Here is a 286,038-nt window from a genome sequence, read left to right on the forward strand (position 1 = left end):
GGTCTCAACACACACTTTAACTCAGAACTCTTCCCTGAGACTTCTGGAACCATGTCGCAGAGTTGTTTCTTCTTTCTACAAATAGGAGAGGGTGTGAGACCACAAGCATCCCCGAGGGAGCAGAGCATGTGGCCATACCCCCACCTCTTCCTGGGTTGTTTAGATCTCTTAACACCTGGGCACCTGTGCATGGGCCCTGGCCTGTGCTCACCCACCGAGGAGTCACCTCTGGTCCTAAAGGATTCGTCACCCAAGTCACAAGTACATAAAGGTGATGATGCACAAGAACACAGAGCCAACTAAAACAGAACGCGCACCTCAGACTCACCTCCCCTTTCCACTGCAGAAAGAAGCTAAGAGATGTGTTTCATTTCACGAATGACTAAGAGTATACTAATGAGTTTATCTCGAAATAATACTGAATTATTTAAGACATACTACTAGAATAGTCATACAGTCAGGAACCAACACACTGGAAAAAGACACCTGTACTATACATCAAAATCAATGGCAACTATTTCTCCAGTTATTCTTTTTTTTTTTTGTCTTTTCCGTGACTGGCACTCAGCCAGTGAGTGCACCGGCCAGTCCTATGTAGGATCCGAACCCGTGGCGGGAGCGTCGCTGCGCTCCCAGCGCTGCACTCTCCCGAGTGCGCCACGGGCTCGGCCCTCTCCAGTTATTCTTTAGACAAAAATATCTGACCACTTAAAAGCTGAAAAGCTTTGCTCCAAAAAAACCCTGCATGTACAGGATAAAAAAAAAAAAGATAAAAATTGGCAGAGTAAAACAAATGAGAAATACTAAACTGCTCAAACATACTAAATTATACCAAATATATAGGTATTTTAGCAAAAAAGAAAAAGCATGTACTTAGTAGACATATTCACTACATTTATTTTAATAACTACTTCATAATAGGTTGATTGACTTTAACCTACCTGGATAAAAAAGGATCTGAAAATAATGCTGACTGAATGCAAGGTAAAGAAGGCAAACATTCCCACCCATGTTTTGCATGAACATGGATTACACAGTTTAATGCAGACCCAAGGCCACACACTTTTTGGGAGTAGGTTTTACTTGCAGTACAGGTTCTCTTCACATAAAATCATAAAAATACAATACACAATATGATGAATCCAGCTTAAACAATTACATGCAGCAGCCCATATTAACACAATCAGCTCCCAGCAAGGGAACAAGGAAAGCTAAATTTGGTGTCACTAGGGCTCCTTATGGGAGTAGAATAATCCAGTATAGGGAACTAGAATAGATTGAAAATAGGAAACAGAGTCATGCTTAACAGTCACACAAGACCAATTTGATCATTTCAATAACCACGTGAAAAGTTCCAAATGACTCGAAGAGCTCAGTATCCTGTACTAGCACACGATGCTCAATGCTCAGCAGCCTGAGATGGTGCCACAGAAGTTCTAGAAAACACTGAAAAGAACGATGGGGAAATCTGCTTTCAAAGAATAATGGATACTTTTAAAGGAAATGCTGACATTTAACTTTCAAAAATGAAATTAAAAATTAAGTACTAGAAACTGGTAGATGTCTGCAGTGATTTACCAGTGGTATAATTAAAATAGGGCTCTAATTTAAAAACCCTTCTTCAAGATTTTAAGAGCACTCTAAAATTACTATACAGAAAAGCAATCCTGAAACTACTGTGGCCGAAATAAGAATTCCAGTGACCTGCACTGAGGGCCCACAGTTGCCAGGAGCTGGACCTCCTACTGCCCAAAGGCCCCAGCTGCCCTCTGACCCCATATCCAATGTTTCTAGAACATTTCTAGTAGGAAAGTTATATCAAGGGCTTTCAATGATTGGGCAACATTGAGAGACAAAGTGAGGATTTGTTTAGGGCTATGCTTTTATCACCTTTCAGGTATTTAAGGCTTTTCCTTTATCAATCATACTTTTAGTTGTTTAAAGTGACAATTTCCCTGCACAACGTTACAAAATTATTATCTCTGAAATAGCAGATTACCACAGACTTCAAAAGATGTACTCTAATAGGATTATTTTGTGAAATGTAACTACAGAAAAAACAGTCTGTTATACTACCGGGACCAACATGTCATCAAGGCCCTTCAGAATTTTGGGAAACTCTTGTTTACATTAATAGGCAATCCTCAAATTGGATCCTCAGAAAGTATTTACAGAAATATATATACCATTAGCAGAAGAAAAAAACTGCATGCATGAGACTTTAATTAACATGAACTAAGGAGTTCAGCAGGTATCCAGAGCAAACCTTTAATTGAGGGCAGGTTTCACTAATTAGTCTCAGAGCAGGTGAAATTTAAGATGCTAGTAGCTGAGAGCTACCTTCCTCTGACAAGCTATGACGACCTGGTTCCTTCCTCAGGATTACCAACAGTTTTTGCTCTCACATGTTGTAAAACAGCATCGAGTATGTTTAACAAGTCTGTCCATTGTACAGCTTTGAACAAAAGAAGAAAACCATTGCATGCCCCACAGTTTTAGTGTAACCTGACATTGGTAACTAATCTCCAGTGTCCATTTTCCAACTACAGGTATAGGTATTGCCATTTTTCTTTTTTTAAGGTCCATTAATTTCATTTAAATGTTGTCATCCTTACTAATTACTAAGAAAAACTGTAAGTCCAAATTTTACAAACAAGAACAACTTGAGGGTATTTAATAGCTGGTGTTTTATCCCTTCTTCAATGCAGTCTCAAAGGTTTTTTGGCTATTCGTTTTCATAATTTTCTTATGTTGCACACATAAAAAAGATTCCCCCCTCTAAAATGCAGAGCATGGGGGGAAAATACAGACACTGTTTCTCAAACAAAAAATGTTTACGAAAGAACAGACCATCCGAACAAACAAACAAAAGAACTCCACCCCGTTAAACTGGGTGGACCAGTTAGGCTTTAGAAGTGAAAAAAAATTCTTCTGCTTTATCTAGCATAATAAAGCACATCATTGTATTCTGTGCTTGGACCTTACTCCTTTTTAACCCAAAAGGTTCCCCTTTCTCATAATTTTTCTAGCATTACGTAAGGTTACGTCTATTTCTAGTTTCTGAAATATCTGCATTTTAATGCTTGCACAACCAATTTAAAATTTAATTACAAAAGCTGCTTCTATTTAATTTCTGATTAAAAATATAAAACCAAATACCAAAAAGGACAAACCAAACAAACCACACCACATCATACAGATGATCCAAATGGAAAAGTAAATGTGCTGTAATGATATTTGTTTTGCAACATCAAAAGCAGCAAACATACTGGAATATAATTTGCTTAAATCATAAATACTGAGATTGAAATATGCATGTATAAATCACATTAGGCTCAATGAACTGAAAGCTCTCTATAAACACATAGAAGTATATATAAAGTGCAAAACAAGCAGTATCAAACGTGAGAGCTCTGGAACTTTAGTACTCCCATTCATCGGATTTCAAGTCGAGATAGCTGAGAATATTTTGGGCAAGCTTCACTGCCTGTTTCCTGGCAGCCTTACACTTCTCTTCTCCCTGCGGATCAACCGCATCCAGCGCCAGCAACTGCTTGGTGAGCAACTCTTCCAGCCGGATGTAGTTCTTATCAGTTCGATTTCCACCAAATGAAAGAACTTCTCCTTGAATCTCTGACAAGTTTCCAAGGACATCCCAGACTGCTTTATGTGATGGGTGCTCCTCACAAGCAAACAACTTTCTTTTCTCAAGGGCTTCCTTCAAGTCAATATAAGTTATCAGGGTTTGCACTTCAATCACTGCTCTCCTCCTGGCTTCCCGGATGCAGGGATTTTTTTCAAGACTTACCTCATCCAACTGTCCAATCAAACCCTGCAATTCTGTTTTGGAGCTCAGGTACAATTCAGGAGGATTTTGCGCTTGGAGAAGTTCATTTTTTATTTCTCTCATTCTCTTGAGGACCTTTTCTATTTTTAAAATGGAATGATTCTGTCCCAGGTCAAACGCGTAAGTCGTGTCTGCTTCCTCTTCTAAATCCAAATATTTCAATAACTTGTTGATATCTTCTACTACCTCCCTTCGATAATTTCTGATTTCTGTACGCCCGCACACATCTAAAGCATCCAGATCGGCAATCAAGCCTGAGAGCACACAAGACAAGTGCCTGCAAGTCTCATCGCTGTTCACTCCCATCAGTAGTGCAATCAGAGTGCCTCTGGCCTTGTTCACGTCACACATCACAGAGTTGATTTTGGCCACGGAAGGGTGCACGTCCTCGGAGAGCGGCAGGGAAGGCTGCTTCTTCATGCAGTCTTCTATGATCTCTTGCACTGCACAGATTTTGGTTAAAGTGTGATACCTCGCTTTCCGCAAGGAGATCTTCCCTCCAGTTTTAACATGTGTCAGCCTCAGGATGATATCCTGGATGCCTTCTTCAAATTCATCTGTTACACAGTTGCCTCCACTATAAAATGGCACAATCTTCTCTTTCACAAGGGACTGGGCTTCCTTAAAAATGTTCTGTATTTCAATCCGGTGTGGGTGGTTTGCATTCTGCTCCAGCTCTTTGAGAAGACGCTCTGTCTCTTGTGCTGCCCTCTTCCTGGCCTGCTGAATATCTCCTTTTCCTTCAGTATCTACAGAGTCTATTTCAAAGAGTTGCTTTGTTAGAATCCTCTCCAGTTTCTTGTAATTCTTGTCATCTGACAGACCACTGAAGCCGATTACCTGCTGTTCTATACTTTTTACTTCCTTTTGGATTTCACGAAGCCTGGTGATAGAAGGATGTTCGTTTCCCATATCCATACTTTTGTTGTGTTCAGTTTCACAAGCACTAAAAGGCAACAAGAATGATAAATGTATTACAGCACAAAGTCTGCAGAATCCTAATCATATACTAGTTCTAAAATTCTTACTTTAAAAAGATATCCCGTACTTTAGGGCTGGCCCGTGGCTCACTTGGGAGAGTGCGGTGCTGATAACACCAAGGCCACAGGTTCGGATCCTATATAGGGATGGCGGGTTTGCTCACTGGCTGAGCGTGGTGCTGACAACACCAAGCCAAGGGTTGAGATCCCCTTACCCGTCATCTTTAAAAAAAAAAAAAAAAAAAAGTCAAGGGTTAAGATCCCCTTACCAGTCATCTTAAAAAAAAAAAAAAATATATATATATATATATATATATATCCTGTACTTTAAAAAGGGCTTTTCAGAGGCTGGCCAGTTAGCTCAATTAGTTAGCGCGCAGCCTCACTACACTAAGGTCATGTGTTCGGCTCCCCATACCAGCCAGCTGTCCCCCCACCAAAAAAGGGTCCTTGTCATTATCACAATCCAAAAGACAGTCATACTCGAGTACAGAAAGAAGGCTGATGTATCAACTCCCTCTCCTGAAAATAACCTAGACATGGCAGTGACCATAAGGACAGTAGTTACTGCAGTGTCCAGCATGAGCTGGAGCTCTGGGCCCGTGAAATTTCAAGTTTCTTCAACCCTAAGAAAGAACAGCATATGCCTCCATAAGAGGTTCATCAGAAGTTGATCAGGTCGGAAAAGTCACAAATACTTCAGGTCTTAACACTGGAAGCTGTATTTTGGGAAGGGCAGGGCACCTTCGTGGAATATAAAACAGTCGCTCTTCCAAACACTAAGAGCCCCCCCCCCCCAACAGCTATGCCTGGCTTCCAGAAAGAGGACCTCTGAGCAAAAGGAACCTAGCCACAGAAGCAAGTGGCAGCGGGTCCCGGACGCTGCTCCGCGTCCCTGTGCGCGCAGCTCTGCCGCACCCCCGCCCATCTTCGTGACAGGCGTGTCCCTGCGGAGGCACAGAGCCCCACGGGACAGGCGGCGCGCCTGCGACCCCGCGGAGGGCCAGCACCTCCCCCGCCTCCCGCCGCGCAGCCCGCGTGACGGCTGCGGACAATTCATCCCCGCGCCTCCCACGAGGCGTCCGGAGCGGCTTAACGCACTGCCCGGCCTTGGGCTTCTTCACACGCCCGCCCAAGGTGCACGGACAGCCGAGGCCAGTCCCTCGGGGGCGTCCGGGCCAGGAAAGCCCGCCGCAGGCCCAGGAGGTGCAGGCCCTCCCTCAGAGCGGCGCTTTACCCAGGAGGGGACTGAGCTGTCGCGGTCCTGGCTTCCCGTGGCTGAGATGGCGAGATGGAAGATCAGCCCTTCACGAGGTGCGGCGCCGGAGCCGGGACCCCCGCTGCATCCCTCTCACCCCTCCCGGCTAGGTCTGGACGGGGCGGCCGGTGAAGGGGCCCGCGGCGGCGGCCGCTCCGGGCGTCTCGGCCCGGCTCCCACGACGCGCCGCCCACCCTGACCTCACAATGGGCGCGCGGGGGAGTGGGGCCCGGCCGGGCCGACAGGCGCGCGGCGCGGGCCAGGGGTGGTCCCGCGGGGAGCCCCGCGCTGAGGGAGGCCGCGCCCGCCCCCAGGGCCGACGGCCCCCAAGGCCCGGGAAAGCCTGCTCCGCGTCGGCGCCTCACCTCGACCCGCGACCCGCCCGCCGCCAGCCGCGATGCCCCGCAGCCTCGAAGGGCCGCGGCCGAGAATGGGGCGCCGGGGTCCGCCAGCGCCGTCCCGTCGTCCCCGCAGCCCGTCTCCCCGCAGGGAGCACGCACGGTCGGCCACGCCGCACCCCGCCCTCGGGTTTCGCGACCCTGCCGTAAGGCAACCCCTCGCGTTGTCGCGATCTGCCGTGCACCGCGGGGGCCGGGTGGGCGCGGACCATGGCGGCCCTGCGGCCCGGAAGGAGGGCCCTGTCCCCTCCCCTCTGCCGCGCGCTTGCTGGCCGCGGCCGTCGGCTCGCCCCGGAGCGCGGTGCCGAGCGCAGGGATGCGGCGCCGAACCGGGTGAGCGGGGTGCCCGGGGTGCCCGGGGAGGTTGGGCCTGGAGGGGCCGAGCGGAGACTGATCCGGGCCGCCCCCTCAGAGACACTCCTCGGCCCCGCACGCCCGCCAGAGGCCCTGCCCAGGTGGCCCGGGGCGGGGCGCGCCCCACGTCTTCCCCGACCGGCCCCCAAGGCCCCTGCGTGGTCTGGTGGGACTGAGAATGCTGACAGAACTAGCGAGTTTGTACGAACCTTGATTCTCGAAGATTGCTGTGTTTTATATCTAAAGGGCTCTTGATGTGGGCAGCGTGTATTTTTTCGACTTTTGTGTTTTGGCTTCGTTCAGATTATTGGTGCTTTTCTTCCTGCGGTGGCAAACTGTCGTCGTGCTTTTCTAGGACTTCACGTTGCAGAATTGCTCCTGTTTGTAAACTTGTGCGCCTGTGTGCAGAGCTCCACCAGCAATGTCTAGCAAGAAGGAAGGGCGAGCCGTTTTCATACACTGCACTTCTCTGGGGATGGATGTTTTGTTTAAGGGAGGCCTAGGCCTTGATTCCATCTGTCAGATGAAAATGTTGACTAACGGTGTGGAATTGGCTGCAGGTAAAATATTTAAACAAAGCACATAAATACTAACACTTTACTTACTAACGGACTAATGAAAGAGGCTGGAAAGCTTGGCTTAAACAATAAAGAAGGATTGGGGGTAAAAAAGGTAATTAAGAATTGCAAAATGTGCCCGCCTGTGAATTTTCATTTTTGGTGGGATGTGGTTATTAGCACATTTATAAATGTGGCTCTGTAGTTCTGTCTAGTTTGCAGTTTATTTATTTATTATTTTTTTTAAAAGATGACCGGTAAGGGGATCTTAACCCTTGACTTGGTGTTGTCAGCACCACGCTCAGCCAGTGAGCGAACCGGCCATCCCTATATAGGATCCGAACCCGTGGCCTTGGTGTTATCAGCACCGCACTCTCCCGAGTGAGCCACAGGCTGGCCCCATAGTTTACAGTTTAGACAAGGAATTACCAGGGCAACTTGTCACCCAGACCCAAGACCTCTCACTCAGTTCCCTTTTCATTGGCCACAGCATTGACTTAGAAAATAGCCTAGAACATAGAACCCATCCAGCATCTCAGTTTTGGGGTAGAAAAATGCAGCAGGTGTCTGAAAATGCTCTGGGAGGGCAAACTGGAAATCAACCAAGAACTTTCCGCAGGATGCGGATTTTCCCTAGCTTAGTTTGTGAACTAGCCCTGGAAAAAAAGAACAGCACCCAAACATGGATTTCTCCATTGTCAGGTGGGCTTTTTGTTAAAGTGAAATAAGTCTTACCGTGGGTCTGATCCCCAAGATGAGACTTCTGTCTTTCATAGTCCATGACCGGTAGGCCCGTGCTGCACACCTGTGGGACTGCCTGTACCTGTTGAAAGTGATGATTGTGATGACGCTGGTCAGTGGAGCAGCTGGCCCATGAGTCAGACTCGAGCACTGCAACCTGTGTTGTGTGTGGTTTTTTTTTTTTTTTTTAAGGATCTGAATGCCCCATTATGCTAGATACTGGGTGGAATATAAAATAGTTTTTATCTTAGGGCAATTTGTGTTTCCTCTGTACTTGGTGTCACCTTTGTGTTCCTCCTAAGTGCACTCCAGTTCTCCAGGTAATTAAATTTCTGCAGCACAGGGAGATTGTTGTCTTTCAGACTCTGAATGTAAATATCAGGTCTTTTTAAAAGTAACAGGTTGTTAACCTTTTGTTTTCATTATCTAAATAGATATTACATTTTAATCCTGTGTGTCCAGCTTACTGTACATATTTTTCATTAATTTTTTGTCCTCCACTTGAGTTAAGGAAACCTGCTTTCAGTACCTACACAATTTATTCACATCTCTGATCGCTTACAAGTTTTTAATTAGAAAAATATTATAGAATTGAAGGGTTAGGCACCACTCTTCTTTCCAAACCTGACTTAAAACTCAGCTCTTAAATTATTTTCTAGCCATTTCATGCCTGCTTATCTTTGCAGTTTGTGTCATTGTTTTCGCAAGCTTGTCTGCACATTGCAATTGCTGTGGAACACTAAAAAGTACTGGGGCCCATCCCTGGTGATTCTGATGTGATTGGTCTGGAGTGTAGCCTGGGCATCAGCATTCCTAAGGATGAGTCTAATAACATACAAGTTTGAGAACCACTTGTTACCGAACCAAACCAAGCCAGGATTCGCTCACCCACTTGTTACCAAACCAAACCAAGTCAGGATTCGCTCACCCACGCACAGTAAATCCAATACACTGACACCAGGATTGCAGTGATGGAAAGGTAGGCATTTTATTATTGCAAAATGCTAAGCAAGGAGGATGGATAGCTCAGGCTAAAAACCCGAGCTCCTTGACTGCTTGATGACAAAGGTGTATATGGGGTGTAATCATGAGTAAGGGACTTGGTGCATGATCAGCTCGTGGACAGTGCTAATCGGATGCCAGTGTGCAATCACAAGTTATTTGTAGAATCTTTCATTCAGTCTTGGGACTATATTCTGATGGTCTGCAGGTAGTCATGAGTCTCCTTTGGGGGAGGTTTTGGTTTCTGGAAAACAACTCAGAGACTTACATCAGTGATGTTATCTGTAGCCCCTAAAAAGGGGAACAGCAAAGTCTTATCACTCTGACACTGATCTCTAGTTATTATTACTTTACTCCTGGTGAAACTTTCCCACATTTGCATGTAACTACTTTCTTTTATCCTTTTATTTCAATTACAATCACTAGCTGGTGTATTACATATTAACCAAAGGCCTGGGACTCAAGGACTATGGAATTTTCCATCCAATTTTTGAGAATTCTGCTCTGGTTCCGTGATATGGATTAACTGCTTGTAGTCCTGAAAGTTATTAACATGTATAGTAATAGTTAACATTTATTGAGCGCTTGCATGCACTGTTCTAAGTTAAAATATTTCAACTTGTTTAATCCTCACAATTCTGTGAAATACGTGGTTTTATCATCCCGTCATCCCCAGGCACAGTAAGACTGAATAACTTTTCCAAGTTCACAAGGCTTGTGTATTAAAAAGTACATATTATAGTTCTTATATGCAGAGGGTAATAAATTAAAATTGTTCTTCTAGTAGTTTTTGGAAGAAAAAGAACAAAGAAACAGCACCTCACCATGGAGAGGTAATATTTACAAATAACAAATAATTAAATTACTGGTCTTGTATTTTGCTTACATTTAGAATGACTTTCAATCCCCAAAGTGTAGGTTTAGAATAGGCATCCTACGAGAGGAGGTGAAACACAAGAGAAATGAGAAACTAGTGAGAATGGGTCATAGAATTTTAAAATTGACATGGATAGGGCTGAGCCCGTGGCGCACTCGGGAGAGTGCGGCGCTGGGAGCGTGGCAACACTCCCGCCGCCGGTTCGGATCCTATATAGGATTGGCCAGTGCACTCACTGGCTGAGTGCCGGTTACGAAAAAGACAACAACAACAAAAAATCGACATGGGTATTCTAACATTTAAAAGCCTTTCAGTACATAGTTGGAAAAAAATGAAAGCTGGGTGGCAGGACTTTAGAAAGCATGTAGTTTAACGCTGTTATTTTATAGGTGAGGAAATAGGGGCTCAGAGAAGTAAAGTGATCTGCCTGGTGTTACACAGCAGGGTCAGGACTAAAACCTGAGTTTTCCCACTCCCAGTCCAGTGTTCTATGTTGTCAAGTGCTTTTTGTTCAAGCAGTGAAATGATTACATGATTTTCCCTTTTCTCTGTTAATGGGGAGAATTACATTGTTTTATTAATTTTCTTTTGTTAAAAGATATGGGCTTTTTTAAAACATAAACACAATTCCATTTTCACACATTAAAAAACATTATAATGGGCCAAGCCCGTGGCGCACTCGGGAGAGTGCAGCGCTGGGAGCGCGGCGATGTTCCCGCCGCGGGTTTGGATCCTATATAGGAATGGCCGGTGCACTCACTGGCTGAGTGCCGGTCACGAAAAAGACAAAAAAAAAAAAAAATCATTATAATGATTACTTAATTTCAGCAAATGTCCAGTTAGTGTTCAGATTTCCTCAGTTGTCTTAGAAACATCATAGATGTTTTCTTTTACAATTTGTATCAGGGTCCAAATAAGGTCCACACATTGTGATTAATTGATATTCTTTTATCTATTTATTTATTTTTATTTTTTGGTGGCTGGCTGGTATGGTGATCCAGTCCCTTGACCCAGGTGTTATAACAATGTGCTCTGATGGACCGAGCTGACTGGCTAGCCCTGATACTCTTTTGGTTCTTTCTTTCTTTCTTTCTTTCTTTATTTATTTAAACTTATTTTATTTATTGAATCAAAATTGATTATACATATTTTGGGGGTTCAACATTGAGATATGTTGACCTAATCAATATTACTAGTATATACATTGTTACAAATTGTACTTGTACTTTATGCCCCAGTGCAATCTCTCCCCATCCCCCTCTCCCTCCCTCCTCCCCCCTCTAATTGCCCTAGATTTCTTCTCTCCTTTTGAAAGAGTAATGGTTATTCTGTTGATTTGTTGCCTAGATGATCTGTCCAATGCTGAGAGGTGTGATCAGGCCCCCCAATATTATCATAGAGCAGATGCTTCTTCTGTCACTCTGAAATGGGCTTTGTGGAGAGAGACATCCTCTGCTTTTCTTTATCTCTGCTCGTGACTCTCCTTGTGTCAATGCACTCCAGTGGCTGGCGGGCCATGGTCATGTGTCCTTTAGACCTCGACCACATTGAGATTTAACTTTGGGCACTGAGGGGGATGAGGGGAGAGTACTTCATTGGTCGTGTGCTCTTCCATTAGGATTGAGTGATTTTCTGATGTTTAACCAATTTTGCACACCTGGTGTAAACCCAGCTTGGTCCTGATGGGTTTTCCTTTTTGTGTATTGCTGAATTTGGTTTGCTGATTTGTCTAGCATCTGTAATTCATCAGTGAGACTGGCCTTTAATTTTCCATTCTGGTACCATCCCCTAGATTTTGATATCGAAGTCACTTTTAGCCTCAGAAAATGAGCTGTAACATGTACCTCCTTTTTCTATTTCGGGGATTGTTTACCAATGTTTGAATTCCTCTGTGACTGGTAGAAGCTGCCAGTCATTTGGGCCTGAATTTTCGTAAGAACAGGTCATTTTAACCTCATCTTTTTGGTTAAAGGTTAGAGGTATGTTACACTTTCCTCTGTGTAACTGAGATGGAAAAAAGAGAAAGAATTCACTCAGAGTACCATCAATGAGGCCTGGAGGGACTGCCACCCATCAGGGGAGCAGCCCCGATTCAAAATCAGCCTTTCTTTTTATTGACAAGACAAGAAAGTTTCACAAGAAAAATCAGTTGATTCAACCATCAAAGAAGGACATAAAAACAGGCAGTGTAAAACTTGTAACAGCAGTAAATTAACAATGTGACATTCCAGAATGTAATTTGTAAAAAGCTAGGTTAATTTACCAACAAACAGCTTGTCCTTAGTAAACATTTTCTTTTCCACATACTTCCTATAGCAATTTCCTTAACATATTTCAAGAACAATCAGTAGGTTAAATAGTCAATAGTCATTCAAGCCAGAATCAAACCAGCAACCTAAAACAGTCAAAGTACACAATCCCATCCCCTAAACAGTGATTAGAATTGATTAGATGGCTTTTGCCAAACTTATCTGTGGACTCTTTTGTCCCCTTACTCAAGAGTCTCTTGGCTCATTCATGCATTACCTAAAAATCCTATTCTAAGATCAAAGGAGAATCAAGATTTCTAACCCACTACAGAGGTACTAAAGTGGTAGGTAAGCGTGATGTGTAGCATGTTGATTTAAGCAAGATATCTGATAAAGCCTGTCATGCATTTTTTTTTTTTTTTTTTAAAGATGGCCGGTAAGGGGATCTCAACCCTTGGCTTGGTGTTGTCAGCACCACGCTCAGCCAGTGAGCAAACCGGCCATCCCTATATAGGATCTGAACCCGTGGCCTTGGTGTTATCAGCACCTCACTCTACCGAGTGAGCCACGGGCCGGCCTCTGTCATGCATTTTTTAATTTTTATTATTATTTTTTTTTATTATTTTTATTTTTTTTAAAGATGACCAGTGAGGGGATCTTAACCCTTGACTTGGTGTTGTCAACACCACGCCCACCCATAGAGCTAACCGGCCATCCCCATATGGGATCCGAACCCATGGCCTTGCTGTTATCAGTACCACACTCTCCTGAGTGAGCCACGGGCCAGCCCCTGTCATGCATTTTTGAAAGCCACGTCCCATAATATGTTTTGCCTAAAACATCAATGGAAATGAATAAAGAAAAAAGAAAAAAAAAATCAGTGGAAACATTTGTCTAGTGGTGGCTGGTATTCCCTGCACAGGTTCTTCAAGGTGTGTCTAAGGACAAAATTACAACAAATAAATTGGCTTTATTGCATTTCTAGAATTGGACAACACATCATTCCACAAAATAGAGTGAGTGTTCCAGGAAGCCAAGCAGAGGAGGTTGGTTTTATAGACAGAAAAGTCTGAAGAAACAGAAACAAAGAACAAAAAACGGATTGGTCATTCAGAGTTACTTGTAAGGCGGGGACAGGGGGACAGAACAATAGAAAAATAACTGATTATTTAACCCCAGGTTACTTCAGGCTATCCTTTCTGTGTAAGGATTAAAGCAGTGGGAACTTCATTCTCATGCCTACTAAAGATTTAGACTGTTCTGTTTGGGAAATTGGCTGTTATCTCTCTCTCCATTTCTTGGAAGGTCAGATCACAACTTAGTTTGGGGTTAGTGATATGAAACTTGGCAAGAGTGACTCCATTTTGATTTTTAGTCTGGTCTTTTGGGGCCTACTACTACTTAGTCCAAAACAATGGCTTCCTATAGTTTTTATTTAACAGGTGCCAGGGATTCAGAAGTAGATATGTGTGGTTCCTTTCATACACACAGAGATGGCTACACAGGCAGGAGCTTTAACACATGTACCTCCAGTGTCTAGAATGGTCCCCACGGGAAAAAACAGGCTGATGCTTAATGAAGAAATACAGAATGTACCAACGCCTTGAATGCTGGTGCCAGGTCCACTGAACTCAAGAGAATTTATAGTGAAGTTATTAAATTTGTAGCTGTAGATGGGCCACCTGAAACTTTTGAGAGGAGTGGGGATTGGGACTGGCTCACAGATAATGATCTTCAGACAACCATGAGGGCTCGTGAACAAGACCTCGCGTGTGGTAGTGGTGGGAAAGACACTGTTGACTAGGGCCTTAAGATAATAAAAATCATTAGCAGTGTAATCAGTGAGGGTGGGCTCCTGTTGGGGGCACTCCGGTGGAGGACAAAGGTGTTCCTCTGGCCTGCGTGGCTCTCCCGTGCAGTTGGCGTTCCTGAAATCAGGAGGCTCCTATAATTGATTTTCTAGTGCCAAACTAACTTTGCACTCCTGATGGATTATCCTTTTTGTGTATTGCTGGATTTGGTTTGCTGATTTGTCTAGCATCTGTATAGAACAGGGGGCCGGGGACCCTAACCCTCAATAAGGTAAAGGCTGGAGTTCCCATATTGGAGGGAGTCAGGAACTGTAGACCAGGAAGCACCCAGCAGGAACACCGAAACTTGCCAGCATTTTCTCTTATCAGCATTCCCTATTGGTTTCCCCATGGTGGTTTTGTGTTGTGGGGGGCGGGGTGGGGGGACACTTCCAGGAGGAGGGTGCTGGGGAAATGTCTCAATGTCTCCCGCTCCCACTCCTGGCTTCTGGAAGGACAGAATCGAGGGTGGGAGTGCTCCTTGGAGGAGAGCTCAGGAGCCGCTGCAGCGCAGGAGGGATGGAGAGCCAGGCCTGTGAAGGGGCAGAACTGTCAGCCTGCTTCTTGATGAAATGTTGGGTTCTGGCACGCCTCCCCCAAGTCTGTGGTGGGGCAGACAAGGGGCCTTCTGGTCCTGCACCTCCCTGCCAGTCCGAGTGCAAGGAAACCATGCATTACGTGCTTATCCTGTAAGAACCATCAATTATGATAATTACTCACGCTACAAAGGGATTCTTCCTTTTACAAAATGACTTTTTCCTCTTTCAAGCCTCTCCTCCATTTTAAGTACCAACTCCTTGGTGAACAAAGACTGAAGTATTTGTTTATAGGGTAGAGCAGAGGAGCTAGCTGTCACAGTTGAAGATGACAGCTCTCAAATTGGAATGGAAATGGAGAATGATTGAAAAAGTTGGTACACAAAGCTTATCTATTAAAGCAGTTTATATAAGCAATAATTGGATAAATATGAAAAAGTAACGAAGAGGCCTCTTTGAGCTTACTTTGTTATGCATAGGCAGCTGGAAAAAGATTAATTGTTAGGATGTCTCCTTTAACATTTCCTGATGGGGAGCCTGTCAGAAGAAAAGAGGGTGCAGTTCGGGAAGCTGCTAGAGCGTGGAATGTGTGGTTCGTCCAGACGAAACCTGCTGTAGATCTGCAGCCACCTCAGTCTGCTCAGAGGAGGGAAGGAGCCTCCATCTCAGGGTGACAGTCCAGGGGGCGGACCCTGGCTCTTCCTTCTTTCACTGGGTCCTTTTGTGGGACTCACCTTCAGTTTCTAAGAATATCACAGTTTCTATAAATATCACAGATGCAAAGGCTTTGAGGGAGAAGTACAGAAATATTTGCAGAAATGTAAGACTTTATTTTTTATTTTTTAATGGAAAATTTGGTGACTGTAAATTGTTTTTAGACTTCTAAATAAAAATTATAGGAGGTCATTATTTTGGACTAAGTCCCTTCACTAGATCCCAAAAGACCAGACTAAAAATCAAAATGGAGTCACCCCTGCTAAGTTCCAGGTCATTTAGGCTGTGGTCTGACCTTCTGAGAAGTCAGGAGAAAGATAACAGCCCATTTCTCAGGCCAGTTTAAATCTTCACTGTCCTCCTGTCCCCACCTTACAAGGAAAGTAACTTTGAGATGAACAGTCCTCTTTTTGTTCTTTGTTTCTGCTTTCTTCAGCCTCTTCTGTCTATAAAACCAGCCTCTTCTGCTTGGCTCATTGGAACACTTATTCTGTTTTGTAGAATGACACTTTGTTTGATTCTAGAATTGCAATAAAGCCAATAGAGATCTTCAACTAAATTTGCTGTAATTTTGTTCTTTGACAAGACTGGGATACAATGTTAAAGATCTATGTATTCCAATCCTGCCTTTGCTTTCTAAAAAGGACTCTTAAATCGGTCTAGTATCAAACTAGTGTATTTTAACTCTGACAATGAGTACTATAGTTTGAGGTCTCAGTAGCAGATCAAGGTTGCCTTTCTGCCATCAGGGCCCTATCACCTTCCGGCAAAGAAGGATGAGTTCAGTCCCTTCTGCGTGCACCTGCTGGCCCTTCATTTGGAACTTTCCACTTTGGCTCTGCCTCTTTTGGCCCAATTTTGCTTCCCAGTAACACTGAGATGGACTTTCCAGAAGTGCTAGGCGCAAGTGAAAGTGGTCAGCTCTAAAGGTGTTTGCATCTGCAAGAAGAAAGGAACGTAGGATTGAAATAGTCGTACTGAGCTAGCAGGAGGGTGGAGGAGCCAGTGTGTGCTGGAACTGTGTGAGTTTTGTTCAGTGGCCTGGATGCCCCAGCTGTGGCCACCCGCAGCAGCAGTGGCCACACAGGTAACAGCTGTGTCTAGGCTTCCCTGTGGTCCCTCCAGCAGCTGGTTGGGCCAGCACTGACCTGTTTCCTGGCACCAGTGCCTTAGGAGGGCTGCTGAGACCCTCAGCTCCCTATTTCTCCACTGTGTTGAGATTTTACTCCAGAACACCCAGAATGGTTCTCTTTCTCTGATTATACAGCCTTCAAGAGTCGCGGGAAAACCTAGAAAAACTCATCTAGCAGTTAAGGATCCCCAAGTACTCAAATGTAAAGAACATGCTTGAGGGACCAGCCCATGGCTCGCTCAGGAGAGAGTGGTGCTGATAACACCAAGGCCATAGGTTCGGATCCCATATAGGGATGGCCGGTTAGCTCACTGGCGTGGTGCTGACAACACTGAGTCATGGGTTAAGATCCCCTTACCGGTCATCTTTTAAAATATAAAAAAATAAAAAAAACATGCTTGATGGTGACTTTTGGCTCGCTCATAACTTTAGAACTTTTGACGCTAGTTAAACTTAGGTGTCGCCACATCTAAGTATAAATTAGTATAAATTAAAAGTATAAGTTAAGCTTGTTGAAGACAAAGTTGATTTCTGTGCATAAGCATAGAGAAGGTCGGGGGCAGGGTTTTCTGAACTGGAAGAACAGCGTCGAGTCGCGTAAGTGCTTGCTCCCTCCGCAGGAGGAGCAGACCCAGGCAGCGCCCCCAGGCCCACAGGGCAGCAGGAGAAACCGCGTGGGCCAGTGGCAAGTGCTGCGAGGGGCCACAACTCACCTGGGACTCAGGCAGGGTCTGGAGGGGGCCACATTGAACCTGAGGTCTGTGAAGGAATTGAGGAGGGAGAGAGCATGCTGTCCTGTTAGGGAAAGAAGTTCCAGTGGGTGGATGAGAAAGGGGGGCTGGGGCCTGGGCAGGCCTGGCCACTAGCTCTAGTGCACACTCCAGACTTACTTTCCCCTGAGGGTCGCGAGAAGTCCCCAACGGTTGTGAGGGGAGGAGTCGCACGCTCGATCGATCAATCGATCCATGATCCATCGGGGGTTTTGGAGAGGTTGCTTTGGCTGCAGCCTGAGGACTGGTGGATGTGAGGGCATGGTAGGCAAGGGGAGCAGTGTTGAGGGGCCGGCTGCAGAATCGTAGTGGGGAGCAGTAGAGCGGTCACCTCACATGCCCACAGTCTCCGGGACAGCTGTCCTGTGTATGCAGAGTCAGGGTCGCTTGGGACAGGGTTAAGTTTACTCCTTAAGCCGAGGAGAAGGTGGTTTTTTGCGAGAGAGCATCTGACTCTCTTTGACTTTCAGCCTCTGTAGGCTTCTCTGCATCTTCTGCAGCCGTAAGAGAAGTTTGTCTACATGAAAATATTCACAGCACACTCGTGAAACAAGCTAACTCGAGATGGGTAGATAGTTTTAATTCCAGAAGTTTTATCCTCCAGGAGAGTCTGAAGGTGGTAAAAAGTAGTGTCAAAAGCAACAGAGCCTACTAATGTTCATTGCTCAGAAAACGAGGCTAGAGTTCTTAGCACAAAAACTGTATTCAGTGAGTTTTAGATAACTTTTCCTTTTTTTTTTTTAGGTAAGTTTTCTTTTTTTTTTTAGATATTTGAAAAAATTTTCCCTGGGTTGGCCAGTTAGCTCAGTTGGTTAGAGCACAGCCTTATAACACCAAGGTCAAGCGTTCGGATCCCCATACCGGCCAGCCGCCAAAAAAATTTTTTTCTCATTGTTTTTCTGATACACACACACTTATATTTACTTGCTGCTAGAAGACTTAGGAATAGGAAATATGGTTAAAACTTTATTACTTTTTAAATTTTAAATGTTCTATTAAGTTTCATCTATTTCCTCATAAATATCTTCTAGGAAATTAAAAACATTTTTAGGCGCTTAAACTAATGGTGTGAGTCTGAACTCTCTAAAGAGTACAAAAATATAAAAATTGAAACTGCTTCTTTTTGACCACCCTATATCCAGAAAACCTCTCTAGGAACCTGGCTAAGGTGGTTCGGAAAGAAATGTGATGCACATTTTAGAACGAAACCCGTGGGGATGCCATCCATGGTCGGGTCCAGAGGGGGTTCTCGAATACCTGCGAGGATGCCTCCACCCCCATGCTAGTTCATCAGAGCTGCGCATTACATTTTCAGGAATTTTGCTGATAAGCAGCCATTAGTAAAATTAAACTGTATACTTAAATAAATTCTGTTAAAAACAAAAGTAATACCGAAAACATCACTCCCTGTTTGTTTTACTACATTTTACACATACCTCTCTGCTTTTGAGGCTGTGTACACCTGTTGGACCTGTATGGCGGAAGTACCATGGAGTGGAAGAACTGCATACCTCTTCCAACTCCTCCTCAGTGACATCATGCTGCTTTTAGGAGTATTTGAACTGTGGACATTGGCAAATGCTCCAAATCAGTGCTTGAGTTGCTGTTTTATTGAGTTATCTAATAAAATTGTCTGAACGATTTCTAGTAAAGGAGAAAATGTTAATGCAGGTTAGATTAAAAGGTGTGTCTTGTGCTCACTTCGACAGCACATATACTAAAATTGGAACAATACAGAGAAGATTAGCATGGCCCCTGCGCAAGGATGAGTGTGCACTAATAAAGGCCTCATTGTTTTATCTCCTTAAAAAAGAAAACAGTGTGTCTTGTCTTTTCTGTTGCCATTACATTGTGAATAGCTCAAAAGTTGAGCTGGAGAAAATATTTTTCCAGTATTCAAAGCTATACAATTGTGTCCAGCAAGTGGCATCTGTTGCTTGTAGAAGTCTGAGGCTCCAAGTCTCCTGCCCAGTGCATCTTAGCTTTGGAGTCACCATGGAAAATGGACAGTCAGGCAGTGGCTGGACCGTGCTTTCCTCTCATAGAGAAGGGACAGAGCAAGATCAGCTTCAGTGGTGGACACAGGTCCCCATAGCCAGCCAGTCCCTCCCAGCAGCCGTTGCAGGGCAGTGGGCCTGCAGGCACCCCTCCTGTGCTGCAGCAGGAGGACCTGTTGGCCAGTGCCATGTGACACACACACTTAAGCAGGACAAAGGAGGACACACTGGTCTGAGACAGGGAAAGGTTTTCTTACTCAAGGCGAGAAGCCCCACGAGGCTGGGAGGACCCTTTATTTGAGATAAAGAGTAAATGCTCCAGGCCCAAGGCCCACTCTTAGGCGGCTGAGAGGGGGTCAAAAGACTGCACACGTGAAGTCACTCATGTCATTTACAAATAAGTGAAGGCCCAATGTAGGTCTTCTTTTTTTCACCTTTATCCTACTCCTTAATATCAAATAAGATTTGTGTCTGAACTATACTGGTTCGTCCATTGCAACCATGCGTTGGCTAGTAATATAAGAATTTGGCAAAAAATCAATGAAAGAATCTCAGTGAATTACCACTTCATACCCACTAGGATGGCTATAATAAAAAAATTGGGCAGTGACAGGTGTTGACAAGGATGTGGAGATAGTCGAACTCTCTTACACAGCTGGTAGGAATGTAAAATGATGCAGCCACTTTGGAGAACAGTCTGGCAGTTCCTCAAAAGGTTAAGCATAGAGTTACAATATGACCCAGCAGTCCCACTCCTAGATATCTACTCAAGAGAATCGAAAACATGTCCACACAAAAATCTGTACGTGAATGCTCATAGCAACATTATTCATAATAGCCAAAAAGTGGAAACAACCCAAATGTTCTCACATGATGAAGGGACAAACAAAATGTGTTATGTCCATACAATTTAATATCTTCTGCCATAGAAATTCAGTATTAATACAGGCTACAACCTGTATTAATTTCAATGGATAAACCTTGAAAACATGCTAAGTGAAAGAAACCAGTCACAAAGACCAAATAACATGATTCCATGTATTTGAAATGTCCAGAATAGGCAAATCCACGGAGACAGATTAGTGGCTACCAGAGGCTGAGGAAGAGGAGAATGAAGTGACTGCTCATGGGTAGGGGGTTTCCTTTTGGGGTGATAAAAATGTTCTGGAATTATTGGTAATGATTGCACGGCTCTGTGAACACACTGGATTGTGTACTTTAAAGGGGCCAATTTTAAGGTCCGGCCCGTGGCTCACCTGGGAGAGTGCGGTGCTAATAACACCAAGGCCACGGGTTCGGATCCTATATAGGGATGGCCGGTTAGCTCACTTGGGAGAGCGTGGTGCTGACAACACCAAGTCAAGGGTTAAGATCCCCTTACTGGTCATCTTTAAAAAAAAAAAAAAGGGTGGGCCTATTTTATAATATGTGAATTGTATGTCACTAAAGCTGTTTTTAAAAAAATTAGTGAAAGCAGTTGTGAGAATCAATCTCCTATATGGAACTTTTAGGGAAGTGTATCATGTTTTATCTTTATAAACAAATTGTGTGCTATAGGTCCTGATAGCAGGCAGAGTTATAACAATACCACACGCACCTACAGCCTTCGTAACCATTTCCCAGCACACTGCTGCCCCAGGGCATCTTGGCCAGGCTCCTCAGCATTGTCCCCCTGCCTATTGTCTCTTCCTCTGTCCCTGCAGCGCCCGGGTACACTGCATCTGCCGTGCCCACAGCGCCTGCTCCCGGCAGGCTTGGCCGAGCCCTCGCATTCCTTCAGGCTTGGGCTTCATTACTGCTCTGTGAATGCTGCGTGAATTGTATGGAACTTTCCACTTTATGATAATAACTGTCACCATGTCTTTGACTCGTTACTAGAAGGCTTATTCTTTGTAGTGATTGGGCATTTTCTATCAATCTTTTGTTTTTACCCAAATGCTGTAACTTCTTTCACTTAATTGGTCAAGATTCTTTAACAATTTGAATTTTTAAAGATACTTTTTTAGAAGCATTTCGTAAGTCTGAGGAAATCACATTTTTTCAACATCGGCTCAATCACATAAGGAGTTTTCTTAATGGCAGGCATTTAAGTGCTGAGCTGAACATACCACAGAGTTTTAATAAGATTTTATAAGTGCCAGTGTTGTCTTGAAGGAAGAACTGTAATGTTACAGCTCAGAAACAGTCTGTGTTCTCGGGTGTAAAGAAAAGCCTTTTTGTATGAATGGATATTCCTGTGTATTTCATACCGTAACCGGAAGGTGTGATTGCAGAGCCTGGGTAAGGCCTGAAGCAGCTGCCGTGGTGTCTGGGCTCCTCGTGCTGAGTAGCTGCGCCAAGCTTCTAAGCTGCTTCATGACTAAACCCAGTGCTTGCCTGGTCATGTATTCAATTCTTCTTGTTTAGAATGCTTGGAAATGTAGAAGATTTAGGAAGGTCATAGCATCCAAGATTCACTAGAATGCTTTGAAAAGGAGAACAGAGGAATGCTGACGGATAGTTGTAGTTTGTATGTTGGCGATGATTAACGGCAGCCATCACAGTGAAAACTGACAGTCTTTGTTCCCTAAATAAAGGCCTGGTTTCCCTTCTCAGTCTATACTTGGTTCTTTAGCATAATTGTCAAGCGTTGAGTCCAGGGACCTAAGTGACAGTTAGACCCAAATTGGGTCAGGGAGGCTTAACAGTGTGTATGGAGCTGACCAAGTTGCGGCTTGTCTGTGGTGCCCTCCTTTCTTCTCATGGTGACCCAGTTGTCCCGTGCTGCCTATGTCTACACTCCCTGAAATAGCCAGGTGGCTCACTGTCGAGCACACAGCTTCCCCTGGTTAGCTGTATAGATTTGTCAAATTAATAGCTATCATTTCTACTTTTTCACTAAATTTCACTGATACTAAATTATCATAAGCAGCCGAGTAGACACAAAGCTCATTTATCTAAAATTTTGCAAACCCTGCATCTCTCCTTTCCTTGGAAGTCTCAGTTCTGTTGGTGATAGTCAAGTCCTGAAATATCCTGAATGAAGTAACTTCTAAGTGCCAAAGAAATGTTCGTTCTGTTCAGTGTAGTATTTTTTTTGCTTTTGTAAATTTTACTGCTCTCTCTGCTCCGCCATTCTCGCCATGTGACACCCTGCATTGCCGTAGAGTCACCTCACCAGATGTGTTCCCTGGGCTGTGGACTTCCCAGCCTCCAAAGCTAGACTAGAAATCTAGGAACTACGTTTTATGAAATGCCTACCAGCAAGGCTCCAGTTTTGATTCTACCCCTTTTTTTTTTTTTTTGTCGTTTTTTCGTGACTGGCACTCAGCCAGTGAGTGCACTGGTCATTCCTATATAGGATCCGAACCCGCGGCGGGAGCGTCGCCGCGCTCCCAGCGCAGCACTCTACCGAGTGCGCCACGGGCTCGGCCCAGATTCTACCTCTTTTTATTTTTATTAAATTTTTTTTTTTTTTTTTACATTCTAAGATGTAGAGCAGTTGAGGGGGAGGCAGAGAGGGGAAAAGAGAGGGGGATAGGGTGGGAGGAAGAGGATGGGAGGGTGTGGTCAAGGCCAGTAGCACCCCCTTCATTCGAGCAGGGGAGCCCAGGGTGCTTCCAGCAGTGGCTTAGTGGTCATTGCTGGGCTGGATGTGAACGTTGGGGTGGTGTGGCTGAGGCCCTCAGCGTCCCCCACCCCAGCTCAGGAGCCCGGGGCACTTCCTCTGGCAGCTCAGTGGTCGTAGCTGGGCTGGATGTGGACATGGGGGTTGGGGGGTGGCTGAGGCCTTTGGCCTCCCTCACCCTCCACCCCAGCTTGGGAGCCTGTGGGGCTTCCAGTCCTTTTAGGTTTTGCATGTGTTCTTTGGTGGTGTTAGATCTTTACCGGTTAATATCAGAACTTTGTCTCTGATCTGTAGGTTTTTAAAATTTTTAAATTTCAGTTCTGTGTTGGATTATTCACTGTTAACACCACTTAAACTCTGCACTGGAACTAATTTGCTGTCCTTTGCGTACTTCTAAAATGGGGGAACTTCCCGTGGGGACCAGCATTTGAGCTCTGTGGTTGAGCTAAATTGCTGCTTTGCTGCTGCTTCTCTGGGGAAGGCTTTTTGTGCGGCTCAGGTTTTAATGATTGACTTCATAGGTACTTCTGGGTCTCATGAGGTCTGGTACACCTGGTGTATTAGTCCATTTTTGTTGCTTATAACAAAATACAGGGAACTGGGTAATTTATAAAGAGATTGAAATTTATTGCTTACAGTTTCTGAGGCTGGGAAGTCCATCTGGTGGTGGCAGAGAGAGCAGAGAGACAAACAGACTCTGTTCTTCTTTTAAAGCCCTCAGAACCACTCTCCTGACCACCATTCACTACTTCATGGTCCTACAATCCAATCACTTCTTCAAAGCTCCACTTTTCAATTACCGTAATAGGATTTCTGACCCTCTTAACAGTCACAGTGGGGGCTAAGTTTTTAATCCATAAAACTTGGGGGACACAATTCAAACTTCAGTGAGTTTTGTGGGGACGTAATTCAGTCCATTACACCTGGGTTGTGTAGAAACTGTGGTCTGGGCCTGAGTCTTTTCAGCAAACTGAACCCCCTGCAGTTCTGTATTCCTGACCAGTCTCCACTGAGTGGTCCTGCACTGACTGGGGGGCAGATCAGCTGTCCTCGCTGTGCCCCAGTGTTCCCCCAGTGGCCCATCCCCCCACTGCCCACACTCCAAACACTTCCCATGGGACGGGCCATGCTCCAGTCACTTGCGATGACTCACCGGCCTCTAAGTGGCTTCTTTTTTCAGTTGTCTGTGGCCCCTTGCTCCTATGTTGGGTTCACAGGAACCGTATTAGTGGTCTTGCTGGCCTGGTGGCCACCAAGGCCCTCTTCTCCCCTGCAGCCTCCAAGCAACTTCATAGAAAGGGCACAGCTGCAGCTTTTGCCAGTTCCTGCTCCGTGCACTTGCCAGGCCAGCCTTGAAGCGTTTGGGGCTCAAAATTGTGGGAATTTTTTCTCTCATGGTGGCTTCTCCTGCCTTCATGCACTCTGTAGGTCCCTCCTCTTCTTCCCCTGAGCTCTAGCAGCCCCAGCTTGGCTTCCGTTGCTTTTTAATAGTTGTAAATTAGTTGATTTGTGGGGGAGAGTGACGCTGGGAACCGTCTCTTCAGCCATCTTCAAGATTTCTCCTGACTCCACCTATTGAGAAACACCTGCAAAAGCTTTGGAAGACTAGATCACAGGTCTCCCTCACAGCACTTCAGTAACAGAGATGACTGGGGTCAGCAGCAGCAGTTTTTCTACAATCCCTGCTCTTCCTGACTCCTCCATGGATGGCAACTGCGGTAGTTTCCCTTCCCTTACCGCCCCAGCCCTTCTAACAGGTTTGCACGCCTGTGAGCGCCTGTATTTAATTCTTAATGGCGTAAAATAAGTAAATAAATAAATAAAATGCCATTTTAATTGACTTTATTGAGGTATAATTTATATACAATAAAATGAATATACTCATTTTAAGTGTACAGTTCAATGACTTGAAAAAATGCCTAAATCTATGCAATCACCACCCAGATAAGATCTAGAACATCACTCCGGAAAGTTCCTTTACGCCTTTCCCTAGTTAATCTCCTATATCTCCTGCCCCAGGCAACCAGTGATCCTGTTACTTTTTCTGGATTACTTTTTGGAATGTCGTACAGTGGACCACACGATGTGTCCTCTTTTGTGTTTGGCTCTTTCGCTCTGTGTGCGGTTTTTGAGATTCATCCGTATTATACGTCTCAGTGGTCCTCGTCTTTCTGTTGCTGAGCAGTTCTGTAGTTTATGGAGGCAGGGCTGGTGGGCTGTCATTGTTGGAGGTGGAAGTCATGTTTGATAGAGCTTGCTTTTTAGAAAATAAGATAGAAGAGATTTACGAATTGAATGCTCTTAAGTTTTTTTTTCCATTAATTTTGATTATATTGGTTTTTTTTAAATTCATTTTATTGATTGAATCAAAATTGATTATACATATTTTTGGGGTTCAACATTGAGATATGTTGATCAAATTAACATTACTAGCATATATATTGTTACAAATCGTAATTATTCTTTATGCCCTTTGTCCAATCCCTCCCCATCCCCCTCTCCTTCCCTATATTGATCAAATGGAAGCTAGTCTTTTGATTATTTAACTGAATTTTTTTTTTTTAATGTCCGGTTCATTGAATGCCTATTTACATACAAAATTCACTCCTGACAAACGTGTACACACCTCCACAACTGAAGATATAGAACATTTTCATCACCCCCCAGATTCCTTTGTAGTCACCTCTCCCTCCACCTTGCGTCTGTCTTTTCCAGAACGTCACATAAACAGAACCAGAGTGTGCAATCTTCTGCGCTTGGCTGCTTCAGTTAGCACGGTGTGTTTGAGGTTCATCCACACTGCGTGTAATTCTCTTCCACAGTGGAGTGGTGTCCACCACATGGACCTGCCATACTTGCTTTTCCATTCACCCGAGAAAGGACATTTGGGCTGCTTCCAGATTTTGGCAATTTTAAACAAAGCCACTTCTCTCACACACAGGTTTTTATGTCAACATATATATTCAGTCCTCTTGGATAAATGCCTAGGAGTGGAGTTGCTTGGTTGTATGTTTAACTTTGTTATGGATTGCCAACCTTTTTTCAAAGTGGTTGTGTACCATTTTGCATTCCCACCAACAGTTTACAAGAGCTTAACTGTTTTACACCCTTGATAGCACTCGATATTGTCAATTGTTTTTGTTTTAGCCATTCTTACAGGTACAGTGTATCTCATTGTGGTTTTGATTTGCATTTCCCTAATGACTAACAGTGTTGAGCATGTTTTCATATGTTTGGCATCTGTATCTATTCTTTGGTGAAAATTTTTTTTTTTTTTTAAAGATAACCAGTAAGGGGATCTTAACCCTTGACTTGGTGGTGTCAGCACCACGCTCACCCAGTGAGCTAACTGGCCATGCCTATATAGGGATCACCCGTGGCCTTGGTGTTATCAGCACCACACTCTCCCAAGTGAGCCACGGGCCAGCCCCTTTGGTGAAATTTTTATTCAAATATTTTTCCCATTTTTAAATTGGGTTGTCTGTTTTCTTGTTATTGAATTTTGAGAGCTCTTTATATTTTCTGGGAATAAGCCCTTTTTCAGATTTGCATATATTTTCCCCTACACTGTGGCTTTTCTTTTCATTTTCTTAGTAGTGCTTTTAGAAAAGCAGATTTTAAATTCGGTGATGTCCAATTTGTCTATTTTCTGTTTTATGGATTGTTCTTTTGATGTCATATCTAAGAAATCTTTGCCTAATCTAAGGTTGCAAAATTTTAGAAGTTTTTATAGTTTTATGTTTTATGTTTAGGTCTGTGATTCATCTTAAGTTAATTTTTTTTTTGGCAGGGGCATGGGGAGGAGCAGCTGGCTGGTACGGGCTTCCAAGCCCTTGACCTTGGTATTATAACACCATGCTCTAACCAACTGAGTGAACTGGCCAGCCCACTTAAATTTTATATGTGGTGCAAGATACAGATTGAGATACTTATTTATTTATTTATATTTGCATTAGGATGTCAGATTATTTCAGCACCCTTTGTAGAACGTGTTTGATATGGTGTTAGTGTTAATAATATTTATTACAGTTCTTTTAATTTGGAAACATCCTGGGCACATTGTAGTCTTAAAAAGAGGTAGCTAATGAGGAACTTTAGTAAATCCAGATTGTTGATTTTTATAATACTAGGGATTCATTTAGTATTATGTTAATCCTTTTTATTTTGTTAAAGGTCTCAAGATTCTGCCCTCCGAGGAAATCTTGCCACGATTGGATAGGACCCCCAGATAAGTATTCAAATCTTCGACCTGTTCACTTTTACATCCCTGAAAATGAATCACCATTAGAACAAAAGCTTAGAGAATTAAGACAAGAAACACAAGAATGGAATCAACAGTTCTGGGCAAACCAGAATCTGACCTTTAGGAAGGTAAGTTTAGGTTTTTGATCAGAATGAGAAATAATGCAGTTGGCCACTTGGGGGTGCTCAGCCTTTGGTATTTGCTTTGTCTTTCTGTCATTTGGTTAGCCTCTCAGTTCCTCCTTTTGTCTCCCCCCATCTCTCTATGTGTGTTTGTATATGCATATAATTTTTTAAACCAATATGCAACTGTGTGTAAGAAACATTGGTCATTCATGGAATCACAGATCTTGAGACTTTCAAGAAGTGGAGTGGAGTGAGGAACAGAGCCAGAATTAGAAGTACATGTTTTACATGCGTGTGTTTGTGAAATTACAGGTTTCTGTGATGTGTTATCATGCTTCCTGAGAATTCAAAATTCTTAACAGCATACTTATGAACAAAGCATATGAGAAAGAAGTATAAATATTTTAATTCAAAAGAAAAACATTTAAACTTTGTTTATCCATTTGGGTGGGCTAAATCAAATTTTATTTTCTGGATTTTATAATTTTATTTTGTGGATTTATAAACAAACAGTGCCTCCCAAGTTTATTGAACATCTCGTTTTCAAATCCTATTTCGGGCATGAAACTTTTAACAAAATTCTGATGGTTTGAAAGGGGTTTGGGAAAAAAAAAAAAAACATGTTTTGAGCTGGGCTGTTTCTCAGGAGTTCATTTACAGACTTCAGAACACTGTGAACTGTGCCCTTTGCAAGGAAAATGGAAAGATGGGGAAAGGGATTTCTGACAGTCATCTTCTTTTAGGAAAAAGAAGAATTTATTCACTCAAGACTAAAAGCTAAAGGCCTAGCACTGAGAGCTGAATCAGGTTAGTACATTTGTTCTTTTTTTCTAACATTGTTTTGGTTTGAGTATGTACATGAGAAGGTAGAGAGAGGGAAGGTCGAATGAAGGGGAGAGAGTCCAGGTTCAGGGGTAGGTGGGCCTTCCTTGAGGCAGGTGCTATGGGGCACACTGCCGTCCCCTGCAGGGCCTTTCCGCCCCTCACTGCATCCCTGGCTGCCTCCTGTTCTCTTGTTTTTCTCATTTGCCTCCTGGGCTTATCTCCTTTCACGTGCCCCTCACCACTGGTAGCCCCCAAGCATCAGTTATCAGTCCCGGGCCCTCTACTCTCTTTGGATGATATCACACCATCTCAGGATGTTAGGTGATTCTCATCAGTGACTAATCTCTGACCTTTAGGCTTATATCCTGAGGTCCCAGGCCTCTGCAGCCTCTCCCTCTTCCACACCAGCTCCTCTTCCTGGATTCCTGGTCTCCGTTCATGGTCCCACTGGAGCCAGAAGCCAGAGCCATCCTCCAAGCAGCTCCCTCACCCCTTCAGATCTCCTCCAGTTTCACCTCTGGAGCGTTTCTCTACCCTGTTGCTGCTCCCCGGCCTTCGAATATCACTCTAGTTCAGGCCCTTGTTAATTCTCTGCCTATTGCAGTAACTTCTTATTGGTTCCCTGGCCTCTACTCTTTAAATCAGAGGTTGCCAAACTTTTTCTGTAAAGGGCTAGATAACAAATAGCTTAGCCTTTGTAGTCTTTGCAGCTACTCGACTCTGCTGTTGTAGTGTGGAAGCAGCTGTAGAAAATATGAGGGTCTTCAAAAGTTCATGGAAAGATTCCTATTACTTTTCAATTCTGTTTTTCCATGAACTTTTAGAAGTACCCACGTATAGAAACAAATGGGCTTGACTGTATTCCAATAAAATGTTTTTTATTAAAACAGGCAGCGGAACAGATTTGGCCTGTAGGGTGTAATTTATCCATCCCTGCTTTAAATCCATTCTTTGTGCTGTAGCCAGACTGTTCTACCCAAAACGCAAATTAGGCAGTCGCTGCTCAGCTTAGTTCTGAGACTCCCTATGACTATGGAAGGACAGCCACGCTCCTCCTCTGAGTAGGAGGCCTGCCTGGCTGGCCCCGCCCCATGCCTCCCTCTCTCACCTGTTTTGGGTCTTCCCTGCCAGGCTGTGCACTTGATGCACCAGGGAAACCAGACAGCGTTCAGCTCCTACCTGCTGTGCAGTTGTTTCTTTTTGGACAGAAACTCTAGTGCTCAAAATAGCCTATAATCATTTTCTCTTAGTGTTGATGTTAGGCCTTAATAACATTTCATAGTTTGTTAAATAAATGTCTACTATCAAACGTTATTCCGATGGAAGATCAGAGTGTCCTTGGGCTGAAGTGCTGTCACTGTCCCTGCCACTCAGCCTCGCCTGGGTCTGTTTAGCGTAAAGGGCAGGGGAGCTAGAGTAACCTGGGGCCAGGCCCCTATCATTTGCTATTTGCTGACTGCTGCATGGGCCACACAGGGGTGGGGTCTCAGAGGGTAGGAGCAGGGGCCAGTGCTGCGTCCTAAAGTAAGATGAGAATAACAGCTCACTACTTGGTCCTGCCTGTGTGCTGGGTGCTGTGCTGAGTCCTTCGTATGTATCACCTGTTTTCCCACAATGACCGAATGAAGTGGCTACTATTGTCTCCCCATCTTACAGACGAGAAACCTGAGGCTTACTAAGCGCAAGTACCTTAACTAACGTTCCACAGTGAGGAAGTGGTGGGGCCTAGATTCCCACCTAGGGTCTGATTCAAAGGGCCTGCTGGACCTCAGCCCGCCACAGTGGCTCCCAGCTCATCCCATGCTGTGCTGGCCATGTGTGTGTGTGCGTGTGCATGCATGTGCGCATGCGTTCCATGGGTGCTGTGTCCGCAAGTATGTCATCAGTGTCAGGTGGGATCAGGCTGTATCATGCTGTGGGGACTAGCCACTGCCTTGACAGATGGGAGAGGTTGTTTTGAGTCTTATTATTAATATCACAGAATCCTACTGATGGCTTTGCTATCTATTGAATGGCTGCCCTTAAGTGAGATTTTAAAATTAATTTGGTAATAAAACAGGACAGAATTAATGGAGGAAAGGAAACCTGAAGGGAGCTACCTGCTCTGGCAGCTTTGTAAACAGTTACCAGGCTCAGAGCCTGAAATGGGGGTGGGGTGACAGGCATGTCACCTTGGAGGGCCAGAACACACATCCATACACAGATGTGCTTAATACATGAGTACAGAGGTCCCCCAGAACTGAGGGAAGAGGGAGTTTGTTTAATAAATGATGTTGGAGAAACTAATTACTCTTGGCCCCAAAGAATAACTTCAGATTCATTCCCCTCTGCCATACAAATATGTTCCAAATGGGTCAAAAATCAATTATTTATGGATTAGAGAGTTAAATGCACAGCTCCTAGTTGTAGAAGGCCTAACAGAATGAAATTGACTCTGTTACCTGGAGGAATGCTAATTCCTCAGCTTGACAGGAAAGGGAGAGCAGCGGGCACGAAACAACTGAGGACCCTGTGCTAGTTCACGCTCCTTGCGAGCGGGCTTTCTAGGAGGAGGAGGGTTCGCTGAGCAGGTGCTGAGAAGCTCAGGCCAGGGCGGTGGAGCTGGACCCCAAGTGCAGCCTGCGCTCAGACGCCGGCACCATCCCAGGCTCCTCCTTCCTCTTGGAGGCTGAACTTCTCTCTGCCCTGTTTCATGCTTCTCCTGCCATAGACCGGCTTCCTCTGCCTCCCAGTTTATCCCTCCCTCTCTCAAGGAAGTAGCTGGCCTGAGGCAGAGGGGGGTGTTGTGTTGAACGAGCTGCTGCCATGGAAACGTGGGATGGAGGAAGGAGGCCCAGAGTGCAGGGCAGACAAAGGGGTCAGTGTCCAGCAAACAGGGCAGTAAACCATGCAGGGCAGAGGGTGAGTGCTTGCAGCAGAGATGGCCTGGGCACTCTGGGCTTTAGGAAGAGCCACGGCAAACTGCAGAAATAACAACACACCTATAGACAAATAGTGTGATTACAAGAAGAAAAGGTCGCTCAAACTCCAAATTTTACCGTGCATCTTAAGCAACAGGATGCCATTTCATGCATACTGAATTCATGGGGGTTTCAGTGAGTGGAATTACACTGATGATTACTGGCAGCATGAAATTCCCAGCCCCTTTCTAGGAGGATTTAGCTACACATGTTACACCTATGCCAAGAAGCAGGAAAATGATGACCATGAAAGAATTAGAGGAAAGGGTGGGAAGAGGTCAGCTGTGTGTTCCATGCAGCATAGTCCTCAATTGCGAAAGGATGGAAGATATCGAAGTATCCAAAAGTAGCTGATTAGATAAGGCTATGGTGGCCCACCCACTCACCGGATGTTCACTGGCATTTGCTGCAGCAACATAGAAAAATTATTGATTTCAAGTGCAAAAAGCAGAATACCATGATTTCAGTTCTGCCTGTCCCAGAATTGAATCTCGTGTAGGGCCGGCAGTACTGCAGGGGAATTCTTTCCTCTAATTTCTTTTATTGCAAGGGTTTATGCAGTGGGAAAAAAGTATGCCTTCAGGATGGATTTACTTTACGTCAGTACTTGGTTTTAGTGAATTAGATTGTCCACCTCTCTCTTGACTTGGTGTTATGTGCAGTAACGAACTGCATTGTCCACAGGTGTGGACCGTGAATGACTTAACACACATCTCTGGCATGTCTTCTTTAGGCTGAGCGTTGACCTGGGGTGTTTGGGCAAGGTGGCTGTGGCAGGGGAGTCAGTGTCGGCAAGCTCGGCCTGCCTCTGCCACCCAGGCTCTCCCTCAGCTGCTGGAACAGCAGCTGTTACAAGTGGGAGCTTTGGTGCCAGGCTCTGGCCCTCCTGCCACACTGACTAGAACTCAGACTCAAGGCAGCCTGGGGATGGTGTGCTGTCATGGCCAAATGCTAGGGCTGAGGAAACCAAGGCACAGAGAAATCACAGTTCTAGGCCACCCAACCAGTTAGGAACAGAGCGTGGCCCCCGTCAGTGGGAGTGGAGCTGCTGTGCCTGCTGCCGCCACTGGGAGGGTCAGCTTTCTCACCTCTTCACCTCCTCCTGTGGTGATGAGAGGCCATGAAAGATGGCACGGGAAGCCACCTTGGGGGTGCACACACGCCTCTCCCCGAAAGGACTGGTCAGAAACCCAACTTGTCACCACAGAGATGTGGCCACTCCCAGGGCCACGTTCATGCCTCTGCCTGAAGCTGGAGCCTGGTTCCTTGGACCGCCGATGTCTGGCCTGCTTGTCCCCTCCTCATCCACCAGCCTCAGCCACCTCTGTGCTCTCCACCCACTTCATCTGCTCTTCCTGCCCATCCTGGCCCACAGCTCACATGTCACCTCCCTCAGGGCCTTTGGCTTCACTCCCTTCCTCAGGTAGCCAGCTGCCCCTGCTTTTGCCTGCCTGGTGTGCATTCATTCATGTGTGCATTCATTCATGCGTGCATTTATTGGAGGTAACAGGTACCGGGTATGATGCTAGTCACTGGGACTCGGTGGGTGAGCCAGGACACAGAAGATAAACTAAATGGCCCACAACTGCAGAGTTAGTAAATGGCAGAGCTGAGATTGAAAGCAGAGCAGGGGGTGTGGAGTTAGACTGCCTTCTGTTCAGGTGCCAGAACAGAAAGCACAGCCATGCTGTGCCACGCCATCTGCATGAGTGAAGGGTTGGCCAAACACTCCCCTCCTGTGTGGAATAGGCCCTGGGTCACCTTCCCAGATCTACCTGTGCCTCCCTAAGCTTCCCAGCAAGTGGAGCACCAGCATCCACTGTGCCACCAGGTCTGCACCCTGCTGGAGGCAGCGTCTACAGGACGAGGTGAGTGGACCAGGCGCCCAGGGAAGGAGTCAGAGCGGGGCCTCTCTGCCTCTGCATGGGGTGCTGTGGAAGTGCAGGAACTGGGCTCTTGCAAGGGATCATGGTTCCTGTTCATGGCCTGGGGCTTATAAGCCGGAATGCTCCCCCTCTTGCATGTGGTCTGAGCCATGACTGGGTGGCCTGAGACTGACCCCTGGGCTGCTCTGTGGACCCTGCTTCAGGGCAGTGCTGCTGCCCAGTGTGTCAGGCTGTGGTTCCTGTCCTGAGTGGGCACCACATGGGGAGCACCAGGGAGGCAGGCTGTGCCAGTCTTCCTGTCAGCAGTCCCCACCAGCACCTAACGTGCTGACTGCTTCAGCCTGTGCCCCTTGACCCAGAGATGAAGTGTTTAGGCCAGTACTTACCCCAGAGATGGGGGTGGTGGTGGCTGTTGAACTGAGATGCATTCAAGTTAGGAAACATTTCATTTCCCTTACAGTGGTAGCTCACAGTTCCTCCTGTAAACTTCAGAAAGCATAGGAGTAAACATGGTGAAACACCTGTCTTGGTCTGTTTCCTGCTGCTATAGCAGAATACCATAGACTGGGTAATTTATAAAGAAAAGAAATATATTTGACTAATGGTTCTGGAGACTGAGAAGTTCAAGAGCATGGCGCCAGCATTTGCTGGGCATCTGGTGAGGGCCTTCCTGCTGCGTCATCCCATGACAGAAGGTGGAAGGGCAAGTGATCTTGAAAGACAGAGAGGAAATCGGACTAAACTCATCCTTTTTATCAAGAACCCATTCCTGGGATAACAGCGTCACATCTGAAAAGTCCCACCTCTTAATACTGTTAGAATAGCATTTAATTTTAACAAGTTGTGGAGGAGACTTTGAAACCATAGCAACATCACACATTATGCACATGTATAGATATACACCTGTGTCTGAATCAGTCGTGAAGACAATGAGCTACACTGTGATTATTAGAGTCTAATGATAAAGGCAGATACTTTTTTTTCACCCTTGAGTCTTTTTTCTTTACTGAAATATAATTCACATATTATAAAATTCACCCTTTTAAAGTGTATACTTCAGTGGTTTTTAGTATCCTCAAGATCACCACTAATTCCTGAACATTTTCATCACCCCAAAAAGAATCCCCTTACCCATTAGTCAGTTTCAATTCCCTCCTCCCCCATCCCTGGCTGTCACTAATCTTTCTGTCTCTATGGCTTTGCCTGCTCTGAACATTTCCAGGTAAATGGAATCGTACAATATGTGGTCTTTTGTGTCTGCCTTCTTTCACTTAAGTTCCTAATGTTGTCAAGGTTCATCCGTGTCTTAGCCTGTATCAGTACTTTAGAGATTCCTTTTTATGGCTAAATAATATTCCATTGTATGGATATACCAAATTTTCTTTTTCCATTCATCAGTTGATGGACATTTGGATTGTTTCCACTTTTTTACTATTATGAGTTATGCTGCTGTGAACAATCATGTTTATATACATGGAGTTGCAGGGTTGAGAAGGTTTTTTCCCTCCTGACACCAAACACATAGTGTCTGGCAGTTCAACTCAGTTCTGACACTATCTCCCTAGCATCAGATCCCACAAGTTAAAGGGTTCAGTCCCCAAGACCACCCCCACTTGAGATGCCAATTGCAATTCCCAGGCTACTTCTTACTGATGGGCTATAAATTGGAGGTTCCTATGACCCTCTGTGAAGATTTGATAATTTTCTATAACAGATCACAGAAATCAGGAAAACACTTTATTTGCTCTTATTGGTTTATTATAAAGGATACTACTCAGGAAGAGGCAGATGGAAGAGGTGCATAGGGCAAGGTATGGGGGTGGCATTGAGCTTCATGCCCTCTCTGGGTGCTCCATCCACCCAGCTCCTCGATGTATTTACCAACCCAAAAGTTCTCTGAACCCCATAGTTTGGGGTGTTTTTTTTTTTTATGGAAGCTTCATTAGGTAGGCATGGTTAATTAAGTCATTGGTCATTGGTGACAGGCTCCATCTTTAGCCCCTCTCTCTCTCCCTAGAGGTTGGGGGGTAGGGCTGAAAGTTTTAAGCTTCTAATCAAGGCTTGGTCTTTTCAGAGACCAGCCCCCATCCGGAAGCTATCCACGAGCACAAGAGTCACCTCATTAGAACAAAAGAAGCTCCTGTCACCCTGATCACTCAGGAAATTCCAAGAGTTTTAGGAGCTCTGTGCCAGGAACCTGGGACAAAGACCAAATATCTTTCTGATACTGCATGGGTCTTATGATAACTTGATGTTTAACTTTTTTGAGGAACTGCCAAGCTGTTTTCCAAAGTGGCTGCACCGTTTACATTCCTACCAGCAGTGCATTAGAGTTCCAGTTTCTCCACATCCTCACCAACACACGTTATTATCTATTTGATTATAGCCATCCTAGTGGGTGTGAAGTGGTGCCTCCTTGTCTTTTTTATTTGGATTTCTCTAATGATATTCAGCATCTTTTCATGTGCTTTTTCATTATTTGTATATATTCTTTGGAAATATGTCTATTCAAATTCTTTGTCCATTTTTAAGTTGGGTTATTTGTCTTTTTATTGCTGAGATATGAGTTCTTAACATATTCTGGACACTAGACCCTTATTAGATAGATGGTTTGCAAATATTTTCTCCCATTCTGTAGGTTGTCTTTTTACTTTCTTGATGGTGCCCTTTGAAGCACAACAGTTTTTAATTTTGACAAAGACCGGTTTATCTGTGTTTTTCTTTGTTTGCTTGTGGTCTAAGTGTCATATCTAAAAAATATTGCCTAATGCAGGGTGATGAAGATTTGCATCTGTTTTTTTAAGAGCTTTATAGTTTTAGCTCTTATGCTTAGGTCTTGGATCCATTTTGAGTTAATTTTTGTTTATGGTGTGAGGTAGGGCTTCAACTTATTCTTTTGTGGATATCCAGTTGTCCCAGCACCATTCATTGAAATGATCCCAACTGAATTGTCTTGACATCCTTGTTGAAAGTCACTTGCCCATAAATGTTTGGGTTTATTTCTGGACCTTAAGTTCTGTTTCATTGATCTGCGTGCCTGTCCTTGTGCCAGCACCCCACTTTCTTGATTACTGGAGCTTTGTGGTAATTTTTGAAATGGAGAAGTGTGAGTCTTCCAGCTTTGTTCTTTTTTAAGATTGTTTTGGCTGTTGAGGTTGTTTGCATTTCCATATAAGTTTTAGCATAAGTTTGTTAGTTTCTGCAAAAAAAAAAAAAAAAGCCAGCTGGGAAGTATTGAATCTTCCATACAATAAACATGGATTGTCATTCCATTTATTTAGATCTTTCATTTCTCTCCGCTACGTTTTACAAGTTTTCAGCGTACGGGTCTTATATGTCCTTTCTCAAATTTATTCCTAAATCTTTCGTTAGATGCTATAGTAAATGGAATTGTTTTCTTAATTTCATTTTCAGATTGTTCATAGCTAGTGTACAGAAGTACAATTGATATTTGTATACTGATCTTGTGTCCTGCAAGCTTGCTAAACCCATTTATTAGCTCTGACAGTTTTTTTCATTGATTCCTTCCCCTTCAGTCTTAATGTTTAAGTTGAAATTAACTTTCAGGTCAGAAAGCAACACTGAATGCAGAAGAAATGGCTGACTTCTATAAGGAATTTTTAAGTAAAAATTTTCAGAAGCACATGTATTATAACAGGTAGGTCTTTACTTTTTTTCCAAAAAAATTGAATGTCACATACAGATTGGGTAGGGTTATTTTCTTGCCTGAATTTAATGACATTCGTGTTTATATCAAAGGTAGAAGTTGCATGACTTTATCAAATTTTTTTTTACACTTAAATAAAATTGACCGTGTCGTTATTTGCATGGCAACCTCTCATAGCCTTTGTCACTCCTAGTGCCTAGGGTGGGGTTTTTGTTTTTGTTTTGGCAGCTGGCCAATGTGGGGATCTAAGCCCTTGACTTTGGTGTTATAATACCACGCTCTAACCAACTAAGCTACCCGGCCAGCCCACGGGCAAGCTCTAAGCACATCTGTGTAGTGTTCTTCCTCAGAGAAGCCACGGTCGGGAGCAGGAGAAGCACAGGAGTCGTCGAGACAGCTGGCTGAAAGCAGGAGGCTGACGGGGATCACTGGAGCCCCCTGAGAACAGCACAGGAACCAACTGGAAGGGGCTCCCATAGGCCAAAGATGAAGCCATTTAGGCCTCACAAAGAAAAGTGACCACAGTGGATTAAAAATGTCAAATATACATACATCTTTGCAATCATGATACTGACAAAAGCTCACAGTCACCTCTGGATAGGGCTAAGCCACCAACTCGTTGTTCTGAAAACTGATAAATGAAAGGAAAGAATCCGGAGAGTACGTGGCCTCCATGCCTTTCCTGTACCAACCATAGTTCAGGGTCATGAGGTGAAGGAGCATTTTTCTTTGTAGGAGAAAGACAGCGGATGCGGAAAGAGCAGTAGAATTGGCAGTAACCATTTTCCTAATGATATGATGGATCTGGGCAGCAGTTTTCCATGCTGCTCAGTCCACTCCTAATGGATGGTCAGGCTGGCACTCCTGGAGCCCCACGTGTGTCCACACCACAGAGTGGGGGCTTCTGTGTGCACGGAGGAAGTGCACACCACCAGCTATGAGGTGTTCTTACAGAAAAGGGGGTTTCCATGTAGTCAGGCCTCCAAATCTGAGCACCAAATTACAGGAGAAGGTAGAAGGGTGTGTACGGGGTGCAGTCATAGAACATACAACAACCAAACCCAAATGTTGGAAATGTTACAAGCAAATGATCCAGTTTCTTTGACAAGTAGCTAGAATAACAACAAAAAAAAGAGGGGGGAACTATTATAGGTTAAAAGAGACTTTGTGCAGTGTCTAGACTTTGTTTGGATCCTGATTCAGACAAACCACCTATAAAAAGATATTTTGGACAGATAGAGGAAATTGAACAGTGACTGTATATTAGCTTGTATTAATAAATTATTGTTCATTTTATCAGATGCAATGATGGCGTTGTGGTTATGTGTTTTTAAAAAGGTTTTAGCTGGTTACAGATACAAAATAGCCTGTTTTTACAGGTGAAGTGGGTGTGGTGTTGAGATTTGCTGTAAAAGAGAACAGTGACAGTCACGTGAGGCAGCTGAGGCCAGATCCTCTAGAATGCTGCTGAAGGCCGAGACTAGGTGAGCTCAGGAGGGACCAGTCCATGACATCTGGGTTCCGTTTCTAGGGCTGTTGTGTATTACTCTGAACTAGTTAAGTTATTCAGTCAAGCGAATGTTAACTGTATTTCTCTGGACCGTTGGTGTCTGTCAGGAACACATAGCTTGTTTGTACCATGTGTGATGTCGTGTAGACTCGGTGTTCACTGTGCGGCACTCAGAGCGTGAGGGCCAGCCTTGCCCAAGGCCGTGGAGAAGCCTGAGGCTGCCTTTCTGTGTCCCCCAATGCCTCCCGTCCCTCGTTCCCTTGGAAATAGGAAAAGCTTAGTTTGCTGTCACCCACACATTATCAAATCAGGGCATCTGCGTTAGTGAAGCAGAATCTGGCTTTTCCTTAATACTGTAAGAACTTTATCTTTTTTTAATGCATTTTATTTTATTTTATTTTTGTGGCAGCTGGTAGAATGTAAGAACTTTAATCCCAGTGGGATACCAGTTTTGTTTTCCTGGAAGCTTTTCTTACTTAGGGCACTGTTTCTCATCTGTAGCATCACTTAAGTGTATAGACATGTGAAGATCATTCTCACATAGAGCGGGCTTTTCTATCCAGACATGCAAAGGCTGCAGAGAATGAGCCGCTTTAGCTCTTGTTATTGCTTCTTTTGAGCACTTGGTTATTCTCTGTCCTTCTATAATGAGATCCAATAAACTATTTGAGTCCAGTCCGGAACAGAAGTTCCACAATCACTCATTAGCTCATTAGGCTGAAAAGCCTGGTATTTGTTGGCATTTCAGCCTCCAAGGGCTTAGCACTGTCTGGAATATGCACATTCCCGTGTGGAAACTTTCCAAGCCTTGCCTGTCCAATTTGAAACTGCCAACAACAGGGTTAATTTGCAAGTTTTGGCATATTCTGTAGAGTAACTCACAGGCAAGTGAATCCATGGCTGTGTGAACTACATCCCAATATTTGTATGAAAAGCTCTGGAAATATCTCTTTAGAGACGCAACTTACACAAAAGCTCAGATCATCTAGAAAAAGAAGATATGGAGCTTTGTTATGTTGGCACTTGTGATAAATTAGCTTCTCACAATGGAGCACTTTTGTCTTGTACTTCTTATGCAAATGAGGTGCCAAAGCACCCATATTCCCTCCAGAGCCTGCCAGCCCCTTTGCTAAGTGGTCACGCCCCCGTCACTCCACAACTGTCTCTCTCCAAGAATCCACCGGACTCAGGGAGGCCCAGGCTTCCAGGGGCTCAGGACTGTTTTGGAGTCCTTTAGCAAAAACCAGAGGAGGAGCGGGAGAAGGCGGGGGAGGGGCGCACCAGGCACACCCCCAGTGAGCCTTCCTCAGCCCCACGCAAGCCCAGCTGGAAGAGGGAGGAAGACTTCTGCGGATCGGATCGTTTAGTTTGATGAGGGCGGAGGACTAGCCGGATGAACTTGCCTTTGGCTGGGAGCTACCTGTGGACTGTGGGCAACAGGCCTTGTCCCTGTCACCATGTCACATGTGCTTTTCCTGTTTCTCCACAGAGACTGGTACAAGCGTAATTTTGCCATCACCTTCTTCATGGGAAAAGTGGCCCTGGAGAGGATTTGGAACAAGCTTAGACGGAAACAAAAGAAGATAAGCAATTAGGAGTCACCCTGACTCTGACCCACCCAGAGGTTACCATGAGAAGTGGATGGTGATAGGAACTCATTTTACAAGGGCCCTAAGAAACTGTGAGTGATCCCGAGCCCCACATCCTCTCATGGGGGCCCTTGGCCTGTGTTTCAGGGCAGGCTGGAACCAGGGGAGCGTGGTCCTGTGTTCTCGGGACCATCTGGTACCCTCCTGACTGTGGATTCTAAGCTGGCTCATTGTCATGACGTGGTATTAAAGCTCAAGCAACGTGTGCCCACTTCCTGTGTTTTGAGTTATACCAATTCGAAATAGAACAATATAAAAATATTAATAAAGTTTCACTTGAAAAAATTTGACTCTGATGTCAGGGATAATTTGGAAGCTGGCTGCTGAGTGAACTTCAGGCTGGCTCAGTGTTGCTGCTGCCAACAGCATAACTGGTTAGCCATGAGTTATTGAGGGTCTGGGCCCTGACTAGAACACGGTTGTCCTGAAACGTGAACCAGTGCAGACTTAAAAGCAAGTGTAAGCCGGCCAGTCAGCTGAGCTGGTCAGAGCATGGTGCTGGTGACACAAGGCCCAGGGTTCCATCCCTGCACCAGCCAGCAGGAAAACAAGTGCACCTGCTCAGTCTCAGTGGCAAGCCTCAGCTGACAAGCTCTCCCCAGCAGCTTGTCAGGGGATTCTGTTCCTCTTCTTTTATTTCTTTTTCTTTAGTCACTGTGTTATTATTTGTTTATTTTGCCTCCCCTAGTCCTTTTCATAGTCCCTGGGTTTGCTTTCATACCAATTGTGGAGAATCTGCCCTGTCTCTATAAGCAGTTGCCTGAAAGCACACACCCTGAGGCCAGCCATCATGGACTTTCTCCACAGTCACAGCTCATATTCCTGCCAGCTGTGAGAAGATGGTCCATGGTCCCGAGTCCAGGCGGGAGCACCAGGGTGTAACCTAGTGGCCATTCACAATTACTCAGTTTGGCCATACTTAACCTGGGAACCAGCTGGAGTGGGGGGTTAAGGCCCAATGATACCAGGTGGAAAGACCTGAGACTGGTTCTCGACACTCGCCGTAGTGGACACTAGCCCTCCTAGTCCAGGGCAGGCTGAGCCTTCCTGAGTGGTGTTTACCCTCACGGGTAAACTCTGCACCCGTGAGTTTAGAGGACCAGTGGGGCTGGCTCGTTTGCTCAGTTGTTTAGAGTGTGGTGAGCACAACACCAAGGTCAAGGGATCAGATTTCTATACCAGCCAGCCGCCAAAAAAAAAGAGATAAGTAACCAGGGCCCAGGCTTCCCGTGACCTAGAAGAGACCTCTCTGCACCACTCTCCCTCTTCTTTTTAAATGCTTTTAAAATCAGCATCATTTGAAATAGGGCTATGTGGTTATGAAATGGTGAGGCTCTGTTTACAGTGCGTCCTGGAGCTGTGTGGCATGGGGGTCACAGCTGCAGAGGGGAATATGCCTGCCTCAGCAACAGAGCCAGAGCCTGCTGGGAGGTGTGTCCTGAGAAGCTGCTCTTGGCAAAGAGTTTTTATTCCAAAGTGAGGCTTTACAGTAAAGCCGTAAGACTGAATTTGTCCTGTGGCTTGGAAACTGCTGCCCCAGGCTGGGCTGAAGACAGTGAGTTCTCGGTTGTTCACAGTCACTTGCAGATCTGAGCCTGCGTTCTGTTCTCTTCCCCCTCCTCACTACTGACACTTGACTAGTTTTTAAAAAAAAATAAATGAGGGGCCAGCCCAGGGCTCACTTGGGAGAGTGTGGTGCTGATAACACCAAGGCCACGGGTTCAGATCCCTATATAGGGATGGCCGGTTAGCTCACTTGGAGAGTGTGGTGCTGACAACACCAAGTCAAGGGTTAAGATCCCCTTACTGGTCATTTAAGAAAAAAAAAAAAATTTAAAATAGATAAATAAAAATAAATGAATGAGCTGCTGCCACCAAAGGTGATCTCCAAGGCCATTGTCAGCCATTTGACTGGATGAAGGTGAGTGTCAGAACCTCGTCATCCTGTGTGTGTCTGAGCAGAAAAGTCCCCTCAGCTCAATCCTTTACACCTGAGTTTCAGCAAGGGGTCCCAGAGACCAGGGACATGCACCAAACAGTGTCAAGCACGAGTTTCACAGAAACAACGCAGTGCTGACTCATTCATGCCCCCGCCTCTGCTAGACACAGTTCCTCGGCCTGTTGCCAGAGGGTGTGACCAAGTGTATGCAGGGAGTGGAAGCAGAAGCGGGCGGCAGGGTTCAGGTGCCGGGGCACGGACTGTCTTCTAGCTTTCACTCCTCTCATCACATCAGATTTACTGACTGACTTAAAGATCATTTAAAGGTTATCTTCTCTCCAGGTAATGTGACACTGGAATACATAGCAACTTCCAGTGATATAATGTCTAACTCTCTTTGCACAGCAATCCTGAAGGAGTTTGAGGGTGACTTTTCACAGTAACCAGCATGAAACAAGTGGATCGTCTGGAAGGAAAAGCATTTCTCAGGTGCATGAACTCCAGTGCACATGCGCGCATCATCACACACTGTTAAAGATAAGGAAGACACATTAGCTATCTATGTAGGCATAGGGAGAAGATGCAGTGTGTTTTGTAACCTGTGGGGCTGTTGAATGAACACCCAGGGTGTGCTCTTGATAAAGGACCTTTTCAAACACAGGGATATCCTGAATTACACTCAAAGATGTTGAAGTCATTCTGTCCCAGAGTTGGTGGCCCGGCATCAAAGACTGCAGGATCACAGAGCAAGGGGGTTCTGCCCTGCAGCTGGGGCTTGGTGAGCCAGTGCAAGTGTTTGCATTGCTCAAGAACCTTTGCTAACTGTAGCTACTTGCATCACATGTCATAACTGACCTCCTTAAAATCCTCAGGGCTCCCAGGGTCAGGCTTTTTGAGGTTTCAAGGAAGAGAAACTTACTCCAGGTAGCACTGGTCGAGAGTGGGGCAGGTAGCTGTTAGAGCCAGAGTCCTCTGGAAAGAGACTGCGCAGGTCCCTGTGGCTGGGAAAGCCCAAAAGCCCGGTACCTCAATGCCCCAGGTCTCAGTCAGGGGCCATGAATCTCTGTCCACCTGCAGTGAGCTGCTGCCTTCCCACGGGTGGGCCGGGCCTCGGTCAGTCCTCGTCTGGGGCAGGGCAGGCAGAGAGTTAAGGGTGCCATGCAGACTTGAGGTCTTCACCCTCCTGGACGTGCAGCCGCTTCAGCATTAGGGTGCCATCTCTGAAGCCAACCTACAGTCGAGCTGAAAGCAAACACGCACTTTACACTCAGGAAAGCCTCAGTGGTTCTTTGTAAAGTAAAAGTTGTAAAAATAAAGGTGTCTTGAAAGCTCTCAGAAGGGGCAGTGACACACAGTGGCAATGTCCTGGGCTAGGGGATGAAGAAGGAGTTTTGGGTGTGTTGAGGTCCTCAGTAAGATGAGGATAAACAGAGCCCCAGCCCGGAGCCCCCAGCCCCCATGCACACGGCTCCGCTGTTTAGGAATCAGTAGAAAAACACCCGGATCCACATGTCCGTGCAGTCCCTTGTGGTATCCTCAAGATGTTTCTACCCGACACAAATTATGCAATAGGTATTATGGACAGTCAGAGTATTTTTAGTAACTGAAGACCTAAATGTCGTTGTAATCTCCGTAACCTATATGTTGTCCTTTAATAATTTTATTTAATGCCAAAATGTTTAATTTGATTCTTGGTGTTAACTGTGTGGCTAGCTTCTTAAATGTTCTAAGCAAATAACATGAAACAACAGCACTATTTTTCTCTTTTTTGGGGTTCTTAAACATTTAAGATTAAATGATTGTGGTAAAAGTTTAGGTCACAAATAAATGCAAGTGAATTGTAATTAAAGTTATTTTGATCCTAAAATTTATAAGCTCGTTTTTTTAAAAATTAGGTTAAGATATTTTTATTTCTCAGCCATATTCACATAAAGTATTTCTGTGGACTTTTAAATATTTACAAAATAAAGGTTATTTCAATGATGTGATTTATACTGCTTTCCCCACAAAATGTTTGTTTGATAAAATTCTAAATATTTTTAATGCTTCTGTTTTTTGCATTAAAAGGTAAAATAAAGTTGAGTCTCTTCCTCCTTCTTTGTGTTGGGTGATGTTTTTAGACATTGATTTTTTAACTGTTCATATTCACCCAAATAAAGGAACCGGGTGGGGCCATCAGAAGTGCAGGGGACTCACCTGGGCTGGCTCAGGTCAGCGACAGTGGGACGTCCTTGTTCTTATATAATATTAATCATATATTGGCAAAGTCTGCCCCCAGGCCTTGGCCTCCTCGGTTGTAATAACACACACCTTGCAGAGCCCCTGGCAGGGTTAGAAGTGTGTCAGGTGCAGCGTCTGGCAGTCACAAGCTCTTCACAGATGCTGGAATTGTAGTGACTAATAATAATGCTTTCCATAGAGACCTCCGCAGGGGCAGGTGGAGACCTGAAGGCCAGCGCAGTTGTGATCCGAGAGCGGGGCCCTGGAGCTGCAGGAACACAGAGGACCATCTGTGGAGTCCCAGAGGGTCTTTCCTGTTACCCCATCCCCAACGTACCCACACTCACGCTGCTCTCTGAAGAAAGCGAAATTGTATCAGGGGCGTCCCTGGGCATTAAGTCCTGTGCTTTAATCCTCTGTGCCTCCCAGGGCAGAGCTTTGAGAGCTGTCTCTGGGGAGGCCTTTACGCTGTTTCCACAGCAGGGAAGCGGCTGGTTCCTGAGCCTGTGTCCCCGGCACTCACGAAGCTCCCACGCTGGGGGAGGTTCCATCCTCCGGCTTTTCTTTGTTCTATAAACTTGCAAGGAATAGTTTAGACTTCTGATCGATGGGGAAATCACACAACTCCTGGGAAACTGTATAACACGGTTTTGTGTTTGCTGATTTTTTGTTTTGCAAGAGCATTGCTTTTTTCTGTTTTTTTTTAAAACAGAAACATAAAAATAGTCATATTCTGCTGACAATTTTTAAAGTAGAATTTAACAGTGCCTCTGGTTAGAAAATTGAAACAGCACAGAAAGGAGTAGACTACCAAGGAATGGCCTTCCTTTTTAAATAGAATTAATTTTTCCAGAGGGAAGGCTGGGGGTTCCTGTTCAGAAAACCCCGATTGGGGAACCAGTAGAGTTCGGTGTTTCAGTGCCGTGGGCACGTTTTCCTACTGTGTGGCCCATTGGGGATTGCTTCAGTCTTGTCAGGTGCCCTTTCAGACTTCCTCATACCTGTCTTATTTTATTTGAAGGTAAGACTTGTGACACAGGAGGATTATACCCCTTGAGTTTTGTGCCTTCATTCATTTCTAAAGCATTTTCACCGTGTTATGCGTGTTTTTGAACAATCCCCAGGTCAGCCTTCGCCTTGTACAGCCAAGTAGGAGAGCTGAGCAGAGCAGCCTCGGCCTTGGGGATCCTGGGGCCTGAGAGTCCCCACCTGTTGACTGCAGACCTGGCTTCTCCCTCGACTGTAGGTTCCAAGCATTCGAAAGGAATAGGAGAGCGGAAGTGGTTAAAAATGTGTCAGCATTCATTCATCCAGCAAATGCTGAGCACTGCTCTGTGCTGGGCACGGGGCTACAGCGTCCATCGCTTACCGTTGCTCTCTTCAAGCGCTCGCAGACCAGGATTTAAGGTAAAGGAGAAAACTCACATAATGAAGATCCCCACCAGAATATTTTATGGAATCAACTGATCTGATTTTCATGTTTATATTCCCAGTTAATCATAGATTTTAATTTTATTTGTAACTCTCAGTTGCAAAAGCATCTCCACTCAAAATGTACAGCAATGATATCTTAGTGCTAGTAAATAAAAATGTTTCTTTGCTGTGTCGGAAAGGAAATAGCTCCGTGAACTTAACAGTCAAATTTTAAGACATGAAATTTCAGGGGACGTACGAACAACTATGTGAGCCCTTCTTGGGCACTGCCACCCTCCCCAGCTTCTGTTTGCTCCCCGCAGAAGGCACCCAGCGTGCCCTTACCTGGCCTCACATGTCGAGCCTCAGGTGTAGCCTAGGATGCCCTCACAGTGCCCTCCCCCCCAAGCTGGTCAGCTGGCAAACTCTTGCTTCCTCTAAAACACTTGGCTCCCCAGAAAAACTTTCAAGGGTCTTCCCTAGCAGGATAGGTGTCCTGCTCTGTGCCCCCTTAGTGGCCTGGACAAGCCTCAGGGATTGTTCTGTAAACGTGTTCTGTATCATGCAACGGTCCTTGTTCATACATCAGCCCTGTCCCCAGCCCACCCCACACCCCAGCTTTGGTGAGTGACGTCTGTTTTCTGAGAACCTCCCCCTCAGGAAGCTCTTGCTCAGCAAATGAATGCAGAGGCCAGCGAGTGTAAGTGCAGCAAGGACAGGCTTTAGCCTGCCTGGCATGTCTGGGGGCCCAGGCCTCCCCATGCTTGCCCATGTTGCTCCTGAGGGGCCAAAGCTGCCACCTCTGCAGAGTTGGGCACATGGCCAAGCCCAGCTAGTCAAAGCCAGTCCGGGGCCTTCCTAGAGCCACGAGGAAGAAGGAGCCTGCACTTTCTTCTCGTGGTGTCATGAAGGCAAGGATGTAAGCTTGGTGCTTCTGGTGGCAATCCTGCCTGAGGATAAAGTCACCTGTTAAAAGCACAGCTGAGAGACGGAAGGAGCAGGATTCCAGATGGGAGTGTTGCATGCAGTGCCTGGGCCCCAGAGCAATCTCCAGCTCTCAGTTAAGTATTTGCTTGAATGGGTTTGATTCAAGCTTCTTTTCCCTGCACCCAAGAAGAAGCCTGACTAGCCCGATTGCCTCATGTAGCCCATGCCCACAGCAGCACCTGAGTCTTCGTCCTGGGTGGTGGATGCGTGCATTTCAGTCCACATCCAGCTCATTCTGAATCCAAGCAGGCTGGCTGGGCCCATGAGCCAAGCTCTGGGCCTGACCATCAGAGGTATCCCCAGCTGGCCTCAAACCGCCTGAGAGACCCACTGGGAGGCAAGTGCCGGTGCTGGGAGTCAAGAGCGAGACAGTCACACAACGGGGAGAAGAGCATGTCCTGGGCGAGCACCCAAGGGCTTTTGATGCTCCACGGCATGTGCGGCTGTCTTGATGACTCCTCAGCAGACGAGGCTTGTCACTTGACAATGAATGTACCACTGTTGTCCAAAATATACAAAGAACTCTTGAGACCAAACAATAAGAAAATGAACAACCCAATTAAAAAATGGGCAAAAGATCTGAACAGACACCTCTCCAAAAAGATACAGAGATGTCAAATAGTACATGGAAAGATACTCAACATCACGTCAGTACGTAAATGCAAACGAGGACAGTGGGAGGTCGCTGCACACCTATCAGAAACAGCAGCAGGTGCCGCCAGGCTGTGTAGCAGCAGGAGCTCCCGCGCACTGCTGTGGAAGCGCAGGATGGTACGGCGCCTGGAAGACAGTTTGGCAGGTGCTTACAAAACCAAGCATCCTCTTAACGTGAGCCAGCAGCCACGTTCCTTGGTATTTACGCAAATGAGCTAGAAACCTGTGTGCACACAAGAAACCCGACCCAGATACTTTTTATTTATTTTTATTATTTTATTTTATTTTATTTTGTCAATATACAATGTGGTTGCTTATTGCGGCCCATTACCAAAACCTCCCTCCCTCCTCCCTCTCCCCCCTCCCACCCAACAATGTCCTTTCTATTTGCTTATCGTATCAACTTCAAGGAATTGTAATTGGTATGTCTTCTTCCCCCCGCCCCCGGTATTTTTGTGTGTGTGTGAATTTATTTATTTTTAGCTCCCACAAGTAAGTGAGAACATGTGATATTTCTCTTTCTGTGCCTGACTTGTTTCACTTAATATAATTCTCTCAAGGTCCATCCATGTTGTTGCAAATGGCAGTATTTCATTCGTTTTTATAGCTGAGTAGTATTCCATTGTGTAGATATACCACATTTTCCGTATCCACTCATGTGATGATGGACATTTGGGCTGGTTCCAACTCTTGGCTATTGTAAAGAGTGCTGCGATGAACATTGGGGAACAGGTATACCTTCGACTTGATGATTTCCATTCCTCTGGGTATATTCCCAGCAGTGGGATAGCTGGGTCGTATGGTAGATCTATCTGCAATTGTTTGAGGAACCTCCATACCATTTTCCATAGAGGCTGCACCATTTTGCAGTCCCACCAACAATGTATGAGAGTTCCTTTTTCTCCGCAACGTCGCCAGCATTTATCATTCAGGGTCTTTTGGATTTTAGCCATCCTAACTGGGGTTAGATGGTATCTCAGTGTGGTTTTGATTTGCATTTCCCAAATGCTGAGTGATGTTGAGCATTTTTTCATATGTCTGTTGGCCATTTGTATATCTTCCTTAGAGAAATGCCTGCTTAGCTCTTTTGCCCATTTTTTAATTGGGTTGCCCGACCCAGATACTTAGAGCAGCCTTGTTCACGATTCCCAAAATTTGGAAGCAGCCAAGGTATCATTCAGTTCGTGGTACATCCAGACCATGGAATATTATTCAACAGTAAAAAGAAATGAGTCATCGAGCGATAGGAAGACAGAAAGGGACCTTAAATGTGTATTGTTAACTGATAGAAGCCAGTCTATAAAGGCTCTGTGCTGTATGATTCCAACCATATGACGTTCTGGAAAAGGCAAAACTATGGTGACAGTAAAACGATCAGTGGTGGCCAGGGGTATGAGGGGAGGGAGGGATGATCAGGTGGAGCACAGAGGATTTTCAGGGCAGCAGAACTGTTCTGTATGAAACTCTAATGGTGGATACGTGTCCTTGTACATTTGGCCAAACCCATAGAATATGCCACACCACAAGTGAACCCTAATATCAGCTGTGGTCTTTGGGTTATTATGACATGTCAATGTAGGTTCATCAGTTTTAGCACATGTACTCTCTGGTGGGGGAAGTTGATAATGGGGAGGCTGTGGGGGGACAGGGGCTGTACGGGAAACCTCTGTGACTTCTCGATTTTTCTGTGGATCTAAAACTACTCTAAAAAATAAAGTCTATTTTTAAAAAATGGATATGCCTTCCTTTTCAGCTTCCTGGACTAGAGGCTGCTGGCCGTCGGGTATGTCCTCTGCCAGGGGCCCCTCCTGCACCCCTCCTGCCCCGGGGCCTGGGGCAGCAGTCTGCCCTTGCTCTCCAGAGTCTTCCAGTTCTTCCCCACTCACCTGCAGACCTGTGGGGCTTCCCCAGTCTAAGCAAACAAGAAAACACCCCTTCCTGGATCCTGCCAGCCCTCTACCTTCTAATCTTGGAAGCCACACTGGCCCCTGCACCTCTTCCCCTCCCAGCTCTGCACAGGCCCTTTCTCAACTCCTGGGGGGCGCTGCCTAGGGCCGCCCCCTCTCACCCCTTTTCTTTCTGCTGTTGCTGATTGCAAACAAACAAATTGCTTTTTCTCTTAATGGTCACTAATTGGGCATCTGGCGTGCCAGTCCATGCTGTACAGTACACACTAGTTCACACTTTACGGACAATGCGGCTGTAGCTCACGGCAGGTCACAGTAGGAGAGGACCCAGGCCTGCAGCACCTCTGTCAGCCATGCATTGCCTGGAGTCAGGCGGCAGCCAGCTCCTGTCCTGATCTTGATGGCCCTGGGGGCTGCGCCAGCCTTGTCCTGGACAGCTAGACCCCAATCCCATTGGCACCTCCTGTGTTTGCCTCCTGAGAAGTCTCCACATCACTCCCCAGCCCAGAAGCCTGCAGGGCCTGCCAGCCTCCCCAGCCCGCCCATGCTCTGCCAGCTGCAGAAATCGGTGCGAGTGTAAACTCCTGCTCAGTGCTCACGGCCGCATGCAGCAGCGTGTAGGGGATCAGCACGCAGGCAGCCCTCCTTCCTGCCGTCCCTAAACACGCAGCGAGGGGCTTCCCTGTGGCATTCGCCCCCCCCAGCGGTGTGCACTCGGTGCCCAGCACCCACCTCCCTCAGGACCTTCAGCAGTGAGGCCTGCTGGGGAGGACTCGGGACCTGCCTCATGGCTGTCCGGGTTCTAGGCTGTCACAGCCGGTGGGAGGGTCAGGCGCCTGGTGGAGCAGCAAAAGGTGCCTCAAAAGAGGAGGGGAGATGGCGGTGGGGGGCAGTGGCCTTGTTGTCCCTCTCAGGACCTCCGTGGAGGAAGCGCGCTGTCCGCCAGCTCCTCCACCCCACCTGGCACTTTCTTTCCTGCCCCAGAGGCCAACGGAATGCAGACGGTGTGCATGTGTGCATGCGTGTGTGCATGCGTGTGTGCATGTGTGTGCGTGCAGTAAAATACACATAATGTGAAATGGGTTGTTGTGACCATTTTCAGGTGTGTAGTCCAGGGGCATTGAGCCCATTCACGTGGCTGTGTAGCCATTGCCAACATCCATCTGCAGAACTTTTTATCTTCCCAAACTGAAACTCTGCCCCCATTAAACACCAGCCCCCCATTCCCCTCCCCAGCCCCTGGCACACAGCCCCGCCCCCACCCCATCCTACCTTCTGTCTCCAGCAACTTGACTACTCCAGCGACCTCGTGTTAGTGGACTCATGCGGCACTCGTTCTGTTGGGACTGGCTCGTGTCACTCGGCGTGAATCCACAGGTCTGTCCGTGCCGTAGCAAGTGAAGACTTGCTTGTTTGCAGACAGATCCGTGAGTTCCCAGTTTCAGCTTTGTGGCCGCAGCCTGAGCCCTCTGAGCCTCAGACACTGCGACAGATGGAATAGCGAGCCCTCGCAGCAAAGGCCACGTGAGGGCACCTGCTTGGGGTCCTGTGAGGGAAGACAGCAGGGTCCTGCTTATTCACTCAGCAGATCCGCATGGCGCCTACTGCCTGCCAGGCCCTGCTGTGGGCCCGGGCATGGCACGGTGAACGAGACAGACCCCGGCCCTGGTGGCTACCACGCCCTGCCTGCCTCCTCAGGCCCCGTGCTACCCACTTGAGGGGCAGTGTCCCAGACCTCCGTGGTCTTCCAGGAAAGTCATTTCTTTCATTTCATGCAGTTGAAAATGAATTAATTAGTCTCCCAGAAGTGTTCAGGCTGCTTCAAGCTGCATTTTGAGCTACTTGGCTGTTGACTGGCAGTGACCATAGTCTCCAATTTGTCCTGGGTCAGTCCCGGTGGACAAGCACAGGAAGAGCTGTTGGAGGAAGGTGAGAGGGACGGACGAGGGGAGTGGGTGGCCAGAGGGGCTTTCCGTCCAGGTATTTGGAGGTCATGAGCTCCTCTGGGCTGCCCTGGCTGATGGCACTCCCCTCCCGCCCACAGCACACACTGTGCCCAACGCTTGAGTTTGCTGTTAAAACAATCCGCAGTTTGGTGCAGGGTGGAAAGACTGACACAAGGAAACCCAGAGAAGAGCTGTTTGTGTCCCCCCACACCTGGCCAGCCCTGGGCTAAGGAGAAAAAGGAGGCAGGGTTTTGGCCTTGGTGGTTGGGATGTCAGCACAAACTCTGGCCTGGTGAGGACACGGCAGGATGCCTGGTGGGGCCACCTGCACAGACCCACCCCCACGCTGTGACCAGGCCTTGCTTCCAGATAGAAATTGAGACCTCCTGGCAACAGTGGTCCTGCAGCATCTGGCTGCAGACTCCAGAATCTGACCATGTGGTCCTGGAGACACGAGTCCCAGCGGTCACTGGGGGACATGCGGCAGAGTGTTGTCTCACGGCCCCTCCATGGGCACCTGGCTCAGCCCCTCCATGGGCACCTGGCTCAGCTAGCACATGCCCCTGTGCCTGGGCTGCATCCAGCTGTAGTTTTGAATCAGGCTGTGCTCCGGTTGGCTCAGCTGGGTCGTGGGCTCCCCTGGTACGGGGGGCGGAGGGCCGCTATCACATGCTGGTGGGGAAGATGTAGGCTATGTCACCTCTGCAGGCGCTAGGGGACCATCAGTGAGCACAATGGGCAGAAAACCTTCGGTGAAGGGGGCCAGACAACATACACAATGAAGACATAAATTATGTGACTTGTTCAAGATGCTGAGGATAAATACCAGTGGGCCTAGAGAGTTTGGGGACAAGCAGATGATGAGGAAGCCAGATCCAAGCAGGGGCATCCCAGACCGAGGACACCATGACAAAGGCCATGGGACCCCAGTATATCCAGCAGGTCCACAGCCAAAGGCACTCAGTGTGGTGGCAGCCGTGGCCTGGGAGAGCAAGAGTGGGATGCGATGGGTCTAGGTGGCAATGAGCAGGTGGTTGGGCCTGGTTTTCACCCCGAGTGCACTGGGGAGCCCTGAAGGTCTGAGCCGGGGGCAGCCGCCACCTGATCACTCTAGGGGAAGGGGACAAAACAGGAGCCCCATGGGGTGGCAGGGATGGTGTCACATCGGGCTGGGCTGTCTCATAAGATTGTCACTAGCCCTCAGTCCCTCAGTCACATGAGCCACCTCTCAAGTGCTCACTAGCCACATGTGGCAGGCGGCCACCATATGAGACATCACAGATGAAGGGCATTTCCACTGTCACAGAGCTCCTGTGGCCAGCACTGGTCTAGGAGGTGCCGGAGGAATGTTCTTACTTCAGCAGCCAGTGGCCATTTTAGTTTGTGTGGCCTCCATGTGAGAAAGGCTCTGGTGGGCACAGGGGATGCAGAGCCAGGGACACTGGACCCAGGCTGGGAGTGGGGCCTGGGGTGGAGCAGGATGGGGCTGGTAGTCCAGGAGGGAAGTGAGAGGCTGTGGCCACAGCTGGACAGGTGGGACCCTGGGGAGGGTCAGTGTAGCAGGGAAGGCCCATATCCGACCGAGAGGGGACACCCAGATATTCCCGAGCCAGGCGCAGCCACTGTGGCTGTTGCCAGGACATCTGGTGAGAAGGATGCTATTGTCCATACTTTGGCCACTGGCCACCTGAGATGTGGCCCGTCCCAAGTGCCGCAACTGTGAACCACACACCAGATTCTGTGAAGTCTCAGAGGACAGGAATGCCAGCTGTCTCACTCCTAGTTTCTTGTACTGGTTACATGTTGAAACGATTACTATTTTCGATATATTGGGCTCAGGAGAATATATTATTAGCTTTAGAAAGGAAGGAAGATCTGGCACATGCCACAACATGGATGAGCCTTGGGGACCTCATGCTAAGTGAAACAGGCCAGTCATGGAGGACAAGTACTGCATGATCCCCCTCATATGAGCTTCCTAGAGGAGTCAAGTTCACGGAGACAGAGCATAGAATAGAGGATGCCAGGAACTGGGGGGTGGGGGGAATGCGGAGTTGTCCGAGGGGTCTAGAGTTTGAGTTTTGCAAGATGACAAAGTTCTGTGGTGATGGTAGCATGACAATGACAATGTACTTAATGTCGCTGAACTGCACACTCACAGTGGTGAAAATGGTAAATTTTGTTATCTGTATTTTGTCACAATTTAAAAAAATTTTAATAATTCAGGTAAAATTTGCTGAAGAAACAAACAAAAAATACATATAAAATTAATTTCACCTGCTGCCTCTTCCTTTTTTTGTTGCGGCTCCCAGACAATTGTAAGGGACACTGTGGCTCCCGCTGTGTCTGCAGCACGGAGAAGCCCCTGCAGAGGCCTGGAGCGTGTCAGGCAGGGTGGCTCTGGCCACGAGGGTAGGTGTGACCGGCCTCAGTGGCCGGGCTCATGTGCCTGTCCCACAGTTCAGATCAAGGGGCATTTTCCAAACTGGGCGCTTGCCAAGCATGAGAGGTGCCCAGGGCTTGTCTCCAGGGCCCAGACAGCATCTGCCAGGACAAGTCGGAATAGTCAGCTCCCTTCTCCCTCCCCGTCCACAGGCCCCAGGAGGGATCTGCCCTGAGTGCAGAGCAGCAGTTTATCCTTCGGACCTTTATCTGCCTCATCGGTGAAGCAGGGACGGTGGCAGTTTGCTTCCTGGACATGAGGCTGGACCAGATGCACTTAACCACAGTGGCTAAGGGGTGTCCCCCGAACGATGTGTCCACGTCCTAACCCCAGTACCACGATCGTGACTTTATTTGGAAACAGGGTCTGTTACAGATGTAAGTTAAAGGTCTTTGGAAGAGAGTTAGGGTGGGCCCTACATCCAAATGACAAGCGTCCTGAGAAAGGAGAGGGAGACACAGAGACAGGCAGGAGGGAAGACGGAGACAGAGGTGGGAGCCATGCCTGCAGGCTGGGGCACCCGAGCTGGGGCAAGGCCCGCAGCACCCACTCTCTCGCCGCCGAGGAGGGACCGCCCTGCCCACACCTTCATTCCAGACTCTGGCCTCCAGATGGTGAGGGGACAGATTTCTGCTGCTCTAAGTGTCCCCATTTGTGGTGCTTTGTTACTGCAGCCACGGGAAACCTGCACCTTCCAAAATCAGAGCTAACAACAGCAATGACAGCAGGAAGAACTGAGCAGCGTCTGGGAAGCAGACGGGGCTGATGTGCGCCCTGGAGCAGGGGGACTTGTGCCTGGCGGACAGACGGACAGAGCTGCGCGTGCAATAATGACAGGTGCGAACGTTAGGGGAACCTGGGGCCGGGTATATGGGAACTCTCTGAGCTACCTTTGAAATTTTTGTGCAAATCTCAATTAAAATTAATCCAAAACAAAAAGTTTAAGAAAATGAAAACGGCAGCACAGAACACTTAGGAAGTATCTTACCAAAAAATACCGACTCGTGATCCGATCCAGCCTCTAAACCTGGCTCCGCACTTGGAAAACGTCAAGAGGAGGGACAGAGCAGAGGCCACAGATTATAAGGGACTGGGGAAGGTGAGACAAACGGGCCATGAGAATCTTCTTTGCATTCTTATCTGAACGAACCAAATTTAAAAAGTCATTTATGGGACAGGTGGGAAGTGTGAACATGACTGAATAGTCAACGACATCGGCGTCTTTGGGTGAGATATCATAATGGTCTTGTGGCTTATGGTTTTTTGTTGCTGCTGTTCTTAAAATTTTTTCATTGTGGTAAAATACACAGCATAAAATTTACCATCTTAACCATTTCTAAGGGTACAGTTCAGTGGTGTCCAACACATTCACTCTGCCGTGCGACTGTCACCACCAGCCATCTCCAGGACTCTTTCCATCGTGTAAAACTGAAGCTGTGTCCCCATTAAACACTCGCTCCCTGTTCCTGCAGCCCCCAGCCCCTGGCACCCCCCGTCCTACTTTCTGTCTCTAGAGATTTGACGACTCTGACTCATACAGGTGGAATCACAGTGTCTGTCTTTTTGCGACTGGCTTATCGCTCTTAACATAATGTCTTCGAGGTTCATCCTCATTGTGGTATGTGTCTAAATCTCCTTCCACGGACAGGCTGAATCACACGCCACTGCATGGACCGACCACGTCTGCGCACCCGTCCATCTGTCAGCGGACACTCGGGCTGCTTCTGTGTTTGGGCTCTTGGAATAATGCTGACCACGTACGTGGGTGTACAAATATCTCTTTGAGACCCTGCTTTCAAATCTTTTGTGTATCTATGCAGAAACAGAATTACTGGATCAGATAGTAATTCTGTGTTTAACTTTGGGGAACCGCCCGGCTGGCTTCCACAGCCGCTGCACCACTTCACATCCCCACCAGCAGTGTGCAAGTCTCCCACTTCTCCTGCGGTTATGTGTTAAGAAGAGTTTTTATACTTTAGAGGTCCAGCCTCATGTTTTAAAGATACTGAAGAATTCATAGATAATATGGTAGGATGATCAAGCTTTGCTCTAAAACAATCCCATGGGAGAGGGAAACGGATGGAGAGAGGTGATGGGTGACCGGAGATTGGCTTTAAATTGGCAACTGGTGATGGGTAGTGGAGGGGGGTCCTTATGCTATATTCTCTACTTTCGTTTATGCTTGAAATTTTCCATAATAAAAGAAATAAATTAGGTGCTACGTCCAGCAGGACAATGTATTGAGATCTTGCAGTCTGTATATCCGGGGGCAGAGCCCACCCCTCTAGGCAGGTGGCCCCACCCTCGGGACTGTCACAGTCCTGGGCAGCCGAGGCCCCACCATGCCCTCTGTGGAACTGAAGGGGTTGGTGAGGTCGCACGGGGCGGGGGAGGGCAGGAAGGGGAGGGGACCTGCTCTGGCAACCCAAGTGCGAACAGCAGACAGCGCCAGGCCTCAGTGGTGACCATGGAGGAGCCCACCCTCTCTTGGCCCCATCAAGAGACAGGCCGTGGCTGGATTTCAGGTGATTTAAATAAACACAGAAACATGACTAGCAGCCCTGTTCACAAGAGCCGAGAGGTGCAGCAACGCAGGTGCCCATCATGGATGACCGGATAAACAAAATGTGTCTATCCATACGATGGGACAGTGCTCAGCCTTGGAGAGGAAGGGAGTTCGGACACATGCTCCCATGGACGAACCCTGAGGACCTTATGCTATGTGAAATCTGCCCGTCACAAACCTGCTGTATGATCCCTGTATTAGTCGGGGATCTCCAGAGAGACAGAATCAATAGGATATGTTATAATTATATGAGAGGGATTTATTAGGGGAATTGGCTCATGCGATTGTGAAGAAAAGTCCCACGACAGGCCGTCTATAAACTGGATGCCGGGAGCGTGGCTCAGTCCAAGTCCAAAGGCCTCAGAACCAGGGAAGCTGATGGTGTCCTTGGCGTAAGTCCTGGAACCCAAAAGCTGACGAGTCTCGAGCTCTGATGTCCACGGACAGGAGAGAAGAGTGTGTCCCAGCTCCAGCAGATCGAGAGAGAGCTTCACCTCTGTCCTCTGCCTTTGTTCTCTCCGGACATCCAGCAGATCGGATGGTTCCCACCCACACTGAGGGTGGGTCTTTCCCACTCAGTCCACTCAGACTCTCATACTAATCTCTGCTGGAAACACCCTCACGGACACACCTGGAAAGATGGCTTTACCAGCTTTCTCAGCATTCCTTCATCTAACCAAGTTGACACCTAGATTAACCTTCACAATCCCAGTCATGTGAGGTCGTGGGGTAGTAAAATTCAGGGAGGGAGAGTAGAGTGGTGGGCTGGGGGCTGGGGAGGGGTTGGGAGTGACTGCTTCGAGGACATGGCACTATTCGGGGTGATGAAAATGTTATGGAGGTGATGGTAGTGGTCGGCACAATGGAAGTGTACAGAATGCCACCGAATTGTACACTTTATAATGGTTAAGCTGGTAAATTTTATTTTGTGTGTATTTTACCACAATAAAAAAAAAGAGTTGGATCTGGATGCAGTGGTGTTTGCAACGAACTGACCACAGCGACTTACGATTCCTTTGTTCCTTCTCCAGTCCCAGTGCTTCACTTAATTAGCCTAAAATATTTTTAAAACTTTAATAAAAAGAAACATGACACAAATTTGTGGACTAAGATCCTATCTACTAAACAAAATAAATAAATATAAAATAAATATGCTTTCTTTTCACAAATCTGTGTTTTCTAGTTTTTCCACCATGAAGATATGTTGCTTAATCAATAAGAAAAACATTTTTTTTCTTTTTTCCCTTTTTTTCTTGGCATGCTGGCCAGTACAGGGAGCGAACCCTGGACATTAAGAAACACATTATTAGGGCTGGCCCGTGGCTCACTTGGGAGAGCGTGGTGCTGACAACACCAAGTCAAGGGTTAAGATCCCCTTACCGGTCATCTTTTTAAAAAAAATAAAAAAGAAAAACATTATTAAGAACACATGATTTGTGGGTGTGTGTCTCTCTATATATATCACGTCTCTATCCTCCAAGAATGTTTGTGTCCTGGAAAACAAAGCTGGAGACACTGTTCCAGAATAAAAGTCAGGGAAACATGGTAAGTAAATGCCATCGTGATTCCGGATTGTATCCAGCATTGGAAAAAATTGCTGTCCAGGCTGTGAGCAGGACAACTGGTGGCATTTAAGCTAAGACTGACTGTAGAAACTAGTGCTAATGCTGCACCTCCTGGATTTGGTAGTTGTGTCATGGTTGTCATGAGAAGCGATGTCCTTGTTCTTAGCAGATGTAGGCTGAAGCATTTCGGGGTGAAGGGTCATGACGTCAGCCACTTATTCTCAAATGGTTCAGTCAAATAATATTAGTCCGTCCTGTCTCCTAAATGTTGTGACCCACATTCGAGACTAGACTTGGGGCACCTTTCCAACTGATGTCGTTCTCAGTGTGTTCCATCAAGTCTGGTAAGAAGTGAGCCGGGGAATGATCTTATTACGTCACTTGGGGTTTTCTTTTACCTGAATTGCCATGAAGTCAGCTGGACTTAATCAGCGTCTCCGAGTGCAGGCCCCACATGCAGACACTTTCCAAGTACCTCACGTGGCCTCTGCTCTCAAGGAGCTCATAATCTGTTGTAGGAAAAAGAAATAATATATACGAAGCGAAGCGACAAGCACAAGGGAATTTAGGGTGCGTTAGAGAGTGTTTTAAAAGTCATTGCTGGGGGCCGGCCCGTGGCTCACTTGGGAGTGTGTGGTGCTGACAACACCAAGGCCTCAGGTTGGGATCCCTACATAGGGATGGCCGGTTAGCTCACTTGGGAGAGCGTGCTGCTGACAACACCAAGTCAAGGGTTAAGATCCCCTTACCGGTTAAAAAAAAAAAAGTCGTTACTGGAAGTCTAGATTTAGTTGAGAATTGGAATAAACGTATACAGCTATGAATAAGGAAATAGCAGAAACCATGTATTTTTAGAGCATTTCTAGTATTCACTGAGTCCACTAAACCTTGACTTTTCCTGTCTAAACTTTCCCCAGATAAAATGCTTAACAGCCTCTAGGGCTTCGGTCTTACCTCCCTGTCTTCCCAGACTTTGGTCATATTTATGGTCATTCTGAATCGTATCCATGGTTTTTAAGTCATACTTTTTTCTCTATGACCTTAATGTTTTTTTCCCATTGATTCCCTATTTTTGCTTAAACAAATATATTTTAGAAGTTTGACTAGGAAACCAAAATAAGCCCAATGAAAATAAAACAATATTATGTTTATTTTTATTTTTTTAAAAAGATGACCGGTAAGGGGATCTTAGCCCTTGACTTGGTGGTATCAGCACCACGCTCTCCCGAGTGAGCCACGGGCCGGCCCCAAACAATATTATTTTTAAAAATAAAATAAAGTCATAATAGAAAGCCAACGTGGTGAGATACAGTCCGCAGATGAGGTTAAGCCCTTAGTCTGTTCACTGAGCTCTTCTTGGCAACTTTTCTGTAGGCCTGATAGTGTTTCAAAGTAAGATGTTGAAAAAAATCTTCTCGACAAAGAAATTTTGGAACTTGTAGGAATGGAAGCAGCCGGCAAATCTCGCGTGTCCTCCTGCACAGCCGCTGCTGGCGTTCTGCTGTGTCCTTGTGGGGTGGGGGCTTCTCTGGGAGGTGGGGGCAGGGCTGGGGTCTTTGATTTCGTTTTTCTAGGTGGGGCCTTCACTGCACATCTGATGAGACGAAGCAGATACAAGAGGGAGGCAGGAAGGCTGAGCTTAGAATCTTGCCCCCGGGAGCCGGGCCCCATAACCTCCGAGTCTCAGTTTCCCTGACGGTCAACTGGACTCAACCCCGCTTCCTTCACCAGATTATGTGGCATGGAAGGATCCCTGGCATGGGAGTCAGGGAATTCGATCTCATCCCTGGAGCTGCCACCGTGAGGCCCAGGCCTGTGGCTTGTAATCCAGGGGTGACTTTACTCCTCCTTGTTAAGGGCCTGCCAGCCCTGACTGTCCATCAGGGCACCTCCCCTGGGCCACCAGGCGGCCTCTGTGCTGTTGGCCTCTCTGCCTGCAGGAAGGGGCAGCCTGGCTCAGTTACCAACCCCAGGAGGAACATGGAATCTGTCGGGGTCTGGAACGTTGTCTGTCCTCACAGAGGAGCCAGGACAGCTCAGGAAACCTGCAGGGCCTGGGCCAAGGTCAGAGGAAGTTGGCAGAATGTTCCGGAACCCTGTGGCTGCAACACAGGCACTGTGAACAGCCCCACCCCAGAGCACATTCATGGATGACTCACAACCAGGAGTGAAAGAAAGGCTAGGAGGGCCCTGAAAAGCTTTGGTCAGGCAAGATCTGAGGAGGGTCTGAGGGACGGGGAGGAAGTGAGCAGGTGGGTTTGGGGTGGGGGAGGGTCTCTGTGGCTCCCACTTCATAGGGGGGTTGGAGACAAGGGTGATGGTGCCTGACAAAGCAGGAGAGGTGGTGAGAACTGAAGTCCAGCCTTGGCCTCAGACTTCACCCTGAGGGCACTGGGGAGCCATGGCAGGCTTTTGAGTTGGGGTGTCACCCCTCTTAGTGTATGTTAGAAATATCACCAGGGCTGCAGGATATGTGAGGATCGTAGGGGCTAGAAGAGTCAGGAGGCCTCTGTATCTTCTTGGTTAGAAGGGATGGTGGCCTGGACCAGGGTGGGGTGCGGGGTGGGAAGGACAGTACAGGAGGGTATTAAGTAGGTGAATTTGACAAACCTGGAGGGCTGATTGGGGCAGAGGTGGGGAGAAGAAGGGAGCATCCCAGAGGACACCATGGTCCCACCACCCCCGAGACCTGAAAGACAGGAGGAAGAGCTCACAGGAGGAGCACAGCGTGGGGGGGGTGTCCGGCTGGGACATGTGAAACTCAGCGCCAGGGCTGGATGCTTCCTCATTGAATCATTCGACTCTCTAACTGATTCATTCATTCAGCTCAGCCCCCTCCCATTTACTGCGAACCAGGTCTGGGGTGTACTGCAAGGAGGAGGGGTCGAGAGATACTGGAGGAATTAAGGTGAGCGCCCCTCTTCCGCACAGGGCAGGCTGCGGCTGCAGTGCAGGCTCCGGGAGCAGCCCCGCCCGGCACAGTCACGTCCTGCACCCGGTGGTTCAGTCCCCAGGCAGCTCCTATTCAAGGGAGATGGGGGAGCAGCCTGCAGGGTCTTCCATGGCCAGAAGCAGCCTGGTCAGGGACAGACCTCACACCTGCATGCTCTGACACTCCCAAGAGGGAGAGAAGAGTGGCCGCAGCCCCACCCCAGTGGCAGGCTGGCTTCTGGAAGCTGCAGGTCCCCAGGAATGAGCCGCCCTCGGCTCCTTCTGGCATCCCAGGTCATGGAGTGAGAGAGACCAGGCTGTGCCCTGCTGTTCTCTCTGCTCTGCCCAGGGAGACTCAGACTCAGCACCTTCCCCTCATCCCCATCCTGGGACTGGGGGAGTCACTGGCAGGAGCCACCAGCTGAGCCCCTTCCCTGAAAGGTGTCTCCAAGACTCTGCTGTGGGCTCAGGTGCCCCTGGGATCAGGGGAAACAACACCTTCCTAGAATACGTGCCTGGTCCCTTCCACCAGCTCCTTACAAGAGTCCAGGGAGGAGGATGGGTGGAGGGATTATCCCATTTTACAGGTGAAAAGACTGAGACCACAACAGCCAGAAAGCGGGGAGCCGGGACTGGAGTCCGGATCTCCTGGTCCCCAGCCAGTGTGGCTCGTCACGGGGCGGGCCGTAATTCGGGACTGATTCAGTCCCTTGCTTTTCCTCTCCTCTCTCCTTCCCTCCTTTAGCCCTTTCTGTGCCAGCCGCGCGCTGTGTATCCTCACGGGAGCCCCAAAGATGGACTCCCCTTTGGAGCATGCAGAGGGAGGGGACACTTACTTACATAAGCAGCGGTGTGGGGGAGGCAGTGCTCGTGTGACGGAACTTACGCCTGGGGGTGGAGGGGCTCGCAGAGGACGTGGGCGCCCAGAGGAACAGGACCCTGCTGGGGGAACTGAGGAAACTTCAGTGAATGTGCCAGTTACCACTACTGCCTCACAAACCACCCGCAAATTTAGGGGCTTTAAAAAAATCGCTTATGGTTGGCTGGTTAGTCAGTTGGTTAGAGCAGAGCCTTATAACACCAAGGTCGCAGGTTCAGATCCCCACACTGGCCAGCTGCCAGAAAAAGACATAAGAAAACATTCTTATTATGCTGTCAGAGTCTGTGGATCAAGGATTTGGACAGGGCACGTCAAGGACACCAGGGCTAGAGCTGGAGCCCTCGGGTGGCATTCTCTACCACATGTCTGATGGCGATGCTTGTCCCTGTGGCCGCCACCCGTGTGGCTGCTGCTTGGGCTTCCTCATGGCCCGGGGCTGAGTTGCAAGAGTGAGTTTCCCAAGAGAGCTGGGGGGAGGCGGTGTCACCTTTGAAGACCTGGCTCCTGCAGTCATATGTTGTCACTTCCACTGTAGTCACAGGCCTGCCCAGACTCAAGGGGAGGGAACGCTGACTCCACCTCTCACAGGAGAATGTCAGAGTCTCCTTGGAAGAAGAACATGGCGGAGGGGAGCTGCTGAGCTGGCCCGGAAGGATCAGTCCGAGGGACACCTGCCAGTCACCGTCTTCTCCCAGAGGTAACAGCCACACCGGCCTGCTGTGCCCTCACTATTCCCTCCCACCTCCGGTTCCTGCACATCTGGAGCGCATATTCCAGTATTTTTGATCATTCTTTTTTGGCAGCAGAATCATTGGTTTACAGGGTGGCTTCTAAGGGACCTAGCAGCTTGATGGTGGGGCTGCTGCTGAGGAACCGGTCCCCTTCCCTTGGACACCATCTCTAGTTTCCCAGCCCCATGGGCCACCCCTGCTGGTACCTGCTGGGAGGAATTCTTCATGAGTTGCTCACATTTCTGTACTTACTGTCGTCTGTTCCAGACCATCTTTTCTAGGGCATTGGCATAGCACGTTGCCTTAGATGATAGATACACTGTGTCTCCCTCAGAGCAAAATGTTGTAGAGGTTCTGTTTTCCTGGGCACAAGTTCCTCTCCTGTAATGCACTCCAGTGCCCGTGCAGGTGTCATCCGGGCTGGTCACATCACCCTGGGGGCACTGGGACTCAGGGACCAGTGCCACAATGCTGAGACTCTAGGTACTGCTATAGCCATGAGTAAAAATCTGTCCTCTGTCTCAGACCCAGGCATCTCATGTCTCTTGCCAGCATCCATGAAACTGTGGCAGGATAACCTGTGAGCTTGCAATTGGGGTAAAATCTCAGACCTTTCCTAGTTCTTGACAGCACCTTTCCCAAGCTAAAAGGCCACACTTGGGGGTTACAGAGTTAGTTTAGGTTTTACCCCAAGGGTGAAGTGCCTCCGTTCACCCACTCCTGCATCCATCTGTCCATCCCATCTCATATATGTCCTGAGTGCCCATCCGTGTCCAGAGATGGACCAGACATGTCCTGCTGTCAAGGAGTTCAGTGCAGCAGGAGACACAGGACGGGCATGGTGCGGGCAAGAGAGAGGGGCTTGGGCCATGTCGTGAGCCAGCACCCTGCAACCTCACTTCTGGCCCACCTCTGTTATAGCTGTGGGGACCTAACTACTCACTTGCCAGCCTTACCTGCAGCTCGGAGTGGCCACGTGGCACAGTTATGGCCAATGACATGTGTGCAGAAATCTGCTGGGGTGGGCGGTGACCTCTGAAAGAGCTCATGCTTTCCTGACAGAAGGGGACAGACCCGGGGCTGCTGTGCATGGTGTTCTGTCGGGCAGTGCAAAAGTCCCAGCTGAGGGGTCCAGCAATCCAGTCCATGCCCTGCTTGCTGTGCTGTGCATCTGAGGATTATATCCACCCAGAGAAGGCACTTTAACAACATTCATCTGCCAGAAGACAAGCCCCTTTTTCTGACTTGGATGAAGGTCCAAGGGGTGCATTCCTCCCCATATGTCAAGCTGGAGGGGGCACCTGATCAACCGCACATGGGTAGAAGAGGTCCTATCTGGCACTGTCCCTCCCTTTTCTTTTTGCCTTGAAGGCAAACGCGATACCTGGAGCAGAGCAGCCTTCTTGTGATCATGAAGTAGCAAGCAAGGGAAGAGGCGGACATGCTCAAGATAGTGGTGAGGAAACATGCAAAGAAGGGCTGATGTCCCTGAGAGCTTGTTAAACAGCCGACCCCACGCCACCAGCTCCCACCTCCAGACTTCTTGTTACATGAGAAAAGCAAACACCCTCAGGTTCACGTCTCTCTTACTCGCTGCCAAACACACCTTAACGGAGGCAAGATATACCTGTGACTGCAGAACAGGGTGCACGATGCCAAGCGCCCTGAGACAAGCGCAGGAAAGCAAACGTGACATCTCGGAGGAAAGAGAGCTCAGCCCCGTGTTGCTGGAGGAGTTGGTGTCTGAGATGAGCCTTGGAGGAAGGCTGGAATGTTGACTGACAGCGGGGAGGGAAAAGGACTCAGGACAGAGGCAGTGTCCTGGCCAGCTGCAAAAAACCCAAAAACAAAAGCAGAGGCAGCAAGGCAGCACTCACGGGGAGAAGTGGGAGCGGACTCTGGAGGGCGACTGGGAGGTGGAACAAGGAGCCGGCCAGTGACTCTGGGCATTTGACAGCGTGGAAGCTGGAGGCTCACACAGGTGCCAGCGTGTCCGCTTCCCGGTGCTCTGGGAGTCACTCATATGTCTCTACCCCCCTAAGCTCTCTTCCCTGCTGGGACTGGCTTCGTCCACTCTCTCCTGCCCCTGGAGCCGTCCACGACAGCGCCCAGCGATCTTCGCCTCTTGGTGTTCGTGCCCTTCTACAGCCACCTCCCAGCAGGACACAGCTGGCCTGTGTGACCAGTCGGCCACTGTGGGATGAAAGCTTCTGACTTCTGAGCCCAGGCCAGGGGCTTGGGAGAGAGCAGACCACCCCAGGAGGTTTGCTGGAGGGAATACCCCCAAGGTGCAGGCAGGATGGAGGAATGGGGGCACTAGGGGGTAGTGACAGAGCGGCTGCCTGGTAAGCCACAGTCGTGGAGGGACGCAGCCACTGCAAGAAGGGGCGTCCCTAAAACAGGGAGGGGGAGGGAGGACTGTCCGACCTCCCCTCCTGCGACCTGACTTCCGGTCAGTGCCTCTCTTTTGCCAAACCCAACCAGCTGACAAAGGAGCTCTTGGGTGCAGCCTCCCAGGGCCTAAAGCAAATGAGAACAGGACAGAGAATGGGTGTGGGCGTGGGGCAAATGGGATAACCAGGCCACAAGAGAACGTGCAGTCCCCGTACAGAGCTGAAAGACTCAATATTGCTCATGTGCTCCTTCTCAAATTGATCTGCAGGGCCACACAGGCCCGCTCACTGTCCCGCTGGCTTTTCTGTAGAAACTGATAAGCTGATTCTAAAATTTCTATGGAAATGCAAAGGACTTGAATATCTAAACTAATCTGACAAGAGAACAGAGTTGGAGGACTTGACTTTAGACTTAAACACAAAACCACACTGATAAAGACAACGTGGTACCAGCATACAGATAGACGGTTAAAGCGACAGAGTAGGGAGCCCAGAAATAGATCTGCACTTGTACGGTCACTTGGTTTTTGACAGAAGCATGGGAGCAATCCAATGGGGAAGGCAAGTTTTTCCAACAAATGTTGCTGGAAAAACTGGATGTTCACATTGAAAAAGCAAAACCAGGCTGGCTGGATTAGCTCCCTTGGTTAGATCATGGCGTTGAAAACACCAATGTCAAGAGTTGCGATCCTTGTACAGGCCAGTTGTAAAAAAAGAAAAAACAAAACAAATAAAAACTTTTCTTTTCTTTTCTTTTCTTTTCTTTTTTTTTTTTGGCAGCTGGCTAGTACAGCAATCCGAACCCTTGACCAAAACAAATAAAAACTTGACTCCTACCTCACTCTGTGCAAAAAAAAAAAAAAAAAAAAAAAAAAGATATTTTGTGAGAAATCAAGACCCAAAAGTAAAAGCTAAAACTTTAAAGTTTCTAAAAGAAAACACAGGGGAAAATCTCCATGACTTGAGAGTAGGAAATGGTTTCTTAGAGACGACACAGACAACAATAATCATAAGTGAAAAATTTGAAAATTAAAACTGCTGACCATCAAAAGACATTAAAAAAAAAAAAAAAAAAAAAGGGCCGGCCCGTGCCTCACTCGGGAGAGTGCGGTGCTGATAACACCAAGGCCCCGGGTTCGGATTCCATATAGGGATGGCTGGTTGGCTCACTTGGGAGAGTGTGGTGCTGACAACACCAAGTCAAGGGTTAAGATCCCCTTGCCGGTCATTTAAAAAGAAAAAAAAAAAGGCAGTATGGTTCCACTTCTATTAGGTACCTAGAGTAGTCAGAGTCATGCAAACAGACAACAGAATACGATGGCAGTTGCCAGGAGCTGGAGGGATGGAGAGTTATTGTTTAATAGGTATAGTTTCAGTTTTACAAGATAAAAAAGAGTTGGATGGTACTGATGGTTGCACAACATTGAGAACATTTTTTTTTTTCTGGTGGCCGGCTGGCCGGTGTGGGGATCTGAACCCTTGACCTTGGTGGAATAACACCATGCTCTAACCAACCAAGCTAACCAGTCAGCTGTGAATGCGTTCAATACCACTGAATGTACACTCAAAAGTGGTTAAGATGGTACATTTTATGTGTGTTTTACTACAATAAAAAAATAGGAAAAAATATAGGCCAGCTACAGACTGGGAGAAAATAGTCACAAAACATGCATCTGACAAAGAACTGGTATCCAGGGTATATAAAGGACTCTTACAACTCAATAAAAAAGACAACCTAATAAAAAAGATTTGAAAGAAACATCTCACAAAGACAGACATACAAATGGCCAATAAGACATGAAAACATGTTCAGTATCTGAGTCATGGGGGAAATGCAAATCAAAACCACAGAGAGCCACTGCACATTCACCAGGACGGCTCAGATGTAAAGGACCGACACCAGCAGATGTGAGGTCGTGGAGCAGCTGGAATGCTCTCGCGTCACTGGAGGGAGTGTGAGCAAGCTGGTCAACCACTGAGGAAGGCCTGGCAGTTTCTCATAAAACTAAACACATACCTACCCTATGACCTAGTTATTCCATTCCTAGCTATTTACCCAAGAGAAAAGAAAATACGTGTTCCCCGAAAGACTTGTATACTACACTTCAGATAAGCTTCATTCATATTAGCCAAGATGGAAGCGGGCCAGCTTCCCATCATCAGGAGAAGAGACGAACGCAAAAATGCAAGCTGAGCGGAAGATGCCAGACACAGAGGGTGGATACTGTGTGATTCCAGTTATATAAGGCGCTAGGACAGGCACCACTAGTCCATGGCTAAAAAAACAAAACCCACAAAACATTAGAGCGTGGTGCTGATAACACCAAGGTCCAGGGTTCAATCCCTGTACCGTCCGGCCGCCAAAACAAAACCCCAAACAAAACAGAAATAAGAAAAACCAACCAACCAACCAACCAAACAAACAAAAACCTCCCAAAAAAACCAGAACAGTGGGGTGGGGGGTTGGCTGGGAAGGGGCTGGGGCAGCACTGTCCTGTGATGGAAACCTTCCTGTCTTGACAGGTGTTCAGTTGGGCAGATGGCATATTTCTCAGAACTCCTCAGGGCATTGTACGTGTGTCAGAACCCCTGCAATGTACAATACAATGTGCACCGTGAAGAGCGAGCCTGCACGTGAACTCTGGACTTTGGTTACTGTGTCAGTGCTGGCCTGTCACTGGTAGCAGACGCACCGCACTAGTGCAGGTGACAGTGAGAGAGGAACCTGGGGCAGGCAAGTGCGTGGGAACCCTTCGTACTTTTCACTCAATTTTTCTGTTAACCTAAAAACTGCTCTAAAAATAAACTCTATTAAAAAACAACCACCACCACTGTGTTGTCCTTGAAACAAAGGTAAATTTAGTGTCAAACAAAAAAAATCCTCTTTGAATGGTACTCTTAAGATTTACGCATTTTACCAGATATAAATGTTCCCTAAAACAAATAATGAATCTGCTAACGCCGTGAATGCTGAAGCACTTAGGGTTGAGGTATAATCGATGTTTGCAATTTACTTTGAAATGCATTAAAAAAATAGGGCCGGCCTGTGGCTCCCTTGGGAGAGCGTGGTGCTGACAACACCAAGTCAAGGGTTAAGATCCCCTTACCTGTCATCTTTTTTTTTAAAAAAAGGATGATGGATAGAGAGAGGGCTGGAGAGGAGAGACATGGTTTAGCATGTCGTGGTGGGTATGAGGCCATTCACTGTACAATTTTTCTCAACCCTTTGGTAAATGTGAATATTTTCATAATAAAATGTTGGGGGAAAATCCCCAATGTGGAATCTCAGTTTTCCATGACATGTCCCAACCCCCAGATTCCCCAAACTCATTGTTCACCTCTATCATAGCGATATCAAACCACATTGAAATTATTTGGGTAGGACAGATGTCTCCCAGCATCTGGCATGACCCTTTTCAGATAACTACAAAGAACAGGGCAAGTCCAGCACTTTTGCTAAGACATCTCGTGACTCCTTGAGGGGGTGTGAAGTAGAACAGATATCCTCCTGGTCATTTGCACCTGGCTCAAATCCAGAGACACACTTGGGGCTCAGTAGGTGTGTGATGCATGTACAGATGCACATGGCCACATGATGTCTGTATGGCAGGGACATTGTCCTCCTGTCTGCATTTAACCACAAGCCCTGGAAAGCAGCCTTCCTAGGTAAGCCTCATAGAGTCATGAAGGCTGGGGACCTGGGCACCAGGGCCATGCGAGGAGACCAGTCACCACAACCCGAGGCTCCCATGCATGGGAGAAAGTGTTGCTGAGCAGTCATGTGGCCTGCTGACCCCAGGATCCATTCTCTCTGGTGACTCTGGACGCTCCTGTGGGAAGTGGGACCCAGGCCTCGATTCCACTGCATTCTGAGGAAAGGGCGTTGAGGGATAGAGAGACGGAGAGAGGGGTGGGCTTCCTGCTAGAGTTACCCCACTCTGGGACCCAAAGTGCTGCTGCTTTCCCCTTTGTTCTGAACTAAGTGGCCCCTGGAGCTTTGTGCCCAGCAAGCAGCTCCAGGAGAAACACCCTGGAAATCAGATAAATTCCATTTTTAGAATTGAAGCTTGAGACCAGAGAGGGTGTGACTAGCAGCTGAGAGCAAGGCAGGACCGAGCCCAGATTAGCCCTGGGTCTGGATGCCAGACTGCCCTTCCCTGGTGACTCGTCCCCAAGCCTTGCACAGACTGCGGTGGCCAGGCCCCGGGAGGGAGGGACAAACAGGCTGTGGGGAGGGCGTCGGGCTGCACAGAGCTGCCAGCCCTGCACCCTCGGCCTGAGCTGCCCCCACCCATCCAGGGCCGCCCAGACAGGGCATCCCTCCCAGCCTGAGGATGGGTACTGAGCACTGACTGCTTCCCAGCTGGGCCACTGCCATGGACAGGCTCCAGGCCACCTCTCTTCCTCTCGGCCTACTCTCCATCTTTCCTCCCCTCCCCACTTCCTTCTCTCCCCACTCCCCTCTCTCCTTCCCTTCTTCAGACTTTCATGGACTGGGGCTGCCCACTGGACTGCAGACCCCCAGGATCAAAGGCAAATCCCAGCTTCTTGTCTCTTCCAAAGTGCTGACCCCAAAACAGACATCCACAAACATTTACGGTGAAAGATGAATGTGTAAAAAAGTACTAACTGCCTATTCCATTCTCTCCGAGCCAAATGAGACTGTGTGGTTCCTTCCGTTTGGGACACTGAACTTTTCCTCCTGCGGACCCTCCACCTGCTGATCCTTTCCACTTGCCATGGGATTGTCCCTCCTCCCTGGTCTCCTGGATCCCTGAGGGGCATGAGCTTCCCCCCCTGCACTTTCTCCAGGCCTCCTGTCTCAGCTCACCAGCCCAGGAAACCTTGTTCTCAATAAATATTGGGAATGCACTGAATATGAAACTTGGTGCTCCTGGCTTATCTGTGATGCCCCAAGTGCCTGGCAAATTGCAGGAGGTCAGGTGTTCCTTGGGTCAATCGTTGCATGTGGATGTTTCACTCTTCCTTGACCAGGGATTTCAGCCACGACTTGACCTGGGCCCTGTAGGCAGCCCCTAAATCTGTATCTCCAGCCCCAGCCTCTTTAGATTTCCAGGCTGCCTGCTGATCTCTCCAAGTTTAGGAGCAGGGGAGGGAAAGGGTCAGAGGCAGGAAGGGGACATACACAGGAGAAATAGATGAGGGCAGAGGAAAGGCCTCTACACTTGGGAAAGGAAGAGGATGGAGAGACAGAGATGGGCAGAGAGGAGGAGGAGGTAGCCCAGACACACAAACGCCCTTGCCAGACGGGACGAGCACTTTCAAGGGAGCATGGTGGGAGCCGGCTTCTGCTCTGACATCTGCTGCAGGAATCCCTAGTCCTGCCATATGGACTGGGAGGGGACCCCATGCCCCCCAGGACCCTGCCTAACCCTCCAGCAGCCTGTAAGCCCCAGGACTTGCGTAAACAAGGGTTTCAGGTTCCACCAGGACAACCCCCAGTGGCACTTGTTTCCCAGGGGCTCTGTTCCTCTAGGCTCATGGGGAAGGATAGATCATTGATCTGTGCCCCTGAGCAGCCCTGCTGAGCCTTCCCCACTGCAAAGGCAAAGGTCCCACCAGACATTAACTCCTTGGCTCTGCTAGTGCCTGCCCTGGAAGTATGGAGGGGCTCTTTTTTGATTCCTAAAGCTGAATAAGGATTCCTCACGAGGAGGCAGTAAGCAAAACATGGAACTTGCAGGGCCTCAGCTGCAGCATCTGTAACATGGGGATCAGGGTGCCCCTCTCTGAGTTGCTGTGAGGACGAGAGGATTGAAAGGGACTTACTGCTTTGTGTTGCTTTGCCCCCCATGGATGTCACTCCACTTCCCCTTGGTGACGGAGACACAAAGGACTACTCAAAGCCCATCTCTTCTGAATGGTGAGGCCCCAAAATGTTTAATTTCCTTTGGGAATGCTCCAGTGAGAGGCATCCCTTCCTCGGGAAATTAACCCTGAATTGGGGTTCTCTTCCTGCATTTATTTTCCAGACCAGGAAGTTACAGGAAGAGAACATAGGTGGGGTTATAGTTTAAGAATATAGGCTGGTAACTTTCAGTGAAACAAGCCAGATGACATTCCATTAGACAATTAAGTGATCTTACAGCAATTTCTCAGTATCTTTACAAAACAATCAGTAACTAGTCTGTCCTTGAGCCAGCAACCTTGCTGAGCCACAAATCTTTATCTTACACCAGAGACTTTATAGCCTGAGGAAAATTTCCAGTCCTCTGCAAGGTCAATATTTGAAACTGCAAGGCTTTGGAAGCCCAGGCTCTGTGAAGTACATATGCTTTATAGTATATTCCACAGGGACTGAGGACATTCAGGGTGGCTCAACGAGGGTTGGTGTTTGCTAGTCTCAGAGCGAGACCCTAGGATGATCTGGAAACTCCTGTGGTCCAGCCCTGCTGCTAGGCAGGCATGCCAAGGGCACCTGCCGGAGCTGCCACATATTCAGGGCAGTAGAGCAGGGCGTCCATGTCTTTTGATCCTGGGCAGCACCTCGGGGATCCAGCCCCAGCTGCTAATGGCTCCAAGGGCTGGCAAGAACGCCTGAGGATCATGGCAGAAGGTTTCAGTCAGGGACTTAGGGGACTTCACATGTCTGCCCCATCAAAGGGGATCAGCTCTGTGCAAAGGAAACCTGGAGAAAGATTGGCCTGACTTCCCTCACTCTCATGTTCCCTTCAGCTGCATCCCCTCCAGCTCTGTGTCAGGTGCTGGGGATGAGGGGGACAGAGGCCCCTCCTGTTTCTGTGCTCACTAGCTGATGGGGAGGCAGCCGTGTAAACTGACCACACAATGCGCATTGGGGAAGGGTCAGGTGGGAGCTCAGAGGAGGTGCTGGCCCAGGCTGGCACTGTCAGGGAAGGCTTCTCCGGAGGAAGGGACTCTTGGAGTACTTGGGGACAAGGGGCAGGGAGCACATTCTAGTTAGGGTGGACACTACTTATAGAGGCGTGGCAGTGTGAGAGAGCAGGGTGAACTCAGGGTAAGGTAAGGGTGTTCAGGGGTCAGGAGAACAGGGAAGTTGGCAGCACCAGGTCCTATGGGCATTGCAGACCAAGCTAAGGAGTTTGAACTTGACCCTGAGTGATGCATGGCAGGATTGGTGAATGTGCTGCATGATTGCCTTTTTCTCTTTCCCTTAGCACTCCAAGCTCATTCCTGCCTGAGGACACGTGCCTGGGTGCTCTCCCACTGGCTTTGCACACTGGGTCCCTCCTATCATTTGGTTCTCAGCTCACTTGCCTGCCTCAGAGTTCACCCCGACCACCTAGTCCCTGCCTATTGCATGATATTACTTGAATTCTCTGCAAGAGAAGGTATTTCCTTGTTTGTGTGTTATGGCTTGTCTCTCCTCACTAGAATGTAAACTCCTAGAGAGCAGGGATCTTATCCATCCTGTTCACCAAAGTGTCCTTGGCTCTTATAGTGAGAATCACCAGAGCTGTGTTTGTCGAGGGAAAAAGAACAAGATAAGCCTGGACAGAGTTGTGGCAGAAGGATGGATTAAAGACATATTAAGGAGGCAGAATCGTGGCCACCCATCAGAAGTGGGGCAAAAGGGAGCGGGCAGAGGTATCCCAGGTTTCCTGCTAGGACGGTGGGTGAGCAAAGGGGACAGTTACCGAGCCGCTGCTCAGTCTGTTATTCTTTTTCCTGGAGCACCTGGTCACGAGCTGGTGGATGCTTTGCGGGGCCCTTGGTTTACAGCTGCTGCGCCCAGCCTCACAGGATTGTTGAGGAGCTGGTGGCATCCAAGCTGTGGTTTGGCTGGAATCACTAATGGCAGTGTGGAGGGCGTTTGCTTGACCTTGACTCACTGCCTCTCCCTTGCGCCAACCCTAACTGCTGTGTCACACATAGGAGCCCCCTTCCCCCCACATTTGCATTTATAAATGAGATCAAAGTCACTGGATCTCCCTGTGAAAACCGAGGAGCACTTGCTTCCCTGGTGACTGCAGGCATAATTGCAGGGTTCAAAGGGCTGCGGGAGATGGTTGACATCTGATGTTATGACAAGTTCCCAAGGCGGGGGAGGGGCTGGCCCAGGAACCCTTTCAGGTTAACAAGGACCCGGATACCTGCATGTGGGACGTGTGCAGGCACCTGGGGTTTTTCCCAAGCTGGTGACAGGCAGATGAAAGCCGAGCCTGCCGCCCCGAATCCGCGCGCCCTCCAGGCCGCTGCTGAGTCAGGCCCGCAGAGCCGGCTGCGCGGGTGAGACGCGCGCTCGGCCCCGGGGCGCCGCCCTTCAGGCCGGGCTGGAGGTCGAGGCCCTGCGGCGTGGGGTGCCAGGACAGAGGGTGGCATCTCCTCTGCAGCCCGGCGGGAGGGCGCGGGGGCCTGGGGCGCAAGGTCCCGGCCCTGGAGGAGACAGGCCTCGTGGCCTCGCCTCGCGGGGACGCTCCTCCTTCCGGAAGGGTTAGGCCGCGCACACAAAGCGGGTGCACATCGGTCGGCAACTTCGTCCGTGACAAGGGGGGCCGGGGGTCTGCCCGCCGGGCTGGGACGGGAGGGGACGGCCGCCCGGCAGGGAGCCGCAGACGCCAAAGCGCCGGGTCATGGCGGCGCCGCACCATCCGCGCGGGGCCACCCCCCGGCCCGCCCGCCGCCCATCTCATCCCCAGAGCCCGTCCCCGCCCCTTCCGCGCGCAGCCGGCCGAGCGTTGTCGGGGCCCGCCCGGCCTCAGTTTCCCTGTTCCGGGAGCCCCGCCCCGGGCGGTGCGGGGGGCGCGGGTGACGTCACGCGGCGCGCGGCATTGTGGGGCGGGCGGGGCGAGGCGCCGGGGCGGCGACGCGGAGACGCCATTTTCGGCAGCGGGGAGCGGCGGGAGCGGCGGGGCTGCGCCTGAGGCAGCGAGGAGGAACCGCGGGGCTGAGCTCGGCGGCCTGGGACGCAGCGCGCGGGGGCCGGGCATGGTGCGGGGCGGACGCGCCGCCGCCCGCCTCTGGTGACCGCAGCGCCGCGCCTGAGGCGTTCCAGGCGGCGGGCCCGGCGCGCAGTCGCTGCTCCGCGCACGCGCCCGGCGGCTCCTCCCGGTGCTGACAGCGCGAGCGAGCGCGGCCGCAGGAGCAGGACGGTGAGTCCCCGGTCGGCCGCCCCGCGTCCCCTTCCTCATCCACGCCCCGACCCGGTTCACGTCCTTGTGTCGGACCCCATCCCCGGCCCCCTCCTCGGTCCCCTTCCCGGTATCCGCCCCGGTCCCCTCCTCGGCATCCGCCCCGGCCCCCTCCTCGGTCCGCTACCCGGTATCCGCCCCGGTCCCCTGCTCGGTCCGGTCCCTGGTATCCGCCCCGGTCCCGTGCTCGGTCCGCTTTCCGTCATCCGCCCCGGCCCCATTCCCGGCATCCGCCCTGGTCTCCTCCTCGGTCCGCACCCCGGTATCAGCCCCAGGCTCCGTCCCTGTCTGGGTTTGGGTCCCGGCCCCGCCCAGGCCCCGCCCAGGCCCCACCCCGGTACCCGCCCCAGTCCGGGGCCCCGGCCCCATGCACGTCCTCGCCCGGCTCCGCATCCCCGGCTCGGGCCTGCTGCGGGCGGGGGCGGCGGTCCCTGCCAGCGGCTGCAGATCCCGGGGCCGCGCGACGGGGGATGGGGCCGCCCCCGGGAACGGGCGGTGGGGGAGGCCGGCGGCGGCCCGGCTCGCTTTGTCCGACGCCAGCCGCTTCCTTCCGCCCCCGCCCACTCCCGCGGCACCGCCCTGGGCGGACGCGCCTGTCACCCTCGCGGCGGCGGGAGGCTGGCTGCGGGACCGTGCGGCGCCCCCTCCTCGGCGATCCCTTCTAGTAGCCAGAAGTGAGACTGTGCACACCTAGGCTGGCGTCGCTCCAACTAAACTTGCGGCTGTCCCCGTCCTGGAATGCTTTTTCTGTGTAAAATTTGGTGCACCCCTTTTCTTAAAATAAAAGCGTTAAAAGAAGTATGATTCATGCGTGGTGGATGGTTTTATAACTCAAGGTTTGTAGGCCATTTCTAGGTATATTTGTGTTAGAATTGTTTCTGCCTGTTAATGTTTTATTATTTAAGCGCATTAGGAATTAACATTAAGCGTTTGATAAGGAATACATGCAAAAATGTTTTTAAAAAATTTGAGATATATTATTTAAACTGGTATGTAAAAGGGCTATTGGATCTCTGATTCTTTTCATTAGTTAAATTCCAAGGCTTTTCTTGTACAGCATGACTAAGCCGTTGATCAGAATCAGCTAGGAATACATTGTGATAGTTCAGTGAAAACCCCAGTGGGAAGTTGGGATGACCTCCTTAAGTCCCCTAATCATATTACAGTTATGGATTTACTTCTTTCAGGGATTGGCAATAAGCTTCAGTTATAACGGTCAGAGATTTAACTCATTGTTCTGTTTTCAAAGTATTTGTGAGAATACAATGATACTAAATATCAGCAATTTCAGATAGTGTGGAATTATACGTGGGAGTGTAGGCACTCCTAAGAGCCGGTTTCTCCAAGTCATCAAAGAATGCAACATCATGTTGCAGCTGGGCCCAGCCCTGTGGTGTTGCTGAGTGGTGTGGAGGACCCTGGTGGTAACCTCACTGCAGCCTCTGCTCAGTCACCTTGCTTGGCAAGTGTCTAATTAAAAAAAAGCACTGCAGAGAGTACATAAGAAAAGTATAAAGAGTGGGAGTCAGGACAGTGTTTTTTTTCAGTGAGAAGGGAGGGAATGCCATTGGGGAGGGGCACACAGTATGTAAAATATTTTATAATAAAAATTTAATAGAAGTTGTTTAAGTTTATACTTTTTTTTTTTTTTTTTAGAAACTTACACATTCTTAAGCATGTTTCATAATGTTTAAAAAATTCAACGTGTTACTATTTAGGGCTGTAAAGTATCTTAAAACATAATTGTGTAAAAGGAAAACTAGAAACAAAAAAGTCAAAAGTTGAGTGAAATGTAGGATTAATACAAGTATGACCTGGAAACATCCTTACTAGATAAGTGGAATATAAGAAACCAATATTTTATGTAACAAAGAAGTGATCAATAATATCCTAAACAAGAGTACTTGGAGAGTTTTTAGTGTCAAATTTCAGAGTAGGGCTGGCTGGTTAGCTCACTTGGTTAGAGCATAGTGTTGATAATGCCAAGGTCAAGGGTTTGGATCCCTGTACTGGCCAGCCGCCAAAAAAAAAAAAAAAATTTCAGGGTGTATAATAAAAAATGACTAGCAAGTTAAGATTGTGAAAGCCGGGTCTTAAATGTCTGTCAGTAACTAAGTGGCAGATACTGTGCTAAATGGTCAGCAGGATGTTGGTAGAAGACTCCTGTAAGAGCCCACACAGGCTGGCATGGTCAGGTACCACAGATTAGATTAAATACCATGATGAGCACACTGAAGACATGAGACTGAGGAAATGTATGAATTGGCTGAGTGTGGAATTGGGGGAAATAGCCCTGAGGTCATGCTGTGGTGAAGGGAGGTGTGTGTTGGCAAGTGGGGGTGGGGGTGAGAGTGGAGGGATGAGGTTAGGAAAGGCCTCCCATGACATGCCTAGGAGGCTGCTTCCATCCTGAGGTTTGAGGGACGTTGGGAGGATTCTGAGGAGCCAGTGGTGTGGCAGGTGCTGTGACCTTGGATGCAGCTAGTTAGGAAGTCATTATCCCCAAGTAAGGACCTAGAGCTCTGAATTAGGGCAGTGACAGTAGGAACAGAGGAGCAGCTGGATTAGAAGGGATTTAATTGTTACAGTAGACTTGGGGCTGATTAGACTGGGATAAGGGAATAGCTTCAAGTGGGAAGGGAGAGGGATCAGAGGGGGAGGACTCTAGTGACTACCCTCAACATGGTCCTGTGGAAACGTAAGTCAGGTCATGTCACTCTTCTGCTCAGGATTTTGCCAATGTCATCTCAACACCAATTCGTTCAATTGCATACGTGAAAATTTATGTCCAGGCCACTCTGAAGTTCACCTACAACTACTAAAACTGATAATAGTGAAGTTAGCACAGTTCCAGATAAAATAGGTTCTGTAACAACCTTCAATGTACTGTTGAGGAATTTGAGGATTAGAGAGGGCAAACCAAAAGTTACACAGCCATGAAAATCAGGATTCTAACCAAGTCTTTTCAAGCTTCGAACCACCTTGCAATACTTACATTTAAGCTTCAGACAAATCATGATAATGCTTAGTTTAGTCCTATAATTGCCCTTGCTTAGAAGACCTTGCCTCACTCTTTCTTTCTTAAAAGATTACCATTTTAACCATTTATAAGTGTACAGTTCAGTAGTGTTAGAGATACTCACGTTGTTGCGCAGCATCTGCAGAACTCTTTCATCTTGTAGCACTGAGACTGTGCCCACTTAACACTAATACCTCCTCTTCCTTCCCCCCAGCTCTTGGTAACCACCTTTCTACTTTCTGTTTCTATGATTTAGATTTTGACTACTTTTGATATTTCATATGAATGGAATTGTACAGTATTTCACCTTTTGTGACTGGCTTATTTCACTTAGCTAATGTCTTCAAGGTTCATTCATAATTTCTAATGTCTTCAAGGTTCATTCATAATTTCTATTCTTTTTAACTGAAAACTTACAGAGTTCTAAAGCTTTTTTAGTATATTTATATTAGTTTTCCTCTTATATATAACAAATTACTACAAACTTAGCCATTTAAAACACTACCCATTTATTATCTCAGTTTCTGTGGCGAGGAGTCCTGGCATGGCTTAGCTGAGGGCTCTGCTCAGGTCTTGGGTGGCTGCAGTTTTGTGTCATCTGCATTTCCCTTGTGGAGCTCAGGGTGCTCTCGCAAGCTCTCGCGGTTGTGAGAAAATTCAGTTCTTTTGGTGGTAGGACTGGTGTCCTTGTTTTCCTGCAGGCTGGCTGTCAGTGGGGGGCTGCTCTTAGCTCGTCAAGCTGCCCATGTTCCTTTGCCCATGGCTGCCTCCAGTCTTGAAACCCAGCAGTGGAAAATCTCCTTCACTCTGAGTTCTCTGTCTCTGACCGCTAAACCCAGATTTAAAGGGTTCACATGATTAGGGCAGGCCCACCTGGATAATCTCTCTCTCTTATAATAGAGTTGGGGCCTTAATTACATCTGCAAAATCTCTTTGCAGCCTTCCTAGCTTAGTGCTTGATGGGATAACTGGGAGATGTGTATGAGGGTAGTTCAGAAATTTCATGGAAAAGTAGAATTAAAAGATAATATGAATCTTTCCATGAACTTTCTGCAGTACCCTGGCGTGTACACCAGTAATCTCGTGGGAAGAGGGCATCTTAATCTGCCTACCATAACATTTCACAACTGTTCTCAAAACAAAACCATTTGTAACCATCTTTCACTTAACATTGGAGTAAAAATTTCTGCATACTTACAAGATTAAATGTTAGGAAACTTTTTTTAATTGAAATATGATTTACATACAGTGAAATGGTACGATTTTAATTATACTATTCAGTCAGTGTTGATGAGTTTGTATCAAGACACAGCCCAGAAAGGTCTTTGATGCCCCTTGTCAGTCATCAATTATCCTCCCTCCGAGGAACACTGATTTGGTTTCTTATCACTGCAGCTCTAGCTTTATCTATTCTAGAATCTTATGTAAATGATATTATAAACTACATGGTTTTTGCATCTAGCTTCTCTCGTGCAGCATAGTGTTTTTGAGATTTGCCCATGTGGTTGCATGTATTAGGATGTGTTCCTTTCTGTTCCTGAGAATATGCCACAGGTTAGCCATTCTCCTGATGCACATCTCGGGGCACAGCTCCTTCTTGTATCAGACTGTGTGAACATACGTTTTCATTTCTTTTGGATAAATACCTAGGAGTGGAATTGCTTATAGGGTAAGTATGATTAAGTTTTAAAGAAACTGCGAGTTTTCCAAAATGGTTGTACCCTTTTCCACTTCTGCCGGCAGAGTGTGAATGTTCTGGTTACTCCACGTGTTCTCTCCAGTGTTTGGTGTTGCCTGTCCCTTTCACCTCAGCTGTGCTAGTGGATGTGGAGTGGCAACTTGTTATGGTTTGATTCATGGTAGTGAGCACTTACGTGCTTGGTGGCTTTTTGTATATCTGCTTTTGTGAAATGTCTGTTCAAGACTCAGACTTTTGGCCATTTAGAAAACTGGGTTGTCTTTCTGTTATTGAGTGTAGGAGTTCTTTATGTATTTTGTATACACGTACTTTACCAGATATACCTGTTGCAAATATTTTTTCCCAGTCTGTAGCTTAACTTTTACTTTTTGGTAGTGCCTTTTAATAAATCAGTAGTTTAAAATTTTGATGGTCTACCCTGCAGTACTGTCACCACCAAGGCTTTCACCAGAGGCATCCCCTGGACTTTGGACTGTCCAGCTTCCAAAACTGTAAGCAATAAATTTCACTGTCTTTATGAATTAAAAAAAAAAAAATTTTTTTTTTGATGGTCTAGTTTATCTTTTTTTTTTTTTTTTTTGGTGGTTCCTGTTTTGTTTTCTCTTTATGTTTTTAAATCATTAAATGTGTGTTCTGGGCTGGATGGTCAGCTCACTTGGTAGGGCATGGTGCTGATAACACCAAGGTCAAGGGTTTGGATCCCCATACCAGCCAGCAACCAAAAAAAAAGTATGTTCCTTGGGAAACTCATGATGTAGAGAGGTATAAAGGTGTCAGTGAGAATTGTCCCATCTTTTCTCTTTTGAGAGTACTGATTTTTCCCCCTCTCCAGCAGCTGGCCAGCATGGGGATCCAAACCCTTGACCTTGGTGTTACAAGGTCTTGCTCTAACCAGCTGAGCTAACCAGCCAGCCCTAGAATTGGTTTTTAAAAAAATGTTTTCTTTAATTGCCTTTTTTTAGTTAGGAAAGAATTTTTCCTTTGATTAGCACTTAAATACATAAACTTAGTGTTATGGTATTATGTTAATCTGCTGACATTTTTCATATTCAATTAAAAAATGTTTTCTCTACCACAGAATTAATACCATCTGTATTTGTATCTTTTGCCCAGGCTCCCGTAATACCCTGTTATGTATTCTCTTAGTCACAAAGTCAGATGGAGCTGTTTTTTCCTTTCTACTTGCTAACCAAAGATTTGTAAGAGACATTTGCAATATTAGAAGCTACTCATTCTTGGTTTAAGGAAAAGCATATTCTCCTGTGTTTTCATGTAGTACCCTTCCCTGTAGGGTCTTATGTTTAAAATTTGCATCTGAAGAGATGGGCCTAACGGACCCCAGTGCACTGCCTGGCCTTAGCCAGGAACCCATTTGACTGGTGGAGGGGAAGGCACCTGACACGTGGTTGGGGAAGTGGCCTTCTTGCAAAAAATATCTTTTCTCAGGTGCAGCTGTCGTTATTGACAGGACTCTTTGGATTTCTAAAAGAATAAAGTAAACTCTTCCAGGGATGTATGCACATCTCAAAACAGGTTGTGTGGTTAGGTTACTGTAGAGTTAGAGGATCTAAGTACATAGTGGTGGCGATTTCAAAATAGAATCCCACTGGACTTCCTGAGCAGGCTGTGGGGAAGAAGCACCCAGCGGGGTTCTGTCTGACCTGACTGTCCTAATTCTGAAAGCAGATGTACAATAACATCACCCAAACGGCAAATAAATGCTTTTCTTTTATCCAGTAGTTTATGGTTTTTAGGATGGAAACAAATTCAGAATGGATGTGTTATTATGGAGTCTTTTGTTTTAACACATTTCACTTCATAGATTTTTGTGGTTTTTAGGCCAGCATGGATTCATTCATTCAGTTCATTCTTGTGATTCAAGCTTAATAGAGAAAATAAAATGGTTAGATTAAATTAGAGGAAGAGAGTAAATAAGATATGGTGCTACAAGCAGAAAATGATGTCAATAAACTTTTCATCAGCAGGAGCTCTTTTTGGAAGATCTGGAATTATCTCTCTCAGCTGCCTCTGTCAGTTCAAGGCACAGAGAGGTACGCAATGGCACCCATCGTCCCTTGACTAGAATAGTTGGGAAAGAGTAGGCAATGCATAGCTAAATAACATACATTTATCATTATAATGTGATTTCATATTTAGAAAATCACATAACTCACTGTTGTAATACAGACTACAGAGGAGTGTGACATTTGTGTTTATCCAAAGATGTCATGATTTGAAAAGATTGAGAGTCTCCAGGAGACCGTTTTGGATTTTGCTCAAATCCAAACCTTAACTTTGTTATATAAGCTGGCAGAGTGAAACCCTTCGTGTACCCTCTCCTCTGCCCTGTCACGCCAAAACAAAACATCCCTGAAAACTCAAGAATGTGCTGTTTTGTTTCACCTAATTTCAAGTGGTATTCCCCCTTTGACTCTTCACTGTATAATTTTTGTTCTGTAATTTCAGGACCAAAAACTTATGTACATTTTTACTACTAATATTACCATTGCTTACTTTGCTTTTTAGTTACAATAGATAGTGTATTTGGATATTTCTAAATAAAACAGCTTAAGATTTTTTTTATTGATATTGTTTATTAAAAGGGAAGCATAGGATAACAAGATTGAGAAATGAAGCTTTCTGTGACTCCTTGATAGGAGTTGATTTTTTTAAAAATTAGGTCACAAAGTGGGTTTTTGTGTTTTGTTTTCTTTGATCTACATCATTTTATTAAAAAATTCTGGACATATTTTATTGAGACATAATTCACATATGATAAAATTCAGGTTGTGAAACCATCACCACCGTATAATTCCAGAACATTTTCATTGCTCCAGAAAGAAAACCCGTCCCATGGGCAGTCATTTTTCATTTCTCTGGTGACTACTTTATGTCTCAGGACATTTCGTTGAAGTGGAATTATGTATAACATGGCCTTTTGTATTTGGCTTCTTTTAGTTAACATAATATTATCCATGTTGTAGTGTGTGTCAGTACTTTGTTCCTTTTTTATAGCCAAGTAGTATTCTGTTGTATAAACCACATTTTGTTTATCCATTCATCAACTGATAGATATTTGGGTGGTTTCCACATTTTGGCTATCACAAATAATGCCAAAATGTTGGTGTGCAAGTTTTACATTTGTCCAGCATTTTATTTTTTGGAGCATTGGTTTGCAAGTTTTTGCATGAATGCATGTTTTCAGTTTTGGGGGGTGTATACTTAGGGGTGTAAGAGCTGGGTCATACATTCAATTTTTTACATTTTGACACTTGTATTATTTAATCTACAATACACTGTAATTTTGCACGATGATACTGAATATTTATTACTCTGAATACAACTTGGGCTGTTCCTTGCAGGTTGGTCCCTCTACCTCAGGGTTCTCTCTGCACCTGATGCTCTTTGGGGCTTCTGACTGTGTGTAGAGATGGGCCCTGACCTTGCCAATCTAGCCGAAGCTGCCAGTTTCCTGCTGGTTCAGCTCAGATATGGATCTCTGGGAAAAACATCTCAAATGTGATGTTGTCATACCAGCCTTCACAAGGCAAAGACCTCCCTGGTTTTCCCTTCATCTTATTTATCTTTAATATGCTACCCTTTGCTGTATTTATAGGAACTTTACTTAACAATCAGGAACTGTCAGAATAACTCACATTTCTTTCTTGGCTGTTCCTTACTCTGTGCACCCAAACCTGTTACTGCCTTTCCTACCACATTTTTTTTTTTCTGTTGTGATTTAAGTCACAATACATGAAACTCACCATTTTAAAATATATAATTCTGTGCTCTTAAATATATTCTCTGTTGTGCAACCACCCACCACTGTCTAACTCCACACATTCTCTTTTGAGTGCTTGGCTTTTAAAACTCTTTACTACCATGAACTCTTTCCCCTCCTACCTGGATTTCACTTGATAAAACCAGGAGGTACAGTGACCAAGTGATGCCCTTTTGCTTTTCTGGCCTCTGCTTTCTTTTTGTTAATTTTTGAGAAAGGGCAAAGGTCATGTTGAAAATTATATTGTTCATTGATTAGTAGAATGTCTGATTGTGTGAGTGTGAGCTCATTGTGGTCTGAAGGGAGTCTAAATGTATTAAATGATCTGGCTGTAGAGATGGAAAATAAGATCATTATGTGAAACAAAGGGATACTTGAATCTTTTGATAACCTGATAAGACAAATCTGTATAATCTAGAGTAATTTTTAAAGATTCTAACCTGCAGATTCTAATCTTTAGATTCTAATCTTCAGAATTCAGCCAGTTCTGGTGTGATCTTTCTGTCTTATAAAAAATTCAGTATATTCAGCATTTCTATTCTTGTCTCAGTGTTAGGTAGGTCTATTTTTATTGTGGCAGAAATGTCATGTCTTTTCTGTATTTGAGAGTTTAAGAAGAAGGCTGGGATTCTATACTGCCCAGTTAGGTATTGTTTTCTCTTATTGGTGAACTGTCAGAATCAAGTAGTGTGTATGTGTGCGCACAGTGGTGTGTGTGACAGCCTGGTGGTGTACTTGAGGTGTGTGAGTGTGTGTGTGCACAGATCTGTGAGCACAATGGTGTGTGAGGTGTGTGTGTGCGTGTGCGTGTGCATAGCTGTGTGTGAACACAGTGCTGTGTGTGAGGTGAGTGTGTGTGAGTGTGTGCACAGCTGTATGGTTCCTGAAGCGGAAGAGTACTCGGTCAGGGCAGAGAGTGCTTGGATTCTGTTCCCGTTCTGGCCGGTCTGAGCTTAAGTCACATCAGCTGTCTGTTTCCTCTGTTGTAAATGGGAATTGTAACCCTACACTTTCTTGACTTTTTTGTTGTTCCTCTGATAAAACAATACACATACATACACATATAAAAATGCTCCAAAAACTACAGTGCTAGACGAGGTGAATTCCTTTTTTTTTTGGCGCTGGCTGGCATGTGGGGGGAGGAATGGGTTCTTAATATTCATATTGCATGTACACTTTTTTAGTTTTGTTTTTATCAAGTTATACATGTACTTTTTTTGTTTTTTGTTTGTTTGGCAGCTAGCTGGTATGGGGATCTGAACCCTTGACGTTGGTGTTATTAACACTGTGCTCTAACCAACTGAGCTAACTGGCCAGCCCAAGTTATACATGTACTTTTTTTTGTATTCTTTGTATGTAGATTTAAAAAATAACCTTTTTAAAAAAAATTCCCTATAAAAAGATGACCGGTAAGGGGATCTTACCCCTTGCTTGGTGTTGTCAGCACCACACTCTCCCAGGTGAGCCAACCCTTGTATAGGGATCCGAACCGCGGCCTTGGTGTTATCAGCACCACACTCTCCCAAGTGAGCCACGGTCCGACCCTAAAAAATAACCTTTTTATTTTAGAACAGTTTTAGATTTCCAGTAAATTTGCAAAGATAGTACAGAGAGTTGCCATATGCCTGGCACCCAGTTTCCCCTAATGTTAATATCCTATATCCCTATGGTATGTTTGTGACAACCAAGGAACCAACATTGGTACATTATTATTAACTAAGCTCCATTTCATTTGGGTGTCACTAGTTTTTCCCTCATGTCCTTGTTCTATCCCAGGATCATCCCATTCAGGATACCATGTCACATTTAGTTGTCATGCCTCCTGGTCTGTGACAGTTTCTTAGACTTACCTTGTTTTTGATGACTGTCTTAGTTTGTTAAGGCTTTTTTCTAACCTCTTCTGGGGTACAGACTGCTGACTTCTCATTGTGTCCTCACTTGGTATAAAGAGAGAGAGCTCCCTGGGTTCCTTTTATAAGGGTGCTAATCCCATCATGAGTGCTCCCCTCATGAGCTGATCACCTCCCAATGGCCCCACCTCCCGATACCATCACTTTGGTGGTTGGGATTTCAACATACGGATGGGGTGAGGGGTAGTCACACATTCAGTCCATTGCAGTGACCTTGACAGGTTTTTTTTGTTGTTATTTATTTATTTTTTATTATTTTTTAAAAATGTTTTTGTTTGTTTGGCACAGGGACAGAACCCTGGACCTTGGTGTTTTCAGCACTACACTGTAGACAACTGAGCTAACTGGCCAGCCCCCATGTGCAGTTTTTACAGTCAAATAGTTTTGTAAGATTCACGTTTTGCCATTCACTCATTCCTTTTTCCATCTCCCAGAAGTAACTGTTCTCACTTCTTTTAAGTGAAGTTATTTTTCCATGATTACCATCACTTCTAAATAGCATGCTTACTTGACTACCTGGTGATTTTTCAGTTCTCGATTTCCCTCCCTGGATGTTTAGGATCTGTCTCTTGACTCCTCCTCACCACACCTGTGCATCCTCACACCTCCACAACCTCCACAACTGCCCGATGTAATTATATTTTAACTTTGTGTAGATCAGTCTTTACTGTTTATATCTTTATGGCTGTAAATGCCGTAGCTGAGTCATGTAATAAACTGTGATTACTTTTCCTGTCATCTTTTGTTTTCTTTGTAGTTAATAATTACCTTGTTTTTGTTTCCTTACTTTTTAGAGTTAGCACTAATTCACCCCAGGGTCAAAAGCTCTTGTTGTCTGTGACTGGTGCAGAGCATTGGCCCCCTCCCCATCCTGCTGGATCCCGCTCTTGCATGAATGTGCTGTCCTCTCTCCCTCTGTCCCATGTTTTCTTCTTTCTTGATTTTTCCCATTGTTTTGGTTGAGCACATCTTCTAGTAGCCTGGGGGGGGGCGGGGGGGGGGGGCGCACAGGAGGTGAAATTTTTTGAGATCTTGTATGCCTGAATATATTATTCTATTCTCACAGTTCATTGAGAGTTTGGCTGGCTATAGAATTCTAAATTGGAAATAATTTTTCCTTAGAATTTTGAAGGCATTTGTTTAATTGCCATTTGCTTCCAATGTTGTGCTTGAGAAGTGCGAAGCCATTCTTGATTCTTTTTACAGTCCTGTTCTTTCCCTTGTATCAGTCCGTTCCTGTTGCTTATCACAAAGTACCTGGAACTGGGTGATTTATAAAGAAAAACAAAATTTATTGCTTACAGTTTGAGGCTGGGAACACGTCCGGTGAGGGTCGTGGTGGTGACAGTGACCCAGGGGTTTCAGGGAGGGGCGGGGGGGGAGAGAGAGAGAGAGAGACAATAAAAAATTTGCCATGGATAATTAAAATAACCTGGGGCCAGGTATCTTGTGTGTCACTCAGCGGAAGATGAAAAGGATCAATGCCACTTAACATGCTGGGAGTCCGAGGCTCCAGCAGGCCACATGGCAGGTGAGAGGACGATGTACTAGCTGCAACACTGCTTCCTTCATTCATTGAACACATCTTCATTGCATGCCTGCGGGGTCCCAGGCATTGTTCTGGCAGGTTCCTTGATCCACTGAGTCACTTTGAGGCACACACAGCATAAGAGTTGGAAGAAGGTCTAGGGACAGTGTGATTTACAGGCTGACCAAGGGGGATGTTTGAGTCGATTTAGACTCTCAGTAATTTTTACCCTTCAGGAATCAGTGTAACCTATACCTTAGCCTTAGAGCTGAGAGCTGAACTCTTCCACCTGTGATGAGCTGAAAGATAGTGTTCCCTCAGAGACGTATTTATTTCTGCATCAGACTTCAGAAATTTCTTACTTTAAGTAGACTCTCATCGGCCTTTTCTTTTACTGTTTTCTGCCATTGCTTTCATTCATAGAATGCTCTTTACTTTGATCTTGCACGCATGTAGACCTTTCTTTGTCTATATTTTCTTCTAGTTTCTTGTGGGTTTTTTTCTTTTTAAAACATTTAATCCTTTAATCAATCTGGAGTTTATTTTAGTGTGTATAGTGAGTGTAGGAGTGTAACTTTATTTTTTTCTAAATAGCCAGTTGCTTTAACACTTGTTATATAACCCACTTTTGGTTATAATGGCTTAGCCTACAAATGAAGAGAGGTATCAAGCTGTATAAACATATATGCCACTGTTTGCTTCCCTGTATATTTATAGTTACACGATGGTGACTTGGATGAGAGATATGGACATCGTTATGATTAAGGGGTGCCTGAGGGTGGTATGAGAAGATTTGGAGAGCCCTGTTTCTGTGTTTGGTACTATATGTGAAACGTTGTCATGTGGATGAGGGAGAAAGTATATTTTGTGTTTATTTTAGAGGAAAGAGTTTGGCTCAGTGGGTAGAAGTTACAGGGAAGCAGATTTCATCTCAGCAAGAGTAACTTTCTAACTAAATATGGGAGCAGTGACAAGGAAACAGTCTTGCAAAGCCGTGAGCTCAGTTATAGGAAGTGGGTCTGCAGAAATCGAGTGGCCATTGATCAGGGATGTTCCTCATCCCTTTGCTGGGGGGGATTGGACTAATTACTGGGTGGCTCCGCTGCATCTGTCAGCTACTGTGGTTAGTGCCTCATGTAGTCTTGACACCATACTCCTAACAGCCCCGCAAAACCCGTGGAGGCTTAGGCACCTGCCTGGAGCCACAGCCATGGGGACCGGCAGAGCCATCTCTGTGTCTGCTGTGTCTGGAGTCACAGCCCACACCTTCCTCAGTGCCCACCATCTCACTTCTCAGGAGAGCTTCACGCCCTCCCAGAGTATTTGGATGCTCATTAATTAATTCTTTTAGGGGTAAGCAAACAAAAAAAAAAAAAAAAAAAAAAAGAAAAAGAAGAAAGAAAGAAAGAAAGAAAAGAAAACTGCCTCTTAGAGAGGCCCTTTTTTCTTTTTTTCCCCCCATATCTAGAGAGCGCTTGTCTTCGTAATTCTTATCTGTTGTTACAGCCTTTACAGGAGTGTCTGAGCTAGTAAGGGGCTGTCACCCGGTTTGTTATATACGCCTTAATGAGTTAAAGTCGGATTTCTTTAAATGTATTTACTTATTCAGACTTTTAAATTCAGGCATCTCTTCAATTAGTGATTAAATAATTAAGTTTTTCTCTCTCTCTTTTTTTCTTCTGTACACAAGTCCTACCTTTTCCGGTTTTCCTTCTCCTATTTAAGCCTTGTCCCTGTCTTTTTTCTTTTTTAGACACACACAACTGCCTTGCTTTCCCCTTCGTTTCAGCCACTATTATAATCTGTGGAGCATCTTTATAATTGGACAGGATTTAATCTTGTGTAAATATAACTCATTGCCCAAACACGCCCAGGAGCTTTTATTTTTCATAGGTGGTTTGATTAATGAAGTTGCTGTCATTTTTTATTAGGTCTAGACACTCTCCATTGCTTCCCCTGGGGTTTTATATTGTTGGAAAAGACTAAGAAGTTGCTGACTAGGTTTTTTGAGGAGGGAATGAATGTATCTTTGGTGGATTCTTCCTACGGCATTGTCACCCGGTGCCCTCTTCCCTTCCTGACCACTGCCCCGGCCTGCAACTCTTCATCCCCCAGGCTGTCGCCTTCAGAATGCAGACTAAGCCGCTGGCCGCAGGGCAAGTGGCCTGTGCTCGCGCCTGCCTCTGCTCCTCTCGCTTTGTGGCTCACCAGCAGTGGGCGCTGTCACACCTCTGCCTTGCCCGTTGCTCCCTCAGCTGGCAGTGCCTTCAGCACTCGCCTTGAGACATGCTGTTGGATGAGACCAGCTCGCCTCAGGAGTCATTTCTTCTGCAGGGCTGCCCAATGTCTAGTGGGATTGACTGCTGTCCTCTATCCTCACTGTGCTGCCACCGTGAAACCACCGTTCAGCCATTGTGTAGTCGCTGCTGCAGGGCCTTTAGCTCCTGGTGCCCCTGCTTGTGTAGCTTGTCTTCTGCTAGCCTGCATGTCCCCAACAGTGAGGCCCTTATCAATTTGTGTATCACAGGGCCTGGCATCAATGCTTGAGTAGTCTAGTTTGGGAAAGATAGAAGAATACATTTGGAAGTAATACATGAATACTTCGTTGCCAGCGGTGGAGAGGGAGGCCTTAATTTTTATTTTCCTCCTTCTCTGGGGACACCATTCCTGGAGACCCTCCCCTTTACTCATAGGAGCTCTGAGATATTCAGATCAGTACTTTGATCTAGTGCAGTTTGATCCTGTTTATTGAAAGCTGGTCCTAAAATTTTTCATTCAGTCGTTTAGCGAATGCATGCTGTGTGCCAGGCTGGGAGTTCATTGCTGAGCAGTATGGATGAGGTCACTGCTCTCATGGAGCAGGAGTGTGTTCCCAGCCTGGCACACAGCACATATTGCTACAGTGGAGTTGGAGAACCTTATGCTAAACAACCACATAATAAATATAATATTAAATAACGTACTGTCAGGTAGAGGAACTGCCTTCATTCTTTTGTTGTTCTCTGGGCTCTGTTAGTGTTATGGAGGTGGGTTTCTAAATAGTTCTACAGATAAATTCTTAATTTCAAAAAGAATTCAGCCTTCATATTTGTGCAAAAAAATCATTTTTCTAGTGTGAAGTTGGTGATACAAAGACTAATATGTCATCAAATATTCATACTTTCCCAAATCCTGGTCAGTGTACTCTGTAATCCACTGTTTTTGGCCTTCTTCCCTTTGTCTAGCATCTGTCAGTCTGTACATTCACCAGATGTCTGTCAGGGCTAGGAGTGTCCTAAGTACTGTGGATTCACTGTTGTACAAGATAAAGTCCCTACCTTTTTTTATAGAGCTTATATTCAAGGGGATAAAGGACAATTCATGAAAACACATAAGATTTCAGATAGTGGCAAGTGCTATGAAGGAAATAACTCAGACATATAATCTGACCTCCACCCCTGTCACTCTACTGAACAGACTTTTTAGTGATCATCGTTCATGACTTTTTTGTTTTTTGAATGTAATTATGGGATTTTAAGACACACACAGAACTGGAGAGGGTAATACAAGGAACTGTTGATCAGTGTCATCAGTTAGCAACATTTTGCTGATACTGTTTTATATGTCCCTTTCCCTTCCACTTTTTCTTTCTCATTGTGGTGTTTCAAAGCCAGTCCCAGATGATATATTATTTCATCTTGGTGGCCTTTGGGCTGGCCCAGCCCATCAGCGCTCCTCAGCGTCCTCCTTAAGTCTGCCACATTGACCATCCTGCTCCTGTCAGTCTCGCCCTGTGTCTTCTAACTCTGGCCCTTCTCCTGCTGCTCTTACTGTTCCATGTTCTTTTGCTGTTTTTTTTTTTTTTTTTTTTTACTTTTTTTATTTTTAAAGATGACCAGTAAGGGGATCTTAACCCTTGACTTGGTGTTGTTCAGCACCACGCTCAGCCAGTGAGCTAACCAGCCATCCCTATATGGGATCTGAACCCGTGGCCTTGGTGTTATCAGCTCCACACTCTCCCAAGTGAGCCACGGGCCGGCCCTGGTTTTTCTTTCTTCTTCCAAACTGTGTGACCACTTCTCAAGGCTTGACTGGTTGAATATATTACCAAGAATTTACTGTCCTCTAGACATTTCATTAAGAGAGAAAGAGCTTGCAGACATTGAGAGAAAGTTTTGTTCACTGAGGCTGTGTGTTTTGGAAATGCCATTTGGATGTTTTGCTGCTTTTAATCTTTGGCATTAATTTCAGTTGCTGTCATTTTATCTATAAAAAAGAATTCAGACATAAACCAGAAAAGTAATTAAGTGGATCTACAAAGAAAAAACAGAAATGGTACAGAATATGTTACTTCAAGATTATAAATTACAAATACACATATTTATTATTTACCCGTAAAGTGCCAGTTTAAACGTTTTAAAAAATATTTAGTTTTGTTAAAGATGTAACAAATGAAACAGGTACTGAGATGTCTAATTTTTTTTTTCCTTTCTAGAATGTATGACAACATGACCACAATGGTGTATATAAAGGAAGACAAGTTGGAGAAGCTTACGCAGGATGAAATTATTTCTAAGACAAAGCAAGTAATTCAGGGGCTGGAAGCTCTGAAGAATGAGCACAATTCCATTTTACAGAGTTTGCTGGAGACGCTGAAGTGTTTGAAGAAAGATGATGAAAGTAACCTGGTGGAGGAGAAATCAAACATGATCCGGAAGTCACTGGAGATGCTGGAGCTTGGCCTGAGTGAGGCACAGGTACGAGTGAGTGACTCAAACATGAACGTGAACTCGGTGGTTGGAAAAATGGAGACTGCGTTTGAAATATGTCGTTTAACTAAAGTGTAGGGAAGATGCTTACAGAATAACACAGTTCTACTTATATGTGGCTTGTGTATGTTATAAAAATGACTATTGATTTGGACATATCTGAATTTCAAAAAGTAGAGTCAAAATAGAGGTACCCCTTTGTGTCATTTAGGATTTGATTTGACTGCCTGTATCAAAAAACAAAAACAACAACAACATAGATGTGTGTAAAACTGAGGTGCGCTGTCCTGGATGGATTTGTAGCTGTAAGGTCATCATGGATACTCAGGTCTGTGCTGTCTGCAATATTGCACCCTGGAGGCCTGTCTTGGGGATTAAGAGGGAGTTCCAGCTGCAGTAACATGATCCTGTTCTAGCACAGGGGAAGGGACAGGATGGGACAGGAAGGGACAGAAAGGGTGTGCCTTATCCCGTTAAAGGCTGCTTCCTCGAAGTAGTGCCCAACACTGCATACACTTCATTGGTCAGAACTTCGTCCCGTGGCCACAGCTAGGTATGAGCTAGGTTGGGGAGGTTGTCATGCCCATTTACAGTTCATGGTTCTTAAGCCTCAGGAAGAAGGGAAGGATGGATACTGGCCAGCAGCTGATAGTCTCTGTAGTACCCTGAGCCCAGATTGCTTTATGTATTTGACTAAACCTTTTTTTCTATCATGCTAGACATGGAGATGAAAAAACTGGAAACTTCTAGTTTTTTTTTACTCCCCTGATAACTTCTGGCTCTACCAATATATCTTGGGTAAAATTAAATACACTAAAAATTGGCTTCTTTCTTTCTTAGCTGTCTTCTAGTATAGTGAATGAATGAAGCAGAAGAGGGGCTCCTGGGTCACCAGCTTCTGCTTTCATAAAGGAATTGACTGTCCATACCCTAATTTTAGAGTTCTCATCCTAAACCTGTTACAGACTCTAATTGTAGAACTTTAACTTTATTCGGATATTATGAACCTGTTATTTCTCCAGTTCTCTTGTTGAAAGGTAGTATGAATTTGAACTTGCTTTTTTAGTCTGGAGGATAATAGGTTTAAAAAAAGAAGGAAGGAAAAGCACACCTTCTGGAGTTTCAGGTTTTAGACCTGCAATGGTAATAAACATGATGACTAGGTTGTGAGAGGGAAGGGCAGGTATGTGATCTAAAAAGAGAGCAGGTTTTTTTATTTTTATTTTTTATTTTTTTTTTAAAAGATGACCGGTAAGGGGATCTTAACCCTTGACTTGGTGTGGTCAGCACCACGCTCACCCAGTGAGCGAACCGGCCATCCGTATATGGGATCCGAACCCGGGGCCTTGGTGTTATTAGCACCGCACTCTCCCGAGTGAGCCACGGGCCGGCCCAAAAGAGAGCAGTTTGAAGCCAGGCAGCTCCCTACCCTTTCTGCTTTTATGCTCCTCGGAACTTACTTGTGGCCTCAGGCAGGTCTGTCTCAGAAACTGATGAGCACCCCACAGGTGGAGCCCTGGAGTAGCCGCTGATTTAGTAACATAAACAGGAACTTATGACTGCACCAGTGCATTCTGACTCTTGGTGGTAGCTACAAAGACTTCTTCCCTTACCTTGGAACATCGAGGAAGATTTGTATACCCACCCCTCCCCAACTCACCAATAGCCCCTCACTGACCTGCACTTTGTTTCTCACACGTGGAGGAGGGTCTATGAAAAAGTAGGTTGGGGCCAACTGGATAGAAAGTAAAATAATGCAGCTTCGTCAGAAGACTAGCTGTGTGTTCATTGCTAGTTCATTTGTGATGCTGTCAAATAGAAAAAATAAATATATTTTTTGTAGATGTTCTGAGCATGTGACATTCTTTATTATACCCCCTTATGTAGTCTATGGCTGAAGGGTGAAAAGATAAATAGATGGCAGATTGTACTTAATGTACTATGAAGAAAGGATCTTGAGTGTAAGCTGGAGCTACAGCCACAAGCACTTGTGTAGATGGGAGGGACTCTTGTTAGACAGTGTACTGCAGCGCTGTCAACGTTTTTGTTTGTTCAGGTTATGATGGCTTTGTCAAATCACCTGAATGCCGTTGAGTCAGAGAAACAGAAATTACGTGCACAGGTTCGTCGTCTGTGCCAGGAGAATCAGTGGCTGCGGGATGAACTGGCCAACACACAGCAGAAGTTACAGAAGAGTGAGCAGTCTGTGGCTCAACTGGAAGAAGAGAAGAAGCATCTTGAATTCATGAATCAGCTAAAAAAATATGATGACGACATTTCCCCATCTGTGAGTGGCTCTGCAATGAATGTGGCACTGATGTTTACCAGGCTGTAGTCAGTAGGGTATCACAGTGGAGCTCCCCTCTAGTGACTGCATTCAGCAGGACCAAGTCTTGTGGGTCTGGAAATGGCATCCCTGGGCAAGTCATAGAAGTTCTCTTTGCTGTATTCTTTTCATATCTGTTTTTTAGAATATGGTCAGAAAATTTAAAAATGCTTTTTAAATATAAGGCACGATGCAGAGTTGCAGTATTACCTTGGACAAGGTCTGCCCAGCTTGGGAGCTCCTGAGCTTCCCTGCCTCTCAGCAGTCTGGCTTCCTCACCTGTCAGCTGCGGAGTCTGCAAGCCATCTGTAGTCCTGCCTCTACGTTCTGCAGTGCAAGGGGCTGGGTTTTTTGGCAGCTGGCCAGTGTGGGGATCTGAACCCTGGACCTTGGTGTTACAACACCGTGCTCTAACCAACTGAGCTAACTGGCCAGGCCACATGTGTTCTTGATCAGGCCTTTCTCTTTGAAACCCTCCCTTCCCTTGCTGCTCAAGACACCACCTGGTTCTCCTGCCCCCTGTCTTGTTCTTCCTTCTTGGCCTCCCTTGCCAACTTATCTTTCTGTTTCTGGAATGTTAGCATTCCCCGAGGATCTTGGATTTTTTATATTCTTCTATTGGCTCTCTATGGATGTTCATCCTAGTGTCAGTTATTTTCATCCATCATTTATTTCAGATTCAGTTAACCTTTTTTTTAAAAAAAAATGACCAGTAAGGGGACCTTAACCCTTGACTTGGTGTTGTCAGCACCCTGCTCTCCCAAGTGAGCTAACCAGCCATCCCTAGATAGGATCTGAACCTGTGGCCTTGGTGTTGTCAGCACCACACTCTCCCGAGTGAGCCACGGGCTGGCCCTCAGTTAACTTTTTTAAGAAAACTTTTTTATTTTGGAATAATTTCCAATTGACAGAAGAGTTGAAAAGATAGTGAATTCCCATATGCCTTTTACCCATTTTTTTTGTATTAACATCTTATATAACCATAGAACATTTGTCAAAACTAGGAAATTAACATTGCTGTATTACTTTTACTAAACCACAGACTTCATTGCATGTCACCAGTCCTTTCACTAGTGTCCCTTATCTGTTCCACAACCCAATCCAGGATTCGACGTTATGTTTAGAGCTACATTTTTTAATGCCTACATGGTGCCGTGCATATTTATGTACCTAATCAATATACCAGTGAGTTCCACATTTGTGTACAAACCTCCATTCTAAGACTACTGCAACAGTCTTGTGCATAGCACCAGCAGCCTACACTTACCTCTGTCTTTGCCTGCTTGGGCTGCCATAAGAAAATACTACAGACTGGGTGACTTAAATAGCATTTATTTTCTCACAGTTCTGGAGGCTGGAAATCTGAGGTCAGGGAGCCAACAGAGTTTAGTTTTGGTGAGGCCTCTCTTCCTGACTTGTAGATGGCCACCTGCTTGCTGTGTCCTCACATGGTAGGGACAAAGAGGGAGAAAGCTCTCTGGTGTCTCTTACTACAAGAGCAAATCCCATCATGAGGGCCCCATGCTTGCAACCTCGTCTAACCCTAATCACCTCCCAAAGGCTCCATCTCCAAACACAATCACATTGAGAGTAAGGGATTCAACATAGGAATTTTAAGGGAACACAGTTCAGTTTTAATAGGCTTACTGCATTTTCCCCTCATGTCTCCTCTAGGCCAGGGGGCAGCTAATGTTTTGATTTAGAAGGCATTTAAAAGCTGTTGACTGCTGTGGGAAGAAGAGTACTTGGAGATGCTGATGCCAGCCAGTGACTTCCCCGCAGCACTGGGAACATTGAGGAGGGGAAAGCTAGTTTCATAGAGTCAGACTTTCTTTGTCTTTCATGACATTGGTATTTTTGAAGAATACAGGCCAGTTACTTTATAGATAATTCCTGAGTTTGGATTATGCATCCCAGACAGGATTATTCTAAAAATGATGTGTATTTATCAGATTGTCCCTTTGGGAACTAAACAATGTTCCTTTGCCCCATGATGATGCTAACTTCTTACCTGTTTTCTCGATTGTATAGTCACTGTTTTTATCCCTTGTACTAATCAGTGATCAGGGAGGAGGCACAAGTCACAGACTTTTAAAGTTGGGAGGTTTCATAGTGCCCTCAGGGCTCCTGCAGTGGAGCCCGTTGGTGGCGAATGTGTGACCAGCCCCTCCATTTATTTTAAGTAAGGGTTTCCCTGCTGTATTAGTCTGTTTGTGTTGCTTATAACAGAATACACAGAACTGGGTGATTTATAAAGAAAAATGAAATTTACTGCTTACAGTTTTTGAGGCTGGGAAGTCCAAAGTCCATTTGGTGCTGGCAGCAATGACTCAGGGGTCTCACATTGCAAGATAGTGGAAGCAGAGAGAGCACAGAGAGAGAGACAGACTCTCCTTTCAAAGCCCTCAGAACCACGCCCCTGACCACCATTTTTAATCCATTTACTACTGCACGGTCCTACAATCCAATCACCTCTTTAAGGCTGCACCTTTCAGTTACCATAATAGGATTTCCCACCCTCTTAACAGTCACAGTGGGGGCTGTTTCTAATACGTAGAACTTGGGGGACACAATTCAAGCTCTAGTGAGTTTTGGGGGAACATAATTCAATCCACTACACCTGCTATACTTGAACTTCCTCAGATACAGGTGAAGATTCTAAGGCAAAGAAATGCAGTTATGGTCTATTTTGTTAAACCCTGGTCTTAAGTATTTTGAGTTTTAGTCTAGCAAGCTTTTTATTACTCTTTATTAAACTGATAGATGGGCCAAATTGTGGATGATCTACATTTGATTTTAAAAAACTCATTATCTTTTCTAAGAATTTTAGTTAAAATGAGTTTTATATTAAAGGTCTTCAGGACAGGCTGTATAGTACCTGTAAGATGAGGGTCGTTCTGGGTCTGTTTTGTAGGAGGACAAAGACACTGATTCTACCAAAGAGCCTCTAGATGACCTGTTCCCCAACGATGAAGACGACCCAGGCCATGGCAGTAAGTGACGAGGGCTGTGGGGATGTCACCATGCACAGTTGGAGGGGCCTTCCCTCAGGGGATGGGGTTGTGGCAATCAGTGGGAGCCTGAGTGCATGTAGCCTGCCTTGGAAGCCTGCCTTTCATTTCTTTTTTCTTTTTTGTCATTTTTGTGACTGGCCACACCGTGCTCAGCCAGTGAGCGCACCGGCCATCCTTATATAGGATCCGAACCCGCGGCGGGAGCACTGCTGCGCTCCCAGCGCCGCAGTCTCCCGAGTGCGCCACGGGTTCGGCCCTCATTTCTAAGAGAATTTAAAATAGCTGCTGTTTGTTGGGATGTAATAACATATTAGGCCATTCCCTAGGAGATAGGGGTATTCGTGCATAGCTCAGTGGGGTCTGTGGATTTTTACAGAGAAAGAAGTCAGAGTGACTTGTTTCTGTTAGCTTCACGGTGGCCTTGTCAGTGGACGTGCGCCTTCCCTGACCAGCCTGCCCAGGCAGTAGTAAGACAAGATTTAAATAGCATAGGGGCCAAGAACTAACTTGAACCAAAGCTAGTGAGGAAAATTTTAGACTAGCTGACTCATCTGGGTAATTTTCTGTAAAAACCCCTCTGACATGGAGCTTTCTTTGTGCAGTCCAGCAGCAGCACAGCAGCGCGGCCGCGGCTGCCCAGCAGGGCGGCTATGAGATCCCCGCACGGCTACGCACGCTCCACAACCTGGTGATCCAGTACGCCTCGCAGGGGCGCTACGAGGTGGCTGTGCCCCTCTGCAAGCAGGCCCTGGAGGACCTGGAGAAGACCTCGGGACACGACCACCCGGATGTGGCCACCATGCTCAACATCCTGGCCTTGGTGTACAGGCTAGTTGCTTTCATTTATCCACTGAATTTTACATGGAGACAGTATTTTTAACCAACTTGCCCCTTAAAATATATTTTTTAAAATCTGTATGAACTACTTTCCAACTTTGTCATCCACTTCTCTTCTTAACTGCCAAGATTAAATTCAAAATATTGAACAAGCTCTGTGGCATGGGTGTCACTGAGTCGGAACAGATGCTGCCTGTGACCACAGTTCAGCCTTTCTAGATTAGCTCACACACACTTCACTTGGGCCACCTAAGCTATTGGACTCTCTCCCAGAAGACTGTGTACTAGGTTTCTTTTGTCTAGAAGAGCCTTGGCACTTTGCCTGTCAGTACCCTTCCCACCTTCCAAGGCCTGGTTAACTCTGTCTCCTTTTGGGATCTAGGAGTCCACCTGCCTTTTGTCCCTTTTGTGCTCCCCTGACACTCATCTCTGCTAAAGGGCACCTGTGGGGAACACTGGGCACCAAGTTGTGTTATAGAAGAGTTGCTTTGACGTGGCGCCTGGGACAGAAAGGGGGCTGGAGCTGGAGGTGGGGTGACTGTCAGGGGCTTGTGTGAGGTCTTGGGGTGACAGCTGTGGAGAAAGAGGAGAGGTTGGGGCCTGGTGACACTTGAAGAGAAATGCAGTAATATAGCCATCCATGTGCATAAGTGGTTTCTTTAAAAAGAGTTTTTGAAAGTTGGTAAAGTAAAAACACATAAAAAAAAGTAAACACCCTTAACACTTCTTAGAGCGAGATCAGATCATGCTCTGCAACTCTATAGTTTGTTCACAGCAGTCTTTTTTTTTTTTTTTTTTTTTTTTGATGGCTGGCTGATACAGGGATTGAAACCAGATCTTGGTTTTATCAGCACCACACTCTACCCAACTGAGCTAACCTCCGGCCCATAGCAGTCTTTTTCCTGACTGCATTGTACTTTGTTTTATGGATACTCCAGAGATATTTTTGACCATTTTCTTGTTGATGGACATTCAGATTGTTTGCAAACTTTTACTGTAGGAATTCCTTGGCCACAGGTTTTGCATTTAACATCTTGATAGATTATGCTAAATTTCACTCCAAAAAGATTTTTTTAAAAGTTTATATGTCTAATACCAACATGTGAAAGTTTATGGACAATACTAGATATTATTTATATAAGTGAGTTAAATAAACATAACTGAGTTTCTTTATTGTTAAGTACATAAGCATGCATGGTCACACGCATGTCATTGTGCTGGGTGCTGGGGATTTGTTGGCCTGTCTTTAATCCTGTTTTTTTCCTTAACGTCATCATGAGAGTTTACCTATGCCAGTAAAAAGTTTGAAAAAAAATTAGAGGATATTTAAAATAAATATTTAAAAATAAATATTTAAAAATTATTTAATAAAATTTATCCTCTATCTGGACCATAACTCATCATTTCATCATTCTTATATTAAGGAACATGTAATTTTAAGCTTTTTTTGTCCATTAATATTGTACTGATGAACATCTTTCTAAGTTTTGTCCAAGATTTTGGATTTTTTTAGGATCAGTTTTAATAGGGTAGAGTATAAACATTTCACAGTTCTTGTTACATATTGTGGAGTTGTTTTTCAGAAAGAAAGTTTACACTCTGCTGCACTGCTACCAGCCTTGGCAGCATTTAGTAATCTCTTATTCTTTTTTTTTTTTTTTTTTTTTTTTAAAGATGACCGGTAAGGGGATCTTAACCCTTGACTTGGTGTTGTCAGCACCACACTCAGCCAGTGAGCGAACCGGCCATCCGTATATGGGAACCGAACCCGGGGCCTTGGTGTTGTCAGCACCGCACTCTACCGAGTGAGCCACGGGCCGGCCCCAGTAATCTCTTATTCTTTATCAGTGGATAAGTGGAGCACTATGTTTCAACTTGTATTTCTTTGATTATATATTTTTAGTCATTTATATCTTTCTTACCTTGCCCATTTTTCTATTAGGTTCTTTATGGTTATAATGTTATACTTTTGTTTTCATTATGAATTTGAATTTCCTGATAGGCTTGTTAAATCAGTGTGCTTGACCCCTCTCCCAGAGTTTCTGCCTCAGCAGGTCTGGGGAAGGTCTGGTTTCTAACAAGTTCCAGGTGAGGTTAATGGCTGTTGTTTTGGGGCCACACCTGAGAACCACTGCTTTACAGCTTGACATGACCTCGCTGTTGGCATTTTGTGACACGACATGTCATAATTTACTGAAATGCTTAGTATACCTCATCTTGCGTAGTTCTCACAACACTTAAATAAATTGGTTGTGTGTGTGTTTACTAGTTTTTGAAACTCTATTTGTACTTGAGGACTTTCACAAAAATTTTGAGGCAGCTTATAATGTGTAATAGGATGACTCAATTAAAAAAAAACAAAACCAAGAATGTTCTTGGTCAGAAGTGAGTGTGCTTCAAGGTTCTGGAAACCTTTTTTTTCTTTTTTGGGTGGCTGGCCAGTACAGGGATCGGAACCCTTCACCTTGGTGTTATCAACACCGTGCTTTAACCAACTGAGCTAACTGGCCAGTCCTGGAAGCCTTATTAACCCTTCTCATGTTCTGCAGGGCAAAGTCTTGCTGGGCAGCTATTACTACTCAATTGAGAAATAGGTATACTGAGTTTCAAAAGCAAGTAACTTGTTTGCAGTCACATCTGTAGTAAGTAGCACACTTAAACCAAGAGGGTCTGGGTCTGTTGGTGTGTCTGTTTTACCACAATCAAAAAAGATCCTTCATTCCTCCTTATCCAAGAAAATGGTGGCAACTTGTGTACCAAATTAAGACACTACAGTGTATTTACTTTAATTCTTACGGCAACACTGTGAGTTAGGTAATGTACTTAATGTGAAGATGGAAGGGCTGGGACTGCGGGAGGTTGCTGAATATACTCAACGCCACGCAGCCATTGACTGGCAGAGCCCAAGCTCAGACACTGGAATCTGTTCCATCTGATACCAAATGCAAGCTCCATTTCTTGTTCTAGACTGCCTCACTTATTCTGTGCAGGACAGCACTGCAGTGTGGGAACAGTATTGTCCCAGTGGTGTAGATGGGAGGGCCATGTTCAGAAGCTAATCAGGTCTGATTCCAGAACTCACCTTACAGCACATTTATTGATGGATTTCCTTCCAATCTTTTTCTCCTGCATAGGGTTGTTTTATCTTTAAATAGTTGAAGCTTGACTTTTATTTCTATAGTTCCAAAATTGCATTTGAGAAAGATGTAGTAATCTATGTCTAAAACACTTAATATGTGTTTTCAATTTAGGGATCAGAATAAATACAAAGACGCAGCTAATCTACTGAATGACGCCTTGGCTATCCGTGAAAAAACTTTGGGCAAAGACCATCCCGCGGTTTGTATATCTGATTCTTCCATTCTTTTTATGTTTTGTTTTGCCCAGTATGTTTTTTTGTTCATCTCATTTTAATATTAAACTCAACAGGGAAGGTTTAAGAGCTGCCTTTTCCCTGGATGATACAGGTAAGTCTTCACTTCCTCAGTGTCACTGACAAGCTTCAGTGTCAGTGGCGCTGATATTTAGCATCTGCCAGTGCACACTGAGTTTGTTTAAAACCACCACCTCAAATGGATCACCCACTGTATATTTTGATCCTAAATCAAATTGCATGTACTTCTATAAATTTTTTTCTCAAGAATTTATATTGTCTTTTTCTTAAAATCTGGTGAGATTTGCACACAGGTCTATTTTGGTTGGCTTTGTGGCTTCCAGGGAAATAAAAAAAATCAAGATCATCTTGTTGATATTGATTTGTTCACTTTTAATATTCTGCAGAGTTACTTTGTATAATCTATATTATAATGAATTGCTTTTTTAAACTGGAGTCATATTCTTTTATCCAATTAAGAGTGCTTTATGGTACATGTTGAATATAAATGAATACGTGATTTATAAAGGTATACTCTATTTTGTTATCTTTTACTATTCTTAGTGGTTCTCTCTGTGTTGGTAGGTGGCAGCAACTTTGAATAACCTTGCAGTCCTTTATGGTAAAAGAGGGAAGTACAAAGAAGCCGAGCCGTTGTGTAAGAGAGCTCTGGAGATCAGAGAAAAGGTGCAAAAGATAAGGGGTTCTTGTTCTCTGAGATTTAATTTTTTTGTTTCTTAAAAAGTATTTCAGTTGTAAGTTTTGAGAAATGACCACTGTGATATGTCATTACTGAAAATAACTTATTTAATAAGGTGGACTGCCCACAGAACAAAGTCAGGTTGTCTCAGACAAATCAACACTTGAGACCTGTTAAGAGGGATGTACGTTCAGAAAGGTGTGGCCCTGAACATGCGTGTCCTTTGGAGCCTGCTGTGGCCAGGCAAGGCCTCTGGCTGAAGACGGGATTTCTGGGGACGGGAGTGAAAGCATGGGGCATTGCATTGGAAAGTGGGGCATGTCCTTGTCTGCAGGGAAAACATTATGTTACGTTATAGTTTAAAAATAGATTCACCAAATATGCTTTATGAAATGTAAAAGATGAAATAGTTTTAGAACTGAAGATTAACTCAGAGCTATAGACTAAGGCAATGTCATGGATATTTAATGCCAGCTGCTATAGTTTATGGTAATTAGGTATTGGAAAAAAATGTTACTTGTTCATTTCAGCAGTACTCCCTATGACTGTTCAGTTGTTATGGAGATTCAGGTATTAGGTCCCTCCCATGAATGACCAGGGTAATGTTTCAACTTGGTAATTTTTGGATTATTTATCACAAAAGATTGATCACTTAATTTTGAGCCATATTGCAAGGAATTGGGGAGAGAAAATGAAAAGTGGCTTATTACCAAATTATACAGGTAATACTTTATCATGCTGTCATCTGCGTGATATTTATGAAATAAACTGGTCATCTTTTGAGTGGGCTGGGGTTAAAATCAGGGAAAACACAAAAGTATCAAATTAAGGATTATGAACCGTATATGATGATCTTCCAAATTCATTCATATATTTGCTCTTTCATTCATCTGGAGCCCCCTGCTTGGAGGTGGCAGGCCCTCCCCAGGGAGCACAGGCCTTGGGACCACAGGGTACATTTCCTCTATGATGGAGCTCTAGGAGAGTATGGAGTGGGGGCTCCTCCAGGTCCAGGGCTTGGGGGGCATTGGGATGGCTTCCCAGAGCAGGTCATGTTTGAATTGTATCTTGAATAACTGAGTTAAATGTTTCCCAGGCATGCAGAGGTAGGGAATGCAGACCGGGATGGATGCATGCCTCCCTGGTTACTGCAAAGCTGAGAGAGCAAATCACTTGTTTATGGTACCAAGAGAGGAGGCTAGTGTCCATTCATCCTTCTATGTGCCGGACACCTTTCTAGATGCTGAGATGACGATGGTGAAGTAGAGAGACAAGGAATTTGCGCTTTTGGGGCTTACATTGTAATGGGTGAGAGTCAGGCAGTAAAGGATAAACTAGATCGTTCTAGGTAGTGATACTTGCAAAGAAAGAAAGAACAACCAGGTGATAGGCTTGTTGAGTTAATTGGGTGGGGGTAGGGCGAGGTCTCCCGTAACTTGGAGATAGGGAAGCCCCCACCCCCCAGGAGGAATGAAGCGAGCCCTGGAGGATAAGTAGTGACAGGGAGGAGTAGTGTGTTCTGAGCAGCTGGGACAGAGGGTTTGGGCTTTCAGAAATCAGCAGTCAAACCAACACAGTCTGTATAAAACCCAGCTTCCTCTTCTCCAAAATGTGCATCATAGTGGTACATAAGGATTATTCTAAGAATTTAACAACTTGGGGCTGACGGATTAGCTCAGTTGATTAGAGTATGATGTTATAACACCAATGTCAATGGTTCGGATTCCTGTACTGGCCAGCTGCAAAAAAAAGGAAAAGAATTAATAACTTAAAGTGGCTAAAGGAAATTAGAACAGTTCCTCCCCTTAAGAGTGAGAATTCAACAAATTTGGTTATTTTTATTATTGTAACGCAAAGCGCGCCATTTAAGAGTTTTAAGCCTGGGTGTATAGCACAGTCATGTTTATGTTTTTGAAATATCCTTCTGACAGTGGGTGGAAAATGGATCGGATGGTAGGGAAACAAGCATTTCCCTTTTTTTGGTGGCTGGCTCGTAAGAGGATCTGATCCCTTGACCTGTGTACGTGTTTCTGATAACTTTTTTATTCCCAGGTTTTGGGAAAGGATCACCCTGATGTTGCCAAGCAGTTAAATAACTTGGCTTTACTGTGCCAGAACCAGGGCAAGTATGAAGAGGTAGAATATTATTATCAAAGAGCTCTCGAGATCTACCAGACAAAACTGGGACCTGATGACCCCAATGTGGCCAAGACGAAAAATAACCTGGTATGTTGAGAGAGGAGCAGCTCAACGGTTGTGGCTAGTATTGCACTCGTTCCCAAATCCAGATGTTTCATATTTTAACCATAGTTAAAATGTATGCTTTATTTGCATGTGAAGGACACTAAATACTTTATTTTATAGGCATCCTGCTATCTGAAACAAGGAAAGTTCAAGCAAGCAGAGACTCTGTACAAAGAGATTCTCACTCGTGCGCATGAAAGGGAGTTTGGTTCTGTAGATGGTAAGAAATATACTCCTGTTTCTAAGCAGACATAATTGGATAATGCATTAAAAATAGTGATTTCCAGCTTGAACTGGGTAATACCCAAGTCATCACAGTATTTTCAAGATAGAATTTAACTTGAATTTTAGAAACATTTTTCTGAACAGAAGAAAGCACATGGCACAGGCTAGGTATTCATTCACTTATTTGCCTGCTCATTCATTTGTTGCTCAGTAAATGTTAGCGAGCGCCTCCTATGTGTGCCATGCCTGGGCATCACTGATAACTCGGTGAGGGACGAGCCTCGTGTGGTGGGGGGCTCAGGGCCACAGCTTTCTGTGCTGCCTCTCTCGAGTCTGTGCTTCAGGCGCGACCTAGACCCATTCACTCTAGAAAACCTTCCTGGAGCCATTCATACTGTCTAGAATCTTTCTGTGATCCTCCATTGGCTCTCCAGGTATGGCTAGGGTCCAGCAGCTCAGCACACCTGGGAGCCTGTCCAGAAGCGCATATCCTCCACTGTACCCCAAAGCTGCTGGATTGCTTGACTGTCTTAAAGACATGTCTCTTTTATAGTCCTTAAAGTAATATAAGTGCTTAATATACAGTAATGGAATAAACGTTTTATAGGATTTAAATTGCTCAATCAGGGGCCAGCCCGTGGCTCACTTGGGAGAGCGTGGTGCTGATAACACCAAATCAAGGGTTAAGATCCCCTTACTGGTCATCTCTTAAAAATAAATAAATACATAAATAAATAAATTGCTCAATCAAAAATACTTGTGTGTTGGGCTGGCTGGTTAGCTCAGTTGGTTAAAGTGCAGCCTTATAACACCAATGTCATAGGTTCGGATCTCCTTACCAGCCAGCCACCCAAAAAAAAAAAACCAAAAGAAAACTTGTGTGTTAATTATTTTTTTCCATCAGGTATTACATAAGGCATTCAGAATGAGGACAGTTGTTACTAGTGAGGGAAACCTTAGAATGCAGAGGGAAAGAGGTGTTTTGGTTAACTTTTATATATGTACATATACATGTTTTGGTCCATTGACGCATTTTATTTGTATGAATTTATTATATCCCTAGAAAAAGAATTCCAGGATTTTCCCTCTTATGTGTTTTCTTTTTTTTGTTCCTTTTTAAAATTTTTCTTATTTGTCCTTTCTCCTGTGTATTTGCATTTTGCTTCTTTACAGTCCCTAAAGCCAGCTGAGGGTGTCAGTACAATGAAACCAAACTAATGGGATGGGAGCAAATTATTCTGCCATTTTTCTAGATCTTTGAGTTGCACATCAAACCTGGGGCTGACCACTCCGCACTTGTTTAATCTGCCTGTGAGGCTCACAGCGATTTCCCCAGCTCTGATCATCAGTGTTTTCAGATTCGCCGGTGTACCATGCTTCCTCATCTCAGTCAGAGACCGAACCGTGACGTTGGAGCAGGGCCGTCTGCCTCTCTTCGGCATCGCTGGTGCTCTTGAGAGCATCGGCCAGCACATTCCTGTGCGAAGATGGTGGAAAGAGGGTCAATAAATATTTTCTTTTATCAAGAGTTTCTAGAAACTGCTTTTGAAAAATCTTTCAAAAGTGTATTTTTTTCTTTTAATGATTGGGGCATAAGTCTCTTTTATGATCAAAATATATGCGTAGTAGTGCCTCGGATTCATTAGTCTGAAAATGGGTTCTGTTTGCAGTTGTGCAGCAGGTAGGAATAGCTCCTTTTTCACTTGGAGCTTTACAGTTTGCAGAGAGTTTTCCCATCCTTATATAACTGTGGAGGCTTTGCTGATTTTGTAGTGATTCTGGGCCATCTCCTTAGTGCTTCTTTTCAAAAATTCTACTCTTATAGTAGACTTGTTTCCTTGTGATTTGCTAGCTTTCTTCTGCTAAAAATAGCATGAGGTCCAGTTATTTGGGTTATGGTTTTCTATACTTGGATTCATCCTCCATGCAAATGTTAAAACATAAGACAGAAAGGCATTTTTCCCCCCTTTGGTAAGATGCAAATATGTCCTATTGTGGTGTCATTTCATGACCTTCAGCATCACATTAGCATTCTGTTGCTCATAGTGCATGTGTTGAGATTGATGACCTGGCTCGTCAGCAGGAAATCAAGCTATGTTAGCTGTGGAATATACTTGTATCCTAGCAATAGAATTTGTTTGGTAGGTATAGCTAAAACTGCCCTAAATAGCGGGGTTAGTAAGTTTTAAGTACTGTTTACTTTTTTAAAACCAACATTTCAAATTAGTTCTACTCATCTCTCATGACATGACAAATAATTGTAATAATGTCTATAAAGCACTTAACCATGTACTAGTCACTAGGCTCAGCAGTTTAAATGTGTAATCTCACTTTCACAACAGTCCTGTGAAGTGGGTAAAACATTACCCCATTTTAGAAGCAGGGACACCACAGACTGGGGTTGGGTGGCTGATAGGTGGTTGGACTGGGGCTGAAGTGTGGGTCTCTTTTTCCAGAGCCCATAATGTGTCCTCATTGCAGGAAGTCTCAAAAAATCATGCAGAGACAGGAACCTGAGAATCACCCAGATACATGCCTGACATTTGTAGTGTCCTTTCTCCCTCCTGAACCTGTGGAGTTACACAGCTGAAACCGCAATCCACCCGGAACCACGGACGCCACTTACTTTCTTCACTTTTTTAGCTTAAGTACTTTTCATGTTATAACAGTTTTCATAAACGTCATTTTTAAGATTGCTCTTTTCTCCATGGCCTGGGTCTTTGGTTGTCTAGAAATTCCAGTGAGTGGTATGTGTTATTGTTCTGAGAAGTTAAGACTTTGAAGGAATATTGATTTGTATCTTTTCTGCTTTGCTGCCAACATCTTATTACTTTTTCTTAGACTTTTGTTTAATGCCAGCTTGCTCAAATTCCAAATATTTCTAGGTGTTATTTGAGGATCTAGCATTTAAAGAGTTCCATTACAGGGCCTTAGCATGTGTCAGGGGTTTGGACAGTTGCTTACTCTGTTTCAGTGCATTCGATTCTGCTTCTTGTGTCCCTGGCGCTAGATGCCAGTGGCCGTCTCTTACTTGTTTCTTGGTGTCCAGTTCTGTCTTCCATAGGCTTTCTCCATTGTGAACTTAATCTGTCCAAAATGTAAGTAGTAATACCTAAGAAGAATCATACAGGAAACAAAACAAAAACTTGGCACTCACTGAAACTTAACAATTTCTATTCTACTTAGCAGGCTCTCTTCTTGTTTACAGCATGTATTTTTTTCTTCCCTAGATGAAAATAAACCTATTTGGATGCATGCTGAAGAAAGAGAAGAGTGCAAAGTAAGGACGTATACTCCTTTGAGAGATTTTCTAAATCAGATATACTGCACTCAAGATCATTATTCATTTGATGTTATTTGTTATGATTTAGGGGAAGCAGAAGGATGGGACATCTTTTGGAGAGTATGGTGGCTGGTATAAAGCCTGCAAAGTTGATAGGTATGTCTGGATCCCCAAGTGAAAAAGCAGGGGAGGCAAAGTGTTCTAAAGGGAAGCTTGTGAATGACCAAACACACAAAGTTCCTTTATGGTGTTGTGGCCATAGTCCTATATACTTCCCAAATTCCAACTTAAAAACACCACTAACTTTGTAAATGAGATCATTTACAAATACAAAACCCACAGTAATGTAATGGGTTCTGTCCATTAACATTGTTTTGTCCAAGAATAACTACCTAAGGGAAGGCAAAGGAGTTACCTGCATAGGAAAACCAGCATGTAAGGTAGCCATTGTAGCAAACTCATGGCAAGCAGGCCGGCAGACTGGAAAAGCCAGCCATTGACCAGCCTTTCTCTGGGCAGCGGGCAGAGACTGACGTGCACACAGCCCTCAGGACCTCTGTGCTCTGCAGAGGGGAGTGTAGCCCCTCTGTGGTCACCCTCTGCTGGCCTCATCACCTGAGCCCCAAGCTTTCTGTGCTTATTGCCTGCACACACTGAGTGGTGTCTGCTGGCCTGAGGGGCACACCCCGTCTGCTGTATTTTTCCTATCTCACCTTTCCTCCTCCCATAAGACTTGGCTTACCACTCATCTGTTTCAGGAAAACTCTCTGAAACTTAGCTTGGAATACATACCTCTCCCTTGAGTTCCTCATAGTATTTACCAATATATTAAATTTCTATCTTGTATTTCTCCCACTATTGTGTAATTGTCTCAAAGACTTGGAGAATAGAGCTTCTTTATTTCTGTACCTAAAGTGCCTATCGTTAGTAAGAGAAAAAAAAAATCTCTTGAAGTACATTTCTATACTAAAATGAATCTAGGTTTGTTTCTAGTTCTTTTAGCAAGACTGATCTGTCAAGAATACAGCAACACGGGCTGGCCTGTTAGCTAAGTTGGTTAGAGCATGGTGTTGTAACACCAAGGTCAAGGGTTTGGATCCCCGTACAGGTCAGCTGCCAAAAAACAAACAAAGAATACAGCAACACGACCATCCTGTCAACCATCCAGTCTGCTCCCTTTATACATGAGGCATCTGTCCTTTCTGAAGGCTCCTGCTGACGTTGACATTCTGGTGGGCTCCACTCTTCCCCCTCAGCTTGTGGAAGGACAGGAGCATGTGAGCAGCCAACATTAGGAACACTGTCCTCATGGCCTGGCCGATTAATTCAGTTTGTCAGAGTGTGGTGCCGACAACACCAAGGTCCAGGGTTCCATCCCTGTACTAGCCAGCACCAAAAACAAAACAAAAACACTGTCCTCATTACTGTAGGACCAGACTAAGCTTTGCCTCCAAGGGGAAGCAAACTGATCAACAGACACATTCAGCCCAAACGTTTCTGTTTACAGAGTGGCCAGTGGCCTGTGAGAGTGGCCCCAGCCTGGATGGAGCACAGTGCCAGGTGGGCCGCAGGTGCTGTCCACAGGAATCCCCAGGGTCAGCACACCACTGCAAGGCAGGGCTGCTTGAGATGGAAGAACACTTCAGAGTTCTGTGGTTACAGAAAGTACCATAGAAAGTTAAAGTATATCATAACCAAACATAAGTCTGTTAGTCCTTTAGATTGTCAGAGGATCAGAATGCTGTTGATAGCAGTTGTTCTAAAATTTAAATTTAATAGTTCTGTATGTCATATGCTTTCTTTTATAGTCCAACAGTTACAACTACTTTAAAAAACCTTGGGGCACTTTACAGACGCCAAGGCAAGTTTGAGGCCGCAGAAACATTAGAAGAAGCTGCCATGAGGTCACGTAAGCAGGTGAGTCAGATGCCTTCTGTCTTTAGTGTTCTCTTCTACATGACTTTTATTGAAGGCTAGGCTTAGAAATAGAAAACTGAATATTTTAGTTTGTACAAATAAAGTTACATTGTGCTTTTTCTATTGTGAGGTATATGCAGTAGAAACAAGTTATAGTGTTTAAAAGACTGTTAATGTAACAACAAGAGCATGAGCAGCAAAGGAAAAACTGGATCAGTTGCATTCACTAAAGTCAAAAATTTTGGTACATCCAGGGAGGGACACCATGAAGAAAGTGAAAGGACAACCTGCACGATGGGCGAATATATGTGCAAACCACATATCATTTAGGGTCTAGTATCCAGAATGTATAAAGACAAAAAGATAACCCAATTAAAAAATGAGCAAAGGTCCTGAAGAGACACTTCTCAGAAGATGACGTACAGCTGGCCCACAATCCCGTGTAGAGATGCTCACCAGCATGAGGTGTTAGGGAAACGCAGATAAAACCACAGTGAGACCCTCCCTCCTACCCACTAGGATGGCTGTAATAAAAACAGAACAAATGGAAGATAACAGGCGTGCAGGAGGAGGCAGAGAACGTGGAGCCCTCGTACATTGATGGTGGGAATGTAAAATGGCACAGCTTCTGTGGAAAACAGTAGTTTGGCCGATTAAACTTAGGAATTGAACTCACGTGCTCAAAACAATAGTCTGTTCTCATTATTTGAGGTAGTTAAGTTCTATAAATCACATGAACGCTGAATTAGCAAATACAGAACCATTTCCCTTAGGCGAAAATATAGAATTAGGTTCCTGTGAGTCTTGCTTTGTGTGTTTCTGTTTCAGGACACCTTATTTAGTGTATGTTATTGATTCACTAACATGGAACTGTGGCCAGCAGCACTATAGCTTGGGCCTCCACGGAGCTTCTCTAACACACTGATGTTCTCGATAAGGCCCGTCACAGCTTTGCGCTTAGGAGCACTAGGTGGCACTTCAGCACTGTGCTTGGGAGCTGTTTTGGACAGCAAAATCACCAACAAAAAGCACAAAAATGTGAAAAAAGTGGCACTAAACAGACTGAGAGGAGCGCTTGTTTACAGTATGAGAGCTGAGACAGGAGAGGTGTTGACAATCTAGACTTTGTTTTAGTTTTTCAGATCATGTTTATAAAAGGAGCAAAGTATAGAAAGAGAAACTTCTGGAGTTGCAGAAAGGACTGGCTAATTAAAGAAAGGAATTGCTAGTGCTTTACTGAGAATGGCCCCCTCGCCACAGTGCTGCATTGCTGTAGGAGTCCCGGCAGCTGTGGTCTGTTTTGGGGTTTGTGCCTCACGAGGAGGAAACTGGGAGAGCCAGGGAAGATATGCGGTACCTGCACGAGCGTGTTCTGCGCCCACTCAGAGCACACAGCCTATCGCATCTTGGTCACCGCAAAGCACGAGATACACATGGAGAACGTCCCTGTTAGATTTTAGTGCTGGTATGTTTTCACTCAAATATGGGTGAAATAATCATTGAAAAAGTAAGGTGCGTGCTCTCACTGCTGACTGCTGTCCAGAAGTGTGAAAGTTTGCTCTTATAATGCCTCTTGGGAATTAGCAGCTAGTTTCTTTTTAAAAAGTTATACTGAGAAGAAAGTAATTCATGAGTTTTCAATCATATTCTTATTTTGGAAGCTGAACCCCCCGGGGACTTAATGTCAAAACCTGGGCATTTTCCTAGCATCTTATGAAACTTTTCAGACATAGAGAAAAGTTGAATGAATTTCACTCCTGCCACCTGGACTGTGTTGTAAACTTTCTAGTATACATTGTCACATCCATCCATCCTTCAGTCCTTTTATTTTTATTTATGTTTTTGGCGCCTGGCGGGTACAGGCCTTGAACCCTGGACCTTGTTTTCAGCACCACGCTCTGACCAACTGAGCTAACTGGCTGGCCCGATCGTTTTATTTTTTTTGAAGCATTTGAAATAATGTGTAGACATCAGTATTCTTCCTTCTAAATATTTGTTTACAAATCATCAACTAGAGCTCAATGTTTGTTTACAGTTTTAAAAAATTTGAAGTAAAATTTTTCCTAGAATGCAGTGCATGGTCTTACGTGTGCGTTCCTGAGTCTGGCAGCACGTGTGCTGTGTGACCAAACCCTGCCACCTGTACTCCAGGAGGCACCTCACGCCTCTTCCGGTCCCTCCTTACCTCCTCCGAGAAACCACTGTTCTGACGTTTTCCCTCCAGTGATTCAGAACGGGTGTTTTATTTTCCTAGTGAAGTTTAAATATCTCAGAAATACCTAACACAACTGAAGTGCTAACGGGTCAAACCGTTTTCCCCCTGCCTGGCTCACAGGGTCTTGACAATGTTCACAAACAGAGAGTAGCTGAAGTGCTAAATGACCCTGAGAGCCTGGAGAAGCGGAGAAGCCGGGAGAGCCTCAACGCGGACGTGGTCAAGTACGAGAGCGGCCCTGACGGGGGGGAGGAAGTGAGTATGAGCGTAGAGTGGAACGGGGTAAGTACAGCGCACAGCTGGCAGGCGCCACCGCCACCGCCACCCCGGGCCTCCCTCCTGTCTCGTGTGCTAGACGCTCTCCTTTCCTCAAATTAAGTGCCAGTTAAGCTTCCTGTAAGTTCTTAACTTCTGCTAATACGGAAGTCTGTGATGTGTTTGCAGTGGTAGTTTTCTCCTTAGGAGCCCACAAAAACGGTTTGGCTTGACTTTGAGCACGTCAGTGCTGATTGAGTGTCCTGGCTGTTAAGGCATAGTGATCGTCTGGCCTGAGTTTCACACGAGGATCAGTGTGGCACATAACTAACTTGTGTCCTTAATTCCCCCATCTCGTTGCTAACTCCAGTGCTCCTAACTTCACTGAGCAAGCTGCTCCAGTTTTTGTTGGAATGAATGAAAATGCCCTAAAGGGAGATGCCCTAAAGGGAGATGAATGAAAATGCCCTAAAGCTGTTCTTCACAAAAGAACAGCTCAAGAACAAGACACTAGGGTGCTGCTCTTCCTGACGTCCTGTCCTGCCTCAGTCCTGAATATCGAGCGTTTACACTCGAGGGGGTGTCCAGTGGCTCAGTGCCCTTCATGGGTGCCAGTCCGAGGTGTTCAGGGCTGGCACACATACCTGTGAGGGAGACAAGCCAGAGCTCCCGAGGGGCTGCACGGGCTCAGCCTCTGGGCGGCACCAGTTTGCCTCTGTGTAAACTCCTACCACCAGTGCTGTCCAGTGCTTCCCAGAGAGCGCGAGGCCTTCCAGACCTTTTCTCTCCAGCGAATTTTGTAACACTTGGATAACTTTTTTGTACATTGAGCTGGTGTCTTTTGGATTTTGCTTTTTATCAGGGAGAGTTGAACACAGGATTTAACCTATATGGGTGCATTATTGGTTTTTTTGAATTTGGAGTAGTGCTGTCTGATTAGTTGTAATTGTACAGATGTTTTGCCAGATTATAGTTTTGGGCTTCCTTATAACCTCTTACTTTTTGAATCCAATTATTCTTTAGGATTTCCTATAGCTGTAGCAGTTTAATAGGAGATAGCATTATAAATAAACATTTTGTAAAAAATGCTAGTAGGCAAAATTTCAGAGAGAACATTCTCTTGACTGACTGTATTTGGCAGCTTTCTTGCTTTGGCTTTTTCTGTGCCAAGACAACAGTCAGCATCTGCTTTGACCGTCCAACCCCAGTTGGGCAGTCGTCCAAAACCAAGTGATGACCCAGTAGTCCTGCCCTGGCCGCGCTCTGTCAGAACTGTGTACTGTGCTCTCGTGGCGGCTGCTGCTCCTGCATGCTTTGTGCAGAAGGGCAGGTCCCTTCTCTCCAGTCTTTAGAAGCCGGGGTGCAAATTTTGGTACTCTTGAATGAAGTTCTGGAGGAACTTTCTCTTGAGACAGTATTTCTAGGTCCATACTTACATGAAATCACACGATGATAAAACCGTGGACAGCTCAGAGTTCTATCACTGTCCTAAAGAGGGACTCGGGGATGAGGGAGAGCTACTTTTCTCTGCTGGGGAGGGATTCGTGGGCTGGCCCCTGTCAGCCTGCGGGCGGCAAGGAAAGCTGTAGTGGGGAAAGCGACCACTCCTCCAAGGGCGTACGTCCTTCCTCCTCTCACAGGGCTTCCTCACTCGGGACACATTATTATGTAGGACTTGCATACACCGTGATTCGGGTGTTCCCTTTTCCCGAGCAGCACATTTGACTTTTAGACGCTGTTGGCTCTGCATCTTTGCACGTTGGCCCTGTGTAGATTTACTGAAACAGTCTGTGGATCATAAGTCATCCAGTCCAGTGGCTGTAAACTCACTCTCAGTGGTGCAGGGAGCCCTTTCTTCAGAGGGAGTCTTAGAATTCACCGGAGGTGCAGCGAAAGCCACCCTCATCTTCAGGGGTCTCCTTGCAGCCCTGAGGTTCTGAGAAGGCACTGCTCAGCTAACTTTTGATTTGAATTTTCTTTTCTTTCTTTTTTTTTTTTTTTTTGTCTTTTTCGTGACCGGCACTCAGCCAGTGAGTGCACCGGCCATTCCTATATAGGATCTGAACCCGCGGCGGGAGCGTTGTCGCGCTCCCAGCGCTGCACTCTCCCGAGTGCGCCACGGGCTCGGCCCTTGAATTTTATTTTCAAAGCATACTTTGACATTTTATTTTTTTTTAAAAAAGGCAGTGATGGCAGTATGCACACTTAGGTGTTACTTTTAAGTCGACTTTATTTTGGTATAATTACACACAATAAAAGGAGTCCATTTTAAGGGTCAGGTTTGATTGAGATGTTAATACACTGCAGTCCAGCACAATAGTTTGCCTTTGTACAGATGTTAGAATACAGTTCCTCATGCTGTTTCTGTTTAAATGAGGATTTCCATGAGATTGCAAAGCAAATGGTTTAAAAACCATTATCATTTGCAACCACTTATTTGTGTGCATCAAGATGTTTTTCAGTATTATGCAGTGACGATAAAATAGAGAATTAGGTGTTGATAACAGTAAGGTCAAGGTTTTGGATCCCCTTACCAGCCAGCTGCCAAAAAGAAAGAGAGAGAAATAAATTGGGTGTTAAAGTAGTCATTAAGACTGTACCTATCATCTGTAGCTTCAGATTTCAAATTTTGGGTTTTGTAGGTTGCTTCATTGTTCTTATTGGTTTACTTTATATAAAAGAACTTGTCACACATTCATAATGGGCATTGCTACTTAGATTTTATTTTGTATTGAGGCTCTATGTAAGATTTTAATTTTTAAAAAATTTCATGCTACTGTAGAGAAAAACATTAAGGTGCTCTATTATACAGTCACAGCTTCAGTGTCGACAGTTACAGGGAATTAGCACTACAGGTTTTGATTAAGTTATGATAACCCCTTACACAGGGTATTCGGCTTAGTATTTCTCAATATTCAGAAGTAACATTTAAAGCAAAGGGTAATGTGAGAGAGAAGGCAGACTAGGTCATGATCGCTGCCCTTTGTGTTACTGGGCACTTGCTGCACAGAACTGAGTCCCGTGCTGTCTGAAGGGAAGGGGACAAGGCCACTGACAGGTGCCAGCAGTTCCCGTGCAGTTTGACATGGTAGATAATACATGTAGGGAAGTATCATTTTGTTCTTTTAAGTATGTATTGTAAAGATTATGATTAAACTACTTGAAAATGTCACTTCTTGAACTCTTTTGTGTATGAAGTGTGCAAATCAAAAAGTCACTGTCACTATCATTCTGAGTTCTCTTTTATGGTCCTACTTCTGAAAATGCAGATGCTTTATGCATGTGAATTTCTGGATAAGATTAGATTTCCTTTAACCTCTGTCTGTGTGGCCTTGTGTAACTTTGTGATGTGGTGTGTCACACACTGGCACTGGGTCCCCACTGGGCTGTGCAAGCCCCTTTGGGCTGTCTTGTGACACGTAATTGTATATACAGTGGTCCCAGGAGACACACGATGCTCATTACACACGTCCCATTCTACGTGGAGCCCAGGCTTCCAGGGCTGGCCTCCCCTCCGCATCGGCCTCTGTCTTTTTCCGGCTGCCGGGTCTCTGCTGGGGCCCTTCACGAGCAGCCCCACCTTATTGCCTCACTCTTTCCACAACATTCCTACAAGTTTTATACACTAAATTCTTACCCAGGATTATTGGAGAGTGGATATATTGTTGATTAGAAATAATTTAATTTTTATTTTTAAAAAGTTGCACTAGGAGGGCTAGAATATTCCAAAAAGAAATAAATGACAAAACACCAAATTATTTGAAATTCTATTGTATATAGATAATTACTGCTATATATATCTTTTTTGTTGTTGTTGTTGTTGTTGTTGTTTATTGGCTGGCAGGTATGGGGATCCTAACCCTTGACCTTGGTGTTATAACACTGTACTCTAATCAACTGAGCTAACTGGCCAGCCCTGTATATTTTTTAAACATTATATTTTACTATTAATGTCTGTTCAGAAACCCACTTTTGTAACGTGACTATTCTTTCATGGCCATATAAAGAGATAGGCAGTTTTTGAAAGTGTTACCTCCCAATCCCTCAAGCCTACATTGAATAGAAATCTGCCTGGGTTGGGGCAGGTGGCCAGCTGTCCTTCCCACTGGTTGTCATCAGCTGAGGTTCTAAGGTGACAAGTGCAGGGAGGTGAAAGGCGGCAGCACTGGAGCTGGCCGGGACCCCAAGCCTAGGACTCCGTGGCCCCATTGCCAGCTTGCCACTCCAGTGGCTGTGAGTGTGTATGTGTGTGTGACATGAAGTACTTTTGGGATCTGAGTGAAGGGAGTCTTCCCCATTCTGCCAAGTGTCTAGTTCAGGTGTAGTGTAAATAACACGACTGTAGCAGAGTGCTGGCTTTAGACGTGAGTAGCGGGGGCAGCTGTGCTGTTTATGGAACTGTGTTAGCATTTAGCATCCTTTTTCTGAAGAGCAGCGAAGACTTATGTTTTCTTGTCCTCCCAACATTCTTGAGGCGTTGGTAACAAGTTTTATTTTTCCATTTTAAAGATGAGAAAAATGAAGCTCGGGCTGGTTAAATGACTTGCTCAGCGTCCCATGGTGAGTCCGAGCGGGTGGGGCGCAGGTCCTCGCGCTTCCCTCCACCGGCGGCTTTCCAGTGTGGCAGCACCCAGGGTGCACTGTGGCCTGTGGAAATTCATTTGTTTTGGATTATCAACTGCATGTTTAAAATGTGCTGTAGACTTTAAAATCAGAGGTTTCTTAAAGTTTCTGAAATGTCAAAATTTTGTGCTTTTAAGAGAATGAAAGTCATACTTGATTTCAGGGAGAACTTTATAGTTCAGGGATGCAAACGAGAGGCTTAATTGAATCTGTCTTCCTATGTATACCCTTTACTTTGGTCTCTGTAAATGTTTTTCATTGCAGAATCTCCTTTTTGTACAGTTACTTGTAAAACCTTTAACACTAAGTATTAAGGAGATTTCTAACACAATGTTAATCCATAGTCTAAAAATGTTGAATTTTACTTTGGTGACTGGTAGAAGTAAACCAGTGTAGATTCTGTAAAATGCACATAAGGTCCTGCACCTGTTTTATTTTGGGCCGATAGGAGCGGGTAGAAGGTTCTCCCCTGTACTAAAGCCATTCACAATGCTGCGGAGATTCGTGACCTAGAAATACTGTAAAGCAGGCTGTGCTAGTGGAGCCTGTCGCCTTTCCTCAGCTCGGTTTCATCTGGCTTTCTCTCTTGTTTGTTTCTGTCTGACAGGCCTAGCCGCCCGTGTGACTCTCACACTGCCTCCTGCATGACGGGCGGCGCCGCTCCGGCTTCCCTTCTCTCTCCAGTGCTGCCCGCTGTGTCTAGCGTCCCCTAGGATCTTGTCAGAGCTGCACCTCTCTGTGACTGGCCATCCCTTTTGGTGCTGCTGTCCTTTTTGGGGGGTTCCTGATTTCTGTATACATGTAGCTTTACCAGATATGTACTTAGTAAACATAAACTGTATTAATAAAATCCATTTACTGTGTAATACGCGAATTTAAAAATTAAGAGCGATTAGTTGTTCACTCTGATAACAGGTAGTTAAAGTGTCACACAAGGTATTATTGCAAGAGCATGATGGTGACATGTGGCCCGTAGCTAAGTTGTAAGAGTAAGGCGTGTGCTGCACGCGCCCCACTGTATTTAGAGCCCGCCAGTGCCGCCCGGGCTCGGCTGTCCCTAGGATGCGTTCCAGTAGCATTTGCCGTGTAGTCTGTGTGAAACTTGGGCAACTCTGCTTTTCTCTACTAATCTTCAAGTGCTCAGTGATTTGTGTATTTGTGTCTTTCTAACTTCTAATAAACTCACTCCAACTGACCTGTGTCTCGGTGTCTGTCTGCTAAGTAGAACTTCTCACCCTTTCCATGGAGTGCAGCATTGTGGAGCTTCTAGAATAACAGGGCTTACTCATCCTCAGAATAAAAGCTGCTGTCCACACATTGTTTTCACTCTGTGTTTTTGATTTTCATGCCCAGACACTGCCATGGACTTCACTTATTAATGTCTGAATCAGGCGTGAGGCCAGCGGGCGCTTCTTGCCGGGCGTCTGAGGGTTTTAGTTACTGTATAGAACGAGTATTTTATTTAATTCTCTGTCCCCACTTATGGTCACCATTTAAGGAAACCATTCTGTAAAGTTTACTGAAGAAACGTCACACCTACGTATTGCACTTAGATGGAAGTGTTAGGGGGAAGACATTGCCTCTGTCACATCTGAATGTTTGAGTCCTGTGCTGTTACCTGGAGCAGATGCTTACACAGTCATTAAACGTAGAATTTGATTTTGGTGCTATTCCTAGCTGCCCTAATTTTCTTGAGACTTCGTATGTTGTCTTTTGTCTCAAAACAGCACTGTAATTAATTTTCTTTTGGAGATGTGATTACTTTTGCTTGAATGATCTTCCTCATGTTCACAGGTTTTTATGATTATAGGGTTATCTTTAATGAAATTAAAATGGATAGATTTCTGTTTAAAGCATATTTATGTACAATGCAGAGGGGTGGTTTCTGTAGGACGGGTGTCACCAGTGGGTGGTGGTGGGGTCGGCCATGCTGTGAGCTCCTGTTTGCATCAGGTTGAACCTCGGGGGGCAGGGTGGACCGTCTGCAGCTTCACATTTGTTCACGTTTTTTTCAGGATGGAACTGGATCTTTAAAACGCAGTGGTTCCTTTATCAAACTCCGGGCTTCCATTAGACGCAGCAGTGAGAAGCTGGTTAGGAAGCTGAAGGGAGGAAGTTCACGAGAGAGTGAACCAAAGAACCCCGGGTAACTATCTCCTGCTAGCCCTCCCGATCCTCCCATCCTCCCACTGCGGCGGCGACAGAGGCCCCTCTCCTAGCACAGCACTTCTCACCCACAACGCAGAGAAGACTCCAGGCGCTTTCCCGTATTTTAGCAATGGAAGAGAAAGGGTTAACAGTTCCCATCTAATTTCTTCCCGAGATAGGTTAAAAAATAATTGTGAAATTTCCTGTTAGTGGCTAAAGGGGTTGAGGCCTTTAAAAGCAATGTAGGGAATTCTTTGCTTTTGTTACCTGTTTAAAGAAAGCCTTAGCAATGAAAAGTAGGAATTTAATATTAAAACATGGAGCATTTGAAACATGTTTGCTCTAGGTATGTATTATTTGTTTTTTAAATTAGCATTAGTTTAAATCCTTTAAAATTTTAATTTTTTAAAATCAAATATTAGCTACGACTATATGAAATGTCATACAGGTATTACTATGGGGAGAGAAATGGTTTTAAATAGAAGGATGGCAACTGCAAGACGTTATTATAAGGAGTTCTTCAGGACATTTTAAAAACCTTAGGTTTTCCATATGTTGGAAGAAAGATTTTAAGTCATGGGTCTTAGAGTCTTTTGAACAATAACAATCAAGTTTTCAAGGGAATTTGGGTCTTAAGGTATTTGTTTTTTAGAAGGTGTCCGAAAGGTAGGCTCTCGGCACCCCCGAGCAGCGTGTCCCGCTGGTGCAGACTACCGCGGGGCGGGGTTGCCGCCCCTACACCCTCTCTCCTGTTTTTGGACGCCTTTCTCTCTCAAGCACTCTTTTGTCAGCTGTTCTGTGTGACTCTTAACCTCCCAAATGGTACCTACTTTTTAAAGACTGATTCTTAGTAAAACTCTATTTTAAAAGTGATTCTGTGGGTAAGAGTTCTAATTGTCTCAGGACTGTGAAACCAAGTTCCTGCGGAAGTATCAGAAATATTAAAGTTTATGGGCCTCTTATTCGTTTTGTTTGTTATTTTGCTTTTTTATTTACTTATTTTGTTTTGTTATTTTGCCTTTTAAAAACAGTTTTTTGAAAGTATGTGCACTGTCATCCCTCAGTGTCATGTAGCCCTGTGACCCCCTGCCACACACAGCCAAGGGGCTGAGAGACATCCGCAGCTGTGGTTGTGGTGGGGCCTGGCCCCCTGGCAGCTCTGTGTCCCTCTAGGAGCCTCTCTGCTTGTGGATGAAACTTCTCTTAATGGGTTTTTAGAGATGTGCGGTCTTGAGGCAAAAGGAGCAATTTGGTTTTTGTAAGTAGCTGTCACCCCACTTCTCAAAACTTTACAGCTCATTTCTGTAGAGGGAGTTTTGGGAGTTACATAAATGTTTGTTGGGAAAACCACCTGGAAGATCCAGTGTTTGAAGACTGTCTGGGCTTCGGGAAGTTTGTGGGGTCTTGACAGCAAGTTGCCTGTGACAGGTCTATTTGGGAGAATAGGTTCTAAATTGCCTTTGGAATAAAGTGCTTTTATTTTAAAATGTTTACAGATTTCCAGAACTAAAATAATAAGTTACTGTCTGCTGCTTTATGAATTTTGAAAGATTAAACACTTCTGAGGGGCAGTATTAGGATCTGAACACTGTTGCAGGACCCTTAGATCCCCCTACTGTGAATGATCTGATGCCTCAGAATGCTCTATATAGGCATCATTTAGTTCCTCGAGAGGAAACACACTGGTTATTTGAAGTTCTGGATGTTCTGAAGATGTTTAAGTGCAAAGTCCAATTCTGGCCGAAAGGTCAGCGATTAGCAAAGATGAGAAATCAGGCTTGGAAGGCATTATTTGTGCAGGCAGCACAGGGAGGCATAGGCAGGAGACCTAGCCTGCCACCCCACCCCCAGGGTTGGGCTTATATTTCTTACGGTGAGTTGTGTTGTTCTGATTGGCCAAAGATTATGTTAATGAGTTAAATGAAATATCCAGTGGGAGTTGTTGAGGCCTTATGTTAATTAGGTGATTTTTAAGTTTATAAAATTATTGGTTCCCTTAGCATGTAAAGTAGGGTTTCAGATGGGACCGCTGGCATGGAGTTCTGTTGCGGTTATGAGTTCCTTTGTCTTTGTATTTTACAGGGAAGTCCTGTAGGGCAGGAACTGCTGTTGTGAGTATCTTTGGGTGGTGCTAGCTTAAGTGGTCCTCCTCGAACCTAATACTGGCACTGAGTCCTAAATAATATGAATCATACTTCCAACTTGAGAGCTCAGAATTTTTCTGTTTTTTTCATGTTTTCTTACTGCCTTTACTGTGATTTAAAAAAATGTAGTTAGAGCAAGGTGTTACACCACCAAGGTCAGTGGTCAGCTAAGCTGGTTAGAGCGTGGTGTTGCTAACACCAAGGACAAGGGTTTGGATCCCAGAACCAGCCAGCAACAGCAACAAATGTGGCAGTGTGAGACCACTCCCCAGCTTTAGAACGGGGGTAAATATCCATGGCACTGCAGCTTGACTGGACCCAGGTGGAAACAGATGTGTGCAGCTGTGTAGACTGAAGTTTTCTAAATCACTTCAGATATTTCATCCCATAAAGTGCATAAAACTGAATAATCTTTCCAAGGAGGAGTAACTGTTTTTACCAGTGGTTCTCAGACATCTCCTGGAGGGTTTGTGCACACAAGACTGGTTGGCCCCACCACCAAGTGTTCAATTCTGGGTAAGTGGGCCCAAGAATTTGCCTTTCTAGAAGTTCCCAGGAATTGCTGGGGCTGCTGGTTCGGGACCACTTTTGAGAAAGGCTGAACTGGACATACCAGGAAGGAGCAGGGTGTTTGCAGCCTGCTGCTGGGCTCGACTCCTAACCGATGGCACTAAATGGTTTGAGAGGAAGAATTTGCTGTGAGGGTCCGATTGTTCTTACCTTTGTCTTGTAAGAAGGGAGTCTGAGGAAGAAGGCTGTGTAGCTTTCTTAGAAAAAACTAATTGGCCTATTAAATAATAGTAAGAATAACTGAATATGCCAGAGTATAATGTACTTGTGATTTGGTTTGATGTTACGCTTTTTTCTTGAGTAGTTCTAGGCAGAGGAGAACTTGTTTAGGACTCTAGCAACAATTGTGTGGGCTTCCTTGGGACAGTTTGGGGGTGAGTTTTGCTTGAGGATAAGTAAATTAAGGTCTTTGCTTTTGTTGTAGTTTATTCAGTGTGAGAGAACTGGCTAAGTGTCTGCCGCTTGTGCAGTGCTCTACTGGTGGGGCTGGCGACGCATGGGCGGGTGCCCTGGGCTCAGTCCCCACCCAGAGTGTCCTGCAACTCTGCTCTGGGTTGCGCCAGCCCTTCAGACCTTGCCGTGCTCACGCAGTAAATACTAGTGTGTATTACTTATGTTGCACACCGTTCACATGCAGAACACTCAGAAATCACCCAAAGTATTTAGTATCTGCTATTTTAGCTTTAAAAGCCAAGGTGACTATGTTTGAAGGCATCCCTGGTGTGGTAAGCAATTCTAGTAATGTGGCAACTATCCAGTTTAAACTTAGGTTACAGGTAATTTGTAGGATATTTCATCAAATATGTCGAAGATACCAAATGGGAAAAAAAAGTAAATATATGTATAAATCTTTGTATTTCTTTAAATGTAAAGCCATCAAATTTATTTTAAACTTTGATTTCTAATTAGAGAAATACTGGCTTCAGAATTTGCTTTACTAATGATAAAATCATTCTCTACTTTTAATATAGAAAAATATATAAAATACAAAATATGTTTATGCATCTCATCTTAACAGTGAGCTCTGAGTGCCTCTCTTTAATGTGGTCCCTCACGGTGATGAGTCAGTCCCACGGAGCCACCGAGCCCCTCCCAGCGGCCCGTCTGTCTGAAGGCAACAGGAAGCACACAGCCTCGCAGCTCCCAGATGAGCCCATTTTAAAAAGTAGATATCTAACAACACTTTTGAGTTTACATATGGTGCTTTAAAACAAGCACTTTGCTGTGAAAGATGCAGAGAAACTGCCCTTTTTCCTGCTGGGCACTAAATACAATGAGACTAGGGGCTCCCATGTAAGGATTGGGGGGACCTAGTCCGAGTGAGACGAAGGCCCGTTCCCCCTAGGGATGGTCCCGAGGAGCCCCCCAGTGGTAAGAGGCCTTTGAGAGGCAGTTTGCTGTGTCTCCTGTTGCTGGTTGACCGATGTGCTGATCCGTTTGTCCTTGCATGTCTGTGTCCGGCTGCAGCATGAAGCGCGCCAGCTCTCTGAATGTCCTTAACGTGGGCGGCCAGGCTGCTGAAGACCATTGCCAAGTAAGGAGCCCACCCTAGTCCCGTCCCGGACGGCCTGGACTGAGCAGGCAGGTCTGCTTAGACCTGTGCCCACCACCACCACCACTCCAGTGGGCAGTCCAGTGTTGTGTTCTGAGACAGTAGTCACGATAACCTGATATTCTGCATGACTATCAATGACATGAATTAGGAAGCGTTCACACTCTGAACATTCTCAGTGTATTAGTTAATGATCTTTAAAGATAGTTTGAGGGCTGGCCCGTGGCTCACTTGGGAGAGCGTGCTGCTGACAACACGAAGTTAAGGGTTAAGATCCCCTTACCAGTCATCTTTAAAAAATATAATAATAATAAAAAATAAAAAAAGATAGTTGGACCTAAGTAATTTATTCTGATCAAGTAATATCAAAGCTTGGCCAGTATTAATTTGTTATTAATGGTTAATTTATATGGTTTTAGCCTCTGATAAATTTATGTTATTCATTTTCTAGTTAAGCTCTTGTTCAGGTGTTTTAAAATGATTCAGAACTTTACTAACACAATGACTAACCTATTGTCACTTTGACACTAGTCGTTAGCAATTGGCCACACTGTCCAGGTCTCACAAAGGCATGTCGCGTTTTGTTTCACCTCTGGCATCCCCCCTCCACCAGAAGAGGTCTTTTTGGTTTTTGTTTCTTTTAAATGTCTGATGTGGCTGTGGGGTGTGGCCAGGCCCTGATGGCTCTGGAACCTGCCCTGGTGCCTAGAGCTCATGGACTGTGACCACACTTCCTGGTCACCACACCTAGGGAGCCAACAGCTCTCCTAGTTGCCCAAATCCAACTAATAAGATGGCTGGAAGATCAGGGACAGTCACGGGGTTTGCAGACTGGCTGACCTCAGGCCTCCAGGTAGAATTTGCATGATGCCTGCAGGGTGCTGGCTAGTTTGCCTTAAGCACTCTCAGTGGTGTGGGTACAAGAAAGTATTTTTGTTTTACCAAGGTCTGTAGTTGACACAGTCTTTTAATCAACTTCCTGGTGTTCACAGACGCGTATTTAAGCATTGGGACTGTGTGTGCTGATGTGGACTTGGGCCACTACTGTTTTTAGGCCTATGATCACTTGAAGCTGGTGTCATTTGAAGTACTGGTTAAGTATAATTTTTCCATTTGTTTTTTCATGCAGGAACGAAATAATTGTCTAGCAGACTCAAGAGCTCTGAGTGCCAGCCACACTGACCTGGCCCACTAAGGGTCAGGCAGAGCTAGATAAAACCCCTGAGACTAATGGAGCACTGAGACCCTCCAAGTCCCCCTCCCCACACCCTCTCCCCCGTCCTGCCTGGGAAGCACTAGGTCACAGCCCTTGGTGGTGGCCAGGCTTCCTTTCCTAGGTAGTGATGTCCACCTGCCCCTGGAGGTGTGCCTTTTAAAAAAGACCCAGCAGCCGTGCCCCAGAATTCTGCTGAGCTGTCTGCAGTCCTGGCGCTGAGAGGCTGAAACACGTGCGAGACCCGGCGGCGTGGCCCAGGGGGGCAGAGGTGGTGCCCGCGTCGGCTTCAGCATGTTCGGATGCTCACGCTGCTCATGGACAGTCGCACTTTCTGCCTGCCACCTTTTTGCCGTGACACCAAAATCCATTTTAAATTTTAGTATTGTAATAAGGCTGTAAATTAAGACTCTGGAAACTTAAACTACATTCTTTTAGTGATAAGCATTTAGTGATCGGTGGCGGTAAAGCCTGAATTTAGAGGAAAGTGGGTGATGAGGAATAGGGAGAAGTGAGTAACCTCCCGGTAGGGGCTTCACTTCCTCTGGGTCTGTTTCTGAAGTCTGGGCATGGGAGCTTGGCCTGCGGCTCTGCTGGATGCCTCTGGGGTCCTACACCCACCCCCTTTGAGTGAGTTTTCTCTCTCCTGGTGGCCCCTGTACACTAAGCACATAGAGATGTGTGGGTTTTTTTTTTAAGTTGAACTTTTTCAAACCAACCCTAAGGCATTATTTTTTAAGGTAATCTGTAAGACTAAGCAGTAGGTAGGAGAATACAAAACAAACGACAAGGTACACGGTGATCCCAGATCACAGCAGCTCTGAAAGGACCATGTCTACACCATAAGTGGGGCACCAAGGTGCATCCTTTGGGCCTGAGAGGGGATCTGAAGTCTTAGCTTTAATTAGTCCGTAGAAAACTGACCATTCTTGTGTAATGTCAGGTTTTGATTGTAATTTATTTTAATTGGGCAATGTAGGCAGTGTCACAGCAAGGGCACTTGTTTTCGTTTGCTTCCAGCTATCTTGCAGCTTTTGCTTGTGAGTGGCGCTGGCCAAGGGGCCGCGGCTGCCCCTGCCTGGTGTTCCAGGCCAAGCGGAGACCTGGGCTGAGGGCATGAGACGGCAGTGGCCAGGGCTTGTCACAGTGAAGCTAGACTTGAAAATACCTTTAGAAGTTTCATTCTGTTGAATACTGTCTCACGTCACAGACTGCTGTGTTTGTGGAAAGGCATTTGTCCCCTCTGAGATAGTCACCGGTGAGTGCCTGGCCTCACGGCTGCCCCACGGAGCTGACGCCATCTCCTGAGCTGTCACCTTGTCCCTACTCCTTTTCTGAGCCTCCTGACTCCAGTTAAAATTTGCAGCTTCTGATGGTCAGGAACTTATTTCCAAGTGCCACCTAGAGGTGTTTGAAAAAAATTCAGTAAGTTGTGGGAAGCCACCGCCCGACAAAAAGCCACCCAAGAAACAAGGGTAGAGCCATGTTCTTTAGAGATCACATTGCAGGAGCTCTGGGCAATGTGACGTGGCCACTCGCACCTTGCCGTGTCTGTTTGGCACCTCCCAGGTGGAGAGGGGCCAAGGAGCTGCCCAGTCTCCCTCCCTCCACTGCAGCTGGAGTTTCTTCTCTCTGCTGAAAAGCAGAGGCAGCGTGTTTGAAACCCGGACAGTTTCCCGTAGTGACAGTTCTCTTTGGAAAGACAAAGGGCATTTAAGAAAGAATAACCATGGGGCTGAATGTCGGATTGAATTTCAGCTCCCAGACTGATGGGGACAGACAGGGCTGTGCCGGTGGCCACTGTTGAACCAGGCCTGGCTTCGAGCCCGTGGGCCCGGTGCTGCTGAGGTCGTGGTTGTTGGGGTAAGAGAACCAGAGGCCTCCATGAAGCCAGGCCGCGTAGGAAACTTCGTGTTTCCGAGAGGGAGAGCTCACTGGGCATCGGCAGCTTCTGGTTTGTGAACTTGCGTAAGAATGTAAACCAAGCAGGCTGTCACCTGCTTCCAGCAGGGTGGTCTGAATTGAACATTCTGAAGAGAGAAGCAGTGGGCCTGGCTGGCGGCCCTCTTCTTAGCGCTTTCCTTCTAGAAGGGAGACCCCAAATGAGAGCCAGTGCCTGTTTCTTCCTGGTTTCTGTCAAACATAACTTAAAATTTAGTCGCCCTGACCAGCAGCAGACAGGCAGTTGAGAGCTGGCATCACTCCCTGCAGCAGCAGTGCCCATCTCTAGTGACTATTCCCCAGGAAAGTCCATGTCCGAGGCTGGATGTCACAGGAAAGCTTGTGGGTCATGGGTGCAGCTGAGGCAGAAGCCAGGCCTCCAGGGAGGCCCGGGACACACCCCAGGGAGGCGCTCATTCCCTGGTGGTTATAGCACTGCAGGGTCACCCGGTTAGCGGTCTCCTGGGAGCTGAGAGTTCCCGCCTTGTGTTTGCTCAGAAAGCCACCAGGAGTGTGACGTGGTTAGAAATTCACTGTGTTAAATATTGCTAAGGATACATGTTTACAGTTTATAGAGCAGATTTTCCATTGTCATAACTTCATGGAATTTCACTGGAAAGCACGTTTTGTATATGAAACTAGTATCTGCTACATCTGCACTTAATTTTGAGCACTGCGTAATCAGATTTGCAAAAACTGGGACTGGCACTTAATAGCACTGACCAAAGGCAGGGCTAAAGTCAGCTCCCGGGTCTTGCTGGGGTAGACAACACCGTGCAGGGAACTGGGCCAGCAGTCTTAGGGCCCAGACACAGAGACATGTGTTTTGTTTACATTTAGTTCCCCAACATTGTGGGGAAGACCTTAAGTGTTTTAAAGTATTTTATAAAACGGTGAGGAAGTAACCTTTAGGGGTTGCAGATCTGCGAGGGCTCTGCAATTAGTCCCTGAGGGAGGGTCTTCAGTGAGAGGCTGAGGCCCCAGGCAGGGTCAGGGGCTCCCCCGGGGATGGGCTGTGCACCTACTCGAGGCTCCTCCTGCTCTGGCTCCTAAGGGAGTGGTCAGTGGTCCTGGGACAGCCTGGAGGGTGGCCCCTCCTTGGGCACGTGGGTTCTGTGGTGGGGGGCACCTCGGGATGAGTGAGGCGGGCTGAGCTCATGGGGGGTGATCCTGCCTGTGTGTCCAAGAGTGTGTCTTCTGTTATGTGCGCCTCCACCTTGGAGCTATAGTTGTATTTTCTAATTGTTGGTTTGACTTGTCTAGAAAATCATGTGGAATTGTTTATATTTAATCACAAAAATAAAATATTTTATTTCCTGTTGTAAAGTGCCTGCACTTTTGCAGAAATGCTGTTTTGCAAAAGTCCAACCCCCAAGGTATCTTTCTTATGTTTATGCTAGCCGTTCTTTATGTTTTTACGGTCATAGACTGCTTTGAAAATCTGATGAAAATTATAAATCGGTTATCCTGCCCTAGAAAAATGCACAAACAGAAAAAGTCTGCACAATTACAGGGTTTTACAGATCCTACCCCCCCAACAACCCCCACCCCCAGGCTGACACAGGGCAGGGCCTCAGCTCCTCATCTGTGGGGGGGACAATGTCTGGCTGAGGGCTCTGAGAGAACAGTCAAGTTGCCTGACTGTTCTGTACCTCAGTTTCCCTACCTGAAAGCAGGAATAGTAACAGTACCCATCTCCGAGGTGTGACAAAAACGTAAATGAACATACATATATTACTTAGAGCAGCGCCTGGCAAACAGCAGCTCATTAGAGAAGTGGTCCCAACGCTACCAGTGCATCCATTTTAGTATATTATTGAGCCCTGCTTTGCCAAGCGGCATGTGGACACACAGGCTGGGTATGACGGGGGTTGGAGTGGTCACAGCTCTGCCCATGCAGAGGCTGCGTGTCTCGATGACCAGATGGTCAGGTCCTGGAGCCTGTGCTGCCAGGAGGTACTGCTTTCTATCTGGAATTAAGGCCGGGCTACAGGGTGTGGTGAGTCTGTGCAGGTGTCCTGCCACATCTAAAGGGCTATGCTGCTGTTGCTGACAACCACTGGGGCCAGGTGTGGGGGAGGTCCCGAGGACACACAGGGATGCTGCCTCCATTTTAAAATAAAATTTCCCTTTGCCCTCAGCTGTGCTCCTAACAGACTGATGTACTTTCACAAGCAGCCCCAAAGCTTCTATGCCCCTTCGTCAGGCCATGGTGGTGGCAGAAGCAACGACACAGTCAAGTTAGCCTTGTCTCCTACCCTCAAAGTCTCTGTACCCCCATGGCCTGATGTGTTTCCTCCACCCTGCACCAAACCAAGGTTTTAGGGGGTGGAGTGTGTCTGGGTGGGACTTCGAGGGGGGGGGCTGAGGACCACCCTGCTGGGAGGCCCCTCAGGGCAGGGTCCCGGGGTGGGGGAATCTGAGGCCTGGGGCCCAGGGGAGGCTTGTGGACCCCGATGCCCCGTGGCGTTAGGGGGGAAGCAGGGCGTGGGCTGCTGGGCTGGTCCTCAGAGGACAGATGGGTCACCAGGGCTGGCTGTTTCTGGGGGTGGGGGGTCCGCACAGTGACTCCCTAGCAGCAACGCCAGGCCCACCTGGCTGGGCGTGCCCAAACAGCAACAGCAGGAGACGAGCCCGCAGTCCCCAGTCTCTGGTGGGGAGGGTCAGGTCCATGGTCACTAAACTACCTTTGGTTGAGAAAGTGCAGCTGATGGCCACAGAGACCTCAAGAAACTCAATTAAGAAGCTGTGCTTGGTCCCTGTAGACGGAGTTTTAGGACATGTTCGGGCCTTTCTGCAGCTGTCACATCAGCAGGACTCAGTCCCAGGCATCCCTCGCACCCCTTCCTCGTTGACCGTGTAGGAGCAGGAGGAGGGGGGCAGGTGAGGGGCGAAGAGCACGCGCAGGGTCCGGGTGGGGTGGCCGGCCATGGCCTCCTCACGGCGCCGGTCGACCATCAGTCTCATCAAGAGCTGGTTTGCCCAGGTTATGCCAAGAGCTGGAGAGACGCGCTCATTGCAGAAGCTGAGGCACAGAACACAGACCCGCTGTGGCTCTAACACCCGGCTGCCCGCCCACCTCAGCCAGGTGCTCCTCCTGCACCTGCGCACCAGAGACGCTCGCACTCACCCTGGCGGCCCAGGCGCCACCTCCTGCTCCTCCACGGCCTCCGTCACCTGGAAGATTCACATTTGGGTCAGCTGCAGCAGCTGACACTTCACAAGCTGCTGCCCAAGGAGTCAGAGGCCACCGCCCTGCCTGCCTCCCGCCCACTCCCGCCCGCGCTGCGTCCTGGGTGCCCTGGCACACTGCTCGGCCCTGGCCCACCTGGTTGATACACAGCACGGGGCTCCGGAAGGTGCTGCTCAGCCGCTGTAGCTCGCCCCCCAGCAACTGCAGAAGCCTGGCCCTGGGGGCTGAGGCCTGGCCCGCAAATTCACAGCGGAATGGGGCTGCCACCGAGTCGATGATCACCAAGCGGGCCATGCCCCGCGACAGCAGGATGGAGACCTTTTTACTCACACACTCCAACAAGGTGTCCTGTGGGATCCGGGGAAGGGCCGTCATGGCCTGTGCCGTGTTGGCCAGTCCTGTTAGATGGTCACCATGGCCCTGGGTTCCACGGCCTTCCAGCGCTGTCCTGTGTGCTGCTGCCCGCCCACCTGGGGCTGAGGACTCTGCTGCAGCCCATGTGTCCTGAGTCTTGATTTTGAAATTTTCTCACAAAGGCTCCAATTACATTATATAAGCTTTCGGCCCCTCACAGCCCCATCCCTCCACGCTCTGTCCCCTCCTCTTGCCCTCAACCATATCAGCACCACCCTCTGGGGACACTTCCTTTCCCCTGACTCCTGTCCCTGCCTCACTGGCTCCTCTCCATGGTCCACAGCCCACAAATCCCCCAAACTCAGGCCTGTCAACGCCCTGCTGTCCCACCCCGGCACCTGCGGCTGAGCCTCTCCCGCCTCCCGTTGTGGCGTCATCCCCCTCACCCCCCGCAGTCATCCCAGTGACCAGCCTCCCTCCTTCAGTGGCCCCACATCAGGTACTGAGACCACCCAGGCCTGGCCACACCTCCAAGGCCAACCTGTGGCTACCATGAGCACCTGGGCTGTGCTTTCCAGGCGGGTCTGGACACCCTTCAGGCTTCTGTTGCTCAGGCAGGTCAGGGCAGGACAACTTCTGCCAGCAGGTGGGGCGGGGGTCCCACACTGTCCTGCACACACTGGTCGTCACCCAAACGTGAGCATAACAAGCCCCAGGCACAGGCTGCACCCTGGGAGACATCCTGTTCTCTGAGGTGTTCTCTTAGCCCTGTGGTCTGGGCAACCCTGGCTGGGACTGGGGGTAGAAACAGTCCCATGCCTCCCACACTCCCCTCCCTGGGGAAGGCAGGTGCCCTCAGGCCTTCCCCTTGGGGCTGCTGTGCCGTTGGCACCGGGGCTGGGCGGGCCTCTAGCTGCAGAGCCCATGCAGCCAAGGCAAGGGAGGAGCCTATGGGGAGGTGGTCAGACGGCTGCTCCTGGGCACAGAGCAGGGCAGAGTTTAGGCTCCATGGACGGACACTGGGACAGGTGAGGGGCCCCCAGCCTGACCCTCAAGTCCAAGGTCTACAGGCACAGTCACCACCAGCCAGAGGGTGCCCAAACATTGGGCATTGGACATCCGTTGTGTCTGGAGCTCTACAGAGTTGAGGAGGGTCTGATTCCCAACCCCCAGTGAAATGGAGTCTGTGCTTGTCCCCAGGGCATCTCCAGCAGAGCCTCTTTTTGTGGAGAACGACAGCAGCGGCCTGGAAGACGCTAACGTGAGTCCCCCCACCCCCTGCAGCAGGTGCGTGTGGGACTTGCAGTTGGAGGAATTTAAGGGGCCCGCGTGCTGGGGACACCTCGGGATGGGCAGGAGGTGACTGCGCCTGCTCACTGCAGGACTGGGCCCCCAAGAGATATCATTCAGAAACCCCATCCTCAGGCAGCGGCTGAGGGCCACGGAAGGGGTGGGAGTGGGACAAGTGTGGCCCCCAAGGCTCTGCTGATGCAGGAGAAGGGGAAGGCCTGGTTTCAGAGCCAGGCCCCTGGCCCTCCAGGGAGCAGAGACCAAGATGCACAGGTCCCCTGAGACCCCTCGGCCCCTGAGAGGCTCATATCCAGCACCCCCCTTCTCTAGGCAGACGCAGGGGGTGGGGAGGCTTCCCAAGAGAGCCGTTTCCAGAACAAGCTTAGAAACGCTACCCCTGGTCTTGGCAGTCCAGCTCTGACCTTCAGCCTTCTCTTGTAGTGACCCCTGCCTGGCCCTGCTCTGGATGTCCCAGGACAATGTCCCTGTGTGCCGCCTGGAGCTGGCCTTATGATAGCTGGTGGAAGCTGGGAAGGCCTGTGAGCTGGAAGCCTGCAGCACCAGCTTTGTGTCTCCACATCATGTGCCATAGGCACCACAGTAACCACCACCTCTGGCTGGGCCTGCGTGAGCTGTGCTTGGCCCGGGTGGCCCTAAGCCCAGCAGGACAGGTGCGGCCCTGCCCTTCCCGGGAGACCTGCGGGCAGATGTATCCTGAACCTGCTTGGTCCTGGGTGTCATTGCTCATGTGTTAATTCCCTGCATTGAGTGTGATAATGTATTTTATTGTAAATTTTTTAAAAATTAAAAGTTTACATGCCTTACATATTACTTGAAGGTTCCTTTAATAACAACTCTTAAAAGTGGGGGAAGGCCCACCCAGGAGCTGGGGGCTAGGCTTTGTTTCCTTGTTTATTTCTGGTATACTGGGGATTCCTGAACTTCCCCCTTTCCTTCCTCCTCCTCCTTTCCTTTCGTTACGCTTCCCTCCATGGACTCACAACCTTTCTAAGTGGAAAAGCTGGCCAGGTCGTGGCGCTGCTTCCCTGGCAGCAGGAGAGACTTGGGTCCGTGGATGGCCCCCCACAGGCCCTTGTCCTCAGGAAGGGGGCCATCCATGGACCCAAGGACACAGGCCCTCATCCTTGTCCCTGCCATGGGGCCTCTGCTCCATGCCCAGCCAGCATCGTGGCTCCCACCGTGACTTGTGTGCAGGAAAGCCAGCAGCCAGGCAGTGGTTGGGGACCCGAGGTGGTGCCAGGTGGGGCAGCGCCTCACGACTGTGGGAGCCCCAGGGCCCCCAATAAGGGCAGACTTTCCATCAGAGGCAGGAGTGAAACAGCACAAGCTCCTTCTGCCATGGCAGCGGGCTGCAGGCAGGAGGTGGTGGGACTGGGCCCTCAGCCCCCATGGGGGCTTCTCTCCCCAACTCTTTCCTCCCAGGCAGCTTCGACAGGTGACATACAGGTCACCCTGCTAAACCGGAGTCTCAGATGACCAGTTGTGTTGTCGGTGTGAATGTGGGGCAGTTATACTAGAGCACGACTGCTAACTGAAATTCAGATTTGACATGTGTCCTGGGGGTGTGCGCATGCGTGCATGCACAACCGGCAGCCCTGCCTGCTGGCCCACAGCGCCTTCTGACCAAGACTCTAGTTGACCACCTGCGGCCAGGCTCCTGAGCTTTCTAGGCCCATCTGTGCACGACCTTATGAAATCTAGGTTTCAAGAAATCCAAGAGCCTCTTGCTCTAGGCAGCAAGAGGTCCCTCCCCACATATCCGGTCAGGTTCCTCCTCTGCCACCCTCAGGTGATGTCTGGTCACTTGGCCCATCTTCAGCAAGAATCTTGTTAGGTCAGTTTAGCCAGAATCCCCCTCCCTGGTGTAATTTCCCTCCACTGACCCCACCCTTGGCTATAGATCCCCACTGGCCCATGCTGTGCTCTGAGTTGAGCCCAGTTTCTCTCCCACTGCGGTCCCATTGCCGTGGTCCCTGTACCTCTCAGATGGTCCTGAATAAAGTCTTTCTGACCGTGCTTTAACAGGTGTTACTGAATATTTTCTAACACCCCATTCACGGAGGGCTGGAGAAGCTACAGGCACTCACCACGTCAGCCACGTGCTCAATGAAGATCTGGTCGCCAAATCTGATCTTCCCGAGCACCTTCCCTGGGACATCTGCACGTAGCCGCTGCTGCTGAGCGATGAGCTGCTGCAGTCGCTTGCTTGGGAAGACGTCTTCTGTGCAGACATACACAGCCCCTGCAACCAGAGCGCCCGCTGATCCCAGGGGACCTGAGATGGGACCGCGGCCGCCACACCACAAATGCAAACACCCCGCACTGCGTTTCCCACTTGGTCACTTACAGGCTCTGCCCTCCAGCCTGAGCAGGGTGGCAGGCTGGGCCTGTTCTCAGGCTGGTCAGGTGGCCCCATGGAAACAGTCTGGGCCTCCATGACACTGGGTGAGCATTTCCCCTGTCCCAGGCCCTGGGCCGGAATGGCCACAAATGGGCTCCCTCCCCTCCTGTCAGGGCTGGGCAGGGAGTGAGCAGAAGTATTGGGACCAACAGGCTCTGGAAGGTGCCCCTCCCTCAGGCACATGGAGCCCTTGGGACTCCTTGAGCAGACTTTCCTCTGCGCCACTCAGGCTCCTCCCACAACCCTGGCCGTGTCTCTGCTGTGATTGAAAAAGCCAGTAAACAAGTAACGAGCAGTCAGTCACTTGGAGCCTGAACACACCCTGGGGCAGAATGCTGGCAGAGGCCAGACCCTTGCACCAGAGAAAGACCCTGAGAGTCCCACAGCCAGAGCCAGGGGCCACCTGAAATAAACCCTTACGCTGTGGGCAACTGATTTTCTGCAAAGACACAAGGACCATCCAATGGGTAAAGAACAGACTTTTCAACAAATGGTGCCGGGATCATTGGATATCCACACACAAAAGCATGAACCTAAACCCCCTACTTCACACCATATGCAAAAATCAACTCAGCCTGGGTCAAATGTGAGCACTAAAACCATAAAACTCTTAAAAGAAAACACACAGGTGAATCTTCATGATCTCAGATTAGGCAATGGTTCTTAGATATAATACCAAAAACATAAGTAACCAAAGAAAAATAGATAAATTAGATTTCATGAGGATGAAAAATGTTTCTTGGTAGGATATTATCAAGAAACTTAAAAGCCAATCCAGAGAGAAAATATTTGCTAATCACATATCTGATAAGGGATTTGTATCCAGAATATATAAAGAATTCTTAAACCTCCATGATAAAAAGACAATCTTAAAACGGGCAAAAGATCTAACAGACATTTCTCCAAGAAGACACGTAAGTGGCCAGTAATCACATGAAAAGATACTCAACATCATTAATCAAAATTGTGTCCCCGGGCCGGCCCGTGGCTCACTCGGTAGAGTGCGGTGCTGATAACACCAAGGCCCCGGGTTCGGATCCCATATACGGATGGCCGGTTCACTCACTGGCTGAGTGTGGTGCTGACAACACCAAGTCAAGGGTTAAGATCCCCTTACTGGTCATCTTTTAAAAAAAAAAAAAAAAATTGTGTCCCCATCACCACAATCTAATTCCAGAACATTTTTATCACCCTCAAAAGAAACCCCCACCATGAGCAGCCACCTCCCGTTCTCTCCCCCACCCCCTGGAAACCACTAATCCACTTTCTGTCTCTGTGGATTTGCCTGTTTGGACATTTCACATACGCGGCTCTTGCGACTGGCTTCTTCCACTTGGCACTGTGTGTTCAGGTGCACCCATGTCATAGCATGTGTCACAATCTCATTCCCTTTTATGGCCAAACTCCGTTCCACTGCATAGACAGACCACATGGTGTTTGTCCATCAGCTGATGGCACCTGGTGTTTCACTCTTGGCTGTTGCGAGCAGTGCTGCTGTGAACACTCGGTACAAGTCTTTACATGGACACAAGTCGTCATTTCTCTTGGGCTTAGACCTAGGAGTGGAATTGCTGGGTCATATGGTCATTCTGTGTTTAACTCTTTAAGGGGCTGCCAGACTGTTCTCTACAGCAGCTGCACCATCTTACAGTCCACCAGCGGTGAGCACGTCAGGGCCCCTGTCTCTCCAGGTCTTTGCCAGGTGGGTCGTTCTTGGCCATAAAAGGGAACTCTGAGCAGCCATAAAAGGTAACTCTGAGTGGTCATGGTGAGGACACATCTGCATCTCATCATTTCCAAGGGACACGCGGTCAGCCTGTTGCTGACGGCCAGCATTTGCTCCCATCCTGCTCACTATTCCCGAATGCAGCGGGTTCTCCCAGAATCTCACCAGTCATCCAGGACCCCTCATTGTCACAGGGTCACCCTCACACCGACAGCTCCTGAGTTCCTGGTGTCCCTGCCTCCTGGAGGAAGCAGGCGTGGGGCCTGGGCCTCAGAGCACCCAGCAGGGTCCTGGTGCTTCTGCCACCTGCATGTCCCCTGACCCCCCAGTCAGAATGCAGGGGTGGGACCCACGTAGGGGTCACAAGTAATCCACACAGGTGAAGAGAAGGGAACTGGATCACACAGGGCAGAGGAGGGGAGACCATCTAGACCAGCAGGACAAGGCGCCTTCCCCACCCCAGGTCCAGGCAGGACCCTATCAGTCTGGGCCAGCTTGTCCTGGTGTGAGGGACACAGGCTTTGCCACAGATCCTCCTGCCCTTAGCTGAGCGTGTGGTGCCCCCAGGAGGCTGGTGCTGGGAGGGGGAGGAAGGAGGCACCGGGCCACATGCCTCTGTCTCCACAGGCTGGCTCTGAGACCCTCCCTACCTCACATCAGCCTTTTCTGTTACCCACAGTCCAGGAAAGTGCCTACTGTGTGCCAGGCTCGCATGGGCAGAGGCAGACCTGGCCTGGATCCAGCAGTGGAAGGAGACTCTGGGATCCCCGCTGGGCTGGGAATGTTGGACGGGCTTGGGGAAGGGGTCCTGAAGCCTCCAGGTCCCTGGGGTGGAGGAAATGTGGGCATTCTGAAGGACCCAAGAGGCTGCGGGCAGGGGCTGGCTGGAGGGGCCGGGGTGGTGCGGAGCCAGGCCAGGCTCAGGAGTGACACGTGGTGGTGGGCCCCCATACCCCCTCACGGGCACAGGGATCAGCGCAGGAGGGGTAGGGCAGGGCCCAGAAGGCGGCTTGGGTCTCCACCCCACATCAGGCCCCGCGTCCTCGAGATGCTGGCTGCCCTCAAGAAGGCAAATGGCGGAAGCTCAGAGTCGTAGCGAAACTGGATTTGCCCACAGCCCAGCACCAAGGACTCTAGACACGTAGGTGGGGGAGGGGAGCGCCCGTCGTTTTTGGAGCTCACTCACCTTGTCCCGGTCTCATTGCAGCGCCTCTGCAGGGTAGACTCATGACCCCTCTCTTCAAGGCCCCTTCCCTGTCCTCCCAGGCCCTAGGACAGCTCGGTGGCTCTTCAGGCTGCAGCCCCGCGACCAGCCAGAGGCCCAGGCGCCTGCACAAGGGCCACCCCTCCCCAAGAGCTGCAGGACAACAGCGCTTGCCTAGACGGGAGAGACCCCAGCTGGGGGTCTTCCCACACATGGTCAGGAGAGCCCTGCTCTAAGCCCCATGGCCAGCGTGCCCGGATGTGCTGGACGCCCATGGGAGCAGTGCAGACCCTGGCCCTGGGGCTGAACTTGACCAAGAGGAAACGGGTGAGATTCTTGTTCCCTGATGGCCAGAGGCCTCCATGGCTGGGTGGCCATTCCCTGGTGGCCAAGCTCCAGGCCTAGCCCACTCGGTGTCCCCGTCTGGGAAGCAGCCGGAAGGGGCCCAGCCGGGCACGGTGCCATCTTGTGCGTGCAGGTTTCAGGAACGACGCAGGAGTTGCTTGTTAAGGCCAGGGAGTGGAGACGGGTTTCCTCTACTGCAGCTCCCATTAAACTCACTTGAACACCTGACTCTTGAGACTGAGCAGGCCTGAACATGTTAGCCTAACTAAGCGAGTCCTCGCACTTCTCCTGTCACACACAGTGACCCCGGTAGGCCCCAACGGCACAGCCGGCCAATCCTGAGCTGAAGGACCACCAGGTCAGGACCCCCATCCCGGGCCCCGCGGGGAGGGTGCTCACTCACCGGCCTCCAGGCCTCCGTGCTGCTGTGGGAGCTGCACAGCCAGGCAGAGCTGCAGCGCCAGCTGGGTCTTCCCCGCCGCGCTGCGGCCAGCCAGCTCGGTGACACCCTCCAGGGGCAGGCCACCCCTCAGGAACCCATCCAGCACAGGGCAGCCGAGACTCAGGCGCTGGTGCTGTGCCGGGAACCGCTCCTTCTGCCGGTGCAGGTGCAGCGCTGTGGAGGAGGGAGGGTCAGCCTGGCATGCCTGCGACTGCGCTGTGCCGGGCAGGTGACTGCAGTCACACGGGGGCGGGCAGGGAGCCAAGGGCAGGCAGGAGGCAGCCTGGCTGGGAAGCATAGTGTGCACCAGAAACAGAATCACTGAGAACCTGCCCCATTAGACCACCTCAGCAACCTTCAGGGAGTGATCCACCCGGACGTTCCCCTAAGAAGGAGCCTCTCCTGGTGGCCGAGCACCAGCTGCTGAAGGAGGCCCTGAGTCCAGAGCTGCCTCTGGCCCCTGAAGGGGCAGTACAGAGCTGGCTGCCTTCAGCCGCTGCCCCCAGGGATCTAAGGCTCCCTGACAGTCTCAAGGTAAAGGGGAACTAGCAATCTACACAAACTGTCATGGTCCCAGGTTGTGTAACAGTTTTGAATAGGCTTTAAAATGGCTCAGACTTCAATGTTGTTTATGTGAAAACATAAAAATCACACAGAAGGTGCATCCTGCAGCAAGAGGCACTTCCACGTCAGACCAGAATGGGGACCAGCCTGCCGAGCAGCCAGACGCCACTCGGGCCTCAGCCTCACCCTCCCCCGTGAGCCTCTCCTCCTGGGGGCAGGTGGGGCAGCTCCCGGGGGAAGGGCTTTGCAGCCCCTGACTTGAGAGGAGCAGGGGCCCTGGGTATGTTCACACATGCACACAGGCAATCACATGCACACGTGTGCACACATACACACCCTGTGCCGGTCGGCATTCTGACAGATACTCCTCTAGAAGGACCCTGGTCACAGCCTCTCGGTCACCAGACCTCGGACATGCCATGTGACACCAGGATCCTTTGGGTGAGGCTCAAGGCATGACATGAGGCGCAGGCTGAGTTCATGGCCTGAGGAGCGGACTCATCCCGCCTGGTCAGCGCCTGGGGCCCTCAGCTCGGGTAGAGCTGGCAAATGTGAGAAGCCCTGGGAGCCTGCCCATTTGTAGCATGTTCCACAGGGTGGCATGTGGTGGGGACCAACTACAGCAGGCCAATGCTTGGTATGGTCCATGGAGCCACCTGCAGGGGAGGGAGGACCCCCCCAGGTGAGGACCCCCAGCCGCCCACCAGGGCCTGCTCAGATGCAGAGACGGATGTCTTGCTCTGCAGGGCACATGGGGCTGGGGGTGCTGGCCCAAACCCCCTGAGAACAGGAACCAGCCTGGAGCCTCCTCACCTGCAGGCCCATGGGCCATGAGCTGGGTGGGCCAAGACCTGGGTTTCCTGTACACAGTGGTGGGACCTGGGCAGGTCCCTCGGCTGCCTAGGCCAGTCTGGCCAGGAAGCCCCCAGGCTGTAGCACCTTGGCCGTCACTGTGCTGTTTCCGCTCCATGCCGGGCAGGCCCAGGGGGCTCTGGGCTGTCTCTGTTGCCAGCACAGCCCCTGCTTCCTGTGCCCCCACCTGTCCCCCAGTGAGTCTCTCCTCCGCATGAGACTGTTCCTTAGTGGGAGGCTGTGACCACACCCCCCTACTGCCTGGAGCCTGGAGCACAACGTCCACACCGGTGATGGCAATCCACATGCCAGCCCCCAGCAGAAACCCCAGGCCACCCGCCAGCGCATGCTGGCCACCTCGTACCCACCTGTGAGGACACTGCTTCCCCGCAGGTGTAAGGAGGCCATTCTCAACAAGTGCTGGATGTCGGGGCGGGAGAGGTGGGTCAGTCTCTGCAAGTCTGGTCCAGAAAAGTGCAGAACCTCCTTAACTGATTTCAGTTTGGCTGAAATTACACAGATAAATTACAAGAAAAAGTCAGACTACAGTAACACAAGGCAACACAGCAACCAGTGTCTTGTGAGAGCATCGTGCCTCAGTTCTGGGGACACACGGGTAGGGGTTGGATCTATCCGCTCCCCGAAGTCCCTGGGAAATGCTGGATGGAGTGTGACAAATGGACGGGGCAAGAAGAGAAGGGGCTGGAGGCAGTGACTGCTCAGCCCTGGACACTTGTGACCTGGGCCTCAGGACCTTGGGTGGGCACTGACCTTGCACCTGCAGCAGTGGATGCCCCAGGTGCCGAGAGCCGGTGACCATCATCCAGTTCCAGGCCCGCTGAAAGCATCTCTCAAGAAAGGGCCAATGTACAAGCCAACACTGAGGCTTCTGCCGCCTCTGCCTGCAGGCCTGAACGCCAGGCAAGGGGAGGTGCCAGAAGGGGAGCAGAGCCCGGATCCACACCAATGGCAGCCGCACGGGACAGTTGGGATGGCCGGCGGGGACAGCCAACAGCACGTGAGAATTATAACCAGCAACACAAGCTGGGCAGATTACAGGGTTAAAACACCCCAAGGATCTGCTATTTTAGGAGGGCAAATACATCAATTTTGGTCTTGGATAAGTGCATTACTTTCTACTTTCAAACTAGTAGAAGAAAAAACCATTACAAATATAGCCAGCCAACACAAAAGGTGGCAAAAAAGAGAAAACATCACAAAGAAGCAGGACAAATAGCTCAGCATGAGGGAGATTTAAACCCAAATATATCAGTAATGACCTCAAATACATATGCACTGAATGCTCCAGTTAAAAGACAGAGACCATCAGACTGGGGCACAGAAAAAGCAAAACACAACCACTGAAGTGCTCCCTGGAAAAGACACGTGGAAAACATAAGGCTACAGAAAGGTCTGAAGTAAAAGAAAGCGAACATGGATACTTCAAAATCAAAGTAGGCTTTCATGCAAAAAGTGCTGTTTCAGGAAGGTTCTGTTGGAGCAGCCAAAGGGTTGGCTCTGGGGTCGGTTCCACGGCAGGACAGCCCTGCTGGCCAGAGCCTCACGGCCCCAGCGGCCTTCACAGCTGGATCTGCTGGGGCTTCTGGAAAAATTCCTCTTCTGGTAAGAGACACAGGTGAGAAAGAAGAGCTCCCCGGCACAGCCTGCTCCCCGTTCTCTGTCCCCAGACTGCAGGCCTCATGTCTGCAGCTGTGGCAGCCATCCTGTGACCATGAGGCCACAAACAGAGGAGGACGAAAAACCAACAGCCAAAGATGGAGGAGCAGGACAGTGAGACTCCCACCCACGACCCTGCCCCAGTCACCAAGCTGCTGTACCAGCCCCCAAGTGTGCTCAGACTCTTCGTTATGTAATTGACAAGTGCCCTAATGTTCAAGAATCTCTAACAGATACCCTGGGAGACAGGGAAGATGACAGCGCAGTCCCAGGACAACAGCTGCGCAGCCGGCCAAGAGAGCAGCCAGTGCGGGTGCAGTGGGGGGCAGGATGGGGGGCCTGGGATGGAAGCACCAGGAAGATGAGCAGGACAGGAGCTACCCAATCCTTCGAGCATTTAGCAAAGAGCCAGTGGTGCCCAACAGAGCCACTGGAGTATGTGGGAAAAATCAGCACATTAAAAAAGGAGGCAACTACTAACTCCAGGGGGAAAAAGCAAAGATACAAGGAAGAAAATGGTCATAGCTCTTGGCACCACCCCACCCCACCAGGCTGGGCAACGGCCAATACATACCCAGTCACAACCCTGACAGCTGATGGCTGACATGACCCAAACTCTGTTCTAACTACGGTGGGGGTGGGGGGAGGGGAGGGAGTAGGGGCACGTGGGGGCAAGTGAGCTCAGTCCTCACCCCACCAGGAAGTCTATGAGTCATCAACGACTCTGATGAAGCAAACACAGCAATATAAGCACATTATTTAGGGGCTCAAATGTAAATATTTTTAAAAATTGCTACAAGATTCATAAGTGGTTCCATTTCACTTTTTAGACAATATGCACACATTACTTTGATAAAAATAAAATTAACTGAAAAGTCCTTTCAGTTAAGAAAACACACACAGCTGAAAAATCTGCAGCACGGTCCAATGTCGGTGTAATAATCAAAATCAAGTGTCTTTTTTTAAAAGGTGGGTTTCTCTAAGGATCAAGGGTCTTTTAGGGAAGAGTAAGCGAGGGGGAGACTCAGACTGGGACAGCTAACGTTTTGTTAACTTGTTTTATATAAAGTACTGTATACATGTACATCCGCACATTTCACACTGCATATATTTTTTACATAAACACAAATAAATATACCTTTCTTAATTGCAGCAATAATTCTGGGATTCAGGTCCAATTGATCCACATCCATTTCTTCAGTGGGGTGGCTGCAAGCAGGAATAACTTCCTGGGGACAGACGAGACAACGGACAGATCCTGAGGCTCTTGTAACTCACAGTGCTGTGGGAGCCAAGGGTACCAGAGAAGTGATGGCAGCTGTGGTGTGTGATCCAGGTGGCAGTGTCCTCTACCAGTGTGGTTAGGCCTCCACACTGCACCACAACACTGTCTAGGTAAGTCTAAGGCAGCATTTTTGCAGAGCAATTTACCTCTAAGAAATTGGGCAGCTTAGAAACCTTGGACTCGTTGTGGACACTGACGCACTTGGGAAACATCCCCCAACCCACCAACGTTCTGAAGGTCGACAGCAGCTCACGGTGCTTCAGAACCAAGCGTGTCCTCTGGTCGTGGGTCCTCGGCACCAGACTCACCTCTCTTGGCCTCGGGAAGATCACGCAGTCCCAGACCCACTCCACGGAAGCATCTTTTGCTTTCTCCAGTTTAGTTTCCTTTAGATTGTCTCCGTGGGGATTCTGGAAAGAATATGAAAATTGAGTTTGGGATTTTGCAGGAGACTTGGGGAATATGAACCTGAGCGGCCACCAGGCTGTTTCGGCTGAGAACAGTGGAAGTCCGGGTCCTGCCAGGCTGGCTGCCCGCCCTACATCCCTCGTCCCGCAAGCACGTGGGCAGCCGTCTCCAGGGAGTAGGCACCAGGAGCCCAGCCAGCACATGAGGACACCAGGCTTTCCTCGTGCCTCGGATGGCTGTGCAGGGACTCAGCCCAGGGTCACACAGGACCTTTCCAACAAGCCACTTGGTACCCCCTCTTCAGCCTCCCAAACAGCAAGGCCAAGAATGGGTGGAGCAGGCCAGGAGCCATGAGGGCTGAGCTCAGGGCACATCCTCTAGCAAGGCAGGCGCTAACCCAGCTGAGGGAAGGCTGGTGGCTGTGAGCAGGTGAGATGCTGCACTGGCCCGGACAATATTATATTGGTTTGGAGCTTCATGAACCAGGTAATTTGCATTTCCAATTCTCACGGGCTGGTAAGGGAGACACAGGCCTGGCCCCAGCCAGGCTGAGACACTGAAGACAGATAGTCCAAGCTCCAGGGCTAAGGTGGGGTGTGGGGGCATTGCTTTGCCTTGTGAACCATGACACCCTGACAGCCAGGTGCTAAGCAAGAGAATGCTAGGCTTGAGGGACATGTTTCCTGCCCTGGTCATAAGGCTCCTGGGGCCCCACAGCCTGTGGGTTTTCTGAGCCAGCAGCTGGTCCCATGTTCTGGCCTAGAGCAGGGGATAGGGAGGTTCTTGGCATCTGGCTGGTCAGGGCAGGAGACACACAGAGCCCCAGCCACAGGGTGGTTTGGCAGCTGGGGTCACCCTCTGGATGGGTCACCGTTAGAAAGGAGGTGGGGTTGGGCACAGGCCCCAGCTGGAACTCAGTGCCACGTGGATTCTAACCCGCTCAAACGTGCCAACAAAGCTGATGGCCGGTGTGGGGAGGTCAGATTCCTGAAGACAGGAAGCAGATAAAAAAGAGAAATACCACTTCCAGGAAAAGTATTATGTTGTGAAAGACGTGGCCAGGCCTCACCTGGACAGGAATCTTGGGGCCCTGAGGACAGGAAGAGGGTGGGGGGTGGCGTGAACTCAGGGCTGGCAGGAGACCCCATGACACACCCCACTGAGGCACCACCCAAAACACAGCTTGACAGCAACAGGCAGTTGTTTAACATTCTACAGCAACTGCTCGTCCACTCTTGCCGGCACCCCATGCCAAGAGCGACCCGACTGCTGCAAACAGGCATGTCCTGGACTGTCAGGAAGCTGTGGCCTCGGACTGGCCTGGATACAGAACTCAGATTCTACAGGTAGCTGGACACAGGCAGGAGCACCAGGAAGCCAGTGGGTGACTGTGACATCTCAAGCTCACGTGATGTGTTGGGGGCCATGGCACCTGGAAGCAGAGTGATGGCTGACAAAGGTTCTTTGCTTGCCCAACTGTAGTCAGGCTCCTGTGCCTTCTCCTAGGCTCATCTGCACATCCTTGGGAAATCCAGTTTTACCAAGAGCCCTGCTGAGTCAGCTTAGCAACAACCTCTCTCCCTCTGTATCTGGTGCCTACTCCTCCACAGCCTCCAGCTGAGTCTCATCACCCAGCCGGTCTTCAGCAAGAATCCTGTTCAGCTGGTTTACCCAGAGCCACCTCTCCCTGCTTCCTCTCAGTAACTTCCCATCCTCTGTCCCCCACCCTGCTCCTTGGCTGTAATCCCCACAGGCCCATGCAGTGTTTGGAGTTGAACCCAGTCTCTCCCACCCACTCATCAAGACCCCATCACCGTGGTCCCTGTACCTGTCGGGATGATCCTAAATAAAGTCTACCTTACTGTGCTTTGACAAGTGTCACTGAATAATTTTTTTCTTTAACACCAAGCACCTGCTGTGTCCCAGACACTGGCCCCGGAGCTCGATGGACAGCTCCACGCAGTGTCTTATCCTCCCCCCTCCATGAGGAGCAGGGGTGTGACCAGCCTGTTCCTAAGACGAGGGTGAAGGCTGTGCACAGGGAATGCCCAGCAGCGGGCAAAGGGCAGGCCTAGACATACTGACTGGTGCATCTTCCTGGAGCACCGAGCTAGGCCCCAGATCTCAGGGGCAGAGTGAACGTCCTGTGCTGCTTGGGGAGCACGACGAGTTCTGCAAGAGCAACGTTAGCAGGAACTGCTAGGCTCAAACTGAGGCCCCAGAACCACAGCAGTCCCTATCTGGAGCAGCCCTGGGTCTTCCCTGGCAGACTCACTTTTCTGTCTTGGAGCTCAGGAACCTGTTCTACAGCTTTGACAAGACTCTAGACACTTCCATGGCCTGGTGCTCTGGAGCATACCCCTGCCCTTCCAGAGTATGATGTCTGACCTCAACTCTGTACTTTGATAGTACACCTGAACTCAAGAACTTGATAGACATTTTTGAGAGCACAGGCCATGGCAGGCTACACTGTCGCCTGCACCTGGCATGCAGGCTGCGACATGGGGGCACTGTTAGCCGTGGTGCCAGTCTACAAAGCCCGACCCTCGTCTTTGCAGATGAAGCCAGTTTGTCTTAAGAACTGCTCGTATAAAGGGACCCTCCATCTTCAATGAGACTCTACTTTCCACAGAGGCCTGCTTACATCCTAATTGAGCCACGGGCCTCATAACTTTGGGGCTCACTATGGGTTTACGTGCCCATCTGTCCAGGCATTCTCTGTGAGGTTTCCCCACGCTATTCTCCCCCCTCTTTAAGCTTGTGAACCCTAAAACAAGTTCTTTCTAAGGCAATGAACCTTGTGATTAGAGAAGTCATACTTTGATCATCTCCTAGTTTCTGCCATGGCCCAGAGTAGGGCACCCCCTTGGCCCGTGCACGCTGGGGTGGGGGTGGCACTGCACAGAGGACGTGCCTCCACACGGAGCAGCCGTTCTGAGCTGCAGACACTGTGGCTGTAGCTTACTCACCACAATGAGGGACTGAAGGCAGGATGAGCAAGGCTTTCTTTCACAGCAGATGCATTAAAATAACCATGTTCAGCCCCTTCCACATCAACGCCAGGTCAGCTCGGTGCCAGAGAGTTACCCAAACAAACCAGAGGGCAGTGGGGGGAGCAGCCCCCTCACCCCCACAACCTGCTCCCCGCTTCCAAAGGGGGTGGTGAACTTCCAAGATCCCCGCAGCACCTCAACTATCGTAAGCTCACGACTGCTGGTGCCCACCAGCGCTGCTGGGAGGGAGCTTTTCCTACCAGTGATCTTGTGTGGCCAAGCCCGTCCTCCCACACCTGGGCCGCTACTGAGCTCTCTCCGGCACTGCTGGCCTGGGCCCTCTCCTCCTCTGGTTTCCTGGGAACAGCCTCGTCCCTTCTCTGGACCCTCCTCCTCTGAGACGTCCCCGAGTGATCTCACCCTGGGGCTTTCCGCACTCCCCATTCACCAATGGCTCCCCAGCCTCGGCCACCCCCGGGTGCCATGCAGACCTACCAACCGCCAGGAAACCAGGCTTGGCCCTCTCCCACCACTAAACACACCCCACTCACACTCTCCCCCACTGCCCTGTGTTGTGGCCAGAACCCAAACTGCTCCCCTTGCAGCTGGGCCTGGTCAAGCCCTGTGGGGTGACAGCCTGAAGGTTCGGCCTCCTCTCAGCACCTCTCAGCGGTGCTGATCCCGGCTCCACTGCCTCTCACAGGTTCCTTCCAAGCGCCTTCCTCAGCAGGACCTTCGTTCCTGCTGTCCCTTCTGCCCAGGTCGTGGGCAGGCTCCTAGGGCAGGGCTTGAGGGCTGGGGGCAGGGCACGTTGAAGACCCGCATCCCCTCCCTGCCCCAACCAAGCCCCCCACCCCGCCCAGCTCCCTCACGCTGGCCGCCCCCAGCCCCCAGCCCTGCCCAGCTCCCTCACGCTGGCCGCCCCCAGCCCCCAGCCCTGCCCAGCTCCCTCACGCTGGCCGCCCCCAGCCCCCAACCCCGCCCAGCTCCCTCACGCTGGCCGCCCCCAGCCCCCCAACCCCCAGCCCTGCCCAGCTCCCTCACGCTGGCCGCCCCCAGTCCCCCAGCCCCCCACCCTGCTGGGCCCCGACAGCCCCTGGCCGCCCGCACCACCATTCTCACCTCCCGCGCGCTCCACACACCTCTTCGCGCCGTCCCGCCCCTCTCAGCTTCCTCTTCCAATAAGTGCCCGGCGCCCTGCGCCGGAAAAGCCAATCAGAGACGCAGTGGCGCCTACGTGACTGACTAACTGACCACTCTAAAGTCTCAAACGCTCCGAGAGGGGCGGAGCGTTCCCGGGCAGGCCCTCGCCGCCGATTGGTGGTCGACCGCAGGGTGGCAGGGGAGGTGCCCTTGCGTGGATTGGAGAGGGAAGCGAAGGGGTGGAGTCCGAGCTCCTATTGGTCCGCGCTCCGGGTCGGGCTTGCCGATTGGGCGCCGGCGCTGTCATCCGCACGCGGGGCGGGGCGGGAAGGGCGGCACCGCCCAGCTGGGTGAGGGGCTCAAGTGCGGGAAGTGGGGCCAGCAGCGGTGGCGGCGTCATGTCCTCGGAGGTGGCCGCGCGCCGCGACGCCAAAAAGCTGGTGCGCTCCCCCAGCGGCCTACGCATGGTGCCCGAGCACCGCGCCTTCGGAAGCCCCTTCGGCCTGGAGGAGCCGCCGTGGGTCCCAGACAAGGAGGTACGTCGCTGGCCGGCCGCTGCCCCGCGCCTCGGACCCGCCCTGCCTCCTCTCCGTCCCCGCCGCCCCGTCCCCGCCCGCGTCGCCTTGGGCCCCGCGCCTCCAGCCTCCCCGCAGCCCCTCCCCGACGCCCCCGTGCCCGGCCCGACCTCCTTCGTTGCTCCCTGCGCACCCCTAGCCTTGCCCGCTGTTCCCCGAATCGCTTCCTCTGGCCCCTCGGTCCTCATGGGGGTCTCCCCCGTCGGCTGTCCCCGGGCACCTCACAGCCCCTCCTCTGCCATCTCGGTAGCCCCGGGGGCGTCCTGCCACCCCGCCCGCGAGGCGCTTCGCCTTCTGGCTGTGGTTCCCTTTCTCCTCCCCCATCTCCACACTCGAAGCCTTTCTGTCTCCTCCTCACCACGTCCCTTCCGACGTGTCCTGGCGTGCGGGTCCTGCAGCCTGCTTGGGCTGAGCTGGGGGACGGCCGGGGCTTATCACACAGCGTGCCCCTTAGTGTGCACCTCAGCGCGGGTGCACTGCGGGGGAAGCGATGGTCGAGCGGGGTCTTGGGTTTGAGTAGGACTTTCCAGATGTGGAGTAAGGATGGGTGTCCTGCACCTGCCCAGGTGTGAGAGGAAGGAGGAGGTGGGGGCTCCGAGAGGGCGAGCCTTCCTGTGGGATGGGTGGGTGCATCACATTATGGAGGCCCTTTTGTGTTGTGCCAGCGAGTTTGGACTCCATCCCATAAGCCAGTAATTCTCGACTGGGGAAAAGACTCCCTGAAGTCAGGCCACTTTTTTTTTTTTTTTTGTCTTTTTCGTGAGTGCACTGGCCATTCCCATATAGGATCCGAACCCGCGGCGGGAGCGTCGCTGCGCTCCCAGCGCCGCCCTCTCCCGCGTGCGCCACGGGCTCGGCCCAAGTCAGGCCACTTCTAAGAAAATGGAAGCACTTCATTCATTCCTTATAGTCTTATTTCATGGTAAATCTAATATCATGTCCAAGAGACATCAAAGTACTGGTGACTGCATTAATTGAAAACCCCCTGCCCTGTATTCGGATAAGCTGCTTGTCCTCTCTCCCCTGGAGAATCACTGCATGTGTCCCTGCAGGTTTTCAGCAGAGGAGTGTGCTTTTTATTTTTATGTTTTGGCAGCTGCGGGGATCTGAGCCATGATCTTGGTATTATAAGGCTGCACTCTAACTAACTGAGCTAACCGGCCAGCCCTGGAGTGTGTTTTAATGTGGTGGGCAGGTGGCCCGTTGAGAAACCACCTTGCCAGCCAGAAGCTGGGTGGGCAGGGCTGGGGTGGGGTGGCTGGGAGGAGGGCCACATATGCCCTGCCGGTCTGGCTGACCCTCTTGCAGCTGCACCACCCTCCAGCTCTGAAGGTAGATGGTAGTCTGAAAGAGATGAGAATCTCAAAGAGTTGGTCCAGCTCAGCACTCATCTGTAGAGGCCCAGAGAGGGTGGGAGTTGCACAGGCCACTCTGGAGGTGCTGGGAGTGGGCCATGGGGTTGCCACCACCCTCACCCCTCCCCTTCATTCCTTGTCTGCCTTGGAGTTTGTGCTTTTTCTGCATTTTTCCTCTTGGCACTTGTTCTCTTTGAACTAACAGAGTGTACTTTTCCTTCATGTCACCTTACTGCAGTGAAAGATAATTAAGCGTAACATTATACAGTTATGTGTCACTTATCGAAAGGGATACCTCCTGAGAAATGTGTCATTAGGCGATTTCCTGGTTCTGGGAACATCACAGGTGCACTTAACAAACCTGGATGGTGCAGCCAACTGCACACTTGGCTGTGTGGTCCAGCCCGTGGCTCCCAGGCCACAAACCTGTGCAGCATACAACTGTACTGCATACTGCGAGCAGTTGTAACACAGTGGTGAGCACCCAGGTATCGAAACATAGAAAAGGTACGGTAAAATATGGAATCATAATCTTATGGGACCACCGTCATATATGCGGTCCATCTGTAAGTATATTCAATACCACTGCACTGTACACTTAAAAGTGGTTAACATGATAAAATTTATGCTATGTGTATTTTGCCACAATAAAAAAATTCAGGAAAATAAATGTTTCTTTTAAAAAGATAATATTATACCTCATATAGACGTAAGTGGACATTTGTTACAGATCCATTGAATTCACGCAGTGAGGCAACCAGCCCTGATGAGGTCACGGAGAAGTCAGAACAGCACAAGGGGGTGGCCAGCGGGGGGAAGCGGGAGCCTCTGTGCCCAGAACAGAATTTGCCTGTCTGAGGGAAGTGACCCTCTCACTGTCTGCGGTTTACAGAGCCATGACCTGTACCCGGGGGTGTCCTCTGGAGTCTAGACCAGTGCTTCTCTCCTTTTTCCATTATTGCCTTGTCAGACATTTTTTTTCCTAATTGTCCCTTCATGAAATCTCTTATGTTTTTGATCAGCAAGTACAATTGTATCCATTTCTGGTGTGCCCCCGTGAACTCTGCATAATACAGAAATACTCCCTGTTGTGTAGACTGCCTGGACAGCACCTCCCACGGTTCTGACCATGCTGTCATCAGCTGACCTCCTCTTGTCCCTCTCTCAGAGCGCTTCTGGTGGCAGGTGAGGTCATCATTTCACGTTTTTCCTGCATAAAGTCACCTTTCCTGTGGCCTCGGGTGCAGGTGAGGTGAGCCTGGAGCTCTGCGAGGCTGTCTGGGGGACTTTCGGGAACTTTTGACAAAGTTAGTGAGTCAGTGAGGTGCCCCGGTGTGACAGGAAGATCATTCCCGATTGGCATGGGGCAGGTGTCCCTCCAGATCCCCAATGTGTTTGAATTGTGATAACTGTGATCTGAGCAGCGGATGAAGGCCCTGGAATCTGGTGAGCCGGAGGAAGAAGGAGGCACCCAAGGAAGGATGGGCTTTCTTCTCTGAGCTTCAGAAAGTGTATTTTGAATTTTATTGGGGCATCGTCCAGAAGTCCAGAAATTACCACAGAGTGTTCTGGAGGAACTTAGAATAGGGGCCGTTTGGCAGCGCCAAGGAACATGCCAAAAACATCATCTCCATGTGGGTGGCCCACCTCAGCCACCACAATAACCATGGCTGCCGTGAAAGCGGGTAGACACCACAACCACTACGCAGATGGTCCACCAGCCACTGCAGTGCATTGACACCAGGAGAGTTACCAGCACAGACCAAAGAAAAGAAGACGATGTCTCTCTCCACAAAGCCCATCCCAGAGTGACAGAAGAAGCACCTTCTCTGTGATAATATTGGGGGACCTGAACACACCTCTCAGCATTAGACAGATCATCTAGGCAACAAATCAACAGAGTAACCATTACTCTTTCAGAGGGAGAGAAGAAATCTAGGGTTATCAGTGGGGGGAGGGAGAAGGGAGAGGGGGATGGGGAGAGATTGGACAAGGGGCATAAAGAGTAATTATGATTTTTAACAATATATATTATGCTAGTAATCTTGGTTTGATCAACATATGTCAATGTTAAACCCAAAACATATGTATTATCAATTATGATTCAATAAAAAAAAAAAAAAAAAGAATAGGGGCAGTTTGGGCTGATTTGGAATAAAGTCTGGCTTTGGTGGTGATAGCTGGTGGGCCAGCTGCAAGCTCATGGGATGTTAAGGGAATTGCGTGTGAGAGGGGACTCAAGCATAGAGAGGAACAGTTGTGGAGATGGTGGTTCGGAGTGGGCGGAGGAGAATTAGGTGGAATGTGGCAGGAGGGCCACATATTGTCCTTGGCTTCCTCCCATCCCCCCTGCCATCGTATCTGCGGTGTTCCTCCATTCTCATTCTGGCTCTCGCCCAGCCCACATCTGCTGAGTACTTACCAGGTGCCTGTCCCTGTGCCAGGTTATCACTTTGAGCCCATGAAGGTTGTCCCTTAAAAATGTTGCAGGGGCCGAGCCCGTGGCGCACTTGGTAGAGTGCTGCGCTGGCAGCGCGGCGACACTCCCGCCGTGGGTTCGGATCCTATATAGGACTGACCGGTGCACTCACTGGCTGAGTGCCGGTCACGAAAAAAACGACAAAAAAAAAAAAAAAAGAAAAAAAAAATGTTGCAGAAAGTTTGGGAAGTGTGTGCACACGTGCCCTTTCTCCAGAGGCGGCCTGTGGCTCACGACCCAGAGCAGTGTAAACACAGGAGGATGAGGAAGTTCACGCTGCCCGGGAGCTGGTCGGTGGGGGAGGCAGAAGCAGGTGGGCTGTGGGGGCACGGAGAAAAGGGCTTGTCTGACCCTGCCGTCGTGGTTCCCAGTCGCACGGAAGAATGTGCTTGGAGGTGGGCTGTTCTGGCATGCAGCCACAAGGGCATCACAAGCAGCCTGAAATCTTGAGTTCCATCCTTAATACGCATGCAGCCTGCATTCCCCTTTCTTCACCTCGTAGCCATGGTATAACAATGACTGTGGCAGCTTTATGCCGTCATTTTCGCGCTGGAATACTCTGTAGATGCAGAACCAGAGTGGAGAGAGCACAAGGGTGTCAGATAATAAATGAATCCTAACTTGGGTGAGGAGTGATTTTGTTTGAAAGGACTATTGGGGAAGGGGGTGCTGCTGCAGAGAGAATGCTCCAACGCTCAGTTCTGCAAGGTCTCAGAGTCACCTAGAACAGAAGCAGGTGTGGGGAGGTGGGAACCAGCCTGGAGGCCGGGGTGCAGCCATTGAGGGCCTGAGGGAAGGAGAGGCTGCACCACAGGCTGACCGAGGCTGGTTAGGGGGCATCGTGTTCTAGCGGGGACAAACAGTCCAGCCAGAGTTTTATGGGGCAAAGAATGGGCACTGGAGGGCCAACAAGATTGGCCTTGCCGTGGGGAACCAAGGGGGCATCTGTGATCTTATCTAGGTCCTATGGGGAGGGGCTCTCGGCAGAACACTTTCCTGGAACCCTGAAGGGCAGGGGTTTCGTAATAGTTCTCCAGGATCGCAGGGCTGGGTAATGTTCACCCTGTGCAGGCCGAGGGCTGCTGGAGCCGCCCAGGAGTCTGAGAACCAGCAGACTTTTCTGAGCAATGGCAGGTGCAGGGGCTTCCCAGGAGCCCTGTGGCTGGCTGAGAGCTCCGTCTGAGGTGAGGAAGGTGGCAACTTGGAATCAACACCAAGTTGGTGTCCTGTAGAACGCCAGCATTTCCCTTTCAGGACACCATCAGCCCTGGTAGTGCACCCTCGTCTTGCAGCTGTTGACAGCTCTGTGCATTGTAGAAAGTGGATAGTGAAGCAGGCGGCTCCTGCCATGCAGTGCAAGTGCACCTTGTCCTCTGCAGGTGCAATAGGTCCCCTCTCCCCCGCCCCTGTGAAAGAAGCCAGTTTTGCACCTATTACCAAATTCATTTCTCCAGCCCTCATGGCCTGTATATGTCTGCTCTTTGGATTCTTCTTTGAACTGGGTTTTTAACATCTTATTGGGTCCCAAACTTTTGATATGGGTTCATTTTATATTTGTAGGAGTTATGATCTTAACCTTTAAAAATGATTGTCCAAATCTGGATCCCTGTACCGGCCAGCCACCAAAAAAAATAAATAAATAAATAAAAATGATTATCTTTCAATAAAGATATATTGATACATGTATTTAAATTTTTTTACGATCAATTGATTTTTGAAGAACCTAAGAATTCTCTCTGGGGATTGTGCTGGGTTGAAAGTCTGCTACAGCCCACCCCAGCGGTGACGCTGTGACACATGTAGGTGTGGTATGTGATGTGGTCAGAGGCTGGCATTGAAATGCCTTTGGCTACATATGGGATGGGTGGGAATAGGTGAATCATTCTTGGTTTCTGGGCTTTGATGTGTTTTCTGTCTCCTGAAATAGCCATTTCACGGGACATCAGGGAGCTGCTGGTTCAGTCAGGGGAGGGGCCGCAGGGTTGGCGCCTGTTCTTGTTTCCTTGGGTGAGGCTGCTCACTGACGGGCACTAATTATTTGGCAGTAATTTTACTCTCATGTCTTCACTCATTGCTTTATTTCCTTATTGTCTTTTCATATTAAATTGCTCTGTGGATAATTTTTAAAATTTGTTTTCATTATTATAATCAACAGGAAATTATGTTGTTTAAAAATCTGTCAATTTTTTGAATAAGCTCTTTGGTTATTTTGAGTGATAAAAAAACTTCCAGATTACTTTTATCTTTAAGGGAGCAAAGTGAAATTTTAGACATGGTATTATGTTTAGAAATTGGTCTTTCAACTTGCCCAAACACAAGCCTTACAGTGAACGTGGGAAGCAGTTCTATTAGTGCTGCCACTGAGAGCGCAGCCCTGCTGTCATGGGGCCACAGGCTGGGGAAGCCGCCAAGAGTCTGTGAAGTTATTCTTGCCAAAACCTGGTAATAGTGCAGCTTTCTTGTTTGTGTAGCCTCACTGGTTCTAACCACTATGCAGCTTTCTCTAGCAGATTCTAGTGGCTTCTGTGGCTGGAGGACGTCTGGGGTCAAGAAAGAGAGCCTCACACAGAGGCAGGGGCTGTACCACTGCAACGCATGCGGAGCGTTCCAGAACTGCCGGGTGCATTCAAGGGCATGGCCGGGGCTGGGTGGAAGCAGAGGCAGTGTGTAGACAGCCAGCTGTGCCTGGAGCCAGCCGGGCAGGAGAGCCCCTGATGCAGAGCAGCTGACTCAACTCTGCAGAAGGTTCCAGAAGGCCAGATGAGCTAGGCCTGGTTTCCAAGTCCAGAAAGAGGAAACAAGGAAATGTCATTCATAGGATCTGAAAAAGTTTAGACACCGCACCAGTGCGGGGCAGTGGCCACTGGCAGCTCCTTAGGCTCAGGTCAGTGTGCCTGTCCTGCAGAACGACGTCCGAAAGGCCCCTGGTGCGCACCACAGCCCAGATACCTGTCCTTCCACAACAAAGGCACACTTGCAGCAGAGGATCCCAGAAGACCCCTTCCAGAAGCACCTGCACAGTCCTGGTACCACTGGATGCTGTTTGGGACCAACTAGGAATAGTGGGACCTTGGCACCTGATGTGAATTTCCTCAAAGCTAGTCACTGGTTTGCACGACTCTTGTGAGGTGTGTGTCACTAGCCTGGCACTGGGTATGTGCTGCACATGGCTCTGCAGCTGGGCAGGGGGGGAAGGTGTCATGCTTTTGAGGAGCAGGACAAGGCCAGGGCAGCGGGTGACGGCAGCTCCATGTCCTGAGCACCTCCTCTGTGCCAGCATCTTCCGGGGTCTGCACGGGAGGAGTCTGAGGCCCAGAAGAGGGGTTGGCTTCCTGGGGTGGGGTGCAGAGCAGGGGAGAGCTCATGTGCTTGTGAGCTAGTTTAGCAGGGGGTGGTGAAGAGAGCCCCAGGAGGTGCAGGGGCAGCCGAACAGGTTTCTGGCTGGCCAGAGTGAAGCTGCTCAGTGACCGAGAAGGCAAAGACACTAGGGGATTAGGCTTACATTTCAGAAGGAGACTATGATCCTGTGTTCCCCACCTGGCCTTGTGGGCCAGGACAGAATGAGGAACCTGCGTGCCAGGTGCCACAGCCAGGTTTGTCAGTGCTGGGGACCAGCCCCAGCATGTTCACTGTCAGAGCTGGAGGCAGGACAGTGACATTTGTGTCCAGGGGCCGCTCTCCCACCGTGGGATGCTGTGCAAGCCATGCCTTGTAGTGCCTTGTCAGCTCCTTGTTAGCCCACCTGTCCTTGGTGGCGAGGTTGTGTCAGATAAGAGGTCATAACTCTTTGGTTTGGTCTGGTAATAATGTGGCCATTCCCAGTCCCAGCTCCTTTTTGAGACTTTGGTTCCTCAGTTTATGCTCTTAATTTCTTTTTTTTTTTTTTAAAAGATGACCGGTAAGGGGATCTTAACCCTTGACTTGGTGTTATCAGTACCACGCTCACCCAGTGAGCGAACCGGCCATCCCTATATGGGATCCGAACCTGTGGCCTTGGTGTTATCAGCACCACACTCTCCCGAGTGAGCCACAGCCGGCCCTATGCTCTTAATTTCTGATCTTGTCTGACTCCCCCTCCCTTCCCACTGGGAGGGTGCTGTGTTTTGAACGTCCCCCAAGCTCATGTTGGAACTTAACCCTTAAGATGGTGTTGGAAGGTGGGGCCTTTAAGAGTGAGTGAATCAATTCATTCTTGGAGTAATGGGTTGATGGGTTAATGGTGGTCATGGGCGTGGTTCTGATGGCTTTCTAAGGAGAGTGAGTGAGCAGGTTAGCTCTCTTGCTTCTGCCATTCTCTATCCATGTGACATCCTGGTCACCATAGGACCCTGTACAGAGTCTCCACTCAGAAGGTCCTCACCAGATGTATTCCTGAACCACGGACTTCCCAATCTCTGAACTGTAAGAATAAATTTCATTTTGTTATAAATTACCTAGTTTCAGGTGTTATAAGCAATAGAAAACGGACTTAATACAAAGAGAGAGGGAGTTCTCAGTGGAGGGAAAATATCTTACATCTCCTTTGAGGATTCTGTGCCCTGACTGGATGATTCTTGATAAACATTCAGCCGAGCCAGAGCCCTTAGTCATCCAGAGCAAGAGGCCTCTGTATCCCTGTTTCCCCCTTCCCCCTGCCACCAACAGCCCCTTTCGATCACACTATCCAGTCACGCTCTAGTTCATTCAACCCACACTTTTTTGCAGTTCACCTCGTGCCACTCGGGCTTTTGCCCCAACATGGGAGTCTCTGACAGCAATGACCACAGTGTGACGTGCCTGTCACACCAAGGACGTCACTCCCAGCGTCACTGGCACCTTCTTGTCTAGTCCTTACAAAGGCCCCAGAGGAGGAAACCGAAGCTGAGCAAGGGTAACTGTTCCTAGTCCCGCGGTCCAGACTGCTGTGGAAGACCTGTCCCAGGGAGCAGGGAAGGCAGGGGGCACACTAGGCATGTGAGAAAGTATGTGACAGCTCATCAAATTAAGGGGTCACCATCTTCATGGCAAAAGCAGCCTTCTTGCTATTAAAAGAATGCACAGTGAAAGAATTCCCTTCAGGGCCAGGATCTTCATGTTGTTACCTTGGACTGGAGTGACAAGCAACTCTTAAAACCTGCTGTCAGAGCAGGGCAAGCTGACAGTAGTAGCTTGGCATAGGTTCAGTCACTGGTGGTGTCTCCTAATAGACGTTTCCAGGCTTATCTTCACGGGCCTCTCCATTTAAGCAGGATGAGGCCGGTTTGGGATGGAACCTTCCCAGCTGAGGCTCGGGAGTTCTGTACCTTTGCAGCTGTGGGATAAGCGTTTTCACAAAGACTGCCCTGCGGTCCCCAGGGCTTTCGGGATTGGAAACCCACCTGCTAAGTGGTGAATGCATCCAGTTTATTGTAAGTGGGAGCTGCAGACAAAGCTGGGCCCTGTGGTTTCTGCAGCCCTGCAGGTCAGTTCTGGAAGCAGGCTCTGCGGTGGACATGTATGAGCGGGAAGCTCACTGGGCAGTGCTCTCACCTGGGGGTGACTCAGGCAGTTGGGCTGTGACTTGTCCCAAGGTCTCCGCTGCCACCAAGGGGAGCTTGGAGGCTGGGCTGGACCTTCTGAAGAGTTGTCTGAGTGGCTGAGGCTGCCCACAGCCAGGTGTGGCCTCTTAAGTGAGGACCTCTCAGAGAGGGCTGAGAGCTGAGGGCCAGTGGAACTGCAGCAGCAGGGACTGGATAGGCCTCCGTCCTGCAGGGGAGCAGGGCAGATGACCATTGGCTAGCACATGCATGACTGTGGGTGCTGGGTAAATGCACCCAGCATTTCAGTGAGAATTTTGAACTCGTTTTCTAAGTTGATCTACATCCATTCTTGCTTTACCTGAAAACCAGTTAGACTAAGCACACTAGCTAGAAGGGCTCTTCTCTGGAGCAGGTCTCTTTACAGTCTAGCATCTTCTCTGCTGCTCTGCTTCCTGAGTTTAGGCATCAAGTCGTCTCTGTTCTCTGTGTCTGAAAGGTGCAGGCCACCCCTCAGCACGCCAGCTTCCCTGCCAGGCCGACGCCCAGCACCCCAAGTTCCTTCTGCCCCAGCTGGGGTCCCATGCTCCGTGTGTCCAGGCACTGTGACTTCATTTTAAGCAGTTCATAAGCAGGTGACTGCCCTTGACTAGCTTTGCTGGGCCCTGCCAGTGTGGGGTGAGTGGAGTGGGCTGTCGCTCTGCCGTCTTCTGCTCTGTACTGGGCAGCAGGGCTCTCAGCTTGATTATCACAGGTTTGTGAAGAGATCAAACTTCCTTAGGGTCACTGCAACCCTAAGGTATCCAGCAGGTGGCCACAGGGGCGGAGGTCCTGGGGTATTTGGGGACCTCATACTTCATTTGGGTGAAGTGAGCCCCAGTGGCCAGCCGCCCAGTTCCCAGGGCTTGTGTGATCAGAATTACTGCTCTGCCCTGACCCTAGCCACCCTCTCACTTCTCTCTGTGCACTCCTAAGTTCCACGTGTATAGAATCTTCATCACCAAGAAAGTCCAGTGAGCCCTGGGTGGTGGGTCTCTGAGCCTTCCCCTCCTGGTTCCTTGGACTGAGGAAGCATCTTCAGAGCCTTCCAGGCCTGGTGTCTGACCATGCTAAACCCTGCTTCATCCCCAAGTTCTGCTCCAGCTTCTTCCAAATCCTCCCTCAAAGGTCAGCAGGCCGCAAAGACTCCAGGGAAATGTCCAGAATAAACCTCATGCCTTGAGGACATAGGCTTTTGTCAGTTGGAGCCCCTCACCCTCCATTTAGCAGATTTACTATGCTTTCTTCATTGGCATAGTGGGGTGATATTGTGTCCCTTGCTGGTTTAGGTTAATTCCTGCTGTGGAATTTCATGGCCCTTTCATGGTGCTGATCTTTGGTTCTGGTAACAGGACTAGGGCCAGAAAGGAGTTGCTAAAATGAACTGCCATTGGGCCCACTGTGAGAAATGACCTAAAGCACAGTGATGTGTGCTCAGCTGCAGGACAGTCAAACCATGTGCCCGCAGGGCTGTCTGGGTGCACTCCCTGCCCGGCAGGACCTTGGCCACTGGGCAGTCAGGCCCTGACCCCCTGGGAGCACTGGGCACACCTCCTGCAGCACTGCATCAGAAGCCTGCCCACTACAGGCCGCCTGGTGTGTGGGACATGGGAGGGAGGCTTTCTCAGTGGGGTGGCAGAGCTGCATTTTAACACTTTGTTGTCTTCTCTCCCAGTGTCCAAGATGTATGCAGTGTGATGCCAAGTTTGACTTTATCACCAGAAAGGTGAGCTGAGGCCATCGAGTGGGGTGTGGGAGGACTGATCAGGTGCCCTAACAGGACAGTTGGCGCTTTCTGGGGGAGACCAGTTCCTCCAGGAGAGAGTGGCTGTTGCATGCTGTGCACGTAGACATTGCCCTGTTGTGGTGCGCTGCCTGTCAGCAGAAAGTGACGGTGTAGCTCACAGCCGTGGGACGCCTGTGGGGGCCATCCCCACGCTGGGTGCTGCCCAAACAGGCAGGTCTTGACCTCAGGGAGTGTCCTGTCCCTAAAATGTGCTGAGCTCATAGTTGCACAGAAGGCATCCTGGTCAGTGGATTTGGATAGTTGCAAGAAAGAGTTGAAAAGCAGTCATTTTTGTCCATCATTTTTAAAAAAGCCCTCATTTCCCAAGGGAGGCGGCGCTCTGATACACAGAGGGCCCTGATGGGACCCACGTGGGTGCAGCATCCCATGCACGAGTGTCCGCAGATGCTCCAGGGGGCCTGCCTGTTGGCCTTGGGTGCATTTGGGAGTTCCATGCCAGCAGAGAGCAGGCCTTGGGGGAGCTTGTCCTCAGCCCCTCCTCATTGCCCGTGCTCGCCATCCTGCCAGCACCACTGTCGCCGCTGTGGGAAGTGCTTCTGTGACAGGTGCTGCAGCCAGAAGGTACCACTGCGACGCATGTGCTTTGTGGACCCTGTGCGGCAGTGTGCCGAGTGTGCCCTGGTGTCCCACAAGGAGGCGGAGTTCTATGACAAACAGCTCAAGGTGCTCCTGAGCGGTAAGTGGTCCCGTGGTGTCCTGAGTGTATCATACGAGGTGACCTGGGCTCCTCTGTTTGTGCCAATGCTGCGGGCTGTGAAGAGGTCTCTTCGGCTTTTCTTGGATGTTCTATCCTGCCCTCCCTCCCCATTTCCTTCTGGCTTCATTTAGAAGCAGTTACAGAGCCTATTTGTCCTTCAGAGAGGAAATATTGTCTAGAATGTTGGTTCTGACTTTGCTTGCACGTCCATCAGGTGGGAGGAGATGCCCTGGGCCCGGGTAGCCCCCTCCCCACTTGGAACGCTGTTGCTGGTGGTGGAGCATTTGTGACCGTGGCCCCCAGAGAACAGGTCCAGAGACCATCGACAGTAGCATGATGCAGACTCTGGTCCTGAGTCACCTCCTGGGAACACAGTCTGGGAGCCCGTGAGCATCGAGCAGCCTTCCTGGCTGCTGCCGTTCATGGTGCCTCTGCCCACTTTCCCACAGGCTTGCCCGACTGGCACGGGGCCCAGGGCAGCCTAGCCTCCCTGCTCTGCAGTTTCCTCCTGTGTAACCTAGGGCATGGCATCCTGGCGGGACTGTGTGTCATGTGGCTTTTGTTGTGCTGCCTTCTATTCTTGGTCCTGTCCTGGGTGGCTCTTGGAATGTGTTGGGGAGGGCATTCTTTGATCTGGGCCCGTGTGATGGATCCCCTGCGCCCTTTCTTTGAAGGATGTTAACAAATTTCCAGTAGCTTTGTAAGCGAGCAAAACCTGTCTTACAAAGCCACGCCTATTGCTTTACCTCCTAAACCTCAGTCCGTTTCCGCCTTTTTGCGTGTTGGGTGGTGTCCTTAGAACAGAGCTGCTATTTGTCTCCTGCTTGTTTCATTTTGTCCTCTGTGTGCGCATCAGGGACTGGTGACTGGGGAAGGTCAAGTGGGGAAGCAGCACGTCCTGTTTGCTTGTTTTGTTTCTCAAGGAGCCACCTTCCTCGTAACCTTTGGAAACTCAGAGAAATCTGAAACTATGGTTTGTCGTCTTTCCAACAACCAGAGGTAAGAGTGAGGATCCTCCTTGGGAGCAGACAATGTTGTCACAGACTTTAGACCTCAGTCACACTGAGCCTGAAGGTGGTGATTTGCAAACCTTTTGTTTGATGTAGATACTTGTTTCTGGATGGAGACAGCCACCATGAAATTGAAATTGCACACATTTCAACCGTGCAGATTCTCACGGAAGGCTTCCCTCCCGGAGGTAAATGCCACGTGTCCTTTCCTCAGCGGGAGGGTTCAGGGCCGTGCGTGCACAGGGTCTGTCGGGCTCTCCTCTTCTACGGGGACTGTGTTCAGTCAGGGGTGCTAGAACTGGCTGGGTGGATGGGGGTGGAACCATGGGATGATGACGGACGCCTGCCTGAACATGTCATAATAATTTCCCTTTGTATAAATGCTCTTATGTGTTATTTCATTTACTGCTGGACTCAAACCAAGGACAAAGCTCCAAATGTAGTAACCGAGATTTCCAGAGGGTCTGGAGCGGTGGCTGATCGGGAGCCAGCACTTCAGCCCTCCGCCACTCCCTCCTCCTACAGGCTCTCTGTACACTAAATTCCTGTGCTTTTCCTTGGTGAGCTTCTAGAGTGTGTAGCCCAGTCTGGGCCCTTTCCACTAAACTCGCACGCTTCAGTAGCTGTCTCTCCACTGAAGGGGAGTTCTAGGTGGTGTCTGCAAACCATGCTGAGAAACCTGCGTGACGTAAGCTGTCTTGCTTTCTGTTTTCTGACTGGCTCTCGGTTGCTCTCTCTCCTGCCTGCCCTTCTTCTTGATGTAGAAAAAGACTTCCACACTTACACCAGCCTCCCGGGGAGCCAGCCTGCCTCTGAAGGTCAGCCCCATTCCCTTGCCAGCTGCACCCCCCAGCATGCTGTGGGTCCTGCTCCTCTCTTCCCATTCAGCCTCTGTTCATGGGATGGTTTTTGCCAGAGTTCTCTGTGCAACTCACGTTCACATTTGGTTGCTTTAGGAGAGATGTTGGTCCAATGCATGGGTCTATAAAACAAATGAAAATGTCCTGGCAGAAGAAAATGTATTTGTTCAGTTCTTCTATCCTGGTGGAATCGTGGCCCAGTGGTCGACAGCTTACTGTCAGCACTGCCAGCCCAAGCAGGATGAGGCCAGGGGTGAAGTGGGTGGCAGCTTTCCCCAGCACCACCTGCCCTGCATGGCCTCTGCTCACAGCACTTCTGCCTCTGCCTTCTGAACTAGGCAGGAAGACCAGGCAAAGGTTTTGCCCCCTCTGTGCTGAGCACAGGGATGTGTGTGGTTGGCACCAAGCTGGTTGTCTTTGGTAGACTGTGAGTTGAAGATGCCCTGGTGCAAAGGGAGGGTCTACGTCAGCCCCGGTGCCTCCCTCTGCCTGCCTCCTCCTGGAAGCCCAAGGCTCAGGTACATGAATGGCCATAGCCCTAGCCAAGGCCAAGGAGAAGGTGGCCAGGACACAGTGGCATCCGGACCCAGACGAGCACAATGGTGGCCTCTGGCAGTGTCCTGCCCTTCTGCCCACAGCCTCTCTTCTTGGCTGTTCTCCTTGCAGGCCTGAGGCTTCTGGCACTGCACGCCTTGTGTAGCAGTGTCAGGAGTACAGTGAGCCCTGCTCTACCCCACGCTTTCATAGACCCCTGAAAACCGCAGCACCCTGTCTTACAGGGTGGGACTAGGAACAGTGAACAGTGCCCTGAGCTGAAGGCAGCCTGAAGAGCACCCACCTGCCTCCAGAATGGGGCCCCACACTTGGTTCCATCCAGGGCCAGAGAGGGAATCTGTGCTGGCCACACCTGCTGTCACAAAGTGTGAAGGCAGCTGTGGACAGCAGGGCAGCAGGTGGTTGCGGCTGTGCTCCAGTCAAACTTTCTTCTCACACAAGGCCAGCTCTGTGGTGGGCAGACCAGGCTCTGGGGTCCCACAGGGGCCGGTCAGGGCAGATCAGACAGGCAGGGTCTCCAGGGATCCTTGAGTTTGAAGACAAGCGAGGCTTCTGAAGGAGCAGCTGTGGCAGCTTGTCGGGCCTCTCCCCCGCCGTGCACTGCAGTCTTCCTGCTGACTCCCTGACCAGCAGGAGAGTCAGGCCCTGGGCTTGATTTGCAGGTCTGTGTCTGATTGAAGGAATCTTCCAAGGGGTGGATTATTGCTTATAATGGAGCTTCCTCCCGAAGTTACGAAGTTAAAAAAGCAGTAGGTGAGGTTCACTGCGAGGCTTAGTCCACAGGTTCTTATCTACACAGTAGCTCTGACTATGTAGAGCCATTCTGTTCCTGGAGCGGTTTGTTCTTACAGCAGGTGCTGGAATCAAGTTATTGTTACTGGAGCAGTTGGTCATGGCCCAATGATGGCAGGGATGTGTCCCGGTAGGCCAGTCCCCCAACATAGGGTCTTTGTGGGATCCTGTGTGAGGTCTAGGGGAATGGGCACATGACCAGGGTGGGTGGCATTTTAGTTGCCTCAGCTTTGTCCCTGGTTCTCAACAGTGGGATGGCTGTGGCCTCTGAACTGTAGGTGTGAGGTCACACTTCCACCAGTCCTGGCTGCACAGGTGTGATCTGTGCGTAGATGGGAGCCAACCTTGTTTCGGGGGAGGGGGGGCCTCTGAAGGCAGGAATCACCACACAGGGCTGGGGAGGCTGGGCAGTTTCTGGATTTGCTGAGAACGAGGCCTCTCATGCAGCTCTCAGTGATGCGGTTGTTTGTCCCAGCCCTGGGAGCATCAGGCTTGGTCCCTTTCTTGCCCTCTGTGCACTTGGGGTCTCCCACCAGACAGGCTTGAGAATCTTGTTGTCATTAGGTGCAGGAGAGCACTGCCCCCGCCCCACCCAGCCGCTTCCCAGAGCTGCACAAGGCTAGGAAGGTGCCCTGGCCACTGCCATATCAGAGCTGGTGGCATCCTGGTCCTCTTTGGACCTTCTTACCTCGACTTCCTCCTCCAGGAGGCAATGCACGGGCCACAGGCATGTTCCTTCAGTACACAGTGCCGGGGATTGTGGGTGTGACCCAGCTGAAGCTGATGGCCGTGGAGGACACAAATGCCAGCAGGAGGCCGGCTGCAGCGTGGCTGGCGGCCATGCACAAGGTACCATGGCCTGCTGAGGAGGGAGGCTGGGCCCTTTGCCTTTCCCAGAGGAAAATCTGCCCCCGGAATGCATGCAGGCTCACCTCTGACCAGGCACAGGACGAATCAGGTTTTGGTGTGTGTATTTTTGGTCACCCTGCAGGCTGCCAAGCTGCTCTATGAATCTCGGGACCAGTAACTCCACATGAGAGCTGAACTTGGAGGGCATCTGGTCAGCAGGACTGAGCCACTTGGAACAGCAGTGCCTGCTCCCTGTGCCCAGCAGGAATGAATCCCACATGTGCTAGGAAATGCAGCTCAAGAATGTGGAAAACCAGTATTCACTTACCTAGTGCAATATGTACACAGTTCATTAACGCTTTAAGCAGCCTCACGTTTTAGAATGTATTATCTTGTTGATACAAAATTGGGGGTGGGAGAGACTGTGCTATACAGCTGCTAAACTATTTCAGCATAAACTATGCCACGTTTTATGTGTTCCCAGGTTTACTAGAAGGTTCTGGCCCACCAGTGTTCATTAATTCTTCCATAGACACAATTTGGGTAGTGATAACCCTGGCCTCTGGTTTGTAATGGAGCCTGCTCCATCTTTCATAGCCAGTTTACAGCATTTGCCTTAGCCTATTTAATAGACTGCCCGTTTTCTTTGTCACTAATGTTGGGCTATGTACAATCCTTTGATAATTCACTAAGGGGAAGGTGCCTGCTTTGTGTTTTGTACTTTTCACTTACTATTTCACTTTATTAAAATGACTGTACAGTAATTTGTATATAAAGCTTATGATTAAAACCTATTTTGAAACTACAGATCACCTTGCCTTATTGTGTTAGATAACCTGAGCTCTTGTGCCACAACAGCCCAGCCCTGGCTCCAGAACACAAGACTCGCAGGCACTGGTGTGAGACAGCGGTTTATTGTGCACATTTACACGGCCTCTGAGTGTTGGGGTGGCAGCGGCCATGGTGCTATGACAGAGGCCATTCCCCAACGGCATTCACTTCTCTCACCACACTGTGTATGATCCATGCACAAAAGTGATCAGCTACAGCACTGCATCAATGAATCTATACACATATTTATACATGAATTATACACAAGACTCATACATGAAAAATAAAGCCTAAGGGCCTGTGTTTTAATGAGGAAAAAAAAAACTTTCCAACATAGTTCTGGTAGTTTTGAATGGTCTAGTCAAAAAATACTTTTGGTGTATAAAAAGCTTACACGCACAATCCAACTTCAGTGAAGCAGAACGCCTTCCTTGTGTCGAGGCTGCAGCTGTGACAAAGGTCACTGCATCATAGCTGGCCCAGATGGGGGGCCCTCCCACCTCTAGCTCTCCTACCCCAGCTGCTGCCCTGCAGAGGCCCCTCGTGACACCAGGCACCTGCCATCCTTCAGGTGCCCAAACAGCCTCATCTGAGCCAGGCCTTGCTGTCCACCCGACACCAACCTCCACCCTTTGGTGCCGAGGACGCCACTTTCTGCAGTCAGACACTGATTCAATCTGTGAGAGGATCAGAACTACACTGTGCAGCAAGAGAGGCTGTGAGAGGAGAAGGCAAGCGTGTGTGTGGAGGCTCTCTGGGCTGAATGTCACCTGGTCTTAAGCGCCCTTGTGCCTGTGGCATGGAAGTCTGTCCACAGCCCCAGGCTAGCACAATCCACCTTTAGGAACTAAACCAACTCCTGGAACAGGAAGCAGAACACCCCAAGTTGGGCCATGGGGGGTGGTCAGTGGAGGCCTCGCATACACATTGGGCAACAACACTGGACAGAAGTTTCCAGACAAGCTCCTTTGGTGATGAAGGAAGAACGGTGTGGGGAGAGGGTGAGCAAGATAATGGGTTTGATTCTCAGTGACATAAGGGCAGGGCTCTAGTAGGAGCGCACCTTATGTGGCTGCAAGTCTCACTGTTGGGGACAGGTGACATCTAAAATGAGGGGTGGACTTGTGTCCAAGTTAGTAAGAGCTTTTGTCTTTACTGGCAACCAACCAGGGTTAATTATAGGGCTTCTTATTGGCAACAGGGGTGGGTGTTTTGAAAGCTGAGTGTTTATTTGGATTTACAGTAATTGGCAAAATTCAGTCCTCTTGGAGGCGAAAGTCCCTCTCCCAGTTGTGGGCAAATTGGAGAAAGGGCCTCACCTAGCAACTGCAGGAATTCACATTGTGGATGGTCTGCTAACACGAGCACCATTGAAACCACTTCTAGCTTCAGCTTTCCTGTGGAGGCAGCAGAACAATGTCTTCAGCAGCTCCTAGGAGCTGGCAGGACAGTGGTGCTGCAAAGGAAGTTCAGGCGAGCGTGCGCTGCCGCGGCTTGATCCGAGGATACAACTGGGGAGCAATGCAAACAGGTTGGGATGAGGAAGAGCACAAGCAGGACCTGCGCCTCTGCTCCCCTCACCTCAGTGTGTTGCCCCAATGGCCGTGAGGCTCACTCTCCTCCCAGGCCTAAGCTGAGCTGTAACCTCTACTCTGAGACTCTACCCGCCTTGTAGAAAGTGCCCCCACCCCAGAGTATTCTGTCCCTCTATTTCCCTGACAGTGTGTCATTCCACCTAAACACTTGTCCCTGTCTGGAGGCCCATGAGGACATAAGCTCCTGTGGGCAGGCATCCAGGTGTCTGCTGTGTTCACTTAGGTGCTGGTAGTGCAAGGCACTCAGGGAAAGGTTGCTAAACGAATGAGGAGTATCTGCCAGCCTGGGCGAGGGCCGCAGGAGAAGACAGCAGAGGCAGCCCCTCTGCCAGGGGACTGACGCAATTATAAACGCAGCCTGCAAGCTCCTGCCTCCCTACCCACCGCCACTGAAGAAATTTCTGGGCTGTAGAGAACTCTAGACTGGGGAAAATCCAGGTGGGGTGAGACTAGTTGCTTGCTGAAGCTCCTCATGAACAGAGCACACTGCACCTTGTGAGTGTCAGCCTCCACACGAGCTGATGCCCCAACTGCTCCCATGGGACCTCCAGGGTCCTGCCTGAGCCTCATGCCAACTCTGCAAAGTGGGTACCTGCCCATGTACAGAGGGGGCTGCTCAGGCTTGGTCCCCAGCAGGATTAAACCCATGCTATGACCTGTGTTCTGTGACTTATGGGCAAGATAAAAAGGACAGCTGATTTCCCAGTGCCACCCAAGTGGCTCAGGTGCTCACCCCTAGCAGGTTTTTGGGCACATAGCCCTCTCGGTCCCCAAGACGAGCCCACCACCACTCGGTCTCGCTGTCGTCCTTGCGCCTCAGGATGGTGATGGCGTCCCCTTCATGGAAGGATAGCTCGTCGCTGTTCTGGGCCTCGTAGTCCCACAGTGCATACACCATGCCTTTGTTCATCACCCCCAGCTTCTCCTGCACCCCTGGGACCAAAGAGCAGTGGTCAGGCTTCAGTGTGCAGCAGGTGCAGAGAGGAGCCCCACTCAAGCAGGACGACACGCTGCTGCTGAGGCTGCTCTCACAAGGCTCAACAGAGGTCATGGCTGAGGTGAGAGACCAGAGCCACATGACCTGGTGCTTCCCCAGGCCCTACGGATGTCCCATGGCTTACTGTGAACAGCCCTTTGTTTGTCCTCCAATACAGTACTTCTTCTGAAGTCCTGAGTCCAGAGGCAAAGGTGTGTCATTCTAAAAGGGCATGTCTTAAGGTGAAACTTGTAACTCACATCTAGAACAAACTTCTAAAAGTCAGTAACTAAAAGAGCTGTGACTGCTCTTGGATGGCAGTGAATGAACTACATACGATTGATGCACAACCTCTGAGCAAGCACACAACCAGGCAGCTCCTTGTGGGTACATTGAGAAAGGGCCTTCTGCAGGACACTTTGATTCTGAAGGCCAGTGGCAACTGCTGGGGGAGCCTCCCTCCTGCCCCACTAGGTGCCAGTGAGACTGCAGCCCCTCCCCATGGAGGCTTGAGTTGCCTGGGGGCTCTGTGCCCCCAACCCCACTGCACAACCTAGCCCTGCCCTAAGCGGTGGGTGTCTTCTGGCTGTTTTAGTTTATCACTGGCAGGTTCTCAAGTTACACATGGAATGAATGCCTTGTGACTGTTTAACACTCAGAATAAAGACGACAGTCCAGCTCTTGGGAAATCTGACCCTGGCCAACGCAGCTTAATTAGGACATGAGCTTCACTCACCAAATGGTTCCAGAGACAAAGGGCCATGCCCCTCAGGCCTCGCAGAGATGGAGCGGCCCTGCTTCAAGCCCTGGGGCACCCCAGCAGTGAGGGCACAGATAAAGTGCCACCCAGCCACCCGCACCCATGACAGCTCTGCCCTGGGGCAGTATCTATGCAAAGTACAGAAAAGTCATTTTTGTTTTTAGCAATCTGGCATAGAATCCTAATGACACGGACCTTCAGTTATGTTTTCAGGAATGAGAGGAAGGGGCAATGTGGCTTCCATTTGAAGAAGACTCTCTGGCTGCCTCTGAGGTAGGTGGGAGCAGGCTGAGAATACTGCACTCATACAAGCGCAGCCCAGGAAGGAGTCTGAGGTGTGCCAGGCCTACCTACGTACCATATAAAAACTGGGAGCACTGAATATAGCCCTCTTCCATCTCCTCACACTTGTCAGCAGCAGTTTCAATGTCGCTGATGGTTGAGGCAAAGACGGCGGCGCCGCTCTCCACCAGCTGCTTGCAGAGGTGGACGCTGTTGCAGGAAGCAGCGCAGTGCAGTGGCGTCCTGCAATCAGAGCAGCATGAAGGTGCAGCCCAGATGAAGCTGCTTACCATGCACTTCTCACAGAAGGCACCATGCCTTCGCGCCAAGCAAGCTCCTGCGTTGTCTTTGTAATGGCATGATTTCTATTAGCAAATTATTTTGGACCACGTATAAACTTTTGAAAAAGGCGGGCAGGAAGTGGATTAAGAGATGGCCTACAAATAGATGTTTGTTGCACAGCAATGTGAATGTACATAACACACTGAAATGTACATTAAGAAGTGGCTGAGATGGTAAGTTTTATGTTACGTGTATTTTACCACAAGTAAAACAAAAAGTTCAAATATACAGAATGAAAGCTGTTGGTCCCTGCAGAAGACCAGCAGGCCCTGCACAGCAGCACAGCCCTGATCCTGAAGACAAATGGAAACGAAAAACACCAACAGCCTCAGTGTCTAAAGAAAGGGGAACAGCTGAAGTTACTTTTCGTACAGGATAGATGAATGCAGAACACAGAGTGGGTATATTTCATGTAGAATATAGGAGAAGGGGAAGAGTGAACAGTTAGCAGAAAGCTTAGGTTACAATGAAGTATAGGAAGAATATGACCTCAGCTACATCTTTAACAAAATAATCAACACAAAAGGCTGGAATGTTAAGTGGCTAATGCTGACAACAGCTATCTTCCACGGATGGAAAGATGAGTATTCTTGCTCTCTCTCTCCATACTTCCCAATTTTCTAGAATACGAACTTTCCTTTGGTAAGGTAGGGAAAAGTGAATCTCTCAACCCCACACCCCCATGGGGCCCTCACCATCCGTCACTGTCAGCAGCGTTCACGTTGACCCCAAAATCCAGCAGGAACTTCACGATGTGGTGGTGGCCAGCACACACTGCGTTGTGCAGTGGGGTGATCCCTTCGTCATTAGGCTTGCTGGGATCTTCCACCTAGGACACACGGCATGTGAAGGCCCAGCCCACCCCCTTGGCAGCACACATAGTGGTGGGGGCTGCAGCTCACCTCGTAGATAATCCTTTGCACCAGATCAAACTCTCCTTCCAGAGAAGCATCTAAGAGCAGTGCCAGAGGGTTAAACCGGACTCTCAGACCATGCCCTGTGCGCTCCGAATTGGGCTTCTTCAGGTTAGTGCGTTTGCTCTGCTGGGAAGGAAGCACACTTTCAGTTTAAAGACAATCTGCCAAAGTGAGGACAAGTGCAAGAACCAACACCTGGGTGGGAAGGAGTGGCAGGAGCCGCAGCCCTAACGCAGGGCTCTCTCCAAGAGCAGCTCCTGGAGCAGCAGCAGCAGTACCTAGGCAGTTGCCCCAAGCTCTCTCTGAGGGAAAGCACTGCCCTGGGGCTTGAGCCCCTGGCTCATACTCATAGAGGGGTACGGCTGCATATGGGATGCTCTTCTTTCCAGAAGACCTTGTGGGAGGGCATGTGGTGCCCGACAGTCCAGCTGCTCAGCTGGATGCCAGTCACAGGGGACTGAGCAGATCTTCCCACTGGCAGACAACAGGGCTCTTCCTGCATGTTGAGATCCCAGCTGAGGGCCTCTGTGCTCCATCAACACTGACTTCCCATCAGGGAGCTTTTTCTAGAAGGCTCTTCCCTCCCCTCTCTGCCCATCCTTCAGGTTCCCATGGCAGCTCTCTTCCTCAGTAAAGCCTCTGGGGCTCCCTGCCTGGTCCTCAGGGAGAGGGTCTGCCACCCCTGCATGCCTTTTCATGCCCATGTGTCCATGCTCCCCCCAAGGCCCAACTCAGGGCAGCTGGGACATGCCTGGATCCTGCTGCTTCCAGCACAGCCTAATACAAGGGCAGTGCCCCAAAGGTCCTGGCCGCATACATGACCAGAAAGGCCTGGCTTTGGCCTAGCAATGACACCCACCGTGGACGCTGCCGGAGGGTGGACGACAGGAGGAAGAGGTGCTGGAGGAACTTGCTCTTCCCCTGGAGATGGGGCCTCAGTCACAGGGCTTGGGATTTGTTCTGTGGAGGGGACTGTGGCCAAGTTGTTGTTATTGTCCTCTGCAGGCTCAGGAGTTTGGTGGTTGGTTTGGGGACAGATGAGCTGTTCTGGTTCAGGGGAAGGTAGCTCGTTGTCATTGGCATCTGATGACGGAGCAGGCTCGTCAGGGAGTGGGGCTGTGGGTGGGGCAGGGGTGGGCTCTTCCAGGTTTCCATTGGCATTGGTATTTCCATTGTCCACGTCAGCCAAGGTGCCCATGAAGTCCTGGGAGGGGCTGGGCTGGTAGAAAGGGGTGCCCTCCATGCCTCCAGCCAACGTGTTGAAGCGCTGGTACAGCAGCTTCTGGATGTTGGGTCCACCGGGGCCCTCGGGCTCTGTGATGGAGCTGCGCTTTTTCAGGGGCCGGGGAGCATTGGCCAGCTTCCTGCGGAGGGCCTCCAGGTCCGCATCGCTCTGGTAGCGCAGCGGTGAGTGCACAATGGGTGTGAGCTTGGTGGGGCTGAGCGGCCGTGGCAGGCTCTCCACACCACTGCTGTCTCCAGCTGGGGCAGGGCCCTCCTGCTCCAGCTCCTTCTCAGCACACTCTGAGGATGGCTGAGGCTGTGACACACTGGTGGACAGTGACCCGTGGAGGAATGGTAGCGGCGATGGAGACGTAGATCCTGATGGTAAGACGGGTTTACCGTACACTGCAGAAGACACAAAGCACAGGGGCAGTTTCAACACTGCTGCTGGCCTGGGTCCAGCTGCTCAGCATCTGTGACTCCACGAGAGATGGGCTCCGACAGGGAGATGTGTAAATCGGCTGCTGCTATTATATTCGAACTTTAAATCTCCAAGGAAGACTCAACTACAAGAACCTCCACTGACTTCTTTTGAAAGGTAGGGTGTCTCTCTAAGGTATATGTTTTAACATTTGAGTTTCCAGAATTAAGACTTTTTCAAAAGAAAAAAAAGGCTGCTGACCTGACTTCCCTGCCCCAAACAAGCTTGCCTTGTTTTCTGGCCACAGAAGACAACAAAACCACTAAATATGCATCTGACTCTTGGACTAACTCAAATGATATAAAAACATGAGCCTCCGCAGAGTAGGAAGGTTTTATCTGGTAGTCCAGGATTCTTCCACCATGGCCAGAATCTTGCCCATAGGTGAAGACAGGCACCACCACCTGGGAGGCCCTGGGCAGAGATGACCAGGCACACCCGGAAAGCCCTGAACTGAGTCTGGAAGCTGCAGCCAATGCCCAAGAATGTTTAAGGAGGCCCCAGGCCAGAGCTGACCTGCAGGATCCTCCTATGAAGGTCAGAAACACCATCAGCCTCCGCGGCATGTGTAGAGCTAAGCTCCATTCTCTCCATGGCCTTCCTAGAACACCTTAGGTTCCACACCCCAACCAGGCCTTTTCTCCCTTGTGGGCTCTGGCTCAGCTGTTGCCGGGAGGCCAGAAGGGCCAGCAGTCAAGGACCATACCCTGCTCACTAGATAGCTCCTTGCATTAGTTACCACAAAGCAGGAGGAAAAGAGAAAATTCCTGAAATCTCACCCTTACAGCAGCTGGATTTCCTAAGAAGCGCAGGAAAGTGGACACTCAGACAGGAAGTCACAGAGCTGTGAATCATCTGCAAAACTGTTCCACACATTCTGTCTTTCATTCCTGTCTCACACTAACACCCAGGGCCGTACTTTATGTAAGAATTATACTTAATCCTGAATTATATGTGGCCCAAGTGTAAAGCTATGAATTGGTATTTTCTTAATTAAAAGTATAATTTCCTAGCCCCATGAGGAGGAGAGTATACACCTATGTTACCTGCTTTAACTGACTTATTAGAGGCGCTGTGCACGGCTGGCTGGTAATGCTTAGGTGGTGTGGCTTGCTGCAGGTACATGGAGTATATGGAGCTTGAATTCACTGTCTGGGGTCCTTTCCTGGGAGACTGTGGCCTTGACCCTTTATCAGCCAGAAAGGGCCTGATAGCCACTGTCAGTGGGAGCTCAGGTTTGCCGTCTCCAGCTGGAAATGCAGGTGGCCCTGCTGGCGGGTACGTGGGACTTGGCGGCACAGAAATCCTCTGCTGAATTTGCTGCGAAGAGCCTGGCTGAGGGGCACTGCCTGCCTGGGGCAGTGGGGCAGGCTTCTGCCGACCTGGCAGGCCTGCGCTGGGTCTGGGCAAGCTGCCTTCTTTTCTCCTCTCCAGGGAGCTTGTTGAGCCTGGACCAAGAGGCGAAGGACTTGGGTATGTCCCGTAGCTTGGAGGCGGCTGCTTGCCTACACCAGGTATGGGAGGTGGCACTTTACCAATCTCGATGCCCTAAATTTAGGTGTTAAGAAAAAAAAAAAAGTCACCCTTTGAAAAATTAAGCATATTTCCATCCATGGTCACAAGAGAATACACAGTAGGATTTGTAATCCTCCAAACCAGCTTGTGACCAGGACACAGGGAGCACTCTTAGGCTCATTGCTCATCCACAAAAGTGATGCCAAAGTCCTGACCAAAAGGTTCATGCACTTCTGCATGGCTTAGGATCTCATGGCCCAACACCTGTTTCAGGACTTTGGGAGTAATGTGGCCCTTCACAGGGTTAACTTGCCTCCCGACACCTCACAACCCTCAGCTTAAGACTCAGAAAGAAGAATAACATTGCTGAGCCTGCTCATGTGTGTGACAGAGACACATAGCCTACCAGCTTCTCTGAGGCTCCTAGTGCTGATAAGGGCAAGGGCTGGCTGGAGATGGTGCCTGGCTTCAGAGCCCCCTCCACGCTTGAGTCCTTCGTCTGCGTTGGTTTCATTGAGGAGCTAGAAGTCTGTTTTAATGTTGGCCAGTTTCCATCATTAGCTTTAAAAGAACAGAGGATTTCAGTAAAATTTTTCTTGAAATTAGTTGAACCAACCTAAGAATAACACCCTGCCAGAAACAGAAATAGCACTGGGACATCACATTCTGATGGAGCTCTATTAACCAGGTGGTTGATCACCCCTGCATACCAAGCTGTTCCCTCTCTGACTGCCCACAGACCTGTGCAGAGACCAAAGGCAGCCTCTGCTGGCAACTCATCACCAATGCCCAAACTGCTTTCAGGTGTTACCAGACTCAGTGACCAAACCAAAGCTCAGCTGGTGCAGGCACAGGGCTGTACCCCAGTAAATACAGGTCAAATCCATGACATTGACACCACTGAATAAAATAAGCATTTGCACTTACTTTTCAAACACTATTTATAAATACAAAACACACAGCAAGAAAAAAAGATTTATCTTTTGACGTCATATATGTTTGACCTGTATTACTTCCATTATTAAAATAAAAATTCTAGTTCAATCTATTAGAAATTTCTATTCTCTAAAATGATTTATGATCACAGGAGACCAGTTCAAGTTCCTACTGATTTGGGTAGCAGGAGCATGCTATGATTCTGTTGTAGTGATTAGAAAGCCAGTAATCATCCCCACATTTCCAGGAAAGCCACTGAAAAGATGTTTTTTGCACAACATTTTCCAATCTGAAAAAGGGTGCACAAGTGTTCCCTGGTGACCTCTGTATAACATCTGTAGGGTCACATTTATAGCCTGTGACTCGGGCTCTTGTTTCTTTTAGTGGCACAGATGCTGAACTGAAGTGGTCAATGCTTCCGGCTCCAGCGGCAATGTGGGATGGAGAGAAATCTGAGGGGACTTGTTTGGGCCCTTGTGACAAGAACAACATAGCTCCTTGCCTCGTCCCGCCTGCCAGCACAGGCAGGAAGGACACCTATGCAGCAGCAAAGAATGCATTCGTCCTCATGACAATGCTGTGCCCAAACCTGTGGCTCTTGAAGCAGGAAGAGTGAGCACGTCCACAGCGAGGACAAGCAGCGCCACTTGGTGCCTGTCAGCGGCTGCTGTACATGCCTGCTCCTCAGCCAAACTGCCTGCAGAGCAGCCCTGCAGCTCTTGTTGCAGTCGTTGCTGTGCTAAGGACATCCTACAGGCTGCAGGCTGTGGGGTCCATGATAATTCTAGCTGCACCATGCGGGCCCTAGTGAGGCTTTCCAAGGCCCCGATACAAACTGTCCCTTGCTCCACATGGGCCTGTTGGCCCATTCCAGGCCACAGTGCCTGTGCTTCCATCCCCTCTTGGTTACATCTTAGACTCAGAGGATTTGTGGCTGGAAACTTGCAGTCTCAGCAGAGCACTGCAATGAACACTGTGGCTGAGGGGGGGAAAGCAGAGCCCACTTGAGACCCAGGAGGCAGGGCAGGGCCAGCACTGAGAGGCTGGATCTCTGTGCCCCATCAGGGTCACAGGGAATGTGGCTGTCCAGCTGCTTCTGAAACCCCCAGGAATGGGAGGCTTTATGGAAATCAGCCATGGGGGCACTAGGAAGAAATGTTCTCCTTCTTTCAGGACAAGGCAAAAGGTTTAGAAGAAGATCACTTATTTTTATTATAAATGGACAATTGTCTTCAAGTATAAGGAGATTCTTGCACTGAAGATAAAACTAAAACACTCATAATGAACTCAGACAATCATCTTCATTTTTAAAAAACAAACCAACCCCTCCCCCCAAAAAAAACAAAGCCCTTGCTGTGCCAGCATCTGTCACTTGATGTCAAGCCCTTCTGAGGACAAGTGGGTGTATGTGGCCCAGCCCAAACTTCACAACTGCTGTTGAAGAAAGGGACAAATTGTGTTTATGTGCCATCTATTTCAAGTCTAGATGTGATGAGCAGACCTTTGTCAGTTTGGAAAAACAAATGATTGTTGATTTAGTACGTATTAAAGAGTGTTGTAAACTTCCCACTGGGCCTGTCAGTCACATACGGTTTACAAACAGGCTTGCAGAGAGCCGTGAGGAGCCGCAGTCAGGCCCGACGTCAAGGTCTGACACTGTCCACGAGCTGGTCACTCTTGGTTTACTGTGGCCATCTGTGTGACACAGAACCAGGACAGCCAACATCAAGAGGTTAGAGCCCCTACTGGGGAGATCTCACACCCCAGCTTCACATCTGGGCCGAGATTCTGCCCCAGTTTGGGTTAACACAGGTTTCCTATATCCAGTCACTTCAAACCACAGTGCAAAGACCAAGGCTAGGGCTCCGCAAGGATGTCTTCTTGTGACCCCTGTGAAGCAACACAGCACACACCCACAGAGAGAGGGGAAATGGGAAGGTTTTAAAACAAAGTCAGCAGCAAGTAGCTGGCTGTGCTAATTACCTGCCATTGGAAACGGGTGACTAGCTGCTCCTACCAGAGGGTGGCTCAAATGACAAATAACACTTATCGAAGAAAGCTGCAACTAGGGGTTCATGCCCACCAGGGCTGGTGATGCCCTCCTCTTGCCAGGTTCAGAACATGCCTGGAGTTCCCCAGTGGAGCAGCAGATATGTCACTGTTCACACCAGGTGCCAGGCAAGAGAATATGGAGCAAACAAAAGACCAACACAAATTGATCACCAATCCTGAAAAAAGGACTAAATATAGGCCTGACAGCAGGAGAGTAGCAGTACTGTTTTCATAAATAAAGGAATGTTTCAATATGTCAGGACATGGATTGCTGACTGTGTGTGTTATAGGAAATGTGTCAGCCCCAGTCATAAAATCTTATTGCAAAGAAACCCTGACTTTTTAATGCATTGGTTTAAAAAGCCATCAGATTCTCTGTGGAGAGCCCACCTGGTACTCAGCTGGGATGCCATGTGGGAAGCTGTGTGCGAGCCCAGTGTTTGAGGCCAAGTCCATCACTCGGCATGACTGTGGAGTCAAAGACCACAGCAATGGTTGGACTTTTTGACTGAGGAAGCTGGTGCGGAGTCGGGGAAGGAGAGACCAGCTACTGTGCTCTGCTTACAGAGAGGCAGCCACTCTGCTGGGCAGCAGCTGTGCTGGGACTAGCAGCAGGCCAGTGGAAGTGACGCATCCCCTGCTGGCCACTGAGTGCCCTCCAGGTACATAAACCTGTGGTCTGAGAGGACGCTTGAGCGTCAGGGTTTTAATTAATCATTTGTTTTGAAAAGTCACATGTAGAGACCTTCGGTTCAATAAAGAGAATTTGTTCTCTTTTCAAGGTCATTGTTACTGTGGTGGCACACAGCTCCCCAAACACTGCCTGAGAAGGCAGAGTGCCACAGGGGGAGACTGAGTCTGGACCCTGATGTGGGGGTGGAGCCTCAGGAGCCCTGGCACCCCTGCCCTGCCACTTCCCCCTACAGGCCCCCGCTTCCCTGCAAGAAGAGGACAGGGCCACTCACCGGATTTGGATCTTCCATGGGCCACATTTGAGGCAATAGAGAGAGACTGAGGCTTTATTGGGTCCCCTGGCACAGGATAGCTTCCAGCACTTGGAACTTGGATGTAAGGCCCCACAGCAGCAACCCTGCCAGACGTGCTCAGGGGTGACTGAGGTGACGACGTGCCATTCACACGGTTCAGCTACAAGTCAGGAAGAAATGAGAGTCAAGATTCTCCTAAATTAAAACAAATCCTAAGCCTGGTGTGAGACTGGTAACTCAGATGTAAACCATTCACTCAATAGTGTATATGAGGAAAGCCCATCACCCTGAAAGACTGGCATCTAGAAAGGGAGACTTCAGAGAAGGGGCTCGACCCACAACCCCATATGAGCAACTCTTTTTGATAACATCTACCCACTTATGAGCCATAAAAACGAGGAGCTGACGTGGTAACAGAACAACATCCACGTGACCGACACACAGCCTCCCTCTTACTTCGGGGATGCTCCCCTTCCCCTGGGCAGACAAAGAGGAATTGATCAAAGCTTGGGCTCTGAGCCTGGCTTCAAATCCTGCTCTGACACTTATTTGCTGTGCTGCCTTGGGCAAGTGACTTAACCTCTTGAGTCTCTGTGCCCACATCTGTAGTCACAATAAGGGCTGTTGTACAAGCCACACAGGGCACAGTGACCAGGAGGCTCTCACTCCCAGCCCTAAGCCTGGCTTCCTGAAGGCAGCTCTGCCTTTTTCAGCAAGGACACAGACCCACAGACAGAGGACACTGGTCATATAACACTGCCCAAGGACAAAAGGGTCTGTAACAGGGGTTCTAGCTAGAGAATCACTAACTCCTTAGTGTCCTTAGATAGGCTCTCAGTGGGGATCCATAAGCCCCTACAATTGTTTGCAAGATTCTGTATGCATGAGCATGTGTCATTTTAGGAAAGAGTTCATGACTTTCACAATTGCTGAAAGGTACCTAGGACCCTTGGGTACAGACACATCTTTACAGAAGCATCGACTTCTTCAAGGAGATCCCTTGAAGTATCATGTGGGATGAATCTACCCATTTTATCCATCAACTTGGCTAGGCCATACTACCCAGATATTTGGTCAAACACCAGTCTAAATGTTGCTATGAAGGTTTTTATTTATTTATTTATTTATTTTAAAGATGACCGGTAAGGGGATCTTAACCCTTGACTTGGTGGTGTCAGCACCACGCTCTCCCAAGTGAGCTAACTAGCCATCCCTATATGGGATCTGAACCTGTGGCCTTGGTGTTATCAGCACCACACTCTCCTGAGTGAGCCACGGGCCCGGCCATATGAAGGTATTTTTAAGGTGAGATTAACATGTAAATCAGGTGACTCTGAGTAAAGCAGATTATGGTGGGTGGGTCTTAAGAGAAAGGAAGGCCTTAAGAGAAAAAGACTATGGGGCCGGCCTGTGGCTCACTTGGGAGAGTGCGGTGCCGATAACACCAAGGCCATTGGTTCGGATCCCATATACGGATGGCCGGTTCGCTCACTGGCTGAGTGTGGTGCTGACAACACCAAGCCAAGGGTTAAGATCCCCTTACCGGTCATCTTTTTTTAAAAAAAAAAAGAGAGAGAGAAAAAGACTATGTCCCTGAGGAAGAGGGAAGTCTGCCTGCTGACCGCCTTTAGACTTGAGCTGTAGCATCGACTGTTTCCTGGTCTCCAGGTTGCAGGCCTGCCTTGCAGATTTCAGACTTCCCTCCACAATCACGAGTCAATTCCTTAAATAAATCTTTCTCTCTTCTCTCTGGATTTAGGCACTGCCTGCTCCCTAATCCCTGAGTGCCACACCCAGCCAAAGATACCCAGTGCACAACAGCCTCTTATCCATGCAGGCACTCAGTGCTGTGCAAGCTCAGTGGCGTGCGCACTCAGTGCTGTGCTGTGAGTGACAGAAAGGCCTGGGACACCCTGACTACAGGGCAACAGAGGGGGGTCACAGGCCCTAGGTCCACAGACTAAATATATAGATGTTATAATAAAAATGAAGTAATGACCTGGAAAGCTGAAAGAAAAGAGACCAGGTGTAGACATTGTACCAAATATAATTCCTACAATACCATTTTGTCTGTATTAAGCAATAGACAAACCATTAGCAACACTCTCCTCTGGAGAACAGGGTGGAAAGGATTTTCATATTTCTGTACTATTTTAAGTTTTTTCAATGAGCATTGCCTTTAAAATTCAAAATACCAAAGATTTTTTAAAAGTATAACCTTAAACAGCATTTTGCTCCAGAGTTTACAAAAGCCTTCCACAAGGGTCATTTCTAAGAATCCTCACATGTCCTGGGGCAGGTAGGACAAATCAGTTTACAGCAAGGACAGGAGGCTACAAAGGTCAAGGATCTGCCCAAAGTGGCACAGCTTAAAGTGCAGCAGGAGGAGCATGCCGGGTGCTGCAGCTACAGAGCCAACAGTGCCCCCTAGGGGAGAAGAGACAGAAATGCCCAGGGAGGATGGAGGGCATGACAGGGAAGCCACAGCTGCAGGCCAGGGACGGTCCTGACCCCACACTCTAGGAAACAAATGAGTCTCTGAGAATGAACTTTCTTCTGCTGTCATTTTGATGTTTATGCCCAATTTATGTTTTATCAGCTGTGGCAGAAGGGAAAGCATAATGCCATTTAGTGAAGATGAGTGATTTCTGGGTGAACCGTGTTTAAGTTTATCTCAGAAATTTCCTTTTGAACATACCTGAATTTTTTTCCCATAAAGACGCTCACGCAGCTCGCTGATTCGCTTATCCATCATGGCCACCTCCATGTTCCGCTTATTTAAGAGTTCCTTCTGCTGCTGGAGTTTTGAATTCTGCTCCTGGTTCAGCTGGTTACGAATCTGCAAAACAAAAATACAACTTTTATGACTTGCATTAATTCAAAAGTCGAATTCTCATTGCCAGGAAGATTAAAACATCTGAATATATTTTGTGCCTACTATTAAATTAGAATCCATTAATTTGTTTCCAGTTCCTGAGGTTTCCAGACTATACTAAGGAGAAAGACAGAAAGATGAGGCTGTTTTAATAGAAACATTCCCCAGACCCAGGTGAGTTACCTGTAGCTCTTGGTACAGTCTTTTTAACTCCACCGCTGCTGGTCCTGTCAACTTGCCATTGTAAGGCTGGAAGCCGTTCAGTTTTCCTTTCTTTAAATCTTCCAACTGCTGACTAAGCTGATCAACTCTTAAAATTGCAGTCTGTACTTCTTGCTTCTTTTCCTGGAACATGGCACTGAACCTTTCTATTTCAGCAGCTATAATTGCCCACAAAAAAGAAAAAAAAAAAACATCATTTAGTTGGTATTCTCTTTTCTTCATTTCTACCCATTGAACTCAACTCTAGTATCACCTAATACCAGACCTTAAGGAAAACTGTGATATGAATAATCCAAAACACATTTTGAAAAGCCTTTGGAACACATGATGTGACTGCTCATAGAGCAGACAATGATACTCATATTTGTATTAGTTACTGAATATCTTTAGAGCAATCAGTCCAAAAGCTGGCTTAGTCAAGCCACTTAGGAATCTCAGTGCACCAGCAGACCAAAGGCTTCCTCAATGGAAGAGCATCCAAGCCTGTCTTGCTCATCTCTGTAACATAAAGCAGGCACTAACTGAACTGATGGATACAATCACAGTCCACACACAAAAAAGTGAGCATCTGCATGGCTTATCTAAATGCACAAATACAATTTAAGTCATTCAGTGAAAACAGACCCTCACAACGAGTGAGTCGTGGAGCATCCCCACCCCAATCCAAAGGGCTGCTGTTACAAATGTAACAAAAGAAGGGCTACAAGAGATCTTTTAAGATATCTTAACCTAACCACACACATCCTGTTAGATGCAGATGACAGAGCAAAGCTTTAGAGCACTTGTTATGTATGGCAAGACTGAGATTCGAGGTGAATCTGTGGCTCAGAGGGTCAGGCAGGTGGCCTCTGTTTCAATTTCTCTACATCTGACAAGTATGGAGGACAGTGGGACTGTGAGCACATACACAGATTGCCATTCATAATTTTGCTGTAATCGACTTGTCCTCTCATGGCACGAATCTTCTTCAGCTTGTTTTCTTGGGCTTCAACTCGTTCTTTCAATTTCTGAAGCTTTTCATTTTCAGAAATAGACTGCTGCTGACGACGCTCCTGTTGCTTTAGAAAATGTAAACGTTGTTCCTAATGAAAGAAGGAAAAAAATCTAACTTTGAAAACTGAAACTTATGATCACTTTTATACACTAAAAAAAATTTCGAGTATCACCTATCAATGAATATTAAAGAAACACTAGAGGAATCTTGTACACATCAGACCACACAAAACTGAAATTATTGGGCATACATAAGTTTGAGATAGGAAGAATTTGGGGATGTTTAAAAGAGGATTTTATTACACACACCCATCTACACCATTCAGTTAGTTAATAGAAGTGCTTCTGCAGAAAAGCTCACAGCAGGAGAACATGCACCAACTAGCATAATCTCATCTTCACAGTCACATCTGTGAGTCCCAGCCAGCCTTAGTTTCCTGCTGTCACTGACAGGTTTCCTGCTGCTACAAAGCAGCTTCCAAGAATCCCTTATTTAACTTCCTAAAGGAAATAACCACTGACCAGCAGAGGATTTTACACTGAAAAGAGACAAGGCGATCAGTAAGGAGACAAATCTCCATTTTTCTAAGTGACACTAACAATCAAGCATTGTTTGCTTCCTTCAGGATTAGTTTCTTCAAAAATAATAAAACATTTTATATTCAAACAATAACAGAACAATCCTAAAATAAAGATATATGCAATACTCTTCAATAGTTTTTTTCCCTATTAATGTGAAAACATACCTTAAGGATAACAGTCAACATTAAATATTCATGGTCCCATATGTATGCATAAAATATACCTAAATAAGGAGAGGTTTAAGCTGTGATTATGCAGGCATTACATACTACACTCTAAGGTAAGGAAATATGTGCTTAAATATTTAAGATTTAGCATTAACTTGTGACTTACATTGTAGAAAAAAATTTTTTAAATAACAGCAATATTCTTGGATTAATATTTGGAAAGGAAATAAAAAGCAGAATTAGAAAATTTTACAATTACATAATACTATGTATATTTTATCTTAGAAATCTTATTAATGGAATAGTTCCAATTTACTTAACTTTTAACTGTCTTTTATTCTCATGAGTCCAATAAACTTTATGAGACAACTTTTAAAACGTCACACTTAAATTATTATTTGCATAAAAGTGAATAATACAATAAACTACGTAGTCATTCAATAAGTAAAAAAAAATGGATTGGACATTTGATTATTAAGAAAATCTCTCTACGGAAGAAAGCAATAAGAACCTAGTTGGTAATGTTTAAAGGTTCTCTTTAAAGCAGTTTCAGAACATTTTAAGATCATTTACAACATGAATTATTTTTAGCAAGCACTGGTGATAAGTCTGACTTTTTTAGTGTATCAAGTAGGACTAAATCATTATTTAGAAAAATTCCAAATCCTACTCTGCAGAGTTTCAGCAGCAAATGTAGAATTCAGTGTGTATAATGAGTATGAACTATGCCTCACTCTGTAATAAACAAAACAGGCTCCATGCGGAGCAGAGCACCAGGAAGCCCTGTTAACCAGTGGCCACTGTCTCTGGGCCCCTGACCAGCGTTTTTATCAGATTGCTGGTTCCCTCTGGAACACTAATACCAACTACACAGCTGAGAATAAACCCAAAGGAAAAAGGAGATGACAACAGAAAGCACACTTTCTTTCTAAATTTTATCTATGATTTGGATAAGGTCCACCATTTCTTGTTCTGGGGTGTTTGTGTGTGTGTGTGTGTGTCAAGGGTCAGCTGCTCTTGCTCTGATGCCTTCCCAGCTTCCAAAGAGACAATATGATATTTTATTTCAAAAGTGATAACAGAGAGAGAAAGACATTGCATTTGGCACTCTCATGGCATGGTCCTATCTCACAAGTGTTACCTGTGAATGTATTAACCCCAACCTAAAACGATGGTTGAAAAACATATTTTTTAAACAATGTTTCCCTACCTCTACACTTTTATAACTTACCTTGGCAACCAACATCTGCTGCTGATTTTCAATCTGCTGTTGTTGCCTTGCTGCCATATCTTGGAGCTCTGAGAGGGTAAGTTCAACACGTGGATTCCCAACCTACAGAGAAAAAAGCCACTCTTATTGGAACAGAAATTTATCTGCATAATTGTCTTTCTCTAGCATCAGAACTCACACATATCAGTATTCTAGATACGTTCCCTATCAGTTAGGAGAATACAAATTAGTTTATTTTCTCTTAAGAACTTTTCCTAATTGTGGACTGCTTTCATTAAATGTAAATAAGTTTTTCTAATGCATAAACATCACATACTATATTTACTAAAGGGCTCAACTTTAAGGAAACCTTTGCAAATGTGTATTATAAGTGACATTCCTTTTAGACTGGTGATTTAACAGGTATATTTGAGCAAATGGGGCTGTCAAATGTTTAAGGCTACACAACCCCCCCAAAATGTGCAGGTGACACCTAAGGACAAATGTCATCTCATTGTCACTTGGTCTCAAGAAACTGAAATATACAACAGATTCTAAAATACAAATATGTCATTATAAACATCTTATGTGCAGCCTACACGAATAACTGACACAATCACCTGACAGAGAATTATATACGTGAAATGAATTCAAAAGGTAACACGTAGAGGAGTGGCAACTGGCTATGTCCCCATTCTTTGTTAATAATGCTTTATATATATGGACCTATTTAAGCTTCAGAATGACCGATGACGGGCTGAGCCCGTGGCTCACTCAGGAGAGTGTGGCGCTGGGAGCGCCGAGGCCGCGGGTTCGGATCCCTTTAGAAAAAAAAAAAAAAAAAAGAATGACCGATGAGGTAGGTACTATTATCATATCTCCATTTTACGGATAGGAGAACAAGCACAGGGCAGAGCAGAGGCACAGAGTCTGTGGTTCCCGACCATTACACACAGCACACTATTTACTAAGTCCATGCTAAGTGCACACTGTAGTGCCAGACGTGTTACGTGCACTATGTGATATGTTCTTCAAAGCAGGCCTATATGGTGGGATGAGCACCACTCTGGGTGAGGAGCCATGGTGGGAGGTGAAGGGACACACCTAAAACTCATAAAAGCAACAGAGGTCCAACTCCAACAAGTCCATCTTCCTCCAAACCCTTCAGCTCCACCCACAGAGGCCACACAATTCTTCCTCGGACCCCCACTTTCTACTTTTAGGTTCATGCATTCCCTTACAACCCCTTTACCTTCTGCCACCCTTAAATGTCTTATCATTCTTAATAGTTGGTTCTAATGCCTGTTCCTTCAGCTCCATGTCTTCCCAAACCTTTACGGGGTTCAAGCACGTTCTTGAACAAATGGAATCAGGATTTGTTCAACAATACTCTTAACTGGAACCCCCACTCTGTTTATCTAAAGATCCTAAAGAAGCAATACGGAGCAAGCCTCTTCTCAAAACTAGATATTTTAGCCTCTTCTCAAAACTAGATATTTTAAACCGCCAAGTTTCAGAAACCTCCACTCAAAAAGAAATGTATTCTACAAACAAAAAAAGTCTGGCAGAAGTGTCCAAATGACTGAGACTATTTCTACTTTAATACTACTAAAGCGTGACTAATTTCTACCTACTGAGATTTTCCAATCACAACAAAAGATATTTCTTAAAACCTTCAGAATTTTTACTTCTTAAACACTCTGACTAGAGAAAACTATATCCATTCAACAAATCTTTCAATTTACATTAATTTCATAGTTTAAAACTTATTGAAAAAACAAATTAAAAACTATATTTTGGTTTCCTTTCCCCACCAATGGCTTAGAACAACAATGAAAACAAGACAGAAATTTAACTGTTTCAGTATGCTGTTTTTTGTTTTGTTTTGTTTTGGCAGCTGGCAGGTAACAGGGATTGAAGTCAGACCTTGGTGTTATCAATACCACACTCTAGCTAACCAGCCAGCCATGTTCAGTATTCTGATATTCATACCAAAAGGTTGAGCTTATAAAAATATTTTACTTAAACCAAAAAGTATTTTATTTGCCAATATATATGTTTATACTCTTTGTACATATTGCATGTTTTTCTAACCACAAAATTAAGACATGCCACATTATAAGAAATTCAGGCATTGTATCTTATATATATATATAAATATACTAATATTGTATCTTATATATATATATACTAATATATAAAATAATAAAATTTTATAGAAGTACACCTTACATAAAGATAAGTGTGATAAATCATAGTGTGCAGCTCAATGAATTACTTCAAAGTGAACATGCCTGTGTAATTTAACTGTATTTTGAATGGGTTATAAAAACACAAGCCACCATAAACATGTAAGCCAACAAATACATAACAATTTACATTTTAGTGTATATTCCCTCACTTGTGCAACGTGAAAATTTAGCAAAATGAAGTATTTTTTCATCAAGTAAAAAAAAAACCCTTTGATGAAAATTCGATCCTTTTGTCACGGACCTATCATCATATTACCCTATCATCATATTACGTGTAAACTAATCTCCACTTAAATTTTCCATATGAACTCAAATTATTCAAACAAACCTATTACCTAATTCCTGGCCATTTCTTTTCATTGCCTCTGATAAGAAATCACATCCTGTTCCCTCAGGCACTTCAAGATCTGAAGGATGAGTTCAACCCCAGTTCCCACAGAGCACAGGCCACTTCCACAGCTAAGTGCAATTAGCAGGAAAGTTCTCTAGCAACATCCAGGCAGGCACCTACCGATATGGGTCCAGAAAAAAGGAAACACCTCACCAGCTTTAAGCCTGCTCCAATGGTCCTTTCATGGCTGCCTGCGGCCCTCAGGGATCAGGGTCCCCTCTAAGGCCCTCATTCACTACCTGAACTCTGGAGTCCGGGAAACATATTTATGTTCCCAAGGAACACAGTTCACTCTCCAGCCTACTACTGACTTCACTCATTTTCCACAATAAACACAGCCTACCCCACTGCAGGTCTAACTATCCCCTCCCACCCCCGATTCCTGCAAGAGCAGAGAGAAGCAGAAGCCTCTCACCCCAGCCTTTGCGATCACATCGTATCACCTTTATCTCATATCACCCCCTTCTTTCTCCAAACTTCCACAAACCCACCTGTAGAAATGACAAATTAAGACTTTATTTGCTAACTTACAACATTTTTATATACAAAATTCTAACCTGACAGAAGACTTGTTCCAGGGACCCACTAGATAACAAGAGACTTTGTGAGACTCTGGATTTATAAGTGACTCAATGCTTCCTCGTCCTTCTACCAAATCCCCTCACATTCCAACATGGATGGCATCTTTTCAAACTCAAAAGGCAGACTTTTCATTCTGTCTTCCTGTGGAAGAGTCTACAGCCTCCTCACCATTTTAACTGCCTTTCCAGATCTTTCCTACCGCCTCATTAACCCATTTGCCTCTGACCTCTATCACCTCAATCCTGACCATGTCCCTAATTCCTGGCTGCCTGCCAAGGCTGTAAGTGGTGGTGCAACGGAACTAGATAATTGAAGAAGCCAAACACCATGAGTGAGACCCCAGCACTAGTACGTGGCAGGGCAGGACTGAAGCCGGTGCCTTCCTCTGCACAACAGGGTTATCATGAAGGTGTTGGGGATACATGTCTTCTGAGTACCATCCATGCTCAATGCCATAATACCAGACAATTCATTTACCTTCTATAGTAGATTGAACTATGTCCCCCCAAAACTCCCTGAAAATTGAACTGTGTCCCCCAAGTTTCATGTATTAGAAACTTAGCCCCCACTGTGACTGTTAAGAGGGTGGGAAGTCCTATTATGGTAATTGAAAGGTGCAGCCTTGAAGAGGTGATTGGATTGTACGACAGTGAAGTAGTGAATGGATTAAAAATGCTGGTCAGGGGCATGGTTCTGAGGGCTTTAAAAGAAGACAATATGTCTCTCTCTCTGCTCCACCATCTTGCAGTGTGAGACCCCTGGGTCACTGTCACCACCACCAGAAGGACTCTGGACTTCCCAGCCTCAGAAATTATAAGCAAAAAATTTTGTTTTCTTTATATCACCCAGTTTCAGGTATTCTGTTATAGCAACACAAAATGGACTAATCACCTTCCACATGCCAGATATGATCCTAGACACTGTAGGTGATATAAAAGAAAAGTCATAATGCAGTCTCCCCTTGTTTTCAGTGAGCTTCCATTCTGGTGAAAGAGATGAGAATCTCACAAGGGAAGCAATTAGATTACCACGATTGAATTCAACTCAGCCTGTATTTTCACTGTGAAACAAAGATAGCATTTCCTAGTGTAGCAGTGGGGACATGGAATGTCACCATGCACTCTTGTAAATGTGCTCTGTTTAGGCTGGCCCCCATCTTGAAAAGCTCAAGAGAAGCTCATAAAAGCAGGACATTTCACTGCACTACACTCAGCTACCCTGGGTCTAACCATTATGGAATAATGGGGCTGAAAATAAAAACATGTCTCTGAAAACCTCCCAAGAAGCTAAACCCTTTGTACATTATCATTCCTGACTTCACAGAAATTCCAAATAAAAATATTATTTCACAACATCCACAATGAACAAAAATAAAACATGCTTTTTAAATTTTTTTACAGTCCTAAATTTAAGACTAGCAACTTTTTCTAAAAATATGGATAAGCATATATTCTAGTCCACTTCAGATTCAAAACTTCAAAAACTGCCATACTGGTAATATGTTAACAAAACGAAGTAACAGGCTAGTTTAAGAAATACACAGTAACATACAAGCCAGCTGCCAAAAACAAACAAATGAAAAAGAAATACACAGTAAAAATTGACGTTTACTTTTTTTTTTTTTTTTTAAAGGTGATCGGTAAGGGGATCCTAACCCTTGACTTGGTGTTGTCAGCACCACACTCTCCCAAGTGAGCTAACCAGCCATCCCTGTGTAAGGATCCGAACCCGTGGCCTTGATGTCACCAGCACCACATTCTCCCAAGTGAGCCATGGGCCAGCCCTACGTTTACTTTTAAAATCAACTTTATTTAGGCACAATTCACTTATAACAATAAAATGTGCCCATTTAAAGTATACTATTGAATGAGCTTTGATAATTGCATATCCCAGTATAACCACCACCCCAGTCAAGATATAGAACATCTGTCACCAGGAGAAGTTCCCTACTGTCCTTTCCAGTTGATTCCTACCCCTCCCCCAGGCAATGACTGATCTGTTGGGTTTTGGTGCTGTTGTTTTGGCATGATAGACTAGTTCCGTTTGTTCTAGAATTTCACATGAATGGGATCATACATGTACTTTGTGTTAGCTTTTTTCACTTGCCATAATGTTTTTGGTATTCACTCAAGTTGTCGCATTAACAGTAATTTGTTCCTTTTTACAGCTGAATAGTATTGCATTGTGTGGCCATATCACATTTTGCTTATCTATGCCTCCATTGACGGAGAACAGGTACGTCATTTCTACTTTGTGGGCTATGAGGAATAAAGCTGCCATGAACATTCACCTGCCAATATTTATGTGGACAAATGTTGCTGTTTCTCTTGGATAATATGTACCAATAAGTCAGTGTATGTTTAACTTACAGAAACTGACAAACTGTTTTCCAGAGTGAAGCATCATTTTACTCCCCACCAACAGTGCATGGGAGTTCTACCTCCTCTACATTCTTGCAACACTTGGTGTTGTCAAAGTTTAACTTTTAATTACCTGCTTTTAAAATAAAATGTTAATCTGTTGGCAGAGAAAGAATTCCATATAAATGGTATTTCGATAAGTAATGAAAAAAAGTAAGCATAAATATGTCCATAATTACACTATCAACCCGTCCTTTGTTAAGATTTTCAATAAATAAGATAGCCCATGATTTGCTAAAAGTTATTTATGGAAAGAGGGTTTACTTCCCATATTCATCTCTCATCTGTACTAATTATGTGTATGAGTCATGACTCAGAAAGCTATCAAAATAAAGTATGTTTGAAAAACATGCTATCAGGGTTGGCCGGTTAGCTGAGTTGGTTAGCATGTGGTATCGATAACACCAAGGTCAAGGGTTCAGATCCCAGCACTGGCCAGCTACCCCCCAAAAAAAATAAGAAAAGAAAAACATGCTATCAAACTAGATTTTTAAAGATATTAAGAAACAACAATGCACTTGATAATTACATCTGAAAGCTTTTCATCACAGGTCAGTGGTAATATGCCTTTAATCAAATGTATTTTGTCACCTCAGGTGATGTTTTAAATAGAATTTTTAAACTGGTGATACAATAATAAAAATAAACCATTGTAAGGGCTGACCCGTGGCTCACTCGGGAGAGTGCAGTGCTGATAACACCAAGGCCACAGGTTCGGATCCTATATAGGGATGGCCGGTTGGCTCACTGGCTGAGCGTGTTGACAACACCAAGCCAAGGGTTGAGATCCCCTTACCAGTCATCTTTAAAAATAAATAAATAAATAAATAAACAAACCATTGTAGACAGTTATGCAACATATACTTCTTCCACCCTAAACCACTAATGATATGTTTTTGTAGATTTTAGTCTTTCCAAATATTAGTAAGAAGACTAGTTTTGCTTTCTGTTTAATGTTCTATTGAAATATTTTGCCAATATGTGCCAAAAAGTAACGGCTCTTTTAAAGAGCTATTACAATTGCAATTTTACCTATGAAAACAGAAGGATTCATCATATTACAGACTTACCTTGCACAATATCTATTCAGTTAATGACTCTTCACTATAGCTGTTCCTGAAAATCTATGCCGTTTTTCAGACTTTTTTTTTTTTTGGTATAATGACCCTTTCATCCAAAAACATACTAAATAAACACTCTATAAGAAGTGATATTTTGACATTACAATTCTAGGCAAATAAACACCTATTCATTCAACCCAACTGTCCCTGGTGATAGAACAGAACAGGGTACAACTGTGAACCATGCCTCATGCTTGGATGAATGCAAAATGGCCTGCCTTCACTCTGTGCACACACGCCGAGTGGGTTGAGGCAGGGGGCATCTGCATCTTCCATGCCTCTCTTCTACTGGGCACCTGTGCTAGCACCACCTGCTCTGAAGTGCTCCCTTGTGTGCTTTTTCTACCCTAAAGATGCTTTCCTGTTCATAACTTTATTTTTAAGTTCAGTGTGAATGCAACCTCACCAAAGGTTGAAAAACTGGTGAAGAAAATGATGCAAAAGGATGAATTCACATTTAAAAGTCATTCCAAAGCATGACTCCCCTGCATCCTACCTCCACAAACCACCCCTACTGTGAAGTGTTCCTTTCCTCCTTTGGCAAATATAGCAAACTTTCATTACATGGCATTTTATGTATCAATTGTGTTTATATGTTGTTTATTACTTATATAAACATGTCTTCATTGCTCAATTCATATATTTTATATTCATAAAATGATTTGGGTGTCAACAGTCCATCTTTATTCATTTCATGAGCCATGTATCTATTGCTTAGTAACATCATTCCTAAATTTAGTGGCTGAAAACCACAATAAACATCCATTACTGCTCAGAGTTTCTGTGGGTAGGGATTCAGAAGCAGTTTGGCCAGGTAGTTCTAGCTTGAGGTTTCTTCCGAGGTTGAGTCAAACTTCAACCAGGGCTGTAGTCACCTTAAGGCCTGACCTGGGTTAGAGGATCTGATTCCCAGATGGCTCGCTGATATGGCTGGCAAGTCGGCACTGCCTGCTGGTGGGAGGCCTCAGTCCCTCCCCAAGTAGATCTCTTCATGAAGCTGCTGGTTTCCCCCAGAACATGTAGTCCTAGAGAGAGTGCTGGGGGAAGCTATTTTTTTCATGAACTAGTCTCAGAAGTCATACAGCATCGCTTCTTTCACATTCTGTTTGTTAGAACCAGCCACTAAGTCTGGGACAGGAGGGAAATTAAGCTCCACCTTTTGAAGGGAGGTGAGTCAAAAATTTGCAGACATTTTAAAAACCACCATGGCCATTACGGTCAAATCTTAAGAGGACTCTACACACTTCAATCCTGCCATTCTATTATTCACTCCTTACAGGAGTTCAGTTGCTACTCCAGAGTTGTTACAGTCCAGAGAAGTGCCTATGTTTAAGCGAGACAGGTTATTGTGCTACCAACAGAAGTTTTAACTGTAAATGGTGCTTTTTTCCTCAATGCCTAAAATACATTCTTCGGTAATCAGTTAATGGAAAAAACTAGTGGATTTCGTCAGCAATTAAACACCTACTGGCAAATGGGTCACTTCAGATGTCCCTAATCCTGATATGCTGACTTTAATACTCAGCCAAATAACTTTACCTTTGGTTATAATAGAGAAGAGTGTCTCTGTATTATTATTTGAAAAAAAAAAAAAATTCCCTACTTTCAAGTTTCACTGAGATGATGTGGAATAGTTCAACGGTTTGTCCGGCTCATTCCTATTTGCACTTAGTTTATATAGAGAACATACCTTGCCCATTGGTGAGTCCAGCCACCCACCCCTGACCTCTCTCCAACCAAACTCCTTTCTTTACTTTTAACCAAGACTGGCTTCCTCTCTAAATTCCCTACTTCTATTAATGGCTTCAGCATTTTCCCAGAAACCTCACATCGTCTTTGATTTAAGCTCACCTTGTCCTAAGTACAGGTTGTTGCTCAAGTGCTCTTTATGCCATCTCTCCCATCCGTGCTTCCTTCTCCATTCCGGAACAAGTATTTTCCCACATCCTTATTTTGCTCAGGTTCTTGGTGCTGTCTACAATGCCCTTCCCCCACTTCCTAAACTCGACCTATCCTTCAAGAACTAGCAGCAATGCCATCTGCTTCCTTAAGTTTTTCCTGATTCTCTAATGAATCTCTGATACAATTGTTCTGATATTCAGGATGTTTATTCACTTTCAGAGATAGGAAGAACTCATTATTTTTTAACAAATTCTAAATTCTAGCGATTCAACAATTAACATATAATGAGCACTTTGCATGTCAGACATTTATATATAACTGAGATTATAGTTATCTTAGTTGATGCTTACAAAATCCTAGGAGAAAAGTTCTTTAGCTTATTTTAAGGATGAGAAAGCTGAGGCTCTGGGCAGCTGGTGGACCGGCTCTCTGAGGCTTACGTGGTGGGTCAGCAGCAGAGCCAGGGTCTCCTGACAGCAGCGCACTGAAGGGCTTTGGAGGGAAGCAGTGTAGCTGAGGCGGCTTGTCTGTCATTGCTCATATTATTCCAGAGGAAGTCTAAAAAAGCCTAACTCCATCTTTGACTTTCTTGGGACAACTTCGTATAAGCAGATATAAATTAATTGTAAGAGAGAGTAAATTAATTTTAAAACCTCAGTTCTGATCATTTTTCTTGAGAGATGGGTGTCAAGGAATTTCTTTTCTTGGATAGGAACAATATTCTCATATAAACTAAATGTTTCTTTTAAGATTTCTATAAAGAAAGATCATTTAGTTAGCTGATAATAACTTCTCTTGTTTATGCTATCATCCCAAGAAGTGACTAAATTGTAGTTTATACATAACTGGCTGTCTTATGCTTATATCCCCATACTCCAAGCCCACAGGCAACCACTGATCTACTTTCTGTAGTAAGAGATTAGTATATAAAAATAAATGGGATATAAATGGTATAATGGGCCGGCCCATGGCTCACTTGGGAGAGTATGGTGCTGACAACACCAAGCCAGGGGTTAAGATCCCCTTACTGGTCATCTTTGAAAAAAAAAAAAAAAATCAGGTTGTTTTCTTATTATTGAGTTTTGAGAGTTCTTTAAATATTCTGGATAAAAGTCCTTTATCAGGTATAAGACTTGTAAATATTTTCTCCCAGACTATGTCTTGTCTTTTCATAATAAATAATATGAAAAGCACCTTTTATGTACTAAACAGGCAGACATAGCTGAAGATAGAACTCATTAACTGAAAGATATATCTTAAGAAAGTACCTAGAACATAGTACAAAGAGACAAAGAAAAAAACATGAAAAAAATTGAGACAAATAGAATAAAATAAAAGATGGATGTCTAATCAGAGTTCCAAAATAAGAAAATAGAAATAATGTGGAAGATGAAATACCTGTACAGATAATAGTACAGAAACTTCCAGAATTGTTGATAGATACCAATCCTCAGAACCAGTAAACTCAACAGAGAAGTTAAAAGAAATCCACATCTAGTTCTGCTCAAAATGGAGGGTTATTTAATCTTAATTAAATCCCCAAACTCCACTAAATTATAATAAAGGGATTTCTGACATCAAATAATATAAAATCATAGAAGCATGACTATCAGGAGTGGAGACAACAAAAATGTTTGGAAGCTGACAAGAGAATGGATGAGAAATAATTGACCTAGGATGTCTGAGACAAACCTCAAGGCAGAAGTGAAATTGGATAAACGACCCAGTTACATCACACAATCTTCAAAGCTTCAGGAACTGGCAACCTCACGTACCTTCTGGAATGGGGAATGAAATGGAGGGCACCTAAAATAAGGCAGACTGAGTGAAAGATATTTAAGAAGCAGTTAAATCCCTAGATCTCCTCCCCAATGCCATGCTCCTGGGTGACTGCCTCTCCTACAGTGGCAGAAGTCTAGATGTTTTTCTCTAGACAACTGAAATGTTATCTGGCTTGGGAGACAACAGACAACATTGAGTCCTAGATACCATATGAAAAACAGGGAGGCTGAGTAACCATATTAATAATAAATGCTTCCAGAAATCCTCACATTTCTGGTCAATTAATCTGACAGAGGTATCAAGACAATTCGATGGGGAAAGAATAGTATTTCTACCAAATGGTGCTGAGATAACTGGATATTTACATGCAAAAGAATGAACTTGGATCTCTATCTCATATCATGTACAGAAATTAACTCAAAATGGATCACAGACCCAAATATAAAAGCTAAATCTATAAAGGTCTTAGAAGAAAACTCAGGAAGCAGGATCAGTTGACCGTGACAATTTATTGGATATATAGGAAAAACTAACTCAGATTTTAAGCCAGGTTGGCTGAGAAAAAAAGAAAAAATGTGTTTCCAAGACACTAAGCAGAATGTGCCTTCTCTCTTCGCCAGTTTGGCACTGTATCCTTTTACCACAGTAAATCATAGCCATTAAGTACAAATACATGCTGAGTCCTCCTAGCAAATCATGGAACCTGGGGATGGTCTTGAAACCCCAACACAGGCATATATAACAGGAATAAATCAATTTGCCTTTATAGCATAAAGTCAAACCAGCACATGGATTAAGCTGACTTGTTGACTTGCAATTTTCAGAGAGCAGAACCTGCCCAGCCTCTTGCCTCAGCAGCTGCTAATGGGCATGAATCACAGCAACCCAGCCTCTTGCCCTTCCCTCCCAACCCACGCTCACTCCTTCCCTCACAGCTGCTGCTTGGTGTGTTCTTGGCTGTCTCAGCCCACAGGCAGAAGGTTTAGCATGCCATCATTCTAAATCCAGGGTATACACAAAAACATTTTTGGGGAAAGACGTTTTTAACATCTTATTAACTTAAAAATGCATGTAAAAGTGCTTTGTAGACAATAAAGTGCTTTACAAGGTAATGTATCATTAGGCTTAAAAGGCAGGCGTGTATGCCATAAAATATAGAATATCTTTGATGTAATGCTTCCAGCACAAAGTTATTTCTCTAGACTAGGTATCATACCTTCCTCTAATTACAAGCTCACATAAAGGGTACAAACACATTTTTAATTTTGGTTTCAGGTTTAAGTTTTGTAGGCCTTAAAATGAATATATTATCGTCATGTTAACAAAAAACAACTTCAAGGAAGACAAGATCACAGACCCATCACCTCAAACTGGTATACCCACTTTATTATACCATTGGAATCCTTTCCTTCTAAGTCCCTTCTCTATGTCATATATACACACACCCCACCTCAACGCAACACCTACTCAATATGTTTATTTCACCTTTCCTGAAGTTCAGGTCATAGTAAATCTTAGTACTCAAAACGATTTTCCAACCTCTTTGGATAAGTAAGTTTTGAATGTTGACTATAGTGTATGCCTGTACCTGGATGTTCTCAAATCTGGCAGGGCAGCATAGTCATATGGGGAGTTTTCTAGGCCCCCCTCCAGATTTACTGAATCAAAATTTCTATCAATGGGGTCTGCATCACTATTTTTTAAGACTTCCTGAAAGCAGATATGCCTAGGAGAATTCTACGGAGGCTCTAGGTTTGGAGTGATTACAAGTATGTCAGAAGTCAGAACCAAGAAGAGGATTTATGGAATGATCTTTAGAAACTGGGGTATAAAGGAAGGAGATTTTGTAATCTTGACATCAGGAATATTTCTCCCTAAGTTGCACAAGGATTATGACACTGAAATCAAAGAGAAGAAAATATAATCCAGTATACTACATGGCTCTGCAGTGGATAATGTCTGCAAAATCTAAAATAATAAAACTACTAAATGGTTTTCAACTTTATAACCAATGCATACACAAAGCACAAAAGGCTTAATTATAGTTAGATAACAGTACACAAATATTATCAGCCTTGACAACATAAAAATCTGGTACAGCTGAAAGAGATGGAAAGAGGGAAGGGAAGATGGAGAAGGGGAGGTGGTGGGAAGGAAAGAGGGAGGTCCAGGGTATCATTTAAAGTTGATAGTCCAGGCCGGCCTGTGGCTCACTCGGGAGAGTGTGGTGCTGATAACACCAAGGCCACGGGTTTGGATCCCATATAGGGATGGCCGGTTTGCTCACTGGCTGAGCGTGGTGCTGACAGCACCAAGTCAAGGGTTAAGATCCCCTGACCGGTCATCTTTAAAAAAAAATAATAATAAAAATAAATAAATAAATAAAGTTGATAGTCCAAAAAACAGAGATTTAAGTATATTACTTAGTCACAAAGGTAGCCAATAAAAGAACTAAAATAGCAATTCAATAATAATAAGTTGGGAAAGTAGAGAGGTGAAGTAACTTGCTCAAATTCAGCTAGAAAGTACCAAAGCCAGTGAACTGTACACAGGCTTCTCACACACCTTTTTCCAGAAAAGGCCAGCTTGAAAATTTCCCCATCTGCTCATTCTTCCAACACACACCAACATTTCTTAAAAAGAACCAACCCCTCCATACTCTACCTCACCTGCAATCAATGCTGAACCTATTTTCCAACTCTACACCATAGTGATAGAGGGAGCTACTGCTCTCCGAGTCAACTGTTAGGAAGACTTCAGCCACCTATCCATTTTGTCTTTCAAAACCCGACAGAAGGATCAGACATCAACACTGAAAATACAAAGCAAGTCTGCCTACTCAACTCTGAGTCTAGAGACCAAACCGCCTGCTTTCACAGAGCCAAGCCAGAGTCATGTGTATGGAGGCATAGCCCTGCCTGCTCCAGGAGAGGAAGCAGGCAGCAGTGTGTGAGGGGTGGTCAGAGGGACTACTGTGATCAAGGCAATATCTGCTTCATGGACCACAGTGTGGGCTGGTAAAACCACTCAGTGACCACTTCTTTATAACTTCATGAGATGTTTTGAAATATTTAATAGAAATGACAATTTCTACTCCAAAAATAATTCTTCAATAATGAGTTATAACCCAAACCCATTAGTACCTTAAAGAACAATTCAAAAAATTCAATTTAATTCACTATTACTTACCCCATTTTCAGTGCGTTTTTCTCCAGGTACATTTATTACATTTCTCTGAGTTCTTTGCTCTTGGGTCTGACGGCCACCTAAAGAAATCAAAGGACCAAACTTACTAAAAGACATACTTATGGAGAAAAAAACATATTCTCCTATTTCTTCATTTATTCAAATATTTATTGAACTCAAGAGTAAAATACCAGGCTGAAAAATTCAAGACTTAGTACAGCTGAAAAGGTGTTTTACAATTAATCTTTTATAGGCTTCCAGTCAAGACAGTGGACTAGATGGTCCCCAATGTCACTCTCTCCCACAAATCAACCAATTTACAACTATTAAAAAGCAACAACAGCCAACCTGGGGCCTCCAGAGCTCAGGGGAAGAGGAGGAGAGACCCATGGAGTGCACGAAGGCAAGAGAAGCCACGATGAGAGAAAGAAAGGATAGCTGCCACCATTTTGAATCCTGGCTGTTTCAAGGCTGGAGTTGGTGAGCACACAGAGCAAGAGCTGGCATAATCCACAGCTGTGCCTTTCATATGAAATTGCTTGGAGGTGGCAGGGGAGAGGCGGGCCTTGGTGGCCTCCAGGCCAGCAAGACCACTAACAGGGTTCCCGTGGACCCACACAGGAGTGAGGAGCCAACAACTGAAAAAAGGAGCCACTCAGAGGCCAGTGAGTCATCACAAGGGACCAGCACACGGCCTGTCCCATGGGAAGTGTTTGGAGTGCAGGAGGTGGGATAGACGGGCCACTCAAGGAACACTGGGGCACAGCATGGACAGCTGATCTGCGCCCAATCAGCACAGAACCATTCAGTGGAGACTGGTCAGTAATATAGAACTGTAAGGGATGCAGTTTGCTAAAGACTCAGACCCAGACCAGAGTTTCCACACAACCCAGGTATACTGGAACTCACAAGCCCCGGAAGTCAAAAATTAAAACCTGAGATACACAAAAAGCCTCCCCAGGGAATCAGCAGCAAAGCAGCAATTTAGCTCAACCACAGGGCTCAAATGCTGGTCCCCAGAGGAAGTTCCTCCATTTTAGAAGTAAGCAAAGGACAACAAATTAGTTCTAGTACAGAGTTTAAGTGGTGGGAACAGCAAACAATCCAACACAGAACTGAAAGAAAAAACAAAATACCAATAGATCAGAGACAAAGTTTGATATTAACTAGTAACAGTCTCACATCACCAAAGAACATCTATAAAACCTAGAAGGACGGAAGCCCCCTGGGCTCCCAGGCCAGGGAATAGGGAGGGCTGGGGGTCCCAGCCATGACCCCTGACATCCGCAACCAGCCCAGCAATGTCCACCAGGCTGTCACAGGAAGCACCCCAGGCTCCTGAGCCAGGGCAGTGGGGGGCCTTGGGCCTTGGCCATGCCCCCTCAACAACTGCAACCAGCCCAGTGATGACCACCAAGAAGCCTCAGGAAATGCCCTGGGCTCTGGAGCTGGGGTGGTGGGGGACTAAGGGCCTCAGCCACACCACCCTGACACGCACAACCAGCCTAGCAACGACCACCAAGCCGCTGCACGAATGCCCCAGGATTGGGAGTTGGGGGGCCGAGAGCCTTGGTCACACCCTCCTAACATCTGCAACCAGCCCAGTGGTGATAATCAAGCCACCGCTGGAAGCCCCTTTGTCTCCTCTGCAGGAATGAGGGGGATGCCATGGCCTCAACCATGCTCTCCCTCCTGCCTCCTTCTCCCACTCTGGTTCCATCCCCTCTCCCCCAACTGCTCTGCAACATCATCTTAGAATGTTAAAAATATATATATATTAATAAACTGATAAAAATTAATCTCTTATACATAAAATTGTTTAAATGAAACCTTTTTACATCCTATCTCAGATCTTGAAATTGACATATCAAAAGGCTTTTGGTGTTTAAAAATGGTGAAGACGGTAAATTTTATGTTATGTGTATTTTACCACAATTAAAAATAATTTTTTTTTTAAAAAGATGACCGGTAAGGGGATCTTAACCCTTGACATGGTGTCAGCACCACACTCTCCCAAGTGAGCCACGGGCCGGCCCAAAAATAAGATTTTTTTCAAAAAGGCTTTGACATTTTAGAAGAGACTAAAATAGAATTTATCAAGTAATGAAAAAATGGATGCAAAAAATTGATCTTCACTAATATTAGGGTTAACACTGAGATGGGACATCATTTCAAATTTGGCAGTCTTTATGAATTCCCCTTTGTTCATTAAAATAAAAATGTTTAAAAAGGCATCAAACTTAAACTGGAAAAATTCTTCATATATCCTGTCATATTTTTAACCTAAAGTGTGATGCACAGTTCTGTAGTAGGTGACTCAGAAATAATATAAGTTAATGTCTCTGAGTTGCTGTATGCCTGCTCCTACCTCATCCCATACCCCCAGCTTTTACTTCATGCTATTTTGAGAATTATCATACCCCAAGCCCACTCTGTTGTGCTAGGATATATTACACTTCACAGGATGATGAATCGAAGGTTTAAAAAAAAAAAGAAAAACTTTTTTTCTTCTATTCATTTCTTATTATTCGAAAAATTTGAAGAAAAATTGCATTATGGAAGTACTGATTCACCTTAAACCATGCATTATCAAAGTGGGTGATAAAATACAGGGGTAAAAAATAGTTAACACTTTTTATGTATAAAGCAAAGATATATAGTACATAAATGTATATATGGTATATCCAATGGGGGAAGGATGAGGAACAAGTAAGAATAAAATGTCCAAAAAAGAGCAATAATGAAAAAAAAAAGATTATGAAACTTATGCCACTATCAGTTTACAAGGTAAGTTAAATTCTTAGTTATTCTTAGTATTTTTTAAGGAGTAAGATATTCAGGTTAATTTAATATTCTTCAGGGCTGGCCCGTGGCTCACTTGGGAGAGTGTGGTGCTGACAACACCAAGGCCACGGGTTCGGATCCCTATATAAGGATGGCCAGTTCGCTCACTTGGGAGAGCGTGGTGCTGACAACACCAAGACAAGGGTTAAGACCCCCTTACCAATCATCTTAAAAAAAAAAAAAAAAAAAATTCTTCAACTGCTACTTCTTCCAAACAACGAACTATCAAGAAATTGGAATACTATAAAGACACAACATTAAAATTATACCAAGTGTCACTTCATCTTTGATGGTAAAGAAGAAAGTTAATGATCTTGCATTTCAGAGTCAGAAAATACTGAAGAATAACCTGACATTTAGTGAGCACTTACTCTGCACCAACCCCCCTCTAAGCTCTTCACAAGGACATCTCATCAACCCTCACCACAACTGCACAAGGCACTGTACATCCTGCAGACAAGAAAATCAAGGCACAGGGAGGTAAAGTCACCCGCCAAGGTCCTGTCTTAAGTAAACAGTAAGCCCAGGATTGAACTCAGGCAGCCTGTCTCCTAACTCTACCGCACTGCCTCCTGGGTTCTAGGTTATGTTCTGCAATTAGCTGGTTGTATGACCTTCACTGAGTTATTTACTGCTCTAAATTGCTGTTTCCCGTGTAAAGGAGATTGAAGTAAATCTCCTCTACTTTCTCCTCCAGCTTCTAAATAGAGAAAACTCACCCCTTTTAGTTTAGGAGTATCTTTTCCTTCTTGTTATATCCTATAGTTCTACACACAATAAACATTCAAATGTAATTCCCTTTAAATAATATCAATTGGTGATAACTGCTTTGCCCTTAGCAAGAATTATGAGCCTTGGGCCTAAACCTGGCTCCTCAGAATATAAGTTGGAGAGAGAAATCCAGCGAGTAAAAGCAAGACAAAGCACAGAACACAGCACCCCCGTGAGCTGCTCTCTCTGCCGTCCTCTTCAGCTCTGAGAGGCAGAGTATCCATGAGCACAAGCAGAGGGCAAGAACATTACAGATGAGGGGAGATGGAATTCTGAGGGCACAAAAGAGAGAATGAATTTGTAAGAATGAATGAGGCTGGAAGAGAGAAAGAAGGGATAATGTGGCTGAAGACATAGGTCAGGTCACATTACAAATGCCATCAAAGCTAATTTAAGGAGTGTTAAATACAGAAGCAGGGACTCTGCTCAAAGTCCTGCGTAACAATGAAAGTGGTCTGACACACAGGATACATCCAGTCCTGACCAATCTCCTGCACCAGCCCTGGGTGAGAAGGTGTATCCTTTGACACCACACACCTCACTGCACCTCTCAAAGCTCCCCTCATCCTAATCCCCTGCCTGGAGTGCGGTAGCTCTGCACAGTCCCCTTCAAGTTCTGCTCCTCAAAGTCCACGTCAAACTCCATCTCCTGCAGGACGTCCTTCTCAAGCCCCAGTCTGTACTGGGGCTATCTCCTCAATACCCATGCAGCTCAGCGCCAGCTATGCCCGCTCATCTCACATGGACTTACTCTGTCGCCACAGACTGAGCAGCACATGGCATGACGATGATGTCAACCTGACGACCAGTCCTGTCACCTTCCTTACAACTCTAGACACTCTCTTAAGTAATCCCTCACATTTCTAAACTTTATAAAGCAAGAAGAAAACAGGTCCCATCCCCAATATTACATCAATAAAAGCAAAAATAAAACTTTTTATTTAAGGATAGCTAGGTAAGGGAGGGTATAGATATTTGCAGAGCTCAGGTACCAAGTTAAAATAAATCCTTAGCACCAGAACAGTATTTTATTTATTTATTTTTATTTTTATTTTATTTTAGAACAGCATTTTAACTGTAGGTTAGTCTAATCTTCCTTCTCAGGAGGATTTTCCCAGAGAGGAAGAGTCTTGTCTAAAGTAAAAGTGGATGAAGAGCTGAGCCTGGAGCCTCGGTGTCCTGACTCCACATGACCAGGAGCAGTATTTTAAAACACAGCATTATAACAATATTTACAGCTGGGGAAAGATGATTTTAAAGTAGACAGTAGCTCATCCAAGGGGCAAAATTTCCTTTAACAGAAAATACAAATAAAGGGGGATAACTTGCAATAAGGGAATTTTCTTTTTACAAAAGGATGTCTTTTCATATGTCTTAAGTTATTTTTTAAATATCAGAAGCAATCCATAATCACTAAAAATTTAAAGATCTCTTAACTATATAGTGTATATGTGTTCAGGAAAAAAAAAGAAGATTCCCTTATTTTCTTTAAATTTTAATTCACAAATATGTAATACATTATTCCCATGGTTCAAAATTTAAAAGGAACAAAAATGGTGTGCAATGAACAACCCTCCCTCCCTGTCCTGCACCACCCTGTCCTCTCCATCCTGCTTTCTCCCCACTCCCCTGGCTAACCACATTACCAGTTTTTTATAGATGCTTCCAAAGATATGTTATACATTTACGAGCAGATACACACACACGACTATTCTTCTGTCATCTTTACACAAAAGGTGGCACAGTATGCACACTGTTTTGTAACATGCTTTATTCACTTAACATGTCTAGGAGATGGTCTGAGCCAGAGCAGAGTCTCTGCAGAATGTTCCACTGTGGGCATGGACCATAATTTAGTGAGGCTGACTCCCTGTTGGGCATTAGGTTTTCCCTTCCAGCAATGTTCAATGAGTAACACTGTATGAATCATTCTGTATTTGTCCGGGCACAACTTTAGGATAAATTCTCAGAATGAGATTGCTTGATGAAAGGTTTTAGGCATTTACGTGTTTAATAGCTATTGCTAAATTGCCCTCTACAGAAGTTGCCAACTGACACCCCCACAGCAATGCAGAAGAATGCCTGTCTCTCAACCTCCTTGTCAGCACTGTGCTATTAAATGTTCTAATCTTAGCCAATAGGACAGGTCAAATATAGTATCTCAGTGTAGTTTTCCCTGCAGTTTTTTTTATTAGGAGTAAGGCGGAACATCTTTTTATACAACCTAGGGCCATGTATATTTCCTTTTCTGTGAACTGCATGAGCATATTTTCCCACTATTGTACTACTTTTTTTCCTTATCAATTTTTCAGAACTCTTTACATGTAAAGGAAATTAGCCCTCTGCAATATGAGCTATAAATGTTTCCCAGTCTCTTGACCTTGCTTAGGATGGTTATTGCCATGCAGTCTTTTTTGTTTTCGTTTTTAAGCAATTTATCAGTCTTATCTTCTATGGTTTATTGTCACACTTAGAAAGGCCCTGACCACTCTAAAAATAAAAAGAGTTTATTTTTAAAATCTAGGTATTTGACCCATCAAAAAAGGTATTTATCAAAATCATCCCTTTAAACAGCAGGTCCCTTTACGTGTTTGAGTGCGTTGTCTGACTGTCTAGGGGTCTTGAGAAAGAAGCAAGGGTACCTCGCAGAAGGCACAGAAACAAAAGATACCAGCCCTCCCTCATACCACTTGTGAGTGAAGGGGGGAAAAGTGTGAATAATTCATTTTGATATTTATTCCTATTTCTCTTAAATTAACTTTTATGGCAAAAATTAACAAATGAGGAAGAAAGTGTTTATCTACCTTGTTCACTGCTCTCAGCTGGGGAGTCCTCATGTCGAAGGAAAAATTTCACTTCTTCCCTCCGTGGCCCCCACTTCTGCAGATGTTCATACATCATATGATCAAAAGGTATGGGACGCTCTAGGAAAAAGACCTCATCTTATTCCAGAAACAAAATGACTCCAACCAAAAGTAAAAAATAAATAGAAAATGAAGTTAAATAATCGTACACATACTCATTTTCAAGTATATTACAAGCACTGATTTTTTTCTGCAAGCATTACATTTTAATTTTAATGAATAAAAGAAGGAATATAAATGGGAAATAATTTAGGCAACAAACAGAAGTATCCATTAAAGCAATTTTGCAACATTAGTAGGGAACACTGAAAACACGCCCTTTACCACACTTATCAGGATGCAGTGTGCCTCCCATTCTTCAGAAAAACGAAACTGGCCAAGCCATGTTTTTCATTAAAATGTTACACATGACAATTGGATGCACAAAGGCTGGACAGGGCACTTCCTGGCACTTCAGGCAATATTACTGTGAATCTCTGCCAGTACTTGCAGAGACCAAAATTTACCAAATAATAAAAATTAAATTCTATAGAATTAAATAAATGCATTTCAAAATTTTTTAAGAAAGCAAAGCTCACAGAATATCTCTTAACCAATTTCTAGAAGAGAATACTAACATAGTTGTTAAATTTAAAAGTACTATTTTTATGTTTATAATGCATTCCATTTTTCTTTTCTGTTGAACTGTCTGAGGTACTATGCCCATTAAAAAAAAAAATGTCAGCTGCCAAAAAAAAAAAAAAAAAAAATCCAGTTGCTTGCCTCTTTCTTAGCTATTTCAAAGAGTTCTGGATACTAATCCTGAGTTAGTTATATATTTTGCAAATAGACTTGTCTTTTAGTTTTGTTGGTATATTTTTTGTACAGAAGTTTAAAAAATTTAATGTAAGCAATTACTAATCTTTTCCAACTTTAAGTTTTTGCATAATAAATATTTCTTTACTCGAGGTCAAAAAGATATTCTCTTATGTTCCTTCTACAAATTTTAAAGTATTCCTTTTCACTGACTTTATGGAATTTATTTCTGTGTATGACATAAAGATCTGCTTTTATTTTTTCCTACTTGAAAAATCAATAGTCCCAGCATCATTTATTAAATGGCTACAGACATTTTTGGATTTAGTTCTCACATCTTATTTTGAGTCCTCTTCCCACCCCCATACTTTTCTGACTTCTCTTGGATTAATAACATTTTCTGTGTTCCCCCTTTTACCCTCTTGCCCATGTGAGACATAGTTCTAAGTACTTTACAGGCACTGTATCCTTTAATCCTCATTATTACCAGTGGCAATAAGCCTGGCCTTGGCTTATCTCAGGTGGAGCACACCTTCAGGCCTACTGCTCCACAGGATCCCAACTCTCAGCCCTGCTGCCTGCTTCTAGCAGAGGCCAGCAGACCTACAGCTTCGGTTCCACTGCTGTCTTACACTTTTGTCAGCACCACGCTCACCCAGTGAGCAGACTGGCCATCCCTATATGGGATCCGAACCCGCGGCCTCGGCGCTATCAGCACCGCACTCTCCCGAGTGAGCCACGGGCCGGCCCGTGTCTTACACTTTTGCTCCACAGCAGGTGCACAGGGATGTTTACCTTCATTGTCGCCTTTTTTTTTTTTTTTTTTTAACGTGAGAGTATCTTTTTCGTTTTTATATATTTTCTCTACACTTTTTTTTTTTTTTTTTTTTTTTTAGCAATTTGAAGCAGAAAGGTGCTTCGAAGCACAACCTAATGCACCAATTTGGCCAATCTTAATTCTTCAGGTTGGTTAAATCTTGTACATCCACTGTCCTTAGTTTTTAAGTCTATTTTGGTTATTTAGGCAAGAAGGATTCTCATTGTTGCCTTCAATTTCACACACAGACTTGAACCCTCATACGGTTATCAAGCTACCTTGTTCTACTAACTTTAATCCAAGTAGAAGACAGAAGGCCAAAGATGTATGATCAATAAGTTTGCAATCCCAACTTCTCCTTCTTGGCCCTGAATGCCATAAAAATTTGAAACACTAACCTGTGCTTATATTTACCAAAAAAAAAAAAGAACCACACAAACCAGTATCATAACTGGATCTCACACCTTCACTTCCAGGGGCATTTTGGTGGTGTTCTTTTCAGCTTCTAAGTCGTGCAAGGGCAGAAACCTGCCCACTAAGTCCAAAGAACTGTATCCAAAGGCAGCCAGATTATCAACCCACATACAGGTGAATGTAGTATATGCAGCAAGATCGCTTTAATTAATTTTCAATTTAAATTTTAACTAATCTTTTAGACAGTCAAGGTGTTTATATCAACTCACATGCTCTCTTAAGAAACACAATGAAAAAAGAGTTTATAAAACTAGCATATAAAAGCCCTAGAATGATCTGGGGGATAGACTGGTTAATAGATTTCAACCAATCCTGTTTTTAGTCCGACCATTTTCAAAAGCACTAAAACCAAGTAATGGACTAGCAGATACAAAACTATGCTATCTACCCTAAGTGAATCAGTGTATAATATTGAATCAATGCATGTGTTGAAACAACACACTGTACCCCACAAATATGCACAAATGCTAAAAAATAAAAAATAAAAAAATATTTATCTAATAAACTAAAAACGAACAAAAACAAAAAAAACAAAAGCACTAAAACCTGAAATTTCTTAACCTTTACTAGCTTCTGTGGCACAAATCAACCCTCTTCCCATAATGCTACCTTAGATTTTAGCTTTTTGGGGTCTGCTAAGTCATTCACCACTTGTCCATCTGTTGCGTATTCCAAAATATTATATGCTATCACATTCTGTTCTTTGACCCTGTAGCTTTAGGCTATTTTATCCCTTTATTGTTGTGTTAGTGTAATTTCAGGAGGGGACAAAGATTAATCTGTGTACATGTATGTTTTATCTGCCTTACTTAACCAGAAACCCATGATGTTCTCAGTCTATAAAACAGGGTTTCTTCACTGGGATTCTATGGACCCCCAGAAGAGTTCCATGAGGTATCATAGCTAAAAAAAGTGAGCATTTTTTGTATATGTGCTGCCGAAGCGAGCACAAGGTGAGCATTTTTTGAACTTCACATGGCATGCAATGCTAGTACTTGCAGTGATGGACAACAGTCAAGCACCCTGTTAGCAATTTCAGTAGTGGTGTCTCAGCCCTGTATGGTAGTGCATGGACGACCATGTTCCCTTGGCCAAGCTCATTCTCAATCTGGCAGTTGGTAACTGGTGAAAATGGTACTGCATGGAGGGGAAGAGAGCAGGCTGATGGCATCAGCCTTTCCCCCCAATCTCCCCAATACCTCCTTACATGTTGGTGACTGAAGCAAACAAGCTCTATCCCTGCAATAGGAAATTGGAGGGAATTTTTCATTCCAGAGAGAGAATATTTACACCTCATGAGCTCATCCCCCACCTCCCCTCCCTCCCCTCCTGCCAGTTCTTTGCTCTTGTTAACATTAATAAACTCGGATTGTGTAGGTTAAAAGTAAATTATATTGTAAAATTTTCATATTTTTGCAATTCTTACTTAGTTGTGAATTATGTCTTTGTTTCATATTTTACTAGTGTTTGTGTGTCACAAACATGTCTTGCAGTCCAATGCGGCAATTTTTGAAGATGAGGTATAAGATAAAGAAAAGAATTCTAGACCTATGCTCACATTCAAGAGAATTGAAAACATATGCCCATACAAACACTTGGATAGCATTATTCATAGGAACCAAAAAGGGGAAAAAACCCACTATGGTCTAAATGTTTGTACTCCCTCCTCAAATTCATATGTTGAAACCTAATCTTCAACATAATAGTATTAAGAGGTGGGGCCTTTAGAAGATGAATAGGTCATGAGGGCTCTGCCTTCATGAGGCTCTGCCTTCATGAGGCTCTGCCTCACAAATGGGATTGTATAAAAGAGGTCCAAGGGAGCTGCCCCTTTCACCATGTAAGGACACAGCAAGAAGGCACCATCTATAAAGCAGAGAGCTCTCAGCAGACAATGAATCTGATAGTACCTTGATATTGGACTTCACAGCCTCCAGAAATTTGAACAATAAATTCCTATTGTTTAAAAATTACCAGTCTAAGGTATTTTGTTATAGCAAATGTCCTACAACCAATAAATGGATAAACAAAATATGATATATCATGCAATGGAACATTATTCATTCATAAAAAAGAATGAAGTACTAATACATGCTACAACATGAATGAACCTTGAAAACATGCTTAGTGAAAGAAGCCAGACAAAAAAGTCCACATATTGTGTGATTCCACATATACGAGTGCCTAGAATAGTCAAATTCACAGAGTCAGAAAGTAGTACAGTGGTTGCCAGGAGCTGGAGGCAGGGGGAAGGGGTAGGTACAGACTTTGGTGATGGTTGTACAACATTGTGAACGTACTAAAAACCACTGAGCTGTATACTTTAAAATGGTGATTTTTATACTATATGAATTTTATCTCAATTTAAAGAAATAAAAAAGAATTTTTGAAATGTTCTCTCTGCTGATTAGCTTCAATGTGAGGAATGATATCAGCAAGTCCCAAGGCTGGTGAAAAAACACCTGGGAGAGCTGCAAAACAAACCCAAACAGTATTTTTCCTCCTTTCAACACAAGTTTGTGGCTGGGTGAGATATCCTTTCTCTAAGTCTTCAGCTCGGTCTGAGAACTTGATATTGAGATGAGAAGAAAACTTTGTGAGATGCAATCTAAGCATGCAGTCAAGGTGTGATTTGCTCTGTACTCCTAGATAAGTTCTAGATTTCTGTAAAGAAAATCCTGCCATTCACAGAAATGCAACAAGCATAGTGCTGCTGGTGTTTCCATCTTCTTACATGTGTAGATACATTTTACTTAATAAACATCAGGGCAAGGACAGAAATGGTCTCATCTTGGCTGAAAATGAAATCTGTGTGTGTGTGTAGTTCAAGTTCAACTCAGAACTGAGTATTTGCATAGCAAAAAACAAGCACAAGTTGAATGTTAAAGAAGTAAATTTCATTCTACATTTTTAGTTTTGAAAGTAACATTTTTTATATATTCAGGCCTATAAAAAATATTTTTTAAAAACATGTATATTTGCCTTTTTAATCTGCAAGGTCTATATTTAGCCTAATGGTAAAGGGTATCCCTCAGTTTTGTATAAAATTGTGTCTTGGGCCATACTTTTATTCATATTGTTTACAGTTTTAGTAGCTTTATTTTTATTTTTTATTATTTATTTATTTATAAAGATGACGGGTAAGGGGATCTTAACCCTTGACTTGGTGGTGTCAGCACCACGCTCTCCCAAGTGAGCTGACCGGCCATCCCTATATAGGGATCCGAACCTGTGGCCTTGGTGTGGTGTTGTCAGCACCACACTCTCCCAAGTGAGCCACAGGCCAGCCCTGTAGCTTTATTTTTAGTTACTTTACTAATCATCATTGTCAATAAAATTTCATGTTTTATGTTAATTACAATTTATAAACTTTTAAATTTATTAAAATAAATTACAACCTTTATTTAAATCTACCACATCTATCTATAACTTAAAAATTAAATACCATCTTGTCTTAAGCCTGTTATTTAACAAAAATTTATTGTTTCCCTTTATGAATTTATAAAATTTTTGAAAAAAAAAGATTAAGGAAAAGTAAGCTAAGTTCCACTATTTTTTTTAATTATAAGAAAAAGTAACTGAAACATCACTTTTGTTTCTAAGTGGAAAAAAAATTACCCTACATATATCATGAAATTTATAGTATATTTCATTAATATCTCATATAATGGAAATCTGTGAAAAGACTTTCAGGCATTCTTGGATAAGGTAAAAAATCAAGTAGGAAATTTAGCAAAAGGGAAAAAACCAAAGGTTCTACCTACATTACTGATCTGCATTAGAGTTGACAACTGCATGGGGAAGGGAACCACAAAAAGAGTAGGAGAATAAACTGGCCAAATTAATAGACTGTCATAGGCTGAGTTGTGTCCCCTCCAAATTCATATGTTTAGTCCTAATCTCCAGTACCTCAGAATGTGACTAACGGAGATATGGGCTTTAAAGAGGTAATCAAGTTAAAACGACATTAGGGTGGGCCCTAATCCGGTATGACTAGTGTCCTTATAGGAAGAAGAGATTTGTACCCAGACACACACAGAGAGAAGGCCATGTGGAGATGCAGGGAGGAGAAGACAACCATTCACAAGTCAAGGAGAGAGACTTCAGAAGAAACCAACCTTGCTGATACCTCGATCTCAGATTTCTAGTTTCCAGAATTGTGAGAAAATAAATTTTTGTTGTTTACACTACCCAGTCTGTATGGTACTTTGCTATGGCAGCTTCAAACTAATACACAGATCCACAGAGAAATATTCTCTACTCAAAAGCATCGATAATTATTGTATTATTATACCTGGGACATACCGATCATCCTAATTTTGTTAATACTTATATTTTTATTTCAATTTTGTTAATATAATGAGTTATAGATGCAACAATTTTTATGCAAGGGTTCCATGAGAACTGAAAGTCATTTTAAGGGTTCCTCCAGGGTAACAAGTATGATTGATAAAGAATGTTAGAGTGCTGTCCCTCTCACTTTGAATTGCATCCACTAGAAGATCTCTCCTCCTTTTCCTAAATCCATCTTTCCTGCTCATTTTTCTGACTGATTTAACCATTTATTAAGTGCCCATTATGAGCAACAGGCTGAGGATATGATGGTGAAAAGACAGACAAGTTCTTGCTGTCAGGAACTTTAGTTCAACAAGAGAGAGATGAAAGCTACCAGATTATGTTTTGAAAAATACTATGACAGTATTTGAGTATAGGGGAGGGACACTTAACACCCTTTGGGATTCAAGGAAGAATGGGAGGCAAAGAATAAACAGAAGCTAGCCAACCTCCTATGGATTGTTCTAGACTATGAAAATAGCATGTACAGAAGCCATGGCAAATATACTATGCTCTGACTCTCTGCGCTCTGGGGGTGGTAGCACTCATCTCTGATGAGGAAAAACCAAGGGTTATGGTTAAGATGGGCTTTGAGACAAGGATGGCACCAACCAAATGATTCACATAAGGGAGATAAGCATTTTCAAGTGGTCATGGACCATTTGGGGCTTCAATACCTACACAAAAATTGGATTCCCTTCCAAGCTAAGTAAAAGAGAAGGGAGAGGCAGATAAGGAATTAGAAGTGATAACAAGTAAGAGCCAAAGTGCTAAGAGGAGAGAGACGATGAAACAATGATGGAATGATCAGGCTCTAATGTGGGTCCTCTAAAAAACGTTAATTACAACTGCTTAAATATATAAAACACTGTTTTTTATATACATACAAACATTGTTAGGCTCCAAAAATGTTAGAGCCTAATGTTAGAGCCTAACATTTTTCAGGGGACCCACATTAGAGCCCCTTTCCTGTAGCTGTCATCAGGATGGCAAATGAGGACCTCTAGTTTAGCAATAGTCCAATATTTATCAAAGTCAAGTTTTTCTCAATGCATCCTTAAAGACTTTACTCTGAATTCTAAGGATAACATTAAAAGCACAAGACTTTGGAAGAAAATATTTGCAAGTCATATAATATAGCTGATAAGGGACTTGTATCTAGAATACATAAAGAACTCTTACAACTCAATAACAAAAAGACAAATAACCCAATTAAAAAATGGGTAAATCATTCATGTCTGCTTAGCTCAAAAAGAAAATAAAAAAATAAATTTTTTGAATGGGCAAGGAATCTGAATAGACATTTCTCCCAAGAAGATATGCAAATGGCCAATAACCACATGAAAAAGTGTTCAATATCTTTAGTCATGAGGGAAATACAAATCAAAACCAAAATGAGATTCCACTTCACACCCACTAGGATGGCTAAAATCAAATAAATAATATCAAGTGTTGACAAGAATTTGGAGAAACTGGAACCCTCATGCACTGCTTCTGGAAATGTAAAATGGTGCAACTGCTTTGGAGAACAGTCTGTTAGTCCCTCAAAAGGTTAAACAGAGAACTACCACATGACTCAGCAATTCTACTCCTAGGTATACACATAAGAGACATAAAAATCTATGTCCACACAAAAACTTGTATGTGAAAGTTCATAGCAGCATTATTCATAATAGACATAACATGGAAACAACCCAAAGTCCATCAGTTGATGAATGGATAAATAAAATGTGGTATAGCCATAAAATGGAATATTATTCAGCAACAAAAGGAATGAATTACTGATACATGCTTCAAAATGGATGAACCTGAAAAACATTATGTTAAGTTTGAAAGAAGCCAGTCAAAAAAGGACTACATGGGCCGGCCCCGTGGCTTACTCGGGAGGGTGTGGTGCTGCCAGAGCCGAGGCCATGGGTTCGAATCCTATATAGGGATGGCCGGTGCGCTCACTGGCTGAGCGTGGTGCAGGCGACACCAAGCCGAAGGTTACGATCCCCTTACCGGTCAAAAAAAAAAAAAAAAAGGGACTACATATTGTATGATTCCATTTAGATGAAATGTCCAGAATAGACAAATATACAGAGACAGAAAAACCGGATTACCTCTAAGTGCCCTTTAAACATTTCCATTTGAATACCTTACCATCTCAAACTAAACATGTTCCAATTGATTGTTCTCTTCCTGTCCAACACAGACTCACACATACCACACAGTTACCAGATGTATTTCCTCTAAGCATTATTTTCAGAGTGTCATTTCCTATTTAAAAATCTACACCAACCCTTCTTTCTGTATGCCCAGTAAGGGCCCGCCCCCGGCCGGTGCTGAAGACCTTGCACGAGCTGGTCCATTCTCTGCTTTGCCGCCTACCTTCTTGCAATACCAGTCCCTCCGCTGTCTGAGTAGCTCACCACATTCTCTCTCTTCTCTTCTTCCGTTCACATTGCTTCCCTTACTTAGTACACCCTATCTTATCTAAGTTCAACCCCTTCTTTAGAGTCTAAATTATTTTGTAGAATTTTCTGTATTCAGTAATCATATTACCTCCACTGATCTTCTCTGCCCATCTAGCTGACAAGTTCCTTCAATGTGAGCCCCAGTATTTTACTCTTCTCAATTTAATAAGGAAATACTTATGGAGGGCCTACTATTTACAGGGCTTTGTACACAGGAAAACACAATATTTCTGCCTTCATGAAGCTGTCAGAAGGGAAAAGAAAAGTCAATGAACAATTTGACGTGTATTAGACAAAACTCTGTAAGGTCTCAGAGGACAGAGAACTCTCACTTGGTTAGTAGCAGTAGGAAGAAAGGCCTCACACAAGAGCTGGATCTACCTTCCCTGGAGATTTTACCTCAGATCAAATCACATAACACATTACTTTTCTTACAAATAGCATTTTGCGAAATCCTATCCCCATGTAATGTAATTGTTTTTATTTTAATTACTCAATTCTTTATCACAGAAAACTAAGAAGCAGGAGCAATATTTTCCATTTGATAAATACTAAACTGTATGTGCTTAGTAATCTTTATAGAAGCTAATACATACCATTTCCCCTCCACACTTCAGCTAAATGGCAACTGCCTTCTCCAGGTTCTTTGCAAAATTCAACAACATCTCGACAGGTTGTTTCTGGTGTTATAGGAACTTCTGTTAAAATCTGTTCATTGTTGCTAAGGAATACGGTTAATATCATCTGTAAGAGAAAAGATTAAAGCTAAAATTTAGATTCCTTATGAAGAAATTGATCTATGAATTTAAAGTGACCCCTCCAACCCCCTTCTCCCCAAATGCCTACAGGAGTAGTTTCTGGAAATAAATAAGCTGATTCTAAAGTTCATGCAGAAAAATAAAAAAGTAAGACAAGCTGGGAAAATTCCAAAAGAGAAGAGTATTAGAAAAGAACAGAACTATCAGATTATTATAAAGCCTCAAAACAACATGGCACCCAATGGGACAAACTGATGTCCCAGAAATACACCCAATTGTGTATACATATGGGAAAATGATACATGCTGAAGGAGGTATCTCAAAATCAAGGAGGGAAAAAGACTATACAGTGTATGATATTTGAGCAATTAAAATACTAATCTAGAGAAAAATTGGATTCATACCATATATCATACACTAGAATAAGTTCCTAACAGATCAAATATTTATATGTAAATCATAAAACCATAAAAATTCTAAAAGAAAGCTTTGGTAAATTCCTTTTTATAAACTTGGAGCACAGAAGCCCTTTTTAACTATTACTCAAAAACCAGATACCATAAAAAAATTGATACATTCAAGTACATTAAATATAAAATCTTTTACAAAGCAAAAAGACAAACTGGGGAAAAATATTTGCAACTCATATTACAAATAAATGGCTAATCTCCATATATAAAGAGCTACTAAAAATGGATAACAAAAAGACCAAAAATCCAATTCATTTAAAAAAATTGGCCAAGGAAATGAATTAATATATAACAGTAAAAGAAAAACAAATGGCCTTTAAACATGAAAATATTTTTTTAAATCTAAAAAAACCCTGCCACTTTGATCTACAATCTTAAGACATCACACTGAAAGGAATTTTTAAAAAACAGTACCCCAAAGGATAATTTAAACCAGATTTTTTTAAATCAGAAAGTAAATTTTAAAAAAATGAAACAAAAATTATTTCTATTTAATCTTTGATAAAAGGTCAGAAACAAAACCTGCATTTGTCTCAAAATTCTCACTTAAAATCTCTGTCAACTCAGTATAATCATTCTTAAAATATTTTTATTCTTGGAAGTGTTCTAAATTCCTTTTTGAGATTAAACATATTTATGTAGATGGTCAGATTTTTTGTAACCAAAATTGATAATAGTTTTGAACTGGTTTCCTTGTCACCAATCTCCCCTCACTCCAACCTACCCTCCACCACTGCCAGTTCATTTCCTAAATGCAAATCAAGTGAAGTCATTCTCTTGCTTAAAATATTCAGGAGGTCCCCACTGCCTAGCAGCCCTTCCCAAAACATTTTCTCCGGTATATAAACAGGAAACAGGTTTCTTTACTGAGCACTTCTTAGAGTCTAATGCTGTAATGTTCATGTTAGTCTCTAACTCTTTTCTCCCCCCAGACAATCTCACGGGGCTTGGATTTCCACAGAATACACTATGAGAAAGCCTAGACGACAGGACAAAGCTAGGAGTTTCCAGGTCCTAGTCCCTCCAAGCACTGAACCTCATTCCCTCAGCTCCAATCAAGTTCTCTCTGGCCACTGTCCCTCTGCCCTTCCTGTTTGCCTATAAACTATTCACCCTTCAACACTCAGCTCATAGTTATCATCTCTGCAAAACTTCCTACTACCTCCTCTCACCAGGAAGGCTACATGTTCCTTCCTTTGTGATCCAGTAACTCTTCACGCATATCTTTATTACATCACTTCAATGAGCATTAACACATCTCCCTCGCTTCACTGGACTCTGCGCTCTTCCAAGCAATTCACTGTTGAATCTTTACTTTCTCGTTGCCTAGTCAGTACCTGACACATGGTAGGCACACTAAAATCTGTTCAACTACATGAATGACACACAAAATATAGATCCCCCACCATACCCTAGAATTGAAAAAACATATACACATAACCAAAGTAAGATACATCCAGTCTGTTCAATAAACAAGCATTATCCCTCTTTCATAAATGCATTTCTATTTTATAACAAATTTTTTTAAAAAAGAAAGAAATTAAACAGCAGTTATCTCTGCTTACTAACCCATAAGAGGGATTTATAAAAAATTGAGGGCTTTTGCATACTGAAATAAATAGCCTGGAATCAATAGAATTTGGAATCAAACAGGTAATTCCTGGATCCAGTTCAAACAAGTCCAGAGCTAATGCTACAATAGTTTTACCAGAAACAACTGGAATATATTTTTATTCTTATTTATTCATATTTATTTTACAGTTGCAATGGTAAATATTTTGCAATATGATTTCATAGCTTATGCTTTTCCAGATCAAATAATGCATTTTCCTAAATCATGCTTTATAAATTAGTTTCAAATTAGTAAAAAAAAAGAATTTTTTTTAATTACCTTTCCTTTAACTGCTATTACTAGAGCTCGCCAATAACCACTAGAGTACCTGTTTCTCTGTCCTTCACAGTCTTTTTTATTCCTCATCCCTTACCCTTTCCCTGCTAAGGTATCCCATGGTTTGTTCTCAATACTAAGAGTTAGTGAAATGTCTATATAAACATTCGCCTCTGGAAGACAAGGACTCACGCACACAGCACTCATAAAACAGCACCTTTTAGCCCTTGTAAAGGCACGGCTTGTGCTTACTTGCTCTCTCTGAAAAGGAGAGTTCTTTGTGAACACATGGTCAGAATGAAGGATGGCATGACATTATTTGGGGGTACTTTCTGAGTTACCAAGACTTTTCAGCTCATAAGTTCAATATGATTAGGGATGGGGAGGACAGGCAAAATGGCAGAATTGTAAGTCTAATCATTTATTTTTAAAAGCTAAGAACTCCCAGATAACTTAACCACAAGTCACTAAATATTACTTCAATTATTTACATTCTATCTTATAGTATTGAATAAATCCTGTCTTTCCTAATTTTAGCTAAATTAATTTCCCATAATCTTTATTATTCAAAGCTGATTTCATTATAATCATGACAGATTTAGAAGCTTCCAAGATAGCTAGTATTGACCTAGATGATAACACACTTCCCTAAAGCATCTCCTAAAATTAAAGCTGAAAAGACATGTGACTTCTAACGTCATTCTAACAAAATTTCTTCAGCTTAAAAAAAACTAAAGAATCTCCAACATAGATATTATACTATATTAATTCTAGGTGCACTTTTTGTTTATATTTTAACATCTTCTGAAATCACAATATATCTCACAATTGATAGCATGTCACAATTTAATGGGTAGTGTTATTTTTTCTTTAACAATATGTACAAAACATACATGAAACCCAATAGGATTAAAGGAACTAAAGAAAACTGACAAAAAAAGAAGTTAATATGTTTATCCTTCCTAAAAGATTAATGTGTTGAAAATAAAAAATTTGGTTAGCAACAGTTAGGAAAACATACAAAGATTCATATGTGCTGTAACAAATACAGCATGTGATGACAAGATGTGCTGTTTATGTCTTTCCTCAAGCAGTCCCTCTGCCCAGACAAATCACTCTAACAGATCCTGCTCGTCCCTGCTTACTGACACCACTGTCTATTCATCCTGACCCCATCTCAGATAGAGCTTCCTTTTCTGCCCTTCTATAACAGACTGTGATTATTTCTAGTATAACATTCTTATGTTAAATCATCAATAGTTTTTGACTACAACCTCTACTAGAACAGTATTTGTGACTCACAGGAGTGAGAAATCATCTAAAAGTGTGTCTCAACCTTCACCTTTTTTTTAATTCAAAAAAGTATGAAAAACCCAGAACTAGACCGTAAGGCACTGAGGGCAGGACTTGTGTTCTCACTCACACTCAGTGCCTGAGTACAACAGACACAGAGTTGTGCTCAATAACCGAGGGACGAGGGCAGACAGGCAGGAGGACAACAGATAACCACATCAAGCATTGTGACTTAAGAGGTCAGCTTAACCTTGCTTTCAAGGACACTTGAGCTACATAAAGAAAATGACCCCGTGGCTCACTCGGGAGAGTGCAGTGCTGGGAGCCGCCGGCTCGGATCCTATATAGGGATGGCCAGTGCGCTCACTGGCTGAGTGCAGTGTGGGCGACACCAAGCCAAGGGTTACGATCCCCTTACCAGTCACAAAAATAAATAAATAAATAAATAAATTAATTAAAAAAAAAAAAAGACAAAATAACAACCATTGATAAAGATGTGGAGAAACTGGAACCCCCATACATTGGTGGTGAAAATGTAAAATGGTGTAGCCATTTTGAACAACAGTTCAGCAGTTTCTTAAAATGTTAAACACAGATTTACCATACAGCCCAATAATTCCACTCCTACGTACCTACCGACCAGAGAGAAATGAAAACATGGCACACAAAGTTGTGCCAAGCAAATGTTCACAGCAGCGCTGTTCATAATAGCCCAAAAGAGGAAACAACTCAAATGTCCATCAACAAACTAGTAGATAAACAAACGTGGTATTTCATATGGATTATTCTGCAAAAAAAAAGCAACAAAGTATCTATGCATGCTACAACATGAATGAACCTTAAAAAACATTATGCTAAGTGAAAGAGGCCAGACTCAAAAGACCACACATTATATGACCCCAATTTTATGAAATGTCCATAATAGCCTAATCCATAGAGAAGGAAAGATTAGTGGTTGGGGACTGGAGTTGGGAATGGAAAGTGACTGCAAACAGGCACAAAATTTCTTTATGGGATGACAGAAATGTACTAAAATAAGATTGTGGTGATGGTTGCACAACACTGTAAATCTAATTAAAGATCACTGAATTGTTCACTTGAAATAGGTGAATTTTATGGCATACAAATTATATCTCAATAAAGCTGTTTTTAAAAAGCAGGATCTGTAAAACTTCCAAAAAAGGAAATCAGAAACGGATGATTAATTTTAGGTGTCAACTTGACTAGATTAAGGAATACCTAGAAACCTGGTAAAGCATTATTTTTGGGTGTGCCTGTAAGGGTGTTTCCAGAGGAGATTAGCATTTGAGCCTGAGAGGACTGGGTGGGCCCTCAATGAGGACGGGCACCATCCAATCTGCTGGAGGCCTGGAAAGAACAAAAACAGAGGAAAAGGTGAACCTCTCTCTTTTGTTTTTTTTCTTTTTTGGGGTGGCTGGCCAGTATGGGGTGGGAAGGGGGGTGAGGGGAAATCGCTCTCCGTTTCTCTATCTGCTGGAGCTGGGATACACTCTTCTCTCCTAACTGTGGACATCTGAGCTTGACACTCTTCAGCCTTTGGGTTCTAGGACTTAAACCAGTGGCAGCCCCGGCTCTCAGGCCTTTGGCCTTGGACTGAGAATCACACCATCGGCTTCCTTGGTTCTGAGGCCTCCAGACTTGGACTGAGCCATACTGTCAGCATCCAGTTTGCAGATATGCGATTGTGAAGTCCCACAATAGGCTGAGTCAATTCCCCTAATAAATCCCCTCTCACATATCTGTATACATGTCCTATTGGTTCTGTCTCTTTGGAGAACCCTGACTAATACAGAAACTCTACTTACGTGGTACCAAGAATCCTAGAATAAGAAACTCAAAATCTATCCTTAGCTATGCTACTGATCTTGCTGTGACTGACCGGGGAAGCTGCTTCCTTGTCCATCTCTGGGTCTTGGTTTCTCAGCAGAAGCTCAATAGATAATATCAGTGAGATTCCTTTTAGGACAACGGCTCAGACTTTTCCGGCCCTGACCCACTCAGGTAAAGCACTGGATCCCGCCAGCTCACCTATACCACCTACTTCTACTTTCTAGTAGAAAAGGAACTCAGAGATAACAAAAAATAATTGAGAAAAAATAATATGATAAAAGCTATACTAAATTTTAGTAGCTTGTAATAACTCACTTGGTAGGTTATAAATAATTCATAAATGCCATAGGAAGGATCAGTTGGTGTGGAGGTGGAGGGACATCAGGAAGACCCTTTTAGCTTTCCTGTGGGCCCTATGCCTCAATATGAGAACTGATGCTAAGCTCCCTTCTGGTCCTGACATGTTGCAACTCTGCTCACCAATCTAAAATCTCAGAAATGTTAGGGCAATGAGGAAAACTAAGTCTAAGACATCACTTTACTTGTTTTGTCCTACTTTCCTAAATCAGCCTCTCAAAGACTGAAAAACACAAACCTGGGAGCCTTTGCCCATCCACACAGAGTAAGGAGCATGAGAGATAAAGACCTGACTCCTTTCTCTCTCATATTCCAGAAACAATACATTAGTAATACCATTGGCCCTAACTTCAAAATGTACGCAGAATCTGATCACGTATCACCACTGCTACTACCCAAGCCCAAGCTACCACCACCTCTGACAATATGTTTGCAAGAGCAACCTAATTGGTCTCTGTTTCCACTCTTGCCCTTCCGATATATCACTTCATTCAAAACCCTCCCATGGCTTCCTCTCTCTCTGAGAATAAATTCCGAAGTCCTACCTACTGTCTACAAGACCCTGTATGACCTACAACACACACATTCATACTCCTCTGATCTTACCCCTTACCATACTGCTCATTCCCCTGCTCCAGCCACACTGGCTTTTTCACTCCTCCTTCAACAGAACAAGCCAACTCCTGCCTCAGGGCCTTTGTACTTGCTGTTCTCTGCCTAGACCACTCCACTCAGCTACTGACATGGCTGTATTATCCTCTTCTTTCAGGCCTCTGCTCAAGTGGAACCTTATGAGACAAGCTTTCCCTAACCAATCTATCTAAAACAGCACCATTCGATTACTCTCTGTCCTCTTACCCTGCTTTATTTTTTCAGCTTAGCACACATCACCACCTATCTGTTGTATATTTATTTGTTTATCCTGTCTCCTGCCACTAGAACATAAGCTCCCTGAGAGGAGTTATTAGTAAGTTCACTGCTGCATCAGTAGTGCCTGGAGCAGTGCCCAGCATACAGTAGGCACTCAATAAACACTCCCTATTATATATAAAATGTCTTTTTATAGTAGGTTTTTTTTGAATCATGAAGCATAGGTGCTTGCCTGTCTTCTCATCTTCAAGGTCTCTATAGAAAAAGATAGCCAATATTTTACTCTTCTAATCACTAAGTCAGTCCACATCAGAGAGAAAAAATAATAATCTTGATAAAATGTTACTGTGAAAGTCAGGATTTCTGAACACACTTATGGGGTATTTGGCAGATTTCACTCAAACCTAGAGATACAATGGACATCCCTTGCTAAAGCCTTCCTTCCAAAAGGTGATACTGCAAGGTAATGGGGTGAGTTTTCCCCCGAGCTGCAAACTTTGGGGAAAAATAATTAACTCCAAAGAAAATGAAGGTATAGTTTAGTAAAATCATATTAAGTTCGATTTCCATAAATGTAATTTGTATTATTCAAAAAAAAAAAAAAAAAAAAAAAAGGGCCAGCCTGTGGCTCACTCGGGAGAGTGAGGTACTGATAACATCAAGGCCATGGGTTTGGATCCTATATAGGGACGGCTGATTCACTTACTGGCTGAGCATGGTGCTGACAACACCAAGTCAAGGGTTAAGATCCCCTTACCGGTCATCTTTAAAAAAAAAAAAAAAAAAAAGAATTAACCTTAGGAGAGCGATGAAAAAACTTTTCATTTATTTAGAAAAATTTTAAGACTAGGGGTACATACTTAACCCTCTTGAGAGGACAGATATATTTAAATATTTGAGTAGCATCTAGTCAAAGTTAAAGAGCCATTAAATTGGATCCTCAATAACCATATCAATTCTGTTTGGTTCAAATCACACTTTTGTTTGCTTTAATAATTTAACATTTATAGAATATATTCTATCATAAAATATTTCTCTCTCAACAATTCGAACTGGTGAAATCTGGTTATACATTATTCCTGAGAATATAACATAGACACCTTAGCTTCCCTTCACCTTATTTACTTAGCCACTCCATATTTAAAAGCATATGCACTTTGAGAAAAACTTTCTAAAATCTTGTAGAAATGCAAAATTCATGAAGCTATCCATAATGCCAAATGTGTCATGGCCTGACTACAGGGTGTGGGGGTGATACAGCTGACATTTACTCTATCCACTGAAACTTAAAGAATACTCTAGAGTTTAAAAAAGGGTAGTATCATTTCTAACACACTGTTCATCAATGTTAGGAATCACTCACTGCCTGAAACAATGGTTGCTTTACTGATGCTGCCCATGTGAATATTAAGGAAGCAGAACAAACACTGAATTTCAAACCATAAGCTATGACCTACTAGTGGGCTGTAAAATCAATTAGTGCCTCAGGACCAGTTTTGCTTTTTTAATGAAATAGAACAGAATAATATAAAACAGTATTAAGAAAATGAAAACGCAAGCCACAGACTAGGAAAAAATATTTGCAAAATACATATTTGATAAAAGACTTATATCCTAAATATACAAAGAACTCTTAAAACTCAATAATAAGAAAATAAACAACCCAGTTTTTTTAAATGGGCAAATGATCTGAACAGACACCTCACCAAAAATGACATAGAGATGGCAAATAGCATATGAAAAAATATTTGATATCTTAAGTCATTGGGCATGTGCAAATTAAAACAACGAGATACCAGTATGCACCTACTAGAATGGCCAAAATCCAAAACAATGACAACACCAAATGCTGAGGATGTGGAGCAAAAGGAACTTGCTGGTGGAAATGAAAAATGGCACAACCACCCCGAAAGACAGTTTGGCTGTTTCCTACAAAACTAAACATACTTTTACCATATGATCCAGCAACCATGCTCCTTGGTATTTACCCAAAGGAGATGAAAACTTACGTCCACACAAAAACCTGCATATGAATGTTTATCACAGCTTTGTTCATAACTGCCAAAACTAGGAAGCAACCAAGATGTCCTTCAGCAAGGTAAATGGATAAACAAACTCTGTTATATCCAGTCAATGAAATATTCAGCAATGAAAAGAAATGAGCTATCAAGCCACAAAAAGTCATGGAGGAACCTTAAATGCATATTGCTAAGTGAAAGAAACCAGTCTGAAAAGGTTACATATTGTATAATTCCAACTATGTCAGATTCTGCTGGAAAAGCAAAACAGTGGAGACAGTAAAAGGATCAGTGGCTGCCATGGGCTAGAAGGGGAGAGCCGAACAGGTGGAGCACAGATTTTTAGGGCAGTGAAACTATTCTGTATACTATTAATGGTGGATACATGTCAATATACATTTGTCAAAACCACAGAACTGAACAACACAAAGAGTAAACCCTATGGACTTTAGTCAACAAAAATGTATCAGTAACAAATGTACCACACTAACACAAGATGTTAATAAGGGAAACTGGGGGCAGGGAGGGTGAGGAAGTGTAGTGGTAAAAAGGTATCTGAGACTGTACTTCCTACTCAATTTTTCTGTACATCTAAAACTGCTCACAGGCCAGCTCGTGGCTCACTTGGGAGAATGTGGTGCTGATAACACCAAGGCCACGGGTTTGGATCCCTATATAGGGATGGCTAGTTAGCTCACTTGGGAGAGCGTGGTGCTGACAACACCAAGTCAAGGGTTAAGATCCCCTTACCGGTCATCTTTTTAAATAAATAAATAAATAAAAATAAAAAATTGCTCTAAAAATAAAGTCTATTAATTCAAAATTCAAAAAAAAATTAAACAGTACACTGCACATGGTAAGAATGTTTTCTCCTGGGCCGGCCCGTGGCTCACTCGGGAGAGTGTGGTGCTGAGAACACCAAGGCCCCGGGTTCGGATCCCATATACGGATGGCCGGTTCGCTCACTGGCTGAGCGTGGTGCTCACAACACCAAGTCAAGGGTTAAGATCCCCTTACCGGTCATCTTTAAAAAAAAAAAAAAAAAAAAAAAAAAAGAATGTTTTCTCCTGACATCCTGACTACATATATAGATACATGTGTGAAGGTATATGTGTATGAGAACTCGGTCACCATGTAAAAATTGTTTCTTAGTGTAAATCAGAGTCCAAAAAGTTTGAAAGACACTACTCTGAGGGCCTCATGAAAACCCACCAGGACTTCCATAAAATTAAATGAAAAGTCACCGCACTGGGAAAAAAGCCACTCCATCACCATTTACCAGTGCTTATTATCCGGCATTGTGATATGTACATTACACATTCTCAATTCTCATACCAACTTTGTGACATAGGTACTGCTCTTCACTTTACAGATTAGAGAAAAGAGCCTTGGAGAGATTAAACAACTTGCCCAAGGTCACGGAGCTAATAAATAAATACCAGAGGCCAGGATTTAACCCTGCTCTGCCTGACTCCAAAGCTTATGCTCTGAACCACTACTCTAAACTGCTTCAAAATTAAAAAAGACAGCAAAAGTTGTAATAATTATCTCCTTAATTATAATATACTCCCACATTATTTAATAACTTCCCAATTAACCAAGTTTTATCTAGTGTTTATATTTAAAACTATCAAATGCAAGATGAGAATTTTTTTCTTCTAACCATTATACAGGGGAACCAGAACAAAGAATCATGGCATTTTTTTCCAATTAAACAACTATAAACATTATTTGACTAAAATTATATAAATGTTCTAATCAAATTTCATTGACCTTTCAAAAATTTAAATTAGGTGTATCAACTATTCTCAGAATAAGACTTCCTCTTGCTACATATTGCTTTCTAAAATTCAAGAAAATATATTCCTATACATATTTTTAAAAAATATATCTATCTACTCCTAGTTAATCCTCCAAGAAAATGTTTTATTTTTGGTACCTGGCCATCCAAGATAATTAAAAATATATGTTTACGGGCCGGCACCGTGACTCACTTGGGAGAGTGCGGCGCTGGTAGCACCGAGGCTGTGGGTTCAGATCTTATATAGGGATGGCTGGTGCGCTCACTGGCTGAGCGTGGTGCAGACAACACTGTGCCAAGGGTTACGATTCCCTTACCGGTCAAACAACAACAACAAAAATGTTTACACAAAAACTTGTACACAAATGTTTTTGGTTTTGGCAGGTGGCCAGTACAGAGATTGAATCCCCAACTTTGGTGTTATCAAGCACCACGCTCTAACCAATTGAGCTAATTGGCCAGCCTATACACAAATGTTTATAGCAGCATTATTCATAACAGCCAAAAAGTGGAAACAACCTAAAGTGATGAATGGCTAAACAAAATGTGGTATACCCATAAAATGGCGTATTACTTGACCATAAAAAGAAATGAAGTAAGCCAGCCTGTTAGCTCACTTCGTTAGAGTGTGGTGCTGATAATGCCAAAGTCCAGGGTTCAATCCCTGTACTGGCCAGCCACCAAAAACAAAAACAAAAACAATAGTGCTGCAACATGGATGTACCTAGGAAACATTATGCCAAGTGAAAGAAGCCTGATACAAAAGGTCACATATTGTATGATTCCATTTATATGAAATGTACAGAACAGGCAAATCCATAGAGACAGAAAGTAGAAGAGTCATTGCTAGGGGCTAAGGACGAGGAGAAATAAGGAGTGACTGCTAATGGATACAGGGTTTCTTTTTGGGGTGACAAAAATATTTTAAAGTTAGTGGTGATGGTTGCACGATTCTGTGAATATACTAAAAACCATTAAATTTTACACTTTGAAAGGGTGAATTTCATGGTATGTGAATTACATATCAATAAAGCCATTATTTTAAAAAATATATATATCTAGCTATACCAATTATTCAACCTATACAATCGGCAAAATAGTTTTCTCAATGGAAACAATTTTAAGTAAAACATTGTATTATTTCCTTCTATGTATTTTTCCTTTTCTCAGATAATAAACATTACAGTTGTATAAATCTTATTTTTTCATGTCTGCCAATGCCAAAAATTCAGTACTAATCCTTTTGCCAGCAGGCAACAGGGCTTGAAACGACAAAGATAATTAGCTAAATAATGTCCTTGAAGAACACTTTTATGTAATCGTGTGTAGATGCATTATAGTAAGTAGTACTCATCTGACAATACAAAATCAGAATACAATTTACAAAGGAAAAGTAAATCCAATAGCACCCTTATCTTTTCACAAATGACTGTCCATTTTCTCTTTTGTATTTGGTCTGGCTCTTGAAACCCATAATGCTGCTTTGAATCTGCTCATAATGCCCTGTGTTACTGCTCTTGAAATGCTTCTCATCTTTAGAAAACTAAGCAAAACTGAAGTGTGGAAAACAAAAGTGCCAGTGCCTGGAGATTATCCATGTCATTTACAAAGGGAAAATACTTAAATAGATGTCCCCTAGGCCTTGTGGAATCTAAAGTCAGGCACTAATGACATGAACCATGATAAGAAGTACTAATGAAACAAGACAGACCACCCTTGTTACAGCAGAGTGATATGGTAGATAGTTTCACCTAATTAGTTGAGTTGAGCAGAAGAAAAAGTTCAGTGTTAGTTTTAGTTAGCACTGTTCAATAACAACTATAACCAGGATCTAAAATATCACTATCAAAATGAAGACTAATCATAAATTTAGTAATCTTGGTATAAAGCCTGTTATAAAAACAAACAAACAAACAAAAAACCCATCAAAGCTTGGTTACAGACTTTAAAAAGTGAAACCTAAAAATTTTAAAATAAGTTTGCACAATAAATGCCCTGTTCATATTTTACGCTTATAAAAATTATTTGTTTGTTTGGAGTAGGGTACATACAGAGTTACAAATTTTTCTTTTCTTCAAATTCTGCTAGTATTGACTTATTTCAGATGCCTAAAATCAGAATGAAATTTACAACAAGATACTTAACATCACAGGACTTTTACCATTTATTAATAATAAAAGTAGCTATTATTTTAGTGCTTATTATGTTCGAGGAGGACAGACCCTTTTTTTTTTTTACCCCATATTATATCATTTAACTCTCCCAACAGGCCTACAGAGCTTGGTGCTTAGATGATCTGTCCCTGCAGACAGATTGGATTGTCCAAGGTCATATGACTGAGAGGTGCCAGACACAAGAATCTAACTCAAGAGTGTCTGACTCCAAAGTTTAAGTTTCTCTTCAAGAAGTTCGGGAACAAAGCAATACTAAAATCCATAAACACTTAAAAAAAATCCAACTATTGAAGTTCTTCATCTTGATGAAACTATAAGAAATAATCTTTTCCCAAAAGTTATCAGATAGAAACTTAAACTCAAACGATTTTTTTATAATGAAAGAACTCACTTCATATGTATAAAGTACAGCAAATTAGTAGATACTCACTATAACATCCAAAGATGAATGTACTCAACAGCCCAGACTGCCTCCAGGCAAAACATTTCCTATTAAAGAAAGGAAGTGGGTGGTTGGCTAGTTAGCTCACTTGATTACAGTGTGGTGCTGACAATACTAAGGTCAAGGGTTTGGATCTCTGTACCAGCCAGCCATCTCCCCCAGCCCCCTAAAAAAGAAAGTAAATGAAAAATGAAAATACAGAGTGCCTTCTCACTCTGTGAATTCACCTCTCTTGGGCCGAGCCTGTGGCGCACTCGGGAGGGTGCTGCGCTGGGAGCGCGGCAACGCTCCCAGCGGCCGCGGGTTCGGATCCTATATAGGAATGGCCGGTACACTCACTGGCTGAGTGCCGGTCACTAAAAAGAATTCACCTCTCTTATGAAACCGTTCTGGGTCCTGATGTTTGGGTCTGCTCAGGTAACAGAAGAGCCCTTATAAAAACCTGTGTACAATTTGCAGAATTTCAACACCATTTTTTTTTTAACAGAGGAGTACGTACTCCATTACTTATTAAAACATTAGGCTGCATATTATTATAACAGCATAATTCCTACTCTTCCAAACAACAACCTGTATTATGAAGAATGACTGATTTTCTGAATGTTAACATTTTCAGGTAGTTATGTGTTTTCACATAGCAGGAAGAGTGAACATTTTCACAGCACCTACTGGACAATCATACACCAATTGATTTAGTCCTCTTGGCAACCTCAGAGACATCAGCTGGGATGGCCTTCAGATGACAATTCTCCACCCTGCTCTCTGGGACTCATGCGAGGGTGAGTCCCCAGGGGCCATGCTAATTTCACATAGCCCATCCCTCCTGCCATTGCTGACTCAACTAAGGAAGACATGACGAAAATGTTTTTCACTCCACAAATGATTATCAAGTACCTACTAGGTACTAGGCACTGGAGATTTAGCACTGACAAAGCAGACAGGGTTCCTGCTCTTGTGGAGATTTTATTATAGTTGTGGAAAGAGACAAAGTGAATAGGTAAAAAACATATAGTATGCATGGTGACATATACTATGGAGAAAAATAAAGCAGGCAAAGGAGACTGGGAATGAGGCAACCTTAATTTTCAATATGGTGGTTAGAAAAAGCCTCACTGAAGGAGGTGAAAGAGTGAGCCACGATGACAGCTTGAAGAAAACATTCCTCCAAAAGGAACAAGTGCAAGGGCCCTGAGGCAGAGTGAATGCCTAACAAGACCAAGAAGCAACGAGCAGACCAGCTTGGCTGGAGCAGAGAAATCAAGGGGAGAAGAGCAGGAGATGAGGGATAAGCTCCTGATCAGGCTTTTTCTCACAGGGAGATTGGAAGCTCTTGCAGGGCTTTGGGCTAGGAAGTATCATATTTTGCCGTAAGGATTTACAGGGTCACTACGGCTGCTTTGTTGAGAACAGACTGAGGGGGAACAAGCACAGAAACAGAAAGACCCCTCAGGAGGCTAATATAACAATCAGTAGAGAGCGAGAAGCCTAGAGACAGTGCCAAATAGAAGCTGGTATGCTGTGAAGGTAGTTCTGACAAGACTTGCTGATGGAGTGGATGTGGACTGTAAGAGAAAGAGGCCGTGCCCCAGAGAGAGGCGTAGCACACTTGCTGCCAGAGTCTTCAGAGCTACCCCCATTCCTGCCCCATCTGAAAATCTGGTTGTTTAGCTCTCCCTCCAGTGTCCTTCAATAAATCCCTTTTTTTCTAAGAAGTTAGAAAACAAAAGTTGGTTTCTGCCACTTGCAAATAAAATTAACTTTATTATAATTATTATTACTTTTACAAAGAGAAACCTGAGGTATAAAAAAGGTTCAGTATTCACCACAGTCACTCACAACAGTGTTCAGATATGAACACAAATCTGACTGGCTCCATTAAAAGACACTGCCTCTGAGGTCTTGACTAGTCCTCTACCTACCAATAGGTACAGAAAGCTTAAAACAAAAACGTGGGGGGGTGGAGGCAGGGAGCAATGAGTAAAGGTCAGCAAGAATCCTGCTTCAGTCCCAGCAACTTCCAGAGGCAGGCATAAGAAACAGGGACTGTCCTATTTTGGAGCAGGCCCCTACTTTCCCACCACCCCTCCAGGTCAAGAGCCTCTGTCCCAGCTCTACCACATCAAAAGCTCTGGCTGTTTCCACGTAAAAAGAGAGAAAATGGGACTGAGGTTGGCAGACCCCCTTTCCTTTTGTCTTTCTACACTGTCACAAAATAGTTTTCTCTCCCTGCTGGTCTCAAAAATAGCTAACGTGTTATTACTGGCTCAGCACTCAGAACATTCTCACAAAGATCCATATTTTAACACAAAAATAATGGAGCCAGGGACTGGACCCCCGCCTCCTACAACCAGGCACACTGCCAGCACCTGGGGGCCCGCCTGGGGACCTGAGGCTTGGAGCCAGGGACCAGACCCCCCTCCCACACAACCAGGCACACCACCAGCACCGAAGAGCATGCCAAAAACATCACCCCCATGTGGGTGGCCCACCTCAGCCACCACAATAACCATGGCTGCCGCAAAAGCAGTTAGACACCACAACCACCACGCAGATTGTCCACCAGCCACTGGAGTGCATTGACACAAGGAGAGTCACCAGCAGAGACCAAAGAAAAGAAGAGAATGTTTCTCTCCACAAAGCCCATTCCAGGGTGACAGAAGAAGCACATGCTCTATGATATTATTGGAGGACCTGAACACACTCCTCAGCATTGGGCAGATCATCTAGGAAACTAATCAACAGAGTAACCATTACTCTTTCAGAACGAGGGAAGAAATCTAGAGTAATTAGAGGGGGGAGGGGGGAGGCAGAGGGGGATGGGGAGAGATTGGACAAGGGGCATAAAGTATGATTTGTAACAATATATATGCTAGCAATATTGATTTGATTAACATATCTCAATGTTGAACCCCCAATATATGTGTAATCAATTATGACTCAATAAAAATTTTTTAAAAAGTTTTTCCCTAAAGTAACATTCATACTAGTACTATTAAAACAAAAGCATACATTTTAAGCTGTTAATTTGAGACTACAGTATGTAGGTGCTTCGTTTGTTTGTTTTTTAATAATCACTAAAGTTGTTTGGGAAAAACGAAAAGATAAAAAATGTTCTTTGGTAATTTACATTAATGAGCAAGTAAGTGACCACCTGCTTCTTAATCCTTTTGAAAGTATTCAACTCAATTAAAAGTTACTAAGAATTTTGGGCCGGCCCGTGGCTCACTTGGGAGAGTGTGGTGCTGATAACACCAAGGCCACGGGTTCGGGTCCCTATACAGGGATGGCTGGTTAGCTCAATGGGTGAGCATGGTGCTGACAACACCAAGTCAAGGGTTAAGATCCCCTTACCAGTCATCTTTTTTAAAAAAAAAAAAAAAAAAAAGATCAGTCATAAAATCTTAGAGCCAGATTAGAACCTAATCTAACCAAAACTCTTCCCCATTTTATAGAGGAGGAAGCAGAAGCCGAAGAAGGAAATAATGTGTCAAGGTTAATAAACCTTAATAGTACCAAAACTATGACTGAAATCTAGGTCTCTTGATTTTCAGCTGGGCATGCTGCCTCCCTGTCAGCAGTTATGTAGTTATACTGGTTACTTAATATTAAATGAGAAGGTCTGTAACATGTCTAGCACAAAGCTTGGCATACAATATTCTCTCAAAGCTAATTTCTTCTCTTTTTTATCTCAGTAGCTGACAATAATTTTGGGCACCGAAAAAGTTGGCAACTCCCCCCAGTACTTTTTAAATTATAGAAAGGAACTGAAATTAAGTCACGAAAGAGAGCCATGAAACAAAATTGACACAGAAATGTATAATCAAGTGCAAATTATAAATAAAGTGTAGCTGATCATAAAATAGACCTAAATATGCTTCAAAATATTATAAAAGAGCTCCACAAGTAACAATAGAATCGTGGAAAATCTAAGCTAAGCGGCATCATTTTGTTAAAAATAAATAAGTCGTAGGAATTTAAATGGGAAATAATTGAGGTGATCATATAATTAAGAACCACACACACCACTTTTAAGTGAAAAAAAGGTGCTAACAGGACAGGTTGCAAGGACAACAGGCAAAACCAAGACCTTCCCTTGCACATCTAGATGTATGAGTACCCAATATAAATCATGCCTATGAAAAACTACATTGTTTCATTCACAACAAAACACTCCCAGGCCGAGCCCGTGGCGCACTCGGGAGAGTGCGGCGCTGGGAGTGCAGCGACGCTCCTGCCGCGGGTTCGGATTCTATATAGGAATGGCCAGTGCACTCACTGGCTGAGTACCGGTCATGAAAAAGACAAAAAAAAAAAAAAAAAACTCCCAAGAGATGAATATCACAAAGCAGTGAATATTTATAAAATCAGATTCTAAAGAGAAAACACCAAAAACCCACAGAATAAATTTCTTTTTTCAGGAAGATTAATTCCAACTACCTACCTTCTCTAGCAAATGAAAGGTAAACCTCATAAGACAACTTATCAATTCCACCTTCAAAAATTCTTTCCTAATTCTTCTTTCATCAGACAGGAACAAGGAAAAGAACTATTTATGGCATGCAAGTGAATGAGGTAGGTCATATCATCCCCATTCTACAGATGGAGAAGCAGGTTAAGGAGAGGTTTGATACCTTGCTCAAGATCAGAATTTACACTCAGGGATGACTCCAAAAGTTTACTATATCACATTGCCCACAACAGTCCCCAGGTCTATTTTTTACATTTTTTTCTTAACCACTAGACCACCAGGAACCCAGGTCTCTTTTAAGAAAGGCACAACTTGGACCGGCCCATGGCTCACTTGTGAGAGCGTGGTGCTGACAACACCAAGTCAAGGGTTAAGATCCCCTTACCGGTCATCTTTTAAAAAAAAAAGATAGGCACAAGCTGGCAAGCCACCTCCCTTCAAGGTGAGGTGGACAGTATTATTCTCAAAGGAGAATGAAGGGAGGGGACAGAGAGGAAGATAAGTGCAGTGTTCCACCCAACCTAGCTCTGGTCTACATCTTGGCAGCTTCACACGAACCTGCCAAAGCTCATGGTCTCTGGTCCCCAGATGTGGGCCTCACCTGACAACCAAGATCCTACACCCAGGGAATTAACTGACCTTGGAAATTCAGAACCCAATTTCAACCCCGTCATGGCTGTGGTCTAGCAGTCTTCCTCCTCCTCAGCTACCGCCTCCAACAGCAATAGTAATAGCACCCATTTACTGACCCTTGCTGTATGCTAGATCTAGTGCTGAGCATTCTCCATGTATAATTTTTCAATCCCGCCAGAAATCCTGGAAAGTAGGTTTTTCTTTAAAAAAAAAAAAAAAAAAAAAGTATCTTTATTATTTATATAATTTTGTAAAGAGTCAAACAACAGAGGATATAAAAAATAGATAGTCCCCTAATGCCCCACACTTTAAACTGCTGGTATGTATCCTTTCAGATCTTTTTCTATACCTCAGATCTTTTTCTATACCACAAATGCTTTTCTTTTTTTTTTTTTTTTTTTACAACGAGACCACATTACAATGTTGGTTTTTCAGCTAACAATATTTTGGGGGCATTTTCCTGTAAGAGTGCACACAAATTCTACATCATTCTTTCCTTTCCCTCTTTTTTGGCGGCTGGCGGGTACAGGGATTGAACCCTGGACCTTGGTGTTATCAGCATCACGCTCTGACCAACGGAGCTAACCAACCAGCCACTTACTTCATTCTTTTTTTAGGCTGTATATTATTTCTCTAAATGACCACATCATAACTTATTTATTTAGAGATACGCATTATTATTTTCATTTTGCAGATGAGGAAATAAGTTCTAAAAGGTTATGTAACTTGTCTAAGGTCACACAGCAGAGACAGGCCTGGAACCAGGACTACCTGATTCCAAAGAATGTATTCTCAAACACTCCCACCCCACAATGTACCTGTTTTGCATGTTCTTGTCAACTAGACTATGAACCTCTTGAAGACAGTGAATTAGTGTCGTTAAATCCTTAGAGCCTACCATTGTGTGGGCACTTAATAAAAGTTAATAAATATTTGCTGTAGGTCACTTTTTTTTTGTACTATAATTACTTCCCTACTGGGCCATTCCTATCTTTCACAATGCCCTAGCATATAGTCAAAGGGCAAACATATTTGTTGAAAGTATAGATCCAACACCCAGCACAGACCTGTCTCCCACTCAGCCCGGGGCCCCTGGGCCATCCTGGAACTCAGGATGCAAGTACAAGTCAAACGCAGAACCCACTACTTCCACAGGAGCTCCCCTATCAGAGGGCTTCTGCATGCAGGGCCTTCTATTCCGCTCTTAGGCCTCACAGGAAGTTAGCACTACAAAGGATCCTCGCAATGATTTGTCTAGATCCTTCCTCACTCTGGAGTAACACGGATCATACACTCTGGATTTATGGCAAACTAATAAAGCTTCAAACCACATGAAATACACTGAAAACTCTAGGCTTTGAAACACCAGCAGACCCCACCCTCTATACAAACTTAAAAAAAAATATATATATATATATATATATATATATATATAAAGCTCTTAAGTTTAGGTTATGCTAGGTACTAACAGCGGGGAGAGGGGTAGAATACGAAGGTAGTGAGGTTTTGCAAAGATCTAAATGTCTACTTGAGCCTCCAAAAACCTGAGAACCCCCAGTTTACGGTCTTCTCCTGCCTCACTCTATGGTGGTACTGAATTCTGGTTTCAGTAATTTCTAGCACAAGCCTTCTCCTCTGAGTATTAGCCAAAACCTCATAAACTACTAGAAATAGGTTCTTACACTGTGTCATTAACCATAAAGCTTCAGACTGAGACTTCAATAACAACTATTATCACATAACAAAAAAAGCTGGCAAAGCACAAAAGTTCATTTTTCCATTAAATTTAGTTATGGAACTTAGCTAATTTGAGTATACTACTAAAAGCATAAGCAGGTACTATTGCTATTATAAAAATATCCCATTTTCCTCTCCTAGTTACCTGTATAAGCCTTAGTTTCTAATTATTAGCAATTCTCAAAAAGGACAAGAAACCAATTGGACTACAGGTATTTCTCTATTAACAGTGATATTTGAGGGTTTGTTCAATTCTACAGGCAAATAATCACATAAAGAGATTAAAATTAGACTCTGAGGTTTGTTTAGTTGTTCTTTTGATGGCAAGACACAGCAGTATAATAGGCACAAGAAGTCAAAACCCATAGTGTAAAGCAAAGTGTTACCTTGTATATAACATAAATTAGATGCATTTATAGGATCATTCATTCATTCATTTAAGAAAATTTTACTGAGTCCAATCTGGCTGTGGGCCAGGCTCAGGACACAGAGTCAACAGGCTGGCCCAACCTCCACCCTCACTGCACTTGGAGCAGAGACAGAAGAGAAACCAGAAAACTACAGTGTAGAACTGAAGAGTGCCAGGAGCTCCCACAGAAGGGCCGCCTGATCCAGACTCCAGGGTCAGGAAAGACTTCCCAAAGGAAGCAACACGCAGGCTGAGCCGGAAAGGAGTTAGTTGTGGGCGGGAATGGGAGGGTGGGCAGATTATACTCTAAACAGAGAGAATAGACTGGACAGGAGGGCTGGGCTGCTAATCAATGACATATGAAAACAGCTATGATTAAATAACCCCCCACTAGGCGCTGCTTTCTTCTGTGCCCCAAACTTGATGTTTAAATAACCATACCATGATGTGGCTATGTTTCCAGTCATGCTTCACTCTGTAAGGTGATAAAGGACTTTCTCTTAATTGTATTCCAGATGCTAAACAGTAATCTTTTTACATTTTGATTTTACTTTTGCTTCTTTTTCTTCTCTATTTACAAAGAATAGTAGAAGGTGAAATTATCAAAATAATCCAGTCTGTTAGAATACTGATTGCAAAAAAAGTTGGATCTAGGAAGTCTCCCCAGACATATTAATAAAATATTTCAGAGAGAAAGAGTAGTTTAATTATAACAGTACTAGTAATTGAATGCTGATAAAAGTCATCCTTTCAAAAATTTCCTAATTTTAATTATAATCCTAAATCCTTTAATCATTACTTGAACTCTTTCTGTGGTTATTAAGCAGACAAATGTTGCAGCAAACAAGAAACTAAGTTACCCAAAGACATCAATTAGAAAGCATGTAAAAATGACAATTTAACAATTTTTTCTTCACTTGTGAGAACTTGTTAAATGCCTATCTGGAATTAAGTAGTCTCTAGTGCTTACTCTATACCAGGAATTGTTAGAGGTTATTTGTATCAGCTCATTTAATCCTCACTAAACCCAATGAGATAGGCACTACTATGACCTCCATTTTACAAATGAGGAAACAAAACCGAGAAATTAAGTAACACACCCAAGATCACAGAGCTAGAAAATGACAAAGTTGGGATTCAAACTCAGCCTGCCCCCAAATCTGTGCTCTTTCACTACTACACTGTATTGCCTCTCAATAGTTTTTCAAATATAAAAGCAAACATTAACTGAAAACTACTATAATAAAACCCCAGCCACTATAATCCTTGAGGAATTCATTCTTACAAATGATAGAATTCTCTGAATAGCTAGGGGTTTAACCCATTCATTTGAGTCAAAATCTGAAACTGCACTATCCATATGAGGGGCATTAACCACAGTAGTGAGCTACTGATGGCTGCTGAGAACCTGAAATGTGGTGAACTAGAACTGAGATGTACCATATGCACAAAGTATGTTCTGGAATTTGAGATACTTAGTATGAAAAAAAGAATGTAAAATATCTCACTAATAATGTTTTAATATCAACTACATGTTTAAATAATATTTTGGATATAATGGGTTAAATAAACAATATTATTAAAATTAATTCCACCTGTATCTTTTTCCTTTTTCATATGACACCTGGAAATTTTTAAATTGCACTGTGGCTCCAGTTATGTTTCTACTGCACATAGCTCATCTAAAATGTACCCAGAAGCTGTCTTCATTACTGATATTATTTGCTCTTTTCTTGATGACTCACTCTTTGTGAGGAACTTTAACTACCACCCTGTGTGTAATCTCTAATTGTGATGTCTTCGGTGTTGACTGAGGTCAGGCTGCCCACCCACAGACCTCAGACCACAGCCTCAGGTAGTGCTTGAAGCTGTGATTCTGTATGATTTTCAGTCTGAGACCACGCTCTCCAGCCATTCTGTCTTCCCATAGCTACTACCCTCTAGAAACCTCAGATGCAGCTTCTAATGACTTAGAAGCCAGGTAAATTAGAATTGTGTGATACGTAAAAATAAAGGTTATATGAGGGCTTAAGGAAGTCTCCTACAAGTTGAATTCAGCTTCAATGCCCAGGTTCTTTACAACCATTTGGACTGCTCAGAGACCCTTTTCTGTCTCAACTATGGTAAGGGACTCCTCTCTTTGATTCTAGATATTTAGTATCAAAATTTAACTTAAATTAGAGCACTGTACAATCTGCTTAAAAATACTTCAACAGTAGTTTCAGTTTGAGAAAATGAAGTTCTGGAGATGGATGGTGGTTATGGTTGCTGAATAATGTGAATGTACTTAATGCCACTGAACTGTACGCTGCAAAATGGTAAATTTTATGTTATGTATATTTTACCACAATGAAAAAAAGTCTTTCAAGAGCTTCACATCTTCCTTAGGCTAAAGTTCAAACTTTTATACAGGTCATCCTGGCCCTCAGAACCTGACCTCTGCCTACTTTTCTAGCCTAATCTTTCTTTCTAGCCTCACCTCCCCTGGCCTCAGGCTCCAGGCAACTTCCCTCAACATACTGTGCTGACTCAGACCTCAGGGATCAGCACGTTAACCCCTCTACCCAAAAGCCCTCCCCCATCACCTCCATTCCTTCTTCCTCACCCTTCTCAACCCCACTCAAATGTCACTTCCTCTGTGAAACTCCCCCTGCCATGCTGAAGTTGGGAAGACCCTCCTTGCCACTGTGCTCTGCCATACACAGCGTACTCTGTGTACTCTGCCACTTTTATCTTTTGGAAAGGCATTTTTTGTTTACATGATTGTTCCCCACACTGTGAGCCCCTTGAGAGCAGAGACAGATCCAGCATATAATAAATGCTTGTTGAGTTCATTCAGTAAACAAGTACATACCGAATGCCTACCAGAGGCATGCAATGTCCTAAGCACTGGGGATACGGCACTGGGAAAAGAAAACAAAACTCTACTTTCATGGAGCTTCCACAAATCAGTGCTGGGTGACATAGGAATTATAAAGAGAAATAAAGCACGGTGAGGGGAAGGACATTTCATACAAGGTGGCCTGAAAGGTGCCATCTAGGTAGAGACTAGGAAATAGAGAGTGAGCTTGTTCAGCTCACAGAGAGAACACTGGGTGAAATAAATCTTATTCAGGTTCTGAGCTAGCGGGCAGGGAAGGTTAACTTTAATTTCTAAAAAAAGCAAACCATTCACTCTGTCCTATCTTGACAGATTTTGTAATTACCACTCAGCTTCTCTCAGCATGGAGAACATAAGCATTCTGCCTCGGTGCAATAAAGTGCACCTATGATCCTTTTCCAACTGAATCCTGTCTGCCATGAAGCCTTGTGGTTGCTGGAGAAAACTTAAGAAGAGCAAAAGTTTACTGAGTGCTTATGATGTATATTAACAGACAATGCTCTAAGCATGTGACAATCCTTACAACAACCTTATGAAATTTACTGTCATTAAACCCACTTTAAAGAAGAGGAAAACAGGCACAAAAAGGTTACATAATTTGTCCAAGGTCACAGAGCCAGTAAGTAGCAAAGCCAGAATCTGAAAGCAGACAGTACTGGCTCCAGAGTCTGTGCTGATAACCACTTTGCTACACAATTTCACATTTGTATTTCATATCACAAAATACTCTTTGTTCCTATTATTGTTGTTCTTTCCTATTAATCCTAAAATTGTCAAATTTTACTACATCTTTCTTCACATTTTGACCAAACCTCACTTCTCATTTCTAGCTCTACCACAAAAATCTGTCTATACTTTGGTCATTCATGATGTTACTATTATTTACTGATATTATTTTCAAGGATGTCATTAGATACAAGCATAAATATGCAATAGAGTAAAAAATCAGAACACAAACTATTATGTAGACACAAATTACACCTCTATAAAAAGTGAACCTATAAACTCTGCCAGGTGTTGGAAGCGCAAAGATGAAGGGGCCCAGTCCAGCCACTGCCCTGGGAAGCGTGGTCTAGTGGGCTCAGGGTGAGGCTGATCAGGCAAACTGGCAAGTACAAGGGATGATGTACGTGGTCTGCTGCAGATGCCCAGGGTGCAATCCATAACACCCAAAACACAACATAATAGAAACCACTGAACATGAGGCAAACAATTTTTTTTTACTTGATATATTAATTTTACCTTAAGATTTAAGAGTAACTTCTAGATATAGCAGACATCTCAAGTTCAGCACAGACAAAATAAAACTTATTATCCGCACAACCCTCTAAACCTATTTCTTCCCAAGTATTCTCTATCTTGGATAAAGGAAAGACAAGCCCGCCACTGAAGCAATAACCTGTTATCCTCAACTCCAGCCACTGTGTTTCCTTTCTCTCCCTCACACACACACGCATGCACTCACACACCCACATACACACACACTCTATCATATCTATTTTGACGTCTACCAACTGGATCTTTCTCTCCTCCTTCAGGTCAAGTCAGGCCTGCAGCAGGTAGTCTCCTACCTGCTCTTCAATCTCCCTTGCTCCACTGGCTCCAGAATTGTCTTTTTATCATACAAATCTGACTGTATCACTCCACTCTTTAAAAATATTTGGTGGTTTCTGATCACCCACAGGATCAATTCCAAGCCCTGTTACAGCTTGTACACGCACACACACACCTCTTCACAATGGGGTCCAACACGGTTTTCCACATCATAATTCTTTTCACTCAACAAATACTTATTGAGCACCAACTATGTGCCAGTCACTGGGACAGGTGGTGGTGGTATAATGGGAAATAAAAAGAGATAGTTCCTACTCTCATGAAATCTACAGTTTACGACAAGAAACAGAAGTTAATCAAACAGTCACACAGGCAAATGTTTAAGAATGCAACTACAACAAGTACTGCAAAGATACACCAGGTAAAATATTCTGAAATCAGATAATGGCATAAATACCACTAAATTGTAAGCTATATATGCACCCCACCAAAGACAGCAGGCTGAGCACCTCTAATGGTGGACGTAGCCAAGGCAGAGATGGTAAAAGCTTTGCAGAGGAAATGATACTTATTACCAATAACTAAAATTTACTGAGCATTTACAACATGCCTGGCCCCTTTCACTGTAATAGTCCATCTCCTACCAACCCTATAAGTTTACTATTATTATCCTCAACTTGTAGATAAGGAACTGAGGGGTCAAGTAACTTTACTTAAGGTCAGAGAGCCAGTAAATGGTGATGCCAGGATCTACACTTAAGCATACTGATGCCAGGGTCCCACTCTTATCTGCTACAGTAAAGTCGCCTAGGCAATGCCTGTTACTCAGAACTACTTACAATGCAATAAATAGACTTGCAATTCATTTCTTATAATAGAAATCTCCCTTCACCCCCTTTGTCTTTACAATTGCCTATTAGGCCCTATAAGATTGATCCTACACCATCCCCCTGCTCCACCATCACCTGACTTTACCGCCTCCACTTTCCACCTCCCTCACTCTGCTCCAGCCTCACAGGCCTCCTTTTGTTTCTCCGGCATGCTGGACATGCTTCTACCACAGGGCCTTTGCACTGGCTTGAGCTATGATGATTATAATCACGATACATGGTATAAATCATGATTCTGCCAAAACTTCACTTAACATTTTCTCCAAACACATCAACAATGCCACTAACCAGATTCTGTACTGAACTGCACACTAATATTTCAAGTGCCATTTATTAATTTTAATGAAAACTACCTCACTTTTCCAGTATTTTATTGTTCTGTATGTGCACAAGATTTTTATTTCACAAAATCCAGTAACAGCAGCTTTTGCTTACCAATTAGTATGAACAACAGTCATCCAGCTGTCTTTGCAGTGAAATAAAGCAAAGCAATCAAGCCAAGAAAGTGTCACAACAGAACTTGATTACCACCATTCCTCTGTTTAGCTCTAGAACCACAGTTTGTGAGATAACTATGGCAACAGCACTTCAAGGTACCAAATTCCCAATGTGCTTTTGCTGAGAAACTATTCTCCATCTGTGCAAACACACACAAAAATGCATGTTGACAACCAGTTATATAACTTCAATCCAATAACCGGGTGATATTTTAAGTTCCTATCATGCTAAAAGTCCTAAATAACTGTTAAGCATATATACTGCATAGACTGTTTAAAGTAGGATGCTGAGACAGGAGAGAAGACACATTTAACACATTCACATTTAAAACAAAGTTGTCCCCAAACTCAAGGTGGAGAAAATTATCACTTTTTATCAAAAAGATTCACCTTGGAATTCTTTTAAGTATTAAGCTTCATTTGAAACAAGCCTAAAGGGAAAGCATTTTAGCCAAATTCAATTTACTAGCACCTCTAGCAAAATACCTTGACTACAGCAAACTCTCTTAAGTGACTAGCCTGAAGGTTAGAAGCAAAGGCTTTTGAGTCAGAGTTTGTCTTTAAACTTTGTTTTATCACTTACTACCTGGGAGACCTTGGCCAAGTTCCCCTACTTCTGAAGCCTCAGTTCTCCATAAAACCGGACATCACTGAAAGCCTATGACATACTGCCTTAGCACAGACTGACAAATCTCATTTGCTGAGTGACTATTACTAAATTGAATTGTAGGAAGTTAAATAGCTGCAAGACTTCATGGCTGTACTGTAGCCTGTAGAAGAGTTACCCATTTATACTATTTTTAAATTCAATAAAACTGTAATAATAAAAGGTTTTATACATGTCTTTGTATCATTGAGGCTTTGCTTTTCCTTTTGGAAATTTTTGGGTTATCCAAGGCCAGAAACAGATTTTTTTTTTTTAAGATACCGGAAAGGGGATCTTAACCCCCCCTTTTTTTTTCTTTAAAAGATGACCGGTAAGGGGATCTTAACCCCTTGACTTGGTGTTGTCAGCACCATGCTCACCCAGTGAGCCAACTGGCCATCCCTATATGGGATCCGAACCCATGGCCTCGGTGTTATCAGCACCACACTCTCCCAAGTGAGCCACAGGCAGGCTCAAGGGGATCTTAACCCTTGACTTGGTGTTATCAGCACCACACTCTCCCAAGTGAGCCACAGGCTGGCCCCCAGAAACAGATTATCTTAAATCATAATAGTATATATGCAATTTTTGTTTTAAAGAAATTAGAGTTTTTCAGTTGGTTAGAGCATAGTGTTATAACACCAAGGTCAAGGGCTCATATTCCCCTACCAGCCAGCCTCCCCCATCCCCTGCCCTCCAAAAAAAGATACTAGAGTTTAAAAAAAAATCTTGTCCAGTCTTCTGTGTTTTGTTTACTGGATTAGGCTTTAAATTCAAGTTTATCAAGTGACTTAATTATTAATTAACAATAATAGCAAATATTTACTGAGCTCTTACTATATGCCCTATCATACAAAGATACCTGGGCAGTGAAAAATTTTATTAAAATCCTGCCAAAACAAGTTCAGGTTGCCTCAACCTTTGATGTAGTCAATATGAGAGACTTTCATGAAAGTACCTGCTATAAATCAAATACTGGATCAACCATAAATACTTAGAAATCAGCAGGTCCAACTCATTTTACCGATGAGAAACCGAGGCCCAAAAAGATTATGTCCAAAGGTCACACAGTTACTAACAAGTGGGGACTAGAACCTAAGTCTCCCTATTTCTAGTTCTGTGCTTTGTCAATGACATGACAGCTGATGGTTTAAAAAGAGAAAAGACCTATTCTAGTACCTCAAAATGTTTCTACATAGTTGGTAAGAAAATGGATACCCGAAATAAGTGAATGTTTGTTTAGTGAAAGCTAATATTAAGCACAAATTAATGTAATCCATACCCTACGATGAATATGCTGAAGGGCTCCTAGGACAGAAATGAGTGGAATCAGCCAGTCACACTGCATAGTGTCTAGTGGAAGGTGTCCCACTTCTAACATTACCAAAACGCTACCATCAGAGTGCCCTCCTTATAAATAAAACACACTTCAGAGCTAAAAAAAATTTCCTTGACTCAAGTCAACATTCTTTTGGAAAAGAAAAAAGTATCCTTAGCCCCATTCCACAGATAGATCTCATCTATGCACTAAGTTTTACCTATGTTTTACAAAACGTCCACTCTCTTTCAAAAAGAATGATGCTGAATCAATGCAGTTTTCATCCTTTCCATGCTTATTTCCATTTTTATCAAAATTCTTATTTCTATCAAAGTTGGCTAGGCATAGCCTAAATGTTTTCAGGCCCAGATCTTAGGAACTAATCAAAGGGTATTTTTCTTTAAATGGTCCCTTTTTTTCCTTGGGAAAACATTTTTAAAATGTCACTCACTGACAAAAAGATGAGTGACTACAGATATCTGAATGCAATGCTATTTTCATAAGTGAAAATTCCAAAATATAACTTTGTTCAAAAGTAGAAAGTCTTGGGACTTTGTATAACAAGCAAATAGAAAAGTTCTACAAAGACTTTATTGTGTCAGTTGAGAACTTGCCAGATACTCTCATTTATTCCCCACAGCTCAGAGAATGGGTATTGGTACTGAACCACCTGATCAATTAAATTACTACAGACACTACACTCTAATGCCAATTTTTAAGTAAAACAATATATTCTCCAAACCTATGTTGTCCAATATGGTAGCTGCTAACCACATGTAGCTACTAAGCACTTGAAATGTGCTAGTCTGAAGTGTACTGTCAACATAAAATTTCACTGGGATTTCAAAGACTTATTACAAAAAAGAAAAGAATGTAAAATATCACACTAGTGATTTTTTCAAATTGATTACATGTTAAAAGGATAATATTTTGGATTTGAGTTAATAAAAACATATTATTAAAATTAATACTTTTTCTTACTCTTTTTCATATAGTTACTAGAAAACTTAAAATTGCACTTGTGGCCTGCAACATTTCTATTGGACAGCGGTGCTCTATACAAACTATGCAAAATGATCCAATCTTCCTTTGATGACTCATCATGATGATGAACATCAAATACACAATAAAATGAGAAAAATCTTATTTATATTTTGGATACATAGTTTAAGATATTATCAAGTAAGAATGGCATGTTCTTAAAACTTCTATTAAATTTACAACCAACTCCAACTGCATTAATAAGGAAGGACTCAAACCAACAAGTAATATTTTTACTTTACTTATTTTTTGGTGGCTGGAGGGTACAGAGATGGAACCCTGACCTTGGTGTGATCAGCACCACGTTCTAACCAACTGAACTAACTGGCTAGCACCCCCACAAGTAGTATTTCCAAGGACCAAGAAGGAAATGCAAATACAAAAGTAAGAACCACAAAAGAGGGACTACCATCTGTTTAAAAGGCACTTCAAAACAAAAGCAGTGTGTTTGAAATAGTTAATAGACCTGTTTTTTTTAAAACAGTATTTGATTATTTTGAGTAATTTAAAGAAATTTCTCACTTGACTATTTTGAGTAATTTAAACAAACTTCTTAAAAAGGGGACCTGTTAAGGTAGGGAGTAAAAACTCTAATCGGGTGGAATGGAGGTAAAATACCTGAATGTACCATACGGAAAATGTAAGCCAAGTTTCTTAGAAGAGTATTTATAATTAAACATTATACAATGATGAAACCAGCCAAATTTTTTTATAGATATGCTTCGATATTGCTATAGTATAAATGCATCGATCAACTACTACAGGATTTAATTAAAACTGCTTTCAAAATTCCAAAACACCATAATGCCTTTTCAAAATTTAGCCAGTGAGAAGTAGGGAGGGAACAGTTTCCAAATCTTGCAGAGATTAAAATTAGAAATTGAAAATTCAAAGCCATATTAACAATAATAAATATTTGCATGGCATTCTGCTTTGGACACATCATCTTATTTGATCCTCAGGACAGTCCCCAGATATTGGTATGCGTTTATCCCTACTTTAGGAGGTAATGCCAGGCTCAGAGACCTTGACTTATTCAAGGTCACATTGCTAAAAAGTAGCAGAAACAGTGTTGGACTCCAGATCTTCTGATGCTCATCCAATTCTTTCCATTACAAGACAATGTTTCATTTAAAACCAAATGTTTACGGGCCGCCCGTGGCTCACTCGGGAGAGTGCGGTGCTGATAACACCAAGGCCCCGGGTTCGGATCCCATATAGGGATGGCCGGTTCGCTCACTGGCTGAGCGTGGTGCTGACAACACCAAGTCAAGGGTTAAGATCCCCTTACCGGTCATCTTTTAAAAAATAAAAAATAAAAAAATAAAAATAAAACCAAATGTTTACAAACCCAACAAGCCTGATGCCAAAGGATCTAAGGAGCAACTAGGTCAAATCTTAAGACTCTGCAAGCACGAGGTCTTTGGAATCAATTCCAAAAGGGAGAAGGGATTATTAAGACACGGAAGATGACTTAAAAGATTGGGGCGGGGGGTGTCTAATCTAAATGTCCTTGGATACAGCATGGCAGAATAACAGTATTCAAGCAGAAAACGCAGGGAAACCGCACTTCCCCTCTGAAATGTGATTTACAGTGTAGTAATTGTAGGCTAAAAAAAATGATCGTGTTGTTACCTTACTATAAATGTTTGAGAATTTTACTTTACATATAGGCACACAGAGAAATCAATACATCTAGCCGAGTATAACCAGTCCCACGTTTTTTCATAAGTCATAACGTTTACCTTACAAGAAGCCAAATTTTAAAAAATTAGAATTCAGCATCCACTGCTATTTAGACTATGGGTAAAGGAAAAGCGTCGGGTAGGAGGATGGCAAATGTGATGACCAGCGTCTTTCTGGTCGAGAGAATTCTTGAGGGCAGGACAAAGGCACCACCGCCACTAACGAACCTCGTTCAACCTTCGGAACACAGCGACAGCCACCAGTCACAGCAAAAGGTATCGACATCGAAGACAGGGCGAAAGGGGATTCCTAAGATGGCTCTCCAAACCAATGCACTAAGTAAATTCCCAGTACCACAGAATTCCAAAATCAGAGGACCACAGGGAAACGAGCGTTCCGAGCGTGGGAGCGCCACACGGGGGTGCCCACGCCGCCGACTCCGAATGTGACCCCGGGGAATCTCAGGCAGGGTCGCAGAGGCGCCGCGAGACCCGTGCCCCGGCCGCACCACAGGAAAGGAGGGCCGGCTCCACACGCCTCTGCGGCTCCCCCGGCCCCGCAGCCGCCGCAGCCGCCGCAGCCGCCGCAGCCGGGGAGGCTCGGCAGGAAGGGCCGCCGAGGCCGCCCGGGCCCCGCGCTGACAGCCCGCGCCGCCCCCACCTGCCCGCGGGGCGCCGCGGCCGGGCGCGCCCGCCAGGCCACTTCCTTCCCCGCCCGCTCGGCCCCGTAGGGCGGGGAGCGGCGGGAGGAAGGAGGCTTGGCCGGCGGCCCGCGGAGGAAGCCGCCGCCGCCCGCACCCACCGGCATCATCGCGGCGCGGGTCCGCGGCGCCCTCGGCCGCCTGACAGGACGCTCAGCGCCGTGCCCGCCGCTCCGGCCGCCCTCACAGGCCGCGCGCCCGCCGCGCCGCTCTCCGGCCCGGCCGCGCCGAGGCGGCGGCTGCGGCGGGCTGTGGAGCCCTGGCCGGCCCTGTCGTGGCCGCCTGCGCGCTGCGTCGCTGTGCAGGGCACCTGGCCGCCGCCTCCACCGCAGCCGTCCGCCTCCGGCCGGCCCGCCCGCCGGGCTCTAGCCTCAGCCCGCAGGCCCCGCCCCGGCGCGGCGCCCCACTCTGGGCCTGTCGCCCCCGCGGATTGGCCCGGCGGCAGGGGGCGGGGCTAGGGCCGGGACTTCCCCGGCCCCGCCCCCCGTCCTCGCTCTCGGCGGCCGCCAGGTGCGAGCGCGCCTTGCGCGTCCCCGCTGCCGACGGCGGGGGAGGGGCGGGCGCGCCGCGGAAGCCGGGCTGCTGTCCCCGCCCCCCCGGTGGCGGGTCGGACGGATTAGGGCCCCGAGGGGACCGCGAGCACAGGTTCCCAAGACGTCAGACGTTGGGGAGACGGAGGCCCAAAGACGGGAGGGCCGGCTCAGGTCTGCAGAGAGTCACGGCAGGGCCGGGACTCGAACCTCTACCTCTCGGAGGCCGACGGTGGGCGGGCGCACCCCTGCGGCGACGGCGCGCGACCGCGCTCCGACCGCGGCCTGACCCCGGGGTCCCGGCGCCGTGTGGGCTGCAGGCGACAGGCCAGTGGGAGGGGCGCGGGTGCGCCCCCGAGCGTCCGCGCGCCTCGGCCCCCATTGCTCGGAGTGAACCCCGGAGCCGGCCCGGCGCTCCGTCCCCGCACCCGGTCCCCCGCCCGGCGTCTTCGCGGCTGTCCGGTGCCGTGCTCCCTGGGCCACGCCGGTCTTTCTGGACACAGTGCGCCCTCGAGCCCTTCACGCCAGGGATCCCCGCCTAGAGAGTCTGTGCCCACCTGTGCCCACCTGTGCCAGCATCCTTCGAGGTCCAGCCGAAACGTCCCAGGGCAGGACCCAGTCCGCAGCCCTAGGGTCCAGGTCTCTCCTTACAGTCCTGTCTCGGGTGGCACCTCCCCCTCCGGCCTGAGCCTGAGCGTCTGAGTGACAGAGACCAGGGCAGGGCCCTGAGCAGACCCTCAGGAAAGGCTGCCAAGTGGGCAGGCACCCTTTCTGTGCCCTCCACATTGTGTCATTCGCTCGAACCCCGACAGAGTCGGGACCGATAGACTGACGACTCCTCGCGGCAGCCCTTAAACTTCCACGAGCGTCCAGAACGTGGAAGTCTGTGGATGGCCCCAAACACCCAAGGCAGAAACCACCTTGGGAAGCGCCTGGCTCCTTGCAGACGGTGGTCAGAATCGGTCTGCAGCTGGTGTGGTCCTCTGAGAGGCTGCTGCCAAGTGGGGGCGAGAGACGGAGGAGGACAGGGAGTTACCACCAGCCCCCTTGGTGGGAGCCACCCCTGCCCTTCAGAGGCCACGGGAGTTAGTGGTTGAGAGGGTGGACTTTCCAGTTAGACAGACTTGGTTCAGCACCACCTCTGCCACACCCTCGCTGTGTGATCTTAGACAAGCCATCTTCCCTCCGCATCCTAGTGTGCTCATCTCTATCATGGGAGAGCACAGGAATAATGGTGCCTGCCTGGTGGAGCTTCTGGGGAGAGGAGAGGGTGTTAAGACATGATGCATGAAAATATGCTGGCACGATTTGTGACAGTGGTAGCTGCTCCATACATAGTGTTCTGTAGTTATGCCACATTAGCAAACAGGCTTAGTGTACAAGTTCTCCTGGGCCTGCTGGCTAGTTACCTTAGTTAGTTAGAGCACAGCCTTGTAATACCAAGGTCAAAGGTGTGGATCCCTGTACCGGCCAGCTGCAAAAAGCAAACAACAACAACAACAACAACAACAAAAAAACAAGTGCCCCTGGGATTTTTAAATTTATTCACGCACCAGGGCATAAATGGCTAATGACAGGTCTCTTCTGGGAGTAGGGTTTGGAGAGAAGGGGAAGCCCTAGGCTGGAAGTCAGAGACCTACCTGAGTTCTAATGCCAGCTCTGCTTCTGACTCTCTGTGGGGCCTTAGGCAACTTGCATGCCTTCTCTGGGCCTCGGTTTCCCTATCTGTAACAGGAAGGGGTTAGATTCTGTGACCTCCAAGCTTTCCAGCTTTGACATATTAATGTCCATGAGTCTTGAAAGGGTGGGTGCTGGCCTACTAAGCCTGACAAAGGATAGGCCCTGCAGATAAGTGCCCCCTGGGGTAAGGTGGTCAAAATGAGCCCAATTTCCCAAAAAGGGGATCCTTGGCCACAAGAGTCCCACTCTTGCCTGCAGGACCTGTTGGCACCGACAGTGGCAGGTGCCTGGCCCTCACACCATGGTCCCCTATTTCCCTCAGGGAGGTGTCCATTGGGGTCAGCCTGGTCCTCAGTCCCTACAGAGGCTCTCCAGCTAGTCCTCCTCTTCCTCTGCATCCTGCTGGACACCATGGGCATCAGGCCCCATCACCTCGCACCACAACCCAGAGCATTCATGATTGGTCTCTTGCTCTAACCTCCTCCGTGCCCCACACACTGCTGCTCTTGATTTTTGTGGAGCACAGACAGAATTTGGTAAGACACACATGCACACCTGCCCCATGAAGCCCTGCTCTGTCTCCCTTTGCCCAGACCAATGTTCAGAAACAGCCTGAAAGGAATCGCCATTACTGGTGGCATACAGGCATTAGGATTATGTAAGAAGATGTCTGTATTGTTCAGAGATGCATGCTCGCACATGTGAGGGGTCTGGAATTTGCTTAAAAACGGTTCAGCAAAAGGGAAAGAGAGTGAGGCAGGTAGGAATAGCTGAAGTATACACAGCAAATTCTTGACAATTGTTGAATCTGGATGGTGGGTGTATGGGGTGACCTGTACTTTTCTCTCTACTTTTTATGTTTGAAGCATTTTATGTTAAAATGATTAAATACTTTTTAAAGCAAATAAGAAGGCCCTTTGGGGAGAAAATCAGTGTATATTCACATTTGCATAGAGGAATTCTGGAAGTAGTGTTCACGGAACACAATAAAGTAATGACTACAGGTAGGAATGGGAACTGGGTGAGTAAGGAACAGAAATCGGAGTGAGACTTTTCACAATTACTTTTTAAAAAATAAACTTCATTTTTAGGAGCCAACTGGTTAACGCAGTTGGTTAGAGCATAATACTGATAACACCAAGGTCCAGGGTTCAATTCCTGCACCGGCCAGCTGCTTAAAAAAAAAAAAACCATAAAAATAAACTTCATTTAGGACAGTTTTAGATTTACAGAAAAATCATATAGAGAGTTCCCATACGCACCTTCCCCCACCCAGTTTTCCCTATTTTAAACATCTTAAAAAAATAAAAAATAAAAAATAAAAAAACATCTTACATTAGTGTGGTGGTACATCTATTACACTAATGAATCAATATCCACGTTATTAGTAACTAAAGTCCATGCTTTACTCAGATTTCCTTAGTTTTTACTTAATATCCTTTCTTCCAGGACACCACATTACATCTAGTTGTCATGTCTCTTTAGGCTCCTCTTGGCTGTGACATTTCTCAGACTTTCCTTGTTTTTTTATGACTTTGGCGGTATTGAGGAGTGGTGGTCAGGTATTTTGTAGAATGTCCCTCAAGTGGAATTCATGTGAGGTTCTTCTCACGGTTATACTGGGGTTGTGGTTTTTTGGGGGGCAGACGGCAGAGTTAAGTGCCGTTTCATAACATCCTGTCAAGGGTGCGCACTGTCAATGTGACTCACCACTGTTGATGCTGACCTTGATCCCCTGGCTGCTATTGCATTTTATGTTTGATTTTTGAACCAGGTGAATGTATTACTATATTAAGATAAAATTTTAGGGCCGGCCTGTGGCTCACCAGAGAGCGTGGTGCTGACAGGGTTAAGATCCCCTTATTGGTCATCTTTCTAAAAATAAATAAATAGATAGATAGATAGATAGATAGATAGATAGATAGATAGATAGATAGATAAGTAAATAAAATAATAAAATAAAATAAAATAAAAATTTAAAAACACAGACTTGTATTAGCATGTTAAGGTTGCCGTAACAAAATTAAGGGGGGCTTTAAACAACAGGCATTTATTCTCTCACAGTTCTGGAGGCCAGAAGTCCAAGATCAAGGTGCTGGCAGGGATGGTTCAGAGCCTCACTCCTTGGCTTGCAGATGGCTGCCCTCGTGCTGGCTCTTCACATGGTCTGTTTACTGTGAGTGCACATCCATTTTTACAGGGCACCAGTCATACTGGATTAGGGCCTAGCCATAGGACCTCATTTAACCTTTATGACCTCTCTAAACGCTCTGTCTGCAAATACAGTCACATTCTGAGGTGTACTGGGGTTAGGACTTCAACATACGAACTTGGGGGAGGTATGGAGGCCATGATAAAGTCCTTAACAAGACCCCTCCATAGCATGGCTCTAAATCTACCTTTTCAAGTTTTCTGCCATGCCCCCAGACCCTCACACTAAGATCTTATAACTCAGCCACCCAGAACCTTCCCAAATCCCTCCAGGTCTGTTCCCCACCTCCCCGTGCTTGAGAAAACACCCTGCCACTTCCCGCAGAAGTGCCACCTATTCTTGTCACGATTCAAATACTTCTTCTGTAAGGTTTCCCCAGGACCTCATCTCACTGCCTCCTCCCAGACTGCTGAGTCCTAGGTCACCTGTCACAATCTGCTGCCTGAGAGCTGTCAATGTAGCTGTCCCTGCCAGGGTCAGCAAATGGGCTCAGTTAGCAAGTGTCCACTGCATTTCCCCCATGTGCTGGCCCTGGTGACAAAACCTCAAGCAAGACAGACGAGGTCCCTGTCCTCAAGGATCTTGTGTTCTACTCAGGGGAGAAGAAGGTAAGTAAGAACACTAACGCTGCTTAGTGTATTTTTATTTTTATTTTTTTTGACCAGTAAGGGGATTGCAACCCTCGGCACGGTGTTGTCGCACCACGCTCAGCCAGTGAGCGCACCGGCCATCCCTACATAGGAGCCGAACCCGCGGCCTTGGCGCTACCAGCGCCACACTCTCCCGCGTGAGCCACGGGGCCAGCCCCTACTTAGTGTATTTTTAAAATCATAGAGCCAGACAATGTGGCAGAGACCTCCGCTTTTGCCCGGAGAGGGTAACGTTTGAGTTGGGACTTGAATACTGAGGAGGCAGCCTTGTGGGCTGCAGGGGAGGAGCCCGAGAGGAGGAGGAAGAGCAGGTGAGATGGGACGAGCTGGGGAGAGTGGAGGGATGTGAGGTCAGGCCGGGGTTTGTGGGCCCAGGTGAGTCTGGCTTCTGTTCTGGGGAGTTTCTAGGGAAATAAAGAGATCTGATTTGTTTTTCAACGTCTGGTGGCCCGGGTGGGAGGCTGGCTGGCCCACAGCTAGAGTGGAGGAGGAAGGACTTACTTAGGAGGACTAAGGAGTGGGGAAGGGGGGCCCATTTGAGGTGCAGTTTGAAGGGTGGGAGTTGGGGAGGGGGAAAGGAAGGACAGGTGGGGTGTGGCTGGGGTGCAGACCAGGCTGCCTGGTGCCCACAGCCCCCTTCCAGGCCTAGCGAGGGGGTGCTGGTAGCCTCCATGCTAATGTCTGCTTTGCTGTGCTGTCCCTGGGAGCGCCACATGTCAGGACTCCCCTCCCTCTGTCCAGCCTGGACTCTCAGTGCCTCCCCGTAGTCCTTAGGGGCCACAGGTTTGTTACACCCCTAGGGGCTTAGGTCTGCTGTCTGGCCTCATGCCCCCTCCCCCTGCAGACAGTCCTCCCACTGTCGCCCCCCACTCCCCTAGTGTGGGCGTGGGGCAGAGGGGCAATGGGGACAGGAGGCTTACGTCTGCCCCCACAGTTCCCTGGGGAAACTTGTTTTCACAACCATTGGCTGTGAACCAGTCCTGGTTCTATTTGCTCCTCTGGCACATTAAACCATATTTTTTGTTATCAAGGTTAGAAAAGAAGAACTTGGCACTAACACACCCATCCGTTTGTCTTTAATCCATTTTTTTCTTTTGTTTGGCAGCTGGCCGGAACAGGGATCGAACCCTGGACCTTGGTGTTATCAGCTCCGTGCCCTAACCAACTGACCTAACCAGCCAGCCCCTGCTTCTTTTCTTTTTTTTAATTGACCTGTAATAATTGTACATATTTATGGGGTACAGAGTGATATTTCAATACATAGGAGCGGGAGAGGGAGGGAGGAAAGGAGAAATTGGTAAAGGGACACAAAAATCAACTACATTGTATATTGATAAATTAAAATTAAAAAAAGATATTTCAATACATGTATTCAATGTGTAATGATCAAATCAGGGTAATTAGTATATCTATCACCTCAAACATTTATTATTTCTTTATGTGGGGAACATTCAAAATCCTCTCTTCTAGCTACTTGAAAATATACAATAATTTATAGTAAACTGTAGTCACCCTGCAGTGGTATGGAACACTGCACTTACTCTTCCTATTGAGGTGTAGTTTTGTATCTGTGAACCAACCTCTTCTTTTCTGCTCCTTCCCAGCCTCTAGTAACCGTGACTACTCTACTTTTTTCGCTCTTACATGTGAATGCGATCATGCCATATTTATCTTTCCATGTCTGACTTACTTCACTTACATAATGCTCTCCAGGCTCATCCATGTTGCTGCAAATGACAGGATCTCACTCTTTTTTTATAGCCGAATAGTATTCCATTGTGTACATATATACACCACATTTTCTTTTCCCATTCATGTGCTGATGGATACTTAGGTTGATTCCATATCTTGGCTATTGTGAATAGTGCTGCGGTGAACATGGAGGTGTAGATATCTCTTTGATATACTGATTTCCTATCCCTTGAATAAATACCAGGTAGTGGGTTTGCAGGATCGTATGATAGTTCTATTTTTAGTTTTTGAGGACCCTCCACACTGTTTTGCAATAGTTTGCGAATATTTTCTCCCACTCTGTAGGTTTTCTCTTTGCTCTGTTGTTTCCTTTTATGTGCAGAAGTTTAGTTACTTTTTTTTTTTTTTTAGTTTGATAAAATCCCATTTGTCTATTTTTGCTTTTGTTGTCTCTGCTTTTGAAGTCTTATCCATAAACTCTTTGCCCAGATTATTGTCTCAAAGTTTTTCCCCATATGTTTTCTTCAAGTAGTTTTATAGTTTCAGGTCTCACATTTAGGTCTTTAATCCATTTGGAGTTGGTTTTTGTGCATGGTGAGAGATAGGGGTCTAGTTTCAATCTTCTGCACTTGAATATCCAGTTTTCCCAGAACCACTTATTGAAGAGACTGTCCTTTCCCTGTTGTGTGTTCTTGGCACCTTTGTTGAAAATCAGTTGACTGTAAATGCATGGATTTCTCTCTGTGCTCTCTATTCTGTTCCATTGGTCTATGTGTCTGTTTTTATGCCAGTACCATTCTGTTTTGGTCACTATAGCTTTGAGGGTTTTTTGTTTTGTTTTGTGGCTGGCTGGTATGAGGATCCAAACCCTTGATCTTGGTGTTAAAACACTGCGCTCTGGGCCGGCCCATGGCTCACTCGGGAGAGTGTGGTGCTGATAACACCAAGACCATGGGTTTGGATCCTATATAGGGATGGCCAGTTAGCTCACTGGCTGATTGTGATGCTGACAACACCAAGCCAAGGGTTAAGATCCCCTTACGAAACAAACAAACAAACAAAAAAAACACTGCACTCTAACGAACTGAGATGACCAGCCAACCCAGCTTTGTGGTATATTTTGAAGTCAGGGAGTGTGATGCCTCCAGCTTTGTTCTTTTGCTCAGGATCACTTTGGTTATTCAGGGTCTTTTGTGGTTCCATAGGAATTTTAGGAATTTTTTTTTTTTAATTTCTGTGAAGAATGGTATTTTGATAGGAATTGCATTGAATTTGTAGAACGCTTTGGGTAGCATGTTTTCATCTTTTGCTGGACCAACCGCAGACTCTGCGGCCTATAGGGCTATACCTGTGTGTCCATCACTAGATGCCCATCACCCAACACAGAGTAGGCACCTAATAAATGCTCTTGGAGTGCATATTCCACTGCTGCCTCCACCAAAGAAAATATAACCAAAACCCCAGCAACAACCACCCAGACTGCAAAACAAGGTGTCAGGATTTTACATACAAGGAGTCTTGGACCTTGGAGTAGGGAGAGATGGGGGGGTCTTGAGGGAGGCTACCCTCCTGTTTTCATTTCTATGACAGAGCTCTGTTGGAGCCACGGGGTGCCGGAGCTGCAGGGTCATCACCCATAGAGGTGGAGGAGATGGGGTCCCCATGCCCAGAATGCAGCAAGTGTTCAGCAGATGGCAGCTTCATCACACCCCTGAAAGGTCCTCGGAGGCAGGTGTTCTCTGAAACCCAGAGAGTTTTCGCCATTCGCCCAGGGCCATCCAGTGGAGACCTACCAGGGCTGGGGCTTGAACTTGGGGCTAAGATGGTGCCACTTCCCTAAGGAGGTAAGGCCTCTGGTGAGGGCCAAGGCCTTCTACCTTTGGAGGGTTCTCAGGGTGGCATGCACATGCACCCACAACACTGGCCTTCTGGGGTCTGAACCGATTTCTCCCCTCCTCCTGGGATCTGTCTGGGTCCCCTGTGGCCAGGACACTGCATTTACTCATTCATTCATGCGCTTATTCTTGATCTTTACTGTGTCCCTTGAGCTAGGCCGAGGATGTCAGGAATCCTAGTCCCTGCCCACAGGGAGCTTTCCATCCGGAGGTCCTGCCATACATGCAGTTTGGTCTCCTGTCTTCTGTTCTTCACCAAGCATCCTGCCATAAACATCCCCCCACCCCCGCCCTTATTTAGGGTTTTTCCTAGCACTCTTTTCACCTCCCTCCCAGCAGCTGTTCAGGATCACCTACCCCCCCACCCCCACCCTGCACTCTCTGACACCTCAGGTGCTTCCAGTTTCCACCATTATTCATGATGCTGTCACATCAGTCAGGGCCCTGTGGGGAAACAGATGGCTTCCGCAAATCAGGGAAATTCCAGGAGGGTTATTTACAAAGGGGGACTGTTTACAGTAGGGAGGAGGACCACAGGGGAGTGCAGGCCTCTGGGACAAGCATTCGGGGGACTGTCTCCACCTCCAGGTCTGGTCTGGAGGGAGAAGGAGGTAAGTCACTGAAAGGAGGCCTGACCTTGGGAGCAATGACATTTGCTTGAATAACATGGCCCCCTCTCCCCCCGACCTCACTCTCCAGCCAGGCTCTGATCTCCTGCCAGAGGCATCACTGGGCAAACAGCACTGGGTTTGGATAGCCAGCAACTGTTGGCCTCCCAAGCTGAAAGCAAGGTGAAGAGTGGAGCAGGGATCTGGGGGAACAAAAGCCAGACCCCCAGCACAGGTATAGCGGGAAACACCTGTGCAAATGCCTTTCTTCTTTGTGGGGAATTTCTGTAGGATAACCTCCCATGGGTCAATTTCCCAGCCAGAGCCTTCTTGGTTCATAAGAGCAACTGCAAGGCTCAAAAATGTGTTACACTTTTGCTAAGACCCTTCCACGGTGTTATTAATGCCCGTCATGCAGCAGCCACACTTGGTGGCCTCTCCTGCAGTGCCCCACAGCTAGCAAGCTGGACTCCTGTGCTCTCTTCCTGCCTCTATGTTTTTGCTGGGCTTTTGCTCCCAATGTTCTCTCTGTTCCCTCCAGTGTTCCTACTGAAACCAGGCCCACCCTCAGGGCTTACTCTGATAGCTCAAATATGCTTAGCATCACTCTTTGGTGTGGACTGAATGTTTGTGTCCCCCTGAAATTCACATGTTGAAATCCTAACCCCCAGGTGATGGTATTAGGAGGTGGGGCCTTTGGAAGGTGTATTAGTCTGTATTCTGTTGCTTATAACAGAACATCCGAAACTGGGTAATTTATAAATAAATAAAATTTATTTCTTACAGTTTCGGAGGCTAGGAAGTCTAAAGTCCAGGGAACACATCTGGTGAGGGCCTTCTTAGCTGGTGACTCTTTACAGCGATGCAGAGTATCACATGGTGAATGGCCCGAGCAAGAGAGAGCTAACCTCCACCCTTGCTCTCCCTAAAGCCATCAGAAACCACTCCCATTATCACCCATTAAACCGTCAATGGATCAATCCGTTCACTAGGGCACAGTCCTTACAACCTAATCACCACTTCAAGGCCCCACCTTTCAATTACCATAATAGGATTTCCCACCCTCTTAACACTGTTACAGTGAGGATTAAGTTTCTAATACACAAATCTTCAAGGGACACATTCATCCACTAGCAGGAGGTGATAATAGCTCTGCCCTCATGAACGGGATTAGTGCTCTTATCAAAGAGGCCCAGGAGAGACCATTTGTCCCTTCTGCCATCCTAGGACACAGTGAGAAGATGCTGACTGTGAACCAGAATCCAGACACCAAATCTCTTGGTGCCTTGATCTTGGACTTCCCAGCCTTGAGAACTGTGATAAATAAATTTCTGTTGTTGATAAGCCACTTGGTTTGTGGTCCTTTGTCATAGCAGCCTGAACTAAGACAGCCCCCCACCCCCACATCGCACACTCCCATTCCCCAAACTCTACTTAGTGGACATAGGCGGTGCCTATCCACATCCCTGAAACCAGTCAGTCTCCATCTTTAACACTTTAGAATCATCTGGAGAGCTGGGCCGCATCCCCAGAGTGTCTGATCCGGTAGGTCCAGGGTGGGCCTGAGAATCTGCTTTTCTAACAAGTTCTCAGGTGATGTTGGTGCTGCTGCTCCTGAGACTGCACTTTGAGAACCACTGCCCTAGGTTGTTACCACCTTGTCCATCTGGCAGCACCTGAGGGCAGTGGGAGGCCACTCAGCCGGGAGGCAGTGGGTAATAGCGACTGTCCTCGGGAAGACTAACAGGAGTGGGCGGATTCAGTGCCTGGCTCTGTCATCTCTTGCGAGCCACCCAGAGGTGACTGAGCCCAGGAGCCCACCGAGGTAATCTGCTCAGTTACACATCCTGTACTGTCTTCCTTCCCTTCTCCTGTTTGCTTCCCGGGATCTCTTCCCAAATCCACAACCTGCCCTGGAATCCCGGTCTCTGGGAGTGCTTTCTGGGGTACCCAACCCAAGACGCTGTGCTGTACTTTTTCTTTTCCATAACATTATTGCCTTTTGATACAGCATTTTATTTACTCATTTATCATATTTGTTATGTTATATTCATTGACTTTTGCTACTGGTAGGATGCAAGTTCCAGAAGGGCAGGGATCTCTGCATCCCAAACACTTAGAACAGTACCCAACACATAGAAGGCACTCAATAAATAACTGTTGAATGAATGAATAAACACATGAGCCTGCCTCGTTGGGACAGCTGTGGGGTCTTCCCTGCACCTGCTCCAAGGAAACTCTGCAGGTGTTTAGTGAGGGTTGGGGGTAGGGGTGGGGAGGTGGATAACAAGTGAGTGGAAGAATGACAGAGGCCCGAGAGGCATGGGCAGCTGTGAAATTGGCCGACCACCTCCTCGGAGGACCACTCCTTGGCGCCCAATCTTGGCTGCCTCACGTGGAACTAAGGAGACGAGAGGTGTTGCCAGCACTGCCCAGTTAGACTGCTCATAAACTTTCTGGTCCTCAGGCCACTCCCTCCTCATTCCTTTGGCAGTTTTCAGGCTCTGTGCTCGTCCTGGCACCTGCCTCTCTGTGGTCCCCTGTTCTTCTGTGCACCTGGAACTCTCTGACCTGCTGTGCTCCCTGTCATAGGTGCTTACTGATGGGGAGGAAGCTGAGTCCTGAGGAGAAGTGACCAGCTGGTCCAGTGGCTCCAGCTCTGCTCTGTCCACACTAGCTGGCCGTCTCCTTCCAGACCAACCCTGGATTCCACTCCTGAGGACAATGTCCCTTCACAATCCCAAGCTGGAGTGCTGATTCCATCATTTGTCTTGTACAAAACCCTCTTCTAGAAGCTTCTCTGATCTCCCTGCGTTTCCTGGCCTGGGGATTTCTCACCTAGTCTGTCTGGTGTGTGCTTTCTGGAGGGCTGAATCAAGGCCTTCTCTGAACGCTCCTTAATTTATTCCTTTATGTTGAAATTTCACCTTGAATTTAAAAATTGTCATTTTACTGTTCTCAGATGTTTTGACAGATTTTATATCATTTGCCTGTCACTATAACCCTGCAAAGGAGATAACATTTCCCCTTCATTACAGATGAGGAAATGGAGGCTTTCGAGGTCTCTCTGCCACTGAGTGGGAGACTCTTGAGCCAAGATTCAAATCCAGTTCTTGTGATCCTAAACCTTGCACTCTCTACAATGTACACACTTTGCATTTTTTATGAGCTCAGGATCCATTCTGCAATAACTACCTGGATAATTTGTAGTGAGAAGTTAACAAAATGTGCTTTCAGGTAGCACCTGTGAGCTTGGACTGGGAGATAGACCCCCTGCTTCTTAGTTCTGGCTGTGCAACTTTGAGCAAGTTACATAACCTTTCTGTGCCTTGTTTGCTTGTCTGTAAAATGGGGATAATAATAGTGCCTACCTCTAGAACTGTTTTCAGAATTACATAAAATAATGGACATGGCACATGGTGAACATGGCATAAGCGTTTTACTGTTAACCTGTGCTGGGTGAGATGCTGCTGCCTGGCAGGGAGGGTCCCAGGTCTCTGGACCACCAACTCATCTGCTGATCTGTGTTGGGTGCCCAGGCACACCAACCTGACCCTGAAACGCCCCCACCAGCAAATAAGCAGTGCCTCTTCTTGCTTGCGTGCCCCCACCAGCCTCCCGCATGCACACAGAGCACAAGTGGGAGCAAGGTGACCTGTTCTTTTTGTCAACATCAAAGGAGGCAGCTGGTTGTGGGGCTGGTCCTCTGGTAATTGGAGATAATGCAACTGACAGCAGCAATGTGTAAAGGGGTGCCTGAGATGATTCTGAAAAAGTCCAGGAAACTCCTCTGCAGTGAAGGAGAGGACATCAGGCATAACTCCTGTGACGCTGAAGGGAGCTGACCAAGCCCTTAGCCTGCTGGGCTGAGCACTGGACTGCTCCGCTGAGCCAGGTGGGAGTCAAGGCCACGCGGGGCTTTGCTGGAGAATGCTGGTCTCGAAAGGTGGGTCTGGCTGGGCCAGAAGGGGAATTTACTCACATCCCCGCCCCCACCCTCTGCACACATGCCCACACTGGTGTAGGTTACAGCACATCGCCTGCTTCTCGTCACCTCCAAATTGGCTTCTAATGTCCTTTGCATGTAACATAGTAATGGGTGTCAGATCTGGACAATAATCATAATCATAATCATAAAAGAACAGGATTCAAATTCCAGTTCAAAAATCCAAACACAAAAATAGTTGTGTTTGGAGAGAATACCTTTCTTTTAGGTTTAAATTAATCTAATTTTTATCAAAATAATCCATGTACTTGACTTTTAAAAAATATTTTAATTGACTTTCTTTTTTTTTTCTTTCTTTTTTTTTTTAAAGATTACTGGTAAGGGGATCTTAACCCTTGACTTGGTGTTGTCAGCACGAGCGAACCGGCCATCCCTATATGGGATCCAAACCCATAGCCTTGGTGTTATCAGCACCACACTCTCCCGAGTGAGCCACAGGCCAGCCCCCTGACTTTATTTTTTAGAGCTGTTTTAGGTTCACAGCAAGATTGAGCAGAAGGCAGAGAGATTTTCCATGTACCTCCTGCTCACCCCACAGGCACAGACTCCCCTCTCCAGAGGGTCCATTCGTTACAATTGATGAACCCACACGGACACATCAGAATCACTGAGTCCATCATTTACACGAGGGTTCACTCTTGGTGTTGTACGTCCTATGAGTTTGGACAAATCTATGACACGTATCCGCTGTTACAGTATCATACAGAAAACCCCCGAGCTCCATCTATTTACCCCTCTCTCTCCACCCTAATCCCTGGCAACTGTTAATCTTATACTGTCGCCATAGTTTGCCTTTTACAGAATCTCATACAGTTGCGATCATACGGTGTGCAGCCTTTTCAGACTGGCTTCTTTCACTTAGTAATATGCATTTAAGTTTCCTCTATGTCTTTTCATGGTTTGATAGCTCATTTCTTTTTAGTGCTGAATAACATTCCATTGTCTAATGTATCCCAGTTTATTTAACTACCCACCTACAGAAGGACATCTTGGTTGCTTCCGAGTTTTGGTGATTATGCATAAGCTGCTGTAAACATGCACGTGCAGGTTTTTGTGTGGACATAAATTTTCACCTCCTTTACGTAAATACCAAGAAGCGCCATTGCTGGATCATATGCTAAGAGTATGTTTCGTTTTGACCATGGAATTGATTTTTAACCAGACAAATAGTACGTGAAGACTTCTGATGAAAAACAGCAGGCCCAGACCCATCTCTGAGTCACGTACTCCAAGGACAACCCTTTTCAATTCTTTTAGGGTATTTTGGTTTTTTTTTTTCGGTTTTGCCTTTATTTTCCTAAATCTTACACGTGTATACTGTTATTTCTTGATTTCTCAATTCTAAATATAATTGACTGGTTTCCCACCTATGGCAGGTGAGAATTTAGCAATCTTACTTGCTGTCTTCTCAATACAAGGGTACTTCCAGAAGTTCATGGAAAGATTAGTTTTACCTTTTTTTGTTTTTTTTTTTTTGGCGGCTGGCCATGTTTTATCTTTTGATTCTCTTTTTCCACGAACTTTCGGAAGTACACTCCTACAGTTATGTTATATTTTTAGTGATAACAGTATTCATGATTCTATTATTGCACCCATGTAAATGCTGTTCACTGCTGATCCAAACTGGGTACAGATTGTTTTGCTATAACATGTGTTTTATCAATGCAAATTAGCTCACAGGTGGTTGGTACACAGGGCCAATGTAAGTAAAACCTGGAAGTCGAGTCGTTCCTACGCAAATTTTCCCAGCATGTTAATGTTTTGAAGCCATCAGGAGCAACCATTCCAACAATTAAAAGGTGGCTGTACACGTATGACATCAGACCAGGCACTCTCAGGTCCCCTCTCCAGCACGCACTGTCATGTCGGCATGCGCCTCACCCCTGCTGCTGCAGGCCAGGTATCGCAGTTTGTCTTTTAAGAAGTCCACTAGAAATAGTCTGTCTTGTCAATTATGGAATATGATAGCTAGGTTTTAATTCATAACTGTAAAGTTTTTTAAAAGTTGGGGGTTAATAATTTGTTTTACTGGAACTGCAGAGATGTAAACAGTTTTATTCTGTAGGCTTTTCACTCAATTATGTAAAAACCACAAATCAGGCACTGTATTTTATTTTATTTATTTATTTAAAGATGACCGGTAAGGGGATCTTAACCCCTGACTTGGTGTTGTCAGCACCACGCTCTCCCAAGTGAGCCACGGGCCGGCCCTCAGGTACTGTATTTTAAACATTGCTTTGAAAAGACATAGAGGAAACTTAAATACATATTACTAAGTGAAACAGCTTTCATGGTTGTCAAATGAAATCTGTAAATAGAAAATGGAGGATGGAAAACCATCCTGACTGAGCAGTTTTTAACTGCAGGCTCTAAAGTATGTCGAGAAGTACAGAGAACATTCTGGAAGGTAACTGTCCACCATGACAAAGACTTTAAAAACAAAGCTAAACTTAGATGTATCATGGAGTGTCAGTCATGTGGTTATCTGATCACAAGAATCTTCTCATTTCAGGTTTTTGCATTCAGGTTTTACACAGTCAGTTAACTCATAAATATCTCAACCATTTATTATGAGCTCTTACGAAATTTGATCGCAGTTTGTAAATCATGCTTATTATTTAGCCAGTGCATAATATGACATGTTTACAGAGACAGTCTGTTGATTGAATCTCCATGCCTCTAATTTAGCGTCTTTGTGCTATGAAGCTGTCTTTTAAAATGTGTGCACTGACCCCTTCATTTGATCGAATTATGTATAAAATTCTTTTTAGAAGAGGTGGCTTATTAACAGGGAAGAAGCTTGTTATGTTACAGTTGTAAGAGTAGCCTTAGGTGTTTAGCCTTTATTTTTAAGATAGGGGTGATTCAGCCATCACTGGGGTGTTTCAGAATATCAAGGATATCAGAATGAAGTATCAGTGGTCAAATGCTTTTAATAGTATGTTTTCAGAGTGTTTGCTTTGACATCTAAAAAACGTTCATTTTCTCATTTCAAACCAATTAAATATTCTGAGTGAGACAAATCACTCTGCCTATGACCTTTTAGAAAAGTTTTTGTTTTGTAAAAATATTGTATCTATGCTTAATCTAAATTTGCATTGACTGTGTTTTAGTGTGCTTATAAATGATGAACTCAATTTCTGAAATTAAACTTTTTATTTGCCTTAAAAAAAAAAAAACAAGCTGAAAAATCCTACTGAAAAACCTTCCCTTAGTGTGAGAGTAGCGCCGTGTAGAACATTCCCCTCCCCTCCCGTTCCATCTGTCCAGGGAAGCTGAGCATGCAGATGAGGGAGCTGTGAAGACATTTGCAAAAAGCAAACATTTTATTTAGTTTTGACTGATGAAGTTATCTCTATATTGTATTTTTAATGTTGATGAAACTGGTCTCTTTTAGAGGTAAATGTCCTCGAGGATCTACATCTCCAATGAGGAAGCACAAGGCTCAGGACTAAGGCTGCAGAGGGATCCGTTGTGATTTTAGGTGCTGATGCTAGAGGAGAAACGACTGTGTTAGTGTTTTTATTAGTGGCATTGTTCTCATTTGGGCTCTGGTTACAAAGTTCCAAGATGCAAAACTCCAACCTAATAAAGGACTTGTGTCCACAATACATCTCTTATAACTTAATAAGACAAACAACCTAGTAAAAAATGAGCAAAAAATGTGAACAGATACTTCAGCAGAGATATAGATGACCTGTAAGCACATAAAAAGATCAGCATTAGTCACCGTCAGACCTGCGATAAAGGCTAAAATGAGTAAGACTGACAATATCGTGTGCAGATGAGGAAGCGGAGCACCTGGAACGCTCATGCACTGCAGGCAGGGATTGCAAAATGGCTCAGCCCCTTTGGAAAACAGTGCAGTATTTTCTTATGAAAATGTGTGTGTGTGTGTGTGTGTGTGTGTGTGTGTGTGTGTGTGTGCTTGTGTGTATGGTCTCACTTCTAGTCAATTTAGTCAATTATCCTTGAGAAATGAGAACATATGTTCATAGTCATAATAAACCCCAACTGGAAATAACCCAATGTTCATTCAACTGGTGAATGTGGTACATCTGTACAATGGAATATGACTCAGCAATAAAAAAGAACAAACTAACTGATACACACAGCAAAATGGAAAAAATCTAAAAACAACATTATGCTAAGTGAAAGGAATCAGACACCAAAGACTACATACAGTCTCGTGCTGTATGATTTCATTGATATGACACTCTGGAATATCATAGGGACAGAAATACAACAGGGACAGAAATTAAATCAGTAGTTGCTGGAAGATGAGGGGAAATTGACTGTAATGTGGTATGAGGGAACTTTTTGGGGTGATGGCAGTGTTCTACATCTTTTTTTTTTTTTTTTAAAGATGACCGGTAAGGGGATCTTAACCCTTGACTTGGTGTTGTCAGCACCACGCTCAGCCAGTGAGCGAACCGGCCATCCATATATGGGATCCGAACCCAGGGCCTTGGTGTTATCAGCACCACACTCTCCCGAGTGAGCCACGGGCCGGCCCCATGTTCTACATCTTGATAGTGGTGGTGGTTACACAACTATTTACATTTTTCAAAAGTCATCAAACTATATACTTCAAAAGTGAAAATTTTACTGTATGCAAATTGTACCTCAATAAACCTGTACCTCAGTTTAACAAATGTTCTGTAGGTTTTGGGTAGTCTGTCCCTAATCCTCTTTTCCCCATAAACCCTGTTATTTTCAGTGAATGGGTTGACAGAAGGCAACATTTCTAAGGAACATATATACTTAACTATAGCAAAAATATCTGAATTATGATTACATTTTCCTCTATAATGTTGTGTTTTTCGAGGAGTTAATACTTGCTACAATATGCATGGGTTGCTCTCCAGTCTGCTGCATGGCTGTTGTCCTGGGACTTTGCTGTTGTCCTTAGAATTCTCCTTGCCCCTTCTCTCGTATGGGATTTCTGTTTCCTAGATCCTTTATCTTCCTCTTGAGTTCACGTTTTCTCCATGGCAGAGCATATCTTTTAGTAGCTTCTTGAGACAGGATACATGGGAGGTAAATTTTCTAAGATCTTGCATTATGAAAGTGTCTTTATTCTAGGTTCACAGTTGATTGATAGTTTGGTTGGGTATGAAACTCTGGGTTGTAAATCATCGTCTATCAACACTGATTCCATTGTCATCTTCTAGTATTGCTGTTGAAGCCATTTGGCTACCTCATCCTTTGAAGAAGGCTTGCTTTGTTCTCTTTGGAAGCTTTTAGAATCTTATCTTTATTCCTGTTGATCTGAAGTTTAAAGATCAATTCCCTTGGTGTGGGTTTTTATCCATTAATTGTGCTTGTAACTTGGTAAAACGTTTTCATCAAAATATCTATATCCTTCAGTTTTTCTTATAATTTTCTTTGATAATTTCATTTCTTTCTGTTTTCTCTGTTTTTTTTTTTTTTTCCTTTATGGAATTCTTGACATTCAGATGTTGGATCTCCTGGTTTAGTTTTTTAATTTTCTTATCTTTTCTCTCATGGTTTCCATCTATTTGTCTTTTGGGTCTACTTTTTGGGAGATTTCTCCAGCTTGATGGAATGATGATCCCAAGGAGATCTATCCAATTTCCTGACTTTAAATGCTGTTTATATACTCATGACTCCCAAATCTATATCTCCAGCCTGGACCTCTCCCCTAAACTCCAGATTCCTTCACCTAACTTCCTTCTCAGCACTCTACTTGCGTGTCTAACAGGCGTCTGGGCTTAATATGTCCAAGACTAAACTGACTTCTGATCCCCTGTGGTGAGGTGAATAATGACACTCCATGCCCCTCCTCCTACCAAGATGACCACATCCTCATCTCTAGAACCTGTGGATGTTACCTTACATGGCAAAAAAGGCCTTGCAGATGTGATTAAGTTAAGGATCTTGAGATGGGGAGATCATCCTGGATTAACCAGGTGGCCCTAAATGCCATCACGTGTCCTTATAAGAGGGAAGTGAGAAGGTCAAAGGAGGAAGTAGGAGACATGACAACAGAAGCAAGTGTTTGGAGTGATGCTATGAAAAGGTCATAAGCCAAAGAATGCAGGTGGCCTCCAGAAGCTAGAAAAGGCAGGGATACAGATTCTCCAGAAGGAGCCAGCCCTCCTGACCCTTTGGCTTAAGACCAATAAGTCTGATTTCAGACTTCTGGTCCCCAGAACTATCAGAGAATAAATGTGTGTTGTTCTAAATCATGAAGTTTGCAGCAATTTTGTGACAGCAGCAATAGGAAACTGATACAACCCCTGTGCCCACTTTCCCCATGGCCCGTATCAGTTGAGGGCAACCCCCATTCCATTCACTCAGGCCACAAACCTGGCAGTAATTCTTGAATCCTCTTTATCTTGCACCCCATACCCAGTGTACCTTCCAAACACCCCCAGAATTTTGCCAGTTCTAGCCAACTCTGGTGCAACCCCACCGGCCACGCCAGCACCATCCCTTACTTAGGTCACTGCAAAGGCCTCCAAACTGGGCCCACGGCTTCTGCCATCACTGCCCGCTTCCTTCCCACCACCTGCCTCCCCAGTTCACTCTCAACCTAGCACCCGGTGTAATCCTTTTAAAGTAAATAAGGTCATTTCATTCCTCTCTCGAAACTCTTGTTGGCTCTCCATGTCACTCAGCAAAAGCCAAAGTCCTTCCACATCCTACCCTCCGGACACACCATGCCACCCGCCACACCCTCTCTCATCTCATCCCCAGCAGCTGCCCCGTTGTGTACCCTGCTCCAGCCGCCTTCCTGCCCCAGGGCCTCTGCCGTCCTCTCCATAACCAAGGCCCGCTACATAATCCACGGGCTGGCACAATATGAAAGTGCAAAGGCCCTCAGTTAAAGTCAAGGAAAAGAGGGGCCATCCTGTGGTTCACTCGGGAGAATGCGGTGCTGATAACACCAAGGCCGCAGGTTCGGATCCCTATATAGGGATGGCCGGTTGGCTCACTTGTGGTGCTGACAACACCAAGTCAAGGGTTAAGATCCCCTTACCGGTCATCTTTAAAAAAAAAAAGTCAAAGAAAAGAAGTGCCATTAAATGGGATAAAATATACAATATTTTCCTTTCTTCCACAGTCTCTCCCTCTTGACATGTCATGGTGTTTTTTTTTCTGTTTTTGTTTTTGTTTTGGTGGCTGGCCCACATGGAGATCTATCATGGTGCTTTTTATTTGCTATTTAATGGTGCACTCCCTGGGGTACAAGGGTGCCTGCCATGAACGTGCAGAGCCTGACAGGTGCTCGGGGCCCCACCCTGACAGTCAGTGCACCCACAAACCACTGGCTGCCAAGCAACTTCTCCTACCGGGGCAAGGAAGCCAGTCTCTCCTTCTCATGAGTGACCCCTGGGGCACTCAGTACTTGGATCAGAGGTGGGCAGAGGCTCGCCCCTGCCAAGTCACCCACCTACCACTCTGTGGCACTGTCCATGCAGGGTGAGATGGCCACCTCTGTGTCCCACCAGAGATGCCACAAGGCATGGGTTTCTGTCCCTGACCTTCCCCTACCCATGACTCCTCTGCCCTGCGGGGGGGCAGAGGGTGGCAGCAATCGCTGATTGGGTGGCAGCAATGCTGGTGCATGTGCATGGATCAGATGGAATCCAGGGCACCAGCTAGCAGAGAAGTGGGCAGAGAGCTCCTGTCCGAGAGTCAGGGAGACAGTGGGAGGAGATGGCACTCGTGAGCGGAGGCTCCAATCTCCAGTGCCTGGTTGTGTTAATCTGTTTCTGTTGCTTATAACAGAACATATGGAAATGAGTAATTTGTAAGGAAACAAAATTTATTGCTTACAGTTTCAAAGGCTTGGAAGTCCATGTCCAAGCAACACATCTGGTGGTGGTGACAGTGACCCAGGGGTCTCACACTGCAAGATGGTGGAAGCAGAGAGAGAGACAGCTCCTCCTGCACTCTCCTTTTAAAGCCTCAGAACCATGCCCATGACCATCATTTTTAATCCATTCACTAGGATGGTTCAACAACCTAATCACCTCTTCAAGGCCCCGCCTTTCAATTACAATAATAGGACTTCCCACCCTCTTAACAGTCACAGTGGGGATTAAGTTTTGGGGGGACATTCAACCTAAGGCACTGCTCCATTGTCGCATGGGCTTTGCTTACAACACTCACATTCAAACAAAAAATTATTAAGACTTTCAATATGGTAGCCATGGAGCAAAAGCCCCGTGGGTGGACCTTCCTGGGCGTGGGGCCCTGTCTGGCTGCACTGGTGGACATGCTGTGCCTTGCCCTTGGTCTGGCTTCTGTGCAAATGCTGTCTCATCAGTAACTACCCCCAATTCCCGTCATGCCCTTTGCCCTTTGCCTTTCCCGTGCTAACCTTCTCTGGAACACTCCAGATGGCACTCTGCATGTCGTCTAATGTCTGCCTCTCACCTCTGGAATAGGGGCTGTAAGAGGGAGAAGTCTCCCTAGCACCTAGGACAGTGCCCAGCACAAAACAGATGCCCAATAAATATATTGAGGGAACAATGAATGGACAAATGAGCCAGTGGGCTCCCTTCCCTGCAGCAAGGAGGTTTCAGCTTCGTGAGACCTGCTAAGTCTCGCTGCCGCTGCCTTTCACCTCCAAAAGCAGTGTTTGACTCTCGTGTGCACAGTGCCTTGCTCCTGTTGCTGTGTCTGTGGGCTGCCAACGGGCAGGGCAGGGCTTGAACCCAGGCCATGGACTGCAGAGCTTTGTGGCTCTAACAGCTCACGTGCCCCTGGCTGGGTGGTTGTCCAGATTTGAGCTGGCGGGTGGGGAACACCAGCCCCAGCAATCCTGCTGGGAGCCCATGGTACAGCATTTTGTGTAATTAGGCCTCTGGGGTAAGGCTGAGCTACCTGCCAAGTGCTTTTTGGGTGGTTAACAGGAACTTGGAACTTGCTTCTCTTTCCTGGAGTCTTCCAGAACCAGTGCCTTCCTCCCTTATCAAGAGAGAAGCAATTAGGAGGTGGCACCACACTGCAGAAAGGACAGGGGGTAGGGGGTCCCAATGCCTCCAAGCCAAGCGGGGGCTGCAGAGAGGCCCCCTAGGTATTCACCCTGGCAAGTGGTACAGACCCCAGGACAGGGGTGGTCCAGGTACCCTTCTCCCCTGAGGACGACAGGCTAGGGCAGGGGCAGGGGGGAGGGAAGAAGACCCACAGCAGGCCCCCTGCAGGAGATGGAGGAGCTGGGGCTGGACCTGGAGGAAAGGCGAAGAGCTCTGTTGCTGGAGGCACCCTGAAAGAGGTTCAAGCATGAGCCTACATTCCAGAACTTTCCTGTTGGAAGGCTTCCCAGCACTTTCTGCCTCCTTGTGAACTCCTCAAAGGTTGTGTGGACTTGTCGGGTAACTCTGACATTGTTTTGTGCTATGCTGCCTAATTCTTCCTCCTCTGCTTCCCTGGCCGAGCTCCTCGAGGGCGCTTTTACAGCTTATCTCTTTCATCTGCACCGCAGCCTCTAGGAGGTGAACACTGCTATCATGCCTACTTGACAGATGAGGAAACTAAGGCCCAGAGGCCCTAGGAAGTGTGCACTGTTATCATTCCCATTTGACGGATAAGGAAACGAGGCCTGGGAGGCTAGATGACCTGTCCTCTGAGGTCGCATAGGCAGGATGGGGCTGGGAGCCCCTGCAGCCTCAGGTTCAGTTCCAGGTGATCCCAAACCCCTGAGCAGCAGCGACTGTGCCTGTAGTTCCACTGTCAAAGCTGCCATGCCTAGGGCCCACTGAGTGGAGTGCCAGGCAGTGACAGGTGGGAGGTGGGGCTGGAGGATGGCAGTCATGCCTTGGCCTGCAGGCACTGGCTTGGGGACTGCAGGCCCAGGATAAACAATCCATCTGGACAGTTGTCAGACTCCTCAGAGGGGTGCATGCCTCCTCCACTGGCCAAATGTGGAGAGAGGTTGATGGAGCTGACTTGTCCCAGGCCCCTCCTGGAGCAGGACCCCTGGTCCCCAACCCCCTGCCTTCCCTGCCCCCATGCCCCCCTGCTGGCTGGAGGCCAGTGACCAGGCTTAGTTGTAGCTGGGCAACAGTGCTGCCCTAGGAGTGCTGGTCTCACAGGCAAATGAAGTGGGGTGTGTAGTCTGAGAGGCGGTGCCACTCCCTAGGCCTCAGGGCTGCACTCAGGGTGACTTGGTGGTATCCCGAGGGATTCCTTGTGCTGGAAGGGGCCCTCCATTCCAGCTCCTGGGGCTGCCTCTGCCCACCCCAGCCTCCCCCTCATCTCTCCCTCGCCTCCCCATCCCCACCCGGCATCTCTACTCCTGCTGTTGCTTGATCCAGGGTGCCTTTGCTTCCATCTTCTCTAGTTGACATCTGTAGTTCACCCCCTCATCCAAGAAGCTGTCCCTGATTCACCCAGGCTCAGGAAGCTCTCCTCGCCCACACTTCCTGCTCCCCTGGACCCAGGTGGCCCAGTCCCAAAACTCAGGGCAGACTCGGGGGAAGGGTGTGGGCTGGGTTCTAGGGTCCCTCCTCCTGGCGAGTCACCCTGGCTTCACACTAAGGGATCTCCTGGACTGGCCTGTCCCAAGGCACTGGCTGAGCATGCCTGGCTGCCCGGGGATGCAGGGAGGGGTCCTCAGCACCCTGCCCAGTCTGGGTCCCCAGGGCCAACACTTCCACCCCATCCTGCATGTCTCTTCACTGACAGTGACTCGCACCACTCTAACCCACAGTCTTCCTCCTGACGTGAAGATAACAAAACTTCCCTCAACAGAGGGCAGGTTGTAGTGTGTCAGGCCTCCGTAACTCCAGGCTCACACCTGGTGGTAGTTACTGGTGGCTGCTACTAAGGACAACTTAATCCCTTCTTCAGCCATACCTCTGGGCAAGAGCCAGTGCTGGATGCTGGTGCCGGGGGGAGAGGGAGATGATGGCGACCCCAGCTCTGCCTCATTCCGGGCATTCAAGCACCAACCCTGAGGCCCCCACCCTAACCTGCTCCCCCTCCCTCTTCTCTGTCCCACGGTCACATGAACCACCTTCTGTGTCCATGTCTGTGCCTCCACTCTGTCTGCACATCTCTGTGACCCCATCACTCTGCAAGAGCCTGGCACCAGAAGTGCACTGGGTGAGGGTGAGGAAGAGTCTCAGAAACCTTCCAGCCCCTCCCATTTCACAGATGGGGAAGCTGAGGCCCAGGGAGGTCAGGGCTGGCCCAAGGACGCAGTGAAGTCAGGCAGCTTTGGGAGGTAGCAAGCCAAACAAGGGACCTTATACCAGGTCTGCTGGTTTGATCTCAGGTGGGGATCTGGGTTCCGGAAGGCTCCAAGAGCTGCAGTTACAGGTCAGTTTTCAGGCCAGCATGTGAGGCATCCTGGGGACATGGCTATGTGTCCTGCAGCCTGCCGCAGCTCGGGTGTCTGGGTGTCTGCAGCAGAATAGGTGGCAGGGCTGGGGGATGGGGTGAGCTGCTCTCCACAAAGGGCTTCTGAGAAGCTGGGCAGCACCTGCTCTGCTGGGTCTCCAAAGAAAGGGATGGGCCCCAAACTCCCATGGTAGTAAGAGTAGTTCCCAGGCATCCTGGGGTGGATGCCAGAGGCCTTGGCTTTCCCTGGACACCAGCCCCTTTGCTGTGCTCCCATGGTCCCTGCCCCTCCTCATGGACAGCAGTGCCATTCACTGGCTTCCTGTCCCCAGCTGCACTCTTCCTGTGTGGTCACACAGTGGCCTGCAGAAATACAGATCTGATCAGGCCACCCTGAAGCCCTTGTGGCTTCTGATTGCCTGTTCAACTTCCTTTTCAGGCCCTTTGTCTCTTTCTCCAGCGTCTGCACTGCTCTGAGGGGAGAGCTATGGGGCGGTCCACAGTAGGAGGCAGCAGTGCTCAGCCTTGTCCAGACGTGGAGCTCCCCAGGCTCCACCTCCCAACTTCCCCCAGGCCTGGCCTTGGTCAGAATAGCCTGGGGGTTGGCCAGAAGATGGTACGTGGGCACAGCACTGGGCCTCTGACCCCCGCAGGTGGAGTCCCAGGCCTGGCATGGCTTCCAGCTCCAGGAACTCAGTGCTCTGCTCACGGATCAGGGCTGTGGCCCGTGCTCCCTCCCAGGCACCTCCTGCCAGCCAGGCTGCCTTCCCACTGGGGGCTCTGTCTCCCCAGCAGGGCTCCTACTGTACTTTCCCCTGGCGTTCCTCCTCTGCCCAGCCTGGGCCTTCTCCTCCAATCCTGTGTCCTGGACTTGGTGACAATGACATGAATAAGGAGAGCCTGGGCTTTTCCTGGAGCACCCTCCACCTTTCCCAGGCCCCACCCTGGGTGGATCCTCACCACACATCCCAACCCCCTCTCCACCCACACCCTCTTAGCAGCGCTGACCACCCTGGCTCAGACCTCCTTGCCGGCCCAGCCCCAGTCCCTGCTCAACTCTCTCCCCACCGCCACCCCCGCCTGCGTACCCAGTTGAACTTCTTCAGCGGGACACTCCACTGTCCCCTCGCCGACACAGCTCAACTCAGGCAGAGGGCGGGTGGACTCGCAGTTATTGAAGCCCCCCAGGCCAGGCTTCCTGTCTTATGGGAGAAGGCCTGGTGCGGTGGGCAGTGCCCTGGCTGTGAGTGGGCACTCTGGGGCCATCGGATGTGCCATCGCTCTGGTCATTGGTAGGTCAGTTCCATGATGGCCACCAACAACGTGGCCCAGCTCAGCCGCAGCATCTTTTCCCACAGAGTGTGACTTGAGGCCCTGAAGGGCCAGGAGCTAAGAAGGGGTCATTCTCCTGAGCCAGAGGAGACTGAACGGGTGTTGAAGCCTGCGGCTGCATCTCCTCTGTGCTCGTTCCCTCCCAGAACCACACCTAGGAGGTCTCCATGTTCTCTTAAGGAGGAAAGGAGGTTTCTGGAACCACAGCCTGCTCAGCAGAAAGTCTCCGCCATCTGAGTCTGCTGGCCCACATTCCCCAGCGGTCTGTTTGGGGCCTGCCCACAGCAGAAAGAGGGAGCTGCAGTGGGCTCCCGGCACCCCGCCTGGATCAAGGCCCTGCGGCCTGCACGTAGTGGGGCTCCGTTTGCATCTGCCGTGCAGTTACAGAAAGGAACACTTGGGGTGCCATTTTTTTTGAGCCTGTCCTGTGTGCAGAGCTTTCAATGAGCTAATCATAAGCCTCAAGGGCAGGACTGTGGCCCACAGCCACATGCCAGAGCCTAGAACTATGTCATAGAACATGAACCAGGTGCTCATAAACTTGTCAAATGTACCCCAAGAACACTTCTCAGTGGTTACTGTTTACCGTTTACACAGGTAGAAGACAGAGGCTCAGGAAGGTGAAGTCACGGCTCGAGGCTGGAAACACAGGCCCAGACCAGGTTGGAGGGGCTCCTTACTGCGGGTCCTACCCCGAGGTTGGGGGTGTCTGCCAGAGTCCCCGGAAACAGTGTCTGCAGAAGGAGGCTGGGGAACACTGTAGAATCGCTACTGCTGGTGGCATCATCGCGCCCACTCTGACCTGACCCCTGAGTTGGTCAGACTTGGGCCTGCAGACCATCCCCTGCTTCTCCAGCTCTCTGCTGCCCTGGCTCCCAGACCTTTTATCCAAGTGTCTTCCTCACCATCTCGCACAGGCAGGAAGTCTGTCTTGCTGCACCTGTGCACAGGCTGAGCCAGCACTTCTCATCCTGTGGTCACCGCTGGCTCACAGGGCAGGCTGGCCCTTGCACTGGCGCTATCTCAGGGCAGGGCCCATGAGGCTGGCTCCGAGGAGGCATCAGCGAGTGAAGGATTGAAGGATAGATGGACGGGTGGACGGACAGGTGGGTAGATGGTATGTTTCCAGCAGTGGCCAGAGGACCAGCCCTGCCTCCTGTACACCCTGAGTTGCTGGGGCTCTAGCCACAAGGGGTCATCGAGGCTGTCCATAAGACAGCCGGGGAGGTGGCTGAAGTAGCCTGCAGATGACGTGACTCCGGAGAGCAGGAGAGCTGCCTTTGAGAGATTGGAGTGCTGTCCCCTGGGAGTAGGCAAGGGCACACTCTGCTATTCCCTGTGGCTCCAGGGGTGAACTGAGAACTAGTGACGGAATGGTAGGGAGGCAGATGATGTCTCGAGGCCCAGGCTGACCGCTGGTGCAGACACCCTTGCTGTGCTCCTGCCAAATGGTAAACGGAACCCGATTTTCCTGTTCAGAAATGGTCAGTGAGTCCAAACTTTTTGTAATTAACAAAGTATCTTTTTAATGAAAGCGACACACAGTCACAAATCAAGTAACCCGGAGAGGCTTATGACACAAAATGACACAGTGTCCCCCACCCTCCCCACCGCAGTTGCTCTCCCAGGGTCTCCCCAAGGTCCGCCTCCTTTAACTGCTGCTCTGCTTAGTTCTGCTCCTTGCTGCCTCTGCAGCTCTACAGACTACACAGCACGTTCCTCTATTCCCTGACTTATCGATTTTAGACATTATTGGCTCTTCAATATGAAAGATGGAAACCTAGCTAAATTACATTTCCCTCCAACCTTTAATGTTTATATAATTACTATTATTTCTTCTACTATTTTTGGTAACTTCAAATAATATTCTTTCTACCATTATAACCCAGCAATTCTACCTCTGGGTATAACCTAAGAGAAGCGAAAACATACATCAACACAAAAACCTGTGCATAGTGTTCATCAGCAGCATTATTCACAACAGCTAAAAGGTGGAAACAACCCAAAAGTCCATCAGCTGATGAATGGACAAACGAAATGTGGCATATCCTTAGTGGAATATTATTCAGCACAGAAAGGAATGAAGTGCTGGTACATGCCACACCACTGAAAACATTATGCCAACTAAAAGAAGCCAGACACGGAAAACCACATGTTTTGTAATTCCATTTATATGAAATGTTCAAAACAGGCAAAATCCATAGAGAAAGAAAGTAGATTAGTGGTTGCCAAGGGCTGTGGGGAGGGAGAATGGGCAGGAACTGCTAATAGGATCAAGATTGTTTTGGGGGTGACGATCGTCGTGCAGCCTTGTGAATACACTAAAAACCACCACAGTGTATCTTTTAAAAGGGCATTTTATGGTACGTGAATTTTTTTTTTTTAAAAAGACGACCGGTAAGGGGATCTTAACCCTTGACTTGGTGTTGTCAGCACCACGCTCAGCCAGTGAGCAAACCGGCCATCCCTATATAGGATCCGAACCCGGGGCCTTGGTGTTATCAGCACCACACTCTCCCGAGTGAGCCCAGGTACATGAATTATATATCAGTAAAGCTGTTATATATAAAAATATGTATATTTTCCCGCTGATCTCTCCTCCATCAGCCCCAAACACCAAACGCAGACCCTGCCACATCGACCTGCAGACAAACACCAACATACGCCAGGAGGGTGAGGTTGGAAAAGGATCTTGCAAAGGAAAAGAACCTTGTGTGATCATCATTGTAATGAAAATACTTGCCGTGTGTTGAACACTTACCATGTGCCAAGGCCACGGTGCGAAGTGTTTTACACGGGTCATCTCATTAAACCTTGAGATGACCTTGAGGTCAGTACCATGTCCCCATTTTACTGATGAGGAGACTGAGGCTAAGAGACATCATGTGACAACCAAAAAGCAGCACAGCTGGGATCGGAGCCAGGTCTCTCTGAGTCTAAAAGCTTGGGACTGCTTCAGAGAACAGAGTCCTGTGATCCAGATCGTCACCCTCCTACCCCGCATTTGCTTTCTGTTACCCGATATGGTTTCTCTTTTCTTTTTTTTATTTTGAGCAGCTGGCCGGTACTGTGACCTTAGTGTTATAAGGCTGAGCTCTAAACATCTGGCCACCAGCCAGCCCCAGCCAGATGTGGGTTCTGATGTGCACCTATAAGCACTTGGGTTTTTTTTGTTTGTTTGTTTTTTAAAAGATGACCGGTAAGGGGATCTGAACCTGTGGCCTTGGTGTTATCAGCACTGCACTCTCCCGAGTGAGCCATGGGCCGGCCCTAAGCACTTGTTTTATGTGGTTAAATCCTTTCTGCAATGTAAGACCTTTCCCGAGAACGTCTCTTGGTGCAGAGGAAGACAGTAGAGGCAGGGCCCCCTCCCAGGAGGCTGCTGGGCCTTCATCCTGACTTCATACAATGGGAAGCCTGTTTGCCCTCCCGGGCACTGGAATTAGACAATATTTAGGTTTTCCTTGGTGGAGAAGCATTTTCCTTCCCCCACTGGGCAGGAACCGGTTCCTGTTGGGTGGGGCCTGGCTGCTGGGCCCCTGCCAGCAACCTTGGCAGGCACCTTTCCGGGCTGCTCCCTGCGCTATGTCCCTCAGCACCTACTCCAGAGGTTTAATCGTTAACAGGCATGTTTGGCCTTTGGTTGCAGGCTGGAATTTGGGATCTGTGCCCAGAAGCAATGATCTCTGACACATTATTTTGTGTAAAAATCACTTTTAGCTGCCATTAGCTGATAAAGATGGAACAAAGAGGGGTCCATTAACCAGCATTGGCCTCTTGGCATCTGGGGCTCCCTGGGAGGTAACCAAGGGGCTTGCCTTTTGGGGGGTTGTAAAATGGCTTCTAGAAAATTTGCTTTAAAATGTGGCCCAGCACTGCAGCTGTTGGGTGTGTTTTTAGACCCCTATAGCCATCACCCCCACATGCGGTTTTGGGGTTGGCAGGGTGCCCTGGAGGTGTGCCCACCCTCTGCAGATCCACTGGGGGCTGGGGAAAAGCTGATGCCTGCCTTCCCCGTTCTAGGGTATCTGAGTGAGAAACAGTTGGGATAAATGACTTCCCCGCCCTCCTAGCCCTGGCCAGGGGTCTGGGCAGCAACACCCACCTCCCATCAATCCTGGGAGGAGGGGCTGTCCCCAGGGTAGAGCTCAACGTTTCAGGGCATGGGAGTGAGCCCCCCGCCACCTGTGTGTTCCAGCAGACAAGGGTGCCCAGTCGGCTTTCCTCGTCCTGAGCCAGCTCACTGGAAGTCACCAGCGAGTGCCCAGAGCTCAGGCCTCCCCTCTCTCCTCCTTCCTCCGACCTCTGAGATGGCTGGCCAGACACACACCCCAACCCCATTCTCCCGCCCTCTCCTGAGAACAGCCCTGTCAGGCGAGGGGCCTCCCAACACCAGCCAGCAGCCACCACCGATTCTGCTGCTCCAGCATTTTGGGGGCAGCTGGCTGGAAGGGAGGCGGAGGTGGTCATCCCTGTCTCGTCCCCCCTTCCCCCCTCTTAGCTCAATCCCCCACCACCCCGGTCACCGCTCTGTTTCAGTGCAGCCCTTTGGGACCTGCCGTCCCCCACAACCCAGCCTGAAATGCTGACTGCCCAGGGGTCAGCATCACAAGGGGACCCCACCACCCTCCCTACTGAGGCATCCAGAACCATCTGGCATCTTCTCACCTTCCTGCCCTCCCACATTTCTGCCTCCCACACCTGCCCACTCACCCCTGCTCTTCCCCCCACCCTGCTCCCCAGGAACCTGAGACTGAAACTCAGACTCGCCTCCACTGCCCGGTGCGCTGCAGCTCTGCAGGCCAGCACCCAGCACACGGCCATGCACGGCCCCGGGCACTCTGGAACTGGTCAGCTGGGAACCCAAAGCTCTCAGACGGAAAAGTGCTGAAGGGCCCAGGACACACAAAGGGTCAGGTCAGCGTCGGGGCACTGGTCACGGCCACCGCCTGTTTTCCCCCAAATAGCCTGGGCCCCAGCATGGCTCTGCTCTGTGACTGTGGGCTGCTCCCTGGACTTTCTTTCCCTGCTGTTCTGTGGGGCTTGGGGCCGAGGTGACCTCTGGGGCCTTCCTGCCTGCCAGCCCCGACTCCGGATGGCCACACGCGTTTCCAGAGACCACGCCAGAAGGGCCGAGCAGGGCTGTAGGATGCACACCTGTTCAGGACTTGCCTGCTGCCCCCCAGGAGACCTCCCGGAATCCGGGATGTTAAGGAGGACGCAGGCAGGGGACCCCGGGGTCTGGCAGCACCACTTGGGCTTTGCTGCAGGACTCTTCTTGGCCCTGCCGGGGGAGCCAGATTCAGCTGCCCAGATGGACCCTGCCTGCCCTCAGAGGTGCTCCCAGCAAAGACAGCCGGGACCTCGCCAGGAGCAGACCCAGTGCCTTCCCCACCTCCCATGTACCCGTGCTGTCCCTCCCTCCCTGGGTGAAAACAATGGCCACCCAGCTGGTCCCCCCCATGGCTCATGCTCTGCCTGTCCACTCTCAGGGCCTGGCTCCTTGGACTAAGGTCATTTACTAGCCTCTGTTGGTTTTAGGATCAAACCTACAGTCTTAACAAACTTGACCCTCAAAGAGGCGGCTCTGCAGAGATCAGTGGGGAAGGGCAGGCTGCGCTGTAAATGGAGTGTGGATGATTCTAAGAGAAGAGGCTGCTTATTCAAGGGCTTTATCTCACACCATTCACAGAGGTACATTCCAGAGGGATTAAAGAGCGAATGTAAACAACAACTCTGCAGGCTTCAGAGGAGAACACAGGTGGTGCCCAAAGCAGGGCAGGCACCACTGCTGAGACATCACTGACAACACAGCTTGGATAAAAAGGCCCCTGGGCTCCAGGCAGCTCCCCAAACAAACAGGCGGTGTTATCTCCAGCATGGGAGAGGACGATGATGTTTTCCAGATGTTTAGGGAGATGCCTCCCACTCCTGGCCCTGCCCAGGCTGAGCTCCTGCTGAATGCTTTGTGTGTGTGCCAAAAGGTAGCGCTTGGGCCCTGAGGCAGGATGGAGCAGTGGGAGGCCACAGGCCTGGGTGGGGTCCCTGGGGCCCTGCTCACACCCGTGCACAGGCCTGTGAGGACCAGCCCTGGGCAACCCTGGGCTGGAGGATGGACCCAGTGCAGCCCATTACAGTTCAGTGTCAAGTGGTCCCCGCTCCTGTGGGACAATGGGCTGGGTTGGGAGGTGGCACATGACAGGAGGCCTGGCACGGGAACCTGGTCAACCTTTCCCTGCATACCTGATGGTCTCTGGACACCACTGCTGAGATGAACCAACCCCACCTCAGCCCCAGAGAGCTCCTGTTTCCAGAGACCAGCGAGGAGGCCACTCTTCATAAGCTGCAGTGATCAGGGTGATGCATTTGTAGAGGCGACACAGACAGACCTGTCCCAGCCCCTGCTGCACTGCGCCCTCTGCAAGCAGCTTAACTCCATGAGCCTTGGTCCTTACCTGTCGGACAGGGATGCGAACCAGGGCACCTGTCTCTAGAGCAGTTGAGGATGAGATGGCACAACCTGGGCATCTGGGGCATCAGGACAAGCCCTGGATGTGCCCCAGGTGCACAGCGAGCAGAGGAGGGACGAAGGGCTCCGTTGGGTGAGGAAGGCTTCCTGTATCCACACTAGATTGGCTGGGCTGGCCACGTGGATAAAGGCACCCTGGAAGAGGGCACAGGTTATATGGAAACTCCGAGGCCCAGGAAAGACTGTTTGAGTCCTGAGCGGAGGCTGAGCTCGGAGGGTGGCAAAGGCCATCTGTCTGGAGGCCTGGAGAGCAGGGCCGCGGGCTGGGAGGGGCTGCCCGCCCTAACTCTCCTCCTGGGTGTCTCCCTTCTTCCCGCTATCTGTCGGGACCTCCTCGGGCTCCCAGGAGGCCTGGGCTAGTTCATTTCCATTCAAGAGTCCCAAGATGCTCCCAAAGGACTCGGCAAGTGCTCAGTAGTGAGGGTTCAGTACATGTTCATTTGAGATGTGTGCCTCGAGACTTGCTGTCCTTCTGTCCCACTGCCCCAGCAACACCACAAGGTGTGTTCCCTGCAGCTGGGTTTCTTTAGAGAAGAGGGAAACAAGGCTCAGAGGAGAAAAGAGTTCACCCAGAGCCCACAGGTGGTCCAAGGCCAGGCCAGGCTTTAATCCAAGGCTGACCCCAAAGCCCATCATCCGCGCATGGGGGTGGCCCAGCCCTGGTGCAGCCATAATCACCGTGTATCCCTGGGCTAATCATTTCCCCTCTCTGGGCCTCAGTTTCCTCATCTGTGAAATGGTGATGCTCTAGGCCCCTTCTGGCTTAGTCACCTCCATGAGTTCTGAGAATAATTTGGCTTTTCCAGAGTGGAATTTGCTGCCTGGAGGCTGGTGGAGGTTTCTGAGAAGGAATGGGCCCTGGGTTCCAGGGAATGCCACTCGCCAACCTCAAGCTGCAAGAAACAACATGCCAGCCCCAGTGCTGGGTGCATTTCACAAGGACCCTCCATCGCCAGCTACTGCAAAATCTCCATTTTAACACCCACTTTCTCCAGGTCTGGGTAGCAAATTGGTATTCAGAAAAAATGACCAGGAAGTGTCCTGTGGTGCCATTTGCCACCCACTCCTCCCATCCCTCCAGTGGGCCCTGCCCTGGCCTGATGAGGTTTTATCATGGAGACCCCGAGGGGACCAAAGGAGGGTTGATCTTGGCTCCATCCATGGCAAATAAAGATGGCTCATAGCAATCCCATTCCCTTTGTTCCAAAGAGCCCCTCATGCCCGCCCCCCACCAGCTGTCCGGGGAGCTGGGGGGCCTCACTCTTGTGGTCCATCCAGCAAAGTTCAGGGTGCTCAGAAGGATCCTGGGGGCTTCCCATGGCCAAGGTCAGGGCTGGTGATGCTGACCTCGAGAGAGGTCATGTCCACAGCGATCTCAGCTGGGCTGCTCCGAGGGCAGCAGATCTATGGTTGGCTGGTGAGGACCCCGGCCCTGCCTGCAGCCCCGAGTTCCTCCTCTCGGGGAAGTTGCCATTGGCATCTGCTGTGCACACTCATCTCTGAGAGGGCAGGGGGCAAATAAAGGGCCAAATCTGGCTGGAAGATGGGAGAACCTAATGGCAGCCACGACAGGGACCTCGACGGTCAGCGTAGACCCCGTCTGCGGGCTCAGCCACAGCCATTCTCCTGAAATGTCCCTACCTGGGTCCAGTCACCTGCCCGCTGGCTTCAGTTGATTGGTCCTCAAGCTGACCGTCAGAATCTCTCTGAAATCCAACCCCGGGTTGGCCCACAGAGGAGCCCCAGGGCAGCCCCGAGGGCCACAGCTTGGAGGCAGGGCCACAACTACACCGGCATAAAGATGATGTTCTTCAACCTTCAAGTTCATTTTTCCTTCTGACTTTAGAAGAGATAAAAGCATTTCCACGGCCCGGTGCTGAGCCTGCTGTGCCTGTAGCTGGCCCCGTTTCCAGGCTGCAGGCTCCATGGCTGAGCCCTCTTTAACCTGGAGACACCTCACCTCCTTCCAGTAGTGTCTCCTTTTCCCCGGAGTGGTCCAGAGCCGGTGTCTCAGTGCTAGCAGCTAATAACTGCCTTCCCACCGTGGCCATGACCTGCGAGCACGGCTGTGTCACTGCCACGGCCTGGAACCCCCTTTCACAGGTGAAGACACTGAAGTTGGGGAGTGAGTGGTCTTGCCTGGGCCCTGAGCAAGGGGTGGCCCGGCTAGGAAGCCAACAGCTTCTGTGTATCCAAAGCTGAGGCCCAAGAATCAACGTTCAGAATTGCTCTTTTTAAAGAAAGTTAAGCAGCTTCCTCCCAATTTCCCTGGCCCACTCTTTCCTTCCTTTCTGGTTTCTTGGGGTCACTGCAGGATGGGGTCTGGGGGTAAGAGGAAGGCAGTGGGCAGGACAGATGAGGCAAGGGACCGTGGCTGCTCCAGACACCACCGGGTACACACCCTCCAGCGGCCCTGGCACCCTGAGCGGCCCTGGCAAGCGGAGGCAGCCCCACGGCCACCCTGCAGCAGGAGGCTCCCCCGTGGGGACGTGAGTAGGACTCACACATGGCAAGGTTCTGGCCAAAGAGCAGGACCAGGGCTGGGGGGGAAGCCAGATCCTCTCACTCAGGCCAGAGGCACCGCCCGGCTGCCTCCTGCTTGTGGGAGTCACCTCAGGCCCCGTGGGGCCTCATCAGCCTTCACCTAGACCTAGATAAGAAGCTGGGAAGTGTGGACATAAAAATAGAAGCTCCTGCCAGTCTGAGCAGGCCTGGAGTTGTGACACCTTGTCTTCTCATCTCCCACCTGCCTGGAGGCTGGGCTCAGGCGCACCTGTCACTGGCCCTGGTGCCTGCTGAGCCTCCTTCCCTCCGCTCCCTGGATGCCTCCTGGGCCACCAAGTCCTTTGGGGCGGGGGAGGGGCGTGACCAATCAGGTCCAGACGGACAGGGCTGACCCTGGCCCCACAAAGTGGAACTGGGTCCTGGGACCTGAGCCTTTCCCTGTGTCGCAGGCCAGGCCTCTGAGGCCTCTGGTGGCCGGGCCCACGGAAGCACAGGTGCTGGCCTTAGAACCAGCACACGGGAAGAGGTCAAGGCCCTGCGGACTTCCCGACCAGGGGAGCCAGAGCGAGTTGCTTCGCACCCGAGCCCCCGCCTGTGCACAGCTGCCTGCCAGGGCTGTCGTGGGGCAGCCCGTGCAAAGCACACAGTGGGAGTGCGAGTCTCCCCTGCCCCCATCCAGCTGGAGATGTGGTCCTTCCTGTCCTCTGGCCGCCCCATCGCCCAGACAGGTGGACCCCTCCCGAGCTGCTCTGACCGTTCAGGTCAGGTTAAACCAGAGGCCTGGGGGTGGGGGCTCATGACTTCTCCCCCAAGCAGCAGCCCCTGCTGTGCCCGCCCCAACCCCGGCTGCTGCCCACACTCCTCCCACGCTCTGCAGGGACTCGGCCCGAAGCTCGGCCCACCCAGAAGGGCACTGGGTCTAGAGGCAGGAGGCCAGGGCTCCACTCTGGTCATTGCCCTGACTAGGCAGTCAAGTCCCCTCTGGAGCTTCTGTTTCCCCATCAGCTGAATGGATATCCCTGTTCCTGCCCTGCCTCCATGAGAGAATGGGGGACTAAGCTGTGCAAACTGTAAAGTGCGGCACCCCTGCAGGAGAAAGGTTTACCTCTTGACCTGGGATCCCCATGGAGTGGGTCATTTTCTGGGCCATGGTCAGCTGATGCTGAAGGTGAGTCAGGGGTGACAATGACCCAAGGAGCAGAAGGTGCAGGTGAGTCACTGGAGCTTCTTCCCGGTGAAGTGGGCTATCACCAGAACTATCACTACGGGGGACCCAGAGAGTGAGTGTGACGTCACAGCCAGTGACCTCACAGCAGGAACAGGAGGCACCTGCCAGGCTTCCCAGCGGTCAGTCCTGTGCTCCACTGTCCCGCCATCCGCCCTCTGTGCTTGGGGCCTGTGCTGGGCCCTGTGGCTGAGAGGCCCAGAGGTCCAGGGCACATCCAGGCTGACGGGAACTGTGGGCACAGGGCAGGAGGGCAGGGCCATGCCCAGAGTCCCCTCAGCAAAGGCTCCTGCTGTTAGCCTTCAGCACACTCTCCTGTGAGGTTCTGTGTGGGGGTTCCAGTGAGTGACAGATTGCATCGCAAAATGCAAACTTCTGGGTGGAGTAAATGTAAATTCACAGTGTTCGTAGCTCTGATTTGGCATATTTTCTTTTCTTTCCTTTTTTTTCTTTTATAAAATCAAAATAGGGCCAGCCCGTGGCTCACTTGGGAGAGTGTGGTGCTGATAACACCAAGGCCACGGGTTCGGATCCCTATCTAGGGATGGCCGGTTAGCTCACTTGGGAGAGCGTGGTGCTGACAACACCAAGTCAAGGGTTAAGATCCCCTTACCGGTCATCTTTAAAAAAATAAATAAAATAAATAAAATCAAAATAAAGTAATAATTCTCATACAGTGGAAGTGGCTCTGGCCTCTGAGTCCCTTGGGAAGGCCCTCAGAGGGTCCAAGTTTGCAGGGCCAGGACAGGGGTGCAGCGAGAGAGCTCCCAGGCGGCAGCTGCATGGAGTGCAGGGGTCACTTAGCCAGCACCCCAGGGCACATCTCTCATTGTACCCTGGACCCAGCCCTATGTGTACACTGGGGAAACTGAGGCTGCTGATGCACCCATCGGTCTGGGCCAGGGGCGCATGCTGGTGAGGACTGCCCGAGGGTCCTGGCTCACTCACAGGCCACTGGACGCCAAGGGCAGGCTGGGGGCAGGGTCTGTTTTTCCTTCCTGGCAGGAGGCAGCCTCCACACAGCCTCAGCCGGCAGCCTGGGGCCAAGGAGCTAAGATGCAGGGAATGAGGGCACGGGCACAGCCACCTATTAAAGGGAGGTGTGTGGGAGCTGAGTAATCCTGCAAACTTCCCTGGGGCCCATGGGGCTTGGTGGTCAAAACACCAGTGCCTGTCACCAGGGAGGTCAGGCGGGTGGCATCAGATGTCTAGCCACTCACCCCTGGGAGGTCAGTCGGCCCCTCCCTGACACGATCTTATCATCTGGTGCCCGCCCCAGCTGGGCTGGGGGGTTACTACTTTATTGTGTTTAAAGTGCCCCGTTGTTATTTTCTGATTACAAAGGCGATACATTCTCACGATAAAGACCTTTAAGCACTGAGTGGGTGTGTTGCTAGTTCATGGCGGGGGAGGTGACTCGCCCAATTGCAATTCATCAGTATCTGCAACAGCGATGACAGAAAGGATTTAGCCAGCGTCCCTCAGGACACCACACTGGCGAGGCCACTGGCAGGGAGACACATGGTGAACCCTGGTCCCCAACCTAAAGTCAACCAATAGTGCAGGTATTTTCTGGACAACTTTGATGGGGTGGGGGCAGGGGCAGGGCCGAGAGTGGGCGCCTGCGCAGTGGGTCCCACCCCAGACGCTGTGACTTTGGCCCCGCGTGCGGCCATCTATCTTGTTTCTCCAGCTGCTTCCTGCTGCTGGGCCTGGGGGTGGGTTTCCCTCTCAGCTCCCTTCGGTGGGGAGCTCAGGGCTGCTCTGAAGCCCTGGTGCTTTCCCAGGGCTGGGGGAGGCCACCGAGAGCTGGGGGGCGGGGAGTCCCTCCCTCCACGTGAAGGCACCTGAAGGCCTCCTCTGGCCGGCCAGGCATGAGGCTCCTCTGGGAGCCCAGAGCATGGAGTGGGATCCTGCCGAAGAGCTCTGCTCTATGACCGTTTCTCCATCCCTGATCTTCTGGCTGACACCAGCCCGTCCCCATCTCCGACTGTTGTGTCCTGAGAAACATGGGTCACCCCAGTTCATTCTCATGTGGTCTCACCATGACCCGCTGCTGTGGACATTACAACCCCGGCTGACAGGTGAGGAAGCGGAGGCTTGGGGTAGAGGTGAAGTTCACTGGCCCAAGGTCCACATGACTAAGTGGTTGAATTTGACTTGAATCTGGTGTTGTGTGACTTACAGCCACACAGGCAACGTCCAGGCAGAGAGGGGTCAGTGGCTGGGAGGTGGGAGGTGACCAAGGGGTGGGCAGCCTGGCCCGGGACAACATCCTGACACTGCTTTGGGGTGGGTGGCACAGCATGGTGATAAAAGCAGGAATTCTGGCTTCGGACGGCCCGCCCAGGTCTGAATCTTGGTTCTGCTGAAAACTAGCTGTGTGTCCCTTGACAGGTTACTTACCCTCTCTGAGCCTCAGTTCCTCATCAGGAAAGCGGGGACGATGACCTTGTCTACCTCATGAGCTGCTGTGAGGATTCACTGAGGTGACGCGGTGCCTGGTCTGTGAATGCTGGTTGTGACCACAGGGGCAGGAGCAGCAGGGTTAAGAGTGTCCACCTCGGGCAAGGCCCACCTGGCCTGGCCCACCAAGGCCACCACTTCCTGGGAGGGTCTAAGGAAAGCCCACAGAGGCTGCCCACAAGCCCTGCCTCTCCCCAGGCAAGTCAGAGGGAACCCATGTGTCCAATGTCAAGTTGTCTCCACAGAGCATCTGACAGAGTGGGCTCAGACCTCGAATGTTGGGACCCTGGGCTTTCAGTACTCTCTCTTCCTGGCCAGGCCTCAGCTGGGACCTATTGCTGAGCCTTAGGCCCTGGCCTGGGCACTGGGGCCCTCCCGCCTGCCAGGGGACTTCCCCAGGCCTGGGCTCCCTCTGCCTGTTGCCAGCACCCCCCTGCCTGTCCAGGTAGCCTCCCACTGGACCATTCTGAGCCCTGGCTGGGCTCTGCGCCCTCCCCACACACTGGCTTCCCCACTCCCCAACAACTTTGCTCTCCAGGGTCTGACGCTATGGACACAATGCTGCTGCCTGTCAGCGGGGAGCAAGGTCTCCCAGGATGCTCCCCCACAGCCACTGGGCAGCAGGCGTGGTCTCCTATGAGCCTGCCCCTGGAGCTTGTTTTTCCTGATGCCCTCCTGGGGACTGCATTCCACCGGGCCTGACACACTCCACACACACACACACACACACACACACACACACACACACACACACACACACACACACACACACACACACACACACACACACACACACACACACACTTCTGCCAGGCCTTGGTGTGACCCTTTGGGCTCAGGTGACCAAATCTGGGGACCCACCAGAGCCCATGGAGGAGCCTGGGAAGCTGGGCTTGTGGCACACTCCACACACACACACACACACACACACACACACACACACACACACACACACACACTTCTGCCAGGCCTTGGTGTGACCCTTTGGGCTCAGGTGACCAAATCTGGGGACCCACCAGAGCCCATGGAGGAGCCTGGGAAGCTGGGCTTGTGGCACACTCCACACACACACACACACACACACACACACACACACACACACACACACACACACACACACACACACACACACTTCTGCCAGGCCTTGGTGTGACCCTTTGGGCTCAGGTGACCAAATCTGGGGACCCACCAGAGCCCATGGAGGAGCCTGGGAAGCTGGGCTTGTGGCACACTCCACACACACACACACACACACACACACACACACACACACACACACACACACACACACACACACACACACACTTCTGCCAGGCCTTGGTGTGACCCTTTGGGCTCAGGTGACCAAATCTGGGGACCCACCAGAGCCCATGGAGGAGCCTGGGAAGCTGGGCTTGTGGCTGGAGGCTGCATCCCCAGGTCCGGCCCAGAGGAGCTCTTCTATGACTGTTTGCTGAACGTGCCCATTGGGATGGAGTGGATTGTGGGCACACTTGGCTGGCTTAGAGGAAAGTGTGGGAAAAGGCATTGGAAAGGGTCTGACGTAGATCTGGGGAGGACGACTGCAGAACTCAGGTGGGCACCGCAGTCCACACGGGGTGTCTGTAGGGGAATTTAAGAGAGTCTCAGGTTCAGATCTGAAGCCCCAGGAACACCTGGCTGGGATGTGTCAGGTGTTTGGGAAAGTTACCAATTTTCTTATTTCTGGGATACCAGGTCCGCTGGCTTTTTTTTGGTTTTGCTGTGTTTTACTGTGTAGCTAATTAATTTTGGTCTGACACATTTTCTCTTTTGAAGAAAATATTCATGGGTGTTTAGCATGGGTGTTTGCTGGATTTTTGAGCATCTCCAAACATTTAGGAGACACTTGTTGAAGCTGGTCCCCAGTGACCAGGGCTGGGCGTGAAGTCCCCTCTAGTCCAACCCTTACCAAAGCTTCCTATGGCTGCGAGCCTCCCTGGACTAGGGCCTGCCTCAGAATCATGTCTGACCCAGAGTTCAGACCAAGGCCTGCGTAGAGGAGGCAGTGTGTGTGCTCGTTGAGTGAATAAATGACCTTGGACGGAGGCACCGAGAAGATGAGGGGGCGAGGGCCTCGTTAGGCTCTTAGGGTATAATTCTCCCCACACCCTTGCAAGAAGGGTGCTATTTTAAATTTTATTTATTTAAAATCATACAGTAATTCTTGAGTGCAGTCTCATAAACATTAAAGCATTACCAATAAAATTCAATTCCGCCTTGATCAATCCCCTTTAATCTTGTCCCCCTTCCCAGCCTATTCACTATTTGGTTTTGATGTGTGTTTTGCCTGACTTTGCCCCATGCATTACTTGTATATATATATATATGCATGTGCCTGGATAAATCCAAAATTTTTGTTTTGTGCATGTGTGTGTTTTAAACCAAGTGCCATTGCTCTGTGTATATCATCGTGTAAATTGCCTTTCCTTTTAGCAAACTAAATCCTGGAGTTCTTGCTGCGTTAGTGTGTGGGATCTACATACTCCCCGCGACTGCTGCGGGGATCCCTGGTCTCTGGTGGGCATCCACCACAGGAACGACCAACCCACTTGGGGGGACGGTAAGTTGAGGCTCAGAGAGGTTGGGTGATCTGCCCAGGAGGGAGAACTGAGTGGGGCAGTCACGACTGGTGAGTGCAGGGAGCGAAGAAAGGAGCAGCAGGCAGAGGAGACACAGCCAGGGCCCAAATGCCAGGGGGAGGGAATCAGGGCGTTTGGGAATCCTGTCACGCTGGCTGCAGCTCGTGTGTGACATTGAGGCATTACGCAGGCACTGGCCCGCCCCCCACTCTCCTCCAGGCACCTGGCTCCCCTGAGCCTCCTTAGCCTGGCTGGGCATGCAGAGAGGTGACCGCAGCCCTACCCTCTTGACACGTGGCCCTTGTCCCCTTCCGTGTCAACTGGGCCCAACTGTGGGCCAGGTCCTCCTCTCCACAGCACCCAGGGGAGCACATCAGTCCTCACCACTGCCCCAGCATAAGGGGCGTCTTTGAGGGGTGTTTGTCCCCTAGGACCTGGGTCATGGGCATCACGTGCCTGAAAGGCCAGGCTGCTGGGCGGGCCAGGGGTGCGACCTGCAGCCCTTCCCAGGAAGGCCCAGCCGCCGAGGTGCTAATTAGGGCAGGCTTCCCGAGGAGGAGGAAGAGCCCTGGAAGTGGCCTCCAGCCTGCCCACGTGCTGTTTCCTTCTGACTCAGTGCCCGCCCACCAGAAGCCACCCAGCACCCCAAACTTAGGGGTACTTACCGGGTCAGAGGCCTTGCCCCGTTCTCCCCGGTGGGCCCACCTCAGCTGATCCACCTCTGTTCAAAGGCATTTGGCTGACGGAGGCCAGGGCGATCCTGGGGTGGGGGCAGGGAGACACTCAGGGTGCAGCGTGGGTGTGGCCACAGTGCCAGACCTGGCACGGCGTCCTTGGTCTGGTTTCCCCAGGGCTGTGCCCCACCCAACCACCTTGTTCCTGTCTCCTCGGAGGCCACTGGCTCATTCACAAAGCCACCTCCGTGCAGTGGCTAAAGGTCACCATTGCCAGCAGGCTCTGCCTCCTGCCACTGGAAACGTTTGCACAAAGGGCCAGTCCCAAGGAAGAGGTCCTACTCCACAGAGCCTTGGGCACCCCAGGCCCTGCTGCTCTGCTGGCTGTGTGGCTTGGACAGGCTATCTGTGGTTATGCAGGCTTTTTTTTTTTGGTAGCTGGCCGGTATAGGGATCTTGACCTTGGTGCTAACAATCCCGTGCTCTAATCAACTGAGCTAACCCGCCAGCCCCTATAGGCTTCTTAAGCCACAAAGCGGAGACCCTAAGACCTATCTCACACAGCAGTCACCTGGATGGGACAGAACCCTGTGCTCAGGAGGAGTGAAGCTGTGCTGGCAGCAGGCACCCCTTGCTGTCTGAGCCTGTGTCCCATCCTGTCTGCGCAGCCCCGGACCACCAAATCCCGCAGGAGTCACTCATGGGGTTCTCACCCTGGCTGCCTGGCAGAATCTCTTGGAAGCATTTTTAAAAGCTTTCATTATGGAAGATGTCAGACATTGCTGATATTTTCCACATCAAACAGTTTAGAGAAGTGACAGAATTTATGTCCTCCGTGTACGTGGTTACCCACTCATGCCCATCCTCTCTCTGGTTTCCTTCCTCCCATATTATTTTGAAGCAACCTGAGGGGCTTTTTGGGGGGGCAAGGCAAGGCATGGGCTGTTAATGCGAGTTTTTTTTTTTTTTTTTTGATCGGTAAGGGGATCGCAATCCTCGGCACCACGCTCAGCCAGTGAGCGCACCGGCCATCCCTATATGGGATCCGAACCCGCGGCCTCGGTGCTACCAGCGCCGCACTCTCCCGAGTGAGCCATGGGGCCGGCCCTAATGTGAGATTTTTTAAAAAAAAGTACAGGTGCCAGACTCACCCCCAGGAATTTAGTTCACATGTCTAGAGTGGGGCCCAGAAAAAGTGCATTTTAGCAAAGCTCCCTGGGAGACTCAGAGGTGCAGCCAGGGGCTGCGTTCCGAGGCCTGTGGTGCTGCCTGCAGGAGGGATTTGGGAGATGTGGAGGGACCCCAGAGGAGGTGGGACAGACGGGGTGCTGGCAGGGCCCCACTCCAGGACTGAGCACCTCCTTCACTGTAGATGAGGAGAGGAACTGTGGGGGGGAGCTGCCACCATGTGGAGGTAGACTCCCCAGCCCCCACCCTCCACATGGACCTGTGGGGGGTCTCAGAGGGAGAGGCGGACCCTCTCCTGGCATCCCAGTGAGCGTGCACCAGCCCCTCCACTCCAGGGAAGGCAAAGACATGTGCGGGCCACACCAGCCCACACAGCGGGTAACTGGGCATCTGCAAGACAGCACATTCCCCAGGACCACGCCAGCCGGTTGCTCTCAAAGGAGAGCCTGGCGCTGGCAGAGTCGGCGGACAAAGCATGCTTTGTTCACCCATTAAAATAAACACTTCCTCTGGATATTTACTTCCAGGACTCAAATGTAATATGGGGTGTAAGTTACCCTTTAACAGGCGACTCGATCCAGGCCAAGAATCTCTCCCGAATCTTCTCCTGCACAAAAGGCGTCATCACTGCCAGCCCAGGTGTTTATTAACCACCCCCTTGGTGGTCAAGGAATAGCTGGGGTGACTGTCGCCAGGATCCTGGCCTCACCTCCTGAGCTTTGCCCTGAGAACCTGAGCCTGGCAGGTCACCCTAGCCAGCCTTCCCCGAAGAACCAGCATGGAGTTGACAGTGAAACTAGAGGCTTAGTAAAGGGTTGTTTTCTTCTGCCGAGGTGAGAAACCTGTCTGTTCAGTCCCCCACACCCCCAGCCACTGGGAAAGAACACAAGTCAACTTGGGGCTCCTGGAGGGGAGGGGGTGTCCGGTCACCAGGACGGCCCCTGGTGCCAAGGCCCTGTGTACAACCACAGCCATGGCCACCCAGACCTGGGCTCCTCGATAGGGTCGTGGGGCTGACATTCCATGATGTGTCAGCCTTCAAAGGTTAAGTAAAACTGCACAGAACTGGGGGCTTTGCAAGACAAAACTTAAGAGCCCAGATGGAGATTTCAGTGATGGAGGGACACAGAGATCCACGGTCTCCTAGACCTGCTCTGTGTCCAGAACCAGCCACGGTTCTGGGATCCAGGAGGCCCTGGGACATCTTCCTTGGGTTCCCCAGGATCCTGTGTCCTTCCTGACTGGGCCACTGGAGACCTCAAAGAAGAACATCTCAGGGTGGACATCTGGGGACACTGGATCTCCTTCCGGGCTCTCATAGCTGCCTCAGAGCCCCGGCAGGGAAAAGAGGAGGGACAGGGGCAGAGTCGGGGCTGCTGCTCGCTCAAGGTGAGCGTGGGCCCACGTGGTGAGTCTAGAATCAGTCAAACACCTGCCTTCTGGTAACTTAGGTGGGCTTGCATCAGCTCAACTGCTGGCCATGCTGGG

The 286,038-nt window shown here is 46.7% G+C and overlaps 6 protein-coding genes, 1 long non-coding RNA gene and 1 other non-coding gene across 36 annotated transcripts; 5 read left to right on the forward strand and 3 right to left on the reverse strand.

Moving 5' to 3' along the window:
• Nucleotides 1–915: 915 nt before the first annotated feature.
• On the reverse strand, nucleotides 916–6,605 carry BAG5 (BAG cochaperone 5). Its single transcript, XM_063089844.1, has 2 exons — nucleotides 6,451–6,605; nucleotides 916–4,793 (listed from the first exon to the last, which is right to left on the reverse strand). The coding sequence occupies exon 2, from the start codon at nucleotides 4,763–4,765 to the stop codon at nucleotides 3,422–3,424; it is 1,344 nt and encodes a 447-aa protein (XP_062945914.1). The 5' UTR covers nucleotides 4,766–4,793; nucleotides 6,451–6,605; the 3' UTR covers nucleotides 916–3,421.
• A 53-nt stretch (nucleotides 6,606–6,658) lies between these two features.
• LOC134372353 (cytochrome c oxidase assembly factor 8) lies at nucleotides 6,659–43,501 on the forward strand. 3 transcript variants are annotated; one of them, XR_010022906.1, is made up of 6 exons: nucleotides 6,659–6,816; nucleotides 27,043–27,240; nucleotides 27,981–28,044; nucleotides 32,772–32,890; nucleotides 36,476–36,566; nucleotides 39,575–39,658. XR_010022906.1 is itself a non-coding variant. In XM_063089846.1 (5 exons), exons 1-5 carry the CDS (start codon nucleotides 6,694–6,696, stop codon nucleotides 42,095–42,097), a joined length of 495 nt encoding a protein of 164 aa, XP_062945916.1. In that variant the 5' UTR covers nucleotides 6,659–6,693; the 3' UTR covers nucleotides 42,098–43,501. The 3 variants fall into 3 exon arrangements, 2 of the variants coding, with proteins under 2 accessions (XP_062945916.1, XP_062945915.1); XM_063089846.1 differs by lacking the exons at nucleotides 32,772–32,890; nucleotides 39,575–39,658 and adding an exon at nucleotides 42,079–43,501; XM_063089845.1 differs by lacking the exon at nucleotides 32,772–32,890 and having other exon boundaries at nucleotides 39,575–40,024.
• On the forward strand, nucleotides 18,959–19,065 carry LOC134374173 (U6 spliceosomal RNA). Its single transcript, XR_010023048.1, has one exon. It is a non-coding gene; the product is annotated as a U6 spliceosomal RNA (small nuclear RNA).
• A 16,041-nt stretch (nucleotides 43,502–59,542) lies between the features above and the next one.
• On the forward strand, nucleotides 59,543–65,065 carry LOC134373537 (uncharacterized). Its single transcript, XR_010022985.1, has 4 exons — nucleotides 59,543–59,626; nucleotides 60,201–60,282; nucleotides 61,721–61,882; nucleotides 62,979–65,065. It is a non-coding gene; the product is annotated as an uncharacterized LOC134373537 (long non-coding RNA).
• An 8,063-nt stretch (nucleotides 65,066–73,128) lies between these two features.
• Nucleotides 73,129–130,368, forward strand: KLC1 (kinesin light chain 1). 16 transcript variants are annotated; one of them, XM_063089381.1, is made up of 16 exons: nucleotides 73,129–73,401; nucleotides 89,852–90,113; nucleotides 92,182–92,412; nucleotides 95,366–95,444; nucleotides 96,068–96,293; nucleotides 99,554–99,641; nucleotides 100,261–100,362; nucleotides 102,428–102,601; nucleotides 102,740–102,839; nucleotides 106,075–106,124; nucleotides 106,216–106,283; nucleotides 107,936–108,044; nucleotides 110,380–110,541; nucleotides 117,153–117,283; nucleotides 129,453–129,539; nucleotides 129,984–130,368. In XM_063089381.1, exons 2-16 carry the CDS (start codon nucleotides 89,853–89,855, stop codon nucleotides 130,054–130,056), a joined length of 1,941 nt encoding a protein of 646 aa, XP_062945451.1. In that variant the 5' UTR covers nucleotides 73,129–73,401; nucleotide 89,852; the 3' UTR covers nucleotides 130,057–130,368. The 16 variants fall into 16 exon arrangements, with proteins under 16 accessions (XP_062945451.1, XP_062945454.1, XP_062945452.1 ...); XM_063089384.1 differs by having other exon boundaries at nucleotides 110,380–110,514; XM_063089382.1 differs by having other exon boundaries at nucleotides 110,404–110,541.
• On the reverse strand, nucleotides 123,738–144,601 carry XRCC3 (X-ray repair cross complementing 3). Of its 4 annotated transcripts, none has more exons than XM_063089401.1 (9): nucleotides 144,583–144,601; nucleotides 140,368–140,469; nucleotides 139,913–140,003; nucleotides 137,466–137,603; nucleotides 135,643–135,855; nucleotides 131,651–131,805; nucleotides 128,034–128,246; nucleotides 127,836–127,882; nucleotides 123,738–124,165 (listed from the first exon to the last, which is right to left on the reverse strand). In XM_063089401.1, exons 3-9 carry the CDS (start codon nucleotides 139,965–139,967, stop codon nucleotides 124,141–124,143), a joined length of 846 nt encoding a protein of 281 aa, XP_062945471.1. In that variant the 5' UTR covers nucleotides 139,968–140,003; nucleotides 140,368–140,469; nucleotides 144,583–144,601; the 3' UTR covers nucleotides 123,738–124,140. The 4 variants fall into 4 exon arrangements, with proteins under 4 accessions (XP_062945471.1, XP_062945468.1, XP_062945469.1 ...); XM_063089398.1 differs by lacking the exon at nucleotides 123,738–124,165 and adding an exon at nucleotides 126,230–127,730; XM_063089399.1 differs by lacking the exons at nucleotides 123,738–124,165; nucleotides 140,368–140,469; nucleotides 144,583–144,601 and adding exons at nucleotides 126,230–127,730; nucleotides 137,869–138,717 and having other exon boundaries at nucleotides 139,913–139,991.
• A 362-nt stretch (nucleotides 144,602–144,963) lies between these two features.
• ZFYVE21 (zinc finger FYVE-type containing 21) lies at nucleotides 144,964–161,923 on the forward strand. Of its 5 annotated transcripts, none has more exons than XM_063091251.1 (8): nucleotides 144,964–145,139; nucleotides 156,222–156,272; nucleotides 156,861–157,029; nucleotides 157,974–158,049; nucleotides 158,157–158,248; nucleotides 158,825–158,878; nucleotides 160,974–161,116; nucleotides 161,259–161,923. In XM_063091251.1, the coding sequence occupies exons 1-8, from the start codon at nucleotides 145,002–145,004 to the stop codon at nucleotides 161,292–161,294; spliced, it is 759 nt and encodes a 252-aa protein (XP_062947321.1). In that variant the 5' UTR covers nucleotides 144,964–145,001; the 3' UTR covers nucleotides 161,295–161,923. The 5 variants fall into 5 exon arrangements, with proteins under 5 accessions (XP_062947321.1, XP_062947322.1, XP_062947324.1 ...); XM_063091252.1 differs by having other exon boundaries at nucleotides 160,977–161,116; XM_063091256.1 differs by lacking the exon at nucleotides 144,964–145,139 and adding an exon at nucleotides 152,066–152,140.
• A 1,232-nt stretch (nucleotides 161,924–163,155) lies between these two features.
• PPP1R13B (protein phosphatase 1 regulatory subunit 13B) lies at nucleotides 163,156–241,621 on the reverse strand. 5 transcript variants are annotated; one of them, XM_063091450.1, is made up of 18 exons: nucleotides 241,541–241,617; nucleotides 209,654–209,801; nucleotides 200,118–200,237; nucleotides 193,702–193,778; nucleotides 180,084–180,185; nucleotides 178,018–178,192; nucleotides 177,072–177,268; nucleotides 176,712–176,852; nucleotides 173,993–174,173; nucleotides 172,566–172,670; nucleotides 170,446–170,600; nucleotides 169,571–170,072; nucleotides 167,679–168,448; nucleotides 166,805–166,942; nucleotides 166,598–166,731; nucleotides 165,637–165,803; nucleotides 164,276–164,475; nucleotides 163,156–163,458 (listed from the first exon to the last, which is right to left on the reverse strand). In XM_063091450.1, the coding sequence occupies exons 1-18, from the start codon at nucleotides 241,547–241,549 to the stop codon at nucleotides 163,417–163,419; spliced, it is 3,363 nt and encodes a 1,120-aa protein (XP_062947520.1). In that variant the 5' UTR covers nucleotides 241,550–241,617; the 3' UTR covers nucleotides 163,156–163,416. The 5 variants fall into 5 exon arrangements, with proteins under 5 accessions (XP_062947520.1, XP_062947519.1, XP_062947522.1 ...); XM_063091449.1 differs by having other exon boundaries at nucleotides 166,805–166,945; XM_063091452.1 differs by lacking the exon at nucleotides 172,566–172,670.
• Between the last annotated feature and the right edge of the window lie 44,417 nt (nucleotides 241,622–286,038).

Source organism: Cynocephalus volans, chromosome 3 (genome assembly GCF_027409185.1).
Source record: "Cynocephalus volans isolate mCynVol1 chromosome 3, mCynVol1.pri, whole genome shotgun sequence".
NCBI classification, from domain to species: Eukaryota; Metazoa; Chordata; class Mammalia; order Dermoptera; family Cynocephalidae; genus Cynocephalus; species Cynocephalus volans.

Bases quoted from the DNA above. Each gene is read 5' to 3' on its own strand.
- XRCC3 (XM_063089398.1), bottom strand. From the start codon at position 139,967: ATGGATGTGGATCAATTGGACCTGAATCCCAGAATTATTGCTGCAATT. The intron at 128,247-131,650 runs GTGAGTGCCTGT...CGGATCCCACAG, and splicing joins TTGAGCACGTGGCTGACGTG to GACACCTTGTTGGAGTGTGT. The intron at 127,883-128,033 runs GTGGGCCAGGGC...TGAATCTTCCAG, and splicing joins CCGTGCTGTGTATCAACCAG to GTGACGGAGGCCGTGGAGGA.
- ZFYVE21 (XM_063091251.1), top strand. From the start codon at position 145,002: ATGTCCTCGGAGGTGGCCGCGCGCCGCGACGCCAAAAAGCTGGTGCGC. The intron at 157,030-157,973 runs GTAAGTGGTCCC...TTGTTTCTCAAG, and splicing joins GCTCAAGGTGCTCCTGAGCG to GAGCCACCTTCCTCGTAACC. The intron at 158,050-158,156 runs GTAAGAGTGAGG...TGTTTGATGTAG, and splicing joins CGTCTTTCCAACAACCAGAG to ATACTTGTTTCTGGATGGAG.
- BAG5 (XM_063089844.1), bottom strand. From the start codon at position 4,765: ATGGATATGGGAAACGAACATCCTTCTATCACCAGGCTTCGTGAAATC.
- LOC134372353 (XM_063089845.1), top strand. From the start codon at position 6,694: ATGGCGGCCCTGCGGCCCGGAAGGAGGGCCCTGTCCCCTCCCCTCTGC. The intron at 6,817-27,042 runs GTGAGCGGGGTG...ATTTTGTTAAAG, and splicing joins GGGATGCGGCGCCGAACCGG to GTCTCAAGATTCTGCCCTCC. The intron at 28,045-36,475 runs GTTAGTACATTT...ATTAACTTTCAG, and splicing joins AGCACTGAGAGCTGAATCAG to GTCAGAAAGCAACACTGAAT.
- KLC1 (XM_063089381.1), top strand. From the start codon at position 89,853: ATGTATGACAACATGACCACAATGGTGTATATAAAGGAAGACAAGTTG. The intron at 90,114-92,181 runs GTACGAGTGAGT...TTGTTTGTTCAG, and splicing joins TTGGCCTGAGTGAGGCACAG to GTTATGATGGCTTTGTCAAA. The intron at 102,840-106,074 runs GTAAGAAATATA...TTTCTTCCCTAG, and splicing joins GGAGTTTGGTTCTGTAGATG to ATGAAAATAAACCTATTTGG.
- PPP1R13B (XM_063091449.1), bottom strand. The intron at 174,174-176,711 runs GTATGTTCAAAA...CCTGACTTGTAG, and splicing joins TTTATGGGAAAAAAATTCAG to CTGAACCGTGTGAATGGCAC. The intron at 166,732-166,804 runs GTGAGCTGCAGC...CGTGTGTCCTAG, and splicing joins TGCAAAGGATTATCTACGAG to GTGGAAGATCCCAGCAAGCC.